Source organism: Schistocerca serialis, chromosome 5, assembly GCF_023864345.2.
Source record: "Schistocerca serialis cubense isolate TAMUIC-IGC-003099 chromosome 5, iqSchSeri2.2, whole genome shotgun sequence".
Taxonomy (NCBI): domain Eukaryota; kingdom Metazoa; phylum Arthropoda; class Insecta; order Orthoptera; family Acrididae; genus Schistocerca; species Schistocerca serialis.
In genome coordinates this window covers 5,504,680-5,793,037 of record NC_064642.1, presented here as the reverse complement: position 1 = coordinate 5,793,037, position 288,358 = coordinate 5,504,680, and the positions used below count along the sequence as shown (strand labels likewise).

General features: G+C 43.2%; 1 non-coding gene across 1 annotated transcript; it reads left to right on the top strand.

Annotated features, from left to right (window-relative positions):
- The first annotated feature begins 127,844 nt into the window (after window positions 1-127,844).
- On the top strand, window positions 127,845-127,921 carry Trnal-caa (transfer RNA leucine (anticodon CAA)). Its single transcript has one exon. It is a non-coding gene; the product is annotated as a tRNA-Leu (tRNA).
- The last annotated feature ends 160,437 nt before the right edge of the window (window positions 127,922-288,358 follow it).

Below are 288,358 nucleotides of genomic sequence, written 5' to 3'. Positions count from 1 at the left end.
CTTGTTCTTGATATGTCCTGGATTCTGTCCCTGGGAAAGAGGTGACGTCCAAACTGGTCGCACACATGTTCTATAAGAGAGGGATGTGGTATGTCACTCGCCACGGAAGTTCCTCAGAAACACGCAGGCGGTTCACAAGCATACCTGCCGTGTGTGGGTGAGTATTGTCCTGATGAGAAATGACAACGTCGTCCTCTCTAATGAGGGGTAACACGCAGCACGTCCGTGACATAGCGTTGCGCCGTCACAGTTCCGCAACCACTAACCAGCCGCTACCTGAAGATAGTTCCACACACCACGACGCTAGGAGTAACTCCGCTGTTCCTGTACAAAGCATTGGAAGATCGGAACCTCTCCACAGATCGCCGGTTTTCTCGACGACGACTGTCATCCGGAATAGGGCAGAACTGCATTTCGACTCCATTCCTGCGCAATCCATGCTTCCTCCACACGTTACCACTCCAAACGCACTGTGTGGTTAAAGGCGGTCTGTTAGTGGGACGGTAACTGCATAATCCGGCTACTACTGCTCTCCGATTAAAGGAGCAGGACGACATGGAGTTTTGCAGGGTGTCCAGTATTTGTTCTCGAATGGCTGGCGCTTATGTCAAGGGGCTGTGATGTGCTCGGTACACTACACGACGCTCCTTCCTTGTGGTGGTCGCAAGACGACGACCAGACCCTCGACGACGAGATGTCTGCCTTCAGGTTCCCAGACATTGTGAAACTGGGTCACTGTCACATCTGAAAGAACAGACACCGCACATGTACCTAATTGTAATATCTATACGCCTGATGGGTACAAAACATTTATGGTAGATGATCGAATGGTCATTTCGTGCACAAAATCCTGTACCGGCAACACTGTCGCAATAATGACGGCTATAAACGGAGCATGGCTCAATATTTCTGCAGGGGACTTCCAAAGACTTGTTGAGTCGCTGCCACGTGGAGCGGGTGCTCTGCGCCGACAAAAGGAGTTCCGACACGATGTTAGGGGGCGTCTCACGATCTTTTCTCACTTCAGAGTATACACTACCATGCTTCGTAACAACACGAAACACGAACAACACCAGTGAATTCTGTTTAAACTGCTACCAGTCAACGAGAATTTCAATTTGAATTACTTAGATACCGTGTAAGAATTTATACCAACATCTGACCAACACTTTTGTGGCTAGCTGTGTAAAACGGAAAACTACGTTTACCAGTGTCAGCAGCCGTTTCAAATGTATCTGTCAGCGTATACTGACCACACTTTTGAACCATACAAGAGAGCGGGAGTACGACGGGCGCGAAAACGCTAGTTTTGCGTTGCCTGATACTCTATAAGACCGGATACAATCCAAATATATGCCACAACTATTCCTGGCTGCACTGCTTATGTACGACATCGAAGTCCATCTCTCGTCGTTTTGAGGTTTCAGTACAGTTGGAAATTCGTAAAATGTAAATTTTTTGATTTTCTATGTGCCAATGTTGGACAATAACTTACAGGCGCTGTGCCTCCTATACTGTGCAGAAATCCGTATAAACGTAAATCAATATCACCATCAATTTTTTGAACAATGTACACACAAAAATAAATTTCACAGCTCAATACCAGAATAATGTTAGGATTTATTTTCTACAATTGTGGATAGAAAATAACAGCAACAGGAACAATTTCAAGACACCCAGGAATATGATAACTCAGTACAACAATCTTCGCCACATCATATCATCCAGACACACACAAGAAAGCTGCGTACAAAACAATAAATATAGATCGATGAAAAATCCTATGATCAGAGAGACTGGGAAGGAGACATTAGACATGAAGCAAATTGCACTCTGTGAGTTACCGAACATTGCGCTGTCATTTAAATATATGGCCGAAAGAGTCAGCCTACAGGAATCGTGTAACGAAGCCTGTCGTCGAGTAGCGCGTGCCACAAAGGACGCAGATTCACTACGAGGTAGCGACACTCACAGGCGTCTATTGTCTATTGAGGCCTAAGCGCTGTCGTGTGCGAGTGAGACAGACGAGAACCTACGTCATAGGGAAACCCAGTAAAAAGCTTTTTTGGCCAAGGAGATGTAGCAGTGTTAAATATGGCGGACCTTAGATCGGCAAGAAAGGGAAACATTTATGGAAACTATTTAATTCTGTAGTAATGCAGGGAATCAAGCCACAGTAATTTTAATCTGCCATCCTCCATAAAGTTTCATGGTGATCCCAATAAAACTTGAATATTGATCAAATCTACAATAGCTTAGGATTTACTGTTAAAGTGAAATTAACGAGTTTTGTAACAAAGACCTCAATGCTAAAATCTGAACGCATTGGTCAACCTTAACGAATGATATTTCGTATAGAATCCCATCATTAAAATGACAAATGCTGTAAATATCAACTCTGTAACTTCATTTGTTTAAAAGATATAGTGAATTTAAATTATCTGTATTTTCAGTTAAGATGGTTCTAATGGCTCTGAGCGCTATGGGACTTAACATCTGAGGTCATCATTCCCCCTAGAACTTAGAACTACTTAAACCTAACTAACCTAAGGACAGCACACACATCCACGCCCGAGGCAGGATTCGAACCTGTGACCATAGAGGTAGCGCGTATCCATTCAGTTAAGAATCAGATCATCATTTCCTCCAACAAAACACATTGAACGATGACAGCATGACACCTTATTGAGTCATTAGGTGATAGAATATTTGTTGTTAAGTTTAGTGTATAGTAGTTACTTCTATTCTTTATTTATTTTTCAGAAAGCACAGGAAATTGTATTGGTTTTATGTAAAAGAATGTAACGTTTATTATGTAATGGATATTATTGTTTATTTAGAACGTGAAAGTGGTCAAGCTTTGATTATTTAAATATTTTAAAATGTAAAATAATATAGAATAAGCTGTAGCTAATCAGATGGACGGCATCAGGAAAGAGAACTGCCCTAGTCAGTTGAGCGAAGATGTTCGGCGCGCTGGAAACACGAGCGGAGACGGACCGAGTGAGTGCTGGCGCAGATGCGAAAGAGGTCAGTTCGGCTGGAGACGCCAGAGGGTACAGTTCGAATTGAGACGTGAAAGTGGACAGTCGGTCTATAGGCAGATAATAAGTGAAACGACTTAGAAAATTTCGCGTTGTGTTTGTGTGGTATCGCGGGACTTAGTCTCTGAGCGGTGAGTAGCCGCACACCGGGTGTGAACTCTAACTGTTCGCGTAGATTACTTGTGTTTCGCGATGAGATTGTGGATGATCTGACTGTGTCAAATGGATATGCGTTCGAGTGTAACCGTAACTCTAAATACGACCACTTTCGCTATTAGTTTGCTTTCTGAATAAACATTATTCTAACCAAATCGCAACTGTGTTGCCTACATCATTTATTGGTCGTTAATTAAGTTCCCAATGTTATTACTACTGTTATCATATGTTATGTTAACTTTGTATTTCGCAAGCTTGCCAACAGCCAAACAATCTAACCAGAGGGTCACGAGTGTCTAATTCAGGGCGTGTAATGTGATACGTGCGGTTCAAACCCTAGACTAGTTTTACCCAAGACATTTTAAACGAAGAGGAACCGCATTCGATCCCGAACATCTTTGGGATATTAGTTCGCAACTGGCTAGTATCTTCTCCGGCTGAGTGATATACAAATGGCAGAAACAAAAAACAAATATGAGGATATTGCCAGTCGCATCTCTCGAACTAATAATACAATCAAATATGTGGGCAGCAAACTTTTAAATAATATTTCACAAAAACTACCAAGCCTACTTAGGTCACACAATGTCAAAGTAGCTTTCGCCACAGACAAAAAATTACATCCATTTTTTACACCAGGAGTTTAATGAGCCATATGTATAACTTTTTCAAGATAATATATTGAACAAACTGTGAGAAACTTCGTGCTTGATACACTATAGGAATGACCTGTTACAAACATAAACAGTTCACAAAATCAGCCGTGCCAAAAAACTTAAAAAATGAACACATGATCCATTGTAGAATGTATACACAGCGTACAACAGACCATGTTTTCATTTTTAAAATATTTAGAGGCTGTACAGCTACACATAAAAACGCTTTACACCCATTCCCAAACAGAAAAGAAGATCTTAAGATATTCCACGTTCAGAAATGACGTACAATACATGTGATGATAGTGCTGCCCATTGTTCTACAGCACAAAAAGCAAGAAGAAAAAATTCTCGGTGACAAACTAAATATTGGATCGATTAACTTCGTCAATATTTCTGCTGTATATAATAATTCAAACACATAAATATTTTCCCTGATTCACACGTTCTATTTACTGTTTACAACACAGTAATATAGAACTGAATACAATGTGCAATCGATAATTCAAATAAAATGAAGTGTCAGAATAGAGGACAGTGATGATAACTTGGTGTAAATAATACAATCGACACAAAATGGAACAACTTTACTGCTCTACAAATCCGAAGTATGCCCTTTAATGACAGGAAAATTACTGAAAATTGAAACTGCAGAATTGAGACTCCATGATATTTGTCAGGATAGAAAGAGTACATACGAGTGAGATAACAGGGGAGCACAATGTTGTACGAGTAACAGAATAGATCCAAGAGCACAGAAAGCAGTGGGATGACCATCTACTACGTATGGATCGAAGCCGGTAACCAAAGAAACCATACGACTACAGGTTCAAGAGTAGAACAAGGACAATCATCTTTAAATTGCTTGATTTCGGAATACGCAAAGACGTCTGGTCCGAAAATCTGTGAAGATGATGATGATAAGTACATTTTAACATGGAAAACGGTGGGAGAGATGGTTTTTATGTATGTGTGCGAATTTCGTCACAACGTAGGAGGCTCAGATCCTTTAGACGGACATAAAGTACAATTTTCAAACAATGGCACGTAAAAAGATCGAAAGATTTATACGTTATGATTTTACGATTGCTGTAAAACCATGAAGAGATACGTGCTGGTACTGGTTCAGTACTCTTGTCTTACTTGTTTTATTTGTGATTCTCAGTTTAATTTAAATTGCTAGATAGCACATATTTTGCGATATTCATTGTTAACGTTTTTCTCGTTAGTACCCTTTATATTTATTTACTGTTCGACTTTAACATTTTCAGAACGTTGCCACTGCACTGTCAGAGATGCTATTAGTCTTTGTACTCGCTATCGATGAACACATTTTGCTATGTTTTTCACTTATACTGTGTTCTCTTAGGCGGCGGCAGAGTCTGATAATCGTCTTGTGCGACAATAATCGGTTAACAAAATAAATTACCACATTTTTTCGTGTTTTCCGTTGCTCCTTAGCTGCTTCAAAATTCATGGGTGTATGTTCCGCCTGTGCAACTAACTGAGGGCAGCTTGTTTATTGATTACGTGTTTCGCATCTTCAGTGGCTTACGATTTCCGGCGGTGGTAGCCCATACGTGTGGAAATCTTAAGTGACACCGAGCGATAATTCCGTATCAGGAAATTTGTGCTACAAAAGTTGATTCTAACCTGAAAAGCAAGATAAAAACACAGAATGTAACATAGTAACATACTGAAACTACCACATAATACGTTTATTATATGTATAAAAGAAACATCTATTACAGGCCGCTGAAGATGCTCTGTAAGTAAATGAAGCGAAACGCGTATGGCAATAAACAAACTGCCGTCAGTTAGTTGTATAGACTTAACAACTCCAATGAAAATAAATTAACTCTAAAGAACATATACATTATTGTTATTGCCATCGAAAAAAAGCTTCTTATGGCCTGGCGCCTACGAACGAGCGTCTAGGAGACGGCGAAGATGGTCCCTTGTCTGCTTGTCACTACGGTGAGGAACTACGGAAAATGCTGGAAGGACGGGGAATCCACGAGATGTGTTGGTCGTCCACGCCTCATCATAGAACATGGAGGTCGGAGCCTCGCAAATCAGCCTAAGCTGTGATGTACGGCAGTGCTGGTGGAGACAGACGTGTTTCGGAACGCGCCTTTTAGCGCACGATGTTGACCACGTGGCTTCACAGAAGACGACCCCCAATGTGTTTCTGTGTTGAGCCAGAGGGTTCTTAGGAGCAAATTATTTCTCTACCCTTCCAGCCTCTAAGAGCGCGTGTGAAAAATAAACACTTTAACCTTTCCATACGAGCTGTGATTTATTTTGTTACGGCGATCATTTCTCCCTATATTTTCGCATTCAGAGGACAAAGTTGGTGATCGACATTTCGTGAAAAGATCTCGCCCTAACGAAAAATACCTTTGTTTTAGTGATTGCCACGCCGAATCGCTTAACATATCGTGACGGTCCCTCCCCTACTTCGCGACAATATAAAGCGAGCCCTCCTCTTCATGTTTTTACGATGTTCTCTGTCAATTCTGTCTGTTAATGACCCCAAACTACAAAGCAATACTCTAGCAGAGAAGCAGTATTCCAGAAAGGAACTAAATTAATAAAAAGTAAAAGAATGTATTCTTTAGTCAATAAACATTTTATCTACGACGTGCACCGCTGTCAGAGGCCTCTACAGATTTACACGGTAATCACTGGTGTCCCTGCACACCAGCTCTCTTATGTCCATCGTATGTGATGTAATTTTGCTGTTAAGTCATTCATTGCAGGCGTTCGCTAGCACACTGTTGTTCTGTGAAGCGGTTGGTCCTGGACTTGGGCCAAGTACTGCTAACGTTCTGGCGCTGGATGTGCTGCACAGTTGTCTAACGAGGCACTCCACAGAATTTTCACAGCACTGTACAGACTCAGACACTGTTCTTTAACATCGTTTCGTTTGGCTGCTGTCAGAACTAGAATATCAGCAGTTCTAAATGTTATGTAGTAGCAATTCTATAGCGTATTTATGTCCCACATAACTGTCAACCACACAATAAAGATGGTGCAAACAGTAGAATTGTACACTGCAAAACTGACGCAGCAGCCATCTGTTCTCTGTACTCGGAGAGAAATACCGCTTTACTAGAATTATTAATCGAAACTAAATGGGTGGAGACTGAAAAACTGTTCAGTGAATTATTAATTTTACAATTAATCACACATTTTCAATTTTTTATTCATTCCTCCTCGAATTTCCGAGATATCTTCTACGTCTATTCCATTGGCGAATTTCTGTTTAAAAACTGGTAGCCAATAAAAAAAGAGGGTAAAGTGAAAAGTGGGGGAATACTAGCCCATGAACTAAGATGAAAGAAAGCCTCGATCAAATGGGAGAAGGTTCGTAGGAATGCAGACGAAATGACGTAACAAACTGTGTTTTGGGTCACCTAAGGATCGTCTGCTATCAAGAAACAAGTGGCGTTCCCCAGGGCAGTGTTATAGGCCCTCTATTGTTGCTGATCTATATTAACGACATAGGACACAATCTGAGTAGCCCTCTTAGATTCTTTGCAGATGATGCTTCAATTTACCGTCTTGTAAAGTTATCAGATGACCAAAACGAATTGCAAAATGATTTATATAGGATATCAGTATGGCCCGAAAAGTGGCAATTGACTCTGAATAAAGAAAAGTGTGACGTTATTCACGTGAGTACTAAAAGAAATCAGCTAAATTTCGTTTACGCGATAAGTCATACAAATCTTAAGGCTGTAAATTCAATTAAATACTTAAGGGTTACAATTACAAATAACCCAAACATTAACGATCACGTAGATAAAGTTGTGGGTAGAGCAAACCAAAGACTACGATTCATTGGCAGAACACTTAAAATGTGCAACTGGTCTACTAAAGAGACTGCTTACACCACGCTTGTTCGCCCTATTGTTGTGCGGTGTAGGATCCGCATCAGGTGGGAATGACAGATGACTTCGAAAAAGTTCAGAGAAGGGCGGCTTGTTTTGTACTATCGCAAAATAGGGAAGATAGTGCCACATGCATGATACGTGAATTGGAGTGGCGATCATTAAAACAAAGGCGTTTTTCGTTGCGACGGAAATGAAATTTCAATCAGCAGTTTTCTCCTCCGATTGCGAAAGCATACACTCTGACATTACCAACGGACGACGGGCGTACCCAGTAAGGCTAGTACGCCCGTCCGGGATTGCATCAAAAATCGAAAAGTTGAATTTCGAAAAACAGACATTGCCATTGCATACAGATGTGATATAATAGTAAGCATACCGAATATTAAACAATTTCATCAACAAATGACGACAATATTCAACAACAAAGATTTCAGAGACTAAGTCCCATAGGGAATCCAATGTATACGGACTTTAACTTTCGTCGCTTAATTGAAACGCGAATATTCTAAGTCCAACATGCCAAAAAAATGAAAATGCAAAAATGCAGAAACTAACTACATACAGTGATGTACCCTTGTTCTGACATTACAAATACCAAATATTATTACGATTGATCAACAATTGTGATCTGTAGCGCAGCTGAGAACTGGGGAGTGTACATCTAGAATCTGTCGGCCATAGAGCGAGAACAGCATGTTTTATTCGTTATTGATCATTATAATACACTGATATAGCTTGTGGGGGGATGGGGGGCACAACAGACTCCTCCCACTCAAACATCGCTACGACGATGACGTCACATGCATACACTCTGACATTGCCAACGGACGACGGGCGTACCTAGTAAGGCTAGTACGCCCGTCCGGGATTGCATCAAAAATCGAAAAGTTGAATTTCGAAAAACAGACATTGCCAGTGCATACAGATGTGATATAATAGTAAGCATGTTGGCACACACCTACATATGGAGAAATGATCATCACGATGGAATAAGAGAAATCAGGGCTCGCACAGAAAAATTTAAGTGCTCGTTTCTCCCTCGCGCCGTTCGAGAGTGGAACGGTAGAGAGACAGCTTGAAGGTGGTTCATTGAACCCTCTGTCAGGCAATTTATTGTGAAAGCAGAGAAGTCAGATGTAGATGCAGATGTGGTGCAGGAGTTAATGAGATTCCACGGGCCTTAAATTGGGCCGATGCTTCAGGTTAAACTGATTGGACATTTGGTCACGCTAATAAGGAGGTACATTAATGAAACTGAGATTGCAGGCGCTCTCCAGAAGTGGGGCACATATCGACCACCATCGTGTGACTGCAGTGCGGAATGACAGACAGTCGCTCGTGTTGTAGCAGCAGGTCCCGCACGTGCCTACAAATGTCCTTCCGAAGACATCGTGACAGCGACGAGCAATGTGATAAAATACATAAAACTTCTTGATATCTGTATTAAGCTGTTGCTGTTTGTATTATTTTATTCTGGAGAGCTGTGTTTAAATGTTGATATCTAATAGTTTTGTAATCTTTGTATATGGATTTCCATATGATAAATAATTACATAAATTAATTAACCTCATAATCGAAGTCTGTCTCAGGTAGGAAGAAGGTTTAAAAATCCTCCATTGCAGCTAGGACTTATTCATCAGTCTATACCTGAAAATGATTTACAAACTGTTGCACGGTAAATTACTAACATTGAGATTGGCGAAATGCTGATTTTTCGAAAGAAATACTTACTTCCATTAAACGAGATCATAATTGTGAACTAGGTTGATGCGTCTGAGTAGGATGATATCAAGATATTGATAATGGCCAGGTGAAGAAGTGCAAAATACATAAAGAAAATAGGTAAAGCTGCTACTTAGAGATATAGAGCAATAAAATGTTTTTTCTCTAAATGATAAGAGCAATGAAAACATCTTTTATTATGCAGATGAGAAGACATGTGGCTGTTTGAATTTGAGAAATAAGGCGAGAACGAGTTAACTTTCAAACCATATTCCTGCAATAAATTGAAGCTGTACTCCCTGATCCTTGGAATGGTAAGATCAGTCTTGATTTATAATCAGTAACTGAGATGAGGATGGTCGGCCGGGGTGGCCGAGCGGTTCTAAGCGCTACGGTCACAGGTTCGAATCCTGCCTCGGGCATGTATGTGTGTGATGTCCTTAGGTTAGTTAGGTTTAAGTAGTTCTAAGTTATAGGGGACTGATGACCTCAGCAGTTAAGTCTCATAGTGCTCGGAGCCATTTGAATCTGAAGATGGTTCTGTGTGAGCCGAAACCGGTCATATGAATAAAAAATTTTTGCAATCAAGACGGATTATAAGTAACATTATACAATCACTGATTGCTGCTATCCCATCAGACATTATGTCGGTTTTTGCAATCAAGACGGATTATAAGTAACATTATAGAATCGCTGATTGCTGCTATCCCATCAGACAATATGTCTGTTTCTGCAAAATTTGAATTTTTTTTTTTAGATGAGGATGCGGCTCAGTGAGCTATCCACAACTTGGAGAAACTTTCGTCCGTCGAGAAATTTAATCCCTTTATATTTGTACTATTGGCTGCAAAGTCTGTGAGTTTTTGTAGTGACGGCTGTGACTGATACCGATGGTCAAGCAAGTCCGACAGGAATGTCGCGTGGTGTCTGCTTCTCAACACAACAACGTTTTGGGAAATGATAACCATATTTTTAAGAAACTGATATCTGTGTTAGAGCGATGGTCGGAGTACGAGCGCTGTGCTGGCCGTTAAAAATGACGAGGATTCTCGTATCGTCACGGTGCATGAATGGTTGCGAAACATAACTTTGAAGTCCACGTTATGTCAGTCAGCGATATAGATCTATATTGGGCTCATCACTGTGTAAGCAGCAAGTGCGGATGTCGCCGCGTCTCCCATCAGTTGTGAGGTACGTGCTGAAACTCGCTTCCTGCGAGCGGAAGACATTGATGTCGCCGGGAGCCGTCGTCGATTGTGTCGTGTCTGTAGGGCGGGCCTGTGAGCGACGGTGATGTCACAGAGTGATGCAGCATATTCAGCATTGGTAGCGTGGAGGTGCACGGCGAAAGTGGTCGAGCAATACACTGAGATGCTGCTGACGAATTTTTGCAACACGTCGACGAAATTGTTCTTGAAAGACGTCGGTTGACAATTTCGGAGCTTCTGAAAATGTGCCTAGGACTGCAAGGACAACCCTCTTTAACAGCGTCATTGAGACGTTCGATTACCACAGGATTTTTCCACGGCGGGTGCCAAGTTGTTTAACAGGTTAAAAGCAGTGGCTCGTTTGTTTCAAGTTACTATTCCTTGCCGTATGGGCTGTGATTTTTGATATTTTTTGTCTAAACCAGCAAGGCAAAACAGGGGCCGCTACTCCCACCACATCAAGTGGATTTAGTGCTCACGTACTCACACTGAGCCGTGAACACTTCCCAGTTTATCAATGGGGAATAGTTGAGCATGATTATTACTGTTATCGAAGCCATGCGTGCAATGGTCGTGCCAGGCGCCTGGTATTGAATCCTTATACCAGGGGCGGGCAGGAATCCTGCACGTGTGCGGTGCGGTGCACTTGCACGTGTGCAGTAAACAGGTGTTCTGCGTGCACACAGGGGCAAGCTGGCCACCCGCTTCTCTCCCCTCCCCACCATAACGTCTCTCCGCTTCTTCCTCTGTAATAAGTTTTGTTTCCTGGCCTGCTTTATTGAATGAAGGAATAAGGTTACTACGAGTGCTTGAAAGAAATCATGGTTTGAAAGAGTACCTATTACCTACGATACGTTGCATTTAATTTTCACAGGTGGAGTTTACAATACGTTTAATGTCTGGAACAAAATTTCTACATACAGAAAAACGCAAACAGTTACGTAAATTTTCATTACTGATGTTTGCTCTTAACCGAGACTTATTAATTTTCATAACAGAAAAAAATCTCTCGCAAACGTATGTCGAGCCAAACATATTATCTTTGCGGCTTCACGATGGAGACGAGGAAACTCTTGCTGTGGAAAGCCGTGATAAAAATCTATTACACGTCTTGCCAAAAGGAACGTGTCTCATACGAGAATTACGCTGTTGAATCTACACTGTAGATCTATTAATTCCATTTACAAACTGGGATGAATATCATCTACTGAAACAGCAAATTGTCTCGAGAACTATTCAAAACCTTGGGATAACTATGATATATCCCCAAATCGCTTGAGAAATTCCTCTTTTATTGCACTAAGTACGGGAACATATTGAAATTTATTATAATGGTGTTCAATATTAAACTTCCGCTGACCAGCGAGAATACTGTCACATTTCGAATTTTCACGTTTTTGCACAAAGAAAAAAATGATTCTCCCATTCCTTTTTAAAAGATAGCAAATCTCCACTTCTGAGTTTCCTTGATTCACTCTGCATTTTCCGTTTCTTGAAATACAACGTTCACTACGTAGTGGTCCCTTCGCTTCAACGTCCACAGCTTAGCCTGGCACTACACTGCCGCAACCTGCCGGCTGTCGCCACTGTCCCGTTCGACGGCTGCACGCGAGCAGCACACGTGCAGCGCTGTGCGCTCATGAGCCGCGTGCAACGTTTGCCCGCCCCTGCCTTATACTATCGTTAGTGGCGCGAGACCGGCACGACCTTATAGCAACCGTTAGAGTTCCGCATTATTGTGTTGCACTAGGGGTGAGTTCACGTAAGGTAAGAGAGAGAATGTAAGATTAACAGTTGAGAATCGAACAATAATACTACCAAATGGGGGTGGAGGGGGAAGAAAGATTCGAGTTCAGCAGCCTGCCCCAACGTACGTTCATAACACGCCACGATAGCAGGAGGAAAGGAATTTTAGTAACGATCGCTGTATTATCAGATGGAGCACCATTTAGTAAAGGAAGGGGTTGCAGGCGTGCAACGACCACCGCCAGGAATTATCCAAAGACTGCGAAGAATCGCTCGGTAGCCTCGCTTACTAAAGCAATAAAACCCGCAAGACGCGAAACTATTCACAATGACCTATCAGGTCCCCTCTGGGCCGCAGGGCGCGAATCTACAGTGCACGTCGGCGCTCATGCTTACCGAACTTCATCTCCTGGAAGCAGCACCTCCAGTCTCCGGCACGGTCACAGTAGAACTGCTTCTAGTGCCCCTGTATCCACTATCCACCCGCGGAGGGCGGTTGGCGCGTACCCGCGAAAAAGGGCGCGCACCTGAACTGGCCAATCATAGGGCGGGAATTTCACAGGGAGGCGACCTCGTGACGTTAAAATCGAGAAGAAATAGCAGTTACAAGGTGTGTAAGGCATATTGGGGAAGTGAGAACAGGAGAAACTTTGGCCACTGCTGAATGTTCAAACGACACCACGTGCTACCCTGGCGATCGGAAAACGGATGGGAAACGGGAAGCCATCGTGGCTGCTAGGAAGACTGCTGTCCTCGCCCATAAATAAAGAAAATTTCTAGCGCCAAGTTCCTCTCAGAGATCAGTGTGAGACAAGCTGCAAAATTGTCAAATAAATCAGTCAACCGATAGAAATTATATATATTTCCTGAATTATTACTTTACCGAGTACCAGAATGCTAGGATTAGAAATATGAAACCGGAGCACTGAATGGTGAATGAAGTGCGCATCTTTCAAGATGTTCAAAAAACAGAACGGTTCGACCCTGATATTCCAACATTGCCATCATGACGAGGATGAATATTTAACAGAACCGTCACTGCGGACGAATACGAATACATAAGTGAACTCAGAAACTAAGAGACAGTCAAAACAGTGAATGTGCACTCATTCCCGCAGTAAGCCCAAAACATATAGGAGACGTCAAATATCACAATGGTGCCTTCGTTTCTTTGCGATCACAAATGAATTTTGACAACAGATTTTCAGAAAGTAACCCGTGACAATACTGTGACATTAGAGGTTTATTGTGATACTCTTTCGATGCTCTGAAGATCGGTCGAAAATGGCGTGGGAGGATTAGCCAAGGACTCATTCTCCTACACGATAATCGTCAATCCCGTTCAGCAAAGCGACGATAAACATCAAGCTTTTGGCTCTGAGATTTTTCAGTACCTTCACTTCAGTCTGGACTAGAGAGCAAGCTAGTGTCATCTCTTAGGCAAGATTAAGTCCTCCCACCACTGATGATGACCTCAAAAAAGCAGTGAACAACTGGCTAAAGCACGACGCTGCACCATTCGTTGGTGAAGGAATGAGTAATCCGGCGCCGCGGTACGAAAAACGTTTCAATTTGGATGGAGACTATGTGGAGAAGTATCTCAACATATAGGTACAGACTGTATATATACAAAAGGTATCTATTATTTCTTTTTTTAATGGCCAATTTAAGATTAATTTATGAAAATCCCTCACACGTACCGTGGTACGTACGTTGGAAGACAATCCGAAGAAATTCTGCTCGTATGTAAAGTACACAAGCGGCAAGATGCAGTCAATACCTTACCTGCGCAGTGCCGATGGTACTGTTACCGACGACTGTGCAGCTAAAGCGGAGTTATTGAACGCAGATTTCCGAAATTCCTTCACCAGGGAAGACGAATGGAATATTCCAGAATTTGAAACACGAACAGCTGCTAGCATGAGTTTCTTAGAACTAGATACCTTAGGGGTAGCGAAGCAACTCAATTCGCTTGATACGGGCAAGTCTTCAGGTCCAGATTGTATACCGATTAGGTTCCTTTCAGATTACGCTGATACAATAGCTCCGTACTTAGCAATCATCTACAACCGCTCGCTCACCGATAGATCTGCACCTACAGATTCGAAAATTGCGCAGATCGCACCACTGTTTAAGAAGGGTAGTAGGAGTAATCCATCGAACTACAGACTTATATCATTGACGTCGGTTTGCAGTAGGGTTTCGGAGCATATACTGTATTCAAACATTATGAATCACCTCGAAGGGAACGATCTATTGATACGTAATCAGCATGGTTTCAGAAAATATCGTTCTTGTGCAACGCAGCTAGCTCTTTATTCGCACGAAGTAATGGCCGCTATCGACAGGGGATCTCAGGTTGATTCCGTATTTCTAGATTTCCGGAAAGCTTTTGACACCGTTCCTCAGAAGCGACTTCTAATCAAGCTGCGGGCCTACGGGGTATCGTCTCAGTTGCGCGACTAGATTCGTGATTTCCTGTCAGGAAGGTCGCAGTTCGTAGTAATAGACGGCAAATCATCGAGTAAAAGTGATATCAGGTGTTCCCCAGGGAAGCGTCCTGGGACCTCTGCTGTTCCTGATCTATATAAATGACCTGGGTGACAATCTGAGCAGTTCTCGTAGGTTGTTCGCAGATGATGCTGCAATTTACCGTCTAGTAAGGTCATCCGAAGACCAGTATGAGTTGCAAAGCGATTTAGAAAAGATTGCTGTATGGTGTGGCAAGTGGCAGTTGACTCTAAATAACGAAAAGTGTGAGGTGATCCACATGAGTTCCAAAAGAAATCCGTTGGAATTCGATTACTCGATAAATAGTACAATTCTCAAGGCTGTCAATTCAACTAAGTACCTGGGTGTAAAAATTGCGAACAACTTCAGTTGGAAGGACCACATAGATAATATTGTGGGGAAGGCGAACCAAAGGTTGCGTTTCATTGGCAGGACACTTAGAAGATGCAACAAGTCCACTAAAGAGACAGCTTACACTGCACTCGTTCGTCCTCTGTTAGAATATTGCTGCGCGGTGTGGGATCCTTACCAGGTAGGATTGACGGAGGACATCGAAAGGGTGCAGAAAAGGGCAGCTCGTTTTGTATTATCACGTAATAGGGGAGAGAGTGTGGCAGATATGATACGCGAGTTGGGATGGAAGTCATTACAGCAAAGACGTTTTTCGTCGCGGCGAGATCTATTTAAGAAATTTCAGTCACCAACTTTCTCTTCCGAATGCGTAAATATTTTGTTGATTCCAGCCTATATAGGTATGAATGATCATCAAAATAAAGTAAGAGAAATCAGAGCTCGAACAGAAAGGTTTACGTGCTCGTTTCTCCCGCTCGCTGTTCAGGAGTGGAATGGTAGGGAGATAGTATGATTGTGGTTCGATGAACCCTCTGCCAAGCACTTAAATGTGAATTGCAGAGTAATCATGTAGATGTAGATGTAGAGCTTATCAAACACATTATACCGAAATGGAGTCACGTCGTTCAGATATTGCGTTGCCTCATGCTTCTGTGAGATACGCTGCATACCGTGAACCGATCGTAGCATTCGAGGATGACGACGCGTGCGTCGGACGAAACGTTACAGGTGACACGGGGAGTGACTACGGAAGTTTGCGCGCCGCGCCAGGAGGTATCTCCCGTTAATTGAGTGGTGTTTTTAACGAGGGAATTCGCAGAGGATAATTTCTCCCGAGGGAAATCTGACTAAACGTCTTACGGGCCTTCTCCCCCGCCAAGTTAACTGAGTTTACGCCAGAAGGCTCGGAATGAATAATGAGGAGGCGAGGGCGCTCTGCAGCTGAGCCAGTGCCTGGCTCGCCACCGGGGGCGCCGGCGGCCGCGGCGGCGCGCGGTTTAGCGGCGAGGCGTCGCTCTGCGCTCAGAGGTCGGAAAATCTCTGACTGGCTGGCAGCGGGAGTGCAGACTCCTGCCACACAGTTCGTCTTTATTTCCTCTCCGTGCGCAGTGTAACAGCACTCAACAAACACACAGCATTTTTCCTAGGGAGAAGACTGCTTATCTTAATCTCCGTCTGCAACAAGCGTCGGTTTTCTTTTCTGACTTTCGTTCTCTGTACACCGCAGTAACTTCGAGCCAAACGCGTCACTACCGTCGTGTATTTTGATATCTCGTTTCGGCTGTCCGACTACTGTCATCAACTTACGTATGTTCGTGTTAGCAAATGGTTCAAATGACTCTGAGCACTATGGGACTTAACATCTACGGTCATCAGTCCCCTAGAACTTAGAACTACTTAAACCTAACTAACCTAAGGACATCACACACAACCATGCCCGAGGCAGGATTCGAACCTGCGACCGTAGCAGCAGCGTGGTTTCGAACTGAAGGGCCTAGAACCGCTCGGCCACACATGCCGGCTCGTGTTAGCAGATTGTACCGTGATTTATTTTCAAAGAATATTCTTAAGAATTTATTTTATTTACTAGCGATTCATCAAGAACATTAACACAATTAATAACACTATGTAAGCATGGAAGTAGCTGCCAGGGAGTAACTGATGAAATCATAACCAAATTCCTTTTAACAAATGGGAATTTTATTCACTTTAATAGTGCCTAAAAGCATTTTTTAAAAGAAACAGATTTAAAATTATAATCAGAAACCATCCTTTAAATATCAGAGTTACAATTTATTCAGAGGCAGAAAGAAACAAGTTTTGACTGTATGAGCTTTGTGGCAGAGAACCTTGACGCTCCCTTTTCACACGGCCATAGTTACGACCGCTCACAACAGCCTCTGAAAGACTACGCTGGTGCAAACCTGCAACACACCAGATAAGTTTAAACTAAGATTTTTAACAATTTACACAAGCACACAAACTATGAACCCTCGTACGAGGGATGGAAATGGTACAGAACACGAACAATTAAATAATTAACCTTGCCACCGAAGGTGCAACTTGATTCCAAATTCTAAGAAAAGTCTTATGGTGAAAGGGTGGCAACTACACTCCTGGAAATTGAAATAAGAACACCGTGAATTCATTGTCCCAGGAAGGGGAAATTTCATTGACACATTCCTGGGGTCAGATACATCACATGATCACACTGACAGAACCACAGGCACATAGACACAGGCAACAGAGCATGCACAATGTCGGCACTAGTACAGTGTATATCCACCTTTCGCAGCAATGCAGGCTGCTATTCTCCCATGGAGACGATCGTAGAGATGCTGGATGTAGTCCTGTGGAACGGCTTGCCATGCCATTTCCACCTGGCGCCTCAGTTGGACCAGCGTTCGTGCTGGACGTGCAGACCGCGTGAGACGACGCTTCATCCAGTCCCAAACATGCTCAATGGGAGACAGATCCGGAGATCTTGCTGGCCAGGGTAGTTGACTTACACCTTCTAGAGCACGTTGGGTGGCACGGCATACATGCGGACGTGCATTGTCCTGTTGGAACAGCAAGTTCTCTTGCCGGTCTAGGAATGGTAGAACGATGGGTTCGATGACGGTTTGGATGTACCGTGCACTATTCAGTGTCCCCTCGACGATCACCAGTGGTGTACGGCCAGTGTAGGAGATCGCTCCCCACAGCATGATGCCGGGTGTTGGCCCTGTGTGCCTCGGTCGTATGCAGTCCTGATTGTGGCGCTCACCTGCACGGCGCCAAACACGCATACGACCATCATTGGCACCAAGGCAGAAGCGACTCTCATCGCTGAAGACGACACGTCTCCATTCGTCCCTCCATTCACGCCTGTCGCGACACCACTGGAGGCGGGCTGCACGATGTTGGGGCGTGAGCGGAAGACGGCCTAACGGTGTGCGGGACCGTAGCCCAGCTTCATGGAGACGGTTCCGAATGGTCCTCGCCGATACCCCAGGAGCAACAGTGTCCCTAATTTGCTGGGAAGTGGCGGTGCGGTCCCCTACGGCACTGCGTAGGATCCTACGGTCTTGGCGTGCATCCGTGCGTCGCTGCGGTCCGGTCCCAGGTCGACGGGCACGTGCACCTTCCGCCGACCACTGGCGACAACATCGATGTACTGTGGAGACCTCACGCCCCACGTGTTGAGCAATTCGGCGGTACGTCCACCCGGCCTCCCGCATGCCCACTATACGCCCTCGCTCAAAGTCCGTCAACTGCACATACGGTTCACGTCCACGCTGTCGCGGCATGCTACCAGTGTTAAAGACTGCGATGGAGCTCCGTATGCCACGGCAAACTGGCTGACACTGACGGCGGCGGTGCAAAAATGCTGCGCAGCTAGCGCCATTCGACGGCCAACACCGCGGTTCCTGGTGTGTCCGCTGTGCCGTGCGTGTGATCATTGCTTGTACAGCCCTCTCGCATTGTCCGGAGCAAGTATGGTGGGTCTGACACACCGGTGTCAATGTGTTCTTTTTTCCATTTCCAGGAGTGTATATATACTACAATGATTATTTAAATAAAGGCCCATGAAATGCAATCTTATATAGAATTCTACTAGGTTGGCCAAACAATAGTTAAGATGCTCTACGGTACACAGATACCGCCTCTCAAGATCATAGGCAATAATATCAAAGTTACCAAAGATCAAAACATATTTCAGGTATTAGGCCGTTACTCTCTATGCAATAAATTCGTTAACACACCAAATTCAACAAACATGACAGAGGCAGCTACTAAAATACGGTAGATTGATAGGGAGATTACCGAACAACCCGAACCGCAGGATGCTCTAACCTGCCCCTACTTCACAAGGGAATAACGGACCACCCAATTTATAAACAACCACCTTCCCGTGGGTGGGGAAACGGAGAAGAATGGTGGGACGACCCCAAAGCAGAACGGCTGGTGACCTCACCAAGAAAACATGTAGAATTTAACAAGAGTAAATCAAACAACATATCACCAATCACTTAACTTCTAATAAACTGCGATTTCTCGAGAAGACCTGGCGCAGCACCCCCAAATCACTCTCCCGAACCGTCCGCTGCCAGCCGCTTCAACGGCCGCAGGAAGGCGCGCCGATCTCCCGTCTCACGGCCTCGCAGCTCGCACCGGCCAGACTGATGTCGTGGGTTGACTCCTGTTGCTCTCGTGTTGACCGCGAAGCCACTACCCCTCGCTATACGGCGCGGCCCACTGGACTCACGTGGCTACCTCACATGCGCCGATGCTCAAGACGGACAAGTCATCTTGTGTCTCAGTGCGCGACCGACCGACCGATCGATCCAACAGCCTTGACCATTGCCTGACCAAACTCGAGCAGACTGGCGGCGTAACGCGCAGAGTCAGATGCAGGAACTAAGCCCAGACAGAGAGACCACTCGCCGAGTTCTCTTACTGGCGGAGTGGAAAGACTCTCATTTTGCCGGCTTTAAAGGTTGATCCGAACGACAGACATACTAGCACTCCGAACGACAGACAGGCACTAACTGCCTAACAAATACGGACGAGAGACAGACTAGCAAGCTGGGGACTTGAGACTGACCCAGACTGACTGATCCGAGCGACAGACATACTACACTCCGAACGACAGACAGACACTTAACTACCTAACAAATACGGACGAGAGGCAGACTAGCAAGCTGGGGACTTGAGACTGACCCAGACTGACTGACTGGCGAGGTCATAGCGCCCCTCAAATGCACGTGAACAGGCAACCTTTTCCCTTTCCCACCAGAGGGAGACACCAAAGCTGCGATTGCCACAGCGGCGCCACCGCCAGAAACGGAGGGCGACTGTTTCACACTACGCGCTGCGGCGCGCTCTTCAAAACAGCAATTTTTACCACGGCTCACAGATTCTCACGTTTTATCGTACACACTATCCGATCAAAAGTAACAGGACACCTGTTAGCGGATCTTAATGTGGAGTAGGTCGACCATTGATCTTTTTGACGGCTTGAAAGTTGCTGGAGACACCTTAAGTGAGGTGACTGAGTATATCTAGAGGAACCGCATCGCATTCTTCCCCCAACAGCTTAAACTAGAGAATAATGTTGGCTGATGATGTCTGGAGTGAAGTCGACATTCTAACTCATCCCCAAAGTGTTATATTGGAAATATAATTGTACACAAACCATTTCCTCACAGACGATGTCCCATGACACGGTGCATTGTCGTGCTGCTACAACAGGTCACCACTTCCGAACAGTTTCTCTACTGTACACAGTAAGACGTCGAGACGGTTCATCCTGGAAACGTCCACGAGAAACTTCAACAACAGACGCGGCTGTGCACACGTCCTGTTGCAGCCGAAACGGCGTGTGTTGAGACAGCCAAGGGAGCGTGTTTTGACAGCTGGAGGGACCGCGCTGTAGCGGACGAACTTTGAGGCGGCGTCCGTGGGAAGCGGCCCCTTCGAGGTGCGATGACTGGCGGACGTCAGAAGTAGTCTATGTGAAATCCTGAGCACGAGTCAGCCAGCCGGAGTCTCTGAATGCGTAGTGGGAAAAACCCAGCAAAAAAGGTGAAGTCACTCATGACAGTGCCACCAAAGCAATGTTTTTACACACGGTTTGCCGAAACTCCTTCACCAAAGAAGACGAAGTAAATATTCTCCAATTCCAATGAAGAACAACTGCGAAGATGATAAACATAGAAGTAGATATTCTCAGTGTCGCAAAGGAGCTTAATTCAATAAAGTCAGGGCTTCCGGTCCAGATGGTGTACCAGTCAGGCTCCTTTTAGAGTATGCAGATTCAATAGCTCCATATTTAGTAATTATATACGACGGATCGCTCACAGAAAATTCCGTACCTAAAGACTGGAAAGTTGCTCAAGTCACACCAACACCCAAAAAGGGAAATAGGAGTAATCCGCTGAATTACATGCCAATATCACTAACGTCGATTTGCAGTAGGGGATTGGAACATATACTGTTTTCGAACATTATGAAGTACCTCGAAGAAAATGATTGACACATAGTCAGCAAGGATTCAGAAAATATAGTTCTTGCGAAACACAACTAACACAACTAGCTCTTTATACTCCTGAAGTAATGAGTGCTATCGACGTCAAATTGATTCCATATTTTTAGAGTTCCATAGGCCTTTCGACACCGTTCCTCACAAGTGTCTTCTAACCAAACTGTGTGCCTATGGAATATCGCCTCAGTTGTGCGACTGGATTCGTGATTTCCTGTCACAAAGGTCGCAGTTCGTAGTAATAGACGGGAAGTCATCGAGTAAAACAGAGGTAATATCTGGCGCTCCCCAAGGAAGTGTTACACGCCCTCTATTGTTCGTGAACTTTATTGACGACATAGGTCACAATCTGAATAGCCCTCTTACATTATTTGCAGGTGATGCTGTCATTTACCGTCTTTTAAAGTCATCAGATGACCAAAATGAATTACAAAATGATTTAGATAAGATATCTGTGTGGTGCTAAAAGTGGCAGTTAACCCTGAATAAGGAAAAGTGTGAAGTTATTCACATGATTACTAAAAGAAATCAACTAAATTTCGATTACGCGCGAAGTCACTCAAGTCTTAAGGCTGTAAATTCAACTCAATACTTAGGGATTATAATTACAAATAACTTAAACTGGATCGATCACATAGAAAATGTTGTGGGTAGAGGAAACCAAAGACTGCGATTCATTGGCAAAACACTTAAAAAGTGCAACAGATCTACAAATGAGACTACTTACACCACGCTTGTACACCCTAATCTGGAGTACTGATGTGCGGTGTGGGATCCGCATCAGGTGGGACTGACGGATGATATCGAAAAAGTACAAAGAAGGGCGGCTCGTTTTGTTATCGCGAAATAGGAGAGATAGTACCACAGACATGATGGGTGAACTGGAGTGGCAATCATTAAAACAAAGGCGTTTTTCGATGCGACTGGATCTTCTAATGGAATATAAATCACCAGTTTTCTCCTCCGATTGCGAAAACATTCTGGTGGCACCCACCTACATAGGGGGAAATGATCATCGCGATAAAATAAGAGAAATCAGAGCTCGCAAAGAAAAATTTAAGTGCACGTTTTTCCCGCTCGCCGTTCGAGAGTGGAACGGTAGAGAGACAGTTTGAAGGTGGTTGATTGAACCCTTTGCCAGGTACTTAATTGTGAATAGCAGAGTAATCAAGTAGATGTAGGTGTAGATGTAGATGTTTCAGTGGACGTGGGAGGTTAGCCGTCATTGAAGGAATTGACTGAATAAAAAAAATGATAAGAAGGAAATTCCAGATAAAAGGTAAGCCCAAATAGTTATATAGAAGGTACTAAAATTTTAATAAAGACTAAATTTAAGAGAGTCATGAGTAAAGACGTGCTCTCGTTACGAAGGTTTTCTTTCAACTTATTTAGTGTTAAATATTTTACTTATAAAATGATCTTCAAAAATTAATGACTCACTAGGAGCTTAAACGATTCATACAGACCTAGTGAATACTGTAAGTGAGTAGTGTCGAGCTTTCGTGGTAGATATTTTTTGTGAATATTAAATCCTGCACATGAAAAACTGAATTTTCTCACAAATTTAACATGAAACAGAGAAAATAGAAGCAGCATTAGTAAATAGATGTATTTAAGTATATATGGCTATAATTAGTTTAAGAGTTTTGTGTTTATAGACGACATAACGACACCAAATAGCACCCGCATAGAAAAATACACTACCTCTGATCAGATCTTTAACGCTAGAGGAAAAACTACGAGCAGCATAGGAAAGCTTACGAAATCTGTGTCCAGTTTCACGTGTCATACGTACACACAACATTACATATGTGGTTTATTTGTGGTTTTGGTGTCGTAAATCACGTCAGCGCGTAGCTGTAAATAAACGCTACCGCTTTCGCGTGGGAGACTCGGCTTTTGTGCAGCGGTGTGAAAGGAGATAGGGAATAGACACGTGATATGTGCAGCTATACGTCGCCCCGTGTGTGCATCAGAGATATTTTTAAAGTATTTTGTCGTGGAATTGTTAAATTCCGTGTGCGTTGCACGTGAGGGCTGACACGTATGTGTATCAATTGGTAGGATTGGGAACTTGTAACACTTTGAAATCGATTGCGAATACACTGTAACATTTCCAGCGTGTACACTCTGAATATTTTGGATTAAGCGACTTGGTCTACACTTTTAAACATTCTTTTGCTGTTAACTTTGGCTCTTAGAACATTGGTAGTTCGCGATCACGGAATTACGACTTTAAAACTGTGCCGACGCAACTTTAAAAATTTTTCGTAGAATTTTGGAAGAGTAACTCAACACTTGATACTGGCCAGCCTACTTAAACTCTCACACAGATAGATATTATTTGAATAATAAACCACTGTGAATTATAAGAAGCGATATTCTGTTTTCTGCAAATAAAGTCACCGACTATTCTTATTTGCGGTTGATACGAGAGATGCGTTGGTTCGACCCTGAACCGAAATATTGCCAACATTTTGGAATCCACTACAGTCTGGAACCGCGCGACCGCTACGGTCGCAGGTTCGAATCCTGCCTCGGACATGGATATGTGTGATGTCCTTAGGTTAGTTATGTTTAAGTAGTTCTAAGTTCTAGGGGACTGATGACCTCAGAAGTAAAGTCCCATAGTGCTCAGAACCATTTGAACCATTTTTTTTAAATCCAGCCGTGCAGTATCGAGGCCCTATAAAGAGTGGTTCCCTTGGTTTTCAATTCTATATTCGTGGTGATGCACGTGGGGGCTCACATGCCATTATTAGGTAGTTGCAACGTTGATCACCATTACAAAATCATTATTGCGTCAGTCAGCGAGAAAAACACATTATTATTTACTTTCAGTCCGATATGTAGAACTGTTCTGCAGTTAGTGCTTTCATAAGTGCAGTAAGGACTGCACACCATAGCCACGGAAGACAGCACCGTACTCTCAGACCAGTTCCTCCAAATTTCGTTGTTGACACACAGGATGGCAAGTATCGTCCCACGAGCATTCACCAAACTAAAACCCTAACATGGACTTAATAAAGGGTATAGCGCGGTTCACGATTCCATATCACTGCTTTCCAAGCAACCACTGTCCAGTGGCTTCTCTCTTTAGAGCACTTGGACCATTGCCTGGGTCTGTGTCCAGAAATGGGTGGCTAATGAGGAGTTATTCGACCGTGACCGTTCTACCACATTTATTTTAACTCCTACTGAGACTTAACCTAGCGCTACATATCAGACCGATCTGTCGTGCTAAATAATTAGTACAGAAACACGGGAAATTAGCTAACAATTTTGGCCCTTGAGGGAGCCAATGTGGACTAAAAAGAATAGTAAAATAACAATTTCAAAAGCAAGAAAAACTTCAGTTCACGCAATTAAGCTTTATTCTTTTTCGTTACCACAAAATATTCTGTCACTGTCAAACACGTTACAAATCACTTACGAAAATTTTATTTATAATTCAAACTACGGTCTATTATATGAATTGTACGACTACAAGGACAAGCAATTCTGACGCGTTATGAAGCTGTTGTCGGCGATTCTGAAGTGTCGGTAGCTTAACAGGTCACATTCAGTTATTTGACCTTGACATTTAGCTACTGTTTCACCGCACTTGGACTTAGTTTGGTATCGCATGACTACGACAGCTTCCCACGGCACACGATTATAGCCTCAGCAACAGATCCTTCTACAAAGTCTGGCCAATATTGTCCGAGACGGCGTTTGTCAGGAAGGAAAGAATGGAGACTGTTGTGGGCTTCCGGGTGGTCGAAAAAGTACAGGTATTTCAGTGCAGATATATCTCTTATGGTTTGTTCAACCGAGACTATGACTACGGATACATGTGGCACTGGCGATTCAAACCCCTGCCCAAAAGGCTTTTAATTCCCACTGAAAATTCGAAACAGGCCCAGGAGACCGTAAAAGGTACGTGCTAGCTACTCGAGCGCCGCCAAGCAATGGAGGGAAGCCACCGCCTCCGGCACACCGAGTCTCGGGCACCACGTGGTCCTCCTACCACCCCCTACTGACCGAGGATCACGGACAGGATCCACTTTAAGGAATCACTTCTTCATTCATCCTACCGCGGGAGCAAATCTCAGCAACACGTGCTGAATCGCGGGCAATCTGTAACCATTCTTTACAGCTGCTCATAAGGAATCCCTAGAGTGTGAGGTAGCAACAGACCAATGATTCTAACAGCACATTCACCCTGTAAGTCGGCTGTGTAGGTTTTTATATTGGTAACACCACGTAGCGCTCTGTATGAAAATCACTGGCTGTGCTGTGTGCAGTCTGTGGCTGGTTTGCATTATTGTTGGCTATTGTAGTGTTGGGGGGCTGGCTGTTAACAGTGTGTAGCGTTGCACAGTTGGAGGTGAGCAGCAGTGGATATGGGGAAGTGAGATGGAGCATTTTTGAGAGCGGGTGATCTGGACGTGTGTCCATCAGAAACAGTACATTTGTAAGAATGGATGTCATGAACTACTGTATATATATTATCATTTTTGAACACTTTTGAGGTAAATACATTGTTTGTTCTCTATCAAAATCTTTCCTTTGCTAACTATGCCTATCAGAAGTTAGTGCCTTCTGTAGTTTGAATCTTTTATTTAGCTGGCAGTAGTGGTGCCCGCTGTATTGAAGTAGTTCGAGTGACGAAGATTTTTGTGAGGTAAGTGATTTGTGAATCATATAGGTTAATGTTAGTCAGGGCCATTGTTTTGTAGGGATTACTGAAAATCAGATTGCGTTGCGCCAAAAATATTGTGTGTCAGTTTAAGCACAGTCTTGTACAATTTTTCTAAGTGGACGTTTCATATGGCGACCCTGCCAGGATACCTCACTGGAATCTTCTGATTTTTTCTTGTTGTTTGTGTAATTAGTGTAGCTATTGTCTATTGCTAGCATATAATTATAGAGAGAATTTCCTTTGTAGTTGTAGTTTTTCACTGTTGTACAGTAAAACACTTGTGGAATGCATGTAGATTTTCACCAAGTATTTTGCAGCTGAGTTTGCAATTAACTAGATATTATTTTCAGTGCTATGTTAATGTGTTTTCTTATTTTGCTCTTCAAATTGTGCTTTTCTGTGTTGTCGTGTGAAATATTGTGACAATAACGGCGTGTGAAAAACGTAATACTAGGCTCCAAACTAAAATGAGAAATGGCAGTGAAGACGAAAGCAGTGTGTTAGCGCCACTGTGTAATGAATTAACTAATATTCAAACTAGTAATTTGGTAAATGTGCATAGGGAAATGGAGCGGGCGGCAAATAATGGTGTAGACAGTGAAACAAGTAGTGAACAGGGAAGCATTATCGATCGGTTGGTCGCCAACAGCTCGCCTCAGGAATCCGAAATGACAGAACACAATATTGCAAATACTGTAGACTCAAGTTTTGGGTCCTCACCGTTTTCTCAAATAAGTCAAGACACATTTTCTACTCGTCAAAATGTGAATGTTGCCGGTGCAAAGGCATTGCTGAAAAGCATAGAGGAACAGATTCCAGACACTAATACATTATTATTGCAATTAATGCAGCAAATGAAACAAAATCAGAGACAAACACAGCAACAGTTAGACACAATGGAACAAAATCTTCAAAAGTTAGACACAATGGAACAAAACTGTCAAAAGTTAGACACAATGGAACAAAATCAGAGACAAACACAGCAAAAGCTTCAAAAGTTAGACACAATGGAACAAAATCTTCGGAAGTTAGACAACACACTTGAACAAACACGTGAAGATTTAACTACTGAGTTACATAAAATCGAAGCGAAATGTCGAAAAGTCTGTAATGACGCAAAAACACAAATTTGTGAGCATTTCCAACGTATTTTTTCGCGTCATGAAAATGCATTATAGAATCACGAAGCAGCCATAAAGGAACTCCTAACTATTGTTCATGAAAATCACGACACCTTGCAATCTAAAATTGACTCAGTTGCATCTACCGATTCGGTTACGCAACTTGCAAAAACTCAGGAAAACTTAAAGAACACAGTAGATACTCTGAAACTTGGTTCAGAAAAACACACAGAGGAAATAATTTCACTATCGGATAAAGTAGCCGAACTTTTAGATCAGTTCACTAACTTGTCTACAAAGGTAGATGATGATCTGAATGACACAAGACCTGTAGCCTCCACAGACACTGAACAGTATGAACAAATTAGAAAATTCAAACAAAATCAAAATCAATTCAATACACAGTACAAAAGAGAAATCCGGGAAGTACAAGATCAGTTGGCACAAGTAATACAAGAATTACCTATTTCAGAGGACACTCGCGCCCCAATACGGGAAGAGGGACATAGAAATACGGAACAGCCACTAAATAATAACACAGCGCATTTCGGAAATTATGAAAGAAATTGGCAAGGTGCACCGAATTTTGAAATGGAACCGCCGAAACGACGTAACAATGACCGACATGCGACTCGCCGACACGATGATTTTGACTATAAGCTGTTCATTACTACATGCAAATTCAAAAGATTTAAGAATTCTGGCAACGACATTCATCCACTAGCGTGGCTTTAACAATTCTCTGATTGTTTGATTGTTTCCCCCCCAACTGGTCATTAGGGCACAGATTAAAATTTATGTGTGGCTATTTAGAGAATGAACCAGCTGTAAGAATGCGATTGGTCGATCACGATTGCCACAGTGAAGGAGAATTTTATCATGCCTTCCTCTCAGCATATTGGTCTCAAGCTATACAAGACCGAGTAAAACATAGCATCATAATGTTGGAACATTTCGAAAAATCTGAATTTTACAGTCTTGTGAAATATTTTGAAGACATGTTGCACAAGAATCAGTACCTGTCAAACCCATACAGCCCCTCAGAACTCATCCGCATTTGCTTAATCAAATTACCTGAACATTTACGACATATTGTGATTCTTGAGTTTCTCCCGGCGTATTTGATAGTCAAAATATCCACGGGTGTGCTGCCGGTCTATAGTGTCCAACGGGCACAATATTTCGGCGATCATACATGTCGCCATCATCAGGTGAACTGACGGACTGAGCTCCTGTGAACGTGCCGGCACGGAGATCCGTACGCTATGGCTGCTCAGAGGGAACTGGGTTCGGTCACGGCGGCGGCCGATTTAAATACCCTCCGCCCGCGGCGCGCTCCCTCCGCCGTCCGCGCCCCGCGCCACGGTCGCGCGGTGGAACAGATTGCGACGGCGTCTGAGATGACGTCGGAGTGACGGCTCTGTCCGCCGTGGTCGTCACAACTATACGTTTGCTCGATTTACTCTTTATTAAACCGATCGCTGGTTCCCAAGCCTTGCTAAGATTATAGCCACAGTCACGGTTTATGAGGTCGTCATTGGTGCGAATTTCGATGGCCTCTCTAACAACGCTGTCCCAGTATCTCGACGTCTGTACCAGAATCCTCGTGCGGTCATATTCCATGGCGTGATTTTCCGACAAACAATGTTCAGCGACCGCCGACTTGCTCGGATACATCAGGCGAGTGTGCCTCTGGTGTTCACGGCATCGATCCTCGACGGTACGCATCGTCTGACCAATATACGACTTGCCACATTGACACGGAATCTGGTACACGCCGGCCTTCCTCAAACCGAGGTCATCTTTGGCGCTCCCCACCAGTGCACGAGTTTTATTTGGAGGACAAAACACAGTTCCGACCCGGTGTTTCTTCAGAATGCGAGCGATTTTCCCCGAGAGTGCGCCTGTGTATGGAATAAATGCAGTGCCTACCTCCTCCCTCGTGACTTCATCCATCTCAAGAGGTTGTGCTGCAGTGGTTGGGCGGAGAGCACGTTGAATCTGCCACTCTGAGTACCCATTTTTTCGAAATACAGTTCTCAGATGTTCCAATTCCTGGGGTAGACTCTCTGCGTCAGAGATAGTGCGCGCCCTATGTACTAGAGTTTTAAGTACCCCATTCCTCTGTGAAGGGTGGTGGCAGCTGTCAGCGTGCAAATACAGATCAGTGTGCGTAGTCTTCCGATACACCCCATGACCTAGGGTGCCGTCAGCCCTTCTCTTGACCAAGACGTCAAGGAAAGGTAATTTACCCTCCGTTTCAGTCTCCATAGTGAATTTGATGTTGGGGTGTATGGAGTTTAGATGTGTAAGGAAGTCAAGGAGTTTATCCATACCATGTGGCCAGATGACGAACGTGTCGTCCACGTAACGGAAAAAGCAAGTAGGTTTCCATACGGATGACGACAGGGCTTCCTCCTCGAAGTTCTCCATGTACAAATTCGCTACCACCGGTGAGAGTGGGCTACGCATGGCGACTCCCTCCGTTTGTTCGTAGTATTCTCCATTAAAAAGAAAATACGTGGAAGTCAAGACATGCCTAAAAAGTTCAGTGGTCTTCTCGTCAAACTTCTGACTAATCAATTCTAGTGACTCTCGCAGGGGTACCCTCGTAAACAAGGAAACGACGTCAAAACTCACCATGATATCTGACTCATCCAACCTGAAGCTGTCAAGGCGTTTAACAAAATCCACGGAATTACGGATGTGATGAGGGCATTTACCCACATAAGGACTTAATATTCCCGTCAGGTATTTGGCCAACAAATATGTAGATGCCCTGATGTTGCTGACAATGGGGCGTAATGGTATCCCCTCTTTGTGAACCTTCGGGAGTCCATATAGTCTAGGCGGTACCGGGCCTTGGGGTAACAATTTCTTAGCGTCACCCTCCGGTAAATCTGCGTCCTTCAGAAGCGCCCTCGTCTTGTTCTCCACCTTCTTTGTAGGGTCAACGCTGATCTTCCGGTAGGAATCGTCATTTAGCAGGCTCTGCATCATATCAGTGTAGTCCTTATGGGAGACAACAACTGTAGCATTGCCTTTGTCAGCCGGTAAGACAACAATTTCAGAGCGCTCCCTCAGATCACGAATGGCCGCCCTCTCTTTACTGCTGATATTTGACTTCATCGGCTTGGATTTCGTCAACGCACGACAAGTTTCACGACGTATTTCCTCGGCTGATTCTGGCGGAAGTCGAGCTGCAACCTGTTCAACAGCACTAACAATTTCTGCGACTGGTATGGATAAACTCCTTGACTTCCTTACACATCTAAACTCCATACACCCCAACATCAAATTCACTATGGAGACTGAAACGGAGGGTAAATTACCTTTCCTTGACGTCTTGGTCAAGAGAAGGGCTGACGGCACCCTAGGTCATGGGGTGTATCGGAAGACTACGCACACTGATCTGTATTTGCACGCAGACAGCTGCCACCACCCTTCACAGAGGAATGGGGTACTTAAAACTCTAGTACATAGGGCGCGCACTATCTCTGACGCAGAGAGTCTACCCCAGGAATTGGAACATCTGAGAACTGTATTTCGAAAAAATGGGTACTCAGAGTGGCAGATTCAACGTGCTCTCCGCCCAACCACTGCAGCACAACCTCTTGAGATGGATGAAGTCACGAGGGAGGAGGTAGGCACTGCATTTATTCCATACACAGGCGCACTCTCGGGGAAAATCGCTCGCATTCTGAAGAAACACCGGGTCGGAACTGTGTTTTGTCCTCCAAATAAAACTCGTGCACTGGTGGGGAGCGCCAAAGATGACCTCGGTTTGAGGAAGGCCGGCGTGTACCAGATTCCGTGTCAATGTGGCAAGTCGTATATTGGTCAGACGATGCGTACCGTCGAGGATCGATGCCGTGAACACCAGAGGCACACTCGCCTGATGTATCCGAGCAAGTCGGCGGTCGCTGAACATTGTTTGTCGGAAAATCACGCCATGGAATATGACCGCATGAGGATTCTGGTACAGACGTCGAGATACTGGGACAGCGTTGTTAGAGAGGCCATCGAAATTCGCACCAATGACGACCTCATAAACCGTGACTGTGGCTATAATCTTAGCAAGGCTTGGGAACCAGCGATCGGTTTAATAAAGAGTAAATCGAGCTAACGTATAGTTGTGACGACCACGGCGGACAGAGCCGTCACTCCGACGTCATCTCAGACGCCGTCGCAATCTGTTCCACCGCGCGACCGTGGCGCGGGGCGCGGACGGCGGAGGGAGCGCGCCGCGGGCGGAGGGTATTTAAATCGGCCGCCGCCGCGACCGAACCCAGTTCCCTCTGAGCAGCCATAGCGTACGGATCTCCGTGCCGGCACGTTCACAGGAGCTCAGTCCGTCAGTTCACCTGATGATGGCGACATGTATGATCGCCGAAATATTGTGCCCGTTGGACACTATAGACCGGCAGCACACCCGTGGATATTTTGACTATTTACGACATATTATTTTGGCAGGGCGTTGCAAAGACGACATTGAAGCTTTTCAGGGACTCTTACAAGAATTAGAAATTGACACTGATAATCGCAGAACCGAAAACAGGAACACAACAATTACAGGTCACATCCGTCACAATTCCGCGATGACAGAAATAATAACTGGACAGGACAAGGCTATTCTTACAACGCAAATCGTGACCAAAATACACACCACCCGTATGACCACCGTTGGCAGAATAATGGCTACAGAGAATGATCGCATTTCTGTAGTAATGAATATGACAGAGATAATTATAGAAATAGACAATATGGGAACCAAAACAATTATTATCAAGGGAGACAGAATAACTTCAGACGCAACAGTTTAGTGCGCAGTTACGATTCCGGGAGAAATTCTCCACCACATGACCAACAAGAAAGAAACTATGGAATCTACCGACATGACGACAGACGATATGATCTTAACGACAGACCTGCATTGCATCACAACTGGCGGGATTCAAACAGGGCAGGGCCCTCTCGACAAGGTGAATTTGTAGAAGTTAGGTCTCCTAATCCCAATAACGATCCGTGCCAACAAAGAAACAGACAATGACTTGCACCGCAGGCAGCCACGTCCGCTGGCTGGCTGAGAGAAAAATAACATAGACGCTAACCTTGAGAAAAACTCCAGTATACTTTACCGATGTATACCACATGATAATTGCGTTGAAGTTGAAACTCTGCTTACTAGGAAAAGTAAAGGATTGCACCACATTTCACATGTACAACCGTTTATTGAAAGATAATCTGCTTTTTAACTTAGTCTTTGCTATAAAATTTTTCACTTCATGTCACTAGTAATTTTTGTCACACTTAGAAACTGTTAACATGCAACTATATTTTAAAGTTAACTATCGAGTCAATAACCTAGGGAAATAACCTAGGAAACTTATTTAGAAAAGTAATTACAAATGCATTGTTATAGTGAACAGAGGACACAGTGTTATTTGTACAATCTTGCTTGTTAGTTGCACGATTATGCAACGACTATCAGGCTTACATACTTAGAACATATACTGCTAATGAGATTTTAGTGCAACATTTTGGTTTACTTGAAAAGATACTCTTTATTTGAAGTACATTCGGTGAGATTAAAGATGACTTAGCATTTGGTTTCTCTGATAGCTACACGATTATATCACAACGCTACTAATATGTGACACAATTTACATTGTTGCTTTTGTGCTGTATCTGCTTTATATCTGCACAGGTTTTCTAAATTCTTCTGGAAAGTAAAACATGTTTTAGTAGTAACTTTGTGGTATAGCTACAATGAGACAGCCTTTTCCGTAGCACAACAATACGTTACAGCACAGTACTTTCTTGATCACAGTAAGGTACATAATAACTACGATATCTATACGTAAAGCATTTCACTTTCATTTATGATGAGGTAAGTATATTGACTTCAGCAGAACTTTGCTTACAGAGGACGATAACTAAGACAGTTCCACAGAATTATCTCACAGCAAGACGCTCGTTTAGCGCTACAGGACATGCATTTGAGTGATTAATTTTGTACTTAAACCATTTATTTTTCAAGATTTTTGAATTACAAAGAAAGTTTTTCGTGATACATTTCATTCCATTGCTGTAATCTGTAACACCTGAGGGTATAATTACATTAATCCTCAGGGGGGTACACGCTTACTTTGTGTACCATGTGTTTGGCAAGCACAAGGAGCCCTAGCTAATATGGTATTTGCTTATACAACTTTACACATCGGTACCATATTTCTGTAACACAGAATTACACAGCTATCTGATCATTTAACTGAGAGAAACAAACATTTTTTTTACTATGTCAGTGACACATGTTTACGCAGTTACACAGTTGAATGACTTCATACTTATGAAATTGTATTTTGTCTGTACTTTGTGAACTGTTCATATTTTTTCGGAACCATTGTGATACTATGAGAGCTTAGAATGATGTAGTTGGTAAGGGATCTTGATTTTTTAAGTATGTTTGAGGTAGATGACTTTATTGAAGGTCTTGAAATTATTGAAAGAAGCTGCGACGATTCTGTGATGTGGTTGATCTGTTATGATGTTATTATTGCGATGACGATGTGTATTATTCTGTTGAGGTATGTTTATGATCAATAAGCTGAGAATTGTACTTTAAGAGTTATGAAATGTGTGAACATGCATGAATGTATCACAATGCCACCAAAAATTTTTGGGCTCTGTTATACTGATAGGATTTTGTTTCTACACATTTGCACGGCAAATTCTCGACGTGTGAAATTTTTATATGAGACTGTCACTGCTGTCGCAAATATTTCGGTAAGAAAGTTTAGTGACCACCTTCACATAATGCATCATGGGCACCCAGCTGCGCAACAGTCACCTGGAAAAAAGCCATTAGTGTGTGCCTTTCAGAGGCACAGGTGGAGAAAAGAAATAGGGGCCAGTATCCTCGTTATTGACATTTCTTTGTAGAAAGCATTGCAAATACGACACGCTCAAACTTGGAAACATATGATTATACCGTGGAGCACGTGCTTTGCTCTAATTACTGAAATGCTTATGAACTGATGGGAAATATTCTTACATCTGCGCACCTGATTATGACAAGTGTCTTTCTATGAGAGTTGAGAGAATTTCTACTAACTTATGAAATGCCACATGACTATTGAATTATATTCTTGTGCTTTGTTTTAGATAGTTGCTTATTTCATTTGATATCTGGTTTCCAGCTTGTTACAGCATTGGTTTTATGAAATAAAATTAAATGCATTTGCTAATGTGAAAACTTTCTGTCAACAGATCTATTAAATAATAATTTCATGATCCTCGTTCTTCGAAAAAGGAGCACTTGGAATGGAAAGAACAGTAAGAAGAGATTAATAACGGTAACTGCATACATAATTTTCTTTTCAACTACTTGGTAATTTTTTATAGAATAAGTTTTTGTGGTGCACCACTTTAATTATATAGACATTAAGATGTGAATATACATTTCCCTTATTTGCGTTGTTGACTTAAGTGCACTATTTTTTCTGCTTGTGGGTTTGTCATGTTTAGATATTAGTTATTACATTTACTGCTGCTTCCTTTGCCAATTTGCATGTCTTTGTCATTGCCGTTTGTGTTAATTGTTTTATGCTGCTGCATTGCGTCGTCCCTTAGTTTAGCATCTGAGCTCAGTAGATTTAAGTTAGCTTAAGAGGGGGTAGACTATATAAGAAACTAACTATGATTGATTGGAAGAAATGCATTGAGAAGCTATAAGAAAATGGTTAGGTCAAAAAGTAGTGTACAGTGGAGAAAAATTATTTTTGAAAGAGGATGTGAACAGAATACAGAAAGTGCGCTTGGATAGGAATTTTTTTTTTGGCTGGAGCAAATGTCGAAATAAGAGGTACGATCTATGGAATGAAGTTTGGGGTAGGACTGCAGTACCAAATGTTACACTGAAAACAAACCCTGTCCTTTCCTTTTGTGTTATCCCACTATGTGTTTGTGTACCCTTGTGTATTTGTTTTCTTCCTGTCTCTGTGTACTGTTTCATAGAATTCTTTTCTCTTCTAATACTAAGCTACATTCACTATGATGAGGAATACTCTTATCCTCAAATATAATTGGCATTAATAATATGTTATTTACTTTGTAAAGATGTTTAGACATTATTTATTCTGTTTTGTTTTAATGCTCATGTGTGAAGTTGATGTTTCAAACGTTATTCTGATCTTTTAGGTATTTACTTATGTCATAATTCCTGTAACACTGATGTATATGTTAGTTCGATTCTTTTGTAAAGCCCGTATTACTACAAATGTTATCTGTACTATTATGTTCTTTAATGATGTATTTTGTACCTTTATTATTGTATTCTTATGTTATAAAATTGTAATTGACACTAGTTCACCAAATTAAGTAATTTGTAAGTTAAATTTCACTGCACACGTTTCTGTTGGTCATATTATATGGACAATATGTGACAAGTAGGGACTGATAGTGTTTGCACATGTGTCAATAATTCAGCAAGAGACTGGTTAACAGCATTGTTGGTTGTAAGGACAATTTAAAAAAAAAACTTTGTGAGTGCACGAGTGGTGGTTTATGGACTTGCTATATTCTCTGCAAGACTCTTCGTTGGTGATTGTGCACCTGCACAGTCGCAACAGATGGCTGCTGACCGTCTCTACAAGGACTACAGTGGGTCTGCATCTTTGATGACCCACCCATACCATTATTTCTACAAGGACTGCAGTGGGTCTGCACCTTTGATGACCCACCAATACCATTATTTCTACCAGGACTACAGTGTGTCTGCTCTGTGATGACCTACCTACCAATATTCTTGAAGTTGGACTGACTCTGCTGCGGGTTTGCTCTGTCGTGGGCCATTCCCTGTCTGCATGTCAAGAGTCAGCACTGTCTTTCCGTTGGAAGGACAACACTACTTCTTCAAGACTGCATGGAAATCCACTACTTCCGTGTGCATTTTCTTTTACTGCTCAGACTTTGAAAAAAGAAACACTGCAATTTTACTGTGATGGATGATAAGGACTGACTTTATGGACTGTGAGAAAATTTTAGCTTTTGACCAACATTGTATCAATAAGTGTGTGCATTTGATTTCTTTATTATTGTAATTACGAAAATTTTTTTCAAATCTGTATTGGCCACTGCCCGAAATAATTTTTAAAATGTTTTTGTGGGGAGTATGGGGGCTATGTAAGTAGGCCGTTTAGGTTTTTATATTGGTAACGCCACGTAGCGCTCTGTATGAAAATCACTGGCTGTGCTGTGTGCAGTCTGTGGCTGGTTTGCATTATTTTTGGCTATTGTAGTGTTGGGCAGCTGGATGTTAACAGCACCTAGCCTTGCGCAGTTGGAGGGTAGCCGCCAGCAGTGGTGGATGTGGGGAAGTGAGATGGCGCATTTTTTAAAGCGGATTATCTGGACGTGTGTCCATCAGAAACAGTACATTTGTAAGAATGGATGTCATGAACTGCTGTATCTATATTATCATTTTTGAACACTATTGAGGTAAATACATTGCTTGTTCTCTATTAAAATCTTTCATTTGCTAACTATGCCTATCAGTAGTTAGTGCCTTAAGTAGTTTGAATCTTTTATTTAGCTGGCAGTAGTGGCGCTCGCTGTATTGCAGTAGTTCGAGTAACGAAGATTTTTGTGAGGTAAGTGGTTTGTGAAACGTATAGGTTAATGTTAGTCAGGGCCATTGTTTTGTAGGGATTACTGAAAATCAGATTGCGTTGCGCCAAAAATATTGTGTGTCAGTTTAAGCACAGTCTTGTACAATTTTTCTAAGGGGACGTTTCAACCCCACATATCGTCTGCTATGCAACCACCATATTGGCTGCTAATAGCAACAGGGACGGGACTGGAGGTATCCAATGGTGAGCACAGCATTAGTAGTCTATGGAGCGTAGTTGAACTGCTTAGGTGACGAATAGCTCACAACAGTGCTACAGTGTTAGTGGTGTTGATGCAGAGCAGAGGAATGGCAACGGTATACAAAGCAAACATTGCATTATGACGTTTCGCCAGAAAGGAAATTGGTTCAAATGGCTCTAAGCATTATGGGACTTAACATGTGAGGTCATCAGTCCTCTAGACTTAGAACTAAGTAAACCTAACTAAGCCATAACACACATCCATTATGGAGGCAGGATTCGAACCTGCGACCGTAGCAGCCGTTTGGATCTGGACTGAAGCGCCTAAAACCGCTCGGCCACAGCGTCCAGCAAAAGGAACACAAGGACTTTCGCAGAGTGAGAAAGAAGTGGTAGATGAAATATTAGCGTTTCTACAGGATGAGTCAGTAGAATGTGTGGTGTCGTATACACTCGACTGTGCGGATAATCTACATGAGGAGTACAATGATGACAATTCCTGCTTAACAAGTGAAAATGATACTGAACAGCTATCGAAGCATGTATTTCATGATCCTTGTCGGACAGGGAGCCACAAATCCCGTTTCCAATTAAACGTAACAAAGGACAATCGTTGTCCAAAGAGCGGGTACTAAGCATAATTACCTGCTTTGAAGATCCACCTTAGCACAGTAAAGAAAACATATGAACAGACTTCGAATAACGTGTGACTGTGTAGTGTATAAGAAAAACTGCAGATATTAGAGGGAGGAAAAGGCGCACTTGTTAAAAAAACTGTTGTTTGCGCGTTTCAACGATGCTAGATACAAGTTACAGGATGTGCATGATAGTGACTTACTACGTTATGCACATCAAAATGCTCGCCACGTAGGTTACAGTGACTTCAAAGGAAGTAGTAGTGGATAGTTGCATCACTTCAAACAGTAATACAGAACTGGAAGACGTAAGATGACGAATTTCAAACAAAATCTCAACTTGACGATATACAGCAAACTGCGGAATCGACCTGAAAATCTGTAGAGAAGAGAAGCAAACTTATACCATCGTCCAGCAAGGAATTTGTTTCCATCTCCGACCAGTCAGCATTCGAAGAGGAAATCCGTATGAAAGGAACCCTGGAAAGTAGAGATACCAAAAGAATTTTATCAGGGTCAAACAACATTAATGTCTTAATGCATTCGTATACAATAATATCGGTTTTTAATGTGGATGCTAAACTGGCTGGCAAGTTGTTTATTGTGCAGCGAGAAGTTGGAGGTACTCTGCTCTCTACTAGTTTTCCTCGAGTGCGAGATCTTGCAAGGGTTGTAGGAAATATTTACTTTACAGCAAGCAAGATTAAAAAAATGGAAGTAAGAGAACTATGATATGAGCACTCTTTTTGGCCAATAGCTGGTCAAAATACCTTGCCTGTGCTTGATTCCTAATTTGCGTATGTAACCTCCCTCTCACTTACCGACCTTAATGACAGTAAAAATTAAACCGCGTGTACGTAATGGAAATTTGGGAAAAGCAATCGTCACCGAAGTTTATCTGTCGCTAAAGAGGGAGGAAAGAGTTACATCTAAACGAAAGGAAAAATGGAAATGAAATTGGTGGAAATTAATTTTGAGAAAATGGTAAAATTAATAAGGAAAGTAAATGTGCGGTCGTTACGTTAACAATTAATTGGCGTTAATTACGTATTTGAGATTTGGGGAAAATTATGGTCGCCAGTCCTATGGACAACTACTACAATAACTGAAAAAGAAAGGTTATTGCACATATAATTAGCACTAAAAGCGTGGCAACTAAAGGTTGATACGTGTTGTGTGAAAACTGAAAGTTTGTCAGAAGTAATAAATTTCGCTACACTCTGACTTAATTTAGCAAATGAAATTCAATAAAATAAGGTTACTCTTGGGCTACCTCAACAATCATTTCAAAAGCTACTTGAATCAACGCAATTTAGAAATAAGAGATTTAACTTTAAACTTGAATTAAATGATTCTGAACAATTAACAATAGTAACATTTAGTACGTACCAAGTGGGCTGCAGTCACAGGTAAGCTAAAATACGGTAACAAAACTCGCACTTTTAATTTGCGCTTGTGTAATCTAAATATTGTAGCCAGCTATGAATACTTTAACGGAATTTTGAAATTAAAGCAGCGAAATGGAATGATATTACTTTAATGCTGGCATTTGAATTTCAACGACACTCGGGTTCATTCCGGAAAAGGAAGGGACCCTGCTTGGTAATGCAATTGGGACAATGAGCAACAAAGATTCATGCTAAGTTGCTGTAATTTTGTGAATGGAACAATTTTAAAAGATTAGGTCTGCCATACAGTTCTAAAACTTTACGTGCTTCCAGTCTTCCTTGTTGGTTGATTGAAGGTTTGAAATCGTCGATCGAGGAGGTGGCGACAGTCACTCGTTGTCGGCCGTCGCTGTTGCAGAAGCTGGATGTTGGCGCGCCTCCTTCTCGACACGGTCACCAGGAGAAACGGGCTCTAGATGTGCGCCAGCTAATGCTTCCCATCCGCGACACCGTGTCAGAAACTATCATAGCAAGTCGAGCGCCATTACATGCTAAATGGTTCAGATGGCTCTGAGCACTATGGGACTTAACTACTGTGGTCAGCAGTCCCCTTGAACTTAGAACTACTTAAACCTAACTAACCTAAGGACATCACACACATCCATGACCGAGACAGCATTCGAACCTGCGACCGTAGCGGCCACACCGGCCGGCAATTACATGCTACCAAACCCCGAAAGTGCGGCAACTTGCGGGAGCGTCACACAACACACCTGCTCCACCGCCCTACTCCAGCCAGACTCCCTCTGCCCGCACTCTATGCGGTAGAGTTAACACTACCAAAGATCCTCAACACTTTTGTTCTCCACACGACGTATCGATGTAATCGTTCGAAAGCATAGTTTTCCCTAGGCAAGACCCAGCGTAAAAATACAAATAGTATTTACAAAACAAACCAATTATACATCGACATAAATGCATAAATATATATATACAAATAGTAAAACAATTACAATATATAAAGACACAGAAATGTCATATCTTCAGGTAACAAAATAAAAAATTATAGTACAATAGATGGAAATAGGAGGATATGCATTTCCGGCGTTACTCTGTTAGAGTAACCTATCCCTCTTGAAAAATGTGTGACATTGCAGTTCATACCATCTAGAACCACTGGACAAACTTGCCCTCTGGATGGTTTTTTTCCATGCCTAGAAAATATATTGTCGCACTCTCTGCAGCCACGCCTTAAAGGATAGAAAGTTTCTCCATAAGCTCCATGACGGGTTGCTTCACTTTCGGTTGCCTATCATCACATCTCATCAGTTCTCATCATCCCGTTGCACCAATCTGATTCTACATGCATCCCTTAAGAGAGGATACTTAGCTGAACGTAGTGCATCTTCGATCTCGATGGTGTGAACCTTTGTCAACACTGTGGCGTGCTATTTTTCGTCCGGTGGTGAAAGTGTAAGTTCATGGTTTGTTTTAAATATTTCTCGAATGTCAACGATGTCATTTTATGAAGTATATTACATAAAACTGATAGAAGATTGATCTGTGCACCTCCCGTACACTCGACTTCTGTCTCCCTCCTGCTGCACATGGTGGGTCATTAACAGCTAATATTTTTCCTGTCATATTTGTTAATTCAACACTTCCAAATAAGCCTTACTAAAACTGAGCTTGCGACTTCGCACTCAAGAGGTTCCCTGTTAGCTCTCTTTAAGTACTGCAGACCTTTCAAGGAAATAAATTGATCTGAATAAAAGTCTTCAAAGAATTTAAGCTTTCTGCCCCTTCAAAGCAGGTGCTTCCTTGTACAGTACAAGGCTGGATGATACTGAAACTCTGAACGCTCACGTGTGCCCCAGACGCCTGCACCAGCTCAGCGTTTGCCGCACTCCAGCTGAATGTTTTTCTTTATGCTGACCTTGACTCCGGAAAGAGGAAATCTTTCGGACTGGATGGCTGACCTCTCCTCATTTCAATAATTGTTTTTAGCTCCTAAGTTGTAGGTTGGCCATGAACTTAAGTAAGTATACGTAAATGTTAATACTTTTAATTTCCACGTTTCACGATATTTTTCACTGACCTACACGCACTTCATTGGTTACACTTTGTTGTTTGAATTCTTTCCTTTCCCCCTAATATTTGACCAAACAGGAGGTGGTCTGCCTTTCCGCCTTTATTTCCTCACCAAACGCGCAGTCTACTCATCACTACAGAAAGTAATCTGAGTTCTGTATCTTTCTACTGTGTGAGGTAGAAAGATCAGAGAATTCATTACATGGCCCACAAGTAAAGGCTCTGAGGTGGAGCTGCTCCAAAGGACATTACCTAATATATTTTTCAACGATGTTTTGGAAAGTGCAAAGTATTAACAAGCACTTCGAATGTTTTCCGCATCGGTAGCGATAGATTAGTGGTTGCCAAGCTTGGGGGCAATTACCCCCTCAGGGATAAAATGAGATTTTCTAAGGGGTAAGAAACAAAATGTTTGTGATTGTGTTGCAGCCATGAAACTAAATGACTTTTAAAACATCATTAATTTTAACATAATTTTGCAACATTTTAATACTGATTATATAAGTTATCAATAACTTTTTCCTCAGTTACTAGCATGACACGTAACGCACCTCACATAGACCACCGATTACACACGTAATTTATATATTGAACTGTACATTAATGAAAGTAAATGAAAATGTGTTCTGCAAGTTGAAGGTGGTCAGTGCAACAGACGAGAAATAGCTTCATTACTTACTTTGAAACAGATATAGGAGCTAATTAGCAGCAAAGCACTATAGCGCTGTACACAGAATTATTATGATTATTGTTCTTATTACAGCAGTCAGACACAAAGCATCCACAGCCTGAAGTCTTAGACTGTCTGCCACTTCAGAAATAAAGGGCGCAACGGTCAGGTGATTTACAAACAGCAACTATAGTGCACACATTTTAACTAGGTGGATGAAGCAAATCCGCAAGGGCATCGAATAGTGCAGAGAAAACACTTTTCATAAGATGTGTTTACCCTCACTGTGGCTCTACATCTACTTCTACGTCTACGTGATTACTCTGCTATTCACAACTAAGTGCCTGGCAGAGGGTTCAATCAACCACCTTCAAGTTCTCTACCGATCCACTCTCGAACGGCGCAGAGCACTTAAATTTTTCTGTGCAAGCCCTGATTTCTCTTATTTTATCGCGATGGCCGTTTCTCCCTATGTAGGTGGGTGCCAACAGAATGTTTTCGTAATCGGAGAAGAAAACGGATGATACTGGTGACTGAAGTTTCATGAGAAGATGCCGTCGCAACGGAAAACGCCTTTTTCTTTTTTTAATGATTGCCACTCCAATTCACGTATCATGTCTGTGGCACCATCACCGCTATTTCGCGATAATACAAAACCAGCCACCATTCTTTGAACTTATTCGATGTCATCCGTCAGTCCCACCTGATGCCGGTCTCACACCGCACAGCAGTACTCCGGAATAGGGCGGACAAGCGTGGTGTAAGCAGTCTCTTTAGTAGACCTGTCGCACCTTTTAAGTTTTCTGACAATGAAGTCTTTGGTGTGGTCTATCCATAAAACTATCTATATGGTCGTTCCAATTCAGGTGACTTGTAATTGTAATCCCTAAGTATTTAGTTGAATTTACAGCCTTCAGGTTTGTGTGACTTATCGTGTAATCAAAACTTAGAGGATTTCTTTTAGTGTTCATGTGAATAACTTCACTCTTTTCTTTATTCAAGGTCAACTGCCACTTTTCGCACCATACAGATATCGCACATAAATAATTTTGCAATTTGTGTTGGTCGTCTGATGACTTTACAAGACGGTAAACTGAAGCATCATCTAGAAAAAATCTAAGAGGGTTACTCAGATTGTCTCCTATGTCGTTTATATAGATCCCGAACAACAGAGGACCCGTAACACCTCCTTGGCGAACGCCTGATATTACTACTATTTTACTCGCTGACTTTCCGTCTATTGCTACGAACTGTGACCTTTCTGACAGAAAATCACGAATCCAGTTGCACAACTGAGGCGATATTCCATAGGCACGCAGTTTAGTTAGAAGACGCTTGTGAGGAACGGTGTCGAAAGCCTTCTGGAAATTAAAAATATGGAATCAATTTTACTTCCCCTGTCGATAGCACTCATTACTTCGTGAGTAAAAAGAGCTAATTGTGTTTCACGCAAACGATATTTTCTGAATCAGTGCTGACTATGTGTCAATAAATCGATTTCTTTGAAGTTATTCATTATGTTCGAACACAAAAAGTGGTTCAAATGGCTCTGAGCAAAATCTAGTGTCATCAGTCCCATACAACGTAGAACTACTTAAACCTAACTAACTTAAGGATACCACACACACCCATACCCGAGGCAGGATTCGAAACTGCGACCGTAGCAGTCGCGCTGTTCCAGACTGAAGCGCCTAGAACCGCTCGGCCACACCGGCGGGCGTTCGAACACAGTATATGTTCCAAAACACTACAGCAAATCGACGTCAGTGATATAGGCCTGTAATTCAACGGATTACTCCTATCTCCCTTTTTGGGTATTGATGTGACTCGAGCAATTTTCCAGTCTTTAGGTACGAATTTTTTCTGTAAGCGAGCAGCCGTATACAATTGCTAAATTGTTGTTGTTGTGCCCTTCAGTCCTGAGGCTGGTTTCATGCAGCTCTCCATGTTACTCTATCCTGTGCAAGCTTCTTCATCTCCCAGTGCTTACTCCAACCTACATCCTTCTGAATCTGCTTAGTGTATTCATCTCTTGGTCTCCCTGTACGATTTTTACCCTCCACGCTGCCCTCCAATTGCTGATCCCTTGATGCCTCAAAACATATCCTACCAACCGATCCCCTCTTCTAGTCAAGTTGTGTCATAAACTCCACTTCTCCCCAATTCTATTCAATACCTCTTCATTAGTTATGTGATCTACCCATCTAATCTTCAGCATTCTTCTGTAGCACCACATTTCCAAAGCTTCTATTCTCTTCTTGTTCAAACTATTTATCGTCCATGTTTCACTTCCGTACAAGGCTACACTCCATACAAATACTTTCAGAAACGACTTCCTGACACTTAAATCTATACTCGATGTTAACAAATTTCTCTTCTTCAGAAACGCTTTCCTTGCCATTGCCAGACTACATTTTATATCCTCTCTATCATCAGTTATTTTGCTCCCCAAATAGCAAAACTCCTTACTACTTTAAGTGTCTCATTTCCTAATCTAATTCCCACAGCATCACACGACTTAATTCGACTACATTCCATTATCCTCGTTTTCCTTTTGTTGATGTTCATCTTATATCCTCCTTTCAAGACACTGCCCATTCCGTTCAGTTGCTCTTCCAAGTCCTTTGCTGTCTCTGACAGAATTACAATGTCATCGGCGAACCTCAAAGTTTTTATTTCTTCTCCATGGATTTTAATACCTACTCCGAATTTTTCTTTTGTTTCCTTCACTGCTTGCTCAATATACAGATTGCATAACATCGGGGATAATCTACAACCCTGTCTCACTCCCTTCCCAACCACTGCTTCCCTTTCATGTCTCTCCACTCTTATAACTGCCATCTGGTTTCTGTACAAATTGTAAATAACCTTGCGCTCCCTGTATTTTACCCCTGCCACCTTCAGCCTTTGAAAGAGAGTATTCCAGTCAACATTGTCAAAAGCTTTCTCTAAGTCTACAAATGCTAGAAATGTAGGTTTGCCTTTCCTTAATCTTTCTTCTAAGATAAGGTCAGTATTGCCTCACGTGTTCCAATATTTCTACGGAATCCAAACTGATCTTCGCCAATGTCGGCTTCTACTAGTTTTTCCATTCGTCTGTAAGGAATTCGCATTAGTATTTTGCAGCTGTGGCTTATTAAACTGATAGTTCGGTAATTTTCACATCTGTCAACGCCTGCTTTCTTTGGAATTGGAATTATTGTATTCTTCTTGAAGTCTGAGGGTATTTCGCTTGTTTCATACATCTTGCTCACCAGATGGTAGAGATTTGTCAGGACTGGCTTTCCCAAGGCCGCCAGTAGTTCCAATGGAATGTTGTCTACTCCGGGGGGCTGGTTTCGACTCAGGTCTTTAAATGCTGCGCAAAAGTTCAATAAAATGCGTTAATAAAATTCTAACCTCCTATCCAGAGTTTCACGAAAGGTTAGTTGAAGTAAGGGCGCGAAACACGTCGCGCTAATTTCCGTTGCTCGAAGTTCCTTGCTTGATAACTCCGTTTCTTTGGAAAAATATCTACCCTTGCTAGTTTCTTTTTGTTACTTGGGATTCATTTTGAAAGTTAAATATAACTGTCAAAATCATGTATTTTGACGTATAATTCAAGGGCAGGACTCCGGTCGCCATACTGGGGAGAGACTTGCAGCCTTCGCTGGTATTGAAACTAGGAGAGGCCTCCGCTACTGCATCATCGCAACACACGCGTCATCCTGTTCGCAGCAACTTCACAACAGTTACGGGTTGACGCAGACTACATTATATCAAAAAATCTATTGACTGACGAGGAACTGTCATTTAATTTAAAACTTGGTTGTGTTATTAAAGAAAAGTGACAGACTGCACCGCCTGTGCTCTGAATGCTGAAGCAAATTTAAGCTGAGTAGGACACCGCTTTAGCTGTGCTAATGTCATAATGTATTTTCTAGTACATACATTTCTGATGTATAAAATGCATTTTTAAACCATCAGCTGTTTCTATTTTAAATAGAAATTCTACCGGTTTTGGTCTAGGACAATATTCACGGATCAAGGATTAAAGTGGTTTAGCCAGCCGGGGAGGGCGAGCGGTTCTAGGCGCTAGAGTCTGGAACTACGTGACCGCTACGGTCGCACGTTCGAATCCTCCCTCGGGCATGGATGTGTGTGATGTCCTTAGGTTAGTTAGGTTTAAGTAGTTCTAAGTTCTAGGGGACTGATGACCTCAGAAGTTAAGTCCCTTAGTGCTCAGAGCCATTTGAACCATTTTGAAAATGGTTTAAGCGACCATATTGCGTTAGTCATTATTTAAAATGTGTAGTGCATGCCAAGAATGTAAGTATATGTGACAGTGCTTTAAAAGAACACATCCGAAACAAAATGTGTGCAGCACACAGTGTCCACAGACTTTCTGTATGTAAATGCCTCCGGATATTTGTGACAGCCCGGTCCAGCATTTCTCAACCATTCTTCCTTTGGGGCACACCGAAGTACGTTTCAGATTTTCGCCACACACCTACATGTTATTCTTTTCCCTAGATTCAAAAAAGCAAACACGTGGAGTGCGTACAAGATTATTTTATTGTAGAACGAATATGAGATACTAAATTTTATCAAATTCCCTACTCCAAGAAACGATTTGGCGATAAATTATAGCAATCTAGATATTATATATGCGAAAGATTAGAAGACTTATAAATCTCGCGACACACCTGAAATGTATTCGCTACACACCAATGCGTAGCGAGACGGTGACTGGGAAACGCTGGTCCAAGTTCCCGGCAAAGAAATTCAGTAGCTTCTCTTTGTTCGGAACTCGTCTCACGCGCTATTTTGGAGATTGCTTAAAGAGCTGCCATGTGCCGGGAGTTACTGGAAATGTATGAGAGAGCAGAAGAATATTAAAGGATGTCGTAAACAAAGTTTCAATTCTTAATCATAACTAGCCGAGAAGAAAGAATGTTGCGTTATTTATGGGACGCCTCTCGTAACACTAACGTGTTAACAGCTGGCCTCTAGAAGCCACATTCTGCTTCTTTGTCCGAACCTGTTTATTTTGTACGATGTCAAGTAATCCCTTAAGCCTGACAGAATATACGGATTTGTTTAAAGTTTGTGAGGAACTGAACCACACGTGACATCATTAAATGCCAGTGTCGTTCTTCAAAAATAACCACGAGAACTGCTTCCGTGTAATTTAAAGTACTCTGACTGCGTCTGTTGAGGACAATCCGCAGGTGAGACATCCAAAGCAGCTCCGAGAATTCCCCGTTCGCCGTAAAGCCCAGCCCGCGAACGCGCAGTATTATTTACGGCCGTAATCCGCTCCGCCTGTTGCAGCACAGAATGGTTCGCGCGGCCTCTGCCGCCGCGTCGCCGAGTCCTCCGACGCGGAACGCGGGCTGAACCGCGCCGGACTCCGGCGTTCTGCTCCGTGGGGTGAGTGGCCATCAGCGAGAAAAATACGGCGTCACGCCGCGTTATTCATAAGTGTCGGCGCGCAGCTCAACATATCGCGGCCGTGGGGATTAGGAAACAAAACACTGGCGGGGCGCAGGTTTCGTCGCCGGCGGTGTCGTGTGCGCGCGTGATGGATGCCGGCCTTATCTGCGCGCTGAAAACGCGGACGCGCGCCCGCCGGGGCGTCCTTCCTATAAAGCGACCGCCATCCGTCATGTGCAGCGGCCGCCGGGCAACGCCGCAGGCGAGCCGCCACTGCGCAGAAGTACAGCAGGACAGCAGGACAGCACACCTGCTGTGCCGCAGGCAGCGAGAGTACAGTCGGCTGCTACACCTGCCTTGCCGCGCGGCGCTAGGGCAGACAGCCACTACATCAGCGGCCTTACAAGTCTGCCCCGCTTGGCTCTAGATACCTGTTTCTAGAACCAAAGCAAACAAACCTAAACACGTGATACTGGCGCTGATAAGAATAATTTCTTTAACGATCTGACGTACCTTCCAGATGCCATCAGGAATAGGAAGGAGCTGTATATTTTAGGAGAGTTTAAAGGACGAGTTGGTTGTAAGGATTCTACCAAGGTTGTACGCAAATTTAGGGAGGATATTGTTATCGATAATGCAGAGAAGCCGGTAGAAATGTGTGGACAGGGCAGTCTTAAGAGATGAAATGGATTTCTTCAACACAAACAGATCTATAGATATACGTGGACACAGCCTTCGAGCAAGTTGAAATCTATAATTGGTTAAGCTATAGCGAAATCAACTAATCGTACAAAGGTGTAGGATTGTAGAATGTGCGTCTGACCATTCCCTGCTTCGGTGTGAACTTTGGATCCCCTTTCAAAAAACTAGTAGGTACCAAAACAGTTGTAAAGAGAATGGAGAGAATCTGCACCAAATACAGTATAAGTTAAGTTTAATGCAGGATCCTTGAATTGCCTTCCCATACAAGCTTACATTCAGTGGGCAGCTACATCAGACTCATGATACGACAGTGGAAATAGCGTTTAAGACCATTCAGACAGCTGTTCATAAAGCTGCCTTTGGAAGTCGCGGACTAGTTGGGAAAACGTCTGGCAAATTCAAATGAGATTGGTGAGATGATATCGCAGCAAAGTTGAAGGAGAAAAAGGAGGCCTAGAACACATGCTTATGAGCAATAAGACTCATTACAAGTAGGTATATAAGACTGAGGGGAGACGCAAAGAAGGCAGTAATTAGAGCAAAAACTGCAATATACAACTTTAACTGTGACAAATTCATACAGTAAATGGACAGGGGGTTCAAAGACCAAATAAGCGTGGAAGGTGATAAAGCAGCCAAGACCAAATGACAGAAGTAGTATAAACTTACAAGGCAGATGGAAGATATACTATCAAAAACTTTTCTAGCGAAGATCGATAAGCATTTCGCGATATACGCTCCTTTACCGGCAACGAACATACCACATAAATCCAGGAAATAACAACAGAGGAAGTATAGGACACAGTTAAGCAATTCCAGAATGGCAAACCAGCAGGACCTGGAGTCGTTTACATAGAGTGTTGAAGGCCGGGCCAAACGTGTTATTTGTTGTTGTTGTTGTGGTCTTCAGTCCTGAGACTGGTTTGATGCAGCTCTCCATGCTACTCCATCCTGTGCAAGCTTCTTCATCTCCCAGCACCTACTGCAACCTACATCCTTCTGAATCTGCTTGGTGTCTTCATCTCTTGGTCTCCCTCTACGATTTTTACCCTCCACGCTGCCCTCCAATGCTAAATTGGTGATCCCTTGATGCCTCAGAACATGTCCTACCAATCGATCCCTTCTTCGAGTCAAGTTGTGCCACAAACTTCTCTTCTCCCCAATCCTATTCAGTACCTCCTCATTAGTTATTTGATCTACCCATCTAATCTTCAGCATTCTTCTGTAGCACCACATTTCGAAAGTTTTTATTCTCTTCTAGTCCAAACTATTTATCGTCCATGTTTCACTTCCATACATGGCTACACTCCATACAAATACTATCAGAAATGACTTCCTGACACTTAAATCTATACTCGATGTTAACAAATTTCTCTTCTTCAGAAACGCTTTCCTTGCCATTGCCAGTCTACATTTTATATCTACATCTACATCTATACTCCGCGAGCCACCTTACGGTGTGTGGCGGAGGGTACTTATTGTACCACTATCTGATCCCCCCTTCCCTGCTCCATTCACGAATTGTGCGTGGGAAGAACGACTGCTTGTAAGTCTCCGTATTTGCTCTAATTTCTCGGATCTTTTCGTTGTGATCATTACGCGAGATATATGTGGGCGGTAGTAATATGTTGCCCATCTCTTCCCGGAATGTGCTCTCTCGTAATTTCGATAATAAACCTCTCCGTATTGCGTAACGCCTTTCTTGAAGTGTCCGCCACTGGAGCTTGTTCAGCATCTCCGTAACGCTCTCGCGCTGACTAAATGTCCCCATGACGAATCGCGCTGCTTTTCGCTGGATCATGTCTGTCTCTTCTATTAATCCAACCTGGTAAGGGTCCCATACTGATGAGCAATACTCAAGAATCGGACGAACAAGCGTTTTGTAAGCTACTTCTTTCGTCGATGAGTCATATTTTCTTAGAATTCTTCCTATGAATCTCAACCTGGCGCCTGCTTTTCCCACTACTTGTTTTATGTGATCATTCCACTTCAGATCGCTCCGGATAGTAACTCCTAAGTATTTTACGGTCGTTACCGCTTCCAATGATTTACCACCTATGGCATAATCGTACTGGAATGGATTTCTGCCCCTATGTATGCGCATTATATTACATTTATCTACGTTTAGGGAAAGCTGCCAGCTGTCGCACCATGCATTAATCCTCTGCAGGTCCTCCTGGAGTACGTACGAGTCTTCTGATGTTGCTACTTTCTTGTAGACAACCGTGTCATCTGCAAATAGCCTCACGGAGCTACCGATGTTGTCAACTAAGTCATTTATGTATATTGTAAACAATAAAGGTCCTATCACGCTTCCCTGCGGTACTCCCGAAATTACCTCTACATCTGCAGATTTTGAACCGTTAAGAATGACATGTTGTGTTCTTTCTTCTAGGAAATCCTGAATCCAATCACAAACCTGGTCCGATATTCCGTAAGCTCGTATTTTTTTCACTAAACGTAAGTGCGGAACCGTATCAAATGCCTTCCTGAAGTCCAGGAATACGGCATCAATCTGCTCGCCAGTGTCTACGGCACTGTGAATTTCTTGGGCAAATAGGGCGAGCTGAGTTTCACATGATCTCTGTTTGCGGAATCCATGTTGGTTATGATGAAGGAGATTTGTATTATCTAAGAAAGTCATAATACGAGAACACAAAACATGTTCCATTATTCTACAACAGATTGACGTAAGCGAAATAGGCCTATAATTATTCGCATCTGATTTATGACCCTTCTTGAAAATGGGAACGACCTGCGCTTTCTTCCAGTCGCTAGGTACTTTACGTTCTTCCAGCGATCTACGATAAATTGCTGATAGAAAGGGGGCAAGTTCTTTAGCATAATCACTGTAGAATCTTAAGGGTATCTCGTCTGGTCCGGATGCTTTTCCGCTACTAAGTGATAGCAGTTGTTTTTCAATTCCGATATCGTTTATTTCAATATTTTCCATTTTGGCGTCCGTGCGACGGCTGAAGTCAGGGACCGTGTTACGATTTTCCGCAGTGAAACAGTTTCGGAACACTGAATTCAGTATTTCTGCCTTTCTTCGGTCGTCCTCTGTTTCGGTGCCATCGTGGTCAACGAGTGACTGAATAGGGGATTTAGATCCGCTTACCGATTTTACATATGACCAAAACTTTTTAGGGTTCTTGTTTAGATTGTTTGCCAATGTTTTATGTTCGAATTCGTTGAATGCTTCTCTCATTGCTCTCTTTACGCTCTTTTTCGCTTCGTTCAGCTTTTCCTTATCAGCTATGATTCGACTACTCTTAAACCTATGATGAAGCTTTCTTTGTTTCCGTAGTACCTTTCGTACATGATTGTTATACCACGGTGGATCTTTCCCCTCGCTTTGGACCTTAGTCGGTACGAACTTATCTAAGGCGTACTAGACGATGTTTCTGAATTTTTTCCATTTTTGTTCCACATCCTCTTCCTCAGAAATGAACGTTTGATGGTGGTCACTCAGATATTCTGCGATTTGTGCCCTATCACTCTTGTTAAGCAAATATATTTTCCTTCCTTTCTTGGCATTTCTTATCACACTTGTAGTCATTGATGCAACCACTGACTTATGATCACTGATACCCTCTTCTACATTCACGGAGTCGAAAAGTTCCGGTCTATTTGTTGCTATGAGGTCTAAAACGTTAGCTTCACGACTCTCTACTTCGACCATCATCAGTTATTTTGCTCCCCAAATAGCAAAACTCCTTTACTACTTTAAGTGTCTCATTTCCTAATCTAATTCCCTCAGCATCACCAGACTTAATTCGACTACATACCATTATCCTCGTTTTGCTTTTGTTCATATTCATCTTATATCCCCCTTCCAAGACGCTATCCATTCCGTTCAACTGCACTTCCAAGTCCTTTGCTGTCTCTGACAGAATTACAATGTCATCGGCGAACCTCAAGGTTTTTATTTCTTCTCCATGGATTTTAATACCTACTCCGAATTTTTGTTTGTTTCCTTCACTGCTTGCTCAATATACAGATTGAATAACATCGGGGAGAGGCTACAACCCTGTCTCACTCCCTTCCCAACCACTGCTTCCCTTTCATGCCCCTCAACTCTTATAACTGCCATTTGGTTTCTGTACAAATTGTAAATAGCCTTTCGTTCCCTGTATTTTATCCCTGCCACCTTCAGAATCTGAAAGAGAGTATTCCAGTCGACATTGTCAAAAGCTTTCTCTAAGTCTACAAATGCTAGAAATGTAGGTTTGCCTTTCCTTAATCTAGCTTCCAAGGTAAGTCGTAGGATCAGTATTGCCTCACGTGTTCCAATATTTCTACGGAATCCAAACTGATCTTCCCCGAGGTCGGCTTCTACTAGTTTTTCCATTCGTCTGTAAAGAATTCGCGTTAGTATTTTGCAGCCTTGACTTATTAAACTGATAGTTCGGTAATTTTCACATCTGTCAACATCTGCTTTCTTTGGGATTGGAATTATTATATTCTTCTTGAAGTCTGAGGGTATTTCGCCTGTCTCATACATCTTGCTCACCAGATGGTAGAGTTTTGTCAGGACTGGCTCTCCCAAGGCTGTCAGTAGTTCTATTGGAATGTTATCTACTCCCGGGGCCTTGTTTCGACTCAGGTCTTTCAGTGCTCTGTCAAACTCTTCACGCCGTATCATATCTCCCATTTCATCTTCATCTACATCCCCTTCCATTTCCATTATATTGTCCTAAATACATCTCCCTTGTACAGGCCCTGTACATACTCCTTCCACCTTCCTGCTTTCCCTTCTTTGCTTAGAACTGGGTTTGCATCTGAGCTCTTGATATTCATACAAGTGGTTCTCTGTTCTCTAAAGGTCTCTTTAATTTTCCTGTAGGCAGTATCTATCTTACCCCTAGTGAGATAAGCCTCAACATCCTTACATATGTCCTCTAGCCATCGCTGCTTAGCCATTTTGCACTTCCTGTCGATCTCATTTTTGAGACGTTTGTATTCCTTTTTCCCTGCTTCATTTACTGCATTTTTATATTTTCTCCTTTCGTCAATTAAATTCAATATTTCTTCTGTTACCAAAGGATTTCTACTAGCCCTTGTCTTTTTACCTACTTGATCCTCTGCTGCCTTCACTACTTCATCCCTCAAAGCTACCCATCCTTCTTCTACTGTATTTCTTTCCCGCATTCCTGTCAATTGTTCCCTTATGCTCTCCCTGAAACTCTGTACAACATCTGGTTCTTTCAGTTTAAACATGTCGTAAAGCTATTTAAGCTCTGTCTTAGTGAAGAGGAAATCCCTGTCGAGTTTTGCGAACGAAGTTGTGCAGAACGCAACATGCTTTAATTATTGGTGCGCAGAAGTCCTCATCCACATTTAAAGGGCGATGAAAAATTCGCCACTTGGATAGGATTCCAAAAGTGCACTCAATGTAACGTCGCGCCCTCGTTAACCTGTAATTATAAACCTTTATTTTCTCTGTCAAATTTTTTCCACGGTACAGGCGTTACATGTTTTCTTCAAGTGCAAATGCTTCATCTCCAACAAAGCAGAATGGAAGCGGTTCTGGCAAATTTAAATTATTGTCTTTCATTCTTTCGTAAAGCTCACTGATGTTGTAAATTTGTGAGTCCCCACTTTTGCCATATGAACCAACGTCTATGAGTGTAAAGTAATCATCAGCATCACAAACTGCTAGTAACACTATTGATAATAAGTGTTTGTAGTTATGGTATAAAGAGCCACTGTTTTCAGGTTTAACAGTTCTTACATACTTTCCATCAACTGCACCAAAACAGTTTGGAAAATCAGTATACACTTTAAATTTTTCTGCTATATTAATCCAATCTTCTTCTGATGCAGGTGGGATGTATATGTTTTGTAGATTATCCCATATCACCTGACAAGAGCCTCGCACGATTTTTGATGTAGTTGAAACGCCACATTTGAAGGAATAATATAGGTCTTTAAATGTACAGCCTGTAGCAAGGTACCTGAAATCAGAGAGGTGTTTTTTTCCATATGAAGAAGAACATTCGTGACTGTTACACAAGAGAACTCAACAAAAGAAAAGCCTCAAAAAGTGGTAGTCCTGCAGAAACCCACAAAAAATATGTATATTTCGTTATGCTTAATTTCCTATCACCTGTAACTGCCACTAAACCACCAGAATTGGAAGGAGCTGATGCACATATTGATGAGGCAAATAATTATGATGTACAGGATGGAATTGCCTCCAGTTCCCGTAAGAGACAAAAGATGACAGACGAGGAGAAATTATTTCAGGTACTTGCAGCAAACATGAGGAAAAAAACGCATCGATGGCCGAAGCAGATGACCGTGACAAACATTTTCTACTATCATTATTAAATAACTTGAAATCTGTGCCACAACATTTGAAAATTGACGCTAAATTTGAAATAATGTCGGTTTTGAGGAAATACAGCAGGTCTTACAGTCCACTAGACAACTATAATTTTCAGTTGACAAATACCAATGTTTGTACACTCAAATTCACCCATAACTGTACCTCCATCTAATCCAAGTCCATGTACATCAAATCGTGATGCCACACTTTCACCTGTGTCATCTGATTCTTCAGTGGTCACTGATTTATTCTCTGGGTAGCGAAAGATCACAGTTTTGGCTCACAATATTTTAATATTACACACTGGAGCAAATTACTGTTAAACCTACTTTAAACATAAAGGTGTATATAAAATAAGCATTTTATTTACCTTAAAGTAATCATTAGTCTATCCGCTCCTGATACACTGTTCCTCATTTGCGTATTTTGCTTTGTGAGATTTGGCCTCAGCACAGTACATAATTAATCAAAAGATGTCACATACATTCTGAAATTGTTTATGAATTTTGCGGGGTTTTCTCTTCATTCATAATAAATTGTGAAAAAAATATCCGTGTTTCTCTCGAGTATTCAATAGAGGATGAATCCAGTATTTTCTCTGACATTGGCGGCGTCTCTATTTCCTTTTCAACAACAGAGCGAAAAGCAACAGTTCCTCGTCAGAATCCGTTTCGGGACTGGCTGGCACAAGCACACAGACCCACAGAGCAGCTGCCGCGTGGTTGTGCCGCGTACCTGGCGAATCAGTCGCACGGTTCAGCCGCGCGATAGTCGCGCATTGCAGCGACTGAATAGCGTGACGACGAAATCGCCAGTGTGGAAGCAGGGTTAAGGTTGGCAGCGGGCTGAGACGTGGATGCTGTTTAGAGCCTATGCTTTTTAAAATATTTTTGAATGAAGCACTGGAAAAGAAAATGCAATATAATCGGAATTAGAGTAAGTGATGACATGCTGTTCTCCCTAAATTACGCCGAGGATCACGTCATCTTCGCCAACGAAGAAGAGGATGTTTCTTATATATTAAGACAGTTTCAAGAAGAATATGGAGGGTGGGGCATGAAAATTAACTTTACAAAGACTGAATGCTTGGTTTTCGTAGGTATAGGAGGGGATCTTTTTATGGGTGATGGATCTCTAATAAGGTGTAACAGATCATACAAGTATTTAGGAGCAATCATTTCGGATCAAGTTGGATTTTAATACCTACTCCGAACTTTTCTTATGTTTCCTTTACTGCTTGCTCAATATACAGATTGAACAGCATCGGGGAGAGGCTATAACCCTGTCTCACTCCCTTCCCAACCACTGCTTCCCTTTCATGTCCCTCGACTCTTATAACTGCCATCTGGTTTCTGTACAAATTATAAATAGCCTTTCGCTCCCTACATTTTACCCCTGCCACCTTCAGAATTTGAAAGAGAGTATTCCAGTCGACATTGTCAAAAGCTTTCTCTAAGTCTACAAATGCTAGAAACGTAGGTTAGCCTTTCCTTAATCTTCCTTCTAAGATAAGTCGTAGGGTCAGTACTGCCTCACGTGTTCCAACATTTCTACGGAATCCAAACTGATCTTCCCCGAGGTCGGCTTCTACCAGTTTTTCCATTCGTCTGTGACTTATTAAACTAATAGTTCGGTAATTTTCAGATCTGTCAACACTTGCTTTCATTGGGATTGGAATTATTATATTCTTCTTGAAGTCTGAGGGAATTTCGCCTGTCTCATACATCTTGCTCACCAGATGGTAGAGTTTTGTCAGGACTGGCTCTCCCAAGGCTGTCAGTAGTTCTAATAGAATGTTGTCTACTCCCGGGGCCTTGTTTCGACTTAGTTCTTTCAGTGCTCTGCCAAACTCTTCACGCAGTATCGTATCTCCCATTTCATCTTCATCCACATCCTCTTCCATTTCCATAATATTGTCCTCAAGAACATCGCCCCTGTATAGACCCTCTATATACTCCTTCCACCTTTCTGCTTTCCCTTCTTTGCTTGGAACTGGGTTTCCATCTGAGCTCTTGATGTTCATACCAGTGGTTCTCTTTTCTCCAAAGGTCTCTTTAATTTTCCTGTAGGCAGTATCTATTTAACTGCTATCGCCTGATATTTTATTGATTGGGCAGCTTTTAAATTTGTGTGGTTTACGGTATAAATGGAAATTTAACGTTTCTTTTGTGCTTGTTGTTGAAGATCTCAGACTTTTCTTCGTTTAGCGTAAGCTGTCAATTTTTGCACTGTTGAGATATGTTGGCTAAATCATTTTGTAATTGATCTTAGTAGATGGTAAATGACAAATCATTTTGCAATTGGTTTCGAGCTTCTGATGGCTTCACTAGGTGGCAGACGTCAGCTTTATCAGCAGTCCTATAAGAGGGGTTCTCAGACTGTCCTTATTCACTTACACAGCGTCATACAGCTGCACCTACAAATACATTTTATGCAACCCGCAACGCCTTCAAAAACCTCAGGCAAGACTGTCATACTCTCTGGTTCTCTACAAGCAAACTATTAGTCCTAGAGAGAAATTTCTCTAGGAAATTTAATGTAGTTTAGTTTTGTACTGGGATGCGTTTTCGCTGGAAACTATAGTTTTGGTGTTATTAACAAAAACACTTTTGAAGCTCACTTTTTATTTTTTTCAATATTTGGGAAATTATAGCCTCTGAAGAGATCGTACCCCAGTACAAAATTTAACTACATTTAATTTCTTACAAGAACGTCTTGTTCATTTCTTTTTTTCAGGGTTAATAAGCGGCAAACAGTGAGCGAGAGGGTATGGAAATCTTGTGGTATTTGAAGGCGTTGTGGGTTGCATAAATTCCACAAGTAAGGGCAGCTCAATCGCCCTGTATAGATTAGACATAGCAGAGGGCCTGTGTAACACTTTCCTGGGAATCTCAGCTATCGTTTTTGTGTCACCACACAGCTCGCCGTCAGTTACTACGAACTGTGACCTTCCTGACAGGAAATGACGTGTCCAGTCGCACAACTGATACTACACTACGCGGCTGTTTGTGAGGAACGGTGACAAAAGCCACCTGAAAATCTAGAAACATCCGAATTAACTTGAGATTCCTAGTCAATAGCAACCATTACTTTGCAGGGAACCAACTGGGTGTCACAAGAACGATATTTTTTTATTCCATCCCACTTATGTGTGAACAGATCGTTTTCTTCCAGCTATTTCTTTGAAGTTCATTATATCTTGGAAGCGAGTACAGTTTTGCAATACTGACGCACAGTGCTTTCCTAATGCAAAGTGAGCACATCCACATCGCTGCGTGTGTACAAAATTCGTGGTGTCTGCCGGCCGCGTCACGCCAGCTGCCTTACGGGGCTGTCGGCTTCGCCACTCTGCGGAGCCACAGGAAGCGGCGGCCTTGCAGCTTTAAGGCGAGGCGGCAGGAAACTTCATTGACGCGTCTAACGAGCGACTGCGCCTCGCAGGAGCCATTGATTTCCCAAGAGTTGCCATCGGCTCTTCTTAGTGGTAGACCGACTCCCCCGGGCCGATGAGTTACGTCCGCACTCGACTCGATAGCTCCGTCGCCGACCTTCTTCAGTTAAACTGGCCCTGTGCTCCGTTTCTTCAGGTTTTACAGTTTTCGACTCGATCCCAAACTGATCACAAAACAATTTCCAGAAAGGAGAATCATTTCTACAAGGTGCTGAAACCATAGCATTACGTGTGTAAGGTATACCAGCGTGCATAAAATTCAAAAATCGTGCCTGACAGACATGGCGAATGCTACACTTTCTGTCTGGTACGTAACAACTGCCTATGATAAATATACATCTGGGGAATCTAATAAGCCATAATGTTAAGCTTTCATGAAACCTGAGGTTGGTCTGACCACTGTAGCGCTTTACCGCTAGGTGTGGCCATATTGGAGGTGCAGCGTTCTGGTCTTCCTCTGGCCTGTCAGCTAACCTAGATACGGCGGCTCGTACGGCCTGACACAGAGTCCAAAGCACAGCTCTGCCTCGCACTTTGCACATAACAAAAACACTGCCAGAGGTGAATTAAGCAATAAGTGACAGATCTATTCTTGTACTGGGTGAGGATCTACCACTAAAATTTTGGATTCTTTTGTGGAGCTCTTATCGAGCTATCGAGTCACCATAAGATATTCGAGCACAAAGCGAACAATGTGTGGCCATCCTACGCAGCAAGAATACAAGTACTTGTTTTGCAAATCAAACTACCTTTTCCTGCTGTTAGTTATTTTATTTATCCCATACGAGTTCGCCTTCTCCTGTTCTAAGGCATCGTCTGTGGGATCTATAATGATACAGTTTTGTTAGTTATAGATTATCAAACAGTTCACTTCGCGATTTTTTTGTAAAAATGTAATTACTTACCATTTGCTGATCTGCGTTTCCTCACATGTGGTCTGGAGGTCGCACTACCACTTTTATCACCGTTCTATATTCACAACTTTGTGTTTTCGCCATCCACACACTGTTCACCATGTTTCTCACTCTTTTTTGTGGTGGACTATCGTTCTTCTGTCACTCGATCAAACTATTTCGTCGTACACTTCTTTTCACAGCGTAAATATTGCGACTCCATTACGTGTTTCATCGTCTTTGGTATGTTTACCTATTTGTTGCCAACCTAACGAAGTATATGTTGGTTACTAACTTCTGTTTATGATGTTTATACCGTGTGTGTGTGTGTGTGTGTATGAGAGAGGGTGGGATAGAGCCGATTTTTTTTCGGGGGAGGGGGGGTGGCGGTTGTACTAGTTGTTAGCGAGTGGCTGAAAACTTTGGTGAGAGTGTTTTGACTTTTCGTTTCAATATTCTGGGGAACAAATTATTCGCACTGGGGTAATACGGTTACAGTGAAAGTTGTTACAGATTAACAAACGTATTCACAAGTACATCCGTTGCACTGTCGTCAAAGCACTCATTTCTATTTTGCAAGTGTGCATTTACCATACAGTGTGTGGTGAGTGCTGGCCGAGAAGCGGTTCAACACGGACCACCTATTCCGTTTCACCTGTAGCCACTTCGATATGCAGTGACAAAGTTTGAGACAACGCATGGAGAGGTAGCAACATAATTAGGAAACCAACATCGATTCTACCACACCAAACGAGCATCCTTCATTGGTGTTAAGCAAACTATTGTTCTCACTACTGACCTTACTAACGAGATACATTTCATTAGAATTACGCGATTAACTTTTGTAGGGACAATCTGCACTTGTAACCCTACCACCAACACTTATTCTTTACAGAACTTAACTATCATGTATAGAACAGGTTCAAACATCTAATTACATTACATATGAGTTAATCTGTTAAAACTACATGTAAATACATAATCTGAAAGCGACCGCACCGTGTCAGCTCTAGTAGTGATTTCCTTTTCTATTCCACTCGCTCACGGAGTGAGGCAAAAACGACTATCTGTACGTCTGGTTCAAATGGCTCTGAGTACTATGGGACTCAACTACTGAGGTCATTAGTCCCCTAGAACTTAGAACTAGTTAAACCTAACTAACCTAAGGACATCGCAAACATCCATGCCCGAGGCAGGATTCGAACCTGCGACCGTAGCGGTCTTGCGGTTCCAGGCTGCAGCGCCTTTAACCGCACGGCCACTTCGGCCGGCCTATCTATACGTCTGAGTAAGAGCCATTACTTCTCGTATGCTACCTTTGTGGTCCTTAAGCGAAATGTACGTTGGCGGTAGTGGAATCGCTCTGCAATCAACTGCAAATGCCTTTTCTCTACATTTTTTCAACAGTGTTTCGCGAAAAGAATGTCATCTTCCCTCCAGGGCCTCCCGTCTGATTTCACAAATCATCTCCGTAGCACTCAGGTGTTGATCAAACCTACCAGCAACAAATCTGTCAGCACGCATCCAAATTGCTTCCATGTCTTCCACCAGTCCGATGTGGTGGCGATCAAAAACACTCGAGCAGTACTCGAGAATGGGTTGGACAAGTGTTTCATACACGGTCGCCCTTCCACATGAGTTGCACTTTTCTAAAACTCTCCCAATGAACCGATGTCGATCATTCGCTTTGCCTGCTACAATCCCTACAAGCTCGTTCCATTTCATCTCGTTTTGCAGTGTTACGTCCAGATATTTAATCAACGTGACTGCCTCAACCACCACACTACCGATACCTTATTCCAACATTAGGGTATTATTTGCGAACTTCCAGCATGCTTGAGTAGCCGTGGGTCAGCAACTTCTGTTAATCAGTATAGCGAGAAACCTGTCCAAAGCTCCACATTTAACTTCTTTTTATACACTATTCGTTCAACATTTTTGACATGGTTTTCCCATATTCGGAAATACCATTTTTGACTATGTTACGATAATTTGAAAATGGGCCTCGGCTCGAAACCAGTCATCGAGTGAGTGGTTTTTCATTATACTGATTAGAGTTTTTTTTTTTTACCTACTCGACTGCATTAACTTACTCTTTTCTACATTTATGGAAAACTGACATTCATCACACCGCCTAGAAATTCTGTCTAAGTCATCCTGTATCCGTCTACAGTTACTGAACGACAATAACTTACCGTTACTACAGCTTCATCACAAACAGCCGCAGAGTGTTGCTCAGCCTGTCCGTTATGTCATTTGTCTATAAAGAGGTAAAGAGGGGAGCTATCACGCTTCCCTGGGGTCCTCCTGACGATATCGCTGTCTCTGGTAAACATCCGAGGGGACGAAGTACCAGATTCTATTACTTTAGAAGTCTTCGAACGATTTACACATCTGAGAACCTGTTCCCTATGCTCGGACTTTTGTTGACGGTCTGCTGTGCGGCACCTGGTCAAACACTTCCTGGAAATCCAGGAATGTTGAATCAGCTTGTTGCTCATCTGGGTCCATAGTTCGCAGGATACTGCCTGAGAAAATGGCAAGCTGAATTTAGCACCACCGCTGCTTTCTGAACCGGTACTGATTTGTGTGCAAAAACTTTTCCATCTGAAGGAAATTTCTTACATTCGAACTTATAATGTGTTCAAGAATTTTGCAGCATACCGATATTAAGTATATGGGTCTGCAACATTGAGGGTCCGTTCTCTTACCCCATTTCGTAGGTCACCATTCTTCTGACTGGTGTGATGCGGCCTATGACGAATTCCTCTCCTGTGCCAACGCCTTCATCTCATAGTAGCACTTGCAACCTACGTCCTCAGTTATTTACTGGATGTATTCCAGTCTCTCTTTTCCTCTACAGTTTTCACCCTCTTCAGCTCCCCCTAGTAGCGTGGAAGTTATTCCATAATATCTTAACAGATGTCCTACCACCCTCTCCAGTCTGCTTGTCAGTGTTTTCCATATATTCCTTTCCTCGCCGGTTCTGAGCAGAACCACGTCATTCCTTAACTTATTAGTCCACCTAATTTTCAACATTCCTTTCACCTTGAATTTTAAAACCACTCTTGAATCATTGTATTATTTCCGTCATTGCTTATTCGATGTACAGACTTAACCGTTGAGGTGAAAGACTACGTCGCTGTCTTACGCCCTCTTAATTTCAGATTCTAGTTATAGATCCCCAACCTCTTCCCTCTCGAATCCTGTTGTGCCACACCATTAGACCTTTCCCTCATAGTGGCCTTAAATCTAGTCTTCAGTAGAAGAGATCTGTTCGACGGTATTAAAGATGACGAAGTCCTCACAGCCCTTAAGATATCAGTTTTAGAACCCAGATGTGCTACACGTTTTATCTTCGAATCATTGCTCCTGTAATATCCCTGAACATTGACCATTACTCCTGGGACACCCTGTAGACGCAGGAACTGCTACTGACTTTCGCATGTCGATATTTCCACGTTCTTTCCTGCCCCGAGAGTGCCGCAATCCCTGCTTTCTCAGCATTTTCTGAATATTGTTATTAAACCGCTGCCTTTTCCGTTCTTAATCCACTTACTAGCCACATATGCCTCCAGAGTGCAATTTGCAAGTGGTTTAAACTGTGCCCACAATTCCTCTACATTCACCATACTGAAGCTACATTATGTCCATTCATTGCCTGAGCCGGATGCTGAAAATTACTTGTCTGCTCTTTTCAGCGTGAATACTATTCTAATCTTCTTGATGGATTTATTAACTTTAGTAACTATCAACGCTATGTTAACATCATGACCACTAATCCGTATCACTGTACTGCCATAGTCGATAAAGTAAGGTCTGTTTGTAGCTACAGGGTCTAATTTATTTCCTATCCGTGTAGGATGTTGAACTAGCTGCTCAACAGGTTTCGGTAATCGTGTTGAGATCTGCTACAAAAGAGTGTCTGTCCCCACCACGTGCAATGAATCCGCAGACCTCCCAGTCTCTGCTCGGTACGTTAAAGTCGCCTCCAACTAATACTGCATGATCTGAGTAGTTCCACGCTTCTGATGATTCTGCAACTGTTAAGGAGGAATCGGGTGGCCGTCAAAGATATTCCATGATTAAATATACTTTACCATATAAATCTATGATTACAGAATTTAAAAAAAATCATAATTATGTCATTATAATTGACGCTGTACTTCGTGCAGGAACAGGAGATACTACTGTTGCATTTGACAAAGAGTTATCACAAGCTATGGTTCGTGACGGAAATGTTATTAATATTTCCGAGTTAACACTATGTCAAGCCATAAATAATTTCTAACTTCAATACTTGACTTACTGCGTTAAACCTGTAAAGTGTTTGTTAGCGAGCAGACAGCATTTCCAATTTTGAAATTTGGTCAAAAACAAAATCAAAATGTTGTGCTCTGTGGAACCTGCAAGATAGGCCACCTGCAGCCTGTACCAGGTGACGTTATTAATATTGTTGGGGTTAAAATATGAATTTGTAAGGTGAAATGTTAAAATTTATTTATAGCTCTTTTTATGAACCCCCACTTAAATAATAATCTAGAATTAGGACGGGACCGGTTTAGTTGTTTGCTAGAACTTCAGCTCTTATGCCCTAAATCAGTACGCTCCAGGGTCCAAAGAATATAGATCCTAAAGGAGCCTGAAGTGAGTACTGGTACGTGCAGGCGCGGCTCATAATTAAAGGCTCTGAGGCGGAGCCGCCCCAAAATATATGTTAAAGTAAATTCGCAAGAACGTATTACATAATTTAAATTATCAAGACGAATTTTGCATATTTCCAATTCCGATTAAAATAACGTTTTTGGAACTGTTTGTATCGATAGATGTTTTCCGAGCGGTTAGTAGTGTTTAGGCTGCGCCTAGGAACTTCCGTAAGCTGCATGTAGTTGCGGTTTGGGGGCGTGGCTTCTACATAGTACTGCTCTTTATGGGCGATCCGAAGGCTCAGAGTTTGTAGCCTAAGGGTTTCATACCAACCACCACACGTTTTTCACGTTTCGCTATCCATGTAATAAAGGAATGTAGTGTGGCCGAAAGTTCGCTATCCAATCTCTGTCTCTGCACATCTCTACTACGCTTCGATGCGTCATTAATCGACGTTTAATATTATTGTTTTGATAATGTTTTACATAGTTGTTTTGTTTCTGCCATTGGCTATTTTATCCACATTTAGAATAAGTTTGCAAATATCCCGCCAGAGTGCACTGGACTACAGTGACATAACAGTACTGCCATCTAGCGAGAGTATCATAAGTGATTACAGGACAAAGCGCGCGAAATTTGTCCCGTTACTTTACTTTCGTTGCTTGCTGATGCTGACTGCTTTTGTTGATACCGTGTGATATTAGAAAGTTTCTTTTTCGGAGTGTATTTTGCACGATTTTAGTGAGTTTTACTTGCTTGTGAATATCTGCGACATACCGCGAGTGTGAAACCAGCGCAATATTAATTCAGTGTGCAATTTAATAGGTAAAAACTTGGAACACGGCCATAGGATGAAAGTGAAAGAACTTGGTGTACCCAGACCCGATCTAGCGATCAATCAAGAACAGAAACAGTGCAAATCTAGGCAAGGACACAAACGTAGTTTTAGTAGAGCAATGTATGAAGCAGCTGAGTGGTTGTGTGGTTGTGAAGTGAAAAATGCATTTTTCTGTTTCACCTGTCTTCTTACAAATAGTACTGATAGTGCCTGGACTGAAACTGGTATCACTGACTTAAAGAACTTTCACGCAAAGGTGAAAAAACATAATTCCAGCGAAAAACATTTAAATGGTTTCATTGAGTTTTCAATGCTAGGGAAAGTGGACATTATGTGCCAATTAGACAGTGCTTACCGCCGTAATATAAAAATATATAATGAAAATGTATCAAACAAACGGTATATTCTGGGTAAACTGATAGACTGTATTAAATTTTGCGGCAAATTCGAGCTTGCTTCAAGGGGCCACGACGATACAGAAGATTCCAAAAACCCGGGAATTTTTCGAGGATTAGTCAGTCTTATGGCAGAACTGGACTGCGTCTTGAAGCAGCACATTGAGAAATCAGAAAACCGTGTTTTCTTAGGCCCATCGAAGACAATTCAAAATGAACTCCTGGAATCAATTTATGAGGTATGCCTCAATCTCATCAGGAGTGAACTGTCGAAGGCAAACTTTCTCGCAATAGAAGTTGATGAAACTACTGACTGAGCAAATTTGTCACAATTGGTCCTAATAATTCGCTATGAGCTACTGGGACAAGTAAATGAAAGATTTATTTCCTTTGTACGCCCAAAAAGTCACAGTGCAGACGATGTAACTGCAGCTGTTCTCTGTGAGCTAGAGAAAATGAATGTACATGAAAAACCTGATAAACTGATAGCTCAGTGTTACGACCGTGCTCCTGTTATGAGTGGCCATAAAAGTGGAGTTCAAACTAGAATTAGAGAAATGTACAGGAATGCTCACTTTATTCACTGTTACGCCCATCAGTTAAATTTAATTGTTGAAGGTTGTGTCACGGGCAATAAACGAGTGCGGATCTTCTTTAGCAACTTGGAAGGAATTTCCACCTTTTTTCCCGGTCTTCCAGCCGTACTGCCATTCTTGAGGAAGTAGTGAAGAAGCGTATTCCTACCTGTCCTCAGTCCATCAGATGAAATTTTAAATCACGGAGCGTAACCACTGTGTACAAATACCAAAAGGAAATTGTTGAGTGCCTAGAAAGAATTATTGATGATGATGCCGGTTATTACAAGACAATATACAAGGCCACGGGACTGAAGGGTTTCCTGTAAGACGAAGATTTCCTCTTCTGGTTAATTTTTTTTAATACAGTCATTCCTCATTGTGACACTCTCTTTAACCAACTGCAGCAGAGGAATATTGATGCAGTGAAAACTGTTGAATATGTATCGCACTTCGCAGATTCTGTCCAGCAAATTAGGGCCTCACTTGAAACTGACGATCACTGGGAACAGGTAGAACCAACTGCAAAACGGAGACGTTTCGCAGACTCAAGAATAATGTGTGCACGAAACGTTTGCGACGTCATCACAACTCAGATCAGAGAACGATTCAGTTTCAATGATCACTTATCGATTACACAGCTGTTTAATCCATCGTTGTTTGCAAAACATCAAACTATTTTTCCGGAAAAAGAGCTTAAAATATCTGTTACTTTGTTCAATTTACAGTCTTCAGATCTACGTCATGAGCTGAACAGGTTGTACAGCCGAAAAGATTTTATGGGGGCGTCAGGTGCTTTGACCTTGTTGAACTTTCTTTACGCTAATAATCTTGCTAAAGCTTTTCCTGAAAGTGTAAAACAAATAATAGTAACCTTCCCTATGAGGACCGGAGAGACAGAACGCTGCTTCTCTACGTTAAAGCGAGCGAAAACATTCATGCGCAACACTATAAATGAGGACAGACTTTGTGCGCTTGCAATGTGTTCCCTAGAAAAAGAATTACCGAATTGGCCAAATTTCCATGAAATGGTCATAGACCATTTTGCTGCGCAGAAGGGGAGACGAGCTGACTTCGTCTATAAACAAATCAATTGAGGTAAGCAAAAGTGCATTCATAATTGATAAGAGGTAATTTCTTTATATTAAGTTCTACTTAGCCTATTAAGTAAAGTGAGTAAAAAAGGGTGGTGTCATGTTTAGCAAGTCATAAACATGATGACATTTTCCGAAACGAATCACAGTGTACAGTGTGTTGCGTTACAGTGTCACATTTTGAGTACTTTAGCACAACAAACCGTACTAAATATGACGTATTTTGGAGAGATCTTTAGTGCGCTATTTCACATAAATGCATATTTTCATAATACACAATAAATACGAACTGTTGGCTTCTCAAACATGTGAATTAATATGGCAGTTGCACGGATTGCTCATGTCACCCATTCACAGCACAAGACCTGTGACGTCACCAAAACATCACAGTATCGTCATGCGAACTCGTAAACTTCGAGCTTTGTTGGTAAACCACAATAATCGCCTTAAGTTTAGAACTGAAAACACCAAAAATATTAAGCAGCCGCAAAGTTAACATTCATCGCATTAAAGACCTCTCCGAAACGCGTCTTTTCATATGATTTGCTGCAAAGTGTCAGAAAATTTAATGATGAGGTATTAAAACACTAACCAAAGATTTTAACTCGAAGTTAGCTTCTAATAATATTTGATACTTGATTATAGAAGATACAGTGCGTAAAATTATAGGTAGAGAGTGATCTACCCACCCCCCTCCCCCTGAATTCTTAGTTGTTTATGTCAGACTAATCTGTAGCGTAACCCGATCGATAAATGCTGCAGCCTTCCCCAGTACAGAAAACACGAGCCGCGCCTGGGTACGTGCTATTTGTGTCCAACAATAAGACGGGAAGGAGCAGCGCCGTAATTATCAAACATACACAGCTTGTGTTAAACAATGTTTAATACCTTGCACTATTTAATACAACAAACGAGATAAATTTAAGAACCCCACATGAGTACAATTCAAATTTCTCTTAAACCCCCTGTTAAAATCTGCGTAACTAATGCATGAAACATTAACAAAATTTCTGTTATGAAACTTTCTGGCAGATTAAAACTGTGTGCCCGACCGAGACTCGAACTCGGGACCTTTGCCTTTCGCGGGCAAGTAGTAGAGCACTTGCCCGCGAAAGGCAAAGGTCCCGAGTTCGAGTCTCGGTCGGGCACACAGTTTTAATCTGCCAGGAAGCTTCATATCAGCGCACACTCCGCTGCAGAGTGAAAATCTCATTCTGAAAATTTCTGTTGGTGTAAATACTTAATACATTCAAAACTTGCCGAACTCCGAACTCGCCAGACTATCCTGTACAATGACTTCGCTTTTGCAATATAAATTCATACCAAGGTATAACATTAAGGCATAATATAAGGCTTTTTTTTTTGGTCATCAGTCTACTGACTGGTTTGATGCGGCCCGCCACGGATTCCTTTCCTGTGCTAACCTCTTCATCTCAGAGTAGCACTTGCAACCTACATCCTCAATTATTTGCTTGACGTATTCCAATCTCTGTCTTCCTCTACAGTTTTTGCCCTCTGCAGCTCCCTCTAGTACTATGGAAGTCATTCCCTCATGTCTTAGCAGATGTCCTATCATCCTGTCCCTTCTCCTTATCAGTGTTTTCCACATATTCCTTTCCTCTTCGATTCTGCATAGAACCTCCTCATTCCTTACCTTATCAGTCCACCTACTTGTCAACATTCGTCTATAGCACTACATCTCAAATGCTTCGATTCTCTTCTGTTCCGGTTTTCCCACAGTCCATATTTCACTAACATACAATGCTGTACTCCAGACGTACATCCTCAGAAATTTCTTCCTCAAATTAAGGCCGGTATTTGATATTAGTAGACTTCTCTTGGCCAGAAATGCCTTTTTTGCCATAGCGAGTCTGCTTTTGATGTCCTCCTTGCTCCGTCCGTCATTGGTTATTTTACTGCCTAGGTAGCAGAATTCCTTAACTTGATTGACTTCGTGACCATCAATCCTGATGTTAAGTTTCTCGCTGTTCTCATTTCTACTACTTCTCATTACCTTCGTCTTTCTCCGATTTACTCTCAAACCATACTGTGTACTCATTAGACTGTTCATTCCGTTTACCAGATCATTTAATTCTTCTTCACTTTCACTCAGGATAGCAATGTCATCAGCGAATCGTATCATTGATATCCTTTCACCTTGTATTTTAATTCCACTCCTGAACCTTTCTTTCATTTCCATCATTGCTTCCTCGATGTACAGATTGAAGAGTAGGGGCGAAAGGCTACAGCCTTGTCTTACACCCTTCTTAATACGAGCACTTCGTTCTTGATCATCCACTCTTATTATTCCCTCTTGGTTGTTGTACATTTTGTATATGACCCGTCTCTCCCTATAGCTTATCCCTACTTTTTTCAGAATCTCGAACAACTTGCACCATTTTATATTGTCGAACGCTTTTTCCAGGTCAATAAATCCTATGAAAGTGTCTTGATTTTTCTTTAGCCTTGCTTCCATAATTAGCCGTAACGTCAGAATTGCCTCTCTCGTCCCTTTACTTTTCCTAAAGCCAAACTGATCGTCACCTAGCGCATTCTCAACTTTCTTTTCCATTCTTCTGTATATTATTCTTGTAAGCAGCTTCGATGCATGAGCTGTTAAGCTGATTGTGCGAAAATTCTCGCACTTGTCAGCTCTTGCCGTCTTCGGAATTGTGTGGATGATGCTTTTCCGAAAATCAGATGGTATGTCGCCAGACTCATATATTCTACACACCAACGTGAATAGTCGTTTTGTTGCCACTTCGCCCAATGATTTTAGATATTATGATGGAATGTTATCTATCCCTTCTGCCTTATTTGACCGTAAGTCCTCCAAAGCTCTTTTAAATTCCGATTCTAATACTGGATCCCCTATCTCTTCTAAATCGACTCCTGTTTTCTGTATGCTGAGCCTGTCCTTCCGAAAATCATATCTTTTTCAATGTCTTCACGTTTTTCCTGTAGCCATTTCGTCTTAGCTTCCCTGCACTTCCTATTTATTTCATTCCTCAGCGACTTGTATTTCTGTATTCCTGATTTTCCCGGAACATGTTTGTACTTCCCCCTTTCATCAATCAACTGAAGTATTTCTTCTGTTACCCATGGTGTCTTCGCAGCTACCTTCATTGTACCTATGTTTTCCTTCCCAACTTCTGTGATGGCCCTTTTTAGAGATGTCCATTCCTCTTCAACTGTACTGCCTACTGCGCTATTCCTTATTGTTGTATCTATAGCGTTAGAGAACTTCAAACGTATCTCGTCATTCCTTAGTACTTCCGTATCCCACTTCTTTGCGTATTGATTCTTCCTGACTAATGTCTTGAACTTCAGCCTACTCTTCATCACTACTATATTGTGATCTGAGTCTATATCTGCTCCTGGGTACGCCTTACAATCCAATATCTGATTTCGGACGTCGGCATGTATACCTGAACTATCGTTGTCGGTGTTGGTCTGGTGTCGATTCTGATTAGAACAACCCGGTCACTGAACTGTTCACAGTAACACACCCTCTGCCCCACCTTCCTATTCATAACGAATCCTACACCTGTTATACCATTTTCTGCTGCTGTTGATATTACCCGATACTCATCTGACCAGAAATCCTTGTCTTCCTTCCACTTCACTTCACTGACCCCTACTATATCTAGATTGAGCCTTTGCACTTCCCTTTTCAGATTTTCTAGCTTGTCTACCACGTTCAAGCTTCTGTCATTCCACGCCCCGACTTGTAGAACGTTATCCTTTCGTTCATTATTCAATCTTTTTCTCATGGTAACCTCCCCATTGGCAGTCCCCTCCCGGAGATCCGAATGGGGGACTATTCCGGAATCTTTTGCCAATGGAGAGATCATCATGACACTTCTTCAATTACAGGCCACATGTCCTGTGGATACACTTCATGTGTCTTTAATGCAGTGGTTTCCATTGCCTTCTGCATCCTCATGTCGTTGATCATTGCTGATTCTTCCGCCTTTAGGGTCAATTTCCCACCCCTAGGACAAGAGAGTGCCCTGAACCTCTATCCGCTCCTCCGCCCTCTTTGACAAGGCCGTTGGCAGAATGAGGCTGACTTCTTATGACGGAAGTCTTCGGCCGCCAATGCTGATTATTTATCAAAATTTAGGCAGCGGCGGGGATCGAACCCAAAACCGAAGACGTTTTGATTATGTATCAAAGACGCTACCCCTAGACCACGGGTACGACGCAACATGAGGCATACAAGTAACAATAAAAGCAACATCTGAAACATCAACGCTCGGCGATGAAGACGCCGGGCAGTCGAACTTCTGACTATGGAATAATCCAGTTGGTGCCACTACAGGGAAGCACTAATTAAATAACGAACAATTAATAAAAAAACAGCGCCTCAGCATCTAAATACTCCCAGAGAACATACGCATATGAAACACTCCTTTAGAAAAATTAAACTTCACAACCAGCATACAGAGTACAAATATGATACAAATGGCTGATAAGGTAATACAGAATTAATAAGACGAAGCTTCTAGCAATCTGATTGGGCACTAATTACAGAGTGAAACCCAGTTTTACAACGCATATTTCTAGCGAAAGATGCATTCGACAAAGCGGCGGAGGAACGAGCTACAAAGCTTAACGACCTTACAGAGCCAGGAACGAAGAGAAATAGCAATACTCAACTTAAGGACGAGATCGAGACAGAAGGCTTGCAAGATGGAGCCCGCTCTAACGAATCACAGTTCCACTGGCAACGAAGTGGTCAAGCCCCGATGCCACGTCCCACCGTACTAGACGAAATACAGAACAACTCAAACATCAATCAGCTACAAGAGCACACTTGCAGCTGCACATTCATGTTATGTAAAAGAATAAAATATAACATTAAAACAGCAAGGCTCGCCAATTTTAACAACACTTAAGAATTAATTTCATTTTTAACATTGTGATTCTGTCAGAGACAGCAAAGGACTTGGAAGAGCAGTTGAACGGAATGGACAGTGTCTTGAAGGGAGGATAAAAGATGAACATCAACAGAAGCAAAACGAGAATAATGGAATGTAGTCGAATTAAGTCGGGTGATGCTGAGGGAATTAGATTAGGAAATGAGACACTTAAAGTAGAAAAGGAGTTTTGTTAACATCGAGTATAGATTAAAGTGTCAGGAAGTCGTTTATGAAAGTATTTATATGGTGTGTAGCCATGTATGGAAGTGAAACATGGACGATAAATAGTTTGGACAAGAAGAGAATAGAAGCTTTCGAAATGTGGTGCTACAGAAGAATGCTGAAGATTAGATGGGTAGATCACATAACTAATGAGGAGGTATTAAACAGAATTGGGGAGAAGAGGAGTTTGTGGTACAACTTGACAAGAAGAAGGGACCGATTGGTAGGACATGTTCGGAGGCATCAAGGGATCACAAACTTAGCATTGGAGGGCAGCGTGGAGGGTAAAAATCGTAGAGGGAGACCAAGAGATGAATACACCAAGTAGATTCAGACGGATGTAGGTTGCAGTAAGTACTGGGAGATGAAACTTGCACAGGATAGAGTAGCATGGAGAGCTGCATCAAACCAGTCTCAGGGCTGAAGACCACAAAAACAACAATAACAACAAGAATTCATTTAAATGCTGCAATACACGCATAAATAAGATTCTTTCTTGAAATGTGATAGTACCAGCTGAGTATTACTTTAAACGCGCAAGAGCCTAACACAACTACACCTTGATAGAATCTGACTTTGCTTTACGAGACAGCATAGTATTTCGTCACTCATAAACTAAGGCGCAAATTTGTATACTTTATCACCAAAGTTACAACAGTTTTAGATATGCCATCACAGAATAATGAGGAGCTAACCGGGTTTCCTTACATCTAGCTGCAGATCCTTCATCAGGTGGTAGGAAACTAAGATGGAAAGCCCAAACCCCGTTATCACGCCATGCCATGTGACTTAACTTTGACATATCAAATCCACACTGAAGACAACATTAGTTAACCATTAACAAATTCAGAAAAGTTCAAACACACGCCATGTGCCCAGGCGAATGGTTAATGCCAGGCAATGCTCCGGCAAGCTCTTCTTCTCAACTTGCACTGCGTGGCGAGAAAAGCCAAACAACACGCCTCGTGCCGGAACCCAAAACTTCTCCGCGTCTCCGTCCGCAGTACTCCAGTGATACTACGCACAATGAGCATGCGCACCACGTAAGGGCCAACCTCCGCCCGTGTTGTAACCGCAACCGACAGACCATACAGTGAGAGCTTCTGCCTCGACGTTGCAGACTTAAATAACCGAACCCGCGATGAACAACTGACTAGCAGCCGGCGAAAGCGAAATCAATGGCAAAGATGATGATGATGATGATGATGTTTGGTTTGTGAGGCGCTCAACTGCGCGGTTATGAGCGGCCGTACAAATTCCCAACCTTTGCTCAGTCCAATCTCGCCACTTTCATGAATGGTGATGAAAGGATGAGGACAACACAAACACCCAGTCATCTCGAGGCAGGTGAAAATCCCTGACCCGGCCCGGAATCGAACGCGGACAACACTACAAGAGAGAGGTACTGGCGCCAGCCGCACGATGTACCAAGTACCATTCGTTAACAAATTAGTTCTCTGACATTACTATTCTAATTGACACGAAGATGTTAGATGGTAAGGCAATAACACTGTGTCTCACGAAAGGTACTTTAAATGCAGACTTTAAAACGGGTCATAATGTTTTGCCCGCACCCTCCCACCTGTTTACTGTTCAGTGGGACACGCAGCCAGGATCCCACCTCGAGTCTCCTTCTCGGTTTCCTCCCAATCCGACACCGAGGCTGCCTCTTGACAGCCAGGAAAAGCTATAAACAAAAGGCTGTACACCTCTTAAACACAAGTCTCACTAAAAACTGTTTCGTCAGTGGAAGGTTAATAGTAGTTAAATGAAAGCCTTCCTCTGAGCTGTACAAAAATGGCTCTGAGCACTATGGGACTTAACTTCTGAGGTCATCAGTCCCCTAGAACTTATAACTACTTAAATTTAACTAACGTAAGGACATCACACGCATCCATGCCCGAGGCAGGATTCGAACCTGCGACCGTAGCGGTCTCGCGGTTCCACACCGCACGGCCACTCCGGCCGGCTCTGAGCTGTACAAAGTCTGCAAAGTCCACACGCACATATCATTCGTAACCGAAGCCAGTTTACGATAATTATTAGCTATCCTTCACAGGAAGTTTACAAACGGGTGGTTTCTTTTAGAATCGCCCGCTCAAATGTTGATATAACGTCTCAAGTAACAAAATGTTGACGTTTGCGAGTAAGCAACACGCCATGCGGAAGTTAGTTACTTAAAATGTCACCAAAAGTTCTGAATTTCACACCGTATATCAAATCGAACTCGCTTCCACACTTCACGGCACTTCTCAAAATTTTGGTGCCGAAATATCGGCCGGCCAGTGTGGCCGAGCGGTTATAGGCGCTTCAGTCTGGAACCGCGCGACTGCAACGGTCGCAGGTTCGAATCCTGCCTCGGGCATGGATGTTTGTGATGTCCTTAGGTTAGTTAGGTTTAAGTAGTTCTAAGTTCTAGGGGACTGATGACCTCAGATGTTAAGGCCCATAGTGCTCAAAGCCATGGATGGCCGAAATATCAAAATGTTAATAATTTTCATCGGAGCACCTAGCAAAAGGTCTGATCACTGTCAGATCCAAGCCCAGATTCCACTCATCTCACTACACAAAGGAAGTTTCTAGATCGCAAAATACGAGCGAATATGCTAATTTCTGATTGGTAGAGAAACATCACAGCCAATCGGAAAGCAGTATTAAACCCGCTCAAGCCGTCATGTGTACATATACAGAACCAATCAAAATTTGTCACTGAATCAGAACAGTATACTAACATAAATAAACTCTGAAAACCCGCAAATATAAAATTAACTCCTAATTAACAAAAATAGTTTACCGAAATCATAATCTCATTTCTCCAGTACCATAAAATAAAGGAATAGTTTATAACAAATTCCCCGGCGTGAATCACTTAACACGCACGCCATTCTGGAACATCCCTCATGAGACAAGTTACTTCAATGTATAGTACAAAAACTTTACATAAAATATTATTCGACATTCCCACTTCTTTCACTCTCATAAGAAATCACAATTATGATAGCAATTGATAAACATTTAAGAAATTAAAGAAACAGAATTGTAAATGAAAGTAGTATTTTGACAGCAGCTCAAACACTGTCCGTCAGCTAGTGACCTATACCAGATCGCGTAGAAACTACACACCATCGAGCAGTGTGACGCCATCTGTCCTGCGCGTGACTCATACTGCACCGTCTGTTAACCGCTGTTACGTTCCATGTCAACAGACGCGATATATGGCGCTGCTCGCCATCCTGTTCAGGCTCACCTACGAGTCTGTGGAGGTGACGCAGTGCGCTGTAGTGATGGAACCACAATCTCTCACAGACAACAAGACATACAGACCCCAACATCTACTGCAGGGCAAAAACCATTAAATCAAGTCGAGTGTAATCAATGGTATTAAATTATTTGTACGGATTGAAACGCCCGCACGGCAAAACATGTGATTAGGATTGTGGAAAGGTCCAAATAAGGTGGCGGTCAGTTTCACTTCAAAATTGTAATGTATTGTAATTTAATAACACATTTAAACCAAAACGGCCAATAGCTACAACTACGAGTTTCAAAATCCAATTTTTCACGGCTCCAAACAAGAAATCTTAAAAATCGACAAGATAAACTTCAAGTGACTGAAGCCACGCAGCTAAAATTGGAAATAACATAATTAAAATATATGTGTGTACATCACAGCTAGGCTGAAAGCCTCAAGGCAAAAGTGCATAGAACAAATATAAAGAAGGTGCAATGCCAACGGCTGAAGGCCTCAATTAAATTTCAAAATTTTTAAAATATATTACATTAATATTTTAAGGCAGAAGGCCGCAATGTCTTCGCTTAAGTGAAAATTTTGAGAATAAAGCCTTCAGCGGCTCAAGGCCCACAGTTGATTTTCCAAAAAGTAAAAAAAAAAAACTAAACCTTTAAGTTTTAAGTGGCCGAAAGCACACTAAATATAAGGCAACGCAGCGACAGTAACTAAATTTAAGAATAAGGTTTTAAGCAGCTGAAGGCCCACAATTGATTTTCTAAAAATTCAAAATACCTTAAACCTTCAAGTTTTAAGTGGCTGACAGCGCACTACATGAAAAGATAGCGCAACAACAGTAACTTTCAGCAAAATATCTACTTGCCAGAATTCAAACTTACTTACACGGGCTGAAGGCCCTTGATTTACACAAAAGACGATATTTTTTTTCCTTTAAAGCATTGGCTATAATACACTCCTGGAAATTGAAATAAGAACACCGTGAATTCATTGTCCCAGGAAGGGGAAACTTTATTGACACATTCCTGGGGTCAGATACATCACATGATCACACTGACAGAACCACAGGCACATAGACACAGGCAACAGAGCATGCACAATGTCGGCACTAGTACAGTGTATATCCACCTTTCGCAGCAATGCAGGCTGCTATTCTCCCATGGAGACGATCGTAGAGATGCTGGATGTAGTCCTGTGGAACGGCTTGCCATGCCATTTCCACCTGGCGCCTCAGTTGGACCAGCGTTCGTGCTGGACGTGCAGACCGCGTGAGACGACGCTTCATCCAGTCCCAAACATGCTCAATGGGGGACAGATCCGGAGATCTTGGTGGCCAGGGTAGTTGACTTACACCATCTAGAGCACGTTGGGTGGCACGGGATACATGCGAACGTGCATTGTCCTGTTGGAACAGCAAGTTCCCTTGCCGGTCTAGGAATGGTAGAACGATGGGTTCGATGACGGTTTGGATGTACCGTGCACTATTCAGTGTCCCCTCGACGATCACCAGTGGTGTACGGCCAGTGTAGGAGATCGCTCCCCACACCATGATGCCGGGTGTTGGCCCTGTGTGCCTCGGTCGTATGCAGTCCTGATTGTGGCGCTCACCTGCACGGCGCGAAACACGCATACGATCATCATTGGCACCAAGGCAGAAGCGACTCTCATCGCTGAAGACGACACGTCTCCATTCGTCCCTCCATTCACGCCTGTCGCGACACCACTGGAGGCGGGCTGCACGATGTTGGGGCGTGAGCGGAAGACGGCCTAACGGTGTGCGGGCCCGTAGCCCAGCTTCATGGAGACGGTTGCGAATGGTCCTCGCCGATACCCCAGGAGCAACAGTGTCCCTAATTTGCTGGGAAGTGGCGGTGCGGTCCCCTACGGCACTGCGTAGGATCCTACGGTCTTGGCGTGCATCCGTGCGTCGCTGCGGTCCGGTCCCAGGTCGACGGGCACGTGCACCTTCCGCCGACCACTGGCGACACCATCGATGTACTGTGGAGACCTCACGCCCCACGTGTTGAGCAATTCGGCGGTACGTCCACCCGGCCTCCCGCATGCCCACTATACGCCCTCGCTCAAAGTCCGTCAACTGCACATACGGTTCACGTCCACGCTGTCGCTGCATGCTACCAGTGTTAAAGACTGCGATGGAGCTCCGTATGCCACGGCAAACTGGCTGACACTGACGGCTGCGGTGCACAAATGCTGCGCAGGTAGCGCCATTCGACGTCAACACCGCGGTTCCTGGTGTGTCCGCTGTGCCGTGCGTGTGATCATTGCTTGTATAGCCCTCTCGCAGTGTCCGGAGCAAGTATGGTGGGTCTGACACACCGGTGTCAATGTGTTCTTTTTTCCATTTCCAGGAGTGTAGATTACTAACAGACCACTAAACATCCATGAAAAGAACAGTATAGACAACGGCCCTCAGACGCCTCCAGCTCGGGGGTGGGGTCAGAGGGGGGGGGGGGGGGGGTGCCAGCCTCAAATCATTAACGTTCATTTAGGTGAGACAGGTGGTGGGCCCGCCTACACTTCATCCGTCGGTAACCCAGCCAAGAGACAGCAAGGGACCAACCTACCGAACGACTTGCTAGCCACCAATCGGTACATAAAAACTCAAATACCAAACTGTTACGGACGTGATTATCCACAATGAAATACGTATTAAGCTATCAAAACTACATACTGTGTTGGACAGCGACAACAGGTGAGGCAAGGACACTGCCTGAAATTACGTTAGTGGCCAGGGCAGGTAACCGGAACACTAACGGCCACAAGGCAGAAAATTCCGATGGTACACTTGATTTGTAGTGAACCAATATAGTTAATTCCACCGCACGGTGGCTCGGTTTCACCACTACAAACACTCGGTGTTGCTCACAGGAAAAGCTCCCCAACAGCGAACCACCGAAACGAATGACAAAACATGAACCTATGTGGCTTGGGTGCTTAGGACACCACTCAACTTTGACGTTCTAGGTCGGTTAGCCACCAAGCTCGTAGCGATCGGACAGCTCCTATACTGCGTAGGAACCGCCAGCACACCTAGCCAACAGCGCCGCAAGGGAGATATCCTCTCTGGTCCGCACCAACCGACTGACTGCCCGCACACCCCCTAGCCGGAAACTATACGCACAAGACCAATGGTGCAAATGTCGATAGACATCGCTGCTGCCACACGTAGGAGGAAGAACCATGGCATAACCGCAACAATGGCGGGAAACCAAACAGATATAGACAGCATAGTTCATAGTTCGGAGTGAGCGCGGCTCACGGATTAATTTGAACTCACAAGTTGCTAGATGACCATCGATGCTGATCTGCTTGCTGCAGACACCATTTTTAGCCTTCTCCACGAGCAATGTGGTGAAGTCAAAGAGAACCATTCTCGACAAGCAATGTGGTGAAATCAAAAAGACCATAAGTAATGCAACACATTTTTATCCTCGGCCAATTTCGGTTGCAAAAATGCGGAATTTGTTGTGGGGCATCATGGAACACTCCCGCTTCACCCCCTGGACTTTCATAAAGTTCCACAGGTGGCGTGGTTGTACATGGCCCTTAAAGTGACTTGTGTAGCGGTGGTGCGTTCCGGACAGAGAGTTCTCATTGATTTTCATTTGGTGGTAACCAAGACCACCGCAAATATTCATAGTCGCTTGTAGAATGTCTATGGAGAACTGGCAGTAAACAAAAGCAAAGTGAGTCGTTGGGTGAGGCGACCGTCTTCATAGTAACAGGTCGCGCAAACCTGTCCATATCCCGCGTGCTGGCCGGCTGCACACAGCTGTGACTCCTGCAGTGTTGCAACCTGCCAAAACTCTCACTAGAGGTGATCGACGCATCACAATCAAGCACCTCGCTGCTCGGCTGGATGTCTCTGTTTGGGTACTGCTGTCACACTTGTCCGTCAGTTGGGGTACTCAAAGCGGAGTGCCCGCTGGATTCGTCGCATCGTAACAGACACCGTGAAAAGCATCGAAGGACCATCTGTGCGGTATTGATTGTTCGTTATGTGTAGTCGTCACAGGCGATGAAAAATGAATTCATCACTTCGAACTGGAAACAAAATGGCAATCAATTAAGTGGTGCCACACTACCCCTCTCCTATAAAAATGCTCAAAGCCACAGCCTCAGCAGGTAAAGTCACGGCGACGGTCTTTTGCGATTCTGAAGGGGTTATTCTGCTTGATGTCTTTATGGTGCAGCGATCACGTCTAAAGTGTATTGTGCTACTGTCAAGAAGCCGAACAAACGACTTCATGGTACTCGTTGTCACATAAATGCAAACGAACTTCTCCTTTTCCAAGAAACGGAATGTCTAACAGATGTCTGCGCACCCAAGAGGAGCACACAGAATTTTATTGGACTGCCTTTCCTCGTCGACACTAAAGCCCGGATCTCGCACCTTCCGACTTCCATCTGTTTTGTCAGGTGAAGGATGCACTCTCCGGGAAGCAGTACATGTATGACGGGGAGGTTGGTGACGCAGCAAGACGTTGGCTCCGACGTCGACCAGTAGTGGTACCTTGCGAGCATACACGTCTTGCAAGTAAGGTGGCTTCAGGTCGTCGCATTGAAAGGTGATTACATTGAAAAACAGGGTTTTGCAGCCAGAAGAGTGGGGAATAATGTGGTGTACTGGAATCCTAAGTAAAACCAAACTTCTTCCAGAAGGAAAGTGTGGCGTTACTTATTGAAGGCCCTTCGTAGACGGACGGAGGGGTTGCCAATGATTGCTCCTTCTGAAAGTGATTTCACTCCATTAAACATCCTGTTACCTCACTCACTGTCGGGGGAGGAATCATTCACAGTTATATTTAATAAACGATTGAGAATAACATATGCACTGATTTCGCGAAATGTCAAAACTTACACAGTATTATTGGATTAATGCAGGCCAAGGATTTGGACGTCTTACCGCTCGTTCTAAATTCAGAGCACCGCCATTGCTTTTTCACACACTGCGACACCCTTCTTTATTTATAGAAACAGTGAATTAAGTAACGCTTTAACACAACTTTTGTTTCAGAAATCGTTTAGAGACACCAATTGGGTCGTGTTGGCAAATACATGAGCGCAGAAGACGGCGACATCTTGTGTCACTTCTGCAGGGAATCTCCTTCTTCCAGCAAACAGGTGTATCAGATGGTCGTAAGTTATTAAATGAGAAAAAGCATAAGCATTTATCCTTTCTAAACAATCAGTTTCATATCAGTTCTTATGGGAAAATAATTTTACATATTTCATAGCTTTACTATGTTATTGTAATAATTTTTTCAACAGATCCACGATTGAATCGTTCATCTTTTGACCAATATTGGGGTTTTAAGTTGAAACACGAACTGCTAGGCCCCTTCCACATTACTGCGAAATCCCACTTTACCTGATTTCGTCAGGATAGAACTTCAAATAATACTGCCTTTCTCTTTCTTTTTAATTTCGTTCTAAAATTCATCAGTCTTCAAAGTGTGTTTGTTCGTCCGCCGCGAATTAGTCTCCTGTGCAAACTTTTTCATCCGAGAGTAACAATTGCATCCAACGTCGTCATTTATTCACTGGATGCTGACCTGTGGTAATAGGATATGGAGATCCGAGGGTGGAAAGTACTGAACCTATAGAAGCAAATACTGTACAGTAACAAATTTTGTTCCTCGCGACAAACATTGCGCACACGCTAGCAGTAGGTACGCTTGACCACGTAAAAGTGAAATGGCATATATCTCAGAGGAAACAGCAACTTTACATCCTGGTATAAGCACACACAAATGTTAATTAATCCTCTCTGGCAAATCAATCCCGTCATCAGTTAATTAATTGGCCCAATGTCAAAACTGTTCAGTTAAATCTTTGTCGAACTACAGTATTTGGAGCAGTCCGCAATCTTTTGCCGATGGAGATATCAGCAGGACACCTTTTGAATGACAGGCATCATTTCCCGTGGCTTCACGTTACGTACCTTTAATGTAGTGATTTCCATTGCTGTTTACGTCCTCATACCGCTGATCATTGCTGATTCTTCCGCCTTTCGGGGCAATTTCCCACCCCTAGGACAAGAGAGTGCCCTGAACCTCTGTCCGCCCCTCTGCCTTTTTCGACAAGGCCGTTGGCTGAACGGGGATCACTTTTTACGCTGGAACACTTCGGCCGCCACTGTTGATTATTGTTAATCAAAATTTCTGCCGTGGCGAGATGCAGACCCGGGACCACTACGGTTTTATTACTAGGAAACGACGCTACCCCTAGACCCCGGTTTTATTCACTCCTACAATAGCTTAAATGACCGACGTTGGAAAGAGGATAAAACTCACACTGTAGCATGTGAGGTATGAGTAAAATTTCAGTGTTTCTTTCACGGTCCGACGTGAACCATAACTGAGAGAAGATCCTTCAGAATAAAGTGGAGGAACTGAAACGAAATAAAAGAAAACGTGTTACTCATTCGAAGGTCGTTTTCCTCCCTTTTGAAGGATGTACCTTCAACAATCCACGTGATTTTACCTTCTTCAATATGAGTTCACAATGTTAGGTAAGGAACAATACTATTTCTGCGCAGTTCTTAGTGTATGAAACATTCTTCTCAGTACCTGGCTAAGACGGATTAGTCAATAGCCGCGCGGTTTGAGGTGCCATGCCGCGGAATGCGTGGCCTCTCCCGCCGAAGGTTCGAGTCCTCCCTCTGTCACGGGTGTGTGTGTTGTTCTGAGCATAAGCTGGTTTAAGTAGTGTGTAAGTCTAGGGACTGAAAACCTGAGCTGTTTGGTCCCTTAGAAATTCACAGACATTTGAACATTTGTCAATATATGGTGTTTCAAAAAGGAATTTAAAAAATAATGTAAATTTATTGAAAGAAGATATAGAGCTGGGTTTAGTGTTATATTGTAGGGAAACACACCAACCTTTTTACCTTAAACGAAAGACGTATGTGGCTTCCGTTGGTTATCATGCACACATCCCTTCGGAAGTCGATTTCTTCTGAAAGTCACTGTAACTTTCTAAAGTGGTGGCGTAAATTCTTGCTCTAAGTTCAGGCCGAGAAGCCGCCACAGGAGGTACAAACACGATATTCTCGATGAATCCCCATGAAAAAAAAAAAAAAAATGAGTGGTGGCAGGTCTGCGAAATATGGGGGCCCCACTATCGGCGCGTCACGGCCAATCCATTGGCCTGGAAAGCGGTCACTGAGAAAATACCTTACGTCAGCCAGGCAGTGGGGTGGTGCACCATGTTGCACGAAGTAAACATTTGCTTCAAACTTCCTGGCAGATTAAAACTGCGTGCCGGACCGAGACTCGAACTCGGGACCTTTGCCTTTTGCGGGCAAGTGCCCTACCATCTGAGCTACCCAAGCACGACTCACGCCCGGCCCTCACAGCTTTACTTCTGCCAGTACCTCGTCTCCTACCTTCCGAACTTTACAGAAGCTCTCCTGCGAACCTTGCAGAACTAGCACTCCTGAAAGAAAGGATATTGCGGAGACATGGCTTAGCCACAGTCTGGGGGATGTTTCCAGAATGAGATTTTCACTTTGCAGTGGAGTGTGCGAAAGGTAAAGGTCCCGAGTTCGAGTCTCGGTCCGGCACACAGTTTTAATCTGCCAGGAAGTTTCATATCAGCGCACACTCCGCTGCAGAGTGAAAATCTCATTCTGTAAACATTTCCTTCTTGGTCATCTTCATCGATCTGTGGTATCAAAAATTGTTGTAACATATCCAGGAACACTATCCCGTTGATTGTTCTCTCATGGGAAAAAAAGGGGCCGTACACTTTGTTCTTGAGCAAAAAACGTTCAGTTTAGGGCTACTGCGAACACGTTGCAGTGTTTGACGTGGATCTTCACTGCCCCAATCCTACAGTTACGTGTGCTAACCTTGCCACTTAAGTGAAAAGTCGACTCGTCAGAAAAGATGATTTTGTCCAAGAAATGTTCATCCTCATGTAATCGATTTAACATATCCTCGCAGAAGGTCTTGCGAGCAATTTTATCATTGTCTTTTATTGCTTGTACGATCGGCAATCTGTACGGTTTAAGTGCAAACGGTTTCTCAACACACGCCAAACAGACGTATGTGGGATCTGCATTTCGCGAGATGCACGTCGGGTCCAGTGAAGGCAGCCATCTTTCACGTAACTACCGCTAGCGGGTCTTACGGTGCGATGCAGTAAAACTAGCGAACTACGCGAGACAAAACTTATATACTTCCCTACAAACTGACACTACAATAACCTCTGTAAGTACAATGAATTAATTTATATGAATTTTTAAAGTCCTAAAGTATTTTTTGAAACACCCTGTGTATAGAAAATCTAAAGCAGATCGTGAAGTCATATACAAATGCAAAGTGTTTTAAACTTTGCTTCATATAGTCGTTTGAAGGTTACAAATGTAGCATAAACTTAGTTTTACGGTCATGTCTTGGACAGTAGTCGTTTTCTCCTCCAAACCAGCCACAACTAGAATCAGTGTGCGAGTGTAGACCGTGGTCGGTTGTCTGACCTCTTCTGAGCGCCACCAGTGTTCCGAGACCCAGAGCCCAGCAGCGCCTGAGCCCCGTGCTCCATCACCAGCAGCAGAGCCAGCCAGGGAGCTGCTTTCAGCCGACGGCGGCGGAAATAACTTCCGCTTCGACGCGGCACGATCCGCCGCGCTATCCGCCAGATTTTCGAGTTTGTGCAGCCCCTGTTTTGTTTCCAGTTTGGAGATGGTCAGCTGAGTTTGCCTTAATAGGGCATCCACTGCTGCCTCTGTCAGCCTTTACAGTTTCTATAAATGCATTTACGTACCTTATTTCCACTGTGTGGTTACCCCGAGTATATTCTCGCATAGCGTGAGTCAAAATACAACCGACAAACACAAATACATAAAACTGCAACCGGTTACTTTTTTTTTAAATTATTTCTTGTTCCATGTACCGGTTTTCGAACCTTTTCAGGTTCATCTTCAGATGGTTTCTGGAAGTTACATCATTATTTCTAGCTCTGTGACAAGGAGATGGAACACGCTTTGATACATCGCCATGACTATTGTTTATCTGTCTATATAGGCGTAAATATAGTGTTTTACTTACTGCGACAGTATGGACGGCTTTATTCTTTAGTGTCCATCTGTCTGCTTCGATTTTGATGGCCAGTTGGTACGTCACTTAACGAACTTTTACACGGCGAAACTTTGCCAGCATCCAGAGTGTGCTGGCGATATAGATAAGACATCAGATCACTTGAAGTTTCTTCTTGCAGTAATTCATTCTTTGATTTATGTATTTTATTTCGCGCTCTCATGTTATCGCCAGTGTGATTAAAATATTTGCCCTTATATCTACTTTAATACGTGTAAACAAGAACAAATTACATCTCTGAGCAAGATCTTTGTTACAAGCGGCAACGGCCATGCCGCAGTGGTAACACTGTTTCCCGTCAGATCACCGAAGTTTAGCGCTGTCGGGCTGGGCTAGCGCTTGGATGGGTGACCATCCAGTCTGGCGAGCGGTGTCGCCAAGCCGTTATGACGCAAACTGAGGAGCTACTTGACTGAGAAGTGCCGGTTCCGGTCTCATAAAACTGACATACGGCCGGGACAGCCGTGTGCTGACCACATTGCCCTCCATATCCACATCCAGTGACGCCTGAGGTTTGAGGATGACACGGCGGCCCGTCGGTACAACTGATCCTTCCCAGGCCTGTTCGGACGGTGGTAGGGTTTGTTAGAAGTAATAAATGTGTAGCAAATGCTGGATGCCAGCAAAGTTTCGCTGTGTAAAAGTGTGTGAAGTGATACATCAACTGCCATCAAAACGGAAGCAGAGATATGGTCACTAACGAAAAAAACCACCCACACTGTCGCAGTAAGTAAAAAACTACATTTACATCCATATTGACAGATAAAAAATAGTCAAGGCGATAAACTAAAGCATGTTCCATCTTCTTGTCACAGTGCCAGCACCCAGCTTTATGCTAGAAATAATTATGAAGCTTCCAGAAACCATCTGAAGAAGAACTTGAAAAGGTTCGAAAACGGGTTCATGGAGTAATAAATAATTATTCAAAAAAGTGACTGGTTGCAGTTTCATGTAATTGCATTCAGTTAACAATCACGGGTTATAAAATATCCGTAACGGATAAGCTCAATCAACTGACAATGTTTTTGGGTTTGATTTGTACCTCCGTCGAAATTATAGTATGTTATCACCAGCAAATTTTTTTTGTGCGGAATTAGTGTCGCATTTCCAGTCCCTTGTGCTCTGTTGACAAAGTAATTAGATATTACTTTCTCTTCTCACCGCTATCTCCAACTATAACGATGAACACAATTGTACTAAACAATATCACATTCAATAAGATCGTTGGTGTGCAACGCTCACATTCCATAGTGACTGTATTTATTCCAAGTATCTTTTATGTTTTCTTATGCTTCAAATGATGTCCCTATATACATTGTTCTTTAACCTCTATGTAAATAATTGTTCCTACTTGCTGTCAAGTTACCTTGTTGTTGTTGTGGTCTTCAGTCCTGAGACTGGTTTGATGCAGCTCTCCATGCTATTCTATCCTGTGCAAGCTTTTTCATCTCCCAGTACCTACTGCAACCTACATCCTTCTGAATCTGCTTAGTGTATTCATCTCTTGGTCTCCCTCTACGATTTTTACCCTCCATGCTGCCCTCCAATACTAAATTGGTGATCCCTTGATGCCTCAGAACATGTCCTACCAACCGATCCCTTCTTCTGGTCAAGTTGTGCCACAAACTTCTCTTCTCCCCAATCCTATTCAATACTTCCTCATTAGTTATGTGATCTGCCCATCTAATCTTCAGCATGTCAAGTTACCTAACAAGAACTAATTTGTGCACGTGCAGTCAGATACCATTGAGAGTGGATGCATTATGGTAGGAACATCTGGTGAATATTTCGCCTCAGTACCCTCCAGCTGACTTGTGGCTTCCTTTGTTTAACGAGGTTTCCAAGTGCTGTCTTTATTCTGAAGCTCCATGGTGTTTGGTAAACTTGCGCCTACATACCTTTATTCAAGAAAGTACATCCGCATGTGCTGGTACTCAGGAGGAATCGTCGCTACGTTTACTGGCAGCAGTAGTCGCATACTGGTTAAGTATTTTGCCTTCATTCGGCTGATGAGGAACGTAGCGCATTATGCTTCGGATGGTGATGAGTTCAAGGTCGTCCCACGTGGGAGGTCCGCGAATTGTAGCTGAAAGATGTTACCATGAAGAAGAAATCAGCTGGTGATGAGTTCAAGGTCGTCCCACGTGGGAGGTCCGCGAATTGTAGCTGAAAGATGTTACCATGAAGAAGAAATCAGCTGGTGATGAGTTCAAGGTCGTCCCACGTGGGAGGTCCGCGAATTGTAGCTGAAAGATGTTACCATGAAGAAGAAATCAGCTGGTGATGAGTTCAAGGTCGTCCCACGTGGGAGGTCCGCGAATTGTAGCTGAAAGATGTTACCATGAAGAAGAAATCAGCTGGTGATGAGTTCAAGGTCGTCCCACGTGGGAGGTCCGCGAATTGTAGCTGAAAGATGTTACCATGAAGAAGAAATCAGCTGGTGATGAGTTCAAGGTCGTCCCACGTGGGAGGTCCGCGAATTGTAGCTGAAAGATGTTACCATGAAGAAGAAATCAGCTGGTGATGAGTTCAAGGTCGTCCCACGTGGGAGGTCCGCGAATTGTAGCTGAAAGATGTTACCATGAAGAAGAAATCAGCTGGTGATGAGTTCAAGGTCGTCCCACGTGGGAGGTCCGCGAATTGTAGCTGAAAGATGTTACCATGAAGAAGAAATCAGCTGGTGATGAGTTCAAGGTCGTCCCACGTGGGAGGTCCGCGAATTGTAGCTGAAAGATGTTACCATGAAGAAGAAATCAGCTGGTGATGAGTTCAAGGTCGTCCCACGTGGGAGGTCCGCGAATTGTAGCTTACAGATGTGAGCGTGAAGAAGGAATCAGCTGAATGCCCGCTTCAGGAAGCGGTAGTACTCGAGGCATGTAGTTTGTTTTGCTTGATACGGCTCCTGGCGAAGTAGACGTAGGTGTAGAGAGAGTGCGATCAACGATCTACTGCATTATGCGGAGAGCAAAGTAATGGTCAGTTATATTTGTAAAAGTAACAGAGCGCTTGCGTTCAAAGATGCATCGAAAAGGGACCAGATCCTTGAATACATAGTTGCCGATTCCAGTGTTGAGTTAGAAAATAACGCGAAATTCAACATCTGCAACGAGGTTAAAGTAGCATTACCACTATAGTATAAAATTAGCTACGGTGAAAACAAATTTTAGGTGATAAAAATCTTCTATAGCTGTAGCCGTTCGCCGGCCGAAGTGGCCGTGCGGTTCTAGGCGCTGCAGTCTGGAACCACGACACCGCTACGGTCGCAGGTTCAAATCCTGCCTCGGGCGTCGTTGTGTGTGATGTCCTTAGGTTAGTTAGGTTTAACTAGTTCTAAGTTCTAGGTGACTAATGACTTCAGAAGTTGAATCCCATGGTGCTCAGAGCCATTTTGTAGCCGTTCCTTTAACTAATTATGTTATCGTAACGGAATTTCGTCTTTCATCCAGTAATTGTATCCGGATCTCCATCAGTGAACACCTATATAACTAAAAGGTTTTTAGTAAAAGTAGTGTTTGTGAAGATTTCTGCTACAGTCGCGCGCTGAAAATAATATTCGTGATTTGCTATCAGAAAAGTCACGGTTCGTAGTAACTGGCGGGAAATCATGCAGTGAAACAAAAGTGATATCCCGTGTCCGCCGCGGAAGAGTAGCCCATAGGTTCCCAGCTGTTCCTAAATATGAGGGGTATTCAATTAGTAATTCAGCATATTTATTTCCTGAAAGCAGGTTGGTTTTGTACATGATTCCAGTACACCATATTATTCCCGATTCTTCCCGGCACCTTAGCTTGGTGGACAGGACACTGACTGCCATGCAACGGGCCGAGGTTCGATTCCTGGAGATTTTCCCCGCTCGGGGACTGGGTGCTGCGTCGTCTTCATCATCATTGATATGCAAATCGCCGGATGTGTATCACCTGAAAAGACTTGCAACTCGGCCGCCGAACTTCCCCGAGTGGGACTCCCGGCTACAAATGCTATACGATAATTTCATTCCCCCTCCCCCCCCCCCCCCCCATCTTTTGATTACAGAATACTATTTTTCAACATAATCTGCGTTCAATGCGACGGCCTTACGCCACCTTACTGTATACCGGCATTGTAGCACGCTACTGGTAGACGTCGGAGGCAACACGTTGCTGCATAAGTAACCTCCCCAATATGCACGTACTGCTTTCTGCTGCATTCACTCTTCGTTTGCCTAAACAGATGGCAGTCGAAAGGTGCGCGATTCGGACTATACTGTGGATGAGGAAGAGCAGTCCAATGATGCTTTGTGAGCTCCTATCGGGCGCACAGACTTACAGTAAGTGATGCCTCGGGTTTTCATGGAGAAGGAGACTCTCGTTTGCATTTTCGTGACAACGAACATTCTGAAACTGTTAACTTCAGTTTCCTGAGCGTAGTCACAGCTGCGTGCGGCCGGCCGACACGCGGCGTGGTCGGACAGGTTTTCTCGACCTTGTTGCGACGATGGGAGACGCCTCACCCAGCGACTCACCGTGCTTTTGTTCACTCCCAGGTCTGCGGCCGCCTATGAATGTCTCCGATGCCCTCCGTTTCCCGCCAAATGAAACTCAATGACAGCTCTGTGCTTGGAACGCTTCTCTGTTACAGATCAGACTTTGATGGCAACGTATAGCGCCGACATCTTCATGAAACTATAGGGCCTCCAAGCGGAATATTCCATGATGCCCCACTACAAATACCGCCTTTTTTCAACCGGCATTGGCAGAGGAAAAGAAATTCTTACTGAATTCCCCTCGTATATTTAGGAGACAGTCTCAGCATCGGTCTTAAGACTGTTCGCAGATAATTCTGTCGTTTACCGTCTAGTAAATTCGAAAGAAGATCAGACCAAGTTGCATAATAATTTAGAAAATGGGTCTGCGTGGTGCGAAAGGTTGCAAATGATTCAAAACAGCAAAAGAGTGAGGTCCACGGAACGAGTACTGAGGAAATTCATTAATTTTCGGTCGCACTACAAACCACACGAATTTAAATGTTGTCGTTTCAACTAAATGCCTTTTACGTCTTTACTCCAACTTAAAAATGGAAGGAAGACCTAGAAAAAGTTGGGAAAAAGACGATTCCGTAACTGCGCTATTTGCAGAACTCTTGAAAGATATAAGCAGTCTCCTAAAGAGACTGCCTACACTGCGCTTGAGCGTGAACTTCTGTAAAGGGTGTTTCAAAGAGGACTTTACAGATTTGAAAATTCATATAAATTAATTCATAGTACTTACAGAGGAGATTGTAGTGTCAATTTGTAGCGAACTACATCAAGTTTTGTCTCGCGTAGTTCGCTAGTGCCAAAACGCACCATTAGGAACGCTAGAGGCCGTTGCGTGAAAGATGGCTCCGTTCACTGGACCAGAGAGTGTTTTGGTTTCAGGAATCGAAGTCGGTGACAGTTCAGCGCGATTTCCGAACCAAGTACGCTAAAGACCCTCCTAGTAGGCCTACAATTTATGAGTGGCATAAATGTTTTGTAGGAACAGGTGCTCGATAAAGCATGGGAAGTCATAAGGTCGTCCAAGCACATCAGACGACGTCGTTGAGCGAGTGAGACAAAGTTTTGTTGCACAGTTTCTGATACCACACACTGATGAGGATGACCAAGAACGAAATGTTTATTTCATGCGAGATGGTGCACCACCCCACTACCCGGCTGACGTCCAGGATTTTCTGTGACCGCCTTCCAGGTCAATGGGTTGACCATGATGTTGCAAAATTGCATGGCCCCCACGTTCTTACACCTGACACCATTCGATTTTTTAATGGAGATTCATCAAGAATATCGTGTTTGTGCCTACTGTGCTGGTTTCTCTACCTGAACTTAGAGAAAGAATTTATACCACCACTAGGGTAGCTACACCTCCTATGCAACAGCGAGTTTGGGAAGAAAGTGACTTCCGATGGGATGTGTGCAGAATAACCAACGGAAGCGACAAACAACATCTTTAGTTTAAGGTAAAAAAAAAAAAAAAAAAAAAAAAAAACTGGGTGTGTTTCCCTGCAGAATAACACGAAACCTAGCTCTATATCTTCTTTCAATAATTTATATGAATTTTTAAAGTTGTAAAATCATTTTTCTGTGCGGTGTGGGATCTTTACCAGCTAGGATTGACGAGAACATTTAAAAAGTTCAAAGAAGGGCAGCTCGTTTAACACAGTTCAGTCACTGTTCGATGAGCACCCTTCAAAAGACTGAATATGGTCCCCAATAATAGACGCATACTTTTGTTCACCTATTGTGCCTTTCAGAATGATGAGATCACCCAGGGAATGCCACGAAAACATTCCCAAGACCTTAACGCTGCCATCTGCGGCCTGGACGCTTCCTAAGATTGCTGCAAGGTGTTTGGTTTCAGATGTTTGCTTTTAGTCGTTTAATGCCATAGATGCAATATGTCGCGTGGAACATAAATCATTATTTATGTGAAAAGGCCGCTTGTCGCAACTGAGCAGACGTCAGTTGCGATATTGGACCCTGCGCAGCAACGTTCGCTGAACGGTTGTTGAGTAAGTGCTGTCGGTAGGCACTTGCTTTATCTGGGTGGTCAGCTGCTCAACAGCTGCACTTCTTTTTTGCTGCACACATCTCCATAGCCGTCATTCATGCCTGTCATCTATACCCCGTGGTGCATGGCAGAGGCATCGGCTCCGGTGTTGGATGGCGCCATTTTGTCATTCGTGGCATATTTGAAGCACGGCGGCACACCAACAGATTAGGAACTTAGCCCTTTCAGAAATGCTTCCACTCTAGGCCCGTAAGCCAGTGACCAAGCAATTTTGGACGTCAGATATATCTCTCTGTTTCCTCATTACGACAACGACTGCATTGTTTTCTACGGCCCCTGACACGCGTTATACACTGAAGAGCGAAAGAAACTGGTACACCTGCCTGATATAGTGTACGGCCACCGCGGGCACGCAGATACGCCGCAACACGACATGGCAAAGACTCGACTAACGTCTGAAGTAGTGCTGGAGGGAACTGAAACCATGAATCCTGCACGGACCTCCATGCGAGGGGGTGGAGATCTCTTCTCAACAGCACATTGCAAGGCATCCCAGATATGCTCAATAATGTTCGTGTCTGGGGAGTCTGGTAGCCAGCGCAAGTGTTTAAACTCAGAAGAGTGTTCATGGAGCCACGCTGTACCAAATCTGGAGTGTGGGGTGTCGCATTGTCCTGCTGCAATTGCCCGAGTCCGCCGGAATGCACAATGGAGATGACTGGATGCAGGCGATCAGACGGGATGCTTACGTGCGTCTCGCCTGTCAGAGTCGTACGTAGGCGTATCAGGGGTCTCATATCACTCCAACAGCACACGCCCCACAACATTACACAGCCTCCACTAGCTTGAACAGTCCCTTGCTCACATGCAGGATCCATGGATTCATGACGTCGTCTCTACACCAGTACACATCCATCCGCTCGATACAATATTAAATGACCCTCGTCTGGTCAAGAAACATGTTTCCAATTGTCAACAGTCCAACGTCGTTGCTGACGGGACCAGGTAAGGCATAAAGCTTTATGTCGTGGAATCATCATGGGTAAACGAGTGGGCGCTCGGCTCCGAAAGCCCACATCGATGATGTTTCGTTGAATGGTTCGCATGCTGACACTCGTTGATGGCCCAGCATTGAAATCTGCAGCAATTTGCGGAAAGAATGCACTTCGTTGAACGATTCTCTTCAGTCGTTGTTGCTCCCGTTGTTGTGGGTCATTTTCCGTCCGCATCGATGTCGGAGATTTGATGTTTTATCGGATTCCTGATATTCACGGTACACTTGTGAAATGATCGTACGGGAAAATCCCCACATTATCGCTACCTCGGAGATGTTGTGTCCCATCGCTCGTGCGCCGAAGATAACACCACATTCACGGATCTTGTGCTAAAAAAGTTGCTTCTAACCAAAAAAGCAACATAAAAACTCGACAAAATGTAATATAGCAGCGTATTATATCTATCACATGATACGTTTATTGTATGCATGTATGAAAAGAAACACGTATTTCAGGCCACTGATGATTCTTCCCAAATAAATGAAGCGAAAGGCATGTGGCAACAGACAAATTGCCTTCATTTAGTTGCATAGGCGATACATAACTCCAACATCAATATTTTGTTGAGTGTAGCCTACACAGGAAGAAACGACCATCGTAATAATATAAATCAGCACTACCACGAAAAGTTCTACATCTACATCTACATGGATACTCTTTAAATCACATCTAAGTGCCTGGCAGAGGGTTCTTCGAACCACCTTCAAAATTCATTATTATTCCAATCTCGTACACTGCGCGGGCTAAGACCCAGTGGGCTAGGGGTAGCGTCTTTGATTCATAATCAAAACGTCTTCGGTCCCGGGTTCGATCCCCACCACTGCCTAAATTTTGATAAATAATCAGCATTGGCGGCCGAAGACTTCCGGCATAAGAAGTCAGCCTCATTCTGCCAACGGCCTTGTCAAAGAGGGCGGAGGAGCGGATAGAGGTTCAGGGCGGAAGAATCAGCAGTGATCAACGACGTGAGGATGCAGAAGACAATGACAACCACTGCATTAAAGACACGTAACGTGTATCCACAGGACATGTGGCCTGTAATTGAAGAAGTGTCATGACGATCTCTCCATTGGCAAAAGATTCCGGAATAGTCCCCCATTCGGATCTCCGGGAGGGGACTGGCAAGGGGGAGGTTACCGTGAGAAAAAGATTGAATAATCAACGAAAGGATAACGTTCTACGAGTCGGGGCGTGGAATGTCAGAAGCTTGAACGTGGAAGGGAAACTAGAAAATCTGAAAAGGGAAATGCAAAGGCTCAATCTAGATATAGTAGGGGTCAGTGAAGTGAAGTGGAAGGAAGACAAGGATTTCTGGTCAGATGAGTATCGGGTAATATCAACAGCAGCAGAGAATGGTATAACAGGTGTAGGATTCTTTATGAATAGGAAGGTAGGGCAGAGGGTGTGTTACTGTGAACAGTTCAGTGACCGGGTTGTTCTAATCAGAATCGACAGCAGACCAACATCGACAACGATAGTTCAGGTATACATGCCGACGTCGCAAGCTGAAGATGAACAGATAGAGAAAGTGTATGAGGATATTGAAAGGGTAATGCAGTATGTAAAGGGGGATGAAAATCTAATAGTCATGGGCGACTGGAATGCAGTTGTAGGGGAAGGACTAGAAGAAAAGGTTACAGGAGAATATGGGCTTGGGACGAGGAATGAAAGAGGAGAAAGACTAATTGAGTTCTGTGAGAAGTTTCAGCTAGTAATAGCGAATACCCTGTTCAGGAATCACAAGAGGAGGAGGTATACTCGGAAAAGGCCGGGAGATATGGGAAGATTTCAATTAGATTACGTCATGGTCAGACAGAGATTCCGAAATCAGATACTGGACTGTAAGGCGTACCCAGGAGCAGACATAGACTCGGATCACAATATAGTAGTGATGAAGAGTGGGCTGAAGTTCAAGACATTAGTCAGGAAGAATCAATACGCAAAGAAGTGGGATACGGAAGTACTAAGGAATGACGAGATACGTTTGAAGTTCTCTAACGCTATAGATACAGCAATAAGGAATAGCGCAGTAGGCAGTACAGTTGAAGAGGAATGGACATCTATAAAAAGGGCCATCACAGAAGTTGGGAAGGAAAACATAGGTACAAAGAAGGTAGCTGCGAAGAAACCATGGGTAACACAAGAAATACTTCAGTTGATTGATGAAAGGAGGAAGTACAAACATGTCCCGGGAAAATCAGGAATACAGAAATACAAGTCGCTGAGGAATGAAATAAATAGGAAGTGCAGGGAAGCTAAGACGAAGTGGCTGCAGGAAAAATGTGAAGACATCGAAAAAGATATGATTGTCGGAAGGACAGACTCAGCATACAGGAAAGTCAAAACAACCTTTGGTGACATTAAAGGCAACGGTGGTAACATTAAGAGTGCAACGGAAATTCCACTGTTAAATGCAGAGGAGAGAGCAGATAGGTGGAAAGAATACATAGAAAGCCTTTATGAGGGTGAAGATTTGTCTGATGTGATAGAAGATGAAACAGGAGTCGATTTAGAAGAGATAGGGGATCCAGTATTAGAATCGGAATTTAAAAGAGCTTTGGAGGACTTACGGTCAAATAAGGCAGAAGGAATAGATGACATTCCATCAGAATTTCTAAAATCATTGGGGGAAGTGGCAACAAAACGACTGTTCACGTTGGTGTGTAGAATATATGAGTCTGGCGACATACCATCTGACTTTCGCATCATCCACACAATTCCGAAGACGGCAAGAGCTGACAAGTGCGAGAATTATCGGACAATCGCCTTAACAGCTCATGCATCGAAGCTGCTTACAAGGATAACATACAGAAGAATGGAAAAGAAAATTGACAATGCGCTAGGTGACGATCAGTTTGGCTTTAGGAAAAGTAAAGGGACGAGAGTGGCAATTCTGGCGTTACGGCTAATAATGGAACCAAGGCTAAAGAAAAATCAAGACACTTTCATAGGGTTTGTCGACCTGGAAAAAGCGTTCGACAATATAAAATGGTGCAAAGTGTTCGAGTTCATTTGACCGACAGAAGAAGAAAGTACAGAAGTGGTCAAGGAAATTCAGTACTGTAGTACAAGTCACTCAGGAATGAACTAAACAGGAAGTGCAGGGAAGCTTAAGTAAGACGGCTGCAAGAAAAAAGCGAAGAAATCGAAAAAGAAATGATTTTCGGAAGGACTGATTCGGTACATAGAAAAGCGAAGGAGGTGACATTAAGAGTCCAATAGGAATTCCACTTTTCAATACAGAGGAGAGAGCGGATAGGTGGAGAGAGTACGTTGAGGACGTCTATGAGGAGAGGAGTTGGCTCATGGCGTGATAGACGAAGAAATAAAAGTCGAAGGGAAGAGAACTAGAATCAGAACTAGAATCAGAATTAAAAGACCTTTGGAAGATTTGAGACCAAAATAAGGCAGAAGGGATAGATAACGCACCATCAGAGATTCTAAAATCATGGGGAAAAATGGCTACAAAACGAGTGTGGCTACGCTGGTGTGTAGAATGTATGAGACTGACGCCAAAGCATCAGACTTTCGGAAAAACATCATCCACACAATTCCGAAGATCGCATGAGCCAACAAGTGCGATAATTACAACACAATCAGTTTAAGAGCTCATGCATCGTAGTTGCTGACAAGAATAATACACAAAAGAATGGAAAAGAAAATGACGATCAATTTGGCCGCGAAAAACGTGAAGTTACCAAAGAGACAGTTCTGACATTATGGTTGCTACTGGAAGCAAGACTGAAGAAAACTCAAGGTACATTTATAGGTATTAACGACCTGGAAAAAAGTATTTGACAATGTGAAATAACACAAGACGTTCGAAATTCTGAGGAAAATGGCAGTATGCTATAGGGAAAGATGGGTAATATACAAGTAGTACAAGAACCAACAGAGAACAACGAGAGTGGAAGACCAAGAACGAAATGCTACATGGGTGTAGGCTTCCGCCCGCAGTGTTCAATCTATACATCGAAAGTTTCAAGAGTGAGGTTAAAATTCAAGGTGAAAGTATGTCAGCGACAAGAATCGCTGACACTATTGTCCTCACTGAAAGGGAAGAATTACAGGATCTGTTGAATGGAATGAACAGTTTACTGAGCACAGAATATGGACTGAGAGTAAACCGAAGTAAGACGAAAGCAATGAAAAGTATCAGAAATGTTAGTAGCTAAAAACTTAATATCAGGGTAGATGTTCACGAACTAGATGAAGTTAGGGAATTCTGTTACCTACGCAGCAAAGAAACCCATGACGGACGGAGCTAGGAGGACATAAAAAAGTCTACTAGCACTAGTAGACCTCTCCTGTCGAAGAGAGGTCTACTAGTACGAAACATAGACCTTAGTTTGAGGAAGAAATCTCCGAGAATGTACGGTTGTAGTACAGTATTGTATGGTAGTGAAACACAGACTGTGGGAAAACCGGAATAGAAGGGAATCGAAGTATTTGAGACGAATATTGAAAAGTAGGTGGACTGATAAGGCAAGTAATGTGGAGATTCTGCGCAGAATCGGAGAGGAAAGGGAAACGTGGGAACGACTGACAAGGAGAAGGGACAAGGTGATAGGACATTTGTTACGATATCAGGGAAGTACTAGAGGGAGCCTAGAGACTAAAAACTGTAGAGGAAGACAGAGCGTGGAATGCATCCAGCAAATAATTGAGGATGTAGAAGAGATTGGCACAGGAGAGGAACTAGTGGCTGTCGCATCAAACCTGTCAGAAGACCGATGACAGCCAAAAAATTTCTATTGCAGCTGCCTTTGGAACCAGGATCGCCTGTGCGAGAACCACATAATTCGCAGGCTTGTCGAAAGTGACCGTTAAAATATGTTCGCAAGAGATTACACTCTTTGGGTTACAGTTTGGACGTGAAGTGGCAGGACGTCAGCCGGGAAAAATTGCTTCCTCTCTGCGAGCCGTTCCCCCGGCAGGCGTTAACGATGACCTCCATCTGTCTGCGCACAGTGAGGGAGGCCGTCCGCCGCCCGCGTGGGAGGGCCCACCCCCGCCGACCGCTGGAACTCCGAAAGTGGACGCCGAATAAATATCTGCTCTTCTGCGGCGGCTGAAACCAAACGATCTGTCACGTCGGAAAAGGATGGGCGTTTAAAAGGCAAAGACAGCGCTGAAATGAGTGAAACTTTGTGCCTGCTGAACTATTACACTCTGTCCGATTGTGTGCGGGATTCAGCGAAATAACTGTGTTCATACGGATTCCCTTATCTGTCGTGTTTTATATCCCTGAATCAAATGGATAAATTAAAACACCGTGCCGCCCCACAGTAACACCGAAAATGCAGACAAAACATCTTCTGCAACATCCAAAATTTTCGCCGTTTGATATCCGTTGATACCTTGCACTGCACATTTGATTCTGGAGCAGTAAGGTGTGTAGCAGAAACTATATTTAATACATAATCGATGCACTAGTGTATTTTTTGACTGTAATTGATCATAATTATAATGAAAATATTGTAAATTGCTGTGTAACAGTAACGACAAAATGGTAGTAGCTGTGCCGTTGTTTATCTTTGCTTATGGAGATTCTCTGCCACGTTGCTAACAGAGAGGAGGCAGAGCAGCTTGAGTCGTGAAAGAGTGTGGAAGTGTTTGTTGCGCGCTCCCGCCGCTACGATGTGCAGCTATGCTCGCGCCAGAGTAGACGCTCCTGGTTCGTTAACCCGCGAGTGGTGAGACCACGGTAAAGGTGGGGACACACACGTCCGGGCCGTGTCAGGGCCGAGCGTCGGACGAGTGACGGGCGTTCTCCGGTCCGTTCCTGCAGGGGCCACACATGACCGGGGCACGTCCGTGTCTTTGTTGTTCCTTGTAGTGACTCGGACGCGGTGATCTGTGTTTCTGTTTGTGAAAGCTGTAAAACATGTTCACTAATTTTCGTAATAGTGAATTAGGACAGCACTTGCTTTAGACGAAGAGGAAAAAGAACGAAGGCAAACAAGAAGAAGAAAATTATGGATCCACAGTGCCTGGAAAACAAGACCAGTACAGGGAGAGTTTCGAACACTATTTTCTCATCTCGTAGATGATGAGACTAAGTTTTATAAATATTCTTCTGTGAACTTTTAAAGAAACTAGAACCAAGATTGAGAAAAAACGACTCTTTCTGGAGAGTATTAGTTTCACCCAAAGAACGACGGGCTGTGTTTTAAGGTAGGTTAAAGAAAAGTACACAGAACACAAATAAATAAGAAGTTTTAAGTACAGCATTCTCATTTTATTACTTTAGTAATTGAAAGATAAATACAAAAGTTAGTAAATAATACAGTTAAATTTCTACTACCCTAAGAAAAGGAAATAAGGACTATTCAGTGAATTAGTTTCTGAAGCTGATGAGCATGCAGGGGAACTTTATATACGAATTGTGGGAATCCCTTTGCAGATCCAGAACTTGCTGTGTAGGTTCTGTTGACTCGTTTTCCACAGGTGAAGGATATGATATTGAAACAGATTTTACTGAGGAATTGGAGGATGATGGAGTGAATTGATGGACTGATACGTCATTCGTGAGTTGCTTCAGTTCAAAGTCTTGTACAATTGAAAAAATCCTATTTTTAGCTTGATGAAAAAGTAGTGGATGCAACGATTTTAGGGCTGGTGCTATACCAGCCAAAAAAGCATCAACTGTGTTTTGAATTTCTCTCTGTTTTTTAGCTATTTGAGTCGGGCAAGAAGACTATCCGAAAATGCATTCGATATATGGCAGCAGAAATTTCGAATATGTAGAAGAATCCTTCAGGGAGATCCTAATAACCTTACAATGATTGTGACTGCTGCGTGTGTACTGTACAACTTTATTCGAAAAATGGAAGGTTATTGGGTGCCCAAACAGAGAATGGATCAGAAGGAAACTGCTGAGGGATCCGGAAGATCATCAAATCTTCGAAACCTACCTCGAATTCGTGGAAAATCAACAGATGCTGCATTTGCTGTACGAGAACAACTCAAAAAATTCCTGAATTCTCCACAAGGGACTGTGGAATGGCAAGCACATGTCGCCTTGGCGATATAACGATGACATTAACCAAACATCTGTTTGTAAAATAAAAAGTAAATAAATATCTTTCGGGTATTAAAACTTGTATAGTTTCTATCTTATCTGTGGCTTGTAGATCTGTTGCAATTGTCTTCCAAACTCTGTCTTTGTACTCGATATTCCTGTAGTTTTCACTTCCCTGATCGTAAAGAACAGGAAGCTTACGAACTTCTTCTATTTGTCGTTCCACATCCATGTTTTGTACACAGAACAGTCTTGCGCAGTTGCACAGCTCACAAGACAATTCTACCGTCAGGCCGTGTCCGTCACGTGAAAAATTAAACACGGCGAATCCCGTCCGGCCCGGCCCCGGCCCGTTGACGTTCCCCGTGCACGGCCCGGTCAAGTGGGGCCCGCTACATTTGTTCTAATGATGTATTTCGTTGTCTGGGTGACGGCCGATACTCGGACGTGTCTCTGCACGGACACGGTCCGGACATGTGTGTCCCGACCTTAAGAGTGGACAGGCGGCGGAAGCTGCAGTTCCAGCTGCTGCCTGTCCTGTAATCATCCGTGGCTCTGGAGACGACTCGGGGTTCTCACTGAGCAGCACCAGCAACAACAACAGCAGCATCTCAGCATTGTCGTCGGCTACATTCTTCGCCGTTCGCTCAGCTACAACACCGTAAGACTGTTAACTGACAAACACAGTAATGTAGAGGCTTCGCCCAGCAACATTTCTTTCATAAAGTATGAATAATTTAAATAATAACTTGGAATAGTCAAAACTTGTAGGGCACCTGTGTTGTCATTGTCCTCAGACTTTATTACCAAGCAGGGTCCCTTTCCTTTCCATGCAATCACCGAGTGTCGTAAGAACATCAAAAGTGATTAACTTTTTACTGGCAGTTAGTGTGTTTGTTAAAATCTAGTTTCACTCTAAATTTTCTGCCACTGTAACTGTTCATCCTTGTATTGCGTAACAGAGGCTTCTTAAAGCAAAGTAAAATTTCACTGGCAAAGCTAATAACTAAAGGTACAACACAAATTACGAGTGCGCAAATTCATTTTTTCTGTGTTTAGCTTAGATAGTGATTTCTGCTGGCATGATAAGCATTTTATTGTTATTATTTTAAAATTAAAATCAATTGCTCATTTGCTTAAAGTTAATTCAGTTCAATCTTTCAATAATCAAAAGAAATTGCTGACCTTTTCTAAATTTTTCATCACGTTACAATGAGGTTACTGAAAGTTATTTTTGTACATAACGAAGTTTAAGTTAAGCCAGTCATTTATTTAACCAGTAATTTCAATCGAACGTTGCTTTGAAAATTTAGTATTTCACAGTAACTAACTGCAAACTCGGTGCTTTCTGATTCATTGATTTTTTCGTGAACTGTTGTGCTGTGGAAAAGGGTGACAACCTTCTGTTGCCACGCTAGTGATTATTTGCTTACAATTCTTTGCCATTACCTACCTCAATATTCTGGAGATTCACTGCACTAGCGGGCTGGCGGCCGTTTAATTATCCCTTATTCAGCTAATCAGTATTTTCTTCGTGTTATCAGTGATTTTTGTAGTAAATATTACGTGGTACCATCCCCCCCTCCCGTGCTTCCGTGCGGTTCGTGAGCGGCTGCACTATATTCCACCCATTTCAAAATTATCAGCAGTATTCAGCTTAAGTTTAGAATAGATTATCCCTCCAGAAGAGTCTGTTGTACACTTTCCTCCAACTAACCGGCGTTTTTTCCTTAGGTAACGGTAGCCTTACTAACTGTAAAATTTCACTAGGCATATGCGATCACGGTCAGTTTTATCGCAATCCAGTAGGCCGATTAGGAAGTGGGAGGCTAAACACATTTCTTTATTTACGAAGGGAAGCCACCAAAAATACTCCCAGCATTCAAAAATAATTTAATAACCACTATTCTAAAGGAGGTAGGTGCTGGCAGATGCGAACATTCAAAATGGTTCAAATGGCTCTGAACACTATGCGACTTCACTTCTGAGGTCATCAGTCCCCTAGAACGTAGAACTACTTAAACCTAACTAACCTAAGGACATCACACACATCCAAGCCCGAGGCAGGATTCGAACATGCGACCGTAGCGGTCGCTCGGTTCCACACTGTAGCGCCTAGAACCGCTCGGCCACCCCGGCCGGCTAGATGCGAATATTACCAAACTGTTTGATACATAATGGTTTCAAAGTACCGAAACGAAATGGTATGCAGAAGAATGTAGAGACTGATAGAACCCACCGTCAAATGAGATCAGTTTGGGTTCCACAGAAATGTAGGACCACACGAAGCAATATTGACCCTACGCCTTGCCGCAGAACACGGAATAAAGAAAGGAATTCCAAGTTAACAGCCTTCGTAAATTTAAAGGTTTTAACAATGGTGACTGGAAAGCACACTTTGAAACTCTGAAAGTGGCAGGCATAATGCAAAGAGAGGGAAATATTGTGTACAACTTGTGCAGAAATCACACGGCAGTTGTCAGAGTCGGAGACATGAAATGGGAGCAGTAGTGGACAGGGGTGTAAGGATGGTGCTATTCAATCTGTACATAGAGAAAGTAGTACAGGAAAACAAAGAGAAATTGGAATGGCAAAAACATTTTAGTGGAAAGACACAAACTTCGAGATTTTCCGATGACATTGTAATTCTTTTAGAAGGTGTAAAGGAATAAGGTCTGTGGAGTTTATTGTGTCTTGAAAAGGGTTATACGTAGGTTGGAACTTAAATAGTGGCAACTCTGCTGTGAAGACACTATGCAGTGGAATCTACTATTGTCGCTGATGATACACGTTGTTGACTTACCTACCATACCTCCTAGCAAATGGACTCGCCCGTCCCACGTCACCGTTGTGCGCACAATCGAGGGAAACACAGTTACTTGTGAACGAGCGGTCTAAGGTAACGGTGTCACTATGTTTTCGAAACAGGAACAACGGAGTAGGATCAAGATTGAATGTGCCAGAGCTCGTAAAACACGACAGTGTCATCAAGGTCTTCAAGAGGCGTGCGGGGAATCGGCATTGTCGGACAGAACAATGACGCGTTGGGTAAAAGCCTTCAACGGAGATCGGCAAACTGTGGCAGACATGCATCGGGCAGGTCGTCTTAGAGTCTCTGAAGAAGAAGTGCATGCTGTTGTCGCGTTAGTGGACAGTGATCGACGCCATACGATTGCATCACGATGGGTCCCGCATGGCTTGACGGAAATTCAGAAATGGATGCGTTATGACGCTGCTCAGACGCACTTGGAGCGCTATGAGCGCGAAGGAGAGGCTATCTTACACCGTATCGTAACACTGGATGAGACATGGGCCACAATATCCAAAACTGAAACGCCGGTCCAACGAATGGTGTCATTATGGGTCGCCGCGAAAGTCGGAAGTGTGTCACAGCCCCAGTACGGTGAAAGTTACGGTGATTCTTATGTACGACTGTGATGGTGTTATCCTAAAGCATTACGTTCCTCCACGGCAGACCGTCAATGCACAGTATTACTGTTCGTTTTTGTAGCATCACCTGCGACCAGCTTTGCGAAAGAAGCGGCGACACTTTCTGCGCTAGCCACCCGTCATTTTGCACGACAATGCGCGGGCGCTGCTCTGTTCGGTCGATGGGACTGGGAAGTACTGTACCAGCCACCATACTCCCCGGACTTATGTCTTTTTGATTTGATTCCGAAGATGAAGAAACCACTTCGTGGCATTCGCTTCGTAACTGTTCCAGAGATACCACAGGCAGCAGACCGCCCCATTCGCGCCATTAGCAGAACAGGCTCTAATAACGGTATACTACGCCTTCCACATTGCTCGCAACGGGTTCTACACAACGCTGGTGACTACTTTGAAGAACAGTAACAGGTGCAAACATGTAACTCTTTTGTATCAGTTGTGAATAAATAGTTGCATCTATTTAAGTTCCAACCCTCGTAATATGAATGTCAGTAAAGGTAATACAAGGAAAGCGTTTTTCAACAAGTGAAGTTTCTTAAAATCAAATAAAAATGAATGTGATAGGTCTTTTCTAGAGGTATTTCTGTGGAGTGTAGCCTAGAACGGAACTGAAAGGTTATGCATAAACAATATAATCAAGAAAAGTGGCGCTACAGAAAAATACTGAAGATTATATGTGTAGAAGGGATAAATAAGGAAGAGGTATTGAATAGATCTGTATAGAAAAGAAATTTATGGCACAACTCGATTGAAAGAAGGGATCCGTTGATTGGATACATTCGAAGGAAGCTGGGAATCGGCAATTAAGTAAAGAAGGGAAGCACTGGGGTACAAATTGGAAAGGTACCAAGGCTCGGATGCAGCAAGCAATTTCAGGTGCTTGGAGATTGCAGTAGTTACGCATAAACGAAGAGGCTTCGGAAAGCTGGAGCAGACGATACCGCAACAACAAAATTACCAATGCGAACTCACACACAGTTTCAGTAGATTTATGAGGACTACGCTCCTCCATTTCCAACAGCTAAAACCTGTTTAACTGAACTTAAATACATAAATCTGCAGAGCGTCTGGAAACTATAACAAGGGATGAAAAACATATGGAAAGTGATCAGTATGGTCCTAGACGATAGATAGTTACGAGCGTATAAAATAGTTTACAACATGCTACATTGTACATGAAAATTAACTACAAGAAAGCTTTGTTCAAAAGGGGCGCACAAAATGTTAAATATTCACGAAATGTAAAACAGATTTCGTAACAAATCCGGACCGTGATAAAAAATTTGAAGTTAATTTTGTTACATGATTGCTCCGTTGATTGTGGCACGTTCAATGATTTAAAACTGGATTACGTGGAAAATCGCGCGGGATTAGCCGAGCGGTCTAGGGCGCTGCAGTCATGGACTGTGCGGCTGGTCCCGGAGGAGGTTCGAGTCCTCCCTCGGGCATGGGTGTGTGTGTTTTTAGGTTAAGTAGTGTGTAAGCTTAGCGACTTATGACCATGGCAGTTAAGTCCCATAAGATTTCACAAGCACTTGAAAATTTTGGAAAATGAAGTGAAATTTTGGTTTCAACAGCACTGTCACACACAGACTGAAATTTATTTGCCTCACCATCGTAAGTTTAGTTACCGGGATATCACATCTTGACCTTGCTCTTCGTGCTGATTACGATAAGGTACGCTTAGCCATTTGGAATTTTATTTTTTAATTCTAGTCAGATCACACAATTAAGTCATGAAATTTGATTAAAATTTATCAGCTCTACATACTTCACTGTACCTTGCTCGTTCTGCTAGATGTGAGACTCTAATAAGAGCCACACCACAAAACATGTAGCATACAACATAACCACATAACAGTGCCCTTATGTAGACTATTATTAGCGGAACTACCTGCAAAGATTTATATACTAACTGAATACTGACCTGTGTACATTTTATTTATGGAAGCCAGTCTGAACTAAGCAACAGTACCTTGATTTTTAACGGTTAATTTGTCATTCTTGCTTTGTAATTGCATTGTGTGGTTTGTCCTTGTTATAACGTAAGTCCAGACGTACTTACGTTCATATTCGCCGATGCCATTAACAACGTAAACTACTACGTCTGAAGCAATCGATGTAGTGTTTTCGACTCTGTTGCAGAAGATCCGAGGAGCAAGATAGATTAAATTGGGGCTTTAAGTTATTAAAAGAATACACTGGGCGTTTTATTTTTTTACCATACGGGACATGGTAAAACAATATCACACTTTCATCTTCTGTATGTCCATACTTAAATCATCAATCAAAAATGGTGAATTTAATAACATGAACAGTCAGAAGATAGAGTTATCTGCATAAAAATTCCTCGTCTAACTTGAAAATTTCGGATTGCTCTTCCAGCGTCCCGTCCCATAACACTATTGCTTGTCCAGCAGACTGCATCATTTTCTTCAGCAGTGTCGAAAACCATATTCACCTGCACGCCAGTTGCTCTTTACTATGTTGGTTTGTCGATGGTTTGTCCAGTAAACACTAAGCGAAATGCGTCACATTAATGCAAAGAGTAATGGAATATTACTTCTCTTTCCAAAGGTTATAACAATCGTTTATTTAGTTATTTTGGCATTTTGTTCCACTAATCATAGATCAGTTTACATAATGTAACATTTATTGCAGTATTTATTTTCTGTGCTTTTGTAACAATTTTGTTCAAATAAATATATTTCGTGCACACCAATTTTAATTAATGTGTTATGCACTTTAATAACATGTGTGGACAACAGTATACGGCAATTATTAGTCGGTGGTAAATTTTTTTGGTTACGGTCGTAGCACAAGCAGGAAAAGTGAATTGGTTCCAATCTGCAGTTGATGTTTCGTCCCACTCACAACAACTAGACTCAATAACCTTGTTTCGATGCATATAAGTAGCAGATGACCCGTGTCTGAATCTGATTATAATTAGCGATACATTTTGTCTTCTGTTTGTAAACGAGCGTTTTTATGTATGACATACGACTACGTACCTTTTGATTTTTACGATTTTAGTTTGATTTTTCCACTTTTCTGTTCTTGAAACGCTTGATTTTCAAAGATATTGTTAATTTCCATTTTTGACAGTTTGAAATGATGTTTTCATGGAGCGTTCATTGTCTCGTTTACTAATCTAACCATCAGTTCATTGAATAAACTTCTTATGAATCCTCTCTCCGTAAATGGTACCTGTTGGACAACTGAGTTGGTTTGGTATTTCTTTAGTTTTTACTTCCTGTTTCCAAAATGAGTGTTTCAATCTGCAGTGATGTATCGCTCCACTGAATTCTCTGAAAGACGACAATCCTGTACTAAGGGCCCAACCGGTACTCGAACGTGGTACATTTTACCATTATTCACATACCTTTCCGTAACTCGAGAAAAATATTCAGCTGATTCATACCCACGAACTCCGCTGAGCTCACACACACAAGAATTTTGGAGTTATTACAGCACAACTGAGTCAGAGTCGGTCTTCATGAACATCTGGAGACTGAGGACACACCTGTCAGTTGTGCAAAGAAACCCATCAGAATTTAGTACAGGCAAGTGGATAAAATTAAAATTAATGAACATAAGAGAAGTAAAATCACTTCGCAAGCAGGACTCCCTTTGGCAATGTCTCATACTTTAGTATGTTCATGGTTGTTCCTCACTTGCCTAAAATTACATCAAAAATAGTTAAATAATCATCATTCGCCATCCCTGCACACGATAAATAACGGCACCGAAATAACACGAATATGATCCGTATCGTGAGTAGCATGCACTTGTTCATCATCACATACCAGTGTAGACAAAAGTGTGAGTCAGTTACCTAGCCCGGGGCAACAACGCGCCCTCTGCTTTGCGTCAAAGCCAAACTTTTGGGATGGGGGTGGGGGTGGGGGGGGGGGGGGGAGAACAGTAGTAACCACCACCTCCATTCCATTTCACGCAATGGTGCCGCCAGAGACCACTTGCCGTTACCAACGAATGTTTCTGAACCTCCCTCATGGCAGAGAAGAAAATGGTTCAAATGGCTCTGAGCACTATGGGACTTAACATCTGAGGTCATCATGTAACGCTACCGCCCGCTCGGACGTACGTTAGCTCTATAAAGCATGTACTGTAATAAGTTCACGGGCTTCACCTTATAAACAAGGATTTTAGTACATTAGTTGACCGCGTGTACCTAACAGAATCAAGATCGGACTTATACTCAGTCATTAACTACAGTGATGCAGTCAAGCAAATGTAAAGTATAATTACTCTTTCGCATGGACAAGAAGTACACACAGTAGATGCTACCGATAATTAATAATCCGGTCGCCAGCCTACTTAGGCAATGAGTGAGTTTTTCCTTGTACAAGTGGGTGCATGAACAAGCATAACTACACGTAGTAACGTTGCGTTACATGGCAAAGTTTGGAACCAAAAAAAAATCCACTGAACTAAAGTTTTCTCATTTTGTACTAGTTTGGACGAGCTAAATTTACACAATACCACACAGTAATGATTACTACGAACTGCATTTTGTATATTGATCAGACTGAAATCGGGCATAGATTGCCCTAGCATCGACAATCTTGAAAGTACACACACAATGTCACTATTAAGGATGGGAAAACACTAATACACTTAGGATTAATATAGAATTTAGCTTTACTGGTCAAATCTGATCAGCACATTTCAAGGTTTGAAAGAATGGACGAGAGAAGGGGGGGGGGGGCCTGAAACTGTTATGGTCGTTAAACTGAAACTATTAGGTACTGAAGGCAAATTAACACTCAAAATTATCAATCTATGGATAACTACTCTTTTGTCTTACTTCTGAATAATTCAACTGTCATTATTTCTGTCTCAAATTAATTAAATAACATCGCTAACTCAATTCAAAAAAAACTCTCTTCCAATTTAGTCATCCTGATCACTGTCTAGGACAGTGATCAGGATCAGTAATGGCTAAGGCAATTCTGGTAAAAGTCACGTTATTATTGAACAGTTAGAAACAGTTTCGACACTGGTCCACACAGATACACTTCTAAAGATGAAATAAATGTTTGACCTGTGCAAGTCGGTGCGACGGATGGCGGGCAGCGAGATAGCGGGCAGCACGGCACACATGCAAGCACGGCTAAGGCTCACACTACATCGGCACTTTCCATCTTCTTAGCGCCGTAATCTATCCAATTTTGTGCCTCAGAATATAGCCATGCCAAGCAGTCGTCGGAATCGGTTCATCCGAGGCTCAATGGAATCCACTTTTCCTGGGTAGCCGCCTCGGTACAATACGTATTCCTCTGACCGTAATACTCCGACTGTTGCTCGCCTCCCACTGTCATACTGTGCCCGTTGTGCCGAACCGCGCCAGTGTGCGTTTTCCCGCGCTCGCCTTTTCCCGCTCCCCTACAGGTAGGGTATTCACCACAGGTTTTCTACTACACATATCCTAATGCATTACCTACGTATGGACCAAGTGTTTAAATTACAATTTTCACATCTTACAATAGTTTAATATTAAATACACTTCCCTTTGATTACCACATTATTTGAAATCTAACATAAATAATAATATTCATTTCAAAAGTTGCTCACAGTTTCTTTAACACTACGAAACGAACCGAAACAGAAGTTCAAAACATTGCTTACATTAATTTATCTAAATTCATAAAGAAAAAAATTATTATACGTACAGTTGTCGTTACACATGCCCCTGTTTCCAGAAAATTTTCTTAAGTCCAAATTTTATGGGAACACTAAATCTTACAATTATACAGTGGTTCTGAATCTTTACTTAAATGTCCAAAACGATTTACACTACATATTTCCTTTTACTCACTGTGTATAGGTTTACACTTTTTTAACACATCAAGAATAATTATTTTTCATTTTCTCAAGTGCCTTTTGCACAGTCCAACTTCCCATCATAACATTACTAAAATAGCAATTTAATCATGTTTTCTAAATTTCTCAGAGAAATAATTTAAGATTCTGGAATACAAACATTTAACTACAAGAACAATTGCATATTTTGTATACACTATAAGATAATTTGTCGCTGCTTGCTTTGAATAGCAGTCCATTTCCTTACTTACTAATCAAAACACACACATATATATTCAGAAAATTAACTACACATATTTGCTGCCTATTATGCGGATTTGGGCAGTCCTTTTCACTTCATATTGTCACATCTCCTGGATCACATTTACAATTTTCCATCGACTATCTCTCTGCCCTCATTGGTATTTGGCAGTCCTTCATATTATGGTTCATACACTGCCCATTTTCATTTTTGACAGTCCCATCTTTTATCTGGCTGATAGCATTTATCCTTTCTTTTCAGTCCTTTTCTCCATACATTTTTACAGTTACAGTACAATTGGTAATCTGAAACTCACATAACTACATTAGCACACTTTCAAGGGTGTACAGACATTTACAAAGATTAGTTACATTTAGAATAACTTGGGTTCAGCATAAAATACAGCACAATTACTCGTTCCTAGTAACATACAGTTTCAGGTCCACAAGATTTCTTACACCTAAAGGTCTTTTGGATTTTGGGTAGATCAGGTAGTAAGCATTATCGTGTGGAATATTCTGTATTATATATGGTCCATTATAAATATATTTAAATTTTGAAATTTCATGGTTTAGTTCACTAGATTTTTCGTGGGTTTTTAAAAGAACATAATCTCCAATTTTAAACTTTGAAACTTTTAAATTTTTATTGTGTCTTTTAGATCTAGATTCAGCTTTTTGCTTTGCCCTTTTTATCACCAATTCTTTCTTTTGATCCAATCCCAAACTTGTACAAGGTGGAAACTCTAGTTTTTCTTCAATTAAACTTTTACTACTTCTGCCTAACAAAATTTCTTCCGGTGGAAATCCTGTAGTTTCATGATGTAATGTGTTCATGACATTCTCAAAATCCGATATAAATCTGCCCCAGGCTCTACGATTGTGACTGCAGTATGTTCTACACAATCTCCCGATTTCTCGCATGTACCTTTCAACCGGGTTGCTAGCAGGATGATAAGCTGAGATATGTTTAACCTCCACACCATTTCTCTCCATTCCTTCTTTCCAAATTTTGGATATGAACTGGGGTCCATTGTCAGATAGTACTGCCATGGGTTTCCCGATGGTTCTGAAGTATTCGACCATCCTACTAAATACAGCTTTCGCTGTTGCTCTTTTCAAGGGGTATAATTTCACAAACTTTGAGAATACTTCCAAAATTACTAAAATATAAGCACAATTTCCTGAAGTCTTTGGGAGGGGATCATATAAATCTACCGATAATAATTCTAGGGTGTCTTCAGGTAATGTGCTTTGCATTGGACCTCTATTAGTTCTGTTCGGTACTTTGGCCTTTTGACAGACATCGCACGACTTAATTCGTTCCTTTACCTTCTTACTGACACTACCAACAATCACTACTACATTATTCAATTTATCCAAACACTTCTTTGACCCACTATGCCCCAATGCTAAATGAAAATAGTCTATGACCTCGGTATCAAACTGGTGTGGCCAACATATTCTCCATTCCTCAGTGGATAAATCTTTCCTCCTATATAAAATGCCTTTATAAATTTTGTAATATTTCTTAATTTGAGGATACTGCACACTGTCAATATTTACCTTCACTGATTTCCAGGTTGAATCCTCATTCTGATGGTATCTCATATTTTTACATATCTGCTCCATTTTCCTCTTTCCTGAAACCTCTTTCATATACCTTATCTGAAAAGTACTCTCTTCACCATTTTCATTTGGTACTTCACTCATACCATTAGGCAATCGAGATAAAGCATCTGCCACATAATTCTCAGTACCTTTAACATAACAAATATCGTAATCAAATTGTTGTAGGTACAAAGCCCAACGAGTCAGCCTACCATTAAGTAAATGGCAATTTTTAAGAAAAGTTAAAGCTTTGTGGTCAGTATGTATGATGAGCTTATGGCCCCACAGATAATTTCTAAATTTCTTTAGCCCCCATATAATGGGTAAAGCTTCCTTTTCCGAAATAGTGTAGTTTCTCTCGTATTTTGTTAGAGTTCTACTTGCAAATGCGATAGTCCTGTGTTCGATATCTTTTCCTTCACAGATTTCTTGGAAAACTTCTATGCCAATTCCATAAGAACTGCTGTCAGTACTCATATGGAAAGGTTTTGACAATATAGGGTGATGCAAAATATTGACATTCAAAAGTTCCCCTTTTAAGCTTTCAAAATCTCTCATGCACCCTTCAGTCCACAGAAAAGCACTATTTTTCTTAAGTAAATTATTCAAATGAGGACTATTAAAAACCTGCCCCTTGACGAATTTTCTATAGAACCCACATAAACCTAAAAAGGCTTTCAACTGTTTTCTATTTCTAGGAGCTGGACACTCTGCTATTGCACTTAGCTTTTCCGGGTCCTTGCCAATGCCGTTTGTAGTAATAATGTGCCCCAGAAACTTTATTTCCGATTCCACAAATTCACGTTTCTTCCACTTAAGTGTCATGCCCCCTGCTTGTAGAGCAACAAAAACTTTCCGCAATAACTCGCAATGCTCTTGCCATGCTTCCGTAGCAATCAGTAAATCGTCTACATAAATGGTTAGCCGGGAACTCAGTTCTCTCCCTAAAACAAAGTCCAGTGCCCTAATAAATACTGCCACAGAAGTGCTAAGCCCAAACGGCACTACTTTATACTGATAGCATTTCCCGGCAAATAGAAAAGCGGTATATTTGCGGGATTCTTTACTCAATGGGATTTGCCAGTATCCGGCGGTCATATCCAGACTGGTTAAATACTTCACGTTATAAAATTTTTGGAGCATTTCGTCCAGATTTTCGGGTCTGTCTATTTCCTTCTTTACAATTTTGTTCAAAGTCCTGGCGTCGATAACTACTCTCACTCCCCCATCCCTTTTGTTCACGATGATAAGGGGACTATTATATTCGCTGCTACTCCGTCAATTACCCCCCATTCTATCATTTTATCTATTTCCACTTGAACAGCCTGCCTCTTTGATATGGGTATCGAAAACGGTCTTACGAAGAAAGGTTTATGCTCTATGGTCTCAATTTGATATTCAAAATTCTTAACTAGGCCAGGTTTGTCTGAAAATACGGGGCTGTTACTATCTAAAGTTTCAAGCAATTCTGCTTTCTGTTCGGGAGATATTCCCTCTAAATTTTCCACCATTCCCTTAAATTCCTGCCCCTGCTCGTCACTCTCATTTAATAATCTCTGGACATGGTACACCTCGTACTTGTTTGTCAACCCATCATTCCCTTGGTCGATCTCCAACAACAAAGAATCGATTTCTGAATCAAACACTTTCCCACTTTCCTCAAAATTTAATTCCAAATTCCTAAATGTACTATTTATTTTGATCACTCCCTGGCTACAATCAATCATAACCTTTTCTTTATCCAACCAATCTATCCCCAAAATCATTTCAGTACTCAAGTCTGGCACAACCAAAAAATCGAGTTCAAAGTTTTGTCCTTTTATACTAAATTCAACCAAAATCTGGTTCTTTACTGGCTTGCTAGACTTGCCAGTTGCCCCAACAATTTTTACACCTGTCACTGACATAATTACTAGCCCAGGCTTATCACAAATGTGTTCGAAAAATGACTGAGAAATTGCACTTATCTGAGACCCAGTATCAAGAAGTACTTGCAACTTCACGTTATAAATTTCAACTGGTATTATAGTTTGTTTAACCGTCGAATGTTTTTCATTACCGTGGTCTTCCTTGAGCAAATCCGGGTCGACAATAACATCGTCCCAAGATATGCTTTTCACATTCACTTCACATATATCTGGCGGTTTCTTGGGTTCCGGGAGTTCAAAGTTATTAATTACCTGAACTCTTTGCGAAATAAACCCTGAGTCGTCTGGTGGTTCTTTCTTTCTTTGTTCTGTTTCAACGTCTGGATTTTGTTTTGATACGTCGTCATCGTTAGGTACAATATCGCAATTAACTGCATCCCCTTTATTTTCATTGATTTTCTCATACCCTCTTTCAGTAAAAGTATATTCACTTTCTTTTACACTTGAAAATTCATCTACACTAGAGTCATCACTACTCTCTTCCTCACCATCAGATTCACTTAAGTACGCTACTTTTGCACAATAGGTAAAGTTAGAATATTCAATTTTGTTTGTATTTGCGTACCTTTCATCATACGAACTATCCTCAGAATCCGACCATTCTGGATCGCTATCAGGTTCTAACATAAAAGCTTTTCTGAGACAGGCACTAAGTTCTTCCTCTGTATTGTCGTCAGGCTTGGATTTCAATTCAATCCCGTCTTTTGGCAAAACGGCCTCATCCTCAGTTTTATTTACATCTACTGTGACTTCATATTCAGTGTAATCCTCGTGGACTTTAATTATTTTCAGGTAATCATCTACCCCTTCTCCACGGCGCCTCTCGGTAGCAGCTTGTACTATTGGCGGACTATTTGCAGAAGTTATTTCTTCGTCAATGCTGAGGATTTCATCCTCCAAATCCTTCCTATCATTAACCTTCCTCCTATCGGCAGCACGCGTACTTTGCGCGGCGCTATTTATTCTCCCCTCTTCAAATTTGGGCCACTTCACTTTATGGACGTCCCTACTATCTCCTTTTCTATTAACTAATTTCTTCGCCTCATACTCCCTTTTAAAATCCTCCCACTCACATTGCATTAGGCCCTTGTACAGATCGTCGATCTGCACACGCCAATCAGTTACTTCATTTCCTTTTCTATTAACTAATTTCTTCGCCTCATACTCCCTTTTAAAATCCTCCCACTCACATTGCTTTAGGCCCTTGTACAGATCGTCGATCTGCACACGCCAATCAGTTACTTCTGCTAATTTATTATTGCCTTTTACCTCATTGCAAACACTGCTAACCGCACCTCTCTGTGTACTCACAGTTTCATTTATTGTTTCCTTTGCCACGGAATTATCACTCGTAAAATTTTCATTAGCTCTGACGGCTATGTTCGTATCTACTGCTGCCGTATTGCTAGGGGCTTCTTTCCGAACAGGTGTTCTGCTAGGCTGGGCCGTTGCCCTCTGATGCTCCACTCGCCTGTTAACATGTAGCGCTCTGTGCGGCAGAGATGATTCATTCTGGCTCGCACCTGACGCTTGTTTCGCCACAACACGTCGCGGCGTTCCATGCTCGTCCCTAGCCTGTCTCATTACATTACGGTCGGTCCGGTATCTTTTCTTGAATCGGGGCCGGTATGTATTGTCCGCTTCCGTTTGGCCCGCAACGTTCGCGGAAATTAGTTTCCCGCGTCGTTATTATTTTGCGCGGTATACCCTCTACCGCGACCTGAATAATTTCCTCTGCCTCTTCCTCTGCCTCTTCCTCTTTGTATTACATTGACGCGAAATCCATCGCCGTCGTTTCGTTCGTCATTGTGTCGGTTATTATGGTTACCAAAGTTTTGACAATTGGCACGACTTTCGCGCCAATGATCTTCGTCTTCGACTCTTTCTAGAAATGCTTGGAAGCTACGATGATTGCTTCCTACATACCTCTTTGAATCTTCCGGAAGCCTTTTATATAGCTCCCAGATAATTTCCGAATCTGATCTTCTACCTCTTAAGTGTGTCAATTTTCGGTACCAATACTCACAGAAATCTTTCAAAGAATTTCTGCCCCGGTTATCATGCTGTTTGGCCATGATAAACTCGCGCCATAAATGGTCCTGCTTTTGTTCAGACCAATATTCTTCCGTAAATCTTTGCCTGAATTCTTCGAACGTCATTCGTTCGATATTTAAATTTATTCCCCAGCGCTTAGCATCACCTGCTAAGGCGCTAATTACAACGTTTATCTTTTCCTGATCAGACAAGTGCTCAGGAAATACTCTCTCGCAATTTTTGATAAAATCTAACGGATGCCACCCGTTATGTTTCTTGGCTGGATCGAAGCGTTCCTCACCTTCTAATAGCTTCGTAATTGGTGTGCCATTACAGACAACACCAGGCCTATCTTTAATTTTGCTCTCCAGATCGAAAATTCTACCTTGAATTTTCGTAGTATTTTGTTCACAATTTTGAACACATCCAGTTACTTTTTTATCTAAATCCCTTTCAGTGTCTAAAACTACCTTTTTCAACTGTGATATTCCGTGTTGACATTCGTTTACGATCTCAGTTTTAAGACCGAAAACTTTTTCGACTACCTTAGTTTCAACCAGAGGTTCTACTTTCTCTTGAACGTTGAGAATTTCAACATCAAATTTACTATTAATGTTACCAATTTCCTCCTGCATAGTATCCATATTTTTGTGAATAACATCAATTTCAAATTTCAGAGTATTTACCACAGAACTTAAATTACCCACTTTTTGTTCTACCTGTTCTATTTGTTTACTAATTTTAATTCCTTGTCCTTCGACCTGTGCTTTAATCTGATCACTCTGTGTTTTGAGCTGCTCTGCAACGTGTGTTTTAAGCTGATTAACCTGATTGCCGACTTGTTTTTGAAGTTGCTCATTTTGTGTTTTGAGCTGCTCACTCTGTCCTGCAATTTGTTTGGTTAATTGTTCAAATAAATCGTTCATACTTAAAACTTTTACACTGTTTTGTTCTACGGAATCCGTGTGTTCCGGTCCTACTTCAAAAGTTTCTTTCGGTTCTTTCTTTATCTGTGGTGAATCAAATATGTCAGTGGATTCGTTCACGTACCCACTATCATCTACAAAGTCACCCTCTTCTTTCTGTTTTGTCCCTTGCTGTATTCGAGACGATCTCAATATTTCAATCTGTTCGTTGACATGTTCATGGTATTGTATGTACGCCAATTGTCTTCCGCTAACGCCATCTGTTATCTGGCCGCGTAAACTCCGGCTACTGCCAGCTGCATGCTCCATTTCGCTTGGCGCATCTACCCTGCCCACGTTCCTGTCCATATTGAATGCCAATTACACCACACTATTATACTTGACTCCCACTGCAGTTTATTGTACTGACTTTTACTGCTATTCGTGCCACTGAACATCCACTGTTCGGTATTTACATTAATTTGTAACCGACAACAGTTGGATGTCCTGTCACCGGGAAGCCACTTGTAACGCTACCGCCCGCTCGGACGTACGTTAGCTCTATAAAGCCTGTACTGTAATAAGTTCACGGGCTTCACCTTATAAACAAGGATTTTAGTACATTAGTTGACCGCGTGTACCTAACAGAATCAAGATCGGACTTATACTCAGTCAATAACTACAGTGATGCATCAAGCAAATGTAAAGTATAATTACTCTTTCGCATGGACAAGAAGTACACACAGTAGATGCTACCTATAATTAATAATTCGGTCGCCAGCCTACTTAGGCAATGAGTGAGTTTTTCCTTGTACAAGTGGGTGCATGAACAAGCATAACTACACGTAGTAACGTTGCGTTACATGGCAAAGTTTGGAACCAAAAAAAAATCCACTGAACTAAAGTTTTCTCTTTTTGTACTAGTTTGGACGAGCTAAATTTACACAATACCACACAGTAATGATTACTACGAACTGCATTTTGTATATTGATCAGACTGAAATCGGGCATAGATTGCCCTAGCATCGACAATCTTGAAAGTACACACACAATGTCACTATTAAGGATGGAAAAACACTAATACACTTAGGATTAATATAGAATTTAGCTTTACTGGTCAAATCTGATCAGCACATTTCAAGGTTTGAAGGAATGGACAAGAGAAGGGGGGGGGGGGGGCCTGAAACTGTTATGGTCGTTAAACTGAAACTATTAAGTACTGAAGGCAAATTAACACTCAAAATTATCAATCTATGGATAACTACTCTTTTGTCTTACTTCTGAATAATTCAACTGTCATTATTTCTGTCTCAAATTAATTAAATAACATCGCTAACTCAATTCAAAAAAAACTCTCTTCCAATTTAGTCATCCTGATCACTGTCTAGGACAGTGATCAGGATCAGTAATGGCTAAGGCAATTCTGGTAAAAGTCACGTTATTATTGAACAGTTAGAAACAGTTTCGACACTGGTCCACACATATACACTTCTGAAGATGAAATAAATGTTTGACCTGTGCAAGTCGGTGCGGCGGATGGCGGGCAGCGAGATAGCGGGCAGCACGGCACACATACAAGCACGGCTAAGGCTCACACAACATCGGCACTTTCCATCTTCTTAGCGTCGTAATCTCTCCAATTTTGTGACTAAGAATATAGCCATGCCAAGTAGTTGTCGGAATCGGTTCATCCGAGGCTCAATGGAATCCACTTTTCCTGGGTAGCCTCCTCGGTACAGTACGTGTACTTCCGACTGTTGCTCGCCTCCGACTGTAATACTGAGCCCGTTGTGCCGAACCGCGCCAGTGCGCGTTTTCCCGCCTCGCCTGCCTCCACCTTTTCCCGCTCCCCTACAGGTAGGGTATTCACCACAGGTTTTCTACTACACATATCCTAATGCATTACCTACGTATGGACCAAGTGTTTAAATTACAATTTTCGCATCTTACAATAATTTTAACATTAAATACACTTCCCTTTGATTACCACATTATTTGAAATCTAACATAAATAATAATATTCATTTCAAAAGTTGCTCACAGTTTCTTTAACATAACGAAACGAACCGAAACAGAAGTTCAAAACATTGCTTACATTAATTTATCTAAATTCATAAAGAAAAAAATTATTATATGTACAGTTGTCGTTACAATCAGTCCCCTAGAACTTATAACTACTTAAACCTAACTAACCTAAGGACATCACACACATCCATGCCCGAGGCAGGATTCGAACCTGCGACCATAGCGGTCGCGCGGTTCTAGACTGTAGCTCCTAGCACCGCTCGGACACCCTGGCTGGACTGCCCTGTGACGAAGAAATAAATGTGTACGTGGGCATTCTCCTTTGCATAGGCTGGGTCATTAGGTTGTAGCTACAAGAAAATGGAAGTAGGCACCTACTGACAACAAGTTGTGGCAACGATTGTGCGCAGTATTTATGAAAGTAGAATATACTGTCCCATTTCAGGCCTACTTATGGTAACATCTTCGGTTTTGTGTTGCCGCGTCATATTCTTCTTCCGATTTCTTCAGTGTCCGTCGATTCGATACCTCTGCTGGAATCTTCTGTAGATACATAGCGTGAGACATCAGTGGTCTTTTTGGCAAGCTAAAACTCCACATCGCAGCGCGTTTCAGATCGTGGTCCCTCTGATGCGCTTTCACTGAAGTGTACAACTGGCGTCCTGTTTTACTGCTGCGATACCCGAAGCGTTCACAGCAGTTTTAAAAATGTAATTTTCATACTGACAGGTCAAAATTCGATACGGTATCAGAATTGATTATTTTCCTGCTGTTACAATGCGGGTTTCTAGGTCTGTCTTTTCCCATTAACGATGATTAGACATTGTGGCAGACAATTACCACCACACTCGCCAAGTGGCAAAGTCTACAGCCATATTAATTTCGACGGATCTTGAATAGGTCGTACTTCACAGCTCGTAGATATTTGGAAAATGTCATGGTTACCATGTAGAACTGCTGACAAAATCTTTATGTAAACAACCAGCTTCGGCCAACTCACCATGAGGTTATTGCAGAATTTACAGCATCACATTAGACGAAAATAAAATCATTAACGTCCGATAATAAAACCATGAAATTGTCAAATGTGAATATAAATTGATCATGTAATTATTTGTATTCAGCGCGAGAAAAGTGAAAAATTCGTGGTTTTACTATCTCACGTTAATCACATACGACGGGCGTTCAGTAAGTAACGCAACACATTTTTTTCTCGGGCAGTTTCGGTCAAAAATATATGGAATTTGTTGTAGGTCGTAGTGGGTTCAAATGTGTGTGAATTCCTAAGGGACCAAACTGCGGAGGTGATCAGTCCCTAGACTGACACACTATTTAAACTAACTTACGCTAAGGACAGCACCTACACCCAAGCCCGAGGGAGGAGTCGAACCTCCGGCGGGAGTGGTAGTGGCGCTATATGTAGTCTTCAAAATTGTGTCTGTAATAGGGGTGCGTTCCAAGTACAGAGCTGTGAATGAATTTCTTATGGCGATAAATGAGAGCATCGGAGGTATTCATAGCCGCTTGCAGAATGTCTGAGGAGACCTGGCAGTGAACAAAAGCACGCTGAGTCGTTGAATTAGGCGTGTGTAATCGTGCCGACAAGGTAGCGCAAACGTGTCCTATCTCCAACTAGCCGGCCGGGCGCAGACAGCTGTGACGCCTGAATAGTTGGAACGTGTGGACACTCTCATTCGAGGTGATCGGCGGATCACAATCAAACACCCTGCTGCTTAACTGGAGGTCCCTGTTGGCAGTGCTGACAAACTCATTCGACATTTAGGGTACTCAAAGCTGTGTGCCCATTGGTTTCCTCACCGCCTAACAGGAGACCAAACATCTGTGCGGGAGTGCTTGTGCGTTATGAGGCTGATGGTGGCAACTTACTGCCGAACCTCTTCAAGGACGAGGAAACCTGGTTCATCAATGGCAATCCTTGATATGGCGCCTCACTACCTCTCCTACGAAGAAGAAGTTCAAAGTCGCACTCTCAGACGGTAAAATCACGGCGACCCTCTCGTTGGACTCTGAAGGGATAATGTCCTTCCTCATGGTGCAACGCTCAACTCTGAACTATTCTGTGCTGCTCTCAGGACATTGAAGAAAAGACTTAAGAGTCTTCGTCGCCACTAAAATCGAAACGAACTTATCCTTAAATTTAAAATCTTCTGGGGAGGCAGGCCGCTTCATATTTCCTCTAAAATAATCGATGTTTCGACACCTCAGCTGGGATCTTCTTCAGGATCTTTGTAGGTAACGGGCGAGTTGTGGAGCCCTGAAAATATTCTAAGTTCGGAGTTGGCGTAACCGCGCTGGGCCCTCTAGGCAGGTCGCGGCCCGGCAGCAGCCACGCGTTGCCGTACATTAGCTGAGCAAGACGGATAGCCCCAGCCCTGGTCCAGCAGCGTGGCTGCGAACTCCGAGGAAGGATATATGCCGGGAGCGCCGAAGATGGCGGACTTTGTGAAACATTAATGGCAGACATTTCACAGTTCGCATAGAAATTAATAGTAGCCAGATGAATCATGATACCTCAAAAAGAAACATATACACTACTCGCCATTAAAATTGCTGCACCACGACGATGACGTGCTACAGACGCGAAATTTAAAAGACAGGAAGAAGATGCTGTGATATGCAAATGATTAGCTTTTCAGAGCATTCACACAAGGTTGGCGCCGGTGGCGACACCTACAACGTGGTAACATGAGAAAAGTTTCCAACCGATTTCTCATACACAAACAGCAGGTGACCGGCGTTGCCTGGTGAAACGTTGTTGTGATGCCTCGTGTAAGGAGCAGAAATGCGTACCATCACTTTTCCGACTCTGATAAAGGTCGGATTGTAGCCTATCGCGATTGCGGTTTATCTTAAGGAGACATTGCTGCTCGCGTTGGTCGAGATCCAATGACTGTTAGCAGAATATGGAATCGGTGGGTTCAGGTGGGTATACGGAACGCCGTGCTGGATCCCAACGGCCTCGTATCACTAGCAGTCGAGATGACAGGCATCTTATCCGCATGGCTGTAACGTATGGCGCAGCGACGTCTCGATCCCTGAGTCAACAGATGGGGACGTTTGCAAGACGACAACCATCTGCACGAACTGGTCGACGACGTTTGCAGCAGCATGGACTATCAGGTCCGAGACCATGGCTGCGGTTACCCTTGACGCTGCATCACAGACAGGAGCGCCTGCGATGGTGTACTCAACGACAAATCTGGGTGCACGAATGGCAAAACGTCATTTTTTCGGATGAATGAAGGTTCTGTTTACAGCAACAAGATGGTCGCATCCGTGTTTGGCGACATCGCGGTGAACGCACATTGGTAGCGTGTATTCGTCATCGTCATACTGGCGTATCACCCGGCGTGATGGTATGGGGTCCCATTGGTTACACGTCTCGGTCACCTCTTGTTCGCATTGACGGCACTTTGAACAGTGGACGTTACATTTCAGATGTGTTACGACCCGTGGCTCTACCCTTCATTCGATCCCTGCGAAACCCTATATTTCAGCAGGATAACGCACGACCGCATGCTGCAGGTCCTGTATGAGCCTTTCTGGATACAGAAAATGTTCGACTGCTGCCCTAGTCAGCACATTCTCCAGACCTCTCACCAATTGAAAACGTCTGGTCAGTGGTGGCCGAGCAACTGGCTCGTCACAATACGCCAGTCACTACTCTTCATGAACTGTGGTGTCTTGTTCAAGCTGCATGGGCACCTGTACCTGTACACGCCATGCAAACTCTGTTTAACTGAATGACCAGGCGTATCAAGGCCGATATTACGGCCAGAGGTGTTTGTTCTGGGTACTGATTTCTCAGGATGTATGCGCCCAAATTGCGTGAAAATGTAATCACGTGTCAGTTCTAGTATAATATATTTCTCCAATGAATACCCGTTTGTCATCTGCATTTCTTCTTGGTGCAGCATTTTTAATGGCCAGTAGTGTACATTACCATTATTTGCACGACGATTCTGAGGTGTAATCAGATTTTCAATATCTTTATTTGTTTAATGTTTAGTATCTGACGATAAATTATACAAGTAAGACCCAGCAACGAATTTGCAAAATCTAAACGTGTCACCGTATTTTCTCGATCGATGTGTCTTTAAAAAGCAATTAGTGTAAGCCTAAATTGATATGAATAACAGGCATGTAACGCAAGTAGTACAGGGGTTATTGGAGGTCAAAGTGGCCGATTACTACTAATCGCCTAAGGCCATAAGTACTCCACAGTTACACGAAAAAACGGTAGCAGCATGCTTATGAATATATTTATTCATTTATGTCTTTGTTTATATCCGATATATACTATTCATGAAGAAATTGGGTCAATATTCACTGTGGTTTAGAAAGCACAGAGACCTTAGGCTACTGGCCTATCTTTCGTTGCTGTTGCTTTGATATATGTTTATTTAATTTGTTTATGTACTTAATAATGTGTGTTAGAGCGTGTTTGTGGTCCAGTCGTAGAAATATTTGTTTAACTTCAAGTTATTTACATGTAAATCCAGTATTTTGAATGTGTTTCATTGTGTTTGTGTGGGTGCGTTGGCTTGAAGTAATGGCGCGAACGCTCTAGCCTGTCACAGTGCACGTGAATGGGGAGACTGGATGGAAGCGGGAGGGCAGTTCTGGCAGGACGGCACAGGACACGGAGGTGCTGGACGCGACGGTGCGACGGACGCACAGTCGCAGGAAGGACTTGGAGAATGTAGAGCGGTTTTCCGCGTGATCGCGGGAGATAGGAATACTTCGGAGTACCGACTTGTGAACGTGTGAGATTTCCGTGGTTTCTACAGTGAAGACGTAGTATGCGTATAGAAGTGAATATCTCGCGAGCTATGTTATCATTTCTAACTAATTATGTAAAGTAGGAATCTATTGTTTCCATGTTATTCAACTTACATTTTAGTTAATTGCTGGACCATCGACACCAATAAGTGTTTTGCAGAAATATATCGCATTCTCAAAAGTACTTCTACTATCGTACTCACAATTTAAAGTCGTTAAGTTAGTACCTGCAAATTTTATTTATTGCTATCCTTTATTTATAAATTTTACGTTACATTCACGAGATAGGAACCTTCGACCATTCGATTCATGTGTATATTCATCTTGTATACTGTAGACTCAGCAGTATTTGGCTTGTAATGCAGCAACTATGTATCCAGGCCCCTAGACATCGAAACCAGCCAAAACATTTAATACTTCAACACTGAGTCAGTGGGTACGTAGTTGAGGGCCACACCACCACCACACATTTTTGTTAGATGAAAGCCCGCAATCTTCTGGTGTCCACTATTGCTAGAACACACATGAAGATTCTAAAGAAGATCCCAGTAGAGGTGTCGAAACGTCGATTATTTTAGAGGAATTATGACGCGACCTAACATCCCAGAAGATTTTAAATTTAGTGACAATGAGCACGAAAGCGTGCAGACTTACACGGAACTTATCCTTCTCCATGACAACGCAAGGCCTCGCTGAAACCTGCTCACCCGAAAGGAGCTGAAAAAGAAACGCCATTGAACTGTGCTTCCTCATGCACCCTACACCCCGAATCACCCACTTTCCGACTTCCATTTTATTTGTCCCAATGAAGGACGCACTCCGCAGGAAGCAGTACCTGGATGATGGGGAGGTGACTGGTGCAGCGAGATCGTCGGCTCCGATGTCGACCAGCAGAGAGGTACCGTGCTGGCGTACAGATCCTCCCAGTAAAGTAGAGAAACGATGCCGCATTGAACGGAGATGTTCGAAAACAGGGTTTTGCAGCCAAAAGTTTGGTGAATACTATGGTGTACTGGAATTCCGAATAAAACCAACCTGCTTTCAGAAAAAAAAAGGAATTGCATTACTTACAGAAAGCCGCTGTAAATGGTTCACAGAACTCGATGATGGTCAATCAGCCGAAACTGATTGTTTAAGTAGTTTTATCAGCACCTCAATGCGGTAACAGTGACATTCGTGAAATATGAATTTCGATTTCTTAATGAAATGTGTTTATTTCCTGATGTAATAACTTTTTGTAAACTATACAATCTATATTACGCGTTTTTTATTCTAGTGGTGTAATGGCACAAATCGAATTAAGAGATGAAAACTGTGCTGATTTGGATGTGATACACGCGCTTGGGATTAACGTATTTACCGCAGCGGCAGAAAGTGAGTTCGAAAATAAACTCTGTGTAGGCGATACAACTCTTTGCTGATATCACATCCTTAACACTGCATTAATAATACTTCTTACTGCAGCTTGAGACAGTGGCATAGAAAGACATGTTGTCTGAGCGGATTTAACTGTATTGTTGCATGGTAGCCATTACGGAATATTTTTTTTTGGTCTACTCACTGGTTTGATGCGGCCCGCCACGAATTCCTTTCCTGTGCTAACCTCTTCATCCCAGAGTAGCACTTGCAACCTAAGTCCTCAATTATTTGCTTGACGTATTCCAATCTCTGTCTTCCTCTACAGTTTTTGCCCTCTACAGCTCCCTCTAGTACCATGGAAGTCATTCCCCCATGTCTTAGCAGATGTCCTATCATCCTGTCCCTTCTCCTTATCCGTGTTTTCCTCATATTCCTTTCCTCTCCGATTCTGCGTAGAACCTCCTCATTCCTTACCTCATCCGTCCACTGATTTTCAACATTCGTCTATAGCACCACATCTCAAGTGCTTCGATTCTCTTCTCTTCCGGTTTTCCCACAGTCCATGTTTCACTAACATACAATGCTGTACTCCAGACGTACATCCTCAGAAATTTCTTCCTCAAATTAAGGCCGGTATTTGATATTAGTAGACTTCTCTTGGCCAGAAATGCCTTTTTTGCCATAGCGAGTCTGCTTTTGATGTCCTCCTTGCTCCGTCCGTCATTGGTTATTTTACTGCCTAGGTAGCAGAATTACTTAACTTCATTGACTTCGTGACCATCAATCCTGATGTTAAGTTTTTCGCTGTTCTCATTTCTACTACTTCTCATTACCTTCGTCTTTCTCCGATTTACTCTCAAACCATACTGTGTACTCATTAGACTGTTCATTCCGTTCAGCAGATCATTTAATTCTTCTTCACTTTCACTCAGGATAGCAATGTCATCAGCGAATCGTATCATTGATATCCTTTCGCCTTGTATTTTAATTCCACTCCTGAACCTTTTTTTTATTTCCATCATTGCTTCCTCGATGTACAGATTGAAGAGTAGGGGCGAAAGGCTACAGCCTTGTCTTACACCCTTCTTAATACGAGCACTTCGTTCTTGACCGTCCATTCTTATTATTCCCTCTTGGTTGTTGCACATGTTGTATATGACCCGTATCTCCCTATAGCTTACCCCTACTTGTTTCAGAATCTCGAACAGCTTGCACCATTTTATATTGTCGAACGCTTTTTCCAGGTCGACAAATCCTATGAAAGTGTCTTGATTTTTCTTTAGCCTTGCTTCCATTATTAGCCGTAACGTCTGAATTGCCTCTCTCGTCCCTTTACTTTTCCTAAAGCCAAACTGATCGTCACCTAGCGCATTCTCAATTTTCTTTTCCATTCGTCTGTATATTATTCTTGTAAGCAGCTTCGATGCATGAGCTGTTAAGCTGATTGTGCGATAATTCTCGCACTTGTCAGCTCTTGCCGTCTTCGGAATTGTGTGGATGATGCTTTTCCGAAAGTCAGATGGTATACGGTTATGGAATTAGTCAGGGAATTTAGTTGAACGCTGAGGCGTACTATCATGTGAATAGAAATACGAAAGTGGTTGTTTTGTTAAAGACAACTTGTAACCTCCCCATTCCTAATAGGGCTACTGAGTTGCGATGTAACTGCCCGTGATCTCATACGACTAATGAAATTTTACACTGAGTAAGGCCATCGTTATCGAACCAAAATAAATCCAGTTAGTTGGAGGAAAGTGTACAACAGACTCTTCTGAAGAACGAATTTATTCTAAACTTAAACTAAATATTGATGATAATTTTGAAACGGCTTGAGTATGGTGCAGTCGCTCACGAACCCCACAAGGGGAAAAAGGGTTCCACGTAATATTTGACACAAAAATCAAAAGAAAACATTGATTAGCTAAAAAGAAGGGATAATTAAATGGTCGCCAGCCCACTAGGGCAATGAATCTCCTGAACCTTGAGAAAGGTAATGGCAAAGGAATTGAAGCAAATGCTCACAGGCGTGGCAACAAAAGGTTGTCACGCACAACAGTTCACGAGAAAATAAATGAATCAGAAAGCACTGAGTTTGCAATTACTTATTCTGAAAGACTAAATTTTGGAAGCAAAATTAAACGGAGCTGCTGGTTAAACGATTGACTGGCTTAACTTAAACTACGTTATGTAAAAAAAATTACTTTCTGTACCATCAGTGCAGCGTAATGCAGAGGGTAGAAAAAGGCGAGCATTTTACTTTTGATATTTGAAAGACTGAACTGCATTTACTTTAAGCAAATGAGCAATTGATTTTACTTTTAAATTAAGAACAATAAAATGCTTACAAACCCAGCCTAAGTCACTCGCTAAGCTAAACACAGAATAAATGAATTTGCTCATGCTTAATTTGTGCAGTAATAGCTATTACACACATCAAAAAAAGTTTTACATCAGTCACATCACTCCTGAAGATGGACGTTGACTGTGGGTATAGCATCACAGACACACTTACTTTGACTGTTCAGAGATGTCACTAAAAGCGCCCAAACATGTAAACAACCATGCATGAGCAGCGCCTATTAGACTGTGGGGATGCGACAGCCGATCAGTTCCAGACAATCCACCAAGAAGGAGGTACACGGCTCCTGTTGTCTGTAGTTCAACCATGCCTGTGCGGTCAATACCGCGATTCGTCGCGTCCGCATTGTTGCTTTGTGGCAGAACGGGCACAAGAGAAGTGTCCAGGCGTCTCGGAGTGAACTAAAGCAATGATGTTCGGACATGGAGGAGATACAAAGAGATGGGAACTTCAAAATTGCTCAGATGGCTCTGTGCACTATGGGACTTAACTTCTGAGGTCATCAGTCCCCTAGAACTTAGAACTGCTTAAACCTAACTAACCTAAGGACGTCACACACATCCATGCCCGAAGCAGGATTCGAACCTGCGACCGTAGCTGTCGCGCGGTTCCAGACTGTAGCGCCTAGAACCGCTCGGCCACCCCGGCCGGCAGACAGGAACTGTAGATGACATGCCTCTCTCAGGCTGCTGGATGACCGCTATCTACGGATTATGGATCGGAGGAACCATGACAGCAACGCCACCATGTTGAATAATGCTTTTCGTGCAGCCACAGGACGTCGTGTTACGACTCAAACTGTGGGCAATAGGCTGCATGATGCGCAACTTCACTCCCGACGTCCATGGCGAGGTCCATCTTTGCAACGACGACACCATGCAGATCGGTAAAGATGGGCCCAACAACATGCCGAATGGGCCAGTCACGATTGGCATCACGTTCTGTTCACCGATGAGTGTCACATGTGCCTTCAACCTGACAATCATCGGAGACTTGTTTGGAGGTAACTCGGTCAGGCTGAACGCCTTAGAGACACTGTCCAGCGAGTGCAGCGAGGTGGAGGTTCCCTGCTGTTTTGGGGTGGCATTATGTGGGGCCGACGTACGCCGCTGGTGGTCAGGGAAGGCGCCGTAATGGCTGTATGATACGTGAGTGCCATCTTCCAACCGATATTGCAACCATATCGGCAGCGTATTGGTGAGGCATTCGTCTTCATGGACGACAATTCGCGCCATCGTCTTGCATATCTTATGAATGACTTCCTTCACGATTACGACATCGCTCGAATAGAGTGACCAGCATGTTCTCCTGACATGAACCCTATCGATCATGTCGGGGATAGATTGAAAAGGGCTGTTTATGGCCAACGTGACCCACCAACCACTCTGAGGGATCCACGCCGAATCGCCATTGAGGAGACATCAGTGCCTCGTGGGTAGTATGCCACGACGAATACACGCATGCATCAATGCAAGAAGACGTTCTGCAGGGTGTTAGAGGTACCGGTGTGTACAGTAATGTGGTCCACCACCTTTGAGTGTCTCACTGTATGGTGGTACAACTTGCAATGTGTGATTTTCTTGAGCAATAAATAGGGCGGAAATTATGTTTATGTTGATCTCTGTTTCAATTTTCTGTACAGGTTCCAGAACTCTCGGAACCGAGGTGACGCAAAACTTCTTTAGATGTGTGGAGTTTTGGCAGCGAAATTTTACTTTTCTTTACGTAGTCTCTGTTATGCAATACAAGAATGAACCGTTACTGAGACAGAAAATTTAGACTGAAACTGGTCATTAGCAAACACACGAAACTGGCAATAAATAGTCAATCGTTTTTCATATTCTTATGACACTCGGTGATTGCATGGAAAGGAAAGGGATCCCGATTGGTAATAATGTCTGAAGACAATGACAACACAGGTGCCCTACGAGTTGTAAATATGAATTATTATTGAAGTTATTCACAGTTTGTGAAAGAGATGTTGCTAGCCAATGCCAACGTAATTACATAATTTTTCACCTAAGAGTCATACGATGTTGTAGCTGAGCGGACGACGAAGATTGTAGCCGACGATATTGCTGAGCTGCCGTTGCTGCTGCTGCTGCTGTTCGAAGATCCCAGAGTCGACTCCAGAGCCACGGATGATTATGGGACAGGCAGTAGTTAGAACTGCAGCTTCCTCAGCCTGTCCACTCCTACCGTGCTCTCAATACTTGTGGATCAACGAATCAGGCGCGCCTACACTGGCGGGACCATAGCTGGACACCGCCGCGGCGACGGGAGCGCCTAACAAACACTTCCGCACTCTTTGAAGACTCAAGTTGCTCTGCCCCCCCCCCCCCCTCCCACTAGCAACGTGACAGTGACTCTGCGTACGCAAAGATAAACAACGGCGAGGCTGCTACCATTTTCTCGTTGCCATCGATACATTTCAATACAGTTCCCTTACCTATTACCCAACAATTTACAATATTTTCATTGTAATTGCAATCAATTACATACAGTCTAAAATAAATACACTAGTACATCGATTACGTATTCAATGTAGTTTCTGTAATATAGCTTACAGCTTTAGAATCAAAAGTACAGTGCAAGTTATCGACGAATATTAAACGGCGAAAGTTTTGGATGGAGCAGAAGGTGTTTTATGTAAATTTTTGGTGTTACGAACTATGATATAAATAAACATTTATTCAAAGGTGAACAGTCTCATAATTTTAACAACTTTGGAAATTTTTGAAACTTCCTGGCAGATTAAAACTGTATGCTGGACCGAGATTTTAACTCGGGACCTTTGCCTTTCAAGGACAAGGGCTCTAACAACCGAGTTACCCAAGCACGACTCACGACGCGTCTTCACAGCTTTAATTCCGCCAGTGCCTCGTCTCCTACCTTCCAAACCTCACAGAAGCTCTCCTGCAAACCTTGCAGAACTAGCACCCCTGGAAGAAAGGAGTTTCGCACGTGAGCAGGAGAGCTTTTGAGAGGTTTGGAAAGTACGAGACGAGGTACTGGCGGGATTAAAGCTGCTAGGACGAGCCGCGAGTCGTGCTTGGGTAGCTCAGTTGGTAGAGCACTTGCCCGCAAAAGGCAAAGGTCCCGAGTTCGAGTCTCGGTCCGGCACGCAGTTTTCATCTGCCAGGAAGTATCATATCAGCGCACACTCCGCTGCAGAGTGAAAATCTCATTTTGGAAATTTTTGTTTCAAGTTTACATATATACATGATTAGACATTCGTCTCTGCGACTTTGTGTTACTTCGAACCTACACGCTGTCCTGTTCCGTGGCAATAGGCCATTTATGCATTGCAAGTGTAATTTACCGGTATTTACTCCCGAAAAATTGAGACTGCTATATTCGACACCTCAGAGTGTGCTACGGGTGTAGGTGACCAAGAGCGTCTAACGTGAGAAATAAAATTACATACACACAGCAGCAGCGGTGTGGAGTGCCCAAGCTGCAACTTCGTATCGCTATAATTACGGCGACTGTGCGAACCTACATCACACGGGTAAACTCATTAAACATAGGCATAGCTGGACAGTCCTGAAAGCTTAGACCTTTTTAAAGGCGATCCTAGTTAAGAGGAAATCTTCTTTGTCAAGCACATTAAAATTTAACTTAACATGCAAATAACATTCACTCCTACTTTAACATTTCAGGTTTAATATTCATTGATGTAAGTCGGAATTTAAATTTTTCTCTCTTTATTTTCTTGTTGTCATATATAATAACGGTTAAATGAGGACGTCTAGAACATGTAGATCTATCAGCTGGTGCGCTCATTGTTATACCAGGAAGCTCAGTTTTTTGGACGTGTACATTTGGCTATTTTGGTTTCGTGGTTGTAGTCCACGTTCTCTGTAGCGCCATTGGCGATCTCACAAACTTTGAATGGGATACCGAAGCTCTCCAATATACATCTAATCATGAAAGGATACAAGGTTCTTTTTTACGGGGGAGAGAAATTCGTCGGTTAGAGGTTTTAATGCTGTGAGAGCACTCGGCAGAAACTCCTTCATCCTTTTGAAATATTTTGTGATCCGTTCCTCCGAACTTCCCTTGCCCGTATCGCCCGCCGTTCGCGGAAAAATTTGGCGCTCTCTGTGCGAATTCCCGGAGAGAGTGTATTCCTTTTACTTTGCACACAGCTGGCTGGCACGCGAATACCTCGGAAGGGGAAATTTGTTGTTGCGAAAATAAATTTCGTTCCGCGCAGCATATTTCACGCCCCGCTGATTATTTTTCCCTCCGGGGCGCCGTGCCGGCAGACACAATGGCTCCGGCAGCTGCAGGGGCAGACACACGGACAGAGAGAGAGAGAGACAGAGAGACACGGACCCACAGACACGGAGACAGAGACAAGGCGTCTACGTCTGCGTCAGGCCGGCCGCTGCGACCGCAGCTGGCGGATACGCGGACAGCGGAGCCGTGCGAGCAGCACCACAGCACCGTACAGCAGTACAGCGGAGCGCAGCTGCTGTCGGCCCAGACAGCGGGGCGTGTCTGCTGCTTCCGTAGCGCAGGCCGCGACGAGAACCGCAGGCTGTCTGCAGACAAGCGTATAGCAACGACGGGCGTTCTTCCGAAACGCCAGATTCAGTGACAAAGCCAGAATGTAAACACAGCCGTTTCTTTTTGCGGGCGGTGTCAAAACATATAACAGCGCTGGGCAAAAATGGTCGCCAGAACATCTACATCTACATAAGGGCTGTAAAACGACTATGTAATCAATATTTCATACTTTTATCTAACCTGGAATCATGATGTCAAATTAAACACCTTTCAGCCGTAAAATTTCAACGTTATTTTGTTAGGCAACCAGTTTCGGCGCTTTGTTGTTCCGTCTTCAGGCCCTTGGCCGACGTGTAGCAATAATCTACCTCCCTTGTGATCGAATCAGAGGCCAGCAATACTGGTATTAGTAGATAGCTACTTGCTACAATGATCACTTCAAACATCATCCGCCGAGTCGGTCAGGGACCTGAAGATGACGCAGTAAAGCGCCGAAACTGGTTGCCTAATAAAACAAGGTTAAAATTTGACGGCTGAAAGGTGTTTAATTTGACATCATCAATTGAACAGCCGACTCCCGCGACTATCGCTATAAAGATGGACATACAGAAGCTGGAATCAGACGAATACCGGCGATGCACAGCGAGTTTTGAATACCGAGTGTGAAGGACAGAAGTCAGTCTCAAATCCGTAATTTACTGTAAATCTAGATTTCGACAGTAATGTAGTATTAATTGGCGCTAAAATACAAAAGCAGGAAGAATCAAGAACAAGTGAAATATACGTACGAGGGTCCTTCAGTAAGTAATGCCCCACATTTTTATTTAAAAGCCATTAATATACATAGACAAACGTCCTTGTTAGTGCTTCACATATGATGTCTGTAGCGTCAGAATGGCGTCTACATACGACTCACGTTGCAACCAGTGTGCTGTTATTCAAATCCTCTGTAGGGAAAAAGAAGCCGTGGTGAACGTCCATAAACGTTTACTTGCAGAGTACAGCGACGTTGCACTTGATAGGAGTACAGTTGGGCGATGGGTAAGGAAAGTTACAGCCTCAGGAAATCCAGAAACGGAGATCGATGGTCAGCCGCGCTCGGGACGTCCTGTCACAGCCACTGCTCCAGACATTCTGAATCGTGCGGATACCATTATTCCTGCCGACCGGCGCATCACAACTCGACAATTGGCTCTACAGCTGTCGATCAACATTGGAAGTGCGTCTGCAATGAGCGAGACTCTCGGATATTCAAAGTGGTGCTCACGATGGCTTCCATGAATGCTCGCAGCGGACCACAAGATTCAAAGAAAGGCCATTTCATCTGAATTGTTGGAGCGTTTTGATACCGACGGAGAGGCCTTATCAAGGATTGTTATGGGGGACGAAAGCTGGGTGCACCACTTTGCGCCGGAAATAAAAAGGTTGATCATGGAGTGGCATTATCCTCATTCACCCCAAAAGAAGATATTCAAGGCAACCCCCTCTGCCGAAAAAGTCGTGGTGACAGTCTTCTGGGATTGTGATGCCAGTAGGGTCAACCATCAGTTCAGAGGCATACGTGAAGACTCTGAATAAACTCGAGAACCGTCTCGACGTGTTCGAACGGACAAGAATCCAGCAAAAATCTTGCTCCAACACGATTATGCACGCCGACACACAAGCCTGAGAATCCGGGAACACATCGCCAAACTGGGTTGCACATCATTGCCTCATCCACCCTGTAGTCCACACCTGGTACCCTCGGACTTCCATCTCTTTGACCCGCTTAAAGATTCTCTACAGGGAACACACTTTGAAGGTTACGAGAGTGTCAGTCGTACAGTGAAAACGTAGCTACGTCTATAGGACAAGAGCTGTTACCAGCAGGGAATACATGCTCCCCCACAACATTGGCCTACAGCCATAGAACGTGATGGAGACTGCGTAGAAAAATAGGACATGGACAAACACGTTGATGTATATTGTCACCAAATTCTGACTCTTAACAATACATACGTTCTGAGGAAAAAATAATGTGGGCCATTACCTACTGAACAACCCTCGTATGTACGTATTTAACGTAGTTCTACGAAACCTCGTGAGTGGTAACAAAGCAATAACAACCCATTAACAGAAGAATAAATTTGATGACAACTGACTCTAGTATTTAAATGGCATAAACAATACCGAAGCTGTTGCTTACAGCCAGCGCAGACAGGGAGCATATGCGTCGTCGTGGATCTGTTACAGTATACTCTATAGCTAAAAATTATTGACTACCGCAACCTTAAATGAACTCTAAAATATAGTGAAAAATCACGGTTTTGTCACACTGTAATCCTATGGGGGACTCCTGTCTTTTATGCCTTTATTTTCAATTAGGTTCCGTTGTTCGTTTTTTTTATGGCTTTTTAAATATATTCACTACATAATTGGTATATCCCATATATACCGTCTTTTAATATTCATTTAACGGTTCTTTCCAAGTGTGTGTGAATTCCTAAGGGACCAAACTGCTGAGATCATCCGTCCCTAGACTTACACACTACTTAAACTAACTTATGCTAAGAACAACACACACACACACACACACATTCATGCCCGAGGGAGGACTCGAACCTCTGGCGGGAGGGATAACGGCTATGGCGTTCAACAAAATTGAGGTCAGTTTCACGGATGTTTATTGCAGTAGCGGGCACAACAAGTCAAGGGTGACGCGTATTCTTGGCTGTAAGCAATGGCATCAGTTTTGTTTCTGCCATTTAAATGCTAACGTGAGTTGTCATAAAATTTATGCTCTGACATGATCGGACCTGTATCACTCTTCTGTTAATGGCATGTCATTACCATGTTCCCTTTATACGGATTCGTACAACTGCGTTATTCATGTTGAATCACCTAAAACCTGCACCGCAAATATTTGCAGAAATGGAAAGTGCCACTGATGTGTATTTTCCGCAGAACGAATAGCTCGCCAGGGACTGGTATCGTTAGCCAGAAAACAGTTTTTTATATACTTAGAAAGTGTATTTTGGGTAAACATACACTTCTTAAATGGATAAGGGCAGCTCATTTTGTATTATCACGAAATAGGGGAGATAGTGTCACAGACATGATACGTGAATTGGAGTGGCAATCATTAAAATAAAGGCGATTCTCGTTGCGACGGGATCTTCTCATGCAACTTCAATCAGCAGTTTTCTCCTCCGTTTGCTAAAACATTCTGTTGGCATCCACCTACGTTGGGAGAAATGATTATCACGATAAAATAAGAGAAATCAGGGCACCTACAGAAAAATTTAAGTACTCGCTTTTCCCGCGTGCCGTTAGAGAGACGGTAGAGAGACAGCATGAAGGTGGTTCATTGTACCCTCTGCCAGGCACTTTATTGTGAATAGCAGAGTAATCACGTAGATGTAGATGTTTATTAAATGATTCTAGTGCGGGTCGTTTATGAGATACCGTATTTTGAAAAGCTGCCACACCCACACTGTTACAGTACCTGTGGTGGCACACGCTAGAGAACGACATAAGGGCATACACCAGTTATGCGGACTCTGGCCAGTAACGAGATAAATGACAACCGGCAGCGGCAGTGCACGCTACCAGTCTGGTGTGAAACGACTGCTGCACACGTGCCAGCATTTCAGCGGAAATACGTCATCGCGTGGTGGTTGGTATGTAGTTACAGGCATCATCTTTCAGGTTTCCCCACAGACAAAAACCTTGAGACGTCAAATCCGGGGGACGGGTCGTCCAAGGTTCAGGTCCTCTGCTTCGAGTCCAACAATTTGGAAACAATTCGTGAAGACAGGCTGTATTACTTCGTGCACTATTGACTGGACAGCCATCATGTTGGTACCACAGGTTTCTCCTAGCCTGCAGAGCAACTTCTACTAGCATCCGTGGAAGATAGTCTGTTAGCAGGCTGCGATACTTATGCGCGGTCAGTGTGCCGTGCATGAACCACCGGCAGCTGAGCTGATGTCTCATTACCCCAGGTCGCACGTTTACTCACCACGAACGCAGGCGTTCCACCTGATGAAGCCACGAGGATTCTCAATATACCAATACCGCGTTTTTGGCAGTTTCCCTGTCCATCATAGGTAAGCGTGGCTTCATCACTAAACAACATTCACGATACATCTGAATCTCCATGTATAGAAGTTACCACGATTGTCATAAACGTTTCCCTGGAGCTCTTGATGGAGAGAGCTGTGATACGGATGGAACCTATGTCGATGGAGAACGCTCGTGCGATTGCGCGGGAACTAATGTGCGGAACAACAGTAACGGCGACACGAACATTAATTTCCCCCGCATCTGCCATCACTTCTTTCCTTCTGTATCTAGGTATTCTGTGTCTAGGTATTAGACTACCACTTTCACGTAACTGGTCGAAGAGGCTGATACACAACTGCCAAGATGACTAACGCATTTTGGGTATACTGCCGCACACCGGACGAGAACGATCTACGTTCTCTCCACGCTCTCCATACACGATGAGCACGTCGGCTTTTTCTGCATTGGTAAATCCTGTTCTCCACTCAGATCTTCTGTTTGTACAGTCACCCACTAACTGACTAGCAAGTCTCAATGCACTCAAGGAACACACAAGCAAATAGTAAGCAAACGAAAATTTTACCAAGCAACTAAGCAGAATAAATGACACAAGCAAGTGTTGGTGGGGAAACTTTAGAGACTACGATATCTTGTAGACGACTCGCATATAACAAACACCACTGAAATTCTAATTTACCCTACTTTTGCAGTGAAGGATGCAACTAGGGAGGGTTACAAGCTGCTCTCCCTCTGGCAGGAAAGGGTTTCTGCCTAAAATGGTGTAGGGTCCCGCGAGCACGCAAAAATGCCGCAACACGACGTACTATGGACTCGATTAATATCTGAAGTAGTGCTAGAGGCAACTGACACCATGAATTCTGTAGAGCTGTCAATAAATCCGTAAGAGTACGAGGGGATGGAGATCTCTTCTGAATAGCACGTTGCAATGCATACCAGATATGCTCAATAATGTTCAAGTCTGGTGAGTTCGGTGGCCAGCGGAAGTGTTTAAACTCAGAAGAGTGCACCTGGAACCACTCTGTAACAATTCTGGATGTGTGTGGTGTCGCATTGTCCTGCTGGAATTGCCGAAAAATTCGTCCGAATGCACAATGGACATGGATGGATGCAGGTGATCAGACAGGATGCCTACGTACGTTTCGTCTCTAGACGTAGAGGGGGTCCCATATCACTCTAACTGCACACGCCCCTCATCACTAATGAGTCTCCACCATCTTCAACAGTCCCCTGCTGACATGCAGGGTCCATAGGTTCATGAGGTTGTCTCCATCCCCGTACACGCCCATCTGCTCGATACAATTTGTAACGAGACTCGTCTGATCCGGCTACATGTTTCCAATAATCAACAGACCAATGTTGGTTTTGACGATCCCAGGCGAGGCGTAAGGATTTGTGTCGTGAAGTCATCAACGGTACACGAGTGGGCCTGCAGCTCCGAAAGCCCATATCCTTGATATTTCGTTCAATGGTTCGCACGCTGACACTTGTTGATGGCCCAGCACTGAAATCTGCAGCAATTTGCTGAGTGGTTGCACTTCTGTCACGTTGGACGATGCTCTTCAGTCGTTGTTGGTCTCGTTCCTGCAGGATCTTTTTCTAACCGCAGCGATGCTGGAAATTCGATGTTTTACCGGATTCCTAACATTCACGACACACTCGTGAAAGGGTCGTACGGGAGAATCCCCACTTCATTGCTACCTCTGAGATAATGTGTCCCATCGCTCGTGCGGCGACTGTAACACCACGTTCAAACTCACTTAAATCTTGATAACGTGATATTGTAGCAGCAGTAACCGATCTAACAACTGCGCAAGCCAATTGTTGCTTATATAGGCCCTGCCGATTGGAGCGCCATATTCTGCCTGTTTACATATCTCTGTATTTGAATAGGCATGCCTACACCAGTTTTTTGGCCGTTCAGGGCAGTTTGTTATGCCAATAGGCATTGTTGCATTCAAAAAACTCTATGTTTGCACAAGAAATAGACTTTCCAACAATTATTCCAATCTTGTTGTTGGGAAACGATACGAGCCCCTGACAACCAACCCATTCTGTGAAAACGGTACATAAACAGCACTTCCCATTTCCGCAGTATTTACAGTTCAAGTTTTAGGTGATTCGTCCTGCGCACATATTTTGCATCTGCTCCTAATTCTCTGTGGTTTGTCTTTTAGCAGCGATTATGACTATGCTACAGTCGTAATCTAAAAGTGCACCAAATTACGAATTTCTGCGACTTACTGCTGTCCTTCTTTACGTTTGAATGTATTAGAGTGGTTTGAGGAGGCGTGGTAGTAACGAGACAGGTGCACCATGCCCCCGTTAGGGCTTGTTATCGTCCTCTTGTGCCATAATTTTCATCTACATCTACGTTGCTACTCTGTGATTCAGAATTAAGTGCTTGGCAGAGGTTTCATCGAACCATCTTCAAGCTGTTTCTCTACCGTTCCACTCTCGACCAGCTCGCATGAAAGACGAGCGCCAAGAACTTAAATATTTCTGTGCTTTCTCTTACTTCTCTTTTTCTGTTATGATGATCATTTCTCGCTATGTATGTGGTCGCCAACAAAATATTTTCGTATTCGGAGGAGAAAGCTGGTGATTGAAATTTCCTGAGAAGTTCCTGCCACAACGAAAACCGCCTTTGTTTTAATAACTGCCACCGGCATACGTATATCATGTCTGATAATACAAAAAGACCTTCCGTTCTTTGAATTTTTTCCACTTAGTCAGTGAGTTCTGTCTGTTGCAGATCCCACACCGCACAGTAGTTCTCGAGAAGACGTAGTGTAGGCACTCTCTTTAGTGGATTTGTTGCGTCTTCTAAAACCTAAGTGTTGTGGCAATCAAACGCAGTCCTTGGTACGACTTCCCCACTAACACATTTTATTTAGAGGCTATGGGATGGGTAACGGGCAGAACATACTTCGTAGCTAAATGAACCTGCCTGTGTTCTCTAATACTAAAACGTATTTCTTTACTTCGTGATGTTGTAGTTCCTGAAATTTAAGTTGAAAGACGTTGCTTTTAAAGGATAACAGTACAAATCATTTTACTCCGTTTATAGCCATTTTTGCGTGTAACACACTTCGTAACAACGCCTAGACCAATCATGCCGTTTTTAACAGCTAAAAGTATTTTGCTTTCAGGCTAAAATTTACAATTCCTGTCTTGCTTTTACGAATTAATGTTTCAGAGTGTTAACCGTAAACGGTAGCCTTTTTATAGTGTTCAAACAGCGGTACGTTCAGCCAACGGAAACTACTCACTAAGAGCGACGATACCGTTTCACCAGCTGATTTCAAAAATAATTACAGGGCTTCCAAGAAAATGCCTGCTTGAACACAAAGTCGGATCCTAGCCAGGCGTGCAAGTTGCACTGTCGCATCTGAACAAGAGCGGCGACTGTGCAGGACCCTGAACATGCTGCAAATGTTAGCCGTGATCAGAAAGCGTTCTGCGTAGTTGCGGGTGCGTTATGTTGAAGCAAAGTGAATCAGATGGTGGGCAAAGTGTTGTTGCTCCTATGGTGGGTGCTTCCGTAACAAAAGTCGCCGACGTTTTTGGTGATCCATCAGGCACTGCACTCAAGATTTATACTGCGTACAGGAAAAACGGAAAAAGCATTATCCGCTGAGTGCGTAAGTGTGTGCTGAATGATCGTGGCAGAAAATCACTGAAGATGATTGTAACGAAAAATACGAGGACAACAGCTGGCAGAATCACTGCAGCACTAGCGAACCCTCTGAGCACCAAAAGCAACTCGAAGGCAGCTCCATGACAAGAGAATTGCAAGGATAGCAGGGTTTCCAAAACCACTCACCAGCCAGGCAAATGCTCTTTAATAGAAAACGCGGTCCTAAGCCACAAAACCTGCACTATAGAACAACGGGGGAAAGTCATTTGGTCGTTTGAGTCTTGCTTGACAATGCTTCCAACTTTTGGCTGAGTTTACGTCCCAGGAGTGAAAAATGGAGATGATTATTGGGGCAGCCATTCCGTGGACCCCGTGGTTCCTCTTCAAGTTCCCGTTACTGCCAAGGATCATGTGGCCAGTTTTGCCGATCAGGTCAGTCCCATGGTATAATATCCATTCCCCAGTGGTAAAGCCGTGTTCTGCTAGGACAGGGTCCCTGTACATCCAGATTGCATCGTCCAGGACCGGTTTTTTGAGCACGAGGATGATTTGTCGTATCTTCTCTGTCCGCCACAGTCATTATATATCAGCACTAATGAGCCTTTGTCCCTACTTTCTACAGACGAGTGAGTGATTGCTATCCATTATCCTTACCTGAACTTGAATAACGGTATAAGAACCTTTTAAAAACCACACAGCACGTGTAATTACCCATTAGGAGATGACTGGAAGCTGTTTTAAACGTCAATAGGTTTCCTAAATCGTATTAGCCTTTGTAATGTGTTTTTTGTTTGTTTTGTTTTTCCATGGTTTTCTCCAACCTGTGTATGTGGTCCTTCGGCAAACAAATCGTTTCACTGCTCACTGTTATCGTACGTACCGACGTAATATCTGCAAGTTCATAATTCGGCACTTCAGAAATTCGATGTTTGGTTTCCAGCCGTTAGTCAAACAATAGGGTCGACGTCCGACATGCGAAATAAACAAATCGTCCAACTTAATTTCACTTTTGGACCAGCTCTCAGTCTTCGTGTATCCCATCGTGAAACATTTTGACACAACTGCGAATGGCTACCAGCACGACAAAGTTTTTCTAGCATTGAATTTAGCACTGTCCATAAGGAAGAAAAGGATGACGGCACACCAGTTCAGGGAATCGTCGAAACAGAGAAATATATCCACGAAGATCTGCTAACGAGAACATTACACCCAAACTGGATATTAGATCAACTTACTCCTAACGAACAACCAAACTATTAATAAATTGTTACCATTACTTCCACAGTACGTTGAAAGTGAAAACACAGTTATTCGAGAATTATTCCAGTTTCTCAACAGTTACCTATAATCATCCTGAGGTTGGGGCCTTTTTCTCCGTGTTTGCTTTAACAAAACAGACGTTTTCGGATGGGGTCCGCCTTTAGCAAAACACAATTTTGTTTTTTATCCCAAACGTGTTTCACTGCAGTTACAGCATCTTCGGTGTTCTCCAAAGAAACTGTAACTACAATTTTAAAAACTAATATTTACATGTGTACGAACAGTAAAGAACATTCTTTATGCTTAATAGCCATAAAATAAAATCGCACTGAAGATTCTGCGACTGCAATGAAACATGTTTGGGATGAAAAACAAAACTGTGTTTTGCTAAAGGCGCATCTCATGAAAAACATATGTACAGGATTACCTATAACTTTAAAATTAAAATTTAAAACAATCTTGGTCGCTATCTTGTTAAAATATTTTTTATTGGAGTGAGTGACCGGTTTCGACTGTATGAAAGACGCATCTTCAGACTCTGTAAGGATATATTGCCAAAGTAGCATAGACGTTATAATACGCATATAAAATCATATATAAAAATAAGATAAATATTATTAAAATATACCCAGAGCGGTGGATGGACACTGCTAGATGAGTTCCGTCGACCGTCGACGCTCGCGTCACTGCTGACTGTGCACGGAGGGAGCGGCTATTAATAGGGGTGGTGTAACTTATTACTATTTACCATACTTACACAGGGTGAGTCACCTAACGTTACTTCTGGATGTATTTCGTAAACCACATCAAATACTGACGAACCAATTCCACAGACCGAACGTGAGGAGAGGGGCTAGTGTAATTGTTTAATACAGACCATACAAAAATCACGGAGGTACGTTTTTTAACACAAACCTACATTTTTTAAATGGAACCACGTTAGTTTTGTTAGCACATCTGAACATATAAACAAATACGTAATCAGTGCCGTTTGTTGCATTGCAAAATGTTAATTACATCCGGAGATATTGTAACCTAAAGTTGACGCTTGAAACCTCCGACGTTCAGTTGCGTGTTGTAACAAACACGCCGGCCGCGGTGGTCTCGCGGATCTAGGCGCGCAGTCCGGAACCGTGCGACTGCTACGATCGCAGGTTCGAATCCTGCCTCGGGCATGGATGTGTGTGATGTCCTTAGGCTACTTAGGTTTAAGTAGTTCTAAGTTCTAGGGGACTGATGACCACAGCAGTTGAGTCCCATAGTGCTCAGAGCCATTTGAACCATTTTGTAACAAACACGGGCCACGGTCGGCGAGCAGCATCTGCAGGGACATGTTTACGATGACGACCGTGTTTACGAGTGTGGCTGTAGTGCACTGTTGTGGTTTGGTCTAGCTGTCGCAGTATCCGCATGTAGCGCTTGCTGCTATTGTTATTCTGCATTCGTCTCCGCACGCAGGCCAACTGTAGTACACCGCGTTACCAGACGTCTGTGATAGTGTAGTGTTGTAGGAACTGTGACCATGGCGTATTCGAACTCTGAAAAGGCGGAGATGATACTCATCTATGGCGAGTGTCGACGAAATGCAGCTGAAGCCTACAGGGTGTATGCAGAACGGTACCCGGACAGGGAGCATCCAACGTGCCGCACATTGCAAAACATCTACCGCCAACTGTATGCAACAGGTATGGTCGTAGCACGCAAACGGGTCCGTAACAGGCCCGTCACAGGAGAAGCGGGTGCAGTTGGTGTGTTAGCTGCTGTTGCCATGAACCCACGCATGAGTACACGGGACATTGCGAGAGCCGGTGGACTGAGTCAAAGTAGTGTCATGCGCATACTGCATCGTCACCACTTTCACCCGTTTCATGCGTCGCTACATCAGCATTTACATGGTGATGACTTTAATCATCGAGTGCAATTCTGTCAATGGGAATTAACAGAGAATGCGTTGCAGTTCTACCTGTTTACCGATGAAGCGGGTTTCACAAACCACGGGGCAGTGATTCTACGGAACATGCATTACTGGTCCGTGGACAATCCTTGCTAGCTCAGACAGGTAGAGCGACAGCGACCGTGGACTGTAAATGCATGGTGCGGAAACATTGGCGACCACCTCATTGGTCCCCAAACAGTTGCAACATACATCGCGTTTCTACAGAATGATCTGCCAACGTTACTCGAAAATGTCCCACTGGAAACGCGTCGACGTATGTGGTGTCAGCATGATGGTGCACCTGCACATTCCGCAATTAACACTAGGCTGACCCTTGACAGGATGTTCGACGGGCGTTTCATAGGACGTGGAGGACGCATATATTGGCCAGCCCGTTCTCCTGATCTTACACCTCTGGACTTCTTTCTGTGGGGTACGTTAAAGGAGAATGTGTACCGTGATGTGCCTACAACCCCAGAGGATATGAAACAACGTATTGTGGTAGCCTGCGGCGACATCACACCAGATGTACTGCGGCGTGTACGACATTCATTACGCCAGAGATTGCAATTGTGTGCAGCATATAATGGCCACCACATTGAACATCTATTGGCCTGACATGTCGGGACACACTCTATTCCACTCCGTAATTGAAAACGGAAACCACGTTTGTACGTGTACCTCACCCCTTATGGTAATGTACATGTGCGTCAGTGAAAAAGACCAATAAAAAGGTGTTAGCATGTGGACGTAATGTGCTGTTCCAGTCTCTTCTGTACCTAAGGTCCATCACCGTTCCCTTTGGATCCCTACGTAATTCGGTGCTCTCCGATACACACGATCGAACTGCGGAGGAGTGGTACTCAAGCGTCAAGTTTAGGTTACAATATCTCCGGATGTAATTAACATTTTACAATGCAACAAACGGCACTGATTACGTATTTGTTTATATCTTCAGATGTGCTAACAAAACTAACGTGGTTACATTAAAAAAACCTAGGTTTCTGTTAAAAAACATACTTCCGTGCATTTTTGTATGGTTTGTATTAAACAATTACACTAGCCCCTCTCCTCACGTTCGGTCTGTGGAATCGGTTCGTCAGTATTTGATGTGGTTTACGAAATACATCCAGCGGTAATGTTAGGTGACTCACCCTGTATATATATTTTTATATGCTTATTATAACATCTATGCCGGACGGGGTGGCCGAGCGGTTGTAGGCGCTACAGTCTGGAAACGCGCGACCGCTACGGTCGCAGGTTCGAATCGTGCCTCGGTCATGGATGTGTGCGTGATCGTTAGGTATAAGTAGTTCTAAGTTCTAGGGGACTGATGACCTCAGAAGTTAAGTCCCATAGTGCTCGGAGCCATTTTAAACGTCTGTACTACTTTGGCAATATGTCTCTACAGAGTCTGAAGATGACTCTTTCATAGAGTCGAAACCGGTCAGCCACTCCAATAAAAAATATTTTAACAAGATTGCGATCAAGACTGTTTTAAATTTTAATTTTAACAAATTTTATGATCGCTGACTATGTTTTCAAAAATTTCAAAAACTTCAAAATGTCTGACAACTGAAGCAGATTTCTAAGATTTAAAATTTGTACATTGCATTGCACATCGTACACTAAGTGATATAATGACGAAACATATGAGGAAATAAATGAAGTTTAAAAAGACAAAATAAGTTTTCGGTACTTCCACCTCTACAACGTGTGCTGAGTTTTTTCTTTGCTTCTTCTTGCGCAGTATATTTTTTTGATGGCAATAACGTAACATGTCCACCGTTTCAGTACAGGCCTGTGATCGGATTAATCCATGTAATTCTGTGATATAGGTTTCCAAATTGCAAAAAAAAAATGTTTTTTCCACTCGAAACGCGAAGCGAAACAGCACGATTCATACGGTCCGTCATCTTCAAAGTGTGGCAACTAGCTAATTTTTGACAAAAGCAGGCGTAAACGTCCAGATTTTTCAGACAAATCTGCCATCAAACAAAATTTGCCTCAGTACTTGTTTGTTTCACAGATGTGTTAAAGAAAGCAGCTTTCTGCCAAATAATTGGACAAATAGGTGAAATTTGACTCTCTGGGCGTCTAGAGGTGCCTTAAGAAATTAAGGTCATGTAAACTATGAGGCCCTGCAACTGTATCACTTTAAGCAATTCATCGCTCTTTAACCGTTTGTGGTAAGTGCTGTCGTACGAATCGTAGAAAACGGGGTACTTCCCCTTAATGCATAACGCATGCAAGGGCAACGATCTACAACAGCACGGAAGGCGATCCAAAGAGTGTGTTTCGTTGGCAGGACACTTAAAATATGCAACAATTCAGCTAAGGAGAACGTCTACACTACGTTTGCTAGTCCTCTTCTGGAGTACAGCTGCGTCGTATGCGCTCGATACCAGGTTGGTCTGATGGAGGACAGCGAAAAAGTTCAAAGAATTTCAGCTCGTTTACTACCTGAAACCTCGTTCAAAAGCAGTACGTGCAACTGACGTAGGAAAACCGCCGAGCTCTTAATGTGTTGCTCACACTGACCCACCAGTGGGCTCAACAGAATAGCAAGGCGATTCGCTAAAGGGTATGTTGGGGCACCAGTGTTACAATAGTCGTAAGAGAGAAACCTTCCCTGTCGACGTTCAGGAGACCACAAAATCTAGGATGAACAGCACAAAATCTCCTGTGAGAAGTAACTTTTCTTCAGAAGGCTGTTGGTCTGTCTCTCAACACTTCTTGTAGCATCTGCACCGATCCTGCGATGTGCTGTCATACGGTGAACACATTGCATCTACTGAACGTAATCCGCCGGCCGAAGTGGCCGTGCGGTTAAAGGCGCTTCAGTCTGGAACCGCAAGACCGCTACGGTCGCAGGTTCGAATCCTGCCTCGGGCATGGATGTTTGTGATGTCCTTAGGTTAGTTAGGTTTAACTAGTTCTAAGTTCTAGGGGACTAATGACCTCAGCAGTTGAGTCCCATAGTGCTCAGAGCCATTTGAACCATTTGAACGTAATCCTGCTTGTCCAGCACCACTGTAGCATTGTCACTGTCTGCGGGTAAAATAGATGTATTAGGATCCACTCTGACAAGGATCTCATCGAGGGAGAGGTCGCAACAGGCCAGTGATGTTTACGGCATCCGACGCCCCACACATTGTCTACCACGCAGCCACAATATTGGCTGTTAAAGTCAACAGGGGGCGGACTGGATGTATGACACTACGGAACGTATCTGAAGTGCTTAGTCGAAGAGTAACTCACAACGCTGCTAAAGTGCTAGTGGTGTTGATACAAAGCAGAGCAATGGCAACGATAAAAAAAGCAAACATTGCGTTATGTGTAAAACAATAATTGATGAAGCTGACTTTTCAAAACAAAGAAACAACAGGAATTTCGCAAATTGAGAAAGAAGCGGCAGATGAAATATTAGCGTTTCTGCAAGATGCGTCAGTGGAATGTGTGCTTTCGTATAGGTTCCGTTGCGCGGACAATGTACATGATGAGTACAATTGACGATGGGTGCTTAACAAGTGAAAGTGATGTTGAAGCAGTTTTCGAGCCATATAGTTCATCTACCTTGTCGGATGGAGAGCAATAAATTCCGTCTCGAGTGAAATGTAGTGAGGATAATCGTTGTCCAAGGAGCATGTACTGAACAATACATGTGCATACAAGATTATCCACAGCATAGTAAATAAACAATTATGAACAGATTTCGAATAAGTCCGCAGCAATATGATTGTGCAGTAAGCTACAGGGTGTTTCAAAAATGACCGGTATATTTGAAACGGCAATAAAAACTAAACGAGCAGCGATAGAAATACACCGTTTGTTGCAATATGCTAGGGACAACAGTACATTTTCAGGCAGACAAACTTTCGAAATTACAGTAGTTACGATTTTCAACAACAGATGGCGCTGCAAGTGATGTGAAAGATATAGAAGACAACACAGTCTGTGGGTGCGCCATTCTGTACATCATCTTTCTGCTGTAAGCGTGTGCTGTTCACAACGTGCAAGTGTGCTGTAGACAACATGGTTTATTCCTTAGAACAGAGGATTTTTCTGGTGTTGGAATTCCACCGCCTAGAACACAGTGTTGTTGCAACAAGACGAAGTTTTCAACGGAGGTTTAATGTAACCAAAGGACCGAAAAGCGATACAATAAAGGATCTGTTTGAAAAATTTCAACGGACTGGGAACGTGACGGATGAACGTGCTGGAAAGGTAGGGCGACCGTGTACGGCAACCACAGAGGGCAACGCGCAGCTAGTGCAGCAGGTGATCCAACAGCGGCCTCGGGTTTCCGTTCGCTGTGTTGCAGCTGCGGTCCAAATGACGCCAACGTCCACGTATCGTCTCATGCGCCAGAGTTTACACCTCTATCCATACAAAATTCAAACGCGGCAACCCCTCAGCGCCGCTACCATTGCTGCACGAGAGACATTCGCTAACGATATAGTGCACAGGATTGATGACGGCGATATGCATGTGGGCAGCATTTGGTTTACTGACGAAGCTTATTTTTACCTGGACGGCTTCGTCAATAAACAGAACTGGCGCATATGGGGAACCGAAAAGCCCCATGTTGCAGTCCCATCGTCCCTGCATCCTCAAAAAGTACTGGTCTGGGCCGCCATTTCTTCCAAAGGAATCATTGGCCCATTTTTCAGATCCGAAACGATTACTGCATCACGCTATCTGGACATTCTTCGTGAATTTGTGGCGGTACAAACTGCCTTAGACGACACTGCGAACACCTCGTGGTTTATGCAAGATGGTGCCCGGCCACATCGCACGGCCGACGTCTTTAATTTCCTGAATGAATATTTCGATAATCGTGTGATTGCTTTGGGCTATCCAAAACATACAGGAGGGGGCGTGGATTGGCCTCCCTATTCGCCAGACATGAACCCCTGTGGCTTCTTTCTGTGGGGACACTTGAAAGACCAGGTGTACCGCCAGAATCCAGAAACAATTGAACAGCTGAAGCAGTACATCTCATCTGCATGTGAAGCCATTCCGCCAGACACGTTGTCAAAGGTTTCGGGTAATTTCATTCAGAGACTACGCCATATTATTGCTACACATGGTGGATATGTGGAAAAATATCGTACTATAGAGTTTCCCAGACCGCAGCGCCATTGTTGTTGAAAATTGTAACTACTGTAATTTAGAAAGTTTGTCTGCCTGTAAATGTACTGTTGTCCCAAGCATATTGCAACAAACGGTGTATTTCTATCGCTGCTCGTTTAGTTTTTATTGCAGTTTCAAATATACCGGTCATTTTTGAAACACCCTGTATTTTGTATCTCTATCGCTATTTCTACGTCTGTTTGTAGTATCGCTTATGTATAGTATTGTGTTTGTCACGGAAATTCTTTGACTATGTATACATGTTTCAGTTATGAGAAACTTTTGAAAGATATTACTTAAAATGTGCTTGTGAATTTAAATAACTACTGAAATGACTGTTATGTAATGTACTGTAAATAACTTGGTTTATAGTTAGGAAACATAGGGTTGAATGCAAAAGATGTGGGGAAGCCCCGCAGCTAAGGAAGTAGCCTGGAGGAGAGGGGAAGGTGTGGCTGGCACGCAAGTGGCACCTCGTCCCTTGTGACGGGTAGGGAGTCTGGGCTGAGCAGTCCTCTGGTTACCACCTCGCTAGCAGCAGCGGACCATTGTGGCTCGTATTCCTGGAGTTTTCAGGCCAGAAGAGCTTAACGGCAGTATTTATGCGCCTCGGATGCTGCGTTATCATGGCATGGCTTTTGGCCCTATAAATATAATTCCGACGCCAAGGAGATATGTAACAGGGTGAGGCCAACAGTATTGCGTCGCCGTCAGATTAACAGCCACTGCAAAATACGCCACCAGTGCCACCAGCCTTCCAATAAATTGTTTATATCTGGCTCTCTGTAAATGGACAAGTTATTTGTGAAATTTGGTTGATTTTATAATAATAATTGTGGTGTTGCTAAAAACTCTATCTTACCCACGTGATTATCCCTTTAACGACCAGTGGGAACAATAGTTCCCACTTATCTGATTTCGCTGTAAGTTCAGTGGTAATCCGTGTTCCAACACCTAACTTGTGCTACCATCTCTGTTAGAGTGTGCTAACTACGTGTAGATTGTCAACGGTTAGGCGAAAGCTGTTGTATTTCTAGCTTGTTAGTCAATCAATGCAGAAGCGCGGTTCCCGCGTGAAAACGAGTCGCTGTTTCGACCGCTACAGCATTTTTTGGATAGTATGCTTTCCTTTTGCGTGTGAAGTGACTTGTGTTGTATTTATCTACTTTTATATTTATGAGGCAGATAGTGTTCACGTATATTTGCTGGATTTGACTGAAAATTACATAAATATCACAAGGTAAGTTAGTGGGAACTATTTTTCCCACTGAACTTGGGTGAAGTGCAATGCATATGGCTGCGCAATCGGCATCATAGTTATTGTTTGTTTCTTATTGTTTAGAATGCCTGGACTGACACCAGAAGAGGTTTTCAGAATTTTGTATGCTTTACCAGAAGATGTAGAAGATTTAGATATCGATGCTGACTCTGATGATGATTCTGAATCACCAAATACTTCTCAGATTTTGGGCGAAAATAGTGATAACGTTATTCTTTCAAATGAAGACGACTGTTTCAATCTGACAATAGACACTAGTGAAATTGGGAACATGTCTCCTTGTCAAGCAAGTGTATCCGATTCAACCCCAGAAACAGCTGCTGCAACATTTTCTTCTAGTGAAAAAATGTGGAATGAGAATATTTCCTATTTTGAAAATCGTCCACTGAATTTAGAAGAAAGCGCAGAAAATATTGCAAATTTCTCAAAGTCTGATAAAGAAATAAAATATTTCGAGTCTATATTTACAGAAGAGCTGTTGCTTCATATTTGCAATCAGACGAACTTATATGCAAGGCAGGAAAGGTGTGTTGTGAAGTCAGGGAAGAAAACAACCAAAGTATCTTCCAAGTGGCAGGACATTACTGTTCCTGAGCTTAAAGCTTTTTTGGGAATGCTTATTTCGATGGGTGTTCATCAGCTTCCACAACTCGGAAATTATTGGAGCAGTGATCCTATTCTTGGAGTAACTGCTATCTTATCGGTCATGACAAAGCTTCGATACAAAAAAATTGTTGAGAACCTGCAATGACAACAGCACGTGTGTCAAAAAAGGGAAGCCGGGTTATGACAAGTTACACAAAATTCGACCTGTCATCAGAGCAATATCAAATAAGCTTTGTAAAGTCTACAAACCGTCTTCTGTTTTAGCAGTTGACGAATGTATGGTGGCCTTCAAAGGACGGTCAACACTCAAACAATATATGCCAATGAAACCAGTGAAGCGTGGATATAAAGTGTGGTGCTTAGCTGGTGCTAGTACTGGGTTCATCATAAATTTCGACATCTACACTGGAAAAAGAGATACAAATGATACATCCGAATTTACTTTGGGTGAAGAAGTTGTGCTTACTCTAACAAAGGCAATGGATGGCAGCAAAAGGCTGGTAGCTTTTGACAATTATTTTACAACAGTACGAATAATGGAAGAGTTACGGTCTCATGGACTTTATGGCATCGGAACTGTTCGTCCAAATAGGAAGGATTTGCCTGATATGCTGAAAAAAAAATCCAAGCTTAGCAGGGGAGAATTCGAATTTGCTGCCAGGTCATGCGTTGCAGCAGTGAAGTGGCAGGATAGTAAACCTGTTTGTATATTATCAAATTACCACAATCCCAAACACGTTACAACTGTTTTGAGAAGAAACAAAGATGGAAGCAGAAGTGAAGTATTCTGCCCATTGGCTGTGGCAGAGAATAATAAAATAGTGGGAGGAGTGGATAGATTTGATCAGCTGCGTGAACGGTATGCTGTAGGCCGTCTTTCATGGAAGTGATGGCACAGACTGTTTTTCTTTCTTGTAGATTTGGCAGTTGTCAATTCCTACGTTATGTGGAAGCTACAGAAGACAGAAGCAGACCAGCTAACATTTAGATTGCACTTGGCAAGGCAGCTTATCTCTGGCTTCTCAAGTCGTAAGAGAAGACGAAGGCCCGTTCATTTTCAAACACCAAAAAGAGGTGTGTCTGGAGTACCAGATGAAGTTCGTCTGGAGAAAGTTGGAACTCACTTCCCTACAAAAGGCACAACAAACAGAAGATGCCGCCAATGTAGCACCAAGAACAAAGAAAAGAGAACAAAGATAATGTGTAGCAACTGTCGTGTACCTTTGTGTGTAGCACCATGCCTCTCTAAGTTCCATAGTACATCACCTTAGTGAACTCAAAGGACAATATGAACTAATAGAAATATAAATGTAATGTTTAACATGTTTTTGCACTAAAAAATAAAGGAAATATATTTTTTTAAATTATCAAGTGAAGTTACTCCAGAGTTCGGTGGGAACAATAGTTCCCACTAATTTTTTTATACTCGTAGGCTAAACTCTCACTTTAAAGATTTAAACTATGATTTTATGAACGGTTTCTTAGCCCAATAAAGTGTTCATAAAAAGTCTACAACTTCCGGAAATAATTAGGTCACTAAAGGGTTATCCCAAATTACTAACCTGGTCAGGAATCCTATCCCAGTGATTTTAATTCCCAGTGGCCTATTTTATTATGGGAAAGTGGTTAAACATGAATTTAATGTTGTGTTGTAATCTGCACAGCCAATTATACTTTTAGTAGGTCAAAAGACCGCTTATGAAAGCACATTCGTTACTTGAAGAGTTATAGTTTGTTATGCTTTACTTAATTAATAATTAATGATAGAAATACAATTTCTCATACATACTGATGTAGTTTGTTAATGAGTATGGTCCTTCAGACCATGAAAGCTTAAGGGTCCTCGTGTACCAGACTAGGTAGTTAATGAAGCAATGCAAAGGCTCCTTCAGAGCCAGTGTAGTTAGATTTGCATTCTGTTTAGTTGCATCAAACTGAGTTTAAGAAAGAACTGTTCACTGTGTTATCTATCTAATGCACATTGACCATTGCACAGTCTTAAAGGCCCTGCATCAGGGAATGAAGTTGTAGATTATGATCATTAGCAGATCCCCTGATTTAAATTCAGAATCATTTCAAGCTTTTACCTGTTCAGTATGGCTGCTAGTTTCATGTGTGTCGGTAATTGGTTTCATAAACTGTTGTACCTAGTTCATTGAAGGTAAGTTTAGTGAGTGGCATATGTTACAATTAACTTGCACATCGGCCATTTGTTTGTTAGTAGCACAATTATCTGGAATGTTCGGTTATTGTGTTGCAGTATGAACAGTTATAAGGAAAGGGTTTAGTGTGTGTCTGTGTGCGTCAAGGAAAGTTAGGTAACCCTTAGTACTGGCTTCTGCTTTATCATTTTGCTTAATGCAATAATGGCTAATTAGGCTGACGGCCTGTTTTAGTAAGTAATGTTTGTGAGGTAACGGGCGAGTTTCGCGCCCTGGAAGTGTTATGTGTCCGGAACTGGGGCGGCCGCACAGGACGCTGGTCAAAGCCACAGCTCATTAACAACCGCGATGCCGCACAATAGCTGGTCACGTGATTGTTAGCCGACCGCGTGGTTGGGAATTCCCTGGTGACGCTGTGTCGGTGGAAGAAACTTGTATGCCGGTAGTGCCAAAGATGGAGGACTTGGTGAAACCACAATGGCAGACATTTCACAGTTCATATAGAAATTAATACTAGCCAGAGGAATCATGGTACCTCAAAAAGAAAGATATACATTACCATTATTTGCACGACGATTGTGATGGTGTAATCAGATTTTCAATATCCTCATTACTTTAAAGTTTAGTATCTGACGATAAATTATACAAGTAAGACCCAGCAATGAATTTCCAAAATTTAAACGGTTCATCCGATTTTGTTGGACGATGTGTGTTTAGAAACCTATTAGTATAAACCTAAATTGGTATGAATTAGAAGCATGTAACTTATACAGTACATGAGTTATTCGAGGTCAAAGTGGCCAGTTACTATTAATCACGTCAGGCCATAAGTACTCCACAGTTACACGAAAAACCGGTAGCAGCGTGCTTATAAATATATTTATTCATCTATCTCTTTGTTTATATCCGATATACACTATTCATGAAGAAATTGGTTAAATATTTATTGTGTTTTAGAAAGCACAGGCACATTAAGATACTGGCCTACCTTTTGTTGCTATTCCTTTGATATATGTTTATTTAATTTGTTTGTGTGTTCAATAATGTGTGTTGGAGCGTGTTTATGGTCCACCCGTAGGAATATGTATGTAATTTCAAGTTATTTAAATGTAAATGCAGTGTTTCGAATGTGTTTCATTATGTTTGTGAGTGTGCGTTGGCTTGGAGATAGGACGGGAGCGCTCTAGCCAATCACACCAATCGTTCCAAAAACGACACGTGGAGAGACTGTATGGAGGTGGGGGAGGAGCATCGTTTCGAGAGAGGACGGGGGAGTTCTGCACAGTACGGGAGAGGACAGAGGAGAGTACTGGACGGGAAGTAGCGACGATCAGTCGCGGGAAAGACATGGAGATTGGAGCAGTTAGCGCGTGGTCGCGGGAGATAGAAATATTTCGTAGTGCCGACTTGTGGATTTGTGAGATTTCCATGGCTTCTGCAGTGAAGACGTAGTATGCGTTTAGAAGTGAATATCTCGCGAGCTATGTTGTTGTTCATAACTAATTACGGGAAGTAGGAATCTATTGTTTCCCTGTTATTCAACTTATGTTTTATTTCATTGCTCGACCATCGACACCATAAGTGTTTTAGAGTAATAAAGGCTATTCTGAAAGGTACTTCTGCTATCGTACCCATAATTTAAAGTCGTTAAAATAGTACTTGCAGAATTTACTTAATTGCAATCTTTCATTTATAAATTTCTATACAACATTCAAAATTGGGAGTGACAGGAACCTTCGACCATTCTATTCATTGTATACTGTAGACTCAGAAGTATTTGGCTTGTAATGCAGCAACTACGGATACCAGCCCTTAGACAACGAAACCAGCCAAAACATTTTAATATTTCAACTCTGACTGTGTGGGTACGCAGTTGAGGGCCACACCATCATTCCACCTTATTTGAGAGCCCGCATGTTACAACTTGCTTTTGTGCTGGGAGAACGTCTGTTCTTGACCCACTTGTTTACTGTTGGTTATACTCTGCTGGATTGTTTCGGAAACGAACCCCAGCTTGATTCTTCTGTTCTCATCAGCGTATATCACGGTCAAATTCCTCAAAAATTCCTCGTAGGGGTATAACGTTAACATCGATTGTCGTTTAACGTCGTCGGTGGAAGCAGTACAAGTGCATAAGAAAAACTGCAGATATTCGAGGGAGGACAAGGCGCACTTGTTACAAAAACTGGTGCTTCCTCGATAGAATGCTCGATAGGATTCACAGGACGTTCATGATAGTGAGCTACTACGCTATGCACATGAAACTCCTCGCGACGTAAATTTGAGTGATTTCAAGGGAAGCAGTGGATAGTTGCATAACTTCAAACAGTGCTACAGAATTGAAAGACGCAAGACGACGAAATTACAAACAAAATTTCAACTTGACGATGCACAGAGAACTCCGGAATCGGTCCGAAAATTTGTAGATGAGCTAAACGAACTTACGCCATCATGCAGCAAGGAATTTGTTTGCAACTCCGACCAATTAGGATTTGAAGAGGAAATGCATGTTAAGGAATCCTGGGCATTGAAGGTTTGAAGAGAGTTGCATCAAGATCAATTAACATCAATGCCTTAACGCATTCGTATACAATTATGACGACTGTTAATCTGGATGATAAATTGAGTGGAAAGCCGTTTACTTTGCTGCGAGAAGTTGTAGGTGCTCTACTCCCTGCGGTACTTCCTCGTGTCCGTGGTCTTGCAAGGGTAGTAGTACATATTTTCGTCACAGTAAGCAAGAGTGTGTAAATGGGCGTAAGAGAATTGCAACAGTAGTGTGAGCACTGCTTTTGGCCAATAGCTCGGCGAAGTAACTTGCTTCTGCTTCATTCCTCGTCTGCGTATAAAAATCGTTCTCTCTTAGAACAAACTATCCCTCCTGAAAAGTGTGTGACATTGCAGTTCATATCACCTGGAACCACTGGACAAATTCAACCGCTAGACGTTTCACTCTCCGTTTCCATCTGCAGCTACGTCTTAAGGGATAGCCAGTTTTACAAAAAGCACCAAGACCGACTGTTTCGTATTCGATTGCATGCCATTACATTCGATCAGTTCTTATTCCCTCGTTACACCAATATGATTCTACACGCGTTCTTTAAACGTTGTTACCCAGCTGGACGCCGTGCACGGTTTGGAACTCCCAAGGAGTCGTCTTCGATCTTGTGCGAACCTTTGTGATCCCTGTGACAGGCTATTCCTCATTCCGTGTTCATGGTGAAAGTTAATTGTTTGTTTTGAACTTCTCTTGAATGCAGGCGATGTCTATTTGGGAATGTAATAACTACATAACACAGAAGGTTGATCTCTGCACCTCTCGAACACTTATTTTCTGTCGTCCTCCTGGTGCACATCATTAGCGGGTAATAATTTTCCTGTTGTAAATGTAAACACGACACTTTCAAATGATCCTCACAAAAGATTAAACTCACGACCTCGCACTGAATGGGATCCTTGTGAGTGAACGTAAACAAGCTCTCTCAGCGGCTGTTACAGAACTCTTGGGTGGACATGCCCCAGTCAACACGCGACACGTCTTCCTCTTAACCTCCTCTGCAGAATCAGAAGGTTGTATAAAAGCAGCCTGTTCAAGAGGACTTGTAAAATCAACCACTCGTAAACGCTTCGTCGTGGTGAATAATTTAAACCTCTCCCTGGCACGAATAAAGCGGCGGCACAAAAGCTTCCTCCCTGAGGCAGATCACAGAACGTCGAGGTACATTGTTCGACTCCGAGCCACGGGAATGTTCAAACTTCTGTGAATACTGAGCAGTTACGAAATGAAATTTCCAGTTACACTGCTACAATGAAAAACCGTCTGGCCATTTCTAACAAAAGGACGAAATCATTGAATTAGTCATTAAACAAAGCCGAAATAATTCCTGGGAAACAGAATAAAACTATCGGGGAGTGTAGTTGGCTCCTTCACGAGCAACATTACATTCTTTTTTGTGATTTGCAGTAGGGCAATTAATACAACGCAGAACTTCGGTAAACGTTGGAACAATATTATGATAACGACATCGCTAGAAAAGGGACTATGCATACTGCCATCTTACTTCACTACTGCGGAGTTAATAAAACCTCCGCAAACGGCGATACACTTCGTCCCCGGAGAGGAAAGCAATGTAGAAACTGAGGTTCTTCCAGCGTACAAAATGTAGGAATAAGTTACGGGAATGCAGCCGGGTACGCCTTCGACAACCGCCGAAATTTCGACATGTGCACACGCTGTCATTTTCAAGGCACTAATGTAGCGCTGCGCTAAAGCACTTACCCACCCACCCACATACCCATCCATACACACGCTCACATACACACACAGACACACACACACACACACACACACACACACACACACACACACACACACAGCGGAGCAGTACCGCCGCCAAGAAACCAAAGATGGGTGCCACCAGAAGTTATCGATAGTGAATATTAAAAATGAATGGGTAAAGCAGCATTAACTCTGTCCCTCTGTTTTTTGACAAAGCAGAGGAAACGATTAGCTGAAAATTATAAGCGAAAACCTCCACCTCTGTTTGTAACGTCACGTGTTAATTCAATTTCAACAGCCTTAATATCAATATTCCAGTTGGGTTGGGTTGGGTTCTTTGGGGAAGGAGACCAGACAGCGAGGTCATCGGTCTCATCGGATTAGGGAAGGAAGTCGGCCGCGCCCTTTCAAAGGAACCATCCCGGCATTTGCCTGGAGCGATTTAGGGAAATCACGGAAAACCTAAATCAGGATGGCCCGACGTGGGATCGAACCGTCGTCCTCCCGAATGCAAGTCCAGTGTCTAACCACTGCGCCACCTCGCTCGGTCAATATTCCAGTATATGGAAGTACATATCAGGGTCTCCGTATTTTTATATTCCATAGGATGACTGCGACCAATTCTATGTTCTGCAATGCATTAGATACTGCGTGCATTTTCATATATGGAGATTACTCTTTTGTCGTTTGGTCTCATCGTAGTGAGAATTTAAAAGGCGTTTTCGAGTGCCTGAATTTAATCCAACGGAATATTCGTTTCATGATGGAAAATTACAGCCGAGGCTGATAGTTGTCACCCACTCTAGCCCTGAAAGTTTGTCAGCTGAGTTATCATCCCATCTGGAAGTCACTTTTTGTCAAAAAGCGCTGGGCTATCGACCAACCGAGCACTGGGGTTAGTGATGATAATGCCCAGGTTGTAGAAAAGCCTTCTGTGTTATTGCCTTGCGCAGCAAGCATTTCCCAAAGGACTGGTCTTTTTTTCGGAAATGTTATGTGGAATGTGTTTTTCGACCACTATCTAAGACTGAGGCCGTTTTAGGGTCTGTAAGGGATGATCATGCGTAATACGGATGTCTATCGTATTCCCTGCTATTGTAGCATGTCACATACGAGTACTGGCCAGACATTCAGGGCTGCGGAGGACGGGTGTGTTGGACGCGAGCGGTACCCACAGCCGAGCAAATCTGCTATTGCAGAACATTGTCTTGGCACATCTCATCCTTTGGGAAATAACAACACGCCGATTCTGACATATATGCAGGTGGAGTTATTATGGAAATCAACAAGAAACTTTATAAACAGAGGCGGGTGTTTTTGTTGAAATTCTGCTTGGGATCTAGCTCCATCCTTTGTCAAAACACTGTGGAACAGGATGGTGGTGCTCGTGTTTACTGTGTGTGTGTGTGTGTGTGTGCGTGTGTTATCATTCACGAAATGCGCTGCATACCCATGTTCCAAATTCACTTGCACAGCGCTTCCTTGCAGAATCTGCGTCTTGAAAGTCACACGTCTGCACCTTTCAAAATACCAGCGGTTGTTGAAGACTTCACCCGGCTCTGTTCCCACAAGATAATTGAATATTTTACACGGCGGGAGAAACTCAGGTTTCACAATTTGTGTTTACGTTTGTGTCTTTAGTAGGTCTAGTTTTTAGCACTTTGAAGAACATTTTCTACTCATTCCCTCATACCCGACACGCGAAGTGATTGTGCCTTCAGCAGCTCCAGTTTTTCGCATACTTGTTTGAGGAACCTTTTCTGCTCATTTCCCCGTACCGGCATGCCAGCTGTTCGAGGTCTACCGAGATTCTGCTTTACGAATGATCTCACGTGTGTGCTGATGGACAGTTTTCAACGTGAAAAGCGCCAGAGAGGCTGTCATTAGGCGTACGTGTGGGTCGGCTAATGCCGTTAATCAAACCGGTACAGAATGCTGTGTCTGCCGTTACCCAAGTGGACCAGTAGGACGGTTTCCCTGCTCATGTTGTTCGCCCTCTTTGGAACCATTAATCGTGTTCCGCTAATAGCGCGACACCAGAACGATGCGTTCTGGACGGCCACAGTGGGAGACAGTTGTATGCGCTGTATCTGACGTCATCACTACCAGGAGACTACTTACGAGACTGACACGTAACAAGTAACGAGCAGCGAACGATAGAAGGGGTGCGGTCTTCCCTACACGGCGCTGGCCGTTCTCAACAGAAGTAAAATAGCCCATAATTCAACGCACTCTCTATGCAGACGTTAATTAAGAGCACGTTTTGTTTTTACCAGTACCATCTGCTTAAAAATTACACGAAAGTCATTTTTAAAACGTTTGCACACTTTAATGTGACTATGACTGTACTCAGTGTGGATATTTTTTAATACGTCAGTTGTATTTCAGACGTATGCGACCGTTGCTTAAGGGTGTTCATTTTTCGTTTGCCACTAGCGCACCTTATCAGTTGCTTTACTCCCTGGGTTACATACACTGCCACGGAGAGCGCGGGTGTGTAAACACATAAGAATGCTAACGTCTGAGGGACCGACGACAAACATTTGCTCATATCGTGTTTTGGCTGCGTGTCGCGGCGCTGATAAACGCTGTAAATGTTTACGAAGCAATCCAACAAGTGCCCCCCTGCTCGTGTTTGCAGCGTATCAGAAACATTCTGTCGCCATTCCAGTAATAATTAACTTAGCCCCACATTATTACATAAAGGCCGCAAAATTAATTTACTGTTCGTGTCATTCGCTTCGCTGCAATTTCTCTTAATTTATTTGAACGTATGATTCTGTGAACAATATCAACAGAACTAAATGGCAGCGTGTACACGTTGCACTATTTACATCTGCACTAGAGAGTGGGAGCTGTTTCATCAGTTTATCGGCATTTTATGTCAAATTTACAGCGCGGCTGTAACAATTACGCTACAAGCTTTCCCCGTAAACGAAAACATGAAAACAGACTGAGGCGACAAACGTCATAGAGTACGTCCTAATATAGTGTCGCCCCTCATTTTGCGCAGCATAGCGCAGGAACTCGACGCTGCCTGGACTCGACAAGTCATAGGGAGTCCGCTGCAGAAGTATTGAGCCCTGTTGCCTCTACAGCTGTCCGTAATGGGCAAAGTGTTCCTAGTGCAGTACGTGGTACACGAGCCGACCTCTCCATTATGTCCCATAAATGTTCGGCGGGATTCATGTCGGGCGATCTGGGTGGTCAAATCATCTGCGCGAATCGTCCAGAATGTTCCTCAAACGTCGCTGTTGTCGTCTTCAGTCCTGAGACTGGTTTCATGCAGCTCTCCATGTTACTCTATCCTGTGCAAGCTGCTTCCCCTCCCCTCCCAGCCTACATCCTTCTGAATATGCTTAGTTTATTCATCTCTTGGTCTCCCTCTACGATTTTTGCCCTCCACGCTGCCCTCCAATACTAAACTGGTGAACCCTTGATGCCTCAGAACATGTCCTACCGACCGATCCCTTCTTCTGGTCAAGTTGTGCCACAAACTCCTCTTCTCCCCAATTCTATTCAATGCCCCCTCATTAGTTATGTGATCTACCCATCTAATCTTCAGCATTCTTCTGTAGCACCACATTTCGAAAGCTTCTATTCTGTTCTTGTCTAAACTATTTATCGTCCACGTTTCACTTCCATACAAGGATACACTCCATACAAATACTTTCAGAAACGATTTCCTGACACTTAAATCAATACTCGATGTTAAAAAATTTCTCTTCTTCAGAAACGCTTTCCTTGCTATTTCCAGTTTACATTTTATATCCTCTCTACTTCGACCATCACCAGTTATTTTGCTCCCCAAATAGCAAAACTCCTTTACTACTTTAAGTGTCTCATTTCCTAACCTAATTCCCTCATCATCACCGGATTTAATTCGACTACATTCCATTATCCTCGTTTTGCTTTTGTTGATGTTCATCTTATATCCTCCTTTCAAGACACTGTTCATTCCGTTCAACTGTTCTTCCGAGTCCCTTGCTGTCTCTGACAGAATTACAATGTCATCGCCAAACCTCAAAGTTTTTATTTCCCCTCCATGGATTTTAATACCTACTCCTAATTTTTCTTTTGTTTCCTTTACTGCTTGCTCAATATACAGATTGAATGTTATCGGGGAGAGGCTACAACCCTGTCTCACTCCCTTCCAAACCAATGCTTGCCTTTCATGTCCCTCGACTCTTATAACTGCCATCTGGTTTCTGTTCAAATTGTAAATAGACTTTCGCTCCATGTATTTTACCCCTGCCACCTTGAGAATTTGAAAGAGAGTATTCCAACCAACATTGTCAAACGCTTTCTCTAAGTCTACAAATGCTAGAAACGTAGGTTTGCAATTTCTTAATCTAGCTTCTAAGATAAGTCGTAAGGTCAGTATTGCCTCACGTGTTCCAAAATTTCTACGGAATCCAAACTGATCTTACCAGAGGTCGGCTTCTACCAGTGTTTCCATTCGTTTGTAAAGAATTCGCGTTAGTATTTTTGCAGCTGTGACTTATTAAACTGATAGTTCGGTAATTTTCACATCTGTCAACACCTGCTTTCTTTGGGATTGGAATTACTATATTCTTCTTGAAGTCTGAGGGTACGTCGCCTGTCTGATACATTTTGCTCACCAGATGGTAGAGTTTTGTCAGGACTGGCTCTACCAAGGCTGTCCTCAAACGTATCGGGAACAACTGTCGCCAAGTGACATGCCATCTTTGTTTGGAAAGATGAAGTGCAGGAATGGCTGCAAATGGCCACTAAATAGCCGAACGTAACCGTTTCCAGTCAATGATCCGTTCAGCTGGACTAGAGAGGCGCCAGTCCATTCCATGTAGACACAGCCCACACCATTACGGGGCCACCCCCAGCCAGCACACCGCCTTGTTGACAGCTTGGGTCCACGGCCTCGTGGGTTCTGCACCACACTGGAACCATAGTATCAGTTCTTGCTAACAACAATATCGGGATTTATGTGACCAGGTCACGGTTTTCCAGTCGTCGAGGGTCCAACCGATGTGGTCACGAATCCAGGGGAGGCGCTGCAGGCGACGTCATGATGTTAGCAAAGGCACCCGTGTCGGTCGTCCGCTGCCGTCTCTCTTTAACGTCCTACATTGATTTCTGCTCTTAATTCGCACAGTGTTGCTTGTTTGTTGGCGCTGACAACTCCAAGCAAAGGCCGCTGTCCTCGGTCGTTAAGTTCCGGAAAGCGTTTGACTCGGTGCCCCACTGCAGACTCCTGACTAAGGTACGAGCATGTGGGATTGGTTGCCAAGTATGTGAGTGGCTCGAAGACTTCTCAAGTAATAGAACCCAGTACGTTGTCCTCGATGGTGAGTGTTCATCGGAGGTGAGGGTATCATCTGGAGTGCCCCAGGGAAGTGTGGCAGGTCCGCTGTTGTTTTCTATCTACATAAATGCTCTTTTGGATAGGGTGGATAGCAATGTGCGGCTGTTTGCTGATGATGCTGTGGTGTACGGGAAGGTGTCGTCGTTGAGTGACTGTAGGAGGATACAAGATGACTTGGACAGGATTTGTGGCTGGTGTGAAGAATGGCAGCTAACTCTAAATACAGATAAATGTAAATTAATGCAGATGAATAGGAAAAAGAATCCCGTAATGTTTGAATTCTCCATTAGTAGTGTAGAGCTTGACACAGTCACGTCGATTAAATATTTGGGCGTAACATTTCACAGCGATATGAAGTGGGACAAGCACGTAATGGCAGTTGTGGGGAAGGCGGATAGTCTTCTTCGGTCCATTGGTAGAGTTTTGGGAAGATGTGGTTCATCTGTAAAGGAGACCGCTTATAAAACACTAATACGACCTATTCTTGAGTACTGCTCGAGCGTCTGGGATCCCTATGAGGTCGGATTGAGGGAGGATATAGAAGCAATTCAGAGGCGGCCTGCTAGATTTGTTACTGGTAGGTTTGATCATCACGCGAGTGTTACGGAAATGCTTCAGGAACTAGGGTGGAAGTCTCAAGAGGAAAGGAGGCGTTCTTTTCGTGACTCGCTAGACAACTTATATTTCACGGAAAGATAAGATAAGAGAGATTAGGCCTCGTACAGAGGCATATAGGCAGTCATTTTTCCCTCGTTCTGTTTGAGAGTGGAACAGGGAGAGAAGATGCTAGTTGTGGTACGAGGTACCCTCCGCCACGCACCATACGGTGGGTTGCGGAGTATGTATGTAGATGTAGATGTAAGTGAAGTCGTGAGAGTCAATGCCTGAAATTTACTATTCTGCTCATGCTCTTGACGCTGGAGATCTAGGAGTATTGAATTCCCCAACGATTTTTTAAATGGATTGTCGCGGGCGAATGGAATGTCCCGTGCGTCCAGCTCCAATTTCCATTCCGCGTTCATTGTGTGTCAATTCACGTCTTGCGGCCGTAATCACGTCGTAAAACTTTTCACATGAGTCCACTGAGTACAAATGACAGCTCCGCCAATGCAATGTGCTTTTACACCTTGTGTACACGATACTGGCCGCGTCTTGTATGTGCACGTCGCTACCGCATGATTTTTGTCACCTCAGTGTAAGGTGCAGTGTCTGAAGCGACCTCGCCGTGTGATCTACAGAACGTCTCTATCGCTGCTGGTCCAGGAGGAGATTATACCTACGAAGAACAATGCCAGACCGTAAATGATAACTGTCCTTATCCCCCCGCGCGCGGGAGTTGCAGCGTGGTTAAAGACACCGTGTCACGGATTGCGCGGCTCCTGCCGCCGGCGGTTCGAGTCCTCCCTCGGGCATGGGTGTGTGTGTTGTTCATAGCATAAGCTGGTTTGAGTTAGATTAAGTAGTGTCTAAGTTTACGGACGGATGACCTTAACAGTTTGGTCTCTTAGGAATTCACACACACATTTGTTCTTACTCCCTTCCATTAGGAGGTCCATTCAAGTTCTAAGGCCTCCGATTTTTTTTCTAATTAACTACTCACCCGAAATCGATGAAACTGGCGTTACTTCTCGACGTAATCGCCCTGCAGACGTACACATGTTTCACAACGCTGACGCCATGATTCCATGGCAGCGGCGAAGGCTTCTTTAGGAGTCTGTTTTGACCACTGGAAAAACGCTGAGGCAATAGCAGCGCCGTGCTGCTACGGAGAGTGTCTTTCATTGTTGGAAAAAGTCAAAAGTCACTAGGAGCCAGGTCAGGTGAGGAATCACTTCAAAGTTGTTATCAAGAAGAAACTGTTGCGTAACGTTAGCTCGATGTGCGGGTGCGTTGTCTCGGTGAAACAGCACACGCGCAGCCCTTCCCGGACGTTTTTGTTGCAGTGCAGGAAGGAATTTGTTGTTCAAAACATTTTCGTAGGATGCACCTGTTACCGTAGTGCCCTTTGGAACGCAGTGGGTAAGGATTACGCCCTCGCTGTCCCAGATCATGGACACCATCATTTTTTCAGCACTGGCAGTTACCCGAAATTTTTTTGGTGGCGGTGGATCTGTGTGCTCCCATTGAGCTGTCTGGCGCTTTGTTTCTGAATTGAAAAATGGCATCCACATCTCATCCATTGTCACAACCGACGAAAAGAAAGTCCCACTCGTGCTGTCGTTGCGCGTCAACATTGCTTGGCAACATGCCACACGGGCAGCCGTGTGGTCGTCCGTCAGCATTCGTGGCACCCACCAGGGTGACACTTTTCGCATTTTCAGGTCGTCATGCAGGATTGTGTGCACAGAAGCCACAGAAATGCCAACTCTGGAGGCGATCTGTTCAACAGTCATTCGGCGATCTCCCAAAACAATTCTCTCCACTTTCTCAATCATGTCTTCAGACCGGCTTGTGCGAGCCCGAGGTTGTTTCGGTTTGTTGTCACACGATGTTCTGCCTTCATTAAACTGTCGCACCCACGAACGCACTTTTGACACATCCATAACTCCGTCACCACATGTCTCCTTCAACTGTCGATGAATTTCAATTGGTTTCACACTACGCAAATTCAGAAAACGAATGATTGCACGCTGTTCAAGTAAGGAAAACGTCGCCATTTTAAGTATTTCAAACTGTTCTCATTCTCGCCGCTGGCGGTAAAATTCCATATGCTGTACGGTGCTGCCATCTCTGGGACGTATTGACAATGAACACGGCCTCGTTTTAAAACAATGTGCATGTTTCTATCTCTTTCCACTACGGAGAAAAAAAATCGGAGGCCTTAGAACTTGAATGCACCTCGTAGTTTATAAAAGTTGCAATGAGTAGTGAATTTACTCAAGTCTGCGACACCCCTTTTCAGAATTTTCCGGCAGCCATCTTTACGGTACCGTGTCCACAGTCACTGTGTGGCGAGCGCTACGGAGCCTTCACATAAAATCCTGACCGGACGCTGCCACCCAGACAGCACGCGTCAGCCGTGGAGCAGCCGGGACACTTCCACCGCTGTGGATGGCTGGCGTCACTTTATATAGTAGGGCGGTGCCGTGTGGTGTAGTGGCCTAGTCCTAGACTGGGGCACAACAGCCAGCACTGGCGTCTTCTCATCCTTCAGGCACAGCGCGACTGTCTCTAAGGCGGCAACAGCGTGAACGTCAGTTAATTTGGTCTACAGTTATTCGCCTTTCTTTTATTCTTTCATAACTACTTCTAGTTCACCTTCGCGTGGCTTGGGAAATACATATCGCGCGATAATTTCTGTCGTGGAAGAACGATTGGTTCTGTGAGACAAAAAGTAAATGCGTCGATGTATTCAAGGAATTGAATGAACAGCTTCAAAACATGAACGACAACGGAAATTCTTGAATACACTAACAAGGGAACCTCCCCATCGCACCCCCCTCAGATTTAGTTATAAGTTGGCACAGTGGATAGGCCTTGATAAACTGAACGCAGATCAATTGAGAAAACAGGAAGAAAGTGTGTGGAACTGTGAAAAAATAAGCAAAATATACAAACTGAGTAGTCCATGGGTCACATAGGCAACATCATGCACACTGTGGGCTCCGGAGCGCCGTGGTCCCGTGGTAGCGTGAGCAGCTGCTGAACGAGAGGTCCTTGCTTCAAGTCTTCCCTTGAGTGAAAATTTTACTTTATTTATTTTTGCGTAGTTATTATCTGTCCGTTCGTTCATTGACGTCTCTGTTCACTGTAATAAGTTTAGTGTCTGTATTTTGCGACCGCACCGCAAAACCGTGTGATTAGTAGACGAAAGGAAGTGCCTCTCCAATGGGAACCGAAAACATTTGATCGCAAGGTCATAGGTCAATCTATTCCTCCACAGGAAAACACATCTGATATATTCGATACGACACTGGTGACGGCATGTGCACCACATGACAGGAATATGTTGTCGACCCACCTAACTTGTACACTTGGCGATTCTTCTACCTTGCCCGATTTAGGTTTTCTTGTGGATGTGATAATCACTCCCAAAAAAGTGATGAAAACATAAGAGTTTGTCACATAAACTGAAAATAAAAATTAAAAATGTTCACTCAATGGAAGATTTGAACCAAGGACCTCTCGTTTCGCAGCTGCCCACGTTACCACGAGACCACGGCACTCCTGTGACCCTTCCGTCCTTGATGTTCTATATGTTACCGTGAACTACTCAGTTTGCATATTTCGCTTATTTTTTCACAGTTCCACACAACTTCTTCCTGTTTTCTCAATTGATCTGTGTTCAGTTTTTCAAGGCCTATCCACTGTGCCAACTTATAACTAAATCTGAGGGGGGTGCGATGGGGAGGTTCCCTTGTAAGTAAGTTGTTCAGTCATGTAAAGCGGATTTATTGCATCATTTTTTTTAAATGTGTTTACATCTAGTTGAGCAGCAACGATCTTTCCCAAAAGTATGCTTTATAAAAGTGCCAGTTCACAGAACCATTCGATGTCAAAAACTAATCCATTATTATGTTCCTCTGAACATCACATTATTTGCTGAAATTCCACCGCATGGGCATAGATGTCTAGACGCCTGCACGGGATCGTCCGAACCCGACAACTCTTAGCTGCTGGTGAAAACGGAACACTCGGATTTTCCAACTCTTCCCAGCGCGCCTCCTGAGCGGCATGCGCCAACTCGTCAACCTGGCCGTAGCACACCAACTGCACTAACATGGCGAGCTCTTCCATATCTGAATGGAGCAAGCGCATGACCTGCGTCACTATTTACAACGCTCTTAAAGAATATGGTAAACACTGGACCAATAAACGAGATATAAAAGAAAAAATTCTATATAAACACAAAGATGTTATTTCAAATTTCACGTACAAAAATACACACATCAAAAACCTTGCATCACCTCGGTTCCGAGAGTTCAATAACCTGTACAGAAAATTGAAATAGAGATCAGCGTAAACATCATTTCCGACCTTTTTATTGCTCTTGAAAACAACGCATTGCCTGTCGTACCACCATAGAGCGAGACCTTCAGAGGTGGTGGTCCAGATCGCTGTACACACCGGTACCTCTGATACCCAGTAGCACGTCCTCTTTCATTGATGCATGCCTGTATTCGTCGTCGCATACTATCCACAAGCGCTGTTGGTCCAGATTGGCCCACTCCTCAACGGCGATTGGTTGGTGGGTGACGTTGTCCATAAATAGCCCTTTTCAGTCTATCCCCAGCATGTTCGATATGGTTCATGTCTGGAGAACACGCTGGCAACTCTAGTCGAGCGATTTCGTTATCCAGAAGGAAGTCATTCACAAGGTGTGAACGAGGGGGGGCGCGAATTGTCGTCCATGAAGAGGAATGTTTCGCCAATATGCTGACGATATGGTTGTACTTGCGATCGGAGGATGACATTTACGTATCGTACAGCGGAGTACGTCAACCCCACGTAATGCCACCCTAAAACAGCTTGAAAGCTCCACCTTGCTGCACTCCCTGGACAGTGTGTCTAAGGTGTTCAGCGTAACCGGGTTGCCCGCAAGCGCGTGTGCGACGATTGTCTGGTTGAAGGCATAGGCGACACTCAACGGTGAAGACAACGTGATACCAATCCTGAGCGGTCCATTTGGCATGTTGTTGGGCCCATCTGTACCGCGCTGCATGGTGTCGTTGTTGCAAAGATCGATCTCGCCACGGACGTCGGGAGTGAATTTGCGCATCATGCGGTCTATTGTGCACAGTTTGAGTCATAACACGACGTCCTGTCGCTGCACGAAAATCATTATTCAGCATGGTGGCGTTGCTGTCAGGATTCCTCAGAACCATAATCCGTAGGTAGCTGTCATCCACTGCAGTAGTAAGCCTTGAGTGGCAAGAGCGAGGCACGTCATCGACAGTTCCTGTTTCTCTGTATCTCCTCCATGTCCGAACAGCATCGCTTTGGTTCACTCCGAGACGCCTGGACACTTGTTGAGAGCCCTTCCTGGCACAAAGTAACAATGCAGACGTAATCGAACCGCGGCATTGACCGTCTAGGGAGGGTTGAACTACAGACAACACGAGCCGTCTATCTCCATCCTGGTGGAATTACTGGAACTGATCGGCTGTCGGAACCCTCCGTCTAATAGGCGCTTCTCGTGCACGGTTGTTGACATCTTTGGGACGGTTTAGTGACATCTCTGGACAGTCAAAGGTACTTTGTCTGTGATAGAATATCCACAGTCAACGTCTGTCTTCAGGAGTTCTCGGAACTGGGGTGACAATGTTTGGTTTGTGGGGCCCTCAACTGTTCAGTTATCAGCGCCTCTGCAAGGTCCCAATTTTCACACACTCCAATGTTTTTCACATTCCAATCTGACCACTGTCACGAATTATGATGATGATGAAATGACGAGGGCAACACAAACACCCAGTCCCCGGGCAGAGAAAATCCCACACCCGGCCGGGATGCAGCAGTGCTAACCACTAGACTAAGAGCTACGGACAAAACTTTTTTTATGTTTATATTTGCTCAAAACAACTAAATTTTTTTATCTTATGTTCTGTTCACGGCCAGTCCACAAATCATAATGTTCCATTTTCAGCATATATGATCAAATCTAATTTATGTTGTAGTCGGGCTTACCTTTACCTGGCTTTCGACTCCGTTTTGATGAGGTGGCCATTTTCTGCAAGTTCTTATGTAGGTATCAGTTCGTTCACGTTTCAGTCTTTTCACAAAGATGAACATGTTTAGGTGAGGAGATTAACACGAAGCACTGCACCGGGAATGAAAGATTTCATAAGCGTTAGTCGTTCTTCATAAGGAAGCGCACTCTACTATCCAAACGTGAGGAGAAAATGGAGCATCTTCCTCGTCATCAGTGTAATTTTTAGTTACATTATCAGCATTTTTTGTGAGTTTTTGTAACTGAGTGCTGATCAGACCAGCAAAAACATCCGGTCTTTGTACATCGAGGCCTAACCAAGAATTTGTGTTTAAAAGGTAAAAGTTTTCCAAGGTGCGCGACTTGAGCAATGTACACAACCCTTGGTAATGTGAATAACGTATAGCTGATTTTAAGAATAATGTAATTTTCAGATTAACTGGATTCTGCTGTTTTTTAATTGTTGTTGTTGTTGTTGTTGTTGTGGTCTTCAGTCCTGAGACTGGTTTGATGCAGCTCTCCATGCTACTCTATCCTGTGCAAGCTTTTTCATCTCCCAGTACCTACTGCAACCTACATCCTTCTGAATCTGCTTAGTGTATTCATCTCTTGGTCTCCCTCTACGATTTTTACCCTCCACGCTGCCCTCCAATACTAAATTGGTGATCCCTTGATGCCTCAGAACATGTCCTACCAACCGATCCCTTCTTCTGGTCAAGTTGTGCCACAAACTTCTCTTCTCCCCAATCCTATTCAATACTTCCTCATTAGTTATGTGATCTACCCATCTAATCTTTAGCATTCTTCTGTAGCACCACATTTCGAAAGCTTCTATTCTCTTCTTGTCCAAACTATTTATCGTCCATGTTTCATTTCCATACATGGCTACACTCCATACGAATACTTTCAGAAATGACTTCCTGACACTTAAATCAATACTGGATGTTAACAAATTTCTCTTCTTCAGAAACGCTTTCCTTGCCATTGCCAGCCTACATTTTATATCCTCTCTACTTCGACCATCATCAGTTATTTTGCTCCCCAAATAGCAAAACTCCTTTACTACTTTAAGTGCCTCATTTCCTAACCTAATTCCCTCAGTATCACCCGACTTAATTAGACTACATTCCATTATCCTTGTTTTGCTTTTGTTGATGTTCATCTTATATCCTCCTTTCAAGACACTGTCCATTCCATTCAACTGCTCTTCCAAGTCCTTTGCTGTCTCTGACAGAATTACAATGTCATCAGCGAACCTCAAAGTTTTTATTTCTTCTCCATGAATTTTAATACCTACTCCGAATTTTTCTTTTGTTTCCTTTACTGCTTGCTCAATATACAGATTGAACAACATCGGGGAGAGGCTACAACCCTGTCTTACTCCCTTCCCAACCACTGCTTCCCTTTCATGCCCCTCGACTCTTATAACTGCCATCTGGTTTCTGTACAAATTGTAAATAGCCTTTCGCTCCCTGTATTTTACCCCTGCCACTTTAGAATTTGAAAGAGAGTATTCCAGTCAACATTGTCAAAAGCTTTCTCTAAGTCTACAAATGCTAGAAACGTAGGTTTGCCTTTCCTTAATCTTTCTTCTAAGATAAGTCGTAAGGTCAGTATTGCCTCACGTGTTCCAGTGTTTCTACGGAATCCAAACTGATCTTCCCCGAGGTTGGCTTCTACTAGTTTTTCCATTCGTCTGTAAAGAATTCGTGTTAGTATTTTGCAGCTGTGACTTATTAAGCTGATAGTTCGGTAATTTTCACATCTGTCAACACCTGCTTTCTTTGGGATTGGAATTATTATATTCTTCTTGAAGTCTGAGGGTATTTCGCCTGTTTCATACATCTTGCTCACCAGATGGTAGAGTTTTGTCAGGACTGGCTCTCCCACGGCCGTCAGTAGTTCCAATGGAATATTGTCTACTCCGGGGGCCTTGTTTCGACTCAGGTCTTTCAGTGCTCTGTCAAACTCTTCACGCAGTATCATATCTCCCATTTCATCTTCATCTACATCCTCTTCCATTTCCATAATATTGTCCTCAAGTACATCGCCCTTGTATAGACCCTCTATATACTCCTTCCACCTTTCTGCTTTCCCTTCTTTGCTTAGAACTGGGTTTCCATCTGAGCTCTTGATATTCATACAAGTCGTTCTCTTATCTCCAAAGGTCTCTTTAATTTTCCTGTAGGCGGTATCTATCTTACCCCTAGTGAGATAGGCCTCTACATCCTTACATTTGTCCTCTAGCCATCCCTGCTTAGCCATTTTGCACTTCCTGTCGATCTCATTTTTGAGACGTTTGTATTCCTTTTTGCCTGTTTCACGTACTGCATTTTTATATTTTCTCCTTTCATCAATTAAATTCAATATTTCTTCTGTTACCCAAGGATTTCTACTAGCCCTCGTCTTTTTACCTACTTGATCCTCTGCTGCTGTCACTACTTCATCCCTCAAAGCTACCCATTCTTCTTCTACTGTATTTAATTCCCCCATTCCTGTCAATTGCTCCCTTATGCTCTCCCTGAATCTCTGTACAACCTCTGGTTCTTTTAGTTTATCCAGGTCCCATCTCCTTAAATTCCCACCTTTTTGCAGTTTCTTCAGTTTTAATCTACAGGTCATAACCAATAGATTGTGGTCAGAGTCCACATCTGCCCCTGGAAATGTCTTACAATTTAAAACCTGGTTCCTAAATCTCTGTCTTACCATTATATAATCTATCTGATACCTTTTAGTATCTCCAGGGTTCTTCCATGTATACAACCTTCTTTCATGATTCTTAAACCAAGTGTTAGCTATGATTATGTTGTGCTCTGTGCAAAATTCGACCAGGCGGCTTCCTCTTTCATTTCTGTCCCCCAATCCATATTCACCTACTATGTTTCCTTCTCTCCCTTTTCCTACACTCGAATTCCAGTCACCCATGACTATTAAATTTTCGTCTCCCTTCACAATCTGAATAATTTCTTTTATTTCATCATACATTTCTTCAATTTCTTCGTCATCTGCAGAGCTAGTTGGCATATAAACTTGTACTACTGTAGTAGGTGTGGGCTTCGTATCTATCTTGGCCACAATAATGCGTTCACTATGCTGTTTGTAGTAGCTTACCCGCATTCCTATTTTCCTAATCATTATTAAACCTACTCCTGCATTACCCCTATTTGATTTTGTGTTTATAACCCTGTAGTCACCTGACCAGAAGTCTTGTTCCTCCTGCCACCGAACTTCACTAATTCCCACTATATCTAACTTCAACCTATCCATTTCCCTTTTTAAATTTTCTAAGCTACCTGCCCGATTAAGGGATCTGACATTCCACGCTCCGATCCGTAGAACGCCAGTTTTCTTTCTCCTGATAACGACATCCTCTTGAGTAGTCCCCGCCCGGAGATCCGAATGGGGGACTATTTTACCTCCGGAATATTTTACCCAAGAGGACGCCATCATCATGTAATCATACAGTAAAGCTGCATGCCCTCGGGAAAAATTACGGCTGTAGTTTCCCCTTGCTTTCAGCCGTTCGCAGTACCAGCACAGCAAGGCCGTTTTGGTTATTGTTACAAGGCCAGATCAGTCAATCATCCAGACTGTTGCCCTTGCAACTACTGAAAAGGCTGCTGCCCCTCTTCAGGAACCACACGTTTGTCTGGCCTCTCAACAGATACCCCTCCGTTGTGGTTGCACCTACGGTACGGCTATCTGTATCGCTGAGGCACGCAAGCCTCCCCACCAACGGCAAGGTCCATGGTTCATTGGGGGGGCAGATAATTTTCTCTACAATTATAGCAGTTCATCGTTTAATAGTAATGCTGTTTTCTTAAAACAACAATTGCAAATATAACTACCAAGCTTGAGCTAGGTGAAACCGGCAACCAGTAGTCTTGACTAATGGAAGGGCAACCTTGATACTTTCATCGTTGGAGTATTCGAATTAACTTATCACTGTTTTTCGAATAAAGGACAGTTGCCTCTTCCTACACTGATCTTGAACAAACTGTGTAACTTTCAAATATGTTTAATACTTCTTATCTTTTGTAATACTGAATACTAATGATACGCAAGAGCTTCCAGAGCAATTGTGGATCGTGAATGAGAGGAGAAAGTGTTCCACCAAACAATGAAAAGTGCTACCCCTCAGTATTGTTTCCCGCTTACATAGGTATTGTAGATTGCAGTCGGTTGCAAAAACAACATGACTCTTTTCCTTGTTATCATTAAGGCCAAAGGATTCGCTTTTTGTAGTTGTCATCTACATCTGCGATATGGCAATCTGAATTTTCATCGCGGATTTTGGCAGTTCCGGCGTACTACTCAAACGAGCGTGAGTAATATTGTTGCCAATATACCTTACACCCTCCGTCGTTCACGTGTTCACGGTTCTTGGAGCTTATTCTTAATGCTTGTCATAAATTTACAGAAGAAATCGACGTTGAAGTTTTTCGAAGGACAGTAAGTATTTAATACAGTTAGACCCCAATACACGCCAGACGTATAACGGAATCGGTAGCGTAGTAGGTTAATAACCTGGTGTAATTCTTGGACGGCTGGTTAAAGTCTCACCATGGTCATCTCTCTTTTCGTTCAATTTGAAATCCCTACATCTCGTAATTGTAAAATTCATCATCATTCTTATAACTAATTCACGTCATCTTGTTTCTAATTATATACTGCACGCGAAATTCCTGTTTTCATTTCAATCGGTATTCTAAGAAAGATAGTTAATAAAGGTTGCTAAAATTAAGAGAACATAACAATTTAATTTTTAGGACAAAAATGAAAAATTAAATATTTTTATTTGGACTACGTCCATTTTTTTACAGCACAGATGTAGTCTGAAGTGTTGGCAGAAGAACCAACACCGTGTTGCTAGAGGAGGCCGAAATGCACGCGTTAAGCTCACGCAGACTGGCGTGAGGTCTGGAACATTACAAGGAAATGAGAACTTAGAAAAACGGACGCAGTTGCTGTAATACTTAACTTTAATCCATAATTGTAGAACATCTCTCTGGACTGTACATGCTTCACAAGATAATTATCAAATGAATACGGCGCCTTGCTAGGTCGTAGCAAATGACGTAGTTTAAGGCTATGCTAACTATCGTCTCGGCAATTGAGAGCGTATTTGTCAGTGTAGCATCGCTAGCAAAGTCGGCTGTACAAATAGGGCGAGTGCTAGTAACCCTCTCTAGACCTGCCGTGTGGTGGCGCTCGGTCTGCAATCACTGACAGTGGCGACACGCGGGTCCGACGTATACTAATGGACCGCGGCCGATTTAAAGGCTACCACCTAGCAAGTGTGGTGTCTGGCGGTGACACCAGATTCCTCCCCCGCAAATCGGCGAACGGTTGTGTTATAAGGCTTCCGCCCGCCGTGGGGAGGACCCCATGTTGACGTATGCGACGAGGTGGGGAGCCTAACAACAGGCGAGGCTGTGCCACCCGCACCCTACCATTCGGTCCGAGGGGATCCAGGAAACGCCTGAAAACCTAGTCCAGGGTGCACGCCAACATGCGGTGTAGGCGCCCGGAGAGAGACAGGAGAGGCCGTAGGGTCGACCTCCATCGCTTCGGGGCACCCGACGGGCGAAGACGACATCTGGTCCGGAGCGGGCAAGAGGTCCATGTCGGAGGACAGCTGGTCACGGGAAGCGATCGGCGGCGCGTGACCCAGGGAGGCGCTTGGCGGCTGCAGCGAAGCGTCCACTGCGGGCGTCGCCGGCGGGAGAACAGGAGGCGGCGGCGGCGCGTCGCCATGGCGCAAAATGGAAGGCAGCGTCGCTAACACCAGGGGATGAGGCGAGCCAGTAGATGGGTACCAGGGCACTGACCGGACGGCACCGTCGCTGAAAGCAGACGGGGAGCGGCAGAACCCATGCAACGACAGAGGCGCAGCTGATTGAGATGTCGACGCACCTCACCAGAGGCCCCCAAAACCAAATACATAGCGCGGCCGAGGCAGCGAAGAATGCGCCCTGCGAGTCAACGCCGTGAACTTCGATAGTTGCGATAGTATACAACGTCGCCTGGAGCAAAAGCAGGTGGCTGCCGCCGCACAGGAACCTGATGCGGCGGATGCAGCAAAGACATCAAGGTTCGATGAGGACGACCGTGGAGCAACTCAGCCAGCGAGCGACCATCTCGGGGCTGAGAGCGATACGAGGACAAGAAGAGCAATAACGCGTCCTCCCGAGAATGCGACTCTTTCAACTTCAACATCTGTGACTTGAAAGTCCGGACCAATCGTTCAGCGGCACCGTTTGACTGAGGCGAAAACGGCGCGGACGTCAGATGTTGAATACCATTGGCCTTGCAGAATGACTGAAATTCTGCGGACATGAATTGTGGGCCATTGTCGGAAAAAATAGTCTGTGGAAGACCTTCAATGCAAAAGATAGCGGACAACACTTGGATGGTGGCAGATGACGTCGTGGAAGACATCCGGACAACAAAAGGAGAATTACTGAACGAATCTACTACAACCAACCATCGAGCATTCCAGAATGGACCAGCAAAATCTATGTGTAAGCGTTGCCAAGGGGAAGTGTCTTTCGGCCATGCAAAGAATTTCCGCGGCGGTGCGGATTGTTGTTCGGCACACGCCATGCAAGAAGAGCACATATTCGTAATCGCAGCATCGATTCCGAACCAAGAACAGTGCTGACGAGCAAGTTGTTTCGTTCTCACTATACCCCAATGTCCTTGGTGGAGAAGTCGTAAGACAGAGGACTGTAACGAACGTGGGACCACGACCCTGGACTGATCATTATCAGAACGCAGCAGCAAAACACCACGTCGAACAAAAAGTCTCTCCTTGAGAGCAAAAAATCGGCGAACCAACGGATCCTCGATCTGCGACTTTGACAAGGGCCATTGAGTAGCAACAAAACGCAAAACGGTAGCAAGGACAGGGTCAGCAGCTGTGGCTGTAGCTACGCGACGAAAATCAATCGGAAACGATTCGACCACGTCATCGGTTTCCGCATCAATGAACATGCAAGCAAGTTCGGAAGAATCGGACATCTCGGCCGGTGCGGGGCGGAGAGGCTTCGTGGTCTGCCACTCTGCCAGTGCTGAATTTCTAAACTTTTAGGTGAAGGAACGCGGCCCTTTCTACCGCTTCCCTCCCCCCCCCCTTCCCCCCCCCTCCCCGCCGGCCACAGAGAGAGACTTGTGATAAGACTTACAGTGAGAAATCATTTTTTAGAAAATACTGTTCTGAAATTCAGGTTTCTAAACCATAGGATCTTATAATCAAGAACATAATACCACGAGGTTCCAATATAAACAGCAGCTGCCACCGAATGCCGCCGTGCCAGTCTCACTTTGCTCCATAGTTCTGCTTCATACGTATTGGCACAAGTTGGGAGTCTTCATGACTATGACATCGTGTTTTCAAAAGCTGCCAGCCACAACGTTCGAACAGTTGCTTTGTAGCTGCTCCACGAACGTGTGTTCAGCATTAATCAACAAGGCATTCAGCGGTTAGTGAGGGTGAAGATATTCCTGGTCCATCTGGGTCTCACGAAACGTATGAAATGTAAACGGCTGAACAGACTTTCAGAAATGTAGCTAAGAACCGCCCCGATTAAACCAGCTTTCAAATAAAATTAAAAAAAAAGCTTTAAAATTAGAACTTTCGTTTGGGAACTATGTTGGGGCAAACAGACAGACAGACTTACGGGTCAAACAAATACACCTCCGTTCTGCAATGGGAGTTCAAATTTGCCCCCTGTGGGGGCTGCCCTCTACTGTGTAGCGTTAACCACGTTCTAACAAGGGTGCGGGCAGATAAAGACTGAAAGGTCAAGGGCGCCGTGGACAAAAGGACGTATCGGTTCTAAAGGCTGCCTACTTTTAGTCATGCGTGCTCCCATACGCACATTTGATTAGCAGCTGTGACATAAATTACGACACGGAGTAAAATGATTTCGCGAAAGCACATTACACAGACGTTCACATTCAAACACGCCTTACGTTATTTATTTCTCACTGACACACATAAAATGAGGCGTCACCTTGCTACTACATCGCTGAGGTTGTTGGCAGTCGTAAAGAAAAGGCGATATGTACCGATCACAACTTTGGAATGATACTCAACTTATCTTGGGTATACTGTATCTGCGTACACATGCACACACACACACACACACACACACACACACACACACTACCTCCTGCCCATCACATCATGTAGGCGCCCCATTGTCACGTCCACTTGTGTTGGTGCAGCAGCAAAGTATACAGGGTGTTACAAAAAGGTACGGCGAAACTTTCAGGAAACATTCCTCACACATAAATAAACAAAAGATGGTATGTGGACATGTGTCTGGAAACGCTTAATTTCCATGTTACAGCTCATTTTAGTTTCGTCAGTATGTACTGTACTTCCTCGATTCACCACCAGTTGGCCCAGCTGAAGGAAGGTAATGTTGACTTCCGTGCTTGTGTTGGCACGCGACTCATTGCTGTACAGTATTAGCATCACGCACATCAGTACGTAGCATCAACAGCTTAGTGTTCATCACGAACGTGGTTTTGCAGTCAGTGCAATGTTTACAAATGCGGAGTTGGCAGATGCCCATTTGATGTATGGATTAGCACGGGGCAATAGCCGTGGCGCGGTACGTTTGTATCGAGACAGATTTCCAGAACGAACGTGTCCCGACAGGAAGGCGTTCGAAGCAATTGATCGCCGTCTTAGGGAGCACGGAACATTCCAGCCTATGACTCGCGACTGGGGAAGACCTAGAACGACGAGGACACCTGCAATGGACGAGGCAATTCTTCGTGCAATTGACGATAACCCTAATGTCAGCGTCAGAGAAGTTGCTGCTGTACAAGGTAACGTTGACCACGTCACTGTATGGAGAGTGCTACGGGAGAACCAGTTGTTTCCGTACCGTGTACAGCGTGTGCAGGCACTATCAGCAGCTGATTGGCCTCCACGGGTACACTTCTGCGAATGGTTTATCCAACAATGTGTCAATCCTCATTTCAGTGCAAATGTTCTCTTTACGGATGAGGCTTCATATTACCGTGATCAAATTGTAAATTTTCACAATCAACATGTGTGGGCTGACGAGAATCCGCACGCAATTGTGAAATCACGTCATCAACACAGATTTTCTGCGAACGTTTGGGCAGGCATTGTTGGTGATGTCTCGATTGGGCCCCATGTTCTTCCACCTACGCTCAATGGAGCACGTTATCATGATTTCATACGGGATACTCTACCTGTGCTGCTAGAACATGTGCCTTTACAAGTACGACACAACATGTGGTTCGTGCACGATGGAGGTCCTGCACATTTCAGTCGAAGTGTTCGTACGCTTCTCAACAAAAGATTCGGTGAGCGATGGATTGGCAGAGGCGGACCAATCCCATGACCTCCACGCTCTCCTGACCTCAACCCTCTTGACTTTCATTTATGGGGGCATTTGAATGTTCTTGTCTACGCAACCCCGGTACCAAATGTAGAGACTCTACGTGCTCGTATTGTGGACGGCTGTGATACAATACGCCATTCTCCAGGGCTGCATCAGCGCATCAGGGATTCCATGCGACGGAGGGTGGATGTGTGTATCCTCGCTAACGGAGGACACTTTGAACATTTCCTGTAACAAAGTGTTTGATGTCACGCTGGTACGTTCTGTTGCTGTGTGTTTCCATTCCATGATTAATGTGATTTGAAGAGAAGTAATAAAATGAGCTCTAACATGGAAAGTAAGCGTTTCCGGACACATGTCCACAGAACATATTTTCTTTCGTTGTGTGTGAGGAATGTTTGCTGAAAGTTTGGCCGTACCTTTTTGTAACACCCTGTAGTTACGTTGTGATTTAATACACGTGTACTATTTCAAATCTCCGGTGCTGAACTGTCAAGTTGTTGTTGTTGTGGTCTTCAGTCCTGACACTGGTTTGATGCAGCTCTCCATGCTACTCTATCCTGTGCAAGCTTTTTCATCTCCCAGTACCTACTGCAACCTACATCCTTCTGAATCTGCTTAGTGTATTCATCTCTTGGTCTCCCTCTACGATTTTTACCCTCCACGCTGCCCTCCAATACTAAATTGGTGATCCCTTGATGCCTCAGAACATGTCCTACCAACCGATCCCTTCTTCTGGTCAAGTTGTGCCACAAACTTCTCTTCTCCCCAATCCTATTCAATACTTCCTCATTAGTTATGTGATCTACCCATCTAATCTTCAGCATTCTTCTGTAGCACCACATTTCGAAAGCTTCTATTCTCTTCTTGTCCAAACTATTTATCGTCCATGTTTCACTTCCATACATGGCTACACTCCATACGAATACTTTCAGAAATGACTTCCTGACACTTAAATCAATACTGGATGTTAACAAATTTCTCTTCTTCAGAAACGCTTTCCTTGCCATTGCCAGTCTACATTTTATATCCTCTCTACTTCGACCATCATCAGTTATTTTGCTCCCCAAATAGCAAAACTCCTTTACTACTTTAAGTGCCTCATTTCCTAATCTAATTCCCTCAGCATCACCCGACTTAATTAGACTACATACCATTATCCTTGTTTTGCTTTTGTTGATGTTCATCTTATATCCTCCTTTCAAGACACTGTCCATTCCATTCAACTGCTCATGCAAGTCCTTTGCTGTCTCTGACAGAATTACAATGTCATCGGCGAACCTCAAAGTTTTTATTTCTTCTCCATGAATTTTAATACCTACTCCGAATTTTTCTTTTGTTTCCTTTACTGCTTGCTCAATATACAGATTGAACAACATCGGGGAGAGGCTACAACCCTGTCTTACTCCCTTCCCAACCACTGCTTCCCTTTCATGCCCCTCGACTCTTATAACTGCCATCTGGTTTCTGTACAAACTGTAAATAGCCTTTCGCTCCCTGTATTTTACCCCTGCCACCTTTAGAATTTGAAAGAGAGTATTCCAGTCAACATTGTCAAAAGCTTTCTCTAAGTCTACAAATGCTAGAAACGTAGGTTTGCCTTTCCTTAATCTTTCTTCTAAGATAAGTCGTAAGGTCAGTATTGCCTCACGTGTTCCAGTGTTTCTACGGAATCCAAACTGATCTTCCCCGAGGTTGGCTTCTACTAGGTTTTCCATTCGTCTGTAAAGAATTCGTGTTAGTATTTTGCAGCTGTGACTTATTAAGCTGATAGTTCGGTAATTTTCACATCTGTCTACACCTGCTTTCTTTGGGATTGGAATTATTATATTCTTCTTGAAGTCTGAGGGTATTTCGCCTGTTTCATACATCTTGCTCACCAGATGGTAGAGTTTTGTCAGGACTGGCTCTCCCACGGCCGTCAGTAGTTCCAATGGAATATTGTCTACTCCGGGGGCCTTGTTTCGACTCAGGTCTTTCAGTGCTCTGTCAAACTCTTCACGCAGTATCATATCTCCCATTTCATCTTCATCTACATCCTCTTCCATTTCCATAATATTGTCCTCAAGTACATCGCCCTTGTATAGACCCTCTATATACTCCTTCCACCTTTCTGCTTTCCCTTCTTTGCTTAGAACTGGGTTGCCATCTGAGCTCTTGATATTCATACAAGTGGTTCTCTTATCTCCAAAGGTCTCTTTAATTTTCCTGTAGGCGGTATCTATCTTACCCCTAGTGAGATAGGCCTCTACATCCTTACATTTGTCCTCTAGCCATCCCTGCTTAGCCATTTTGCACTTCCTGTCGATCTCATTTTTGAGACGTTTGTATTCTTTTTTGCCTGCTTCATTTACTGCATTTTTATATTTTCTCCTTTCCTCAATTAAATTCAATATTTCTTCTGTTACCCAAGGATTTCTACTAGCCCTTGTCTTTTTACCTACTTGATCCTCTGCTGCCTTCACTACTTCATCCCTCAGAGCTACCCATTCTTCTTCTACTGTATTTCTTTCCCCCATTCCTGTCAATTGCTCCCTTATGCTCTCCCTGAATCTCTGTACAACCTCTGGTTCTTTTAGTTTATCCAGGTCCCATCTCCTTAAATTCCCACCTTTTTGCAGTTTCTTCAGTTTTAATCTACAGGTCATAACCAATAGATTGTGGTCAGAGTCCACATCTGCCCCAGGAAATGTCTTACAATTTAAAACCTGGTTCCTAAATCTCTGTCTTACCATTATATAATCTATCTGAAACCTTTTAGTATCTCCAGGGTTCTTCCATGTATACAACCTTCTTTCATGATTCTTAAACCAAGTGTTAGTTATGATTATGTTGTGCTCTGTGCAAAATTCGACCAGGCGGCTTCCTCTTTCATTTCTGTCCCCCAATCCATATTCACCTACTATGTTTCCTTCTCTCCCTTTTCCTACACTCGAATTCCAGTCACCCATGACTATTAAATTTTCGTCTCCCTTCACAATCTGAATAATTTCTTTTATTTCATCATACATTTCTTCAATTTCTTCGTCATCTGCAGAGCTAGTTGGCATATAAACTTGTACTACTGTAGTAGGCGTGGGCTTCGTATCTATCTTGGCCACAATAATGCGTTCACTATGCTGTTTGTAGTAGCTTACCCGCATTCCTATTTTCCTATTCATTATTAAACCTACTCCTGCATTACCCCTATTTGATTTTGTGTTTATAACCCTGTAGTCACCTGACCAGAAGTCTTGTTCCTCCTGCCACCGAACTTCACTAATTCCCACTATATCTAACTTCAACCTATCCATTTCCCTTTTTAAATTTTCTAACCTACCTGCCCGATTAAGGGATCTGACATTCCACGCTCCGATCCGTAGAACGCCAGTTTTCTTTCTCGCTGAACTGTCAAAGGAAAAAAAAAAGAAGGTCTCTGGGAGGTGCCGGAACGCGCTCCGGCCGAAATTAAGCCCTGCACTCCGCACTCAGCGGACGGGCCGCATCAGGGGAGACGGAGGTGGGCGACGACAGCTGAAGGTGGGCGGCGCAGCGGCAGGGAAGCCGCCCCCGGAGTGAACTGCGCGCCGCTGCGCTCTCTGCTTTTATCCTTGCCTCAGCGCCCGGCTTCAGGGTGAGCTGGCGGCCACTGAGAAGCTGGACCGACCGCGACAGTCAAATGGGGCCGGCGTGCTCTCAGAAAACAGTTGCGGGGGCCGGCGAGCTCAGTGAGTGCACACCTGTTGTTAAGAACCGATTCCCACCACAGCGCCGCGCGCCGCAACCGCAGCGGCTAGAGAGCCTGTATACAGAGAGAGTGGCCGTAGGTGAAGTTGCCCGTGATTGGTTGATTAGCTTTCGCGCCATTTTTCTGCCTAACGTCTCTGACGCTTCCTATGTTCACCGTGCTTTTGAGTTGAATTGAAGTTCAGACGACTTTTGGAAACGATTAAAAGCTATTTGAATTATCGAGAGACTTGTGCATGCGTGTTCGATTTAGTTGTATATCGTTGTTAGTGCGTAATTAGGGTTTGCGATCTTAAATACGAGTTGAAATAATGAAGCGTTTTGTGATGAAGTCGGTAGGCCTACATGTTTGATGTAAACACGTTACTAATTGTACAGTATTGTTTTTGACACCTGTAATTCGTTCTGCACACGTTCGTAAACGATGCTAGGTTGTCCTGCAGTTGGTTGCAAGCAACTGCTTATGACTTTCATTCATCTGACGTAATACAGGTACGTTAAATCTTTAGCGTTATGCACTTCCGATACAAAACAAATGCTATGCACTATATTTTTTTTTTGTTTACGTTACTTTCATTGTAATATGTCTAGACGAACTTTAAAGGAGATAGATGCAAATAACGAATAATTTTTACAGCCACTGTACCAAATTTTTCTGTGCTGCACGTAGTAGGCTACTATGAGTATATTATAGCTGTAAAGAAAGGCATTTAACGAATGATTTCGCCATATTGCCTTGTGCTTTTTATTGGGTGAGTGTGTACTCCACTACCCCACTACTGACCATTCAAAAGTCCCGCCCGCAGTTTGGCAGAAAAATGGCCGCCGTATCGTCCGGTTGGCCACTCTCTCCCTATACAGTCAGGCTCTCTAGCAGCGGCAAGCGTTGCGGACGCTAAGCTAGCGGTAGCCAACAACGAACCGCCGCTTCTGAGGCATGGGGCGGGACCCATCGAAACGCGCGGAAAATTTGATTGAGTGAACCTTGAACCTACGAGGAAGAAAAACGAAGCTGGATGAGGACATACAACTTTTTACTTTTTTACGATGTTCTCTTTCACTACTCGTGTTTTCTTATTTCATTACAAACAGATTTGATAATTACCGTTCACGATTGTGCACTACCTCATTTAGAAAACCGATCGCCCCAGAACAAAAACTTATTGTTTCTTTCATATTGGCTTTTAGTTTTGGAAACTGCAGGATCTAAACGCAGTTTACTGTAAGGATAGCACATTACCTGTTACGTGGTAGTCATTTATTTATTACTGAAAATCTCTGAAGGTTGGTGCTCACAAGGGAACCTCCCCATTGCACCCCCCTCACATTTAGTTACAAGTTGGCACAGTGGATAGGCCTTGAAAAACTGAACACAGATCAATCGAGAAAACAGGAAGACGTTGTGTGGAACTATGAAGCAAATAAGCAAAATATACAAACTGAGTAGTCCATGCGCAACATAGGCAACATCAAGGACAGTGTAGGCTTAGGAGCGCCGTGGTCCTGTGGTTAGCGTGAGCAGCTACGGAGCGAGAGGTCCGTGGTTCAAGTCTTCTCTCGAGTGAAAGGTTTACTTGTTTTTTTATTTTTTATTTTCGCAAAGTTATGATCTGTCTGTTCGTTCATTGACGTCTCTGTTCACTGTAATAAGTTTAGTGTCTATGTTTTGCGACCGAACCGCAAAACCGTGCGACTAGTAGACGAAAGGACGTGCCTCTCCAATGGGAACCGAAAACATTTGATCGCAACGTCATAGGTCAACCGATTCCTCCACAGGAAAACACGTCTGATATATTCTATACGACACTGGTGACGGCATGTGCGTCACATGACAGGAATATGTTGTCGATCCACCTAACTTGTACACTTGGCGAATGGGTAAAAAGATTGTTCTACCTTGCCCGATTTAGGTTTTCTTGTGGATGTGATAATCACTCCCAAAAAAAGTGATGAAAACATAAGAGTTTGTCACATAACTGCAACAAATGAATGCAGCAGTTTCACAGTCGCACAGTTTTCCCTGTGCTCTGTCAAAACATATGTTTTTAACGTTTCCAAATTTTTCCGTGTGTAGACCGTCAAATCCTGCATATGTCCAAGCAAATCCGAACATGCCCTGGAATTTTGGAGAGCAAAGTTGATCATGTGTGAGTGCCTGAACTTTGATAATTGTCTGAAAATAAAAAATTAAACTTTTCCCTCGAGGGAAGACTTGAATCAAGGACCTCTCATTCCACAGCTGCTCACGCTAACCACGGGACCACGGCGGTCCTTAACTCTCATTCTCCTTGATGTTGCCTATCTTGCACATGAACTACTCAGTTTGTATATTTTGCTTATTTTTTTCATAGTTCCACACAACTTCTTCCTGTTTTCTGGATTGATCTGTGTTCAGGTTTTCAAGGCCTATCCACTGCGCCAACTTATAACTAAATCTGAGGGGGGTGCGATGGGGAAGTTCCCTTGTCAGTATTTGCTATGTTAAGAGCACGTATTTTAACCACTCTGCGAAAGTTAGCTATTGAAACTACCAACGAAGTGGTATCACGAAACTCAGCTACATCCCTAAACTGCCATTAACATGATCATTACCGAAACCCTCACCACGGTGATACAAATTTACATGCTTACCCCTGCCGTAGATGATGAAGTGATTCAAGTAATGTACTATAACAGAGATTGTTCAGTAGTTAAGCGAGACCTAAATTAAAAATGTGATGAGAGAATGGAATTCGGTAGCCGGTATTGGAAGACAAAATAGTAGGAAAACATAGCGTTGTGGGATGGATGAAAGGGGCAGCTTCCTGATAGAATTTTGCACAGGGCACCATTAAATCATTACAAACACTTTGCTTAAGAATCATGAAAGAAGGATGCATATTTGGAACAGAAATTTCGAATCTAGATTTTAAATTGTAAGACATTTCGCAGTGCAGACGCAGACAGACGATATTTTCTTGGTTTTGAACTGTATTTATATTTAAAGAGAGAGTAAACGGTGGCAAATTAAAGACATGGAACCTAAATAAGTTCAGACTCAGAGTTTCTCGGCAGGACACTACGTCCCAGCTAACTGAAAATGAATATCTTTGAGAGAAAGAGTGCTGAGGGCAGAAAGGGATGTAAATGGGAAAAAGGTGCAGTAGAAATCCTTGGATAAAACACGATGCATTGAATATAGTTTACAACAGGGGAAAACATAAAATTGCAGCAAATAAAGCAAGCAATAGGGAACAGAGATGTCTAAAAGATGACGTTGACCGAGAGCCTAAAATCGCAACTGTGATCTTGCACTTGGAAAATATAGACGCCGAAATTAAATAAGAAATAGAGGAAAGAAAACTTAGCTCAAAAGAGAAGCAACTGTCAAGACCTCATTTGGCAAGCCAGAACTAAGCAAAGAAGAGAAGGCTAGAAGGTGGAAGGAATATGTAGAGAGGAGAGGCAGATTCCTGTGAAATGTCTGAACATACGAGGCGATACTGACCCTGCCACTTAGCTTAGTAGACAGATTAAAGAAAGGCAAGCCTGTTTTATGGCATTTGTATATTTAGAGAAAGGTTTCGACAGTCTTAATTGAAAGACACTCTGTGAATCTCTGGAGGTGTCAGCGGTAAGACACAGACTCAGAGAGATCATCTACAACTTGTACAGAAACCACACTGCAGCTGTAAAATTTCGATGACTTGAAAGGAAAGCAGTAATTGAGATTGCAGAAATAGAGAGGATATAAAATCCAGACTGCCAATAGCAAGAGCAGCGTTTCTGAAGAAGAAAATTTGTTGACATCGAATAGATATTTAAATGGTTGGGTAGCAGTTCATGAAGTTGTTTGTGTGGAGTGTAGCCTTGTATGTAAGTGAAACGCGGCCGATGAGCAGTTCTGTCAAGAAGACAAGGGACGCTATGAAAACGTGGTGGTAAAGAAGAATGCTAATGATTAGATAATGTAGTTTGCATAGCTAAAGAAGAGGTACTCAATTAAACTGAGGGGGAAAACGGAATTATGGTACAACTTGTTTAAAAAAGGATTTTTTGACAGGACATATAATGAGGCATGAAGGAATCGTCAGTTTGCTAATGAAGGCTAAATTGTAGAGAGACACCGATGTTTGCCAACGGTAAGCGGATTCGAATGGATGTGGGATGCAGCAGCGACGTACAGATGAAGGGGCCTACACAGGATAGAGTACTGTGGGCACTGTATCAACACAGTCTTCAGGCTGATGACTAAAGAAAACAAACAGTGAGACCAACTGCATTTCTCGTTGATGCAACACAGCAGCAGATAACATCACCTTTGATTAGGCAGGTCACTTGCGTATTTATTGCAGAACACTTGTTTAATATACCCTCTAGCACATATCACTTCTACATCTACATTTATACTCCGCAAGCCACCCAACGGTGTGTGGCGGAGGGCACTTTACGTGCCACTGTAATTACCTCCCTTTTCTGTTCCAGTCGCGTATACTTGTGATGCTGTGATGTATTAGTGCAGGGGTCTCCAAACTACGGCCCGCGAGGACCGGCAAATCGGCCCGCGTTAGCTGGCCGGACGTCCCTGGTATCCGGCCCGCCAAATATTTGAGGTGGCACCTATAAATACTGCCAACAATTGAGTTTCGAGGCCTATCGCGACCATGGCTCTGCTACTCGCTACAAGACTACCTAACTAAACTTATTGTTGCGCCGCTTGAAATAACAATGCGTTGACATACTCTCTACCTCTGTTAAGTCTTGCAGTAATAGTGTTGCTAACAATGATTTTGAGATTTCGTTATCTTTGCAGAACGCTTTCGTGAAGAATGTGCAGTGATATCTTTTTTGTCGGTGAAATTCGCCAGAATAAAATACGCCATAATTTCGGTCAGGTACGTCCGCCAATCAAAATTATGTAATTAAATAAAAATCATAGTTCGTTTCAGAGCTAACTATTACCACAACCTTAGATTTTTGCGATTTCATCTTTTCTTTAGCCTTACATTACGGTGCTTTAATCGCACTAGGTAGATCTTGGCCCTTATGACTTCGTGGAGGAGTCAATGTGGCCCGCGGACTAAAAAGTTTGGAGACCCCTGTATTAGTGTATGCATCTCTTTTACTCTCTGCAAACTGCCTTATGATAGGGAAAAGTCACCGCTTGAGTGCAGTGTTCTCACGATGACTGTAAGCAAATGATAAATTTGAATTACTGATTTGGCCACTCTGCCATTTGTGCCAATTCCCGTAAGACATGTATTCCTTCATGAACCAAGAGCCAGTGACTGGTCCTGTATTATCTGTGACTCTAACGCAGTGGCAGTTCTCAGGCTGTGTAAAAATCATGGGCGGCAAATGTATAGCAATGCACTTCTACGTATGCTGCTATACGTTTTTTGTGCATTGGAGGCTTTTCCGCTTACTTCAGTTATCAAGTGATCATTCTCAGGCATGTTAAAGGATGCACTATCGTCGTATGAAACTACCGTATTTTTAATTACCGTATGTGTTGGGAAATCAGGTTAGTCAAAAAGTAAATACGAGATTTTGGCTGCCAAACACATAATCGGCATTTGGATCATAACACCTACAGTGGTAACTGTGAAATTAATTATTGTGACTGGTCCTTCATAACTACCTGCAAGACTGGGATCATTGAGACTTTGTGGGTGTTGAAGACGATGCACAGAATATTACATATGGTGCTTTATGGCAAGGTGTTTGTCAAAAGGATTCGATCAGGGATGTAAAATCTTTCGGTAAAAGAAATCGACATATCAGGGGCTACATGTCTTGCCCGTAAAGACTGTTCTAGCTATGCTGGAAAGAGTAATTGGCAATCTGGTGTTATCACATGTAACTGTAAAGTATTCTATACGTTGCAAATAAACAAAACGTCTGAAGACAAAACGAAATAATTAATAAGTTTGTTTACGTGGCCGTCACCCGCAGCAGGCACAGAGATATTCGTTTTGTAAATAACAAACGCCTTTTCCTTGCTGTGATGTATTTTATTGGTTCCAGTGGCACCTCGCATTTTTATTTAAGGAATTTCCAAAGGAATCTTGTAGACATTTGTAGATTGTGAAAAAGTTAACATCTTACGTTTTTTACATGAATGAGTGATTAATTACAATTAATCGAGATTTTGGCTAGCATTTGCGTTTCCTCTCATCTGATCGCAGGCTGTAGGTTACACTATAACTTCACTTACTCGACATAAGCATATTTTCACCTTACAAATTTTTTTCTTCACAATGCTCACCTTCTTTGAGCTAATTTGTGTGGAGCGCTGTTATTGTTCTGTCAGTGGCTGCGGATATTTGACCGAAAATGATTTAAAGTCGTAACGAAGTCGTAAATACTGTGTGTTCAATTTATGGCTCTTCTATGTCTCTTCTTATTACGTTTATTTATTTTCATTTTGACAAGCTATCGAAGTATATGCTGAAAACTAAGTCTGTTCATTTCTGTTCTCTTTTACCTGTGTGTGCGTGTATGTAGTTAGTCAGGATGTGTTGTAGGAAGCTGAATGTGAATGTAACGGCTGTCAGAGAGTAGTTCAGTGTTTCCATGTTATGCTGATTCAAGTTTTGGTTTAAATGTTATGTGGAGGCGTCCATGTAAGAGCTAGGACAAAGGGGTTAGGTGCTAATTTTCGGATAACATTCGTCTGTTGGGTTGTCATTGTACTATTTTATTTATTAATGTAAGAAGTGCATTTACTCTTGCATGAACCCCACCACAAAATATATAAACCAAAACTCAGATCAGCTGAACACCAAAACTTTCAGCCACTCTCTCGCAGCTATTGCAATCACATTCAATTTTCTATGACTCTCACTGACTAGCCAAACACACTTTCAGACATAAGGAGAACAGAAATGAACAGACCTTAGCTTTAAGCATACAATCCGTTAGGGTGGCAACTTGTAGCTAAACAGACCAAATAGGAAGAGACATAAAGTCAACACACTGTAGTTACGAAATTAAATCACAGTTTTCGGTAAAATTTCTGCAGCTAGTGACAGAAAAATAATCGTTGTCCACACCGATTAGCGCAAAGAACATGAAAATTGTGAAGAAAAAAATGAAAAACGTGAAAATCTGTATATGTTCTGAAACTTCCTGGCCGATTAAAACTGTGTGCCCGACCGAGACTCGAACTCGGGACCATTGTCTTTCGCGGGCAAGTGCTCTACCATTTTTTTAAAAATCTCATTTTGTTCGTTTCAATTGTTCGTGGCGGACGTCACCTGACGCCCATTGAAGTTCGTTATTGATTCACTCACACAGTTTTTTTATTACAGAGGGCAGCTAACCCTCTGACCGAACACGCTGAGGTACCGTGCCGGCAATAATTACATTTATTGAGTATGAGAAGGAGATGGTTGGTTGGTTTTGGGGAAGGAGACCAGACAGCGAGGTCATCGGTCGCATCGGCTTAGGGAAGGACGGGGAAGGAAGTCGGCCGTGCCCTTTGAAAGGAACCATCCCGGCATTTGCCTGGAGCGATTTAGAGAAATCACGGAAAACCTAAATCAGGATGGCCGGACGCGGGATTGAACCGTCGTCCTCACGAATGCGAGTCCAGTGTCTAACCACTGCGCCACCTCGCTCGATGCCATCTGAGCATCCGAAGCACGCCTCACGCCCGGTACTCACAGCTTTACTTCTGCCAGTATCTCGTCTCCTACCTTCCAAACTTTACAGAAGCTCTCCTGCCAGGAAGTTTCATATCAGCGCACACTCCGCTGCAGAGTGAAAATCTCATTCTGTATATGTTCTGTCTGTTAAGTTTTAGTGACACATACAGCATGTGATCAGATGAGAGGAAACGCAGATGTCAGTCAAAAGCTCGATTAGCTGTAAGTAATCACTTATTTACGTAAAAAATAAGATGTGAAGTTTTTTAGAATCTATAAATATCCCATATCGAAACAAAATTGAATCATCCTAGATTCTACTGAAGATGCATTAAAGTAAACACTTCTTGAGCAAATAAAATAGACTGCAGCAAGAAAAAATCCTTTGTTACATATAAAACGAAATAATTAATAGCGTAGCAAATTACATCTCCTGACATACCAGCAAATTAGTTTCGGTTTCACTCCTGCAGGTCTACATATAACGTAGTAAATATTAACGTATTCCACATCACTGTAATTCACATTTCACATGCCATTAAATGCCGTTTAAAAAAGTTCTTCGATCCATTGTGAAAAACTATACACTAGAATCCCGCAAAACCGACCGTCAGTAGTTCGGCCTCTCAGTAATCCGGCACACATCCAAAAACACGTGCACGATGAATTATTGTGTGCAACAATGCTTACTTAAACAATGTTCCACATACTGTATTTGGAACTGTTGCTTTCTTTACAGTTCGGAACCATGTCTTCTGAAAGAAAAAACACGTTACGCTAGACCTGAAGCATAAACTCGAAACTTTAGATAAGTTAAATCGAGGTTCTCCGCAGAAAGCCATTGCTGCTGAGTTCAATGTTGGACGAGTAACTATTTATGACATCAAAAAGAAAGAAGTTATTCGACAGTATTCAACACAAATGAATAGTGAGTTGGAAAACGGAAGGTTATGCGAAAGTGAGAATGAAGAACTGGACGTAGCTGTTTATAGATGGCTCAAACAACAACGCAGTAAAGGAATTCCAGTCAGTGGCCCCATTATGATGGAAAAAGAAAGTGCATTTAACAAACAACTTGGCGGTAGTAACTTGTCTGCAGCGAGAAAAAGTTGGCTATCAAACTGGAAAAAACGACATGGCATTCGGTAGCTGACAGTCACTGGGGAGAGTCTTTCAGCTAACGATAAGGATGCTGATGAGTTTGTAAGCAAGACACGGAAGATAATAGAGGAACAAGATTTGACTGGGTTGTATTGTTTGGGGAAGGACATCAGACAGCGAGGTCATCGGTCTCATCGGATTACGAAAGGACTGGGAAGGACGTGGGCCGTGCCTTTGCAAAGGAACCATCCCGGAATTTGCCTGGAGCGATTTAGGGAAATCACGGAAAACCTAAATCAGGATGGCCGGACACGGGATTGAACCGTCGTCCTCCAGAATGCGAGTCCAGTGTGATAGCTACTGCGCCACCTCGCTCGGTATTTGACTGCAGATGCCTTGTATAAGACTAATGAAACAGGACTCTTTTACAAGATGCTTCCTTCAAAAACATTAGCTGTCAAGAACAAGAAGGAAGTTCGTGGTTACAAGCAACAGAAACAGTGCGTAACATTAATGGCGTGTTGTAATGCATATGGTGACTGGAAAATCCCAACATCACGTTGTTCTCAACACACTGACATAGATACTCTGTCAGTGCAGTACTACCGTCAGAAGAAAGCGTTGGTGGCCAGTCAAATATTCTCTCGGTGGTTCCATGAAACGTGTATACCAGCAGTGAGAAAAGAGCTAAAGAAGTAAAACCTACCACTGAAAGCTATCCTTATAACTGACGATGCTCCCAGTCATTCTTCAGATGTTTCTCTAAGTCCGATAGTATACATATACAAGCACTCTTTCTCTCACCCAATGTGACAGTCCTAATTCAGCTCGTGGACTAGGCAATTTTGGAATCAGTTGAACGTCATTATCGACATCATTTCTTGTCTCCTTGCTGAACGAAAGTGAAATCGACTATATCGAGACTATGCTGAAGGCGTGGAAAGCAATTAACAGACGTGATGTTGTTTTCCAAGCAGCCGAAACATGGGATAAAGTGAAGAACGCTACCGTAAAGAAGAGTTGGTGAAAATTGTGGCCATCCATTGATGCCGAGTTCGATCCAGTAGTGAGTGACAGTGATAAGCCAGTCAGTTCGGAATTATCAACTACTTTGTACACTGACATGTTCCACAACCTTCCAGGAGGAGAATAAACTGATGGTGAAGATGTTACTAAGTGGCTGAGGAAAACTGTGATGGAGACCAAACTTTAACAGATGAAGAAATAATCATAAGCGTGCAAGAAAGTAATGATGAGAGTGATGAAGAGGATACAGAAGGAGAGAGCATGAAGGTCTCTCACACTGCTGGTGGTGAAGGTGCCAAGGTCTTCCTGGAGTACATTCCGCTCAGGCCTACTCACCATACAGTAAACACACGTTTATGGATGTTTTCGCTACTAAAATTCCGAATAGAGTTATTCACACGTACCAGATCGCGGCGTTTTTCTCCGCCCATGATATAACATTCATGGCCCACTCGCTGCAATGCCTGAAGACCAAACTGCAAGTGGCTACTTTCAGGAATTTTAAGCGCATAAATATGTCTGAGAGATGCCTATATATCCCTTGGCAGGCAACGTATGGTAATAGTTCCGAAATAAATTACGATGTGTCTTATTTCACTGAGAGCATCAATAAATTATTTGATAAACATGCTCCCTTAAAAACAGAGGGAGTAAAGAGAAAACCTGCTCCTTGGCTCACAGAACACCTCATACACCTAATGAATGTCAGAGATGCAGCACATAGGACATACAAACGGCACTCCACCCCTGATAACTATTCCACCTACAAGCACCTACGCAATCGAGGCAGTCAGTCTGTGAGAAATGCAAAACTCAGATATTCCCATTCACTAACTGAGGACATCCACAGGCCTGCTGTCTTGTGGAGAAACCTTCGAGGCCTAGGTATAGGCAAACCTAAATCTGCTGATGAACCTCTCGTTACAGCTGAGGATCTAAATGATTACTTTGTCACGACATCACCACTCGACCAAGACATTAGGCCTCAAACCATAGATGCCTTGTGCCTTAGCGTTTCAGTGTGTGGTACAACCGAAAAATTTTATCTGCAGCCGGTAAGCCCTAACACGGTCAGGAAATCCATAGCGCGAATTCATTCGGCAACCGTAGGACATGATAATATATCGGTGCAAATGATCAATTTTCTTGTCGACCCATTACTGCCCAAAATAACTGACATCGTTAACCGCTCTCTGAGGTCCAGCATTTTTCCTACAGCGTGGAAGAAGGGGCTCATTAAACCATTACCAAAGAAGGTATCTGCCAAACAACCTTCTGATTACAGGTTCATTTGCATTCTACCAGCACTGTCCAAGACGTTAGAATACATAGTCCACGAACAGGTTACTAATTATTTAACACTGAATAACACTCTTAGATGGATACCAGTCTGGTTTCCGGCAAAATCGCAGGACAACGACTGCTCTTACAAAAGTTACTGACAAATTAAAACATGCCATGGACAAACAACAGGCTACTATCATGTTCTTCCTGGACTTCAGCAAAGCTTTCGACACTGTTGACTTTGACATTCTTATTGCTAAAATAACATGTCAAAATTTTTCTTCAAGTGCTGTACAGTGGTTCCACTCATGCCTTACATCCCGCCAGCAATGTGTAATGGTAGGTACTAAAAAGTCGCAGTGGAAGGATGTTATACCAGGGGTCCCAAACGTTTCAGTGTTGGGCCCATTACTTTTCTCATTATATGTAGGCTGCAGTAGGTACTGGGAGATGAAGAAGCTTGCACAGGATAGAGTAGCGTGGAGAGCTGCATCAAACCAGTCTCAAGACTGAAGACCACAACAACAACAACAATGTTAGTGATGTGTCAACTATTCGCTCCCACTGCAGATACTAGCTGTACGCTGATGACCTTGAGTTATATGTCAGTGCAAGTCCAGCAAACCTGCACACAGCTATCGATCATGTAAATGCTGACTTACTTGCTTTATCAGAATGGTCGCAGAACTTAGGTGTGAAATTAAACCCTTCCAAAACGCAAGCAATCTCAGTCGCCCACAAAAGACTTATTACAACAAAGCACAGAAAATGTCTCCCATGCTTAATTTTCAATGGCACCGAAATAATCTTTACTCCTTCTGAAAAGAACTTGGGGATAATCCTCGACCACAACGTATACTGCAGTCTGTGAGAAAGTTTCTGCATCTCTTCATTGTCCACAGAAATATAAAAAAGTATTTCCATTCGAGCTTAAGAAACAGCTATTAGAATTTCTAACACTCCCTATTCTCGACTATGGCGATTCTTCAAGGACTTTCGTACGAAAACTCTCACAGGCTTGAACTGGCAATGAATACTTGTGTACGATACATTTGTGACGTTTGTTATTACGATCACATCACTCCAGTCTATGAACAATTATCGTGGATACGTGCTGATAAACGGAGAGACTACTACACTTCATGTTTACTCCATCGTTTCCTGAAGCATCAGACTCCCTTTTACTTATCTTCAGCCATTAAATTACTATCTGAACAGCACAGTAGAAATACTCGTTCTCAACAAAGTAAGATCCTCTCAGTACCGCCACACAAAACTGTCACGTTTTCTAAATAATTTTCTGTATCCGGGACCCGACTTTGGAACAATCTTCCTCAAAATATCAGAGAAACAAAATCACTTCCAGGCTTCAAAAAACAGCTAATGGATCACCTTCTCTCGGAATAGCTATCTCTCCAGTCACACTGGTCTGCAGCCCACAATCTTCAATTCCCCCCTCCACCTACAACTTTCCCCTTCTCCTCGCTTACAAAGTTATCTACTTAAATCAAGTCCTCTCCTAACAGCCACTATTACTGTCATTACAATTTTCTTGTTCTTCATCTTTTCTGCTTCTGACAACATTAAACACGTTTTAAGATGTTCTAAACCAGTCTATATTATTTTTAGTGTACTTTGTTTTATTATTACTATTATTATTGCCATTAACCCTTACTTTCATTATTGTGAACTATTATTATTGTTATTATTATTACTATTATTATGGTTATTATCATCTCTAAGATTGTTATCATTTTCATGAATGTATGTGTTGTTCCTGGTCAGATGTAAGAGAGGGACTTAAGGCCCTACTCTGGTCAGGCTAAATAAGCAAATAAATAAATAAATTATGCAACAACCAGATACATGCAGTACCAATGTAATGTTTGTAAAGCGGTTGCATGATAAAGCATGCCACTGTCACGTACCATCATTGCGACAGTTAAAAATTAAGGACATGTTTCATAGTGAGTGATACGACTGTATAATTATGTACAGTATACACTCAATGACTAAGTTTTCTTGAAAATTAATGTATTATTGGATTTAATAAGGTATATCCTCTATGTTTCAAAACTATACCTTCGGTTTAATAAAGTACAGTACACTATTCCCCTGTGTTGTGATCTTCAGTCCAGAGACTTCTTTTATGCAGCTCTCCATGCTACTTTATCCTGTGCAAGTTTCTTCATCTCCCAGTACCTACTGCAACTTATATCCTTCTGAATCTGTTTAGTGTTTTCATCTCTTGGTCTCCCTCTACGATTTTTACCCTTCACGCTGCATTCCAGTACTAAATTGGTGATCTCTTGATGCTTCAGAACATGTCCTACCAATCGATCCCTTCTTCTAGTCAAGGTGTGCCACAAATTTCTCTTCTCCCTAATTCTATTCAATACCTCCTCATTAGTTATGTGATCTACATATCTAATCTTCAGCATTCTTCTGTAGCACCACATTTCGAAAGCTTCTATTCCCTTCTTGTCCAAACTATTTATCGTCCACGTTTCACTTCCGTATATGGCCACACTCCATACAAATACTTCCAGAAACGACTTCCTGACGCTTAAATCTGTAATCGATGTTAACAAATTTCTCTTCTTCAGAAATACTTTTCTTGCCATTGATAGTCTACATTTTATATCCTCTCTACTTTGACCATCATCAGTTATTTTGCTTCTCAAATAGCAAAATTCCTTTACTACTTTAAGCGTCTCATTTCCTAATCTACTACCCTCAGAATCACCAGATTTAATTAGACTACATTCCATTACCCTCGTTTTGCTTTTGTTGATGTTCATCTTATATTCTCCTTTCAAGACACTGCCCATTCCGTTCAGCTGCTCTTCCAGGTCCTTTGATGTTTCTGACAGAATTACAAAGTCATCGGCGAACCACAAAATTTTTGTTTCTTCTCCATGGATATTAATTCCTACTCTGAATTTTTCTTTTGTTTCCTTTACTGCTTGCTCAATATACAGATTGAATAACATTGGGGAGAGGCTACAACCCTGCCTCACTCCCTTCCCAACCACTGCTTCCCTATCACGCAGATCGACTCTTATAACTGCCATCTGGTTTCTGTACAAATTGCAAATAGCCTTTCGCCCCCTGTATTTTACCCCTGCCACCTTCAGAATTTGAAAGAGAGTATTCCAGTCAACATTGTCAAAAGCTTTCTCCAAGTCTACAAATGCTAGAAACGTAGGTTTGCCTTTCCTTAACCTATTTTCTAAGATAAGTTGTAGGGTCAGTATTGTCTCACGTGTTCTGATATTTCTACGGAATCCAAACCGATCTTCCTCGAGGTCGGCTTCTACCAGTTTTTCCATTTGTCTGTAAAGAATTCGCGTTAGTATTTTGCAGCTGTGACTTATTAAACTGATAGTTCGGTAATTATCACATCTGTCAACACCTGCTTTTTTTGGGATTGGAATTATTATATTCTTCTTGAAGTCTGAGGATATTTCGCCTGTCTCATACATCTTGCTCACCAGATGGTAGAGTTTTGTCAGGGCTGGCTCTCCCAAGGCCATCAGTAGTTCTAATGGAATGTTGTGTACTCCCGGGGCCTTGTTTCGGCTTAGGTCTTTCAGTGCTCTGTCAAACTCTTCATGCGGTATCATATCTCCTATTTCATTTTCATCTACATTTTCTTGCATTTCTCTAACATTGTCCTCAAGAACATTGCCCTTGTATAGACCCTCTATATACTCCTTCCACCTTTCTGCTTTACCTTCTTTGCTTATAACTGGGTTTCCATTTGGGATCTTGATATTTTCTTGCAAGTGGTTCTCTTTTCTCCAAAGGTCTCTTTAATTTTCCTGTAGGCAGTATTTATCTTACCCCTCGTGAGATAAGCCTCTACATTCTTACATTTGTCCTCCAGCCATCCCTGCTTAGCCATTTTGCACTTCCTGTTGATCTCATTTTTGAGACGTTTGTATTCCTTTTTGACTGCTTCACTTACTGCATTTTTGTATTTTCTCCTCTCATCAATTAAATTCAGTATCTCTTCTGTTACCCAAGGATTTCTACTAGCCCTCGTCTTTTTACCTACTTGATTCTCTGCTACTTTCAGTATTTCATTCCTGAAAGCTACCAATTCTTCTTCTACTGTATTTCTTTCCCCCATTCCTGTCAATTGTTCCATTATGCTTTCCCTTAAACTCTGTACAACCTCTAGTTCTGTCAGTTTATCCAAGTCCCATCTCCTTAAATTCTGAGCTTTATGCAGTGTCTTCAGTTTTGATCTACAGTTCATAACCAATAGATTGTGGTCAGAGCCCGCAACTGCCCCTGGATATGTCTTACAATTTAAAACCTGGTTCCTAAGTCTCTGTCTGAAACCTTCGAGTATCTCCACGGCCTTCCATGTATACAACCTTCTTTTACGATTCTCGAACGAAGTGTTAGCTATGATTAAGTTGTGCTCTGTGCAAAATCAGTCGGCTTCCTCTTTCATTTCTTACCCCCATTCCATATTCACCTACTACGTTTCCTTCTCTTCCTTTTCCTGCTATCGAATTCCAGTCACCCATGACTATTAAATTTTCGTCTCCCTGAGTAATCCCTGACCGAAGATCCAAATGGGGGACTATTTTAACCCCAGAATATTTTACTCAAGAGGACACCATTATCATTTAACCATAGAGTCAAGCTCCATGCCCTCGGGAAAAATTGCGGCTGTAGTTTCCTCTTGCTTTCAGCCATTCGCAGTTCCAGCACAGAAAGGCCGTTTTAGTTAGTGTTACAAGGCCAGATCAGTCAATCATCCAGACTGTTGCCCCTGCAACTACTGAAAAGTCTGCTGCCCCTCTTCAGGAACCACACGTTTGTCAGGCCTCTCAACAGATACCCCTCCATTGTGGTTGCACCTACGGTATGGCTATATGTATTGCTGAAGCGCCAAAGCCTCCCCACCAACGGCAAGGTCCATGGGTCATGGGGGGAGGGGAACATTCCCCTATGTTTTCAAAATAAATAAGAAAGAAAATAAATGAATAAAACAAATTTGAGACACTCAATAATCCGGCACTTCCGCTAATCAGGCACCCATATGTGCCAGAAATAGCCGGATTAGTGAGTCTAGTGTAGTTAATTTCGCACCTCGGTAGTTAGATTCTTCACACTTATCATGCGAGAAAATACGTGGCTCATTCAGAGTTACCAATTGCAAAAAACCACGTTTCTATTTCTTGAACTGTTTACGAAACTTGGGGCTGATACAAGCACGTGATTTATGACAAGCAGAGCGAAGTATCGGGCGTATCGCTAGCGACCCACGCGCGGCCACCTAGCGGCACCCTCCGCCGACACGTCATCCAATATCTCGAGAACGGTGATAGCTATCGTTCTTTTCTCAACTCTAAAAACGACTTAGAGACGTTGGCTAAATTTCATTCGCAATAATGTATTACCTAAAATGAACTATGCGCAAAGTCTGCACAATGCGTTTTTACCTCTACACAATCAATAAAATTTCGTGTAATGGTTTACACAAAAGTGAGACAGCAAGTGCCTGAGACGAATAGCGAAAAGAAATTGAGCTCTTTATTGAGTAAAGATATGAGGCTGTGGGACTCAGAGGAACCAAATTTTTTCACCGAATAGTTTCCCTGAACTCGTATTATAAGTATTTCATAGCAGCTGCTGCGCCCGCGCCAGCGCTTCGGCGAAAGTTCTAGAAGCCCTAGATCCTGTGCCTGACGTCACGCTCAGTGGGTGCTGTGATTGGCGGCGCTGACCCGCAGCGCAGCACACGGCAGCAGTTCGACATGGCTAAACTGTGATGCAGAGCCGCTTTGCCGCGTAGCTGACAGCGTTTCCATGGCAATCAAGGCGCCGCCACGTGGTGTGGTTTTGACGTGCAGCAGCCCTAGTGGAACCGGCCTTCCCGCGCCTGGCGCGGCATCGTAGGCGATGCGCTGCAGCACCCAGGCTTGGCGAAATAACAACGGTGAATGCTGACTGGCCAAACATCAAACAGGAACCAAAAGTAAATGGCCGCCCTATGGACCGAACGGTGGTAACAGCTCCCTTTCCTGACACCAATGTATGTTGGGGATTGAACGTTGTTGGAATCTGCTTGTGATAACAGTGTACAGAAGGTCGAGTGGTCAGCGCTTGTGAGTGGGCATTCAGGGCTGCTGTTAAATGACAAAACATAAAATTAGGTAAAATAAAGCGAATATTTCAGTGTAAGGAATACAATTGCCGTGCCTAGAGTCGGAAGTTACCAGGTGTGGGCCAGTCTAGGAGGATGAAGAACTATATAATTGGTAACGGAAGGGGAGGTGTTTCATGTTAACTTGCTGTCGGGTCATGGAATTCAGGAGCCAGAGGCTCTGCCTCCTGGGAAAGACGTCCTCTTCGAGGTTTGGATCACAAGATTGAGAAGCAGCTGTGTTCTACACTGCAGAATCCTCCAATGTCCACACAACTGGCCTGTATTCCACGCACGCTATTGGTTAAAACCGATGGGTGAATTTGCTAGCAGTTTCAGCAGAAGGCTGAAGACGTCTCTTGTCTGCAGCTTTAGCTGGACATAACTGCCTCGGTTTTGTAAGGCAAGCAACTAGTGTCACAAAGGCACAGTCGAAGTTTCTCTGGTAGAATGGGCCTTTCAAAAAATATTCTTTCACTCGCTGCCACCCTGTACAGCCATTCTTTTTATATACACTAACCATCCTATCTGTCTTTCTTCTATTCCACTGTATCCGTAACATTACAATGGCTCTCTTATTTTCTCATTTCTCACACACTCAAGTCGAGACATTCTACATGCTCTTCTCAAATGGTCCATTTCTAAAGCTCGGAGTTTCTCTTCATTCTTTATTTCCTACTGTGCATTCCCAACACTCACTCCCATAACTTCTTCTTGGTTGCACGATGGGTTTGTGCAATAGTATTTTAACATATAAACCCCATTTTGAGGATCAGAGTACACGATTTAATGTCCTTGCCTGATCCGTTGTTGGCTATCTGTCACATAGTATACAAATCAGATACACACTTTAATTTGATATCGCCCAATATCTGTGTTACTTTCCTCCTCCGTGCAATATAAATTTTCTGTCTAAAAAAATGGTTGAAATGGCTCTGAGCAATATGGGATTTAACATCTGAGGTCATCAGTCCCCTAGAACATGGAACTACTTAACCATAACTAACCTAAGGACATCACACACATCCATGCCGGAGGCAGGATTCGAACCTACGACCGTAGCGGTCGCGTGGTTCCAGACTGTAGCGCCTAGAACCGCTCGGCCACTCCGGCCCGCATTCTGTCTACTCAGAATTAATTTTCAGACCACAGACCAGACTTCAAGCACCTTCCTAAGCACATAAGATATATCCTCTTCATAGTTTGCTGCAACGACCTGATTATCAGGATAGGGGTGTGTCTGTTGTTCACTGTTTCATTACCCATGCCCATGCATTTTCTACCCCAGAGATCTAGCTAGTGCCTTCTGCACATACAACGTGGTTGTAATTCAACTTTGGCTACTTCACCCAGTTCAGATGGAAAACTTTTTACTGCACTGGCACCCAGTTTTATAGGAATGATGTTCAGAATGTGCTCTACAGGATTTGCGTTGTCAGCAGTGTTAGTGTCGCGACTTGCCGCTAGGTGCCACTACAAGTGCGACGATATAGGCTTCCTCGTGTCACAAGCACCTGTGTGCACTACAGACAGTCAACATGAGTCTGGACTAGGTGAGCAGTGCCTTACACACAAAGCTGTTTTATCAAAACAACCAGACTGCTGCTGTTGTTCGGGAGTATCAATGCATTGAAGGAATGCGAAGAGGTTCGCTTTCCGCACCAAGGTTGAAGAACAAGATTAGGAAGTTCGAATTAATGGCCAATCGTTCGAAACTGCGTTCTCACGAAGATCACCAGATTTGGACCTGTGTGACTTTTGGCTATGGGCTTACCTGAAGGACACAGTTTATCAACGGAACACTAACACGCTATGGAGACTGAAGAACAGAGCAGGGAGGTAGTCAACATCCCAAATGAGACGTTTAGAGTGCAGTCTCCAGTGCGGTTCCAGGCTGTCATCGACGCAGATGATCGTCACACTGAGTAACGTTTGTGTCTGGAACTTAAACATAGTACTCAGTTAACAAATGTCACTCTCGCATGTAGAAATTATGTGTGTTTCTTTCAAACGCTTATTCATTATTTATCTTCCGTTCGTCCTTATAAACGTTTTCGCAATGTTTTGTTGTTCTACGATCAACCGTTCTTCATAGGGCCCTCTCAATTAGCGGAAGTATAATTGTGACCACCCTATACATCTCGAAGAGCGTTGGAGTCAAATATCATCCTTGCTGCAGTGCTTTAGTTATTCTCGAGGCCACTCTAGAAATTTCCTTCATCTCTTTAATGACACATTCTGCCAATTTGTACAGGTTTATGATACTTCTTACGCAAATTTTTGTCAGCTGCTTTGACTACAGTGACATTATGTCATACGTTTTTCAGAAACTGTGTAAACCACATAACTACTTCGATTCCTTTCTGGTGTCTTCTCCGTGATCCGTCTTAGGGTAAAGTTGATTTTAAAAGATTCCTACACAGCCTGCTAACTGAACTTGTGCCTCGACAATTCCTACACATTCCTTTGTATGGGGCTTAGATACGTGAAGTTCTATTCTGTTGAAATTTCCTCTCCATACCACATACATTTATTAAATAACATGTTTAGATATTCTTACAGATACTTGGCCCTCCCCCTCTACTGGTGTACTGTGTATTCGCGCTCTGGTGGTTTACTCCTTTTCATCTGTGTTCCCTCCTTCTGCACCATTTCTGTGGCTATTTTCTATAGCTCTTCACCATCCTGTTCCTCTCTCAACTTCCACTTCATGCCCTTGGAGTCTATCCTTTCTTCTGTTAGTAGGCTTATAAAATTCTTCGTCTCCTCTTTGTGACTGGCACTCGGCACGTTAACTCTTCCTCTTACCTTTTCCCTTTGACCTGCGATATGTTGCACGCCGTCACCACATGACACCTTCTCCAACCGAATCATTACTCGAATCCAGGCCAAAAAGACTGAAGCATATTGCTAATAACTGGACTCATATTATGAGGGTCATTTGGAAAGTAAAAATCGTTTCATTTTGGCACGTGATCGCGTTCACCCACCACCACCGCCGATCGATCGCTGAACTTGATACTCATCTGCTTCAGTTTAGCGGCAGCTACGATCCAAGACGGCTGATTTCTACTTAGCTGTGCGACTTTAAAATGCGTTACAAAATTGACGGTCCCGTGAAGTATGAGGTGCTTTTTAAACGTGCAAAACGTGCAACCCACGGGAATTTGCAGTCACATCAGTGGGGTTTACGGTAATGTGATGAACGAAGTGTGAGGTTGGATGTGATGTAGCGTACTTAATGGAAGACGGAAGAATGTTCACGACGGAGATCACGCGGGCCGACCCTCAGTGCTGACTGGCGAATTGAAACTCAAGACCAAGAAGATGGATGTATCACAATTAGTAACTGAGTGGCCTACAAAGATTTCGCCGCGCCACTGAAAACAGGCTGCACGGAATGCCACCCCGTGGATTCGTCGTACTTCACGACAAAGCAGCCCGCGTGCAGCGAAAGTGGCGCACGACTTACTGAGCGGTTGCAGTTTTGTTTTGTTTTAGGGCGCAAAAAAAGCTAGGGTCTTCCACACCCAAGTCAAAATTACAGAAGATGAAGACAGGAGTTAAAAACGAATCGACGTAAGAGAAGAAAGTTAAAAACAGGAACGTGGAGAAAGTTCTGTAAGATACGCCATAGAGAAACCGAGGTCCAGAACTAAAAGTTAAATATCCTTCGCCATTTTGCTACGACGGATAAAAAGTAAAACGCGCTCGACAGACCACGCGTCGTTCGCCGAAACGGCCGATAACACAGATGATAAACACAAACGGGAACGTAAGCGATTAATGGCGGACTGTTAGAAGTTGGGCGCAATGTGCACAAAGTGGTGGGCGAGCGCCACTGAACAAATGGCGAGGGCTAAAGAGGCAGTGCCCAATACCCAACCTAGTAGAGATGGGCAAACTGAAACACTTAACTGTTTCGAAACAAATGAAACAGTACAATGTAACGTTTCGATACGCTGTTTCGAAACAGTGAAACAGTTTGTGTTTTGTAATCTAATAAACCTACACCTTTTATCATCTTGAATGTCTACTGTATAAGTATGTCCATACAAACACAAATGAGGTGCGAGAGCGCTAATCATTTCGCAGAAAGTATGAAACTATCACTTGGGAGTCTTGGCAGTTTCGTATTTCCTGCAGCAAATGCGCTGCTTTCGTGTCGTGTGACTTTCATACTTTTCAAATGGCTGAGGACAGCCATAACTGAAGACAGAAGAACCATCACGAACGGAACTGGAGGTGGGAGCAAACTGCAGAAACAACGGATATGCTACTGGGATTCCCACATTCCGTTAGTATGGGTAATATACCCATCCTGCTAATTTCCATGCACACAAAGGGAATCATTGCGGATAATAGGCACAGTGACTATAGACTCACAGATAACACCAAATAATTCGAATAAATAACAAAATATAACAGAAAAAATTTTGCCTTTCAAGGTGTTTCGAACCGTTACTATAAAGTCACCATGTTTCCCAGCCCTTCCCGTTCACCACTGCACTATCAGTGGTATGTGAAACAGATTGCTTGCAATTATACCTAGATCAAATTTATATATATATATCTAATAACTGTCACTACGCCTTTTTTTATTCAGAATGTTGTAGGCTTACTTGCGTTTCTTAATACGATTACTGTACATGAAAAGAGAAGCGTATGTTAAAAAGTGTAATTTAACCGAACGATTTTCACATATTTATTATTTTGAATGTGAATAGTATGCGTTGTTTCATTGTTTGGTTAGTGTATATAAAGCAGATGCTACGCCATTTCGTAATAGGACAGTCAGCTAGAAACGAAGCTTTATTTTCGGATATCTTAAGCTTCATTCTATTGCTTGTCAAAAATATATCGCCACTCTTGAAAGTGTTTCATTAAGTGTTGTGTTTCAGTGTCTGTGCCGAGCCCGAATCTCGTACGACACAGAGCGGAATGAAACATCACTGTTTCGATACAATTAGTCCGTTCCAAGCGCAGGTGGACTGAAACAGCCTTATTTTGAAACAACGATACAGTTTCTGTGTCTGGCTCGAGATCGAATCTGGTGCGGTTATCCGAGACAGGGGCGGAATGAAACACCACTGTTTCGAAACAGTGAACCACAGCCGCTCCGAAACACTGAAACAGTTCCACGTATCGATACACTGTATCGAAACATAGAAACAGTGGCCAAGTCTACAACCTAGTTAAAATGATGATATCCTCGTTGAGAGAGGCCCGAGAGGAGGTCGTCCAAGACGCTGGGAGAGGCTTGACAGCCCGGAGCTTGTTCCCACGAAGGGGGGACCAATGGCGGTGCCCAAGTGACGTCACCTGCTGACAAACGGCAACACAGAGATCACGTGCGGGAAGGTAAGAACTATAGTTCAATTCTTTTGTCTTGGCGGCTCGCGCATGCCCGCCCAGACGCGGGAGATTGCTGCGTTGCCAGTTGTACGCGCCAAGAGAAGCAGCGCCATAGTATAGTATAGTTCGCACTTACGTTTAGGGGGGAGCGCACAGTTTATGAAGTAAAGCCACCACGGCCGCATTAACCCTTTCGCTGCTACACAGACGTGCTCCCCGCATTTTGTCATCACTGCACTGCTCGCCTGTGCAGACACATGGTCTTCTGACTGCTTTGACACACTTATCATTCGATTTCACAAAAACGATTTGGCCCAAAAATTTGATTTTTACACATCTTCTTGACTGATACCTTCCACCCACAAATGATTTAATTTTGTTTCGATGTTCAACGCAGTTCTTGTGCAGCATTAAATGTAGTAAACCATTGCACGAAATTATGAAGAGTTTGCAAAGGTAAAAGTCCATAGCGTATACTTTCTGTATGGTCGATTTTAGTTTCCACATTGTTGAGAATGAAATGTGGACAAGATACCTAAATTTCATAAAAAAATTACTGTATAACAAATCTCATTTAATTTAAGTACCAGATAGGTGTCGTATGTAATATTGAGTAATATTCCGTCTTTCGCGACTCTAATAAAAGTTTTATTTACACCAGGCGCGTTTGGCTTTATTTTAAAGCACTTCAATCAATCAAAAGGAAGTAGACTAAATACATTAAACAAAACACTGGACTTACAAAACCATCAGGACTTGAATATACTGTGTATCAGTGAAGTGCTCTGAGCTATGTCAAATATAATTTTTGTGCGTGGCACATACAAACAGCATTTATTTGACACTGATCAGCCAACACAAGCGTTGAATATTGTTACCGCAGCACAAAACTACGAAAGGTGACTTGGCAATGGAGGAGACAAAATACAGCCCACTGAAGATGCTTCAAAAGAGAAAAAAGCGTCTGGTCTAAATGAAGTAATACACTTCGATATCGCCTTTCAATAAAGAAAATATCAAGATTTGAACCCAGAACTTTGCGCTTAGTATCCAAACACCTTAACCATTACACTAATGCAACTCATCGTTTGCCGGCCGCGGTGGTCTCGCGGTTCTAGGCGCGCAGTCTGGAACCGTGCGACTGCTACGGTCGCAGGTTCGAATCCTGCCTTGGACATGGATGTGTGTGATGTCCTTAGGTTAGTTAGGTTTAAGTAGTTCTAAGTTCTAGGGGACTGGTGACCACAGCAGTTGAGTCCCATAGTGCTCAGAGCCATTTGAACCAACTCATCGTTTAACAGGACTGTAAAACATCACGCAAAATATCGACAGACACTGTTGGTATGACTATGAATTACGTTTGCTCGATGTATAATAGGATATAAACAATTACCGCTGTTCTTTATTGCGAAGAAGCGGTTCGTGAGAATGATACAAACACTTATCCTTGCTATCGCCTGAATTAGGAGGCTTATTGCTTATTTGGTTTTATTAATTAATAGAATATGAAGCAAATGGTATAAAGAATGTTGTTTCCAAACTTTGTATAAAAGAAAGTCTGTTATCAAGACATTGCTTTTGTTCAATTACTTTATTTATGACTGAACGTTCTAAAACTGAAGACACTCCTCCGTGCTTTGCACTGCACTCGAGCTCTGGCAACGTCGTTCTCTGTTCAATGGCTGACAGTGTTTTGTGACGTCAGATGCGCAGAACGAACCTAAACTCGGCCGCCGCCGTAAATGACGCGCACTTTAGCTGGCTGAAGTACGAGGACTGCAGCCTTGGCAGCAGTGGCGGCGGCCTCGTTTCCTGACAGACCGTTGTGACCAGGAGCCTACATAAACATCAGAGCGGCTCCGGCTCCAGTGAGAGTGAGCAGGTGACAGCTTTCCTGGACCGGTTGCAGTCCGGACGTAGCCCAAAGTGATTATCACTTATTTCCCTTTATTGGAACATCTTCAGGCGGACAGCTCTATGGAAGTGATAATGAACTTCAAGAAACCATTAATAAGTGTTGAACAAGTTGCCAATGAGTATGCAGATAGCATAGAAAAGCTGGTAAAAGGGACGACCAAGTGCCTTTTGAGAAATGACTACATAGAAAACTAGCTTCGATGTGAAATTTTATGTAACAGGTTTGCCGAGAAAGTAATGCACCGCATTTATTCAGAAATTCTTTATTGAACGTAGTGAGAATTACACACACGAAATAATGATGTTTTATCCACACACTCTATTTTACCACGTAATCTCCATGCCGTTCTACGGTCTTCGTCCAGTGACACAAGGGCGTGTATGCGCTGTCAAAAAAAAAAAAAAAAAAAATGGCTGTGAGCACTATGGGACTTAACTGCTGTGGTCATCAGTCCCCTAGACTTAGAACTACTTGAACCTAACTAACCTAAGGACATCACACACATCCATGCCCGAGGCAGGATTCGAACCTGCGACCGTAGCGGTCACGCGGTTCCAGACTGTAGCGGCTAGAACCGCTCGGCCACCCCGGCCGTGTATGCCCTGTCGGTACGAAACCTTGCCCTGGTGGCGGAGCCAGTGCTTCACTGTGTCAGTCACCTGCTCATCGTCCTCAAAATGTCTTCCAATGAAAGTTATGCTTTAATGGCCCAAACAAGTGGAAGTCCGAGGGTGCTAGGTCAGGGGAGTAGGGTGTATGGGGTAACACTGTCAAACCCTGTTGTGCCATGTGTTCAGCAGTCCTCAGACATGTGTGAGGCAGAGCGTTATCGTTCAAAAATGTGTGTGAAATCCTATGGGACTTAACTGGTAAGGTCATCAGTCCCTAAGTTTACACACTACTTAACCTAAATTATGCTAAGGACAAACACACACACCCATGCCCGAGGGAGGACTCGAATCGCCGCCGGGACCAGCCGCACAGACCATGACTGCAAGCGTTATCGTGTTGCAGCAAAACATGTCCTGGGTTGCTGTGGCGCCGAAGTCGCCGGAAGCGCATCTTGAATTTTGTTAATGTGTTGACACTTGCTTCTGAGTTAATGTTACCCCCTCTTGACATCACATCAATGAGATTCACACCTTCACAGTCCTAGGGCACAGTGATCATGACCTTACTGGCGGAAGCAGATTCTTTGATTTTTTTCTTCTGCAGGGACTGGGAATGGCACCATTCCATCGACTGTCGTTTTGGTTTGGGTCCAAAATAGTGAACCAAGATTTCATGACCTGTCACTATCCTGGACAAGAAGGCCTGCCCCTCAGCTTCAAAACGTTGCAGCAAATCAAGTTTTTTTTTCTGTGCAATTTGTGACCCACCGTTAGACAGCGCGAGGCCCATCTTGAAAACAGTTTTGAATATACAAGAGTGCGGATAGTTCCATCCACATTTCCTTTGCTGATTGACAGACGCAGCGCCAACTGCTGAGTCGTAATGCGTCTGCCCTCGCGAACGACAACATCAGCTCGGTGCGACGTGTCAGGTGTGACAGCCGCGGATGTTGTCCCCGACCACTGCAAATCGCGGAGCTCCGGCGAACCGTCTTTTGATGACCTCACCCTCCGCCTAGCGACTAAGTATAGCCGGCCTAGGTGGCCGAGCGGTTCTGGGCGCTTCAGTCAGGAACCCCGCTGCTGCTACGGTCACAGGTTCGAATCCTGCCTCGAGAATGGATGCGTGAGATGTTCTTAGGTTAATTGGGTTTAAGTAGTTCTACGTTCTAGGGGAGTGATGACCTCAGATGTCAAGTCCCATGGTGCTCAGAACCATTTGAACCATTCTTGACTAACTGCACTTCTGTCGACGGCAGATGCTCCGCAGACTCTGCACAAGCGCTCGTAAATATTCCCCACAGCTTCTTTCTCTGCCGTGAGAAATTCAATGACGGCACGTTGCTTGTAACGTTCATCACATACAGACGCCGTTTTGAAACTGTTCTGCAGCTAAACTAGCCGTCGGATATGACGGAGACTTGGCGCGCTCACTCAGGAGTCTTCAAATAATACGTACGTAACGCTTCGTATTCGTAGCGTTGTTTTCGACTGACAAGGGAACCTCCCCATCGCACCTCCCTCAGATTTAGTTATAAGTCGGCACAGTGGATAGGCCTTGAAAAAATGAACACAGATCAATCGAGAAAACAGGAAGAAGTTGTGTGGAACTATGAAAAAATAAGCAAAATATACAAACTGAGTAGTCCATGTGCAACATACCCAACAACGAGGACACAGCAGGCTCAGGAGTCTCGTGGTCCCGTGGTTAGCGTGTGCAGCTACGGAACGTGAGATCCTTGGCTCAAGCCTTCCCTCGGGTGAAAATTTTAACTTTTTATTTTCAGTTTATGTGACAAACGCTCATGTTTTCATCACTTTTTTGGGAGTGATTATCACATCCACAAGAAAACCTAAATCGGGCAAGGTAGAAGAATCTTTTTACCCATTCGCCAAGTGTACAAGTTACGTGGATTGACAACATATTCTTGTCATGTGATGCACATGCTGTCACCAGTGTCGTATAGAAAATATCAGACGTGTTTTCCTGTGGAGGAATCGGTTGACGTATGTCATTGCGATCAAATGTTTTCGGTTCCCATTGGAGAGGCACGTCCTTTCGTCTACTAATCGCACGGTTTTGCAGTGCGTTCACAAAACACAGATACTAAACTTATTACAGTGAACAGAGACGTCAATGAACGAACGGACAGATCATAACTTTGCGAAAATAAAGAAAGTGAACTTTTCACCCGAGGGAAGACTTGAGCCAAGGACCTCTCAGTCCACAGCTGCTCACGCTAACCACGGGACCACGGTGCTCCTGAGCTCACACTGTCCTTGATGTTGCCTGTCTTGCGCATGGACTACTCAGTTTGTATATTTTGCTCATTTTTTGGTAGTTCCACACAACTTCTTCCTGTTTTCTAGATTGATCTGTGTTTAGTTTTTCAAGGCTTATCCACTGTGCCAACTTACAACTAAATCTAAGGGGGGTGCGATGGGGAGGTTCCCTTGTGAGAGAAAATAAAATGCGGTGCATTACTTTCCGGGCAACCCTCGTAAAATACAGTTTCGTTGAATTATATCGTAAATTTCTGTAGAAAAAGAAACATTCTTTACTTTTCGAATGACCCTTGTACCAGATTCTTTGTAAACGTAACCACTGAAAGAACACTGCGTATCCTGTCAGCCCATGAAGCTCCATTTCGTGGCCTCCACCATTTCTGCGTGCTGCACCTTTCATGTCGGGCAGAGTGTTTTCTACCTCTCCATCTACATCTACATGGGTACTCTGCAAATCACATTTAAGTGCCTGGCAGAGGGTTCATCGAACCACCTACACAATTCTGTTATTCCAATATATCCTTCCGTACGAGCTCTGATTTCCCTTATTTTATCGTGCTGATCGTTCCGCCCTACGTAATTCGGTGTCAACAAAATACTTTCGCTTTCGGAGGAGACAGTTGGTGGTTGGAATTTCGTGAGAAGATTCCGTCGCAACGAAAAACGCCTTTCTTTTAATGATTTCTAGCCCAAATCCTGTATCGTTTCAGTGACACTCTCTCCCATATTTCGCCATAATACAAAACTTGTTGCCTTTCTTTGAACTTTTTCGATGTACTTCGTCAGTCCTACCTGACAAGGATCCCACACCGCCTGGCAGTACTCTGAAAGAGGACAGACAAGCGTAGTGTAGGCAGCCTCCTTAGTAGGTCTGTTACATTTTCTAATGTCCTGCCAATATAACGCAGCCTTTGGTTAGCCGTACCCACAAAATTTTCTATGTGTTCTTTCCAATTTAAGATGTTCGTAATTGTAATGCCTATGTATGTAGTTGAATTTACTGCTTTTAGATTAGATTGATTTATCGTGTAACCGAAGTTTAACGAGTTCCTTTTAGCACTCCTGTAAATGACCTCACACTTTTCGTTATTTAGGGTCAACTGCCACTTTTCGCACCATTCTGATATTTTTCTAAATCGTTTTGCAGTTTGTTTTGATCTTCTGATGACTTTGTTAGTCGATAAACGACAGCGTCATCTGAAAACAACCGAATACGGCTGCTCAGATTGTCTCCCAAATCGCTTATACAGATGAGGAACAGCAAAGGGCCTATAACACTAGCTATGCGAACGCCTGAAATCACTTCTGTTTTACTCGATGACTTTCCGTCAGTTACTACGAACTGTGGCGTCTCTGACAGGAAATCGCATATCCCGTCACATAACTGAGACGATATTCCATAAGCACGCAATTTCACTACGAGTCGCTTGTGTGGTACAGTGTTAAAAGCCTTCAGGAATACGGAATCGATCTGAAAACCCTTGTCAATAGCACTCAGCACTTCATGTGAATAAAGAGCTAGTCGTGTTTCACAGGAACGATGTTTTTCTAAACCCATGTTGACTGTGTGTCAATAGATCGTATCCTTCGAGGTAATTCTTAATGTTCGAACACAATATATGATCCAAAATCCTTCTACATATCGACGTTAACGATATGGGCCTGTAATTTAGTGGATTACTCCTACTACCTTTCTTGAATATTGGTGTGACCTGTGCAACTTTCCAGTCTTTGGGTACGTATCTTTCGTAGAGCGAACGGTTCTATATGATTGTTAAGTATGGAGCTAATGCATCAGCATACTGCCTATAAAACGCAGCCTTTGGTTAGCTGTCCCCACAACATTTTCTATGTGTTTTGGGTGGCCTTTCTTAGCTGCCGCGCCCTATGCTTGACGGCAGTGTTTTAGAGATACTGTACGGGCACGACTGGGCGCGGATCTGAATGCACGCGGCTCAGCTGCGACTCCAGTCGTCGCCGCGGTCGCTCGAACACATCAGCTCTCCCCTGCTGGGCGCCGCGGTCAAACGCTTCGACCAGAGAGCCGACGGCGGCGGCGGCGGCGGCGGCGCGCTTGTGCGTCTTTCGCCCCACCGCACCCCGCTGAACTCAAATGAGACGCGTAAGTTAATCACCTACCCAATTATCCGATATATCCGAGCGCGCCGCCCGTCCGTCCGATAGCTCATTATTGTCCGCCTGTCAATCACTCCCCTACACTGTGTGGCATTACTGCCAATATTCGTACGTCATGTAATCTTGTGTGATTTAATATAATCCGTTTTTAACGAACCATTATCATATCATTAGTGTCAAGCCGCTTTGAACAGCCTCACCACTTCAATATCATCCGCGCCGCTGAAGGACATAATCGAGCTGCGATAATACGTCATTCACTAAATGTTTCTCCTGTAAAAATCCCTTAGTCAGTTAACGGCTAAACTGCATACAGAAGCGAGGCATCTCCTGCAGGTACAGTCTCTTCATTTATCCACACTCGCTACTATCATCAGGAGACAGTTTTATTTTGAGTTAATATCTTCGCGAGAACGCGTCAGTTACTTGTCAAATCGTTTCCAGGGGCACAAGTACCTGCTGAAACTGAACTTCCTGGAAAACTGTAAATGTACGGAACAGCTACTAGCAATACAAGCTGAAACTTTCTGGCAGATTAAAAAACTGTGTGCCGGACCGAGACTCGAACTCGGGACCTGTGCCTTTCGCGGGCAAGTGCTCTACCAACTGAGCGACCCAAGCACGACTCACGCCCCGTCCTCACAGCTTTACTTCTGCGGCTAAGCCATCTCTCCGCAATATCCTTTCTTTCAGGAGTGCTAGGTTTGCAGGGTTCGCAGGAGAGCTTCTGTAAAGTTTGGAAGGTAGGAGACGAGATACTGGCAGAAGTAAAGCTGTGAGGACGGGGCGTGAGTCGTGCTTGGGTATCTCGGTTGGTAGAGCACTTGCCCGCGAAAGGCAAAGGTCCCGAGTTCGAGTCTCGGACCGGCACACAGTTTTAATCCGCCAGGAAGTTTCATATCAGCGCACACTCCACTGCAGAGTGAAAATCTCATTCTGGAAGCAATACAAGCTGCCTGTGCTAAGTACTGCAGGATGAATCCTTCCACACATTCCTCAGGAATTGTTCTAGTGGTCGCTTAAAGCGCTGGAGTCGAATTCTAGAAGAATAAAGTTCAAATACGCGCACAGAATTTGACATTTATGATTTCGATGGCTCCTCACGTCACTCGAGGCTCATTCTAGGGCGGTACATTTGGACACACTTCCTGTCCTATCCTTATACAGACATACACGTGGCGTTAAAGCCTAATGTAATTTCGTAGTTCCCCACCAACGACCACAAAAACGATGCGGCGTTAAGCCTTCACCCCGTCAGCATGCTGAAAGAAATAAACTTACCGAATCGGCGGCATTACCAGTAATCCATTCCTGAAATCGCTGAGCGAAGTGTCTCAGTAGCTAGACAACAGACACACATTCGGCAAGGTTATGGTTTCAATGATCATTTAAGACATCCTGACTAAGCTATTTCGTGCCTTCCGTGAGTTTCGATGGATACCGTAATGATTCCTTTCAAAAGGACAAGGTGGATTTCCTTCATCCTTTCCTTGAGCGTAATCCGATACTGTGCTTCGTCTATAATGGTATCCACGTCAACGGCATATTAAACCCTAAGCTTCCTTCCATTTCAGTTCTTTAGTGAAACGAAGCGTAATGCAACAGACGAATATGAACTCTTTTAAAAAATAAAAGAAAATAAAAACGAAATAATGAATAAATAAATTATACGGTATTCAGGGATATGTTCTGAATAATTTAATCTCGCGTAACCATTTTACTAAGTAGTTGCATTTCTCCAGAACCTAAATATTGACCAGATCATTCTTCGAGTGGATCGTTCCACACTTCCTGAAATATGTACCACCAATGACTCATAGTATAAGATTATTTCGAAATGTCATGGCACGGCTGCACTTGCCAATGTTACGCATGACCCTGAAGTATTGTTGGAAAATGGTGGTGATCTGATTCCATTGACAGATAGTTCAGTATGGCGCAGACAGCCGTTTTCTGCGGTCACTGCCAACTTACACTCACGTGGAACAGAGCGTTAGGGTTCTTGCCCGTGTTTCAGTTGTAGGCCAACTCCTGAAACTCTAGAGATGTGTTAGCCGACCCAGTCCCTACCTCCCACTGTCCCATTGGCGGGCGTTCCAGCCGTAGGACTTCCTAAAACATTTTCATAAGCTTTTCATAAAATTTTGACTCAGTATTTGGGAAGTAATTATTATTGTGGTGTCCCCGCCAGACACCACACTTGCTAGGTGGTAGCCTTTAAATCGGCCGCGGTCCGTTAGTACACGTCGGACCCGCGTGTCGCCGCTGTCAGTGATTGCAGACCGAGCGCCGCCACACGGCAGGTCTAGAGAGACGTCCTAGCACTCGCCCCAGTTGTACAGCCGACTTTGCTATGAAAGGTTCACTGACAAATACGCTCTCATTTGCCGAGACGATAGTCAGCACAGCCTTCAGCTACGTCATTTGCTACGACCTAGCAAGGCGCCATTACCAGTTTATATTGAGGTTATAATTAATGTACCGTCAAGAGCGATGTACACCAATTATGGATTAAAGTTAAGTATTCCAAGATCTTCGTACTTTATCTGCAATTCTCAAGACATTGCCCTGTTCCAGACCTCACGCCAGCCTGCGTGAGCTTAAACGCGTGCCTTTCGGCTATCTTGCCAAGTCACTACAATTATTATGTGCTTTAACTTGCTGCAACCCTGCTCCATAAATTTTATAACGTAAAATAAACGAAAACAATCATCAATGCACATGCACCGCCAAAAGATCACAACAGAAAGAAATCGCAAGAAGTCGAAGACTTTTTTGAAGACATGGAAGAAATAGCAAATAAAATAGCACAAAGACATCTTAAAATGTTATTAGGAGACTTCAGTGCACAACTAGGCAAGGAGAAGAAGTACAAGCAAATCACAGCCCCTTACACAGCACACAAACAACAAACGCACCAATAACAATGGGAAACATTTCATACTATACTGTCAAAATTTTAGCTTAAAAATTATGTCAACACAATTTCAAAAGTCAAAACGAAAACTCACGAAAACCCACAAAAACGTAGTGGGAGAAATTCAAATAGATCACGTGGACATCACAGGCAAAAATAAAAGTGAAGTTCTGAATGTGAGAACACTCAAATGATTCTCCGATTCCGTCCATCACTTGTTACGAGTAAAAATTAGGTCAGTCCCAAGAAACAGAAAGACAATACAGAAAAAAATTAGAAGACCGGATCCAGAATACTTGAAGATAAACGAAGACAAAATTATTGAAGAAATTAATGGAAGTTGAGCACAAAATCGGACAGATCTCGCGTAGACAATTCAGAATGCAATGCGGTTCAACCTATTAGTAAACGAAAAAAACAGAGAGTGGGACGCAAGATGTGATCAGGTCAATGAACTTAGAATCCAGGCCTACAAGAAGTTTAGCAGCAACAAAATAAAATAGACATGGCAAGATTTCCACAAAGTTGAGAAACAGTCCTCGAAAGATATTAGGATAGTATAAAGGACGTCCAACAAAAGTTCACTAAATGGAATTGGGGAAGACTTCAAGAGAAGTAACACGAGAAATGTCTACAGAATTTTCTGGGAAAATATAAAGAGTTATCAGCTCCCCAATATTTGCTTCAATGGAACAGACAGATCTCTGGAAACAAGTACCGCAGAGAACTTTAAAATTCTTAAAAAATATTTTGATAAACTCCTCAACTGTGAGAACCCTAAAGAAAAATTACTCTTCACGAAAACAGTACCAAACCCAGATGCAAAGCGGCCTTCAGTAGCAGAGATAGAAATAAAATCAACAGAGTCCAAGGAAAAGACGGAATTACCTCCGAGACCGGAAAACTCAAAGACTAAACTACCAAAAAGAAAATCTATGAAATTCTTAGAGAAATATGGAATACAAAGAAAACTCCACAAGAGTGGAAATGTGCGTTGATTCATCCAGTCCACAGAAAGGGCGACAAGACAGAGCCTTATACCTACAGAGGTATCTCATTATTACCGGACACCTACAACATTCTCTCCAAGGTATCACTGAACAGACTAGAACCACAATCCTATAAAAAGATAGGTGAATAACAAGCAGACTTCAAGAAAGTAAGGTTCCGTACGGAAAAAATTTGGAACCTGGGAACGCTCCTGAAGGTCAGACAGACGAACAACACTGTAATCACATTCGTGATTCCATAGACAGGCAGGTTCTCTTTGACACACTAGAAGAATATGAAATAGACGAAAACACTCGGACAGTCATACAACAGACAATTACAGATACGACATCTAAAATAAAATTATGGGGAGAAATATCAACCTATTCGATATACATACAGGTCTCATACAAGGAGATGGTCCCTCACCGTTTTCTTTCTTCAGCATTGTCCTGGACAGAATTATCAAACAATAGGAAGACAAAGTAAAAGAAATTCTATTAGGAAGAACGTGTGCAAACAAGACGATCATAAAATGCCTGGCATTTACAGATGACCTGGCAGTACCCAGCAGTAATAGACAAGAATCCCAAGAAGCACTGGAATACTTATGAGTACATGAAGGCTCTGCGAAAACAGGTCTACAGATATCGTATGAAAAGACGCAATACATGGAAAGAAAAAAGCGACAAAAGCCAAGCCATGTACACATAATACTGAAAGGTTAACAGAGTGTAACAATTCAAATATCTTAGGGAATATATACAAAGGGGAGGATCAAACAAGGCATCCAAGAAACAAAGAACAGGAAAAACTTCACAAAGCATACAGACTGACATGCACGCATTACAATCAAAGAAATGTTTCATGACAGGTTAAACTCAGGCGTTGCACTACGGAAGCACTATACGCCTCAGAAACGACCACAATCGGAGCATTAGGCATCACAAAAACAGAAAAACAATTGAACGTAAAATCCTATGAAAAATGTTTGGAGCAGTACGCAGAGATGGTATTTGATTGAAGACATCAGCAAAGATTTATATGAACACACAGACAGGCTCACAGACATGACCAGAAAACGGTGGCAAACATTCTGTGGGCATATACATAGTATGAACAACAAAAGACTCGCAAAGAGGATTTTTGATGTCGTAAACAGTTCAATCAAAAAAACCAATTGGTTCCAAGAAACAGAGGAGAACCTAAAACAAGCAGTGATCGGTACTGAAATGATAAACGAAAGAGACAAATTCAGAAACAAAATTATGAACACATAAAAAAAGTAAAAGAAAAGAAGAAAATCGACAAAATAGGGGCAGATCCAAGGAAACAGGAGCACAGTGAAAGGATGAAGAGTTTTGAGGAAGAGAAAAAGAAGAAGGAAATAAGAAAAAATGAATAATCGTGTAACAGACGAGTTAATCACTGTCCTGGTGGCAAAAATGGGTAATAATACTAATAATATTAATAATAATAACAATAATAATAATAAAATAACCTCTCTATACACACATTAAAAAAAGTTTTGCATCACCCCGGTTCCCAGAACTCTTGAATATAGACGTTGACTATGGATATTGTATCACAGACAAGGTCCCTTGACTGTTCCGAGATGTCACTAAATCCCGACGTAAACAACCATGCATGAGCAGCGCCTATTAGACGGAGTGGGTCCTACAGCCGATCAGTTCCAGTCAATCCAACAGAAGGAGTTACACGGCTCGTGTTGTCTGTAGTTTAACTATGTCTAGAGGGTCAATACCGCGGTTCGATGGCGTCAGCATTGTTACTTTGTGCCAAGAAGGGCGTTGGACAATTGAAGTGTCCAGGCGTCTCGAAATGAACCAAAGCGATGTTGTTCGGACATGAGATACAGAGAGACAGGAACTGTCGATGACATGCCTCGCTCAGGCCGCGCAAGGGATACTACTGTAGCCGGCCGGCGTGGACGAGCGGTTCTAGGCGCTTCAGTCTGGAACCGCGTGACCGCTATGGTCGCAGGTTCGAATCCTGCCTCGGGCATGGATGTGTGTGTTGTCCTTAGGTTAGTTAGGTTTAAGTAGTTCTAAGTTCTAGGGGACTTACGAACTCAGATGTTGAGTCCCATAGTGCTCAGAGCCATTTGAACCATTTGATACTACTGTAGTGGATGACCGCTATCTACGGATTATGGCTCGGAGAAACCCAGTCAGTAATGCCACCATGTTAAATAATGCTTTTCGTGCAGCCACAGGACGTCGTGTTACGACTCAAACTGTGCGCAATAGGCTGCATGATGCGCAACTTCACTCCCGACGAGGTCCATCTTTGCAACCACGACAGCATGCAGTGCGATACAAAAAAATGGTTCAAATGGTTCGGAGCACTATGGGACGTAACATCGGAGGTCATCAGTCCCCTAGAACTACTTAAACCTAGCTAACCTAAGGACATCACACATATCCATGCCCGAGGCAGGATTTGAACCTGCGACCGTAGCGGTCGCACGATTCCAGACTGAAGCTCCTAGAACCGCTCGGCCACATCGGCAGGCCAGCGCGGTACAGATGGGCCCAACAACATGCCGAATAGACCGCTCAGGTTCGGCATCACGTTCTCTTCATTGATGAGTGTCGCGCATGCATTGAACCAGAGAATTGTCGGAGACGTGTTTGGAGGCAACCGGTCAGGTCGAACGCCTTAGACACACTCCTGACTAATGTCTTGAACTTCAGCCTACTCTTCATCGCTACTATATTGTGATCTGAGTCTATGTTCAGCGGGTGCAGCACGGTGGGGAGGTTCTCTGCTGTTCTGGGGTGGCATTATGTGGGGCCGATGTACGCTGTTGGTGGTCATGGAAAGCGCCGAAACGATTGTACAATATGTGAATGCCATCCTCCGACCGATAGTGCAACCATATCGGCAGCATATTGGCGAGGCATTCGCCTTCGTGGACGACAATTCGCGCCCCCATCGTGCATATTTTGTGAATGACTTCCTTCAGGATAATGACATCGCTCGACTAGGGTGGCCAACATGAACCCTATCAAACATGCCTGGAATAGATTGAAAAGGGCTGTTTATAGACGACGTGACATACCAACCACTCTGAGGCATCTATGCCGAATCGCCGTTGAGGAGTGGGACAGTTTGGACCAACAGTGCCTTGATGAACTTGTGGATAGTATGCCACGACGAATACAGGCATGCATGAACGCAAGAGGATGTGCTGCTGGGTATTAGAGGTACCGGTGTGTACAGCAATCTGGACCACCACCTCTGAAGGTCTCGCTATATGGTGGTACAACGTGCAATGTGTGGTTTCCATGAGCAATAAAAAGGACGGAAATGATGTTTATGTTGATCTCTATTCCGATTTCCTGTACAGGTTCCGGAAGTCTCGGAACCGAGGTGATGCAAAACATTTTTGATGTGTGTAAATCACGATTACTGTGGAACCAGTGCACGTTTAGAAAATTTTACTACCAACGGAGTGGACGGTGCGTAACAAAGATTGACTACTGCTGCCCCTGAGTTTTAGCCTGAACACCGTGTTTTGCTACTGTATCATTTGTATCGATCGTAGCTGTCGGCGCTTTCCAAAAATGGCTAAAAGAAATATTTTACTACGATAATAAAACTGATACGAGAGAGTGTTTTAAACAGGGTGTGTGTTTCGCCACGGTTTTGTTGACTTATTTCGTGCGTTTTAGCTATCCATTACAGAACGTATATTATTACAGGTGAAAAATTAACGGTAGTTGTTTCGTTTTCTTTTGTCATTAATACCCTATTATGATCCCAGAATGATTACAGTTGGAATATTGGTGAGATACAGGATTGGAAATCATATTTTGGATTATAAGGCGTGTCCAGGAGCACATACGCTTATACCACAATTTAGTAACTTTGCTGTAGACTAAAGTTTCAGATCGCTGGAAAGAGTCATTGTGGAAAGAAGTGAGATACTGAAGCACTTAGGACTGATGACGCGCGTTTAAAAATCTTGAAGTCTGTTGATATTACGATCATGGATACTACGGTCACGAACATCACAACAGTCACTTCAGTTAACGAGGGATGGGCATATCTAACAAAGGCTACCACAGAAGTTGGACAGTTGGTGATAACAGAGTAAACATTCACCTAATTGGTGAAAGAAGAGAGAAAAAAAAAATCAGGAAAATACGGCGATAATTCATTATAAATCACATAGGAAAGAAATAAATAAGAAGGCACAGCAAAATATCTACAGAAAAATACGAAGTACTGATTGTATGTACGAAAGTCAAAGTTATCTTCGATGAAATTAAATGAAAAAATGACAACAGTTAAGAGTGCAACAGGAATTCCAATGTTAAACGTGGAAAAGAGAGAGTACGCCGAAGGGGAGTAACTTTCTTATAGCATGAAATAAGAAGAGATTAGAGTCGACTTTCGTCAGAGTTGCGAAAGACTTGGGATCGAATAAAGTGGCAGGCATAAATAATATCCCCTCGGTATTTCTGAAATAACTGGGTAAGTGTCAAGCACGCTGTTTCTTAGAGTCCATAGCGTGGAGACTTATCACCTGACGTTCGGAAAAATGTCATCCTCAAAGTTCTGAAGACAGTAAGGACAGACAAGGGCGAGGACAATCACAGTTTGCTTAACACCTCCTGGATCCAAGCTGCCGACAAGAATGATATACAGAAGACTAGTTAAGATAATTGATGATATTTTAGACGAAGACCAGTTAAAGTTTAGGGAAGATAAATGTGTCAGACAATCCATTCTAACGTTGCACATGATAATGGAACCAAGATGTAAGCAAAATCGAGGACAACACGGCGACCGGTCGGTACCTTTGGCCCTTCGTAACTGTTCGCGTGGAGTTCAGTGGTTTTTTTTTTTTTTGTGAAACAGGCTTACTGATTTATGTATTAAGGTTTTTAAAAGAAACCATGGTCTGTTCGAGGCTGAAATGTAAATATATTTAATTCGTCCTTAAATCATTTTCAAGAACCTGCAATAAACCAGTGTGGAAGAACACGCCACCGTCTTCATACATCGCCATATATAACTGATAAACATATTGTAGTGAAATAATTCTACTTGGATGCGGGATGCCACGTTTTCTTTTTTTTTAATTTTTTTTAATCATCAGTTTTCTAACTGGTTTGTTGCCACCCGCCAAGAATTCCTCTCCTGAGCCAACCTCTTCATGAGTAGCACTTGAAACCTACGTCCTCAATTTACATCTTCAACTTTTGTAGTCCTGTCTTCCTCTGTTGCGCGTAATAGTATGGTATATTGATAATTTTTACTTTTGAACCGTCTAACTACAACTGAATGAAACACAGTGTTCGTGTGGTACGATTACTGTGCTTCATTCAGTTGTAGTTAGACAGCCCAAAACTAAAAATAATCGATATACGTCGTCAATTATTTGCTGGGTGTACTCCAATTTCTGTGTTTCTCTACAGTTTTTACCCACTACAGCTCCCTCTAATACCATGGAAGTCATCCCTGATGCTATTTTGTCTAAAACTGATATGGTGAGACCGTGGCTGCGTACAATTAATGTAGGCTGATTCTTACAAAGAAGATGACAGCAACGAGCTACTATTAATAATTATATTTATTTAAGTAAATGGCGCCGTAACCGGTTTCGAACTGACAAGTTCATTATCAGACGGCTGTTCACAAGATGCACTTTACATAATCGTCGGTTTTCGATGTTTATTTCGCTACGGTGGGAGAGTCGTAAGCGTCCTGTCTGATCACCTGCATCCATTCATGTCCATTTTGCATTCCGACGGACGTGGGCAATTCCAGTAGGACAATGCGACGCCCACACGTCCATAATTGCTACATAGTAGCTCCAGGAACACTCTTCTGAGTTTCAACATTTCCGGTGGCCACAAAACTCTCCAGACAAGAACATTATTGAGCACAACTGGGATGCCTTGCAACGTGAAGAGATCTCCACCCCCTCGTGGAAATAAAAAAATTTACAACTGAAGTGGTATTTCAGCCTCTCCTTTTAAAATTGATTAAGTATAGACATACAGACCGAACCGATTAGTAAATATACACCCCAAGAGGCTAAGACGTACTGCTCGTGTAGGCATTGCACTTCTGAATATTAAAAAAGGAACTATTTAGTAAATCTACACCATGAGAGATTGATCTGTACCGCTGATCAAGACACTGAATTTCCGAAAATTTCGAATTAACACTGCACTTACAATTGCAGCTAAACATAACGCAGCATACCCGCCAAGTTATGGTCCCATTAAAATTACTTGATAGGTGACACTTCTGCATCTACATGATACTCCGCAAGCTACCTAGTGGCGTGGGCAGGAGGGTACTTCTTGTACCACTAACTGAGCCCTCCAAACCTGTTCCACTTGCGAAGGGCGCTTGGAAAGAATGATTGCCAGTAAGCCTCTGTGCTGGCTTTCATTTCTCAGATTTTCTCCTCGTGGCCATTAGCGAGACGTAAGGGTGGGAAAGTAATATGTCGTCCGACTCTTCCCGGAAAGTGCTCTCTCCAAATTTGAATAATAGGCTTCTCCGTAATGCACAACGCCTCTCTTGTAACGTCTACCTATGGAGTTTTTGCCGTCTAAACGATCTTGTAACGAAACGCGCTTCTCTTCGTAGGATCTTCTCCGTCCCTCCTATCAGTCCTAACTGTTAGAGATCCCACATACAGATAGATGAAGAGTAGTCAAGAATAGGTCGAACACGGGCCCTATAAACCAATTCCCTTGTGGATGAGTTACACTTACTTAGGATTCTTCCTATGAATCTGGCATCTGCTTTTCCCACAATTTGTTTTAAGTGGTCATTCCAGTTAAGGTCACTCTGGTAATTACTCCTGGATATTTTACGGTAGATACTATACCGCCAGCCAGTGTGGCCGAGCGGTTCTAGGCGCTACAGTCTGGAACCGCGCGACCGCAACGGTCGCAGGTCCGAATCCTGCCTCTGGCATGGATGTGTGTGATGTGCTTAGGTTAGTTAGGTTTAAGTAGTTCTAAGTTCCAGGGGACTGATGACCTCAGATGTTAAGTCCCATAGTGCTCAGAGCCATTTTTGATACTGTATCCAGCGGTTTGTTACTATCTTATGGCGTTTCTATTTTGTTATCTGCGAACAGCCTTAAAGAGCACCCGACACTTTTTACTAGATTATATATATATATATATATATATATATATATATATATATATATATATATATATATGGTAACAGTCCTATCGCACTTCCTTGGTGTACTTTGGAAATTACCTTTACATCTGTCGATTTTGTTCCGTTAAAAGCGACGTGTTGAGTTCTATCCGCAAGAAAGTCTTGAATCCAGTCGCAAGTCTGCTCGCTCCGATACTCGATAAGCTCGTATTTTATCTATCACTAAACGGCAGTGCGGGACGGTGTCAAAAGCCCCCCTGAAGTCGAGGAACACGGCATCACGCTGGGCGTCATTGTCTAGGCGCTTTGGATCGTGTGCAGGAACAGAGCAAGCTGAGTTTCGCTGGATCTTGTTTGCGGAATCCATGCTGATTTTTACAGTGGAGATTTTCATTTTCGAAAGACGTCGTAACTCTTGAGGATAATACATGCTCCATAATTCTACAACATATTGACCCCCCCCCCCCCCCCATGAACCATGGACCTTGCCGTTGGTGGGCAGGCTTGCGCGCCTCAGCGATACAGATAGCCGTACCGTAGGTGCAACCACAACGGAGGGGTATCTGTTGAGAGGCCAGACAAACGTGTGGTTCCTGAAGAGGGGTAGCAGCCTTTTCAGTAGTTACAGGGGCAACAGTCTTGTAACAATAACCAAAACGGCCTTGCTGTGCTGGTACTGCGAACGGCTGAAAGCAAGGGGAAACTACAGCCGTAATTTTTCCCGAGGGCATGCAGCTTTACTGTATGATTAAATGATGATGGCGTCCTCTTGGGTAAAATATTCCGGAGGTAAAATAGTCCCCCATTCGGATCTCCGGGCGGGGACTACTCAAGAGGATGTCGTTATCAGGAGAAAGAAAACTGGCATTCTACGGATCGGAGCGTGGAATTTCAGATCCCTTAATCGGGCAGGTAGGTTAGAAAATTTAAAAAGGGAAATGGATAGGTTGAAGTTAGATATAGTGGGAATTAGTGAAGTTCGGTGGCAGGAGGAACAAGACTTCTGGTCAGGTGACTACAGGGTTATAAACACAAAATCAAATAGGGGTAATGCAGGAGTAGGTTTAATAATGAATAGGAAAATAGGAATGCGGGTAAGCTACTACAAACAGCATAGTGAACGCATTATTGTGGCCAAGATAGATACGAAGGCCACACCTACTACAGTAGTACAAGTTTATATGCCAACTAGCTCTGCAGATGACGAAGAAATTGAAGAAATGTATGATGAAATAAAAGAAATTATCCAGATTGTGAAGGGAGACGAAAATTTAATAGTCATGGGTGACTGGAATTCGAGTGTAGGAAAAGGGAGAGAAGGAAACATAGTAGGTGAATATGGATGGGGGGACAGAAATGAAAGAGGAAGCCGCCTGGTAGAATTTTGCACAGAGCACAACATAATCAGAACTAACACTTGGTTTAAGAATCATGAAAGAAGGTTGTATACCTGGAAGAACCCTGGAGATACTAAAAGGTATCAGATAGATTATATAATGGTAAGACAGAGATTTAGGAACCAGGTTTTAAATTGTAAGACATTTCCAGGGGGAGATGTGGACTCTGACCACAATCTACTGGTTATGACCTGTAGATTAAAACTGAAGAAACTGCAAAAAGGTGGAAATTTAAGGAGATGGGACCTGGATAAACTAAAAGAACCAGAGGTTGTACAGAGATTCAGGGAGAGCATAAGGGAGCAATTGACAGGAATGGGGGAAATAAATACAGTAGAAGAAGAATGGGTAGCTTTGAGGGATGAAGTAGTGAAGGCAGCAGAGGATCAAGTAGGTAAAAAGACGAGGGCTAGTAGAAATCCTTGGGTAACAGAAGAAATATTGAATTTAATTGATGAAAGGAGAAAATATAAAAATGCAGTAAGTGAAACAGGCAAAAAGGAATACAAACGTCTCAAAAATGAGATCGACAGGAAGTGCAAAATGGCTAAGCAGGGATGGCTAGAGGACAAATGTAAGGATGTAGAGGCCTATCTCACTAGGGGTAAGATAGATACCGCCTACAGGAAAATTAAAGAGACCTTTAGAGAGAAGAGAACGACTTGTATGAATATCAAGAGCTCAGATGGAAACCCAGTTCTAAGCAAAGAAGGGAAAGCAGAAAGGTGGAAGGAGTATATAGAGGGTTTATACAAGGGCGATGTACTTGAGGACAATATTATGGAAATGGAAGAGGATGTAGATGAAGATGAAATGGGAGATACGATACTGCGTAAAGAGTTTGACAGAGCACTGAAAGACCTGAGTCGAAACAAGGCCCCCGGAGTAGACAATATTCCATTGGAACTTCTGACGGCCGTGGGAGAGCCAGTCCTGACAAAACTCTACCATCTTGTGAGCAAGATGTATGAAACAGGCGAAATACCCTCAGACTTCAAGAAGAATATAATAATTCCAATCCCAAAGAAAGCAGGTGTTGACAGATGTGAAAATTACCGAACTATCAGCTTAATAAGTCACAGCTGCAAAATACTAACACGAATTCTATACAGACGAATGGAAAAACTAGTAGAAGCCAACCTCGGGGAAGATCAGTTTGGATTCCGTAGAAACACTGGAACACGTGAGGCAATACTGACCTTACGACTTATCTTAGAAGAAAGATTAAGGAAAGGCAAACCTACGTTTCTAGCATTTGTAGACTTAGAGAAAGCTTTTGACAATGTTGACTGGAATACTCTCTTTCAAATTCTAAAGGTGGCAGGGGTAAAATACAGGGAGCGAAAGGCTATTTACAATTTGTACAGAAACCAGATGGCAGTTATAAGAGTCGAGGGACATGAAAGGGAAGCAGTGGTTGGGAAGGGAGTAAGACAGGGTTGTAGCCTCTCCCCGATGTTGTTCAATCTGTATATTGAGCAAGCAGTAAAGGAAACAAAAGAAAAATTCGGAATAGCTATTAAAATTCATGGAGAAGAAATAAAAACTTTGAGGTTCGCCGATGACGTTGTAATTCTGTCAGAGACAGCAAAGGACTTGGAAGAGCAGTTGAATGGAATGGACAGTGTCTTGAAAGGAGGATATAAGATGAACATCAACAAAAGCAAAACAAGGATAATGGAATGTAGTCTAATTAAGTCAGGTGATGCTGAGGGAATTAGATTAGGAAATGAGGCACTGAAAGTAGTAAAGGAGTTTTGCTATTTGGGGAGCAAAATAACTGATGATGGTCGAAGTAGAGAGGATATAAAATGTAGGCTGGCAATGGCAAGGAAAGCGTTTCTGAAGAAGAGAAATTTCTTAACATCCAGTATTGATTTAAGTGTCAGGAAGTCATTTCTGAAAGTATTCGTATGGAGTGTAGCCATGTATGGAAGTGAAACATGGACGATAAATAGTTTGGACAAGAAGAGAATAGAAGCTTTCGAAATGTGGTGCTACAGAAGAATGCTGAAGATTAGATGGGTAGATCACATAACTAATGAGGAAGTACTGAATAGGATTGGGGAGAAGAGAAGTTTGTGGCACAACTTGACCAGAAGAAGGGATCGGTTGGTAGGACATGTTCTGAGGCATCAAGGGATCACCAATTTAGTATTGGAGGGCAGCGTGGAGGGTAAAAATCGTAGAGGGAGACCAAGAGATGAATACACTAAGCAGATTCAGAAGGATGTAGGTTGCAGTAGGTACTGGGAGATGAAAAAGCTTGCACAGGATAGAGTAGCATGGAGAGCTGCATCAAACCAGTCACAGGACTGAAGACCACAACAAAAACATTGACACCATCGGTATAAGTCTATAATTGTGTGCATCTGCGCTACAGCTCTTATTAAAAACCGGAATGACCTGCGCTATTTTCCATTCGACCCTTCGTTGCTCGGGCGAACTACGCTAAATTATTGCTAGAAGGGGGCAAGTTCTTTGGTGTAAGCCTAGTAGAATCTTACAGACATCTCATCTCATCCTGACGCCTTTCCACTACTTTGAGATTGTAGTTGTTTTACCATTCTGCAATCGATTTTCTCAACGTCGGCCATTACAACTTTCGTAAGATTATTGAACGGAAGACCCTGTTAAAATCTTCCGCGGTGGAACAATTTCGGAAGACCGAATTTAGTATTTCGGCCTTCTTTCTGTTATCCTTCCTTTCGGTGACAGTGTGGTTCCTGAGTGGTTGAACAGATGATTTTGACTCACTTACTGATATTACATACCACCAAAATCTCTTAGGGCTTTTACTCAGATCGGTTGACGAAGTCTTACTTTCAAAGTCATTGGACGCTTCTGTCATTGCTCTTCTTACCTTCTTTTTCGCTCCTCTTGAATGTGAGATTTCTCTTTGTTTATGTAGTAGTTTTCTAACACAGCTATTAAATCGTGGTGAATCTTTCCCACCCCTTAAAACCCCACTCGGAACATACTTTTCTAAGGTTTATTGCACGATGCCTTTGAATTTTTTCCATTTGTTCTCCCCATCTTCATCCGTATCACCAAATATTTGACGATGACTGCTCGGGTACTAGGACTTTATATCCTGTCTCCCTAGCTTAACAAAAATATCTTGCTACCTTTCCTAACTTTTTTTTTCAGTCCAGTTGTCGTAGATACCACCACAGCCTTATGATCACCGATACCTTGCTCTACGTTAACTGATATAAGTTAACCTCCGTTTGTTGCCAGGGGGTCCAAGACGTTACCCTCACGAGTTAGTTCTCTAACTATCTGCTCAAAGTAATTTCCGGACAATGCATGCAGAACAATGACACGTGAATCTCTGTCCCTGGCACCAGCGTTGATATAACTGGCAAGTTGAAGTCATGCCATATTACAACGGCATGAAAGTTATTAACGATGTTCTGCAAGTATTGTCTGAAGCTCTCTACCACTAGAGTTTCTCATGCAGGCAGTCTATAAAAGCATCCGATTAGTATATTTGATCGATCTTTGATACTAACTTTACGCTGATTAATTCACATTCGGATTCCATGATAACCTCACTAGATTTTATCGAATTTCTTGCTGCAATGAACAACACTGGCGACCAGGGACACCCGTAGGGGGGGGGGGGGGGGGGGGGCCAGTGGGGGCAGTTGCCCCTAGTGAGAATTTATTCAGGTTACTAATATAAAAAATACCTGTAACTTTAGGGTTCAGTTACGTGTGATTTAAAATATCTGTAAAATTAGCACTAAAATAACCGGAAAATATCGATAAAATGGTGTAAAAATGATATAAAACATATGTAAACAGAATTACAGAATGAACAAGAGCAATGAAAAACTTTAAAGGAGAATCGAACTGAAATTAAAAAATGACGATAAATTTAAAAATTGTGTGTTTTTCTTTAAGAAATCTCGTTCGTTGAAGACGTGCAAAATTGTTATATATCCGTCCTACAGCTATTGCCTACGAAGTATCTTTATTTCTACACCAACACGTGGTAGAAATTAACAACAGCAAGTGAGGCAACAATAGGAATAATCAGATGAACCAGCAGTTTATTGTTAACTTCTACAAATGCATTCTTGAGCAACATTTAAGCGTTTTTCCTGAAGGCACGCCCATTGCTCGTTCTTTACATATTAAAAGAACCAGTTGTGTCATAGAGGGACGTTAAAAACAAACGCAGAAAAATGATATCTTCCTTGAAAAAGAATCTACAATACAGTATCTATATGTCGAAAAATACAAAATTAAAGATAGATATCTATAGCCGGAATATTCGAGATTTTAGTAACTGTAAATAATGCATATCTGATGAAGAAAGGCCGTTTACATGTTAACAAACCTGGGCATTACTAATAAGCTATAATAAAATAAAGCGAATCTGCCGATCGACAAACTACTACATGTGTACATGGTCCCATTAAGAATGGTACCTCTTCATAAACCTCGACTGGCAACACAATACAGTTGCACAACAAAACACACTCAGCAAAATTTTATTCTTTGAAATTTCAAATAATGGTTAACAATTGTCAGACGCTAATTTAAAACAGCGTATTGTATTATGTTCCTTTTCGTTTGCTGAAAAAGTGTTCGAGGGTACTGTGTGGCCACAAATATCGCTACTTGTCTGTAGAAGTAGGCAATATTCGTCATTGGAACTACTGTCAGCGAACGTGATCTAGCAGGGTGTGGCGTGAGCTACCTTCATTTCCTGAACATTCTAGATGAGTCTTGCTATGTTCTAATTGGAACATGCCGCATAAATATTTCCACATCCATTGCAAGAAACCGCTCCAAACGATAGTGCGAAACTCAAAGTCGCTGGCTTGCGGTCTAATGGACACCGCCCTGTTTCATTGTTGAACCAAAACCCCTCCCTCCCTCCCTCCCAACCACTGTGATAGGCTTTCAGCTTCTGTTCTTTAGTCATCGCTCAGCTCGGTTCAGGGTTGTGTAATTTCATTGTGAGTTGTAAGTGGGCAGTGGTGCTTGATTGTGGTTTGCATAGACGTTTGTGCGTTGTGAATGTAAAAGCGCAGTGTATATAATGGCAAAATGACCGATATACGTTTTTGTACCTCATAAGCGAATGAAAACTACAAATGGAAGTGTAGGTGTCGAAGAAGGTACTGTCTATGATGAGGTATAACAGGAAAAATGGGCGAGTCAAACGCAACCATCACTATTAAAAATTCCATTAGTTGTGCTGATGGAGAAAATACAGACGAAGACAGTACCTCTGCTGGATTCAAGTACGTTGATGAAATAGCAGTATCCTGGTCAGTATTCCCGATGTCGGAAATTACGTTGAAAAAAAAGGATCTTGACAATTGCCTAAAGTATAAGATTTTATTGAATCCATGGCAACCTGAAAAAGTTATAATTTTAAGAATGACATAGACAGCACAAAAAGAACATATCGACCAGACTGGCTGTCATTATATCTGTGGCTGGTCTATTCTAAAGCAGTTAAAGGTGCCCTCTGCAAGTTTTGTGAGCTTTTCCGCCCATGGTAGTTATCATGGCGCATTCATAAGCCACCCATTCACAAATTTCAAAAAGTTCCATGAATGTGCAAAAATGCATATGGATTCCGAGTGGCATAAAGATGCAATAGAAAAGTCAAATAATTTCATTAGTGTTGTGACAAACAAAACTAAAAGTATGGAAGAACTCGCCAACGAGAATCTTGCGAAATTAGTACAAACTAATCGTGCAAAGTTAAAATCAATTGTTTCTCTTGTATTGTTTTGTGCATTACATGACTTACCTTTAAGAGGAAAAACAAATTCAAATTCTGTATTTGATGATTTGTTACAATTTAGAGTACAGTCAGGTGACGAAACATTGCGGAAACATTTTGAGGGTGCGCCTAAAAATGCTACCTATGTTTCTCATAGAACTCAAAATGATTTAATTGATGTATGCGCCGAAGTACTAAGAAATGATTTGATTAATACCATCAATAACAGCGAATCATTTTCAGTGTTGGCAGACGAAACAATGGATATTGCAGGCACAGAACAACTTTATCTTTCTGCACGTTACTTTGACCTTGCAACTAATGTTGTCAGAGGACACTTCCTTGGATTTAGACCATTGGCAAGGTTACATGCAAAACTTATCTCCAACACAATAATATCTACTTTATCTGCTTGGGGTTAAAATCTAGATAAAATGGTAGGAAAAGGCTATGACGGGTGCAGTACGATGGCCGGTAAAATTGGCGGAGTACAGAAGATAATTGCTGAGAAATATCCCAAGGCTCGCTTCTATCATTGTGCTAGCCATAGACTTAATTTACTTGTGAATGATTTGCACACCTTAGCAGAGGTTAGAAATGCCATTGGTACTATCAAAGAAGGAATTTCTTTTTCCGGGGGAGCACCCAAAGGAAAGTCCTAGTTGGGAACCTTCAAAAACTGTGTGAAACACGCTGGTCTGAGAAGCATAAGTCTATAAGGAAATTTAATGATAAGTTTTTAGAAATTATTGAAGGATTAGCAGTTTTACGGAAAGAAGGAGATCGTGAAACTAGGCAGAAAGCCTGGCAACTTTACTGCACACTTACTTCTGCAACATTTATTGTTACATTAAAAGTCATAGCAAAATATTCAGCTAAACTAGAACCTGTCACCAATATCCTACAATCAGTAAACATTAACTTGTTAGAAGTTTCAGAACACATTCAAGGAATTGTAAAAATGTTATTGGATTCAGAGAAAATGCGGAAGCCAAATTTGAAATGATAATGAAAAGTGCTGAAAGCAATTACAGTGCACTTGGAATAGATGTCACTGGCATTCGACAACCGCGAGTTGTTGCGCGACAAATGCATCGTGCAAATCATCCACCAGTTTCTGTCACTGAGTACTACAGAAAATCTCTCTTTATTCCATATTTGGTTTCCATAGTCCAGTCCTTGCAAGAACGGTTTTCAGAAGAAAACAAGGCATCTTTTGAGATTTTCTGCTGGCACCGAAAGGTAATGAAATCCCAAAGCGACCTAGATATGAAAAAGATAATTGCAAATATCAAGAAATTTTATGGCGATCTTTCAGATAACATCACTGAAGAAGCACGGACATGGATCAGTATGTGGAAAAGCGATAAAGTAACTGAAGGAGATATTGCTGAATTAAGCCTGACTGATCTACTGGACAAAGCCAAATTCTTGCCCGCCGTAGCTTCAGCCTTGAAGATAGCCCTTAGCTCACCGGCAACCACCTGCTCTGCAGAAAGATCGTTCAGGTACTTAATTACCACAGTCACATTTTTCTGATTGTAAGTACTTAATTAGAAAGACTTTGAAACAATTTCTTAAGTCAGATGAAACTTTTCTTCTAATTATTTTTAAATCTTGTTTGAAATATTATCACAATAGAGTAATTGAAGAAGGTTTCACTGTATGAATTAGTGTAGGCCTACGTCATGTTTGTTTGCAGCACTCTCAGGCGCGTGAAAACGTGGCTGAGAACTACCATGGCAGATAATCGACTCAGTTGTTTGTGTACGGTGTCAGTTCATCGTGATAAGATAAAATCAGAGGAGGAGTCCTTCATCGAAAAAGTGGTAGATAATTATGGCAAGGACCCGAGACGAATTCAAATTCTGTTTAAGTGATGCAGGAATGTGAGTAGTCAAGTTCTGCACATTATTAATAACAGAACCAGTTTCCACAATCGTATGCCTTCTTTTGTTCTTAATATTAAATTTACAACAGTATTTCGAACTACATTAACATGTTTGTAACAACAAAACAGTTACATCATCCTTACAACCAAAGTTCACAAAATTTGTTAAGACATGAATCTGTTATGGGTTGTGGAAATTATTGTGTACATTTAGTTTTTACTTTACAAAATAGAAAGTAAAGCCCTGTTTTTTCGCTTTTCAGGGGACTAACAGAGAAAAGTATAAATAGCAATAAAATGTATTAAGGCAGGCGAAAATGAAAGATTTATTCTTACTTAAAAAGGTAAAATAATTTATTTTTACCTATTTAACAATCTGAAATTGTTATTATTTATTTTAAGCACCTATTAGCATCTCTCAACAGTGGTGCACTTACTGACATGGCGGTGTGCCTCAAAATGTGCATTTACGAGAGCAGTTCAGAATATTCCCACAACATTAACTCTTAAAATGAGACACCTTAACAGCAGATGTGTGAGAAACAGCGAATTCATCTAAAACCGATGTGGCTGACACTAGGGCGTCTGCCTGTAAGAGTACAGCATAGCACACGAATCTAAACTTTGCACAGCTGCCAAATTTTATTCGGAAATGCGTTTCCAGTTTTATTTGTCTCCTCTCTATGACTATGTGGAGTCGCCACACTGGGACCAAGTTTGAAACATTTGCCAGTTGCCATTTACCTCAGTGTTGCAAGCGAGGGTACGCCATTAACCATCCAGGCATTTGATCGATATGGCATATTGTAGAGAGATGGTAACTGATGATTAATGAGACAATGATGGCTTGTTTGTGATAGTTTGATATTGACTTAGAAACTAGTGGTCTCAATCTCTTAGGAGTCACAAGGGCTTCGTTCCTATAATATATCCCGGATATGCCAGTTTCCAAACATGCAGGAAAGATAAAAACTGATTTTCAGCGTCTTGAAGGCCTGGTCAGACCCAACGGCGTAGCCTGCTTGTGCGAGGCAAGGAACGCCGGACAGGCAAAAGCGGTTAGCTGCTGCGTCAGCTGTCACACCGTGGAAACGGACGGAACCTCATCACATAGCAGCCTGCACGAGTAGCGTGGTATCAGAGATCTGCCTCGCGCCGTTGCTGTCAAATGCGCCAGCGAATGCAAACAGCCGCTCCGGGCTGCTGCGAATCTGTCCGTGTTGAAACAACTCGACGTCAGCCTGTGCAGCGAGCCCGCCAGAGTCGCGCTCTGTGTGACCGACACCTGCAGTATATACAACAACGGTGAGGCCTGGCCGTTGCCGTTGCTGTTCAAGGCCACAGGTCGGGCCGCCAGGCCGCGCTCTTTCTGACCAGGTCTTTAAGGACGGTTGCACTCACAGCGGATATTTCCCGCCAGGTCAATTGCCCGTCGCCATTGTCAGAAGTCCAGTGTTTACATACACGGCAGTAAAATCACCGTCGCCACCGCACGAGTCAGCAGATTAAAGGCAATGTACTTTCATCATCAAACCCATTCGTTTAATTTTAATGTGTTACGTAAATGATTCATTGTTTTTAAACGTACAGCTTTGTTTGAAATGAACAGACAGTAAAATATAAGTATTGTCATTGTGTCGACTAATGAAAAGGAGAAGGAAAAACCGAATAATTTGGGATGATCATCCAATTAATTTAAGAAGAGGGGAGGATGGAGCTTTCTAAACTTTGTTTGAAGGGAAGGACGACAAGATATCCTTCAGTTACTTCCGAATGTCGATTTTTAATAGCAGGAAAACAAGCAGTTCAGAGAGAAAAAGCTTAGGACAGGAGCAAACGAAAATCGCGGCAAAATGTAGAGTCTGCTAATGTAAAAACAGGTTTTGCTATAGTTATAATGTTAGTTTTTTGTGTTCATAACTCTGGCATGGTACTAAAAGTGCATCAGTATTTCTAAATTGCGTATAAGGGGAAAACATCTGGCTTACCATGAAACGACAAATGCTCTTCAGAGAACAACAGTAATTCAGTAAGCATATTAGAACGCATGGGCCTATTCCAAAATAGAGCTGTATCAAATGAAAGAATCGTTCTTAGTTAGTACACTACGCAACTGCAGAACACTATTGTTAAGTGAACAAAAGAAGCTTTCACAGTAATGTAAGTGAATTTGACCAGGTTTACACAGTTGAGTGTAGTGAACCGTTTTTTTCCGGACTGTTAATTTAAATCCAACTGCGTTCACTGCATGAGCAATGTTTTTAAGAGCTGAAACGATTATTAGTGGTAAGAAAACAATTTATTGGCAGAATACCTGCGGGAGCCCCCGCTGGCGAGTAACCTATTCTTACGATAAATAATTCAATCAGAACTGAGGATTTCGTTGCCATTAACGTCCGGTTTCAATCAACTTTCTATTCCTAACTGTGCATTAAAGCTTTCCTTGGAAACCCCTCACTTTACTAATATCATATTAAGCTTTTCTGTCTCTGATCTGCGGCGACGAACATTCTCTGAGGACATTGTGGCTAATCTATCAGGCAAATCGTCTTTTATCCAAAGGAAGGGTTTCTCTAACCTAAAAACGCCGCATGTGCACGCCACACGCACTCGGCTGCCCTAGTAGCCTGACCTCTTAATGAGAACCCTACAGTTCTGAGTTCTGTACCCGACAGTGGAGGTCGAGAAATTCGCATCCGATTCCGCCGCAGAGTCGTGTGAGCCGCTGAGTTAGACCTTCCACTCTGCTCCAAACCGGAGGACCGCGATCAACGCCAGCCATCCGCCGGAAGGAGCCGAGGATGCCCTCATAACCCAAGCGACATGCGTCATTCGTGCCGACATGTGCCACTGTAAGCAGCCGGCTGCAACCACTGCCCTCGATGCCACCGGCAGGGACTCCTCCACATCACACACGAGACTCTGCGTGCAAACATAGCGAGTGCACGCTGGCATTCGTTCCCGCCTTGCCTGCTGTTTCCCAGACGGCTCCATCACCTGCCTGACATTGGAGCTCCGGATGACAAGCATACCCACCCTCTGCAGTTGTCCGTACCCACAGCTATCAACAACATTGGGTAGCACCTCGTGCCTGCTGCTAAGGCGAAGGGATCCAGCCGCGTGACCTTCCTGCTCTCTTGCCTTCCGCCCAGTGACACGCGAACCCAGCACCGCCTGCCACCTACTCGCAAATGAGGACGGAGCGGCCAGATGTTAGGTATCGGAAGCTGCAGCGACGTCCGGGTCACCAGAGGATTCCAACGGCACGAAAGCTGTCGCACGTCTCTATCGCCGCAGCTTTTAGAATTAGCCAGAAGCATTAGCGTTAACTAACGCAGCTTCTAGCTGTTTACGGACAGCAGCTAATTCTTCTTGCTTCCGCTCACAAAAAGCACAGTCCCTTGCCGTATCGTAGTGTGTAAACAACAGAGAGAAGACCACAAATAGCGCTACTGTGTTCGGAATGTAAGCAAAACATAACGAGGAGAATAAAGAAACACTAAAAACTGCTCTGCAGATTTCTCACTGTACTCTAGGACCGTAAGCTCTTAAACAGAAATAAATATCTGTACTGAAGTGCGTGTATCTACATGTAACACCCAAAACGCAGATAACATACCTTCAGCACCATCCAGAAATTTTACCGTTTAATATCCGTTGATAACTTATACTGTACATCAGATTCTGAAGCTCTAAGCTGTATTACAGAAACTATATTTAATAAGTAAGCGATGGAATATTGTACTTACTTCTGACTGTATGTAACTGATCGCAATCATAATGAAAATAATGTAAATTGCTGGGTAATAGCCATGAGAACGTTATTGAAATGTATCGACTGCAACGACGAAATGGCAGTAGCTGTGCCGTTGTTTATCTTTGCGTATGGAGAGTCTCTGCCACGTTGCTAAGGCCGGTATTACACTATCAAATTTCTTTGTCAAAGATTTGATCAAAGATGTGATCCAATATTCCGTCCAATATATTTGACAAAAATCTTTGACGTAGCGCTAGAAGGGGTATTACACTGTCATCAAAGTTTTCGTCAAAGTTCAAGATGGCTGACAACAACTTGTTATTAACCGCAGCAGTTCTACGTACTCCAATTGCATTGTGTGCACATGCGGAAAAGAAGTGGGGGAGAAAATGGAACCATACATACGAGGTTGACAGTCTTAAAAGTCCTGGGATTACAACTTGATAATAAATTCAGTTGGGAGGAGCACACCACAGAACTGCAGAAAGGCCTTAACAAATCTGTATTTGCAATTCGAGTGTTAGCAGACATAGGCAACATAAAAATGAAAAAGCTTGCATACTTTCATTCCATAATGTCATATGGGATAATATTTTGGGGGTAAATCTTGAAGTCAAACAAAAGTTTTCAAGGTCCAAAAGCGTGTAATACGTATTATTTGTGGAGTAAATTCACGGACCTCCTGCAGAAACCTCTTCAAAGAACTGGGTATACCAACTACTGCCTCTCAGTATATTTACTTCTTAATGAAATTTGTCGTAAATAATATATCTCTTTTTCCAACAAACAACTCAGTTCATACATACAACACCAGGAACAAAAATGATCTGCACAAGGACTTAAAAGCGCTTACTTTAGTTCAAAAAGGGGTCCACTACTCAGGAACATTCATCTTCAATAATTTGAAAGCAAACATAAAAAATTTAGTTAGAAATAAAGATCAGTTTAAAAGGAGCCTGAAAGACTTACTACTGGCCAACTCCTTCTAATCCATTGGCGAAATTTTTAATAGAAACAAATGATGTATTTATTCATACTATTAGTATTGTTATTTCAGCTTAAAAAAATCGACATGTTCCACATCCATGAGGATCTCCTCAGCACGAATCTATGGAACGAAAAAACTAATCTAACCTGGGTGAAGCCGTGGGTTTTACGACGACACGATAAAAGCATTTAACAAAACTTGTTACGTGAGCTTACAGTGGAAGACGTCAAGTCGTACATCAATTACTTAAGAATGGATGAGCATACATTTCTGCATGTGCTCAATGAAGTGTATCCTCATATCACAAAGCACAATATTCACTTAAGAACTGCTACATCTTCAGAAGACAGACTCACTGTAACACTCCGATTCCTTGCTACAGGAGAGGGTTATGTTAGGTTATGTTAGGTTAGGTTAGGTCAGGTCAGGTTAGGTCTCCAATCTTCTTTATCTATTTTTGTATTCAGGGTGCCTCACGTTGTAAAGCGCCTCATCAGCTTCAGACATCTCTATTAATTTTGTAGCTGTCGGCACACACCAATTGTATTTACCGGCAATGGTTATAAAAACACTACAGACGACAGAACGCTGCAGCGATGCTAGCGCTCCATGTGGTAACATGTCACATTGCAGTGAACAGAAGACAAGCGGTTTCTTTGATCAAATATACAGCGAGTCCCTAGATATGATCAAATATTGGACGACATTTGACAAAGTCCCTATTGCACTATCAAATATCTTTGACAAAGATTTTGGACAAAGATATTGGACAAAGAAATTTGATAGTGTAATACCGGCCTAACAGAGAGGAGGCAGAGCAGCCTGAGTCTTGAAAGAGGGCGGAAGTGTTTGCTGGGCGCTGCCGCAGACGCGGTGTGCGGCTATGCTCGCACCAGTGTAGGCGCGCCTGATTCGTTAACCCGCTAATCGTGAGCGCATGGAAGGAGTGGACAGGCGGAGGAAGTTGCAGTTCCAACTGCTGCCTGTCCCGTAATCATCCGTGGCTCTGGAGACCATTCGAACAGCAGCTCCAGCAATAACGGCAGCTCAGCATTGTCGTCGGCTACATTCTTCGTCGTCCGCACAGCTGCAACATCGTAAGATGGTAAAGTAAAAAATATAGTAATGCAGAGGCTTCGCCCAACAGCATTTATTTCACAAAGTATGGCTAAGCTGAATAATGATTTGCGATAGTTGAAACTTGTAGGGCATCGTTGTTGTCATTGTCCTCAGATATTATTACGAAACAGGGGCCCTCTCCTTTCGGTGCAATCACCGATTGTCGTATGAGTAGGGAAATTGATTAACTATTTACTTCCAGTTTTGTGTGTTTGCTAATGACCACTTTCAGTCTAAATTTGCTGCCTCAGTAACTGTTCATTCTTGTATTTCATGACAGAGCCTCAAAAAACTTGAAATTTTTACTATTAACTTTATTCACTTAAATTAACGCAAAATTTCACTGGCAAATCTAATAACTTAAGATACAGCACGAATTAAGAGGGTGAACATTGATTTATTCTGTATTTAGCTTAGGGAGTGAGTTCTGCTGGCGTGGTATGTCTTTTAATGTCTTTATTTTAAAAGTAAAATCAGTTTCTCATTTGCTTAAATTCAGTTCTATCTTTCAATAATCAAAAATTGCTTGCCTTTTTCTAAATGTTGGATTACGTTACACTGAAGTTCCTGAAGGTCATTTTTGTACATCACAAAGTTTAAGGTAAGTCAGTTATTTATTTAACCAGTTAACTTCTTTTAATTCTACTTTCTTCTTCTTCTTCTTCTTCTTCTACGTGGTCAGGCCCAGTGGACCGCACGCTGCTATACGTTTCCTCCTCAAATGTATTCTGTCCATTGCTGCTATCCGTCATCCGTCCACATCTATTGATGCTTGGTTTAAATCTTCATGGAGACCATCCCTCCAATGCTTTTTGGGTCTCCCTGGGGGTCTCTTTCCTGTTTTTGCGAAATCCAGGAGCTTCCGAGGCCATCTGTGATCTTCCATCCGGGCCACATGGCCGGCCTACTGTATTCGTTTGGCTTTGACAGTTCCTGCTATGTTGGGCTGCTGGTATAGTTCCTCAAGCTCTTGGTTGTGTCTGATCCTACATTCCCCTGTGTCTGCATCCTAAACCGGACCGAATATATTCCGAAGCACTTTTCTCTCAAAAACGAGGAGCTTATGAAAGTCCGGTTTCCGGATACTCCACGTCTCACAGCCATATAGAACAACAGGCTGGATCAGGGTTTTGTATAGTCGAATCTTGAACTGTATCGAGAGATATCTAGACCGAAGTGGTTGTGTTGGGCCGTGATCAGATCGCTTTCCTGCTTGTATTCTGGCGTTGATCTCTGCTTCACACGACGAGTTCTCAATGGAAAGAGCCCCTAGATATTTGAATTCTTGCACTGTCTTATAGGACTGGTCTCCCACCTGCAGTGACTGTAGATGACCAGCAATCTGACTTTGACCAGGCGTCATAACGAGGTACTATGTCTTGACTTCGTTTAGACCACATTTTCTGTCAGTCTCCTTTAGTGCCCTGGTCATATGCTCCAACTCCTCCTCAGACCTACAGAGTAAACAGATGTCGTCTGCATAGGCTAAGTATGCCAGTCTCTTTCCTTCGATTTCAATCCCTTCGTTCTCTTGGAAGGTCTCGCGTACAATCTTATCGAGGGAGGTATGGGGCAACCCATCTCCTTGCCTGAGTCCTGTCACAATTTCAGATTCCTCAGTTACGCGAATGCCCATATTCAGCATTGCACGTGTTTCACTCAGATCTTTATCAGATTTATGAGTTTCTCTGCAGTGCCAAACCCCCTTAAACAGCTGAGCAGGCTCTTGCGATGTATACAATCATAGGTCTTCTTAATATCAACGAATAAAATATGCATGTCTTTACCATATTCATCCAGTTTCTCAGTTAGCTGTCGGAGATTGAAAATGAGATCTACTGTTGACCGCCCTGGCCTGAAACCTCCCTGGTACTCCACAATCACCGATTCTGCCACGGGCTGAATTCTATGTATGAGGCAATTGGACAGGACCTTACAGCAGAAGTTAAGCAGGGCGATTCCTCGATAGTTGTCACATTTCAGTTTGTCGCCCTTCTTGTGTATCGGACAGATCAGAGCTGTTTTCCATTCTGCTGGTAGTTCTTCATATTGCCAGCTTCAGTCGGTGTATTCGTTCTACAAGTTTCTCTCCTCCTGCCAGGATCATTTCAGCCTGTATACCACATTCACCTGAAATCTTATTCTGCTTAAGGTGTCTAGGTGCGGGATAATCTGCATCGGCTGTAACTGGATACTGGAAATCAAACTGCAGTTCGGCTTCATCAAAATTTAGCAGCTGTCGAAAGTACTCTTTCCATCTCTCAGCTATATCGCTATCGTTCGTCAGGATCTTATCATGGGAATCTTTGACAAATTTCTGCTTGGCCTGGTGACCTTTGCAGAGGTACTTCACCTTCAGAAACGTTTCCCTAGTCTTTTGTCCTCTGAAGTCTGTTTCTGCTTCGGTTATGATATCCGTTATATATGTTTCCTCTTTGCCCTTCTCAGAGTTGTTTGTGTATTTCGGACCTCCTCAAACTGTGCTTTGCCCTGTGCCAGATTTGTCCCCTCCAGCCATTTGCGCCTGGCTTCCTTCCTCCTTTCCAGGGCATCTGCACATCCCTTTCTAAACCAGGTCTTCTAGCCCACAGTGTTTCCCATAAACGTCTCCTTTGCCGTATCTCTAAGTCAGCTCTGGATGTTTCCCCACATTAGTTCAAGGTCCTGATTCGCGTCCACTTCACTGAGTGCTTCAAAGCGGTTACTAAGTTGCACCTGGTATTCGGTCTTCGTTGCGTCACCTTTTAGTTTCTCCACATGGTACCTTTCAACTCTTTTTAACATGGGCCCCGTTCTTCCATTACACTGTACGTTTAAAAGGCCTCTGATCGGGAAATGGTCACTCCCACCTTCGGCACCCCGCGCTGTCTTAACGTCTAACACCCATCTCTTGGCTCTGAGATCAACGGCAACATGGTCTATTTGATTTACTGTTCTCCCATCTGGTGACACCCAGGTTCCCTTGTTTATGTTTTCCCGCTGGAAGTTTACTTTCGAAATTTATGATTTCAGAATAAGTAATGGCAAACTGAGTGCTTTCTGCTTCATTTATTTTTCCTTTGAACTGTTAGGCTGTGGAAAAGCGTGGCAACCTTCTGTTGCCACGCCAGTGATTATTGCTTAAATTTCTTTGTTGTTACCTTTCTTAAGATTCTGGAGACTCATTTCCCCAACGGGGAATCAGTGTTTTCGTTTTATTATCAGCAATTTTTGTAGGAAATATTACACTGTACTCTTTTTTCCCCACATGTGCAGTTCGTGAACGATTGCACTATGTTCCAGCCATTTCAGAATTATCATCAGCATTTAGCTTAACTTTATAATAGATTCATTCTTCAGAAGAGTTTGTTGTACACTCTCCTCCAACAAATCAGTGTTTTTTTCATTCTGTAACGATAGCCTTACTCTGTAAAATTTCATTAGGCTTTATAACGTTATACTGCAAGCTAGCGCCAAGTATTACGCCCTCACAACTAATGTTACCCTCTGGGAGGAATTTTCTATTTGACCGTGTGTTTACCTAATGGATAGAGAGTTTCGAAAATGAATTTCGTGACTATGGCAATTAATAGAAAGCTGAAAGACTTTAATTTAGGAAATAATGAAAGTAGTGAAAGTTTTCGTGAATGAAATAATAAACGGTCTCCAGCCCAATTAGGCATAATATATGTGAGAACATTAAGTTCAAATAATTTTACTCAAATTTTGCAACAGCGACTTTCATTCTTTGTCTCGTTGTGTAGTGCAATGAATACACACAACTACCAGACGAACTGAACGGTGATTCGCAGTAGTTATCATTCGCATAAGTTAGCAGTCACAGAAGGCTAAATGGTACTTTACTCCTGTTAATAATAATCATCATCTCAACCATTAAGCAGTTCAGCACCAGAAAGTTATCGAAGACATCACGAGACTAAGTGGAGTAAGACAAGAGTGCTGGTTTAACTAACACACAAACATCACAAATGCTATAAAATAACACTGTACAAACGCTTTTTTTAGTCTCTCTTTTTTGAAAATGCGTCAGATTCCTTTAGTAAAATCGATATTTAGTTTAACTTTCTCATCATAGAAAAGAGTATAGTGGGGCCGATAAACTGTCATTTAATCTAGTGGCAAATTCTGTAACTATTTCAGAGACAAATTGCATTACAGTAATGTAGATTTCTAACCCCACTTCAATTTGTTTATATTTCATTACTATAAAGCAATTCATTCAACTGCTATTTTCAAATAAAACTTCAGAAATTAGTTCATGGTAACAGTCAAAGCAAAAATCAAATTTCCTGTAAGTCAAAGTATATGCCTTTTTCACTACCTGCGAAGCAGATGGTTTAACGAGCAACACTTATACAATTTATCACTGAAACTTAGTCACTTTCAAAGAAGAAACAATTCAGTCATTATTCAGAAACAGGATACTCAGTCTTTTTCACGTTTAGGATAGGAGCCTAAAACGGTTTTGTGATCAGGACAGTTCCAAAGATCACACACATGTTTTTATTACTTGAATTATTATTGAAAAAGCACATACACAAACATACTGGTTCACACTAAGAACATATCTGATGTCCTGAAGTTGGCGGAGCAGTGGTGGCAAGCAGGTGGCGACTATCTGGTCTCAACTCTTGCAGTTTAAGACTCTTTTCAAATTCCATAATACAAGAGCACCATATTACAGCCGAAACCACATCCGAGGCACCCGCGATATTGACTGTGCAACTGATGGCCACTGACTGTGTGATGTGCTCTCTGTCTCGCCGCCCACATTGACCGCCAAAACCACCTTTTCACGCGCGCCAAGCTCCTTCTGTAGAAGAGGGGGTTCCCTACACCTTTTCCTTTATATACCAAACTTCCCTAAGTATGAACCAGTATTCAAAGTACAAGTTCTCTTTTACGAGCATACATTGTCTATAAAGTTCCATTATTTTTAAACATTATTATATCTTTTACAATATATACATCATAAACTTGCACTTTTCCTCTTACAATTCAAAGATCTTAACTAGCACAGAACAATCACTTCATATTTACATACACATAATTACAATGTACATAAATCGATAATGGTGTTACAGCATATGCGATCACGTTCAGTTTTATCGCAGTCCAATAGGCTGATTAGGAAGGGAGAGGTTACATACATTTACCTGTTGCTAGAAACGCTGCTTACCCGAAAGCTACTGCACGAGATAAGAATGCAAACTAGAATACTCTGATCTAATGTACGTGCTGTGTACCAGCACGAGATTTAAATTTAGTGGTGTAACGTGAAGCTTTTGGTGGTGGGACAATTGCACTAGAGAGATGACTAACACAGAGATGGGCACCAAGATTTAGCCAAAATCAAAAACTTAAGAGTAATTTTGTAACCACTATCCTACAAAATAAAATACTATCATGTGGTTCGCACTTCCAAAGAAAAAAGAAAGAGAGAAAGAGAGAGAGAGAGAGAGAGAGAGAGAGAGAGAGAGAGAAAAGAAAAAGCAGCAACTGGACTAATTTACTGTGCGTCAGACTGCTGCTGCTGCTAGAGCTGCTTACGCGTGCGCTTGGTTCGGCGTCTGCCGCTACACTTCACGCGATGGAGCTGGTTTCCTTCAATTAGAGCCCTCAACGTGACAGCCGAACCGTCCTCCGTTGGCAGACTGCCACAACAACTGGTGAGTTCATTTCCAGTTCCTTCCCGAAGCCTGGGTCTGGGGCTTTTATTTCGTATTTCATCACACATGATAACCGCACCAAAAACAAGACACACAGGCACGCAAGTCACACAACACGCACGTACAAAACGATGATAACGAAATACACACATTTCAGGCAAAGACTGCTGGATCTCTCCGCGCAAGGCACGATTCAATGCCACATATACAGTTATCGGCACCTTAGAAAGCTTCATACGATATTCCGTGAAACCGAATTTTACAATGCTCCAGTTCATCGTTACGCGTGAGTCATTACAATCATAAATCTAGCATTCACTCGCAGTGCCGTGACATAGCACAGTGGTTAGCGTGTAAAGTAGACGTGTAGAAGGTCACCAGCGCGAATATCGTCCAATGCAGCGAATTTTGTTTTTGTTTTTTGTTTTTAAACCTAATAAAGAGACTGTCATTATTTTTATTCAGTTAATTGGTTTAAATGTATTGTTTCAAAATTTATAATACTGTGCGGCGCCATTTAGGTCACCGTACTTTTTTTGCTCTTATTTTTCCTCCTATCCTTTAGTTTTCATTTGGAACCTGCCTGTGTCACCTATAATCTGTAACCAAGTGACAACCAGCACTGCTTATAGGTTGGTAACGTGGCATCTCGTGCAGCCAGTTTCAGGTAAACAATGGTAGCGAGAAATTACATTTTGCTATTAGAGCTGAAACTTAAATTTTTCTGACCAGAGTTTACTTGTAGATGTCAGCTTTAATCGCCGTGAACAAGGAGCTCATGATTAAAGTTCTGCTGCAGATCACTGATCGTCTTTTTCTCTGATACATTGCACCTGACGAGGCTGTGATTAAGTTAGGAGATCAGTCTAAATTCAGAGCTTCAAAATACGTCGTCTGCCGCAATTAAGTCACTGGCCACTTAAGATCCGCTATCGACAGAGCATCTCGCACTTCTGTCAAACCTCGCGACGGCTGCTTCTAACTTGCTCCGTGTCACGCACTAACAGCATTTGTGAAGCTACTCGCCGTGTTTGCAAGTGACAGACGTCAACCATCAAGTACTGTCCGCCCACGGTAGCTGAGTGGTCAGCGCGACGGAATGTTAGTCCTCTGGGCCCGGGTTCAAAAATGGTTCAAATGGCTCTGAGCACTATGGGACTCAACTGCTGAGGTCATTAGTCCCCTAGAACTTAGAACTACTTAAACCTAACTAACCTAAGGACATCACACACATCCATGTCCGAGGCAGGATTCGAACCTGCGACCGTAGCGGTCTCGCGGTTTCAGACTGCAGCGCCTAGAACCGCACGGCCACTTCGGCCGGCGTGAATTCCTCCATGAGATCCTCAGCAAAGGGGACGACGGTGCTCAGTTTGATGCCGTATTGCTTGATTTGAGTAAAGCATTTCACACGTCCCGCATCGCCGTTTAATGAAAAAAGTACGAGCTTAAGGAATATCGGAACAGACTTGAGATTGGACTCAAGACTTTCTTGCACACAGAACTCAAAACGTTGCTGTTAACAGAACGAAATCGACAGATGCAAAGGTAATATCCGGATTACCACAGGGAAGTGTGATAGGACCGTTGCTGTTTACAATATATATAAATCATCTAGCAGAAAGCGTCGGATGCTCTTTAAGGCTACTCGGACATGATGCAGTTGTCTATACCAAAGTAGCAACGCCAAAAGATGGTAAGAATTTGCAGAACGACCTGCAGAGAATTGATGAATGGTGCAGGCTCTGGCAGTTGATCCTGGACGTAAATAAATGTAACATGTTGCGCATAAATGAGCTACACTACTGATGGCAAACAGCTGTAGACAGCGACTGCCGTAAACTGTCTTGGCATAACTATCCAGAGCGACCTAAAGTGGAATGATCATATAAAACAGGTACTGGAAAAAGCAGATACCAGACTCTGATTCATTGGAAGAATCTTGCGGAAATGTAACTCATCCACGAAAGAAGTGGCATATAAGGCGCTTGTTCGCACGATTCATGAGTGTTGCTCATCTATCTGGGATCCCCATCATGGAGGACTGATAGAGATGAGAAGATCCAAAGAAGAGCGGCGCGTTTCTTCACGGGATCGCTTAGCTTGGGAGAGAGCCTTACGGAGATGCTAAACAATCTCCACTGGCAGAAGTTACAAAAGAGGCGTTGTGGAGCACGGAGCGCTTTACTATTGAAATTTCGGGACAGCACTTTTCTCGACGAGTCGGACAACATATTGCTCCCCCTGCATACATTTCACGCATTGACCACGAGGAGAAAATTCGAGAAATTAGAGCCAATACAGAGGGTTACCGGCAATCATTCTTCCCACGCACTATTCGCGAGTGGAACAGAGTCGGAGGGATCAGATAGTGGTACCGAAAGTACCCTCAGCCACACGCCATTAGATGGTTTGCGGAGTACGATGTAGATGTAGAGGTGGTGACAGTGAACCCAAGGCGTCGGATTAAAACAGATACCGCAGCGCCTTTGTGTGGTCTAGAGTTGCCACACTCAAGGAGAAGGTGCTCCATGTGTGGACAAAATCTTGGAGTTCGAAACTCGATTGTGGTGTTCCTCAGCCACCGACATAGTTACGTTACACAATGCCACGTTACACGTTACGCTGCCATTCGGAGCCATCTAGCGAGAGACGGCTGAAAATATGTGGATATGAAGAATAAAAATGTAGAATTTAGTAACATCTATTTTATTTATAAAGCTGTAAGAGATTTCACATCACTAATTCTGCGGCACTTGTTTACAGCACGCACTCGTAGTTCAGCTGCTGTTAATAGTGTTCCAATTCGCTTTGTAAAATATACATGCATCTGTAGCTTTTCACGTCAAGATATATTACTGAAAATGAAATTGATAGACACGATTCCATACACACCAGCAACCGTTTTAATAAAGGCATTGCATGTTACCGTTTCAAACTGATCTTCACTTTTACATAGTGACTGTTCAGTAGGTTCAATAATCAATAAAACTATAGACATCCATAATTATACAGAGGAAAATACACTATAGTTATATTGATGCACAACCATTTAGTCAAAAACGAGAAATAACTTGAAACTTCCTGGCAGATGAAAACTGTATGCCAGACCGAGACCTTTGCCTTTCGCAGGAAAGTGCTCTATCAACTGAGCTACCCAAGCACGAGTCACGCCCCGTCCTCACAGCTTTACTTCCGCCAGCACCTCGTCCCTGCTGTGAGGACGGGGCGTGAGTCGTGCTTGGGGCAGCCCAACTCTCGGCACAGTGGCAAACGCCGCGACCTCTCACTTTTCTGCCGACACGGTAGCTCAGTGTGTTCGGCCAGAGAGCTGGTTAGCCTCTGTAATAAAAAACCGAGTGGAAGGATCAAAAAGCGAACTTCAACGGATGTCATGTGACGTCCGCAACGACCAAACACAACGATCAAAAACGAACAAAATGCGCAAAATAAATAAATATATGTAGGCGGCAGAGCACTTGCCCGCGAAAGGCAAAGGTCCCGACTTCGAGTCTCGGTCTGGCACACAGTTTTAATCTGCCAGGAAGTTTCATATCAGCGCACACTCCGCTGTAGAGTGAAAATTTCATTCGAGAAATAACTTATCAATCTAAACGTAAAAATAAATATTATTACGATTTTATGTTTTTACCTTCTTTATTAAAGTGTGAATGTAGGTGTAGCCTATGTGTGTACAACTAACAAAGGGAGGCCGCCAATTGTGAAATTCAGATTCGATTCATACTGCGCATAATAAAAGCTCATGGCCAGAGGTGTAATGTGGCAAAGCACCAAGATGCACTTCTCAGCCGTTGTCGAGAAAATCGACAGTTAAAAGAAACCGTTGCGGTGAAATACTCCCTACGATTAATAATTTTTTACAGCGTCGTGGCGCAGTGGTAAGCGCTCGGGTTCGTAATCCGAAGGTCGCCGGATCGAATCTCGCGCCATGCAATTTTTTTTTTTTTTTTAGTATTTGATTTTTGTAATTCAAATGTGTGTGTGTATACACACACACACACACACACACACACATATATATATATATGTTGCAACAATCAGTTGCAACAATTAGGCATATAATAAGTTGTTGAAAGTCATTTGTCTTGAAGAAACTGGCGACTTCGAACATCATTATGGTTTCCGCAAACAAAGTTGTATTTCACAAATGTTATTAATTGTCTTCATAATGTTAACCATGTATAGTTAACGGAAGACGTAGAAACGATATTCCGAAACGAATAAGTATAGCGTAAGTCAAACGTTCGAATTAGAATAGAGACCCCACGAACACAAATTTGCTGTTTCAGGTATGAAATATAAACTCCGTTACTCGCTCGTTACACTTGAAGGACAGATGCTGAATGGGCCGAAACGAGCCGCCTTATAACAGCGTAGTTGCCTATTAACTTCGAAAGAAGGTAGATGCGGCCCCTAGCGCAACTTATAACATCGTCGAAAATCAATGCGGACGTGAGAGCTTTGGTACACCCTGTTAAACAAACGGAAAAATGGAGGCGGTACAATTGGAGAGCGACCCGCCTTCACCAACATGCATAAACAATTCATTAATATATATTTGAATTACAAAAAACTAATAATAAAAAAATTGCATGGCGTGAGATTCGATTCGGCAACCTCCGGATTACGAACCCGAACGCTTACCGCTGCGCCACGACGCTGTAGAAAATTATTAATCTTAGGGAGTATTTCACCGCAACGGTTTCTTTTAACTGTCGATTTTCTCGACAACGGCTGAGAAGTGCATCTTGGTGCTTTGCCACATTACATCTCTGGCCATGAGTTTTTATTACGCGCAGTATGAATCGAATCTGAATTTCACAATTGGCGGCCTCCCCTTGTAAGTCAGCTGTAATAATGAAGAGCAGATGTGAGGCTAGCCACGTATAGATTTTGCGAAAGAGCTTCTTTAGCAGTGATTTATTTTGGTGAAACAGTAGCATATTGGGTTTTAGAATTTTGTGCGTGCGTTCATTGTCAACAGTACTCCTCTATCTGGCGTATTATGAGTTGTAACTGTTTTAGCGCTCCTATCGGCGGCCTTCTGAACCAACGGGCCGGCACTACTCCAAAAGAAACCTTGTTTTTGTTTCACGTACTCTACGATTTGTTATGTTATGTTTACCTACACCAGTTTTTAAAACGTTTCATGGACTTTATGATTAAGCTGCATGTAAATGAGGCAATGGACAAAGTCGGACGCTTTGTGAGGCTGTTCGTGGATGACGCTGCTGTGTGCAGACATGTCACAACCCTTGAAAATTGTAGCAAAATGCCGGAAGACCTGCAAAGTATCGGCGCAATGTGTGGGAATTCACAGTTGAGGCTAAACATAAGCAAACATAACGCATGTACTGGCAGGCGAACGCATTACTTTATGATTATTCGATTGTTGGATGCAGTCGAATCCATTAAGTCTGTAGGAGTATTAGTATGGAGTGAGACGAACGCACGAAATTAATGCTAGGAATCGGTGGTGCGAGATGAATCCATAGGAAGTATCCACCCACGGAAGGGGGCAGCTAGCAGAAACATTATTCGACGACAACTGAACATCCCTCATAATGTGGGAGCGTCGCCAGGTAGAACTGAGAGATGGTATAGAGAAGATCTACAGAGGAGCAGCACATTCCGTTACAGGTTCATTTAGAAAGCGCGAAAGCGTCACGCCGACATTCATCTAATTCAAGTGGCAGACGCTGCAAGAGAAGCGTTGAGAATTACGTATTTGTTTACTGTTCACATGACAAGAACGTTCGTTACTACAAGAATCCACCAACATATTGCGACCTATATAAGTCTCGCGAGAAGGTAACTGGCGTAAAAATAGAGACTTTAGAGTTCACATAAAGCAATCGATCTTACCTCTCACTGTTCACCACTGGAACAGAAAAGGCGAGAATCGATAGAACTACGCGAAGTAATCTCCACTACACAGCCTAAGGCAGTTTTCGGAACATAGCTGCAGGTGTAGATATGTCAAACATTCGTTATACGAGGGTCGTTCAATAAGTAATGCCCTGCATGTTTTAAAAAAAGGCATTAATCTACATAGGCACACGTTCTTGTTGGTGCTTCATATCTGATGTTTTTTCTGTGCGCCGGTGCAGTTTCGAACCGTTCTGGCAGATGGCAGAGCCGTAGTAGAATGTCAAAATGGCGTCTACATACGACTCACGTTAAAAGCAGCGTGCTGTTATTGAATTCTTGCGTGGGCAAAAACAAACTGTGGTGAACGTCCATAAACTTTTGCTTGCAGTGTATGGCGACGTTGCAGTTGATAGGGGTACAGTTGGGCGATGGGGTAAGGAAAGTTACAGCCTCGGAGAATGTAGAAACAGAGCTCCATGGACAGCCACGCTTGGGACGTCCTGTCACAGCCACTGCTCCAGTCGTGCCAAATTCGTGCGGACGCCATTATTCGTGCCGACCGACGCATCACAACTCGACAATTGGCTCTACAGTTGTCGGTTAGCAATGGAAGTGGGTCTGCAATAATCGAGACTTTGGATATTCAAAGAGGTGCTCACGATGGATTCCACGAATGCTCACAGCGGACCACAAGATTCAAAGAAAGGCCATTTCATCTGAATTGTTGGAGCGTTTTGAGACTGACGGAGAGGCCTTTCTGTCACGGATCGTTACGGGGGACGAAAGCTGGGTAGACAACTTCGTGCCAGAGCCGCGCGGGATTGGCCGAGCGGTCTAGGGCGCTGCAGTCATGGACTGTGCGACCGGTCCCGGCGAAGGTTCGAGTCGTCCCTCGGGCATGGGTGTGTTTGTGTCTGTGTGTGTTTGTCCATAGGATAAGCTTAGGGACTGATGACCCTAGCAGGTAAGTCTCATAAGATTTCACGCATATTTGAACATTTGAGCAACTTCGTGCCAGACACTAACAGGCAGTCCATGAAGTGGCATCATCCTCATTCACCAAAAAGGAAGAAAATCGAGACCACCCTCTCTGCCGGAAAAGTCTTGGTGACAGTCTCCTGGGATTGTGATGGCGTCATTCTCGTGGATGTGATGCCAAGAGGGTCAACCATCAATTCAGAAGCATACGTGAAGACTCTGAATAAACCCAAGAACCGTGTAAACGTGTTCGATCGGACAAGAATCCAGCAGAAATCTTGCTCCAACACGATAATGCACGCCCACACACAGGTCTGAGAACCCGGGAACACATCGCCATATTGGCTTGGACATCATTGCCTCATCCACCTTACAGAACAGCCCTGGCACCCTCGGACTTTTATCACCTTGGGCCGCTTAAGGATTCTCTACGGGGAACACACTTTGAAGATGAGGAGAGTGTCAGTCATGCAGTGAAATCATAGCTACGCCTACAGGACAAGAGCTTTTACCAGCAACGAATACGTGGTCTTCCACAACGTTGGCGTACGTCCATAGAACGTGAGAGAGACTACGTAGGAAAATAGGACGTGGAGAAGACATTTTGGTGTATATTGTCACCAAATTCTGACGTTTAACAATAAATATGTTCTGAGGAAAAACAATGTCGGCCATTACTTATTGAACGACCCTCGTACATTAAAATTTGTTTGTACCGGGTGATCAAAAAGTTAGTATAAATTAGAAAACTTAATAAACCCCGGAATAATGTAGCTAGAGAGGTAAAAATTGACACACATGCTTGGAATGACATGGGGTTTTATTAGAACAAAAAAAATTGCTAGATGCGTGAAAGATCTCTTGCGCGCGTCGTTTGATGATGATCGTGTGCTCAGCCGCCACTTTCGTCATGGTTGGCCTCCCAGGTCCCCAGACCTCAGTCCGTGCGATTATTGGCTTTGGGGTTACCTGAAGTCGCCAGTGTATCGTGATCGACCGACATCTCTAGGGATGCTGAAAGACAACATCCGACGCCAATGCCTCACCATAACTCCGAACATGCTTTACAGTGCTGTTCACAACAGTATTCCTCGACTACAGCTATTGTTGAGGAATAATGGTGGACATATTGAGCATTTCCTGTAAAGAACATCATCTTTGCTTTGTCTTACTTTGTTATGCTAATTATTGCTATTCTGATCAGATGAAGCTCCATCTGTCGGACATTTTGAGAACTTTTGTATTTTTTTCGGTTCTAATAGAACCCCATGTCTTTCCAAGCATGTGTGTCAATTTGTAGCTCTCTATCTACATTGTTCCTTGATTTATTCAGTTTTCAAATTTATACTGACTTTTTGATCACCCGGTATTTCCAGTGTCAGATTCTAGAAGAATCTTTGTGGGCTGAGGATGTCCACATCGTCGTCGGCATAATTCGCGCGTACATCGTAATGGTAGGAGAGAAATGGGCGGTACAGCGCAGTACGTGGGATAGTGATACGTGTCTGGATGGGCCAACTGGAAATGCGCAGACTGTGAACAGCAGATGTCCGGGTTTGAGACCGATTACCGCAGCAGGAAAATTATTCAGTGAGGTAAATTAAGGTACAATTTTCTGCAAGAAAAGCACTATAATCGGTTACTTGATACGGTTCGAGGGTAACAGATAACTGCGTCACAAATTTTCAGAATAATCTGTCGGAACAGGTTTCGCCTGCTACCGAATTAGAGGCGTGCAGAAGAGAAAGAAAGCAGAAGCCTGGGTAAGTGCAGGTGTCTGGACGCCGCGCTGACAGGCGGGAAGCGAGCAACCTGTTGTTAAGGAGCTTTCAGCGGAGCGCCGGCGATCCGTGTGTCGTGTGTGTGGGTGGGTGGGCCACGTGGGCGCCCGCCGCAGACTGCGCGCTTCCGGGCAGCTGCACTGCGGTTTCGTCCGGGGCAGTGATTCAAGAGTGCACCGCCAGCTGCTTCCTTTTTTTACTCCAGAGCGACCTAGCAGATGTTAAACCGCGGAGTCGGCCCCGGTCGCTTCAAGTTGCAGTTCATCTCTTTAAATTTTCAACCGCTTTAATTTTTCAAATGACGTCCTGAAAGCCATCGTGAAGGCAATCCAGGCAATCAGTAGAATAAAGTGTTTCCCGACTTCCTAAAAGCAATCGACTCAGCAGCGCATAAGCGCTTCTTAACAGAAGTGCGAGACCTTTTGCTGGCTCAAATGGCTCTGAGCACTGTGAGACTTAACTTCTGAGGTCATCAGTCCCCTAGAACTTAGAACTACTTAAATCCGACAAACCTAAGGACATGCCCGAGGCAGGATTCGAACCTGCGACCGTACGGTCGCGCGGTTCCAGGCTGTAGCGCCTAGAACTGCTCGGCCACACCGGCCCGCCCTTTTACTGGATCAAGGATTTTTTGTAGGTAGGATGAGTATATTACCTGTGATGGAGAGTCATCGGAAGACGTACATGTTACTCCAGGTGTGCCCTGGCGCTGTCTAGAGACCGTGGACGTTCATATTTGTTAACGAACTCACACATGGTATGAATACGTAGATATTTTGCAGATGACGCATTTGTCTGTAACTGAGCAAACTGCACAAATGTCTAGGAACACACCGACTGGATTTAAAGGAGATGAAAAGGCTGGTAACTTATTTTAAATGTGCAGAAATGTAAAACTGTACACTTAACGAAACGTAGAGAAGTAAATTGAACAACATTCGCATAGTGCACAGCCACAAATGTGTTAATTTCAAAATGCACAACAAAAACATAGGTCGATTTCGTGACACAAAAGTATACAGAACTTAAATTTTCACCACATTTCAACTTTTCATAACTTTAAAACCTTTTCATAAATGTTTTGGTAGAGGTCATAAGAAATAAAACTCTCGTAAACTTTAGCAAATACTGAACAAAAAACTTTCAGTGTATCCTTCCAAACGAAGCCCCCGTAAGAAAAGAACGAAAGGTGTAACAATCGTCTGAAGATGGCTTTGTAAAATATATATAAATGATTTTATCCTAATAAACCCCGTTTAACCATACTGAGCCGTGGCAAAAATTGCTGTTTTGAAGAGCGCGCCGCAGCGCGTTGTGTGAAGCAGTCGCCCTCCGTTTCTGGCGATGGCGCCGCTGTGGCAATCACAGCTTTGGTGTCTCCCTCTGGTGGGAAAGCGGAAAGGTTGCCTGTTCACGTGTATTTAAGGGGGGCTATGAGCTCGCCAGTCGGTCAGTCTGGGTCAGTCTCTCGTCCCCACTTGCTAGTCTATCGTCCGCAGTTGTGAGGCAATTACTGTCTGTCTGTCGTCCGGAGTGCTAGTATGTCTGTCGTTCGCATCAACCTTTAAAGCCGGCAAAATGAGAGTCTTTCCACTCCGCCACTAAGAGAACTCAGCGAATGGTCGCTCGGTCGGGGCTTAGTTCCTGCATCTGACTCTGTGCGTTAGGCCGCCAGTCTGCTCGAGTTTGCTCAGACAATGGTCATTGGCGGTTGGATCGATCGGTTGGTCGGTCGCGCAGTGAGGCACGAGATGACTTGTCCGTCTTGAGCGTCGGCGCATGTGAGGTCGCCACGTGAGTCCAGTAGGCCGCGCGGTATAGGGAGGGGTAGTGACTTCGCGGTCGACACGAGAGCAACAGGAGTCAACCCACGACATCGGTCTGGCCGGTGCGAGCTGCGACGCCGTGAGACGGGAGATCGGCTCGCCTTCCTGCGTCCGTTCAAGGGGCTGGCAGCGGACGGTTCGGGAGAGCGATTTGGAGGTGCAGCGCCAGGTCTTCTCCAGAAATCGCAGTTTATTAGAAGTTAGGTGATTGGTGATATGTTGTTTCATTTACTTGTTAAATTCTACTTGTTTTCTTGGTGGGGTCACCAGCCGTTTTGTTTTGGTGTCTTCCCACCATTCTTCGCCGTTTGCCCACCCGCGGGAAGGTGGTTGTTTATGAATTGGGTGGTCCGTTTTTCCTTTGTGAAGTAGGGACGGTTTAGAACAACCTGCGCTTCTGGTTGTTCGGTAATCTTCCTATCAATCTACTGTACGTTAGCGGCTGCCTCTGTCATGTTGCTCGGATTTTGTGTGTTAACGAATTTATTGCTTGGAGTGTAACACCCTAATACCTGAAATATGTTTTGATCTTGCCTATCATCTTGAGAGGCCGTATCTGTGTACTGTAGAGCATGTTAACTTGTGTGGCCAACCTTGTATGATTTTATATAAGATTGCATTTCATGGGATTTTATTTAAATGGTCATTTTAGTATATGAAGTTGCCACCCTTTCACCGTAAGACTTTTCTTAGAAGTTAAAATCAAGTTGCACCTTCGGTGGCAAGGTTAATATTTCAATTGTTAGTGTTTTGTACCATTTCCATCCCTCCTACGGGGGGTGCATAGTTTGTGTGCTTGTGTAAATTGTTAATACTCTTAAAGTTATCTGGTGTGTTGCAGATTTGCACCAGTGTAGTCTTTCAGAGGCTGTTGTGAGCGGTCGTAACTACGACCATGTCAAAAGGGAGCGGCAAGGTTCTCTGCCCGTAAGCTCATACACTCAAATATTTGTTTCTTTCTGCCTCTGAGTAAATTGTAACTTGATATTTAGAGGGTGTTTTCTGATTATAATTTTAAATCTGTTTCTTTTTTTAAAAAAAGCTTTGGGTACCATTAAAGTGAATAAATTACCATTTGTTAAAAAGGAATTTGCTTATGATTCCATCAGTTACTCCCTGGCAACTACTTCCATTTTTACACAGTGTGATTAAATGTGTTAATGTTCTTCATGAATCGCTAGTAAATAAAATAAATTCTTACGAATATTCATTGAAAATAAATCACGGTTCACATACTTGTGGTTGGCTGCTGTTTCAGTTATAACCCTAAAGCAGAGAAGCAATGTACTATGACAACAACACCAACTAACCACAGTGTAAGTCAGTAAACTTATTCAAATACATGACTTTAAGAGTTGGTAGAGACATGAAATGATAATGCTAAAGCGTTGATAAAGCAGGTGGGTGATTCATTTGATTGGTATGATACTGGGAAAATGCAATTACTTTGCAAGGAAGATTTGGTGCCGTAATCTGACTGATACGGTGGTCTCCGGGAGGTGGGTGACGGGATCCCCAGTTATTCCACCCACCAACTCTGATAAGTATACTTAATCCAGCAAGTCTGCAGGAATAGACAAAGCATCATAAATAAGATGAACTCTTAACAGACATACTTACTCTAGCGATGACTTTAGAAGCCAGAAGTAGTTTAGTCCAAGTTGGCAATTACCAGAGTTATACAGTGTTATTCAAAACCCATTTTCAACAATTCGTATGTATTCAAGTACAAATCCAAAATGAACAAGCTTTATACCAAGTTTTTGGCTGACGGTGGAGGGCGGACTGTGATGGTTTCAGAAGCGGCTGGCAGAGTTCGCGTGGCGATAGGGCCGTCATTCCGTTTCCCTGTCAGTTGTGAGTGAGATGGCGACTGTGGAGCACAAGGTATTCTGCGTTCTGGAGTTCGTGAAAAGTGGTTAGCAAATTGCAGTGCAGCGGGCATTCCGTACCAAGTTCGGTACTCAACCGCCAACTCGCAAAAGCATTAGCCGTTGGTTTAAGCAATTTAAACGGACTGGGAGTGTGTGCAAAGGAAAAACAACAGGCCGACCGCGTGTGTCAGAGAATGGTGCCCGACAGATTCCAGAAGGTTTTGTGCGCAGTCACAGGAAGTCCACCAGTATAGCCAGTCTAGAACTTGGAATACCTCAACCAACTGTGTGGAAAGTTCTGAGACGGCGTTTGCTGCACAAGCCCTACCGATTACAACTTTTGCAGGCTCTCAACCCCAATGACAAAGAGAAGCGTCTCGCATTTTGTGCTTATGTGTCAGCAGAGATGGAGGATGACACATTTCTGCAGCGTGTAGTTCTTAACAATGAAGCGACTTTCCACCTTAGTGGAAAAGTCAACAGACACAGTGTTCGCATATGGGGTTTGGGAAATCCACCTTCACCACTGCAACACGAAAGAGACTCACCAAAGATCAACGTGTTCTGTGCCGTATTCCGTACAAAGGTTTATGGACCATTTCTCTTTGCGGAAAGAACTGTAACGGGCGAAACTTCCTGGCAGATTAAAACTGTGTGCCCGACCGAGACTCGAACTCGGGACCTTTGCCTTTCGCGGGCAAGTGCTCTACCAACTGAGCTACCGAAGCACGACTCACGTCCGGTACTCACAGCTTTACTTCTGCCAGTACCTCGTCTCCTACCTTCCAAACTTTACAGAAGCTCTCCTGCGAAACTTGCAGAACTAGCACTCCTGAAAGAAAGGATATTGCGGAGACATGGCTTAGCCACAGCCTGGGGGATGTTTCCAGAATGAGATTTTCACTCTGCAGCGGAGTGTGCGCTGATATGAAAGTTCCTGGCAGATTAAAACTGTGTGCCCGACCGAGACTCGAACTCGGGACCTTTGCCTTTCGCGGGCAAGTGCTCTACCAACTGAGCTACCGAAGCACGACTCACGTCCGGTACTCACAGCTTTACTTCTGCCAGTACCTCGTCTCCTACCTTCCAAACTTTACAGAAGCTCTCCTGCGAAACTTGCAGAACTAGCACTCCTGAAAGAAAGGATATTGCGGAGACATGGCTTAGCCATGGAGACGAGGTACTGGCAGAAGTAAAGCTGTGAGTACCGGACGTGAGTCGTGCTTCGGTAGCTCAGTTGGTAGAGCACTTGCCCGCGAAAGGCAAAGGTCCCGAGTTCGAGTCTCGGTCGGGCACACAGTTTTAATCTGCCAGGAAGTTTCATATCAGCGCACACTCCGCTGCAGAGTGAAAATCTCATTCTGGGAACTGTAACGGGATTCACGTAACTGGGCATGTTCGAACAATGGCTGTTCCCTCGAATTATGGAAGATTCCCAGGACTTAATTTTCCAACAGGATGAATCTCCGCCCCATTGGCACCGTGATGTACGAGGCTTTTTGAATGACTCCCTTCCTCAGCGCCGGATGAGTCGGAAGGGACTTAAGGGCCTCGCTCCGCACTTCCGGGAACCGAGGTCTCCTGATCTCATACCCTGCGACTATTTCTTATGAGGTTACGTGAAAGAAGCTGCTTACGTCCCGCCTCTACCAACCACTCTGAACGATCTGCGGAACCGGATCACAATGCTGCCGTGGGCCCAGTAGCAGCAGGAGCGCTTTCGCGTGTGTGGGACGAGTTTGGCTTCCGCGCCGGTGTTTGCCGTGCAGCCAACGGTGGCCACATTGAACATTTATAATGTTTTATCATATTTCTAATTATTAAATAATTATTAGAAACTAATTAATTACAAATTATTAAATTTATTAAACTGGTATAAAACATAATGGGAAAAAAGCTCTGAAGCTTCCTCTTTTCATTGCGATATAGCTAGTTCATTTTCGATATGTACTTGAATAAATACGAAGTTTTGAAAATGGGCCCATCACTTAGGCTAAACATGTATATTCTTTTAACGATTATTTTGGTAGATCAAAGATCCAGCTGTGGAAAAGGCAGAAAAAGTGAACAAACGGAAAAATGAAAGAAACTGTTAAGGTTCTTCTGCCCTAAGAAGAGAGTTAAGGAATCTTTATCAGTGTAGGTTGACCCACTCCAACAAATGCCGTCAAGTGAAGAAATAGCCAAAGAATTGACAAACATTAAAAATACCATAACTCAAGTCCCTAAAGAAGTCCGAGCTGAGAAACGCAAACCGAATCGACAACGAACTTAAATTTTAGAACTAACAGATAGAAATCACAGAAAACGAAAGTAAAACGTATAGGGAGTTCTGGCAGAATAGACTGAGGAAGCTAAAGAAAACTGTAATAAAATCAGGTATGAAACCAAAAAAGAATATGATGAGTAAAAGATCTTCATGGGACACATTTATAAACAGAGCTGAACATTACTTTCATTGTAGACAGGAAGTACTATTTAAATTGACCAGAGAGTTGACAAGAATTGGCTATCATTCTGCCAGAAAACTGGATAACTCACTATAAGAAATTATGATATAATCCTTGTGTAGATGGGCCAACGGAAGAAAGAGGAAAGGAAGGGACAATCCGATTCATTTTGAAGGGTCAAAACAGGCTTTCAAGAATACAAGAAATTGAAAAACACCTGCATTAGACTCAACTAAATCAGAAATGATACTAAATAGTGATACATTCCTAGAATTAACAATCCTCCATCTCTGTGACGTGTACTGGCGTACAGGTAAAATGCCAGAAGAATGAGATGCGTTAAAGTTATTTCATAGTTTAAGATACGAGATAGAAAGACCACAAAAAGTTACAGGGGAAACAGTGTCGTAAATGGTTCTTATAAGATTTACAGCAAACTAATTAATGAAAGGCATAGAAATATCCCTGATTCAATTTTATTGAAATAGCAACCAGGTTTTCGTAATGAAAGATGTTGTGCCGAATGAGCATTCACGCTGAAACAAATTATATATAAAAAACAGAATTCAGGTTGGAAAGATACCTATCGTTTATCGATTATGAAAATGCCTTTGACCATACTCACAGAAAAGAATCTCTAGTCAGACACGGAAGAAAGAGGTTTCCCCAGGCACCCGATAAAAGTATGCCAAGGTTTATATAAAAATATCGAAGTGATAATAGATACTAGCAAAGAGCTGACACCGGAAATTGAGATAAGCTAGAGATTAAAGCAAGGCCGTAGTAAGTCACCTTTAGTGTTTAACGTCTACATCGACGACCAGGTCAGGGAATGGACGAAGAAAAGTGTAGCTCCAGATGAAATAACTGGGAGTAATTTATTATTTATAAATGCAATGTTTCTTGCAGACAACCTGGTAATTATAAAGGAAAGTAAAGACAAACTACAAATAGGGGTACACAGAATAAACAATATAGGGTTAAATTATAACCGGAACGTATGAAAAACTAAAGCAACAACAATGTCCATAAAAAAATAGCCCATAGCAAGCAAGATAATCATTAGCAACGTAATAATAGAAACGTTCATCAATATCCAGTATCTCAGACGTGACGTAACTTTTGAAGAAGAGAAAGACTTAAATAAGAAAATTAATACCTTGCGATACATATGTGGCCCGATAAGAAGAACATCTAAGGATAAAATGCCAGAAAGAACATCTGAGGGTGGAACGGTGAGGGAAACCCAAATGAAATTTTATAGTCATGAGGAGCAGGAAGTTTGGCATTAAAATAAAAAGATCTAAGACAACTTGACACATTAGAAATGAATTTCATTAGATAAGTGAAGAGTGTACAAGAGAAGAGAAAACAAGAAATGTAGAAATAATGAAAAATCTAGGGCTACAGTCACTAACTGAAAAAATAACCCAACGAAAGCGGGGCTGGAAAGAGCACGTTTTGAGTACGTCACCTGAGAGAATCCCTCGATAAGCGATTGAATACTCTAAGATGAATCGTAGGAGTGCGTTATGCAGATATACAGATGGTGGTAGTGTCGTCTACACAAAGTGTAAAAGGGCAGTGCACTGGTCATTTGTGATGCGTGTGAAAAGGTTTCTGACGTGATTACGGCCTCAAGACGGGAATTAACAGACTCTGAACGCGGCATGGTAGTTGACAGCAAGATGCAAGGAACATTCCAGATCGTTAGGGAATTCAATAATCAGCGACCCACAGTGTCAAGAGTGTGCCGAAAATACCTCATTTCAAACATGACCTCTCACTGTGCAAAGGCCCGACAGCCTTCACTTAACGACCGAAAGCACCGGAGTATTCATAATGTTGTCAGTGCCAACAGACCAGAAACAACGCGTAAAATTACCGCAGAAATGTGTGTGGGTCGTACGACGAACATATCCGTTAGGGCAGTGTGGCGAAATCTGAACCTAATTCGCAATGGTAGCAGACGACGGATGCGAGTGCCTTTACTAACAGCACGACATTGCCTGCAGCGAGTCTCGTGCACTCGACGCCATACCGGTTGGAGCCTAGACGACTCAGAAACAGTGGCCACTTGCTAAGAGCTGATAGCAGGGTTCGAGCGTGGCGCAGAAGCCAGGAAGCCATTTACCCAAGTTGTCATCAAGTCACTGTGCAAGGTGGGCTGTGTTTACATGCAATGCACTGGGTCCTCCGGATATTTAGCTACTTGGAGACCGTTTGCAGGCATTCGTGGACATCAAGTTCCCAAACAGCGATGGTATTTTTATGGATGACGATGTGCCGTGTCACTGGGCCACAGTAGCTCGCGATTCATTTGAAGAACATTCTGGACAGACGGAGGGAATGGATTGGCCACCGAGATAGCTCGCTATGAATCGAGAGGTCACTTTGTGCACAAACTGGTAACGTTTGCTCAGTTATGAACGGGTATAGAGTCAACATGGCTCAATTTTTCTGCAGGGGACATCCAACGACTTGTTGAGTCGACGCCACGTCGGGATGCTGCAGTACGCCGAGCAAAAGGAGACTCGACACGATATTAGGAGAAATCTCACGTGTCTCCTCGCTATATTACCCTATTGAAAGGTGTGTGGGAAGGATGAGAAAGAAATGGTGAGGCCGGAACGGGCCATAAGGCCCAGACTAGAATAGGCAGAAGAAGATCTGTTCTTTGAAATAAGTAGTTTCTAGCGTTGCCCAGTTTAATTTTCGAGATCAGAGCTCCGAGTTCTTATAACACCATCACTGCTGCTATTAAATCAGTTCACTTGGCTTAAAATAATCTTTAAAGTATTCCATAATACTGCAGAAGTAATATTACGCTTTAGAACTCCTCCTTGAGACAGAGAAGTTGCTGTCTATGCATCAGCACGACTTTAGAAAGCATCGCTCCTGCGAAACGCAACTCGCCCTTTTTTCACATGATATCTTGCGAACCATGGATGAAGGGTATCAGACGGATGCCATATTCCTTGACTTCCGGAAAGCGTTTGACTCAGTGCCCCACTGCAGACTCCTAACTAAGGTACGAGCATATGGGATTGGTTCCCAAGTACGTGAGTGGCTCGAAGACTTCTTAAGTAATAGAACCCAGTACGTTGTCCTCGATGGTGAGTGTTCATCGGAGGTGAGGGTATCATCTGGACTGCCCCAGGGAAGTGTGGTAGGTCCGCTGTTGTTTTCTATCTACATAAATGATCTTTTGGATAGGGTGGATAACAATGTGCGGCTGTTTGCTGATGATGCTGTGGTGTACGGGAAGGTGTCGTCGTTGAGTGACTGTAGGAGGATACAAGATGACTTGGACAGGGTTTGTGATTGGTGTAAAGAATGGCAGCTACCTCTAAATATAGATAAATCTAAATTAATGCAGATGAATAGGAAAAAGGATGTTTGAATACTCCATTAGTAGTGTAGCGCTTGACACAGTCACGTCGATTAAATATTTGGGCGTAACATTGCAGAGCGATATGAAGCGGGACAAGCATGTAATGACAGTTGTGGAGAAAGCGGATAGTCGTCTTCGGTTTATTGGTAGAATTTTGGGGAGATGTGGTTCATCTGTAAAGGAGACTGCTTATAAAAAGCTAATACGACCTATTCTTGAGTACTGCTCGAGCGTTTGGGAACCCTATCAGGTCGGATTGAGAGAAGACATAGAAGCAATTCATAGGCGGGCTGCTAGATTTGTTACTAGTAGGTTTGATCATCACGCGAGTGCTACGGAAATGCTTCAGCAACTCGGGTGGGAGTCTCTAAAGGAAAGGAGGCGTTATTTTCGTGAATCGCTACTGAGGAAATTTAGAGAACCAGCATTTGAGGCTGACTGCAGTACAACTTCACTGCCGCCAACTTATATTTCGTGGAAAGACCACAACGATAAGAAAAGAGAGATTAGGGCTCGTACAGAGGCATATAGGCAGTCATTTTTCCCTCGTTCTGTTCGGAACAGGGAGAGTAGATGCTAGTTGTGGTACGAGGTACCCTCCGCCACGCACCGTATGGTGGATTCCGGAGTATGTATGTAGATGTAGATGAAACAAATTTACCATACCATTAAGAACGAATCACTGCACAGCTGAGTAATAAAAGGAAATGGTCATTGATGTAATTCTACATTAAGCTATGGATCGATGTCTTAAGATGTTAAGATGATTATCTTTCCCTGGTCGTCATGTTTATCTGTGCATTATCATCTTCGGGGAAACGGTAATTTACTTGAAAATGGGCTTAAAACCCGAAACCTCGGTTGTGAATAATAAAATTGTGAAACTAGACCTTAAACAGTATTTGCTTAGTTAATAAATGACTGGTATGACATCATGTTCTTTTGTTGAATGTAACAATGTAGTATATGTGGTTTGTATTCAGCTTTCATTTACTCATGGTTCCAAATCCCATCACTGTTATCTAGACAACGGCGCTTTGCAGACTTTGATCCATCTTTTATAGAAATGTCGGTAGACGCTTTCTTCTGTGCCAAATATTACTCATTTTTCTATTGGAATAATAAGTTTACTAATGAGTACCCACACATTACTGACACAGCATTATTTCAGCGACCTCTTACTCAGCCAGCTGTACAGTGCTTACCGCTCGGCCATCAGGCGGCTGCAGAGGGCTCGACTGAGTGGCAAGCAACCGGTGCTCGCGAAATTTGAAAGCTCTAGTTTCGTAAGGTCGTAAGCGCGTACTATCAGAACTGGGTCCAAATTTTGGCCGGAGTCGATTGCTGGGGCTCATATTTTGCACATGTGTTTTTTTTTCCTGCAATTATGAGGTCGAGTTGGTGATGTTTCCTTGCAAGTATATCATTCGCGTCCAACGTCCTGAATTGTATGTTGCGTCGATTCCAACATCAGCGTTCCCTTGCAGGTTTTAGCCTCTACAGTTTCCTCACATACAATGAAAGTTATTCAAAAATGTTCAAATGTGTGTGAAACCTTATGGGACTTAACAGCTAAGGTCATCAGTCCCTAAGCTTACACACTACTTAACCTAAATTATCCTAAGGACAAACACACACACCCATGCCCGATGGAGGACTCGAACCTTCGCCGGGACCAGCCGCACAGTCCATGACTGCAGCGCCTAAGACCGCTCGGCTAATCCTGCACGGCGAAAGTTATTCCTTGTCTTAACACACGTCCTGTCATGCTGCCCCTTCGTGTCATTGTTTTCCTCATTTCTTCTTCTTGGCGATTCAGTTGTCAATCTTCTCATTTCTTATTTACGTACACCCAGTTTTGAACATTCATATATAGCAATAACTTCCCTACTGTTGTAGCGGCGCGGGGTAGCGGCGCTGTCTAGGGCGCCTACCCACTTTTCTCGGTTCGAGTCCTCCCTCAGGTACGAGTGTGTGTGTTGTCCTTAGCGTAGTTAGTTTAAGTTAGATTAAGTAATGTGTAAGCCTAGGGACCGATGACCTCAGCAGTTACACAAATTTCCATTTTCCTAATGTTGTAAATATGCTTGCACCAATGTCTCACGTAGTACGTGTTGATTGCTGTACATCATTGCTTATCATGGCTCTCTCTCATCCCTGGCGTAGCTGGTGCCACGGTACCCAGACAACCGCTTCTCAATATGCGTCTACATCGCTTGACTACTCTACAATTCGTATGTAAGCACTTAGCAGAGGGTTTATAGAACCACTTGCGGAATACTGCATGAGGAGAAAAGAAACAAACAAATTTCGGTTCTGGTATGATTTATTTTGTTAAGATGGTTATTTCTCGCCGTGTAAGAGGCAGTCAATAAAATATTGTCCGCTGGAAAAAGGCAGTTATTGACTGAAAAATCGCGAAAGGATCTAGCTGCAAACACAAAAGTCCCCGTTTTAATGACTGCCACGCCAGCTCGCATACCGTATCCAGTATACTCCCCTGTTTCGTGCTTATACGAAATGAGCTGCCTTTCTTTGAACTTTTTCGATATCGTCCGTCCCTCCTGCGTGGTTGGGATCCCATATCGCGCAGCAGTACTCCAGAAGAAGACGGACTAGTATAATGTAATACATAGATTGATAGATTAATTAATAGATTAGTTGCATCTTCTAAGCATTCTGTCAATAAAACACGGTCTTCATCTTCTCACAACATTATCGATGCGATGGGGCCAGCTGAAGTCGTTCATGATTTTAATCGCTTTTACAGTTTGTGTTTCATCGTGTGACCGAAACGGAATTGATTTCGTTTAATACTCATGTTGAGGACCTCGCACTTTTTATTGCTTTGGGCCGATCTGTCGACAGAGGGCGCTAATCGAGATTTATGCATATGCGCCTCCACTATAATTTCTGGGATAAACTTAGGAACGTGCACTCGCAATCTGCAGTGTAAAATATTCACCTGAAAATGTCGGAATGGTCGTTAGCCGAAATATCGTGGCAAGACATCGACGTCCTTCGGCTACAGTCCGGAAACCACGTGACATAAGTCGTTACGCTGGGAAGACATAGAGAATTACGGAAGTGCGGAGGTGAGGACCCAGCATTTCTAGTATTTATCTTGTAACAGCTTCTTGATTGATGGGTCAGTATCGTAACATCAGTTTTACTAGTGTGTTCTTTCCGTGGGTTCCAAACATACAACACTTCCATAACAGCGTGCCCTTCACGAGCCTGAAAAAAGAAATTGGTTTTCTGGAAACTAATCGTTCTACCCGATTCAAGTTAATTCACGTATCACTACGTACTATTTCATTTGACTTCGACATGACATATTGCACTTCCTTCGACGTTTCGACTCTGTTCGGTGACTCTTCACTGGGTTAGCTCGATGTAACATTTATCTCTGTAGTCAAAACGAAGTTTGATTGAAACTGAGTTAACCCAGTTACATGAAAAATTATAAGTGGAGCAAAGAGATGTTCTGAAGATTGCAATGAAGGCTACTGAGGCAAACAAGTAACAATACAAACTACACGGCCTTAATTTCTCAAGATCCAGCACGAGTACATACATGAAGTGCAAGATTAAACTATCAAATACCTTCCGGGAAATTAGGCAGGTAACACTTTCAGCGACCGCCGATACTTCGGCGGGAGAAATTGTTGCCTTGAAAATGGCGGGGTGTTCTCCCGCCGAAATATCGGCGGTCCCTGAAAGTGTTACCTGGCTGAATTCCCGGAAGTTATTTGAAAGTTGTATACGCCAGGAGAAACTCAGGTCTCAAGACGAAACTAATCTCTGTTCCAGCAGGCGTTGTAAGGCCCAACGGTACCGACCGACCGCCGAGTCATCCTCAGCCCATAGGCGGATATGGACGGGCATGTGGTCAGCACGCCGTCTCCCGGCCGTGACCAGAGCCTGCGCTCGGCAGAGGTGGATGGACGATGATCCATCCAGGTCTCCAGAATGAGATGTTCACTCTGCGGCGGAGTGTGCGCTGATATGAAGCCTCCTGGCAGATTAAAACTATGAGCCGGACCTTTTGCGGGAAAGTGCACCTGCCGCGAAAGGCAAAGGTCCCGAGTTCGAGTCTCGGTCCGGCATACAGTTTTAATCTGCCAGGAAGTTTCATCTACCCAACTGCTAGCCAAACCCGACGGCGCTTAAGTTGGATTATCTTACGGCAACCAGTGTTGCCAATGCCGCATGGCCTTTGGCAAAGTGCGAGACAGCCAACTAACATCAAGGAGTGAAACTCGAGCGAGTCTATGAGCCACACAGTTAAAAAAATTAATGAAATGCAGTGTCAAATAACAGTTCTTGAAGGTACCAAATTGAATGTACACTTCTCGATGCACGTCCGTACTACGCAAATTCCTTACTAGCAGTTACTGCTCTTGTTTTAATAATTATGGTTCTGCTTGTTCCATTCTCGATGAGACATAGTCAGAATGATTCCTTACACGACACTGTGTTGCCTGTTCTTTTTCTAAGCTCGTATTTTTAGTCAGTATGCAAGCACTTCATGGAATCTTCTACCACAGATTTTCGATGGATATTTGACTCTTCGACTTTCCACCAGTGGCAATTTTTCTTCAGTTTTGTTATACTCTCTCATTAATCCACCTTATCTGAGACAACACTGCTCTTCTTTGTACACGCTGGATGTCCATTGTTAATCTAACCTGATTTAGGATGTATATGCTAGAGTAATATTCAAGTGCAAGCACTAAATGCGACGTGGTAGATGACAGAGCTCTAATCCCTAAGTTGATATACAAAACGAGACAGCCAGAGTTGCGACTGAAACGGGTAGTCATTTAGTAGGTGACCGTTTCCGGACTACACCGATTCATAGTTCAACCAATGTTTGCCAAGTAAAATCTGCGTCAAAATAGTAGTAAAAAATTGGGACCATACATATATGTACGCACTTTGTTTACTGCTATTTTGACGAACAATTTACTTGGCAAAAATTGGTCGATTTGAGAAGAGTGTAGCCCAGAACAGGTCACCGACTAAATAAACATCCATTTAGTTGCAACTCTGGCTGTCACGTTTTGCATTACAACCTGAAAATGAGTTGCTGTCCCACTGTGCCCAGCACGGTGGAGTTATGATAAAGGTGATAGTTATTACTACCATATTTTTCATCGAGTAGCCGGTCGCTGTGGCCGAGGGGTTCTACGCGAGAATCGCGTTGCTGCTACGGTCGCTGGTTCGAATCTTGCCTTGGGCATGGATGTGTGTGATGTCCTTAGGTTAATTAGGTTTAAGTCGTTCTAAGTCTAGGGGACTGATGACCTCAGATGTTAAGTCCCACAGTGATTAGAGCCATTTTTTTTTCATCGACTAGCGTTACCTCGTAGAGAGGAACATCATTTACCAATAATCTATTATTGCAATTAAGACTATACGATGTTCTATGGCAAGAACAAAACAGCTATGTTGGTAATTTGTATTTAAATTCTGTGAGGTGGTGAATAAAGTAAAAGAAATTTTTTGAGAAGCTGCTGGTAGAGGAATTACGAATTTGAAACTCTGTGACGTACGTAGAGCTCCCCGTCAAGAGTATGCGCTTTTGTGGTTTACTGACTTAAGCCTTTCTTACTGCGGCGCCCAACAACGCCTCATATGTTTTCTAGTGAGATTTCTCAACAGTTAACGGTATGGATAGGTTGGGAGGAGTTCACTGTAGGTAGAATGCGCTGTGTGCCGGACCGGGATTCGAACCCTGACTTGGTCTCTGTAGCTAACCATGTTGTGCTCAGAATCCACACTCGCATCTTTAAAGCTGTCTCCACTTCGCTGCTACCTACAGACTTCACACCTAGCGGGAATGACACTATCACGTCTGTTCTGGAAACAAACTCTAGCCTGTAACTGAGCCACTTCTAGGCGGCATCTTTTGTTCCAGCGCTCACAGTCTCGCAACTTCGACAAAGTCTGAAAAGTGAGAGAGAATTGTTGGAAAAATTGAAGTTGTTCAAATGGTTCAAATGATTCCGAGCAATTAACGTCAGAGGTCATGTCCTCTAGACTTAGAACTAAGTAGTTCTAAGTAACTAACCTAAGGACATCACACACATCCATGCCCGAGGCAGGATTCGAACCTGCGACAATAGCAGCATCGTGGTTCCGGACTGAAGCGCCTAGAACCGCTCGGTCACACCGGCCGGCATTGAAGTTGTAAGCACAGGTCAGTAATCATGTATTGTTAGCTCAGAGGCTAACAGGTAGCTTCCAGATCTGAGTTCCAGCCCATTACTACACTTCAAAAAAATGGTTCAAATGGCTCTGAGCACTAAGCGACTTAATTTCTGAGATCATCAGTCCCCTAGAACTTAGAACTGCTTAAACCTAACTAACGTAAGGACATCACACACATCCATGCCCGAGGCAGGATTCAAACCTGCGACCGTAGCGGTCGCGCGGTTCCAGACTGTATCGCCTAGAACCGCTCGGCCACCCCCGTCGGCTACTACACTTCGGTCTACCGGTAAGTCTCAAAACTACAAACCACTACAGAATGAAAGATTTGTTCTGGACACATGGAATGCTTTTTGTCAAAGACTACCACGCTATATAGGTAATGTGAAACGTTCTAGGACAGATGTTTATAGTTACATGCATACTCACCAATGTCAGTTGGTTGTAGCATCATGGATCAAGTGTTATGGTCACGCACTAATACGTTTTAGGAGGACAGACTCCCTTGCATAAAAGTCAACATGGATCCCTCAGTCAGAGAGCTTGTAAAAATAACAGCCCGCTCTTTCCGTCTAAGAAATCCACAGAACCGTAGACAAATGCTCCCACGCTGATGTCGAGTTGATTGACTTCTGAAAGGTCTTCAGTACAGTTGCGCACCGCCGGCTAGAGATGTTTAGAGATCTAAATATGGGCTTACCGAGTATTGGGCCGGATTTGTGACTGGATACAGGACTACCCAGCTAAGAGGAGTAAATACATTGTTCTTAACGGGACGAAACTGAAATGTATAATGATAGTTTCAGGTGTACCCAAAGGCAATGTTATAGAGCCGTCACGGCTTACAGCGATCTCTTGGATATCGTAGGAGGCCCCGTGAGGCCATAGGCGGACGATACGGTTGCCTGTACGACTGCAACGCCGGAACACTTTAGTGAAGTGCGTGGAAACCTGCAGAGGGTCCGTGATTGGGGTAGTGTCTGGCAATAAATGTGACGTACGGCCGAAGACGTCATGCTGCTGGCGAAAAGTTAGTAGAAACAGTAACAGCCCTGGAACGTCCGAGAGACCTGAACTGAAATGACCATGTTAAATTAACTCTACGAAAATTAGTTCAGGTTTATTAGAAAAAGCGTAAGAAATTAATTCATACGCGAAAGAAGTGCCACACAGAACACTCGTCTGGATAATTCTAAAGTGTTACTTAGCAGACTGGAACCCTTGCCAGGTTGTATTACTAGCGGAGATAGACATAGAGGCACGTTTTGTTCCACGGTCGTTCACTAAGCGCTAGTGCGTACAGGAGAGGTGTGTGTACGACGCGGAGATTTACTGCAGGAATTTGATGAAGTTACGTTTGTTGACCTTGTTGTTATGTACAGGAAAGCATCGTCATTGGACGATCTAAAAAAACTAGAGAAAGACTGGGGCAAAAGTGCTTAAATGGATGGCAGCTGTCATCAGAAGTGGATAAATGCGAGGTCATGTCTACAACAAGGAGAAAGAAACCTAGAGCACTTGCTTACAGGATCAGTCGTTGACATGTAGCGCACGCCACATCATATATTCAAGGGTAAAAAGAAGAAGCGATATGAAACGCGATGATGATGTAAAAGCAGTATCAGGGAGAACGATTGGAAGATTTAGAGTTGTTGGGAGGGTTCTGGATATGTGCGATGCTTCTGCAAAGGAAAGCACACACATGACGCTGCGCTGGTGCGACGGTTATTGAATTAAATAGTGTTTAGTTCTACCAATCTTTTGACTCCTTATTAGTTAGTCGTGACAACTGACATGGAACGAACAGAGACACGCGCTATTACGATCCTAAGAGGTCGGCATAGTCTACAGCAAAGTATAAGTTTCTCCATGTTTGGAGGACGCTGCCGGTCCGCCATTGAGCACAGAGATACCGAACAGCCGCTCCAGTTCTTCATTCTACTCCACGACCTATTTCGGCTTTTATATTGCAACCATTTCATAGTGGAACCTGTAACTGACATAAACGCACGCTACAATGAATATTTAAATACTGTACATAACAGGAGTATAGCAACGTTGAGCTGAAATACATTAAGTTTACATATGCACCGTGTAAGTATAGAAAAAGAAAAAAAAAAAGAAAAATATAGCTCACATTGTGCTATGTTGAAGCAACGTAATTTTTTTATCATCAATTTTATGACTGGTTTGATGCGACTCGCCACGCATTCCTTTCCTCTACTAGAAAAGCACTCACAACCTACATCCTCAATTATATTTGCTGAAAGTATCCCAGTCTCTCTCTACCTCTTCCTCTACAATTTTTACCCTTTGCAGCTCCCTTCAGAAACAAAGAAGTTATTCTCTGAAATTTTAACAGTTGTCAACCTTTTCCATAAACTCTCTTCCTCACCGATTCTGCGGAGAAGCTCCTGATTCCTTAACCCTTGTAAGTCCACCTAATTTTTTGCTTCATCTCTAACACCACATGTTAAATGATTCGGTTCTCTTCTGTTCCGATTTTACCTCATCCACGTTTCACTACCGTACAACGCTGTTCTCCAGTCGGATATGTTCAGAAATTTCTGCCTCGAATGAAGGTCTATGTTTGGTGCTAGTAGATGTTTCTTTGCCAGGAATGCCGTTTGTTGCAGTACTAGTCTGCTTTTTATGTCCGACTTGCTCCATCCGTCATGGGTTATTTTGCCGCCTAGGTAGCAGCAGTTCTTAACTTCATCTACTTCGCGATACCCAATTCTGATGTGAAGTTCCTCGGTGTTCTCATTTCTGCTGGTTCTCATCACTTTCACCTTTCTTCGATTTACTGCCAGTGTATATTCTGTACTCATTAAACTGTTCCAGTTCATCATCTTCCGTAATTCTTATTCACTTTGACTGTGAATGTCAGTGTCATCAGCGAATCTTATCACTGGTATCCTTCCACATTGAATTTCAATCCCACTCTTGAATCTACCTTTTATATCCGTCATTCTTTCTTCGATGTATAGATTACACCGTAGGGGCGAAAGGAAACATCCCTGTCTTACACCTTCTTCAATCCGGGCACTTCGTTCTTGTCTGTCCACTCTCATTATTCCTTCTTGGCTCTTGCACAAGTTGTATGTTACCCATCTCTCCCAATGGATGACCTACTTTTTTCTTGTACCATTTGAATTGTCGAATGCTTCTTACAGTTCGATTGACACTATAAAACCACAGAAGATTTACCTGATAAATTAGTCGGAATGTCCACAGAGAATGTTCGTCGTCTCAGATCAGAGATAGAAAAGGTTAATATGATTTCAGTAAACTGCAGGAGGCTACAAGGAAAGGTCCCAAAATTAGTATCGCTTACTGAAGGTTATAATCCACAGACAGTATTAGGGACATAATTTTAGCTGAAACCTGACGTGAATGAAACCGAAATCCTGAGTTCAGATTCAAATATTTATCGTAAGGATAGGTTAGTCGCTAGTGGCGGTGGCGTGTTTATTGCAGTAAAGTATTCGACAAAATCTAGCGAGGTTATCACAGATTCCTATTTTGAATTAATCTGGGTTCAAACGATTCAAATGGCTCTGAGCACTATGGGGAACTACTTAAACCTAACTAATGTAAGGACATCACACACATCCATGCGATCAACTTTATATGATAATTCCATTTTAAATCACTCCTAATGCGTACTCCCAGATAATTTATGGAATTAACTGCTTCCAGTTGCTGACCTGCTATCTTGTAGCTAAATGACAAGGGCTCTATCTTTCTATGTATTCGCAGCACATTACGCTTTTCTACATTGAGATTCAATTGCCATTCCCTGCACCATGCGTCAATTCGCTGCAGATCTTCCTGCATTTCAGTACAATTTTCCATTGTTACAACCTCTCGATATACCACAGCGTCACCCGCAAAAAGCCTCAGTGAACTTCCGATGTCATCCACAAGGTCATTTATGTATATTGTGAATAGCAACGGCCCTATGACACTCCCCTGCGGCACACCTGAAATCACTCTTACTTCTGAAGACTTCTCTCCATTGAGAATGACATGCTGCGTTCTGTTATCTTGGAACTCTTCAATCCAATCATACAATTGGTCTGATAGTCCATATGCTCTTACTTTGTTCATTAAACGACTGTGGGGAACTGTATCGAACGCCTTGCGGAAGTCAAGAAACACGGCAGCTATCTGGGAACCCGTGTCTATGGCCCTCTGAGTCTCGTGGACGAATAGCGCGAGCTGGGTTTCACACGACCGTCTTTTTCGAAACCCATGCTGATTCCTACAGAGTAGATTTCTAGTCTCCAGAAAAGTCATTATACTCGAACATAATACGTGTTCCAAAATTCTACAACTGATCGACGTTAGAGATATAGGTCTATAGTTCTGCACATCTGTTCGACGTCCCTTCTTGAAAACGGGGATGACCTGTGCCCTTTTCCAATCCTTTGGAACGCTACGCTCTTCTAGAGACCTACGGTACACCGCTGCAAAAATGGGGGCAAGTTCCTTCGCGTACTCTGTGTGAAATTGAACTGGTATCCCATCAGGTCCAGCAGCCTTTCCTCTTTTGAGCGATTTTAATTGTTTCTCTACCCCTCTGTCGTCTATTTCGATATCTACCACTTTGTCATCTGTGCGACAATCTAGATAAGGCTTTCTTCCGACAGTTACATCTTTTTCGATTTTTTCGCCATTCACCTTATTTCATTCCTAAGTGACTTACATATCTGTATTCCTGAAATTCCCTGAACATTTTTTACTTCCGTTTTTCGCCGATCAACTGGAGTACTTCTTCTGTTACCCATGATTTCTTCGCAGTTACCTTCCTTGTACCGACCTTTGCTTTTTGACTTCTGTATTTGCCCTTTTTGAGAGGACAATCCCTTTTCAAATGAACTGCCTACTGAGCTATTGATTATTGCAGTATCTATGGCTTCGGAGAACTTCAAGCGTATCTCTTCATTCCTTAGAACTTCCGTATCCCACTTCTTTGTGTGTTGAGTCTTCCTGACCAATCTTTAAACATCAGCCTAATCTTCATCTTGACTATTTTCTAATGTGAGTTTATGTCTCCTCTCGGGTGGCCTTACAATCTAATATCTGATTTCCGAAATCTCTTCCTGATCATGCTGAATTCTAACTGTAATCTTTCCTTATTTATCCGCCTTTTCCAGGTAAACTTTCTCCTCTTGGATTCTTGAACAGAGTATTCGCTATTACTATCCGAAATTTATTACAGAACACAATTAGTCTTTCTCGCCCCTCATTCCTACTACCAAGTCCGTAATCTCCCGTTACACTTTCGTCTGCTCCTCCTTCTATAACAGAATTCTAATTCCCTACGACTATCAGATTTTGGTCTTCCTCGGCGTGCTGAATTAACCGTTCAATATTCTCACATGCTCTGTCTATCTCTTTATCTCTTAATTGCGACGTTGCCATGCACACCTGAGTTGTTGTTGTCCGTGTTGGTCTTCTGTCGTTTCTTATGAGAGCAACTCTGTCACTGAACTGTTCACAGTAATTCACTCTTGCCCTACATTCCTATTCCAAAGGAATCCTACTCCCGTTATACCGTTTTCTGTTGCTGATGATATTATCGTTCACTCGTCTGACCAGAAGTCCTTGAAATGTTTCCATTCCACGTTATTGACCTCCTCTACATCTAGATTGAGCATTAGTATTTCCCTTTTCAGATTTTCTAGGTTACATACGACGTTCAAACTTCCGACATCCCAAGCTCCGATTCGTAGAACGTTACCCTTTCGTTGAATTTTTTTGTTCTTTTATTGATTCCTTTTCCTTTCGGGGCAGTTTCACAACCCAAGGAAAAGAGAGTGCACTGAACCTCTGACCGTTCCTCCGCCCTCTATGACAAGGCCGTTGGCAGAGTGAAGATGGCTTCTTATGCCGGAAGTCTTCGGAGGCCAATGCTAATTATTAATCAAAGTTTTACCTTGATTATTCACTCTTCTTCTGATGGGCACTTCCCACTCAACAGTCCCCGCCCGAAATGTCGTAATCTTTCGCGTATTGGGAGATGATCGTGACTCTTTTTCAATTACCGGCCACATATCCGGTGGATGCAGATTATGTGAGTTTAATGATTGGTTTCCATTACCATCCCTATCCTGTTTGGTGCCATTGATCATTTCTGATCCTTGTACCTACTATGGGCAATTTCCCACCCAAAGTGCAAGGAAGTGCCCTGAACCTCTGTTTGTTCCTCCGCCCTCTCTGACAAGGCCGTTGCCAGCACGAGGGTGGCACTTCATGCTGGAAGTCTTCCGCCACCATTGCTGACGATTTTTATTCATAACTTAATCAGTGGTGAGGTTCTAACCCTGGACCTATGAGATTTTGATCATTAGTTAAAGATTGTTAAAAACCATTCGATTGCGAAGATCGCTTAAAATATTTCTCTATTTGAGACAAATTGTTTATAATGTGCCGATTTTTATCCACTTGACGTCTTGTGCGTGAGGGTGAGCGTAAACTGAACACGTTTTATAACAAAAGATTTTTAAGACCTGAAGATGACGGCAAAGTCTGTTGAAACCGTCTGTCTTAAATAAAGAAATATTTTATGCTATGTTGCCTGTTAAATGATTTTTAACAATTAAAACAGCTCGCCTTTCAGTGCTATAAATGAGAAAGTTCAATTAATGTACGAGGATTCGTATAGACCTCGTGTGCAGGTCAGATAGCTGCTGCAGTAAACGTCAGGTATAATATCGTGGGAAAAGTGGCTATGTCATGTTTATAGTATATGCACATTTTAATACATTATAATTACTGGCATTTTACAGCATTAAAAGGAACTGTACTCGGACGTAATCAGAATTTACAATCACATGCTTTACTAATGACAAGCTAAAAGTCTTGTTTACATTTATGAAGTTCTAAAACGGTTACAGTGGACGGTGAGTCCAGGTGTACTGTAAAGTTACTTCCGCAAGTGTGAGCAGGCAAAAGCTAGAACACAGAAACTACACAGGTCTTTAGCGTATCATGGGCTGCTCTCACGGTAAGAGAATGTTTCTGTAAGTCTGGTAGGTGGGAGGTTGATTCTGATACAGTGCAACGTATTAGGAGAAATACAAAGATGGCCTTACTTCATTTGCTTTTTTTCCATTTCAGTCTTGTGCGTTCCTTGCGTCATCCATCAGAATTCCTTGTCATTTACATTACAGACAGAGCAGGAGATTTTCTATGTGGCGCCTTTTACACAGTGGCAAAGATACTCGGCAATATCGGTACGTCTGTGAGGCTACGGGCGATTTGTGGCGCCCTGAAAATATCCTAGCAAGGGAACCTCCCCATCGCACCCCCTCAGATTTAGTTAGAAGTTGGCACAGTGGATAGACGTTGAAAAACTGAACACAGATCAATCGAGAAAACAGGAAGAAGTTGTGTGGAACTATGAAACAATAAGCAAAATATACAAACTGAGTAGTCCATGCGCAACATAGGCAACATAAAGGAAATTGTAAGACAAGGAGCGCCTTGGTCCCGTGGTTAGCGCGAGCAGCTGCGGAGCGAGAGGTTCATGGTTCAAATCTTCCCTCGAGTGAAAAGTTTATTTTCTTCATTTTCGCAAAGTTATGATCTGTCCGTTCGTTCATAGACGTCTCTGTTCACTGTAATAAGTTTAGTGTCTGTGTTTTGCGACCGCACCGCAAAACCGTGCGATTAGTAGACGAAAAGACGTGCCTCTCCAATGGGAACCTTGTTATTGAAATCGCGAGCTATATTTGCTGGATTCATATTGCCCACGGAATACATCTCACGTATTTAATGCACTCTCGTCCAAACTGCCAGCCAGCCAGGGAGCTTCGTTAGCAGGAATACTCTCCCTTCCGTGCGCTGTAGTCGACTGACGTCGTGTGTTTCGATGTTTGTTTCATCTACATCTACATTTATACTCCGCAAGCCACCCAACGGTGTGTAGCGTCCCCATTCTACGGCGCAGTTACCTTGCATTGGACGGACGGATGGACAGGTCTGAAAATAAAAAACTAAAATTTTCACTCGAGGGAAGAGTTGAACCAAGAACCTCTCGTTTCGCAGCTGCTCACGTTAACCACGGGACCACAGCGCTCCATAGTTCACTTCATCGTTGATGTTGCGTATGTTGCGCATGGACAACTCAGTTTGTATATTTTGCTTATTTTTTCATAGTTCCACACAACTACTTCCTGTTTTCTCGATTGATCTGCGTCCAGTTTTTCAAGACCTATCTACTGTGCCAACTTATAACTAAATGTGAGGGGGGTGCGACGGGCAGGTTCCCTGGTAAGTCAGGAGTTGGCGTGGCAGCACGGGCCGCTTGGCCGGCATGGGGCTCGTCGGCGGCTGCCTGGTGCCGGACGTTAGCCGGAGCAAGAGGGGCGGGCAGGCACAGCGTGTGGTCCAGGCCGACCGCGTGGCTGGCAATTCCTTGTTGACACGGTATCGAGAACTGTGCTTTGTGTCGATGAAGGAGATGTGTATCCCTGGAGTGCCAAACATGGCGGACTTTGTGAAACTATAATAGCAGACATTTAACAGCTCATGTAGAAATTAATAATTGCCAGAGGAATCATGATACCTTAAAAAGAAACATGCACATTACTGTTATTTGAACGAAGATTCTGATGGTGTAATCAGATTTTCAATATCTTTATTAGTTTAAAGTTTGACTGTAAATTATACAAGTAATGCCCAGCAAAGAATTTACAAAATCTAAACGGTTCATCCGATTTTGTCGATCGACGTGTCTTTAGAAAGCTATTAGTGTAAACATAAATTAGTTTGAATTACAGGCATGTAACGTGAATACTACATGAGTTATTGGAGGTCAATGTCGCCAATTACTATTAATCGCGTCAGGCAATAAGTACTCCACAGTTACACGAAAAAAACGGCAGCAGTATGGTTATAAATATATTTATTCCTCTATGTCTTTGTTTATATCCGATATAACGGGTGATCAAAAAGTCAGTATGAATTTGAAAACTTCATAAACCACGGAATAATGTAGATAGAGAGGTAAAAATTGACCCACATGCTTGGAATGACATGGGGTTTTATTAGAACCAAAATGCAGGATGGCGCTCCACCCCATATTGCTAGACACGTGAAAGATCTCTTGCGCGCGTCGTTTGGTGATGATCGTGTGCTTATCCGCCACTTTCGTCATGCTTGGCCTCCCAGGTCCCCAGACCTCAGTCCGTGCGATTATTGGCTTTGGGGTTACCTGAAGTCGCAAGTGTATCGCGATCGACCGACATCTCTAGGGATGCTGAAAGGCAACATCCGACGCCAATGCCTCACCATAGCTCCAGACATGCTTTACAGTGCTGTTCACAACATTATTCCTTGGCTACAGCTATTGTTGAGGAATAATGGTGGACATATTGACCATTTCCTGTAAAGAACATCATCTTTGCTTTCTCTTACATTGTTATGCTAATTATTGCTATTCTGATCAGATGAAGTGGAATCTGTCGGACGTTTTTTGAACTTTTGTATTTTTTTGGTTCTAATAAAACCCCGTATCATTCCAAGCGTGTGTGTCAATTTGTAGCTCTCTATCTGCATTATTCCGTGATTTATTCAGTTTTCAAATTTATACTGACTTTTTGATCACCCAGTATACTATTTATGAACAAATTGGTTAAATATTTATTATGTTTTAGAAAGCACAGAGACATGAGGCTATTGGCCTACCCTTTGTTCTATTCCGTTGATATATGTTTGTTTAATTTGTTTATCTATATAATAATGTGTGTTAGAGCGTGTTTATGGTCCAGCCACAGCAATATTTATTTAATTTCACGTTATTTAAATGTAAATCCAGTATTTCATGTGTGGAGATAGAAATATTTCATAGTGCCGACTTGTTCACTTCTGAGATTTCCGTGGCCTCTGCAGTGAGTACGACGTATGCATTTAAAAGTGAATATCACGCGAGCTATGCTGTTGCTCATAATCAATTATGTGAAGTAGGAATCTATTGTTTCCCTGTTATTCAACTTATATTTTATTTAATTGCTGGACTATCGATACCAATAAGTGTTTTCAGTAATAAATGGCATTCTTAAAGGTGAAACGTCCCCTTAGAACAATTATACATGACTGTGCTTAAACTGACACACAATATTTTTAGAGCAACGCAATCTGACTTTCAATAATCCCTACAAAAGAATGGTCCTGACTAACATTAACCTATACCTTTCAAAAATCACTTACCTCACAAAAATCTTCGTTACTCGAACTACTGCAATACAGCGAGCGCCACTACTGCCAGCTAAATAAAAGATTCAAACTACTGAAGGCACTAACTACTGATAGGCATAGTTAGCAAATGAAAGATTTTAATAGAGAACAAACAATGTATTTACCTTTATAGTCATAATATATATAGCAGTTCATGACAAATTTCAAACCTCCGCCATCTCTCTCCCCACATCCACCACTGCTGGCGTCTCACCTCCAACTGCGCAACGCTACGCGCTGTTCACATCCAGCTGCCCAGCACTACAATGGCCAGTATTACAACAATGCCAACCAGCCACTGACTGCACACAGCACAGCCGGTGATTTTCATACAGAGCGCTACGTAACGTTGCCAATAAGAAAACATAAACAGCTTACTTACAAAGGTACTTCTGCTATCGTATGTATCATTTAAAGTCGTTAAAAACAGTACCTGCAGATTTTATTTAACTGCAATATTTCATTTATGAATTTCTATGTTACATTCAAAATTCACCATTGCAGAGTGATAGGAACCTTCGATCATTGAGTTCATGTGTATATTCACTTTGTATACTGTAGACTGAGCAGTATTTGGCTTGTAATGCGGCAACAACGTATCCCAGCCCCTAGACAACGAAACCAGCCAAAACTTTTAATATTTCAACTCTGAGTTTGAGGGTAGGTAGTTGACGGCCACACCACAATTTTTTATTTATTTGAAAGCCAGAAATCGGAGGTTTCTAGTCCGGCATTTGTGCTCTGCAAAATGGTAATTCCTTTTGGTCTCTGTTATTCAGCGTACTATGCGATATTTAAGAACCTTTGCAAAACCAGTAGAGATTTCTGTAGAGTGAACCTCTCACAAAACACAGTGGGAGATCGGTTTTTTTTTCCAAGTAGGTTTCTGGACATAGTGAAATTACGCAGTAATTTTCACAATTAACACATGCTATCCATAGAGGTCCTAATCTATCACGTTAAAGGCAATTTGAGTGGGCTCTCATAGTCTAAATGAGTGCAGGGAAGAGTTGCGGTTAGTGCCTTTAACGGACAGCGCTATCGGAGACGGTTGGAACACGCGGTAATCGGCGGCAGCTACAACTACATCAGGCGACTTCTCCAGTGGCGGGCGCAGTTCCACAGCAGTACTACGGCAGCTCTTCGAGTACTCCACTGCAGACTTCATTGTCACCTTCCACTACAACCGACGGCATCACCATGGCAGAGGGAACCATTTCAGATCAGATAAGTGCCTGCGCAAATATTGAGAGAGTGTTTGAATCTGGCATGTGTAATTCTGAAAACGGAAGTGAGCCGGTTAGTCTGAAACCAGAGCGCGAGAGTGTAAGTGGTAGGACCTCACGCGAGGGCAATGAATGTCGGGGAGATATGATGTCTCAGCTAATGCAAATGATCCAGGGAATGGCAAATAGTATCAGTACAGTTCAAACATATGGGCACATTGTAAACAGCTACGGATACAATTCGGACTGGTATGGGCACAAAACGAACTGAAATAGGTTCCGCTATGAAAGAGGAAGTTGAAAAAACTGTGGATAACCTTGAAAAAGCAGATGATGATGAATAAAACTGTGTCCGAATGGATATGGGGAAAATTACAGACGAAGTTGTAACAGTAAAATCTAAAATCGAATCAGTGGCAAACGATCTTGGGGAAAACTGGATAAGATACAGATAGAACTTGGGGGCAAGGTAAGCGACTGTATAAAAGCGCAAGATGCTCATAAAAGCAATATAAACTTAGCAATTAGTGGCATTGACAATCATGTAGGTGAGGGAGAGAAAGAAGTGGGTAAAATTAAAGATAAAATAGAATCCAGGATAACTAGTGAAAATGAATTTAAAAAACAAATGCAACAAATATAAAGTGATTTAAATTCGTTAGCCTCCAAACAGGCCGCGCCGGTTATGAATATCCCTTGGGAAAATAACGGATCTGTGAAATGTTACACAGGTGACGGAGGATATCACCCAGTAAATTTACTGGCTGCGTGTAGGGAGGCTTTTGTTCACGGCATCTTGGACGAAGCGAAAATACAATACGTTAAACAGCATTTGGAGGATGACTCACAGTCTTGGGCAAATGTTAAATGTAGTTCGTGTGAATCGTAGGAAGAGTTCGAAAAGTGTTTTTGGAACAAATTTTGGAGCGAGGCGAAACAGTCGCGGATCCGAAATGAATTCTTAAATGGGCCGAGTTACAGGTACGCTAATGGGACGATATGAGATTTTTGCAAGCGCGAACCTGGCAAGCTTATGCATGTGAAACATCCATTGGGGGTTTTAACGGAAACCGCAGCGTTAAAAATGCGATTAACCGAAAATTTGCAGTGGGATCTTGTCCATAGTCCATGTGATTCCGTGGACGAATTTCTAGAATTTGTAGAAAAATTAGAGAGGTCTTTGAAGTTCAAACCTCAGAACAAGAAGGGTGGTAGTTATCGAAATAGGAATCCAAATAATCACCACAAAAATAATAGTCGTGAGAGAAATCAAAGGAATTCTCAGGGAGATAGTAGCTGGAACGAGCAGAATGGTCGGAGAACGAACAGGAGTGATAACTTCCGTTGGTTGGTTGGTTGGTTGTTTGAGGTTAAAGGGACCAAACAGCAAGGTCATCAGTCCCTTGTTTCAAATAGACTCCATTCTGCTAACGGGACATCTCAGTATAGCCAGAAAAATAAAACGGATAAAGGGGAAACGTAAAAGGGCAGTCACGTTGTCATTAGTAAAAACAAATGAGGGAAGTTCGCAAGAGAACGAACCCAACACTATGCTGAAACAGCATAGGCAAGACCACCTGTGACTTAAAAGGTACAACTGCTATAATGCAGAAAGTACGTATGGGAATAGAAAAACTAACCAAGCCTTAAAAAGAAGGGGTAAAAACAGAGTAAAAGGGAAAGAAAAGAGGATTCCGGTCAGGGAGGTGAATCGGGAATCTCTGAACACTGCCTACAGTGGGAGACACCCAAACACTCACCGCCCTGCCCCAACACCAGAGGGAGATTAAAAACTTTAAAACTGAGAATAAAAACCACTCTCCCGGAGGAAACCTAGAACCAGAGAGACCATCCGGGAATCGTCAGCCAACATCAAAGGTAAAGTGTGGGGGAGTCTGTACTTAGCACGCAGAGCCAAAAGAAGGGGGCATTCAACCAAAATGTGGGCCACTGACTGGAAGGCTCCACAACCACATAGCGGGGGTGGCTCATCACGCAAAAGGAAACCATGGGTCAGCCTGGTATGGCCAATGCGGAGACGACACAGTGTGGTCGAGTCCTTGCGGGAGAGGCTAAAGGAAGAACGCCATGGGCCTGTATTCACCTTAATGGCACGAAGTTTATTAGACAGTGGAGTAGCCTCCCAAGAATTGGCCCATGACTGTGCAAAGTGGGATTTGATGTGAAGCCGTAAATCCGCTGCAGGAGGGGTTACAGAAAACGGGGGGTAAGTAACTGCTCCCCCAGCCAAACGATCAGCGAGCTCATTACCCGGGATACCCACATGGCCCGGGACCCATAGGAAGTCAATGGAACAAGCAGCACGGTGAAGATCAGCGAGATGGTCATGGATGGCAGAGACCAAGGGATGGCGCGAAAAACACCGGTCAATAGCAAGAAGGCCACTCATCGAGTCCGTACATAACAAAACGCGGTTGTGTTGGGATTGTTTAATAAAGGTAAGGGCCCGGGAAATTGCCATCAATTCCGCAGTAAACACCCCACATGAGGGTGGCAGTAGATTATTTTCCGTTCCAACAAAGGACGTGAAGGCATACCCAACATGATCAGCAGATTTAGAGCCATCAGTGTAAAAAACAACAGCATCCCGAAACTCCCATAAAATTTGGCGGAAAAAGGAACGGAACACCACCGGGGGGATGGAATCTTTCGGACCGCGGCGGAGATCCATCCGAATTCGAGGCCGAGGAACTAACCAAGGAGGGGTGGAGGGGAGGGAGCGAGGAAGACAGGACAAAGAAGGAAGCCGAAAATCACGGGTAAGAGACGCAAGGCGCAGCCCAACCGGTAAACCCGCCCGAGGGCGGGAGTCAGGCGGGCGACGTCCATGGTCTGGGAATAGGATAGAATAGGAAGGATGAGCGGGAGAAGAACGGATAGTAAGGGCATAAGACACCAGAAGCTGGGACCGCCGAACAGAAAGGGGGGGGATCCCAGCTTCAACCAGGAGACTATCAACAGGGCTAGTAGGGAAGGCACCGGTGGCCAAACGGATACCACGATGGTGGACTGGATCCAGCACGTGCAGCGTGGAAGGAGCAGCTGAACCATAAACTTGACAACCATAGTCCAAACGTGACAGAACTAGAGCACGATAAAGACGGAGGAGGAGGGAACGGTCCGCACCCCAGGAGGAGTGGGCAAGGAAGCGAAGGACATTGAGTTTACGGAAACATCCTACCTTCAGGAGTCTGATATGGGGCAGCCAAGTGAGCTTGTTGTCGAAAAGAAGACCTAGGAAACGAAACTGTGGAACCACAGGCAATCTTTGTGCAGCGAGATAGAGCTCTGGATCAGGGTGGACCGTAGTACGGCGACAGAAGTGGACCACCCGCGATTTTAAAGGAGAGAATTGAAACCCGTGGGAGAGGGTCCATGCAGAGGCACGCCGTATAGCCACCTGGAGCTGCCGTTCTGCAGATGGCATCGAGGAGGAACTAACCCAAATGCAGAAATCATCCACATACAGGGCAGGGGCGACCAAGGGACCGACAGAGGCCACAAGTCCATCGATAGCAATGAGGAAAAGAAGGACACTCAAGACAGAACCCTGTGGGATGCCCGTCTCCTGGGTCCGTGGAGAACTAAAAGCAGTACCAACTCGAACTCTGAATGACCGATGGATCAGGAACTGGCGGATAAAAATCGGGAGTGGGCCCCGAAGACCCCACTGATGAAGGGTTAGTAAGATGTGATGGCGCCAGGCCGTGTCATAGGCCTTGCGAAGGTCAAAAAACACTGCAACCAAATGGCGGCGCTGGGAAAAAGCCTGCCGAACTGCGGATTCCAAGCGAAGCAAATGATCGATTGGAGATCGTCCCTCTCGAAAGCCACACTGGTAAGGGGACAATAGATCCCGAGATTCGAGGACCCAAGTGAGCCGACGGGCTACCAGCCGTTCAAGTAACTTACAACCAACATTGGTCAAACTAATTGGCCGATAGCTGTCAACAGATAGGGGGTTCTGACCAGGCTTAAGGACAGGAACCACAATGCTATCCATCCACTGAGAAGGGAAGTCACCCTGGAGCCAGATACGGTTAAACACCCGAAGAAGATGGTGCCGTTGTGGAGCACTGAGATGTTGAAGCAGCTGGTTATGAATGGAATCTGGGCCAGGAGCTGTATCATGAGAAGCAGATAGAGCAGAAAGACATTCCCATTCAGTGAAAGGTTCGTTGTAAGATTCTGACTCACAAGTGGTGAAACATAAGGTGACAGCTTCAGCCTGCTGTTTTTGATGAAGGAAAGCAGCTGGATAGGAGGCCGACGCTGATGCCACTGCAAAATGGGTCGCAAGATGTTCTGCGAGAACTAATGGGTCCGTACAAATGCCATCTGGGAGGTGAAGGCCTGGGAGGGTGGACTGCCGATGGCAACCTTGGAGAGAGCGAAGTGTAGCCCATACCCGTGACAGAGGGACAGTGGAACCAAGGGAAGAAACGAATCGTTCCCAACATATCCGCTTGCTCTGTTTGATTAAATAACGGGCTTTAGCGCGAAGGCGCTTAAAGGTAGAAAGGCTGGCTACAGATGGGTGCCTCTTAAACTGTTGCAAAGCTCGACGGCGATCACAGATGGCAATGGCAATGGCCGTACTCCACCACGGGACTTGCCGACGACGAAATTGTCCAGATGAGCGTGGGACAGCAAGGTTAGCAGCGCGAACAATCGCGTCAGACACGTCACGTAGGACGTCATCAATACAACCCGACAAAGAGGGAGAAAACTCGACCTGTGCAGTATATAGAGGCCAATCGGCGCGGTGGAAAGACCAACGAGGTAACCTCTCCATCGGGGAGCGGGAAGGGAGCGTGATAATCAACGGGAAATGGTCACTATCACAAAGGTCGTCGTGTGGCGACCAGTGTAATGAAGGGAGGAGAGAGGGAGAAGAAAGAGAAAGATCAATGGCAGAAAAGGTACCATGACCAGCACTGAAATGAGTAGCGGAGCCATCATTAAGAAGGCACAGGTCGTGGTCTGCAATAAATTGGTCGATAAGAAGACCTCGTCTAGATGGAAAGGCACTGCCCCACAAAGGATGATGAGCATTAAAATCCCCAAGGAGGAGGAAGGGAGGAGGAAGTTGCTGAAGAAGGGTGGTTAAGGCAGCAGGTGTAAGAGTCCTGTCAGGAGGGAGATAAAGATTGCATACTGTGACTGCAGAGTCTAAGTGGACCCTAACAGCAACTGCTTCCAATGTAGTTTGGAGAGGAATCCACGTGCTAGCAATGTCTGTACGGACCAACGTACAAACGCCACCAGAAGCCCGCAAGGGTCCGACCCGATTTCGACAGAAAACACGGAACCCACGGAGGGTCGGTGAGTGAGCATCAGTAAAATGAGATTCCTGGAGAACCACACAAGCTGCTGAGTAGGACGAAAGAAGGGATTTCAATTCCGGAAGGTGACGATAGTAGCCATTACAATTCCATTGGAGAACCACAGAACGATGGTTTAAATGAGGGCTGAACACGCTAAATCCAGTCATACCGCCGGGTCCCCACCCGTCACCGACAAGGAGGGGGCGACATCCATAAACGACAGGTCAGAATCCGGTTGTGAAGCCGGGGAAGGGACCTCCGGTGACACCAGAGGCTCTTTGTCCCGGGACTTATGTTTCTTCTTCTTTTCAGGCTGAGATCGAGGAGGGCTGTGTGGCATAATGGAGCCAGCTGCAGCAAGATCAGGAACAGAAAGAGACCGGGCGACCTGGGGGCCGATAGACCGCGGCTCTCGCGGTCGCCGCGCTGCAGCAGACCTTTGACCTGGAAGGTGCCGGGAAGGGGCATCCCGGGAGAGGCGCCCTTGACCGGCAGACGCCGAAGGAGTGGGACACTTCTCCGGCTGGGGAGGGGGAGCGGCGCCCAGAGGAGAAGGTGTGGGAGCCGCAGGGGAGGGGGGAAGGAGAGGGGTCCGGGACGGGGGTAAGGAAGGGGGAGGAAGGGATGAAGATGTAACCAAGGCGTAACTAGATGTCATGGACACAGGGTGCAATCGTGCATATTTCTTACGGGCCTCTGTGTAGCTTAAACGATCAAGAGACTTATACTCCTGTATCTTTTTTTCTTTCTTATAGACTGGGCAATCTGCTGAACGTGGAGAATGACTACCATGACAATTTACACATACAGGAGGGGGAACACAGGGACTCCCCTCATGGAGTGGACGTCCACAGTCACCACAGAGAGGGTCCTGGGTACAGCGAGAAGACATGTGGCCAAAACGCAAGCACTTAAAACACCGCATAGGAGGTGGGATGTACGGCTTCACATCACAGCGATAGACCATAATCTTAACTTTCTCAGGAAGGGTATCCCCTTCAAAGGCCAGGATAAAGGCACCAGTATCAATACGATTATCTTTAGGACCCTTCTGAACACGCCGAACAAAGTGAACACCCCGCCGTCCGAGATTGTCCCGAAGTTCCTCATCAGTTTGAAGGATGAGGTCTCTGTGAAAAATCACACCTTGTACCATATTTAGAGACTGGTGAGGGGTAATGGACACGGGAATTGTGCCAAGATGGGTACAGGCACGAAGGGCCGCAGATTGGGCAGCCGAAGCAGTTTTTATCAGTAACGAACCCGACCGCATCTTGCTCAGGGAGTCCACTTCGCCGAACTTGTCTTCAATGTGTTCCACAAAGAATAAAGGTTTGACACCGGTGAAAGTATCTCCATCAGTCCTGGTGCAAACTAGATAACGGGGGAAAGGTTTTGCCCCTAGACGACGGGCCTGACCCTCCTCCCAGGGGGTAGCCACGGAAGGGAAGGCCGAAGGGGCAAGAGAAGCAGCACTTGAGGAATCAGTACCACGCAGAGAGACGGCCGCAGAAGAGCGGCCAGAGGTTTGGACCCTTATGCGTTTCATCTGCATAGCGTCCGCCCTGATACCACCCACTCCGATCAGGGGCTCTCCTCACGGGCGCCACCCAGCCACAGCAAGGGCCGTCTGGCACGGCGGCCATTGCCGGGAGTTCCGATGCTCCAGAATGACGAGCAACCACTCCAAGGCATGCATGAGGAGGTCACAGCTCAGGCATCAGAAGTGTGATCCCTGTGTGTTCAGGGGGCTCAACCAAAAGGGTACATAGCGACCCCACCACACGGGCTGGCTACCGTGCTGGCTATGCACCCTAGCATCAGACAACGACGTAGAAGAAAAGGTGGAATATACTAGGAGGGCACACGTCGGAGACACTAGGTAAGGTGCTCTTCCCCAAATGGCTCACACTACGGAAGAGAAATTTTGGAATGGAGGTCAAACCCCAGAGGGGGACCAAGGAATGCCAAAAGGAGGAGATGATTACGCAACAAAGCCAGAGTGTAAAACCAACAGAACCAGGAGGATAGCGGGGGCCAACATAAGCAAGGACACCAATAGAGGGAGAGGAGAGGGCGAGGGGAAAGGGGTATGGAGGGGAAAGGAGGGGAAGGGAAAGGAAATGCAGCCCGGGAGAGAAAGAAGGCTGCAATAGCTCGGGGCCCCGTGCTCGCCACGCACGTATCCACGAAAGAGTTGTGGACCCCCTGGGGGGATAACTTCCGTGAACGGGATCCGAGCAAAGAACGCAAATTTGACGGGAGAAATTCGCGCGAAGTGCAATCGCGTAACAACTGGTTGGGGACCTGATGTTGGCCACATCTCAGGTGTTCGTTTAGGAGCATTACGGATGTAGGTTGTGGACAGTTAGGAATGTGGGTCTCACGGGAAGCGTGCAAGGCATAAGTCCTTGCAGTCGCGCTATCCTATGTGCCCTCGAGCGCTTTGAAGTACCGCAACACGACATGACATGGACTCGACTAATGTCTAAAGTAGTGCTGGAGGGAACTGACGCCATCAATCTGTAGGGCTGTCCATAAATCCGTAACAGTACGAGGGTGTGTAGATCTCTTCTGAAGAGCACGTTGCAAGGAATTCCAGATAAACTCAATAACGTTGATGTATGGAGAATGTGGTGGTCAGTGGAAGTGTTTCAACTGAAATAACTGTTCCTGGAGCCACCCTGTAGCAATTCTGGACGTCTGGGGTGTCGCATTGTCCTGCTGCAGTTGCTCAAGTCCGTCGGACTGCACAATAGGGTGTAAGGCTAGTTCGCGTCTGTAGCAGAATACTACACGTGCACCCTGGACATCGTCTAATTATAGACGTGAACTAAATGAACTAGCCCAAACTGGCAACCAGACAATCATATTGATCTCCTGGCTATTTCATAGCACATGCTAATCGAAATGGCACAGACGAAATCCATCGGTCATTCTCATGGCCAGCTGACAAGAAAACTGGAACATTGCCTCAGGATTTGCCAACTGAAATAGAAGTAATCAGCAGGGTCAAGAGTAGTGTCCTGCAAAAGGTTCTAAACGATAATGACATTGACGTCGCTGCCATTCACGAAACACACACAGAGAATAAGGAAAAACTAAGAAAAAGAGGTAAAATGTACGGTTACGACTTAGTTGGTGCCACACGCTACCAAGCTTATGGTGTGGTAACTTATGTTCACTTGCATTCAACATCTACCAGCAACAACATACACGAAGTGGTTATTCAAATCGGAGGGTACACCATAAGTAACACATACAAACCTTCTGCAGCCTCTCGGCCACCACAAGTCCTACCACTATTGCAACACCCATCTGTCTATGTAGGCGACTACAGCAGCCAATGGAAATACAAAGAGAACAATGACAATGGTGAGGCACTTGCAAATTGGGCAGATGAAAACAATATGTACCTCATATTTGACGCAAAGGATAGAGATACCTTCTGTTCGGTAGCATGAAGACGAGGATATAACCCTGACCTATGTTTTGTGACTACAGACAAGGAAAACATACCGCTGAAAATTTCTCGTAATATTGTACCAAATTTTCCACACAGCCAATACCGTCCTAGTCTAACAGAGATTGGAATAACTGTCCCTAGTTACTTCCTTTCCTCGCCCGCGGTAGAATTTCCAGAAAGCAAACTGAGAAATCTTTTCTAACAGCCTGGATAAGTTGCTGGGATGGATACCTCCACAACTAAAGAACTACAAGAGGTTTGTTGGAGCGGTCATAAGCTCCGCAAAAAGGGCAATACCTAGAGGGTTCCGTAAACCGTATAGCCCAGGATGGAACAAAGAATGTGGAAATCAGTACCAGGCATTCCTCAACAGCAACGACCAGGAAATTGCTGACGACCTGCTGCACAATCTTGATGTGGCTCGACGAAAACGATGGATGGAAACCGTTCAAGAACAAGACTTCAAAACGTCTAGTAGAAAAGCATGGTCCCTTTTAAGAAAACTAAATGACGACAATAAGAGCATCTACAAAGAAACACCGATACATCCAAACAATATTGCCTCCCATATAGTTTAAACTTCTAATACTCCGAGAGATAGAGCTCACACCACTCAGATAAAGCATGAGCTCACAACATTAAAATCTCTCTGCGATGACCAAACGGAATTTTCCCGTCCATTCTGGGCAGAAGACATAACAAGTGCTCTCAAAGACGTAAAATCGGGAAAAGCACCTGGATTTGATGGAGGCCATCCGGAGTTTCTTCTGAATTGCTGAAAATATGCGAAAAGATAGTTAGCAGAATTCTTTACAGATATTGTAACTCACGGCATAGTCCCTCAGCAAATGAAACGATCAAAAATCGTTCCTCTCCTAAAGCCAGGGAAGCCGAGTAACGAATCAAAGTGCTACCGCCCAGTCGCATTATTGAACTCTGTCTATGAACTCCTGGAAAGACTTCTCTATAACCGCATTGCCACCAAAACTCTCGAGTCAGTTCCCATGGAGCAAGCCGGGTTCCGCCCTGCGCGCAGCTGTACAGACCAGGTTATGTCACTAACTACTTACAAAGAGGCTGGCTACCAAAGGAAATTAAAAACATCAGCTGTTTTCATAGATCTATCTGCTGCCTATGACACTGTCTGGAGACATGGACTATTGCACAAATCCATGCGAACAGTCTCTTGCCTGAGAACTACCAGACTTATAGATGCCATGCTTGCTGCCAGAACATTTCAAGTAGAAACAGGAGAACAGATAAGCCACCAAAGAACCATGAACAACGGCCTACCGCAGAGCTCCGTGTTGGCTAAACTGCTTTTGAGCTTACATATCGCCGATATGCCATCCATATCTTCCAGGATGTTTGGGTACGCTGATGATTGGGTCTTGGCAACACAACACAAGAAATTTGAGGTCATGGAAACAACCTTGACATCTGACTTGGAGACATTAAGTACATACTTTGGTAAATTGAGATTACAGCCAAATCCAACAAAAAGCGAAACTACATATTTCCATCTCAATACTAAATTAGCAAGCAAACAACTTGACGTTCGTCTCGAGGGAAATCGGTTCCGACCTAATGAGCATCCAAAGTACCTTGGAGTCACTTTGGACAGAGTGCTCACTTGTAAACGATATCTGGAAAATACTGCAGCCAAACTAAAGAAGAGGAATAATGTTGTCCAGAAGCTGTGCGGCACTACTTGGGGCTCCTCGGCTGACACGCTACACACGTCGGCAATCGGACTGGTCCACTCGGCCTCGGAGTACTGCGCTCAGGTCTGGATGAACACTGTTCACATAAAAAAAAATCGACGTGCAGCTGAATAGCACGATGCGAATTGTCAGCGGAACCATGAGCTCAATCCCAACACATTGGCTGCCAATTCTAAGCCACATACCACCTGCAGACCTACGTCAGAAGAATGCTCTTCTCCGGGAATATAGGAAGATAATCGGCAACGCCCAGCTCCCTGTACACTACGACATGCCTGATCTGGAAAGAAACAGACTTCGGTCTAGACATCCGACAGTGATAACAGCCAAGGAATTGCAAAGTATAAACTTTGATGCAATAAAGATCTGGAGGGAACAGTGGCGAGAGGTGTAGCCTGAGCATTGCCAAGCCCTCCCCCGCATCACTGAGAGACCGCCGGGATATGAACCACCAGGTAAAATATGGTCATCCCTTAACAGAATACGGACAAATCACGGAATATGTGCAGATACTCTTTACAAATGGGGGAAACCACCAACTCCCAACTGTGACTGCGGAGCCAACAGACAGACGGGCAGAAGAGCGTACAGTGGCAAGTTCAGTGATTTTCTGATGGCAACAGACGCCGCAAACGACTTTATATATAATGTTGATATTTGTATTTAATTTTTTGACTGTATATAATCATGATGTCTCTGTTTAATTGTATTGCCCATTATCTGTATGTTTTGTTGTGTTTTTTATGTATATCTCTCTTTAAACATTTGTAGGAAGCACGATAAAGGATGACAGCCAAAAACAGTTGCAGGATAAAAATTTTATTAAAATTTCTTGACCAAGGTTTCGGTACATATAAATATACCTTCATCAGAAGTAAAAAATCTGAAATTACATCATGTAATGGAGATTAATAAAACAATTGTGCCAAAGGCGTCGTCAATAATTGAGACATCTTCTCCATTAGTACAACATGACTATGGGCACAGGGCATGTTGTACTAATGGAGAAGGTGTCTCAATTATTGACGACGCCTTTGGCACAATTGTTTTATTAATCTCCATTACATGATGTAATTTCAGATTTTTTACTTCTGATGAAGGTATATTTATATGTACCGAAACCTTGGTCAAGAAATTTTAATAAAATTTTTATCCTGCAACTGTTTTTGGCTGTCATCCTTTATCGAGAAGAATTTCAGCAGTTGCTGTTGCAGCCATGTTTAAAATCTTGAAATTTGTAAGAAGCGTAAAATGATGTGCACTGCCATACACTAAATAAATAAATAGTGCTATGTCCGCGAACCTAACCGAACACGCGCGCCCTGCCGTCGCTGAGCCCGGCCGCACATTCGCGATGGTCGGCCTGAGCTTCACGTCGTCGCGGCCGCCGGAGGTTCATGGCGTTATCTCCGGCTGAAGACGTCGCCCCATTCAGTAGTTCTCGCCTGCAGCTCCCTCTGTGGCCACAAGATACAACGGGAGCACAGACCTGACGCCACGGCCTCTCGCTCTTGCTCCCTAGCTGTGTTAATATCGAAGTGTTATTGTATACTACTTATACGACAACCTTGGTCTTAGGACTTAGTTACGATTTGGATTGCACTGTGGATTTGTGAATTGTATTGTGAACTTAACCCAGATAACGCTGACGTCCTTCTAGAAGGACGACGCAACTCACTGTTGAAATTATTTATTTTTGCGAATAACGCATTTTACAATGGACTGTGACACATTGTTTTGTGAAGTAGGCAGTGTCATTTGCGCGCTGCGACAGTCAATTTGACGTTGTCGTTCATAGTGAGTGAGAAACTGTGTCTTGAAAATAGGGCCGATTTTACCTTGGACGAACTGACTGACCTTATCATCGATGAGTATGTATATTTTCTTTCATATTGCGTCAATAATTCCGAAACTTGTCATATAACATCTTAAAGAATTAACCTATATTATTTATGGGTTCATATTGTGATTGAAAGTTTTCGTCAGTTGTAATTCAATAATGT